The sequence below is a fragment of the Manacus candei genome, unplaced genomic scaffold (genome assembly GCF_025592945.1).
Source record: "Manacus candei isolate 608988 ecotype Guabito, Panama unplaced genomic scaffold, ASM2559294v1 h1tg000005l, whole genome shotgun sequence".
Lineage (NCBI taxonomy): Eukaryota > Metazoa > Chordata > Aves > Passeriformes > Pipridae > Manacus > Manacus candei.
The window spans coordinates 19,522,092-19,760,930 of record NW_026138053.1 but is presented as its reverse complement, the minus strand read 5'-3'; the positions used below and the strand labels follow the sequence as shown (position 1 = coordinate 19,760,930).

The 238,839-nt window shown below is 38.6% G+C and overlaps 2 protein-coding genes across 12 annotated transcripts; one reads left to right on the top strand and one right to left on the bottom strand.

Annotated features, from left to right (window-relative positions):
• Window positions 1–6,665: 6,665 nt before the first annotated feature.
• Window positions 6,666–163,521, bottom strand: DENND1B (DENN domain containing 1B). 3 transcript variants are annotated; one of them, XM_051804427.1, is made up of 23 exons: window positions 163,444–163,521; window positions 160,522–160,586; window positions 124,267–124,310; window positions 106,286–106,335; window positions 96,649–96,768; window positions 88,753–88,822; window positions 87,077–87,157; window positions 84,343–84,402; window positions 82,517–82,570; window positions 79,531–79,641; window positions 65,979–66,079; window positions 60,320–60,365; window positions 58,705–58,806; window positions 50,690–50,815; window positions 41,968–42,069; window positions 36,740–36,830; window positions 33,045–33,085; window positions 32,150–32,218; window positions 29,957–30,013; window positions 29,075–29,185; window positions 16,541–16,620; window positions 15,274–15,490; window positions 6,666–14,076 (listed from the first exon to the last, which is right to left on the bottom strand). In XM_051804427.1, the coding sequence occupies exons 1-23, from the start codon at window positions 163,458–163,460 to the stop codon at window positions 13,525–13,527; spliced, it is 2,367 nt and encodes a 788-aa protein (XP_051660387.1). In that variant the 5' UTR covers window positions 163,461–163,521; the 3' UTR covers window positions 6,666–13,524. The 3 variants fall into 3 exon arrangements, with proteins under 3 accessions (XP_051660387.1, XP_051660394.1, XP_051660403.1); XM_051804443.1 differs by having other exon boundaries at window positions 13,809–14,076; window positions 15,305–15,490; XM_051804434.1 differs by lacking the exon at window positions 84,343–84,402.
• A 46,139-nt stretch (window positions 163,522–209,660) lies between these two features.
• LHX9 (LIM homeobox 9) lies at window positions 209,661–230,329 on the top strand. 9 transcript variants are annotated; one of them, XM_051804497.1, is made up of 7 exons: window positions 209,661–210,085; window positions 210,332–210,464; window positions 215,732–216,014; window positions 217,718–217,920; window positions 218,687–219,042; window positions 224,227–224,429; window positions 225,624–226,003. In XM_051804497.1, the coding sequence occupies exons 3-7, from the start codon at window positions 215,841–215,843 to the stop codon at window positions 225,879–225,881; spliced, it is 1,194 nt and encodes a 397-aa protein (XP_051660457.1). In that variant the 5' UTR covers window positions 209,661–210,085; window positions 210,332–210,464; window positions 215,732–215,840; the 3' UTR covers window positions 225,882–226,003. The 9 variants fall into 9 exon arrangements, with proteins under 9 accessions (XP_051660457.1, XP_051660496.1, XP_051660478.1 ...); XM_051804536.1 differs by having other exon boundaries at window positions 215,896–216,014; window positions 225,624–225,881; XM_051804518.1 differs by lacking the exons at window positions 209,661–210,085; window positions 210,332–210,464 and adding an exon at window positions 213,469–213,530.
• The last annotated feature ends 8,510 nt before the right edge of the window (window positions 230,330–238,839 follow it).

The following is a 238,839-nucleotide window of genomic DNA, read 5'->3' as shown; positions in this document are numbered from 1 at the left end:
TTTGAAATTACTGCTGTCTTTCCAACACTGTGGAAACAGTGCAGGCAGAAAAATGGCGGAGCTGAAACAATTTTCTCCACTTAATATGCCCCATTTTTATGAGGGGTTTTCTGCTCACTTCAAAAGTCTCTCTGTCACTTTTCAATAAAGATCAACCACCTCAGACACCACGAGTCCTACTGCCCCAAAGGCATCACGTAGTTGCCACTGGAAGGGTCCCCTCAGACCAGTTCAGTTATTCTGGTGCTTGCAGTTGCATTGCAAGCTCCTCTGCAGCCTGGTTGCCATGACCACAGCCCAGGACACTTCCAAGGAAGACACTCCCCTTCCCAAGCCTCCAAAATTCATGCCTCCTGGCCCTGGAGGAAGTGAGAAAGCATCTAGCCCATCAAGCTTTCAGGTCAATGAGAAGCTAAGCCATTGTCTACATCTGTAAGTCTGGCTAGTGACTATTGTTCAAACAGGTGCTAATTAATAATAAACATCACCTAAATTACAGTATTAAATAAAAAACATAGTAAATACAACTTTTTTAAATGGCCATAATACATGCAGTCCTGCAGCAGAAAGCTTGTGTCCAGATAAGAGACAGCAAAGTCTTTTTCCCAGGCCAAAATTTCTCTACTATGTTTTATTTAACATAAGCCCCAAGTCTCACTGAAGGACAACCCTTACATGTGTAATGTCACATAACATCAGGAATCACAGATCAGAGGACTTTGGCCAAGTTCCTTTTCCTGTGCTATTCAATCACCTCTCAGCTAAAGAAAACTGACACTTCTGAAAATAATTCAAAAAAAGAGCATCAGATTAGGCATTGTAACTCAATAAAGTTGAACAGCGAATAGCTGACAACACTAGAATTTTGCCTATTGCAAAATGTCACAGTTGAATGAATGGATGGGGCTTTCATGCCCCACTGAAGCATGCACAGGCTTCAAACTACTGGCATGTGTCAAGATGCAGCAAAACCTAACATTTATAAAAGATACATCTGGTGTGCATTTACTGGGAGCAGAGTGAGGTCTTGTTTAAATTGCACACATGAATCTAATGTGGAGAGCGGGTGATACCCTGTGCCTCACAGTAAAAGCATGTTTTAACCTAAACTCCTCCATCTATAATGCATGTCATGAGGTGTGAAGACCTCTTGCACAGTGAAAAGCCAGAGCATAAATTATGAATCAAGGCACAGGTGGAGTCCTGAAGGCCAGGCGGAGTTCTCAGTTCAGTGGTGATTTTTCTGGGTTTATGTTCTTTCAAATGATACTTATTATACAAAAATGTATTGGAGATTTTATACTGCAGCCAATTAGAGTAACTTTATTGTATTCTGACTTTATTTCACAAAAGTTGTTTTTAATTGCTGTTTTTATCAGGCCATCATTTTTCTTTCCTCAAAATCATTTGACAAAGCAATTACATTCACCAGCAATTCACCTAACATTGTCAAACACCAGCAAGGCAGACATGTCCAAACCATGGCTTTAAATCATCTTTTTTGATCAGAGCAAAACTACGCTGGCCTTCATCTGGTTCCATGCGCTTCATGGCACTGTTTGAAGCACGCCATTTTCCTCAGCTCAATATTGTGTGTGACCTTTCGGATTTCACCTGTAGTTCCAGCAAAAGTGCAATTTCCACTGGCATGTATTGTAATAACCAGTGCTGACAAAAATGTGTGTTTCCAATTTAAACCCACTTAGTTTCACTTGGCACCTGCGCTAAACCTGCTTGGCAGCAGAAATTCAGGAGGAGCGACAGCAGCAGAGCAGGATCTGCCCAGCAACCCTAACTCGATGTGACCGCTTGGGCTGCCAGCCCTTGTCACCTGCAGGAGCAGCCCCTGCACTGCAGCGTGTTTGCAACGCCCAAGCAGTCACAGTCCGAGGCAGCCTCAGGTTACGTGGTTGCTTTCTGTCCCACAAAATAAACAACTAAATGTTTTCCATGCAGCTAGCACAAGGCTAACAGAATTTCAGGTGGTGTTACCCTGAAGTGATTTCACAATCTTTAGGCAGACTAGAAAAGTGTAAGTCTGAAGGGAAGATGAGCGGAATGTTTCCATGTATTTTTCCTACGAGGGCAAAACAGCTTAAAGAAGTAAATGCAGCTTTAGTTGCTTCCAGCCGCCTCCTCAGTCTCTTCAAGCAGGGAGAGGATACCCACATAACAAGCTGTGGGCATCCAGAGTGATGGGGCATCCTGCCTGCACTGCAGCCACTTCAGGACCAGCCAGAAGCCCAGGAGTTACTTCAGAGGAAAAAGCACAAGGCTTTCCTCTCCAGCTGCCTGCAGCACTACTGTGGGAACACTGCTTCATGCTTTGGCTGCAATGACCAAGAAACATCCACAAAAGGAGAAACCTCGATCTCAGTGACAAAGCCGGAAAAAAAAAGCAAACCAGAAGACCATGCAGGTGCTCTGCTCTTCTCCCTCCATCTCTGGCAATGCCTCCTCATGTGTCAGTGGCTGCAGCTCTTCCAGAGATTTAAATATTCCCTTGGGCATACCAATATGTCAAGTGTGGGTTGTTTAAAGCAAATCAGCAGGGTGACACTTCCCTTCTGAAGTGTATAAAACTGCAATGTCCAGTTGAACAAGCCCAGTGCCAAGCATTTTCTTTTAGAGGGATCTGTGGCAGGATCATAGACAACTGTGTTAAACCTGACTCCAGGGACAAGGAGGCTCCAGCAGGTTTTTGCATGAGAAATGACTTCAACTGAGAAGATGCAAATCTGCCTTTTGGGGTGGCCCAGTGCTGGCACAAGTGATTAAACCAGTCCCAGAGAAGATTATTCTAGTTCAAAACCATGGCTAACAGTGACCACTGGCCAGAAAAACATGTGCCTGCAACTCAAGACCTGCACAGACTGGATTAGCCTGTTTGTCACTCAGTCCTGGGATATACTTCTTTTGTGTAGCCTGCCTGAGACATAGAAATCACTTCTCAATTTTTCTGACACTGGGGAGAAAAGAAGGGGAAAAACCCAATTACACAAGTACTGGTCTGTTGACATTTAAAATGAGACAACGACGAGTATAAAAAAAAAGTTAAAAAAAAAATCTTAGGCCAGCAACCCAAAGGACCAAAGACAAATCACAAAATAGGATGCAATTAATTAGGCTGAAATGCCAACAATGTTCAGTATATCGTTCAAAGTATCCGCAGTGTCAGACTGCTACCATGACCCCCAGTACGAATATGCCAAGGGGAAATGTAGAATAAGACTGAATCACATAAGTTAAATACAAATATTTTAAAATGACATTTTAATTTCTACCTCACCATTTTAACATTTTCCAAATCGTTAAATAAGCATGTCACCTATTCTCAGAGCAGGCCAAATGTCAGATGTTTGTATGTATTATTCAGCTGAACATTTTAGTACATAATCTTCCTCATTGCTAAACAGGTGGTATTATATTAACAGGTTATTTTCTTAAAAGGAACAGTGAACGGAAAACAGCTGATACTATGAAGTGGGGTATTACTGAAAGTGGAGCCAACGCTAGTGTGAAACTGAGCAGAGGTCTGCAGGCAGGATGGGGGGAGCAGGGAGCCCCAACTTTCAGCTGTATCTACGACTTCTAAAGCACATTTCAAGGCAGAACCTCAGAATTCATCTACCACAATTTAAGTCACCAATGCTAAACCACTCTAAAAAAACCTGGGCTCCAGAAACTGACCTGCTCCAGATGAGCATCTCAAGGATAAAACCTGAAAGTCACAAGATGGTTCTTAATATTTGGCCTTTCAACAGTCCAGGCTGTGAAAAGCACCCTCTGCCCATCTTGAACACAACAGAAATGCTCCTCCTCACCATTTAGGAACTATCTTAAGATAAACCAAATGAACTAATTTTGTACTAGGATAAAAAATACCCACCTTGAAAGTATATTAGTTGAGTTATTCATAGAGTTATATATACTTGAAAAACAAACTTGTGTAGGCAAATAAGCATTGTGTAAACTCTACATGGCAGAGTACACCTTTACTGTGTCTCATTCACAAAACTGAGTATTTTGCAGGACTTAACAATTAATACCAGGTCACAGACCTAAAAGGAAAAGGCTTGAAACCAACTTTATTAGATTCGTTGTAGGTCACCTTTCTTTTTCAGTATTGTATGTTGGGTTTTGTTGCTGTTTTGTTCCCCAAGTTTCAGTGGACCCAAAAATAAAAAACAAGTGGAGCAGTACACCATCAGGAGCCCAGCCCTTTGACTTTCAGGAGGAGTGTGAAACAGGTAGCCAAAGGAAGGAAATGATATACAGCCCATAGCATACTCCAAATGTGCTTCCCAAACTTTGCTTTTAGAACTAGTACTTGTTTATGTTTCACACAGAATTTCTAACAGGATTGACAGCCTCTGGGCTTTTGAAGTGCAAGAAGCTGTTAGCATTTTTTTCTGACTGATGAAAATCTGCAGATCGACTCGACTCTGCTTTATCTGAATACCAGCAAACACACAACAACACTGCAGGCATTGCTCAGATTTTTTTTGTTGTTGTTATTGCTTGTCACATCAAATAAAAATCTAAAGCCATGAATTTGATAAAGTTACTTTTCATTTTGTGAACATGAGGTTAACACACAATGAGTTCTGGAAAGAAAATTAAATGTTTTGTCCATCATTCAGGTTCGGCTGCAGCTGCACTGCGTGAAAGTGTATTGCAAAAGCAATTCTCATCTCACTATTGAAGCACAACCAACCAAGAAGTTACTAATGAATAGGAGTGTTTCTGATTTCTCCCCCCAAACAAGTCCCCAGTAAGACACTGCTTTGAGCTGCCTTTTTCCCCCAGATGAGGGAAACAACGGAACTCTTAATACATGAGCCAGCTTTCATACACAGGGCGCTACCACATGGTTGGTACACCAAACTCCTCTGAAATAGTTTTTAACAAACACTTGGTATTGCTGTGTCAGCAGGAACAGAGTGCTGCTGCATCACCTGTGTAAAGTTTGCCAACTTAACTTAGCCTGTATTCTTTTATTACCTCCTCTTCTTCAATCCTTTGTCATTCCAGATTTGAAAGAACTTACTCAACTGAAACATCCACAGAAGGCAAGCTGCAACCACTCTCAGTGCCCTGAGATAAAAAACTAAGGAAAGTAGGTAAACTTTACCTGGAAGACTTCATCTTCATACTTTGTCGCTCCTTCTGAAAAATTGCTTTTATAATGTTCTCCACCGACTCATAATCTGGACCTATGACAAAAAAGTTCACTTCCACAGCTATCATTTCAATAGCTGAATAAATGTGGACATATCTACTGGAAAAACAAAGAAATGACTGCAAGATCATTTCAGCTGGTATCACTACTGGCTGCAGTAAGCTAGCACAAGTCTAATGGCAACTGTTAAAATCACACCCACACTGTTTTGTATCAAGATAATTTGTAATTTTTTCATCAGTTGTGGACTTACTACAAAAATATTGAAACCACAGTCTCTATGGTTTGTCTGCATAAGATATCAAAAAGCTTTTAATTTAGAAGAGTAAATAACAGATCAGATTATACTGCATCGACATTTAAGGGAAAATTCTAGCTGAATTACAGTCATGCACTCACTTAAAATAAATCAGTGAAGCAACTACATTAAAAAGTTAAGCCACATCTGATAACATATTCATGATGTGTTATTGTGTTGCGTTGTAGTGCATTTTCAGGGCAAGGTTTTGGTCCCAGAGGGGCCACAGGGGTGGCTCCTGTGAGAAGCTGTCAGAAGCTTCCTCCATATGTGACGGAGCCAATGCCATTCAGCTCCAAGACAGATCCACTGCTGGCCAAGGCCAAGCCCAGCAGTGACAGCCATAGCACCTCTGGGATAACCTAGTTTAGAGGGGAAAAATCCCTGTGCAATTGCAACCAAGACAGAGGAGTGAGACTATGTGAGGAACATCCCTGCAGACACCAAGGTCTACAAGGAAGGAGGGGCAGGAGGTGCTCCAGGCACCAGGGTACAGATTCCTCTGCAGCCCATGGTGCAGACCATAGTGAGGCAGCCATGCCCCTACAGCCCATGGGGGTCCATGGGGAAACAGAACCACCTGCAGCCCACAGAAGACCCCATGTTGGAGCAGGGGAAGAGTGTGAGGAGTCCTCCCACTGAGGTGGAAGGAGCAGCAGAGACCAGCCAGGGTCAACCCACCACTTACGTGTTATTTAGCCCACCTAAGTTACAAATAAAATCTATCCCCATTGTATTCCTGTTCTCCACGAAGCCAAGAGGTGTTTTCTCCATCAGCCTCTCTCCACCGGGAGGAAGGAGGGGGATAAAAGCAGGTCTGCATGTAATTTCTCCTTAAGATGTCAATTTATTAATCTATTAAACAAAATAATATACCTACATTTTTGGCAATAACTTAAAGATCTAGAGACCAAGAAAAGTTGTTAAACAAAAAGCTAAGGTTTAGCTAAGGATTTTAAAAGATGCAAAATACCATTGGAATTTCAGTGGACATCAACATTTAACTTTTGCACTAATTAATTAATCAATTGCAATCGAGAAAACACGTTCTGCTTTCTCTATATTTGAGAAACTGAAATAATCATTCAACAGAGAAAAACTTCCAACATAATACAGTATCATTTTAACCTTTATGCCTGATAAGCATGAAAACCCATCAAACAAGAACCTGCATCACCCAAGGAATTTTGATATTGTTAAATTTTATTTTATAGTACAGTGTTGGGCACTTTATGGTAATGTGGAGTTCACCAAAAACTTCTACCGACATCACAAACTTTGGAAGGAAAAAGAAAAAACAAACCACACCACACATCACAGCTCATTTACTACATCTAGACAGTGCACTACTAACAGTAGTCAAGGTCTGAAATAAAGTTCTCGAGATGACTTTGAACAGTAGTCCAGAAGGTGCAAAAGCATGGAGTAAATTCTGAGATTTGGCTGTAATTTTGTAAAAAAGATCAGTAACTAACTAAATTTTTAAAACTGTTAGGACAATGCTGGTTGTTTGGTGTGTGGGGTTTTTTTTAATCTCTAAATTAAAACTATCAATAAAATTTCAATGTGTCCTGTACTTCATGCCTCTCCTACAAGTATTAAAGACTCACAACAGGGGCATTGTCAGGAACGGTTTTCAAAGGTCACCAAATAAATGTTCTGAAAAAGAAAACCTTATCAGGATATATAATGTTGCTTTGTTCCATGTTGAGGCATTTCTCATCATATCTGACACAGATTTAGAAGTAACTAACACAAATTGTCAGTTTGCCAAACATGTAAGCATTTTAAATTGCTCTTCCTTCTCAAAAATCATGAAATAACAGACGTGATGTGCTTGTGTGCAAGCTGCACCAAGACTAAGCTCTTCCACAGTGCTTTATTGCCTCATTCAAGTATATTAATTTAAAGAAGTTCTTAAGGAAAAACCAAAGGTTAAAAGAAAATGTACATCAATATACAAAGAAATTAATTTACAAAAAATTAAAAGGATACTGGCAACATTAGTAAATATTTTAAGTAATGACTTATGATAATTAGGGATGTCACAAACCAAATTCTTGTGGTCATCAGCATGAAGTCTCACCTCATTGTTGGTCCTGGAAAGCAATGCTTAACTCCTCAACTTTTTATCTGTGATAAACAAGTAATCAAATGATAAACTAAACATCATAAATTCTGATATTTAACCCCATTTCAATTTAACCAGGTTATAGTTTTAAGAATTGCCTGGAACTAATGGTATGTGAACATTGGTTTAGGTCTTATTATTTCTACAGAATGTGACATCCATAATCACTCCCAGTCACTGGAAATATACATTTGCCTTATTAGAATATACTTCTTCATGTTCTTATCATACAACCATTTTTCAAAGCTACATGTAATTTTACACATTTCTGAAAAATACCATTTCAAGGATCTGCTTAAAAGCAGATGTGCACTATTAAATCACTTTGAAATAAGGAGAAATATTGCACAAAATTCACTGAAGATTTGAAAGTCAACACATTTCTCCCCTCCCCCCGCACAACCAAGTAGCTCCCTTATTTTTAACAGAAACAGAAAGTTAATTCACATAGAATCATAATAAATGTCAACATACTTGAACTCAACTTATTTTTCAAATGCTAATACTGTTATTGGATTGTAAATACAAGTGTTGTTAGTATTGACCTAAGTAATAGCACAATTTTATTTGAGTACCCTTTACTACAGTAAACCTTGGAGTAACTTCCAACTGTGTTACGTGCTTCATACTCCAACCCAGCAGAAAATGGCAATGGCCCTGCCAACCTCATGGATGGTGGATGGCCCTCTAGACTGAGGTGGCTTTGGATTCATCAGGCAACTCTACTTAGAAGCTTTCACAAAGACCTGTCAAGTACTTTCAACTGGCCACTCACTAAAACTGTGAAACAGGTATTACAAAGCAAATCAAGGAAGGTTTTGCACAAACAAACCAAATCATCCCTTTCCATTCCTTTATTTTCAACACCCTGAAGAACATGGATTCTAGGCCAGCTGTGGTCCACACTCTCAGGGTGAAGATGAGGACATGTTCTAGTCAGCTCAGGCTCTGCTAACAAGTAAACAGCAATTGGCTACAACATACACACCTAATAGCAGCAAAGAAGTTACTGAAGACAAGTCACATCACCATTCATACTGGTTTTGCTGGTGCATTTATTTCTACATTCATTCTCCAAAGATTTACTGCAATACCATGGGAACAGACAGCCCTCACCATCCTGAGCTTTGCAATAAGGAAGCTGCTTGCCTCAGGCATTATTTTTTTAGCCACGCTTGTTTAGCTCGAAATTTCAGGCTGTTGGGAACATATCGTCTGGAGCCTCACAGCACCTGGTGTGAGGGTGCTGACAAGGGAGAAATAAAGACCACCCTTGACTTCTCCCTGCAGAGTCAAGGAGGTCCATGGTTAGGGGCTCCTTTCTGCAGGACAGGGTACAGTCAGCATTACACAGGGGGGTATTTACAAAAGGGCCTCACGCTGGCACTTGGATTATTGCATGAAATATTTCTTTAATTACTTTACATGCATAGAGAAAACTTTAGATGCTCCTAGCAATTCCATTAGACAGCTGCACCAACAAAAGATTGTTCTGTAGGACTGAATATGATTGACTGTAGGTGGATAAACAGAAGCTGTTTTAAAAACCTGGCTTAACTGTTCTTCTGCCTAGACTTTACATTGGTTACAAGAACACAAGGTTGTAAACTAGCTCACCCTAAAACCTCAAAAGACATCTAAAACAGATTTTTGAGGTCTAAAACACTCTTCTAATAGATTGGGTGGGATTTTCAGAAGCACCCAGCATTTGTCTAAAACTCTGCCTGAAGTCTGTGTTACAATGCCTGAGAGGGGACTTCAGCCAGTGCTGAGAGTTCCTGATGATCCCACCCCAACAGCAGCAGCACCACTGAAATGCTAAATGACAGTGAAGGCTTCAGTCAACAAGTTCTATGACAACTCCTACAACTACATTTTTTCTTCAGAACAAGTCTATTTTTCAGAACTACGTGATGCTCAAATATGTGAGATGGAAGAGCAAACCACTGCCTATTCTACACAGACTGCCCTCTGCATGCATAGAGGGTGGGTAGGGATCACCTCTGCATCCACAGTGCTGTCCTTCCCTGAATATCTGCACTGTGTTCCAAGTCACATCTCTATTCACATGAATGGGAAGGCTTTGACTGTGACAACACATTATCCATCCTCCTGCAAATCCCACAGGGGATTAATTCCATAGGCAATATTACTTTTGCCTATATGTCTGGGCTGGAATCACACTAACTGAGCTAGAACTGAAATCTGGATTTCTTCAAAGTTACTATCCCTCCTGTGGACTCCCAAGGCTTTGCTTCACCACACTCCACTGGAACAACCCAGGAATCCCTTTCTCCTTCTACTGCCCTTACTTTTTCCTCCCAAACCAGATGAGTGATTCGGCTCATTTTAGGCAGACATCTATGCAAAACAAACTCAAAAATATTCATTTCAAGTCCTAGTTTGACTTTCTACATCAGAAATTTGTTCCTATGTGTAAGTAACAGCTTATCAAATGACCTGGTATCTCCCTGAAACAGGAGTAATGGGAAGATTTTTGAGATCCTGAAGAAAAGAGATGCCTCTGAAGAAGACCACAGGAGCTCTGACTGAGCAGAATTCAGTTCTCACCAGCAGCTGGTGCTGAATGTTGATGACTTTCAAAGACACTAGAAGGATTTCCACAAATAAAAAGCATACAAGTATAAAACTTGCCAAAAGTATTGGACCTGGACAATTTATCTTAATATAGAACCCAATGCGGTAATAAAAATACAGTATATGTAGCCAATAAACAGTCTTATATTATCACAAGGACAGAGAACAAGAATGTTGAACCAGAAATATCAGTTTGGACTCTAATGTATTTGGTAACTGGTAATTCTATTTAAATAAGGCACAAATATTAGCCTTTTTAAAAGATCACTGATAGTAAGTGGAAAAGATTCTGTATATTACAGAGTAAAAAATGTACCTACAGTTAAAATCAACATACATATAAAACTAAGTTATTTCTGAACCCATACCAAGGTTCAAAACCAAAAAAGACATACTATTTAACAATTGTAAACACACTATGGGTTTTGTAAATAGTAAGGAAACAATGTAGCATAAGCACAGAACCATTTTGACTGAAATAAAAATAATTCTAAGTTGAATTTTACCTTCCATCTTTTATTTCATCTGTTTACCTCTTTTCAGCCTGCATTTTCACTCAATGTAACAGTGAATTACTGCTACAATGCCCTAATTTTGAAAGATTCCACTATCAAACTTTCAATTTTATGATCTCTATAACAACTGTAAGAGTATTGGCAGCCTCACATGGCTTCCATATTTATTCCACAAATCTGAGAATAGGACAATCTATGTGATTATTTGTTCAGTGCCTAACCCTATGGAAAGTCAGTAAGATTTATGCCTCTACCAGAGTGTCATTTTTTACAACCACTTTCTGGCAGTATTCCTGGACTTAGGTGTTTGATGGTTTTGAAAGTAATGATGGCCATAATTTCTGATTTTTTTCTCTATTTTCATCCTAAAGAGATTAATACTGTTTATTATCTTTAATAAATGAAGAAAATAAAACAACTTAGATGGAACCAGGGACAGAAACATCGTATCAGATGCAAAGGAGAACAAAAGGTAAATCTTGAAATTCTCATCTACAAAACACCAAGGACATGAATGAGAACGAGTGAGAAGCATTAAAAGAACAAAAATATTTGTGTTGCCTGTCTCCTCTTAGACCCAACTGCAGCACTATGTTTGGGCAATATTTAGTACCAGTACAGGAGAAGAATGCCTTCTACCAAGTCATTAATAACAGCTCTAAACAAGGATGCTCTGCAGCCCTGTCATCTGAACAGCACTGGAGACACCTGGTCTGACCCACCTGGAAAGCTTGAAGATTTTAATTATTTTTTATGATACTTTCAATTTTTAATAGTGCAAAATATTTTGCCAAATAACATTTGTTGATATTAAAAAAATACACAACATACTATGTTGATACATAAGAGGAAATCAAAGTATAAACAAATACTTTGGAGTACAGACCTCTGGATGTACAACTTCTAACTCTGGAATCCTGAGATTCTCCAGCAGTGCAGACTGCAAATGCTCTCTGGAATGTTCATGTTCTAAACAGAAACAGGTATTTCTGTAAGATTTGCACTTTTACAACCTTTTAGCTTTGTTGCACTGATTAAAAAAATTAATTCTGGAGGCTCATCCTCAGTGTAAGTACTGGCCCAGACCTTCTCTTTCTGGAACAATCTGAAACTTATGCACTAACAATTCCCAGGTCTCACTCTACTGCATCTTTGGTGGAGTTTCAAACGCTGACTCTGTAACAATGCGCAGCAATTCCCTCAGGTCAGCTGCCTTGTAATAAAGCAGCCAAAAGACCCTTTCCATTTGTGCTAGCTTGAAGGAAAACTAATTAATAAATCTCAATGAGGCAACTGATATTAAACTTTGCTACAAAATACTATGAAGGTACTAAAGCACAATCTGATTCAAATACTGACCCCATGAACACGCTCACTCAGGCCTACGTTGAGATTAAGACAAGTCGCTCGTGCCAAAGATGGAACAAAAGAAAAAAGGTTTCTAACGTAACTTAGAAGAGCAGGAGAACATTCTTCTCAGGCAGAGTTCATTTTATACCTGTGTGCTACTTCTAACAACTGCACCACAAATATCCTTCAAGGCTGACAATTCCAATCTGCTGAAGCTGATCTAATGGCTTCTCTATCCTGAGCCAGTGTGGAGGCCAAGGTATGTATGGTGAGGTGGAAAAAGAAAAGAGAAATAAAACTAAAAAAGAAAAAAAATAAAAGAGCTGCTCCATACAAAATCAAAAATTTTCACTTTTAATATCCAAATATTCCCCAGGAACACTGCCAGAAGAAGCAAAAATTCTTGTTCTAAATACAATATACATCAAGTCCGTTTATTCTCCTTCACTTAATTTAGAAAGAGATTTTTGGTTGTTCAACTTGGCTAAAATGAGAGTTGGATATATGCAGAATCAAACTGAATCTGTAATTTTAGTTTTCTAGTGTTACAAATTAGGCACAAATCAGTTTTCCAACTATTAAACTGTAGAAAATAAAATATAATAGAAATCTATCAGTTCCACTTACACTTTCCTTTCTGAAGTTTTTAGGTGAAATAGTCTACCTAGGGAAACCAGATAATATGTCTTTAAAGTGTCTTAGTTGTAAACAGAAGTTGATAAATGTCACATTATAATTCAGCGCTTCATGTACTTTATAGAAGAGAGAAAACCATGCGCTACCTTTTTGAAGTCTGGAAGACAGAGCCACAGTTTTAGTTTGGAGTAAGTTCCAAGTTATATTCACCAGAAATTCCTTATTCTAAAAAAAGTCTCCTTCCCCCCCACCTTTGCTGAAGCAAATTCCTGCCATGGAAAATCATTATTGCTGTTTTGTAGATTTGCATTCATCTTCTAAGATAGTTAAACCTCTTCTCAAAAGATTAAGGCAATTATTATTCATTACAAATATTAACATTTGTACATTTCAGACAAATCAGATGGCTTGGTTCATTTCATGCTTACCGGGATTAACAGAGTACCTTCAAGACCTGGTTACCTGTTAGGCGACACTTTTACTGCTGCTTAGAGGAAGCAAATGCTAGGAAGCACCATACACTTGCTGTATTTTTAACACAGAAACTAACTAGTACCTGATTTAAGAGTGCATTCATATATTTAGTTTCATTTTTTTGGACCTAACTACAGCCAACAAATGAACTGAGTAAACATAGAAGCAGATGTCCCAATGGCAGAAAATGCATACTCAACTGAAGAGAATTATTTTCATAACTTAGATCTCTTATTCCTTTTTCATCTTTTGGTTATCATGTTATATGGAGTTATATGGAGTCCTGAGTAGTCTCCCTTTAACTTCTAATGGGAGTCAAGTTTCTCTTCTCATAGTTTTCTTACGTTTTATTTCCACTGCTACTGCTGGATAAGCTATCCTTCGAAATATTTAAACCATAGTGAAAAGCAGAACTCAGTTTACATAACGACACCACTTCTTGAAGAAGACCACCCTCTTCCGGACTTTCATCTCCTTCCTTCCCATCTTTCTCCCAAGGGACCAGAATGGATGGATGCTGAGCAAGACTTCCTGGGAGCTGATCTTCTGAGGTATTGCTTAGTGTTTCGTTCTGCTTTGCATGCTCACAGGAAGAATAGCCTGCTTTGAAACTTTCTAGGGAAGTAAACTGAGCGCTTGGTCGTACTGGAGATGGGGATGTCATACCAGCGGTGTCCATCCTGTCAGTAATAAGGGTTTTGTCACTCTTTTCTTCTTCCAGCCTTGTGAGAGATTCTCTCAGGCCACCAGAAGAAACTTGCTTCCTTGGTGATGGAGGGAGTTGCTTCCCATGGAGGACACTGTCATCCTGGCCAAGGTTCCACTCTGCTTGATCATTAGCACTGCTGCAGAGCAGGGTAAGGTTGCTCTCACTAGGTGCATTTGACTTGTTCTGAAAGGAAAAACATTTTTATAGTTAATGTAGAGACAAAAAAATATCTCTGTGCTGGTGTTTCTGAAACAAAAGTACTGTAAGGGATATTATGTGTTCGTAAACCATGGATCTCCTTTGGGGTTCAGTGTCACAAAACAACAATCCCGGACACAATGTGAGAACAAGTGTTTTTACACTTCCTCACCAGAACATTGTCTCTTATCCTAATGATCACCTTTGGTACAGAGGAAGGATTTCTGTCTCCCTGTCTATTTCATCTTGGCACAAGAAGTTTTGACAATGAACAAAGACACACTTTTCTGGTTTGTAGCCATAATATTAGAGGGTGGGGGACTAAAACTAAAACCAGATGGCATTTCCTCTTTGCTTCAGTAATTAATTATACCAACTTTCAATATTAAAGTTTTTTGGCCAAACAAAAATGGGCATTTTATTAATCTAACCCCTGTGTGACACTCATAACATCTTACAAGCTTTATAAGCATTTGCATCAGTATTTGCTGCTCCAGTAACAAATCCTCTACTAAAGGATCCCTTTCAGCAAAAGTAAATGTTGGACAGCTGATATGCACTGGAATTCAAAAACACTAATATTGTTTTGGCTAATATCACAGCAGTGACTTGGTGAGGGTTTTAAAATTGTAGGCAAGCAGTTTGTTTACACTAAAGGACCTATGCAACCCTACCCAAAAAAGCAACAAGGAGTCCTCTTAGAAAGCTCTGCAGTGCTATTCTAGCAGTGGTTTGGGTGCAATTGCCAGATAGATCCCATGACTTAAATCAAGATGGAAACATCACTATATCACTACACCTAGTTAAAGGTTGTGAAGTGAAAATGGAAATACCTTCTAAACTGCACAAAAAGAAGACTAAATCCTTCTCCAGGCATATCAGATTGAACAGGTAAATGTAATACTAAACTATTTAAGTAAATTATTATACAATTCACTGGTACATCTGTACATCATTCCAAGATGACCTAGTAAACTGGACAAAGGTGTAACCAATTTCTTGGCTGCTGAAAAACCATCATGCAGTGACCAGCAGGAGTGTACTGTTACGTAGCCCTAAGACACACTAGCAATTCTAAGGACTATGCTGCTGTGCCTGATCTCCATGTTGTTGATTCCACAAGTGCAGTATTCCACTATAAATGGACTTGGGTTATTTTTCAAATGAAAGCAGAAGACTAACCGCAGTCTTGTAATCAATGTCATCCATTGACCTAAAGAAATCCAGGCTCTTTGCTCCTGAGAGTTTTCCTTGATCTGAACTGTGTGTGCTCAGTGTGTCCAGGATCTCCCCAAGCAAGTCCATTTCTCCTTGATGCTGAGGAATTATTCCTGTTTCACCAGAACCATCACTATCATAAAAGTAAGCAGAAGCTTCTTCGCTGTCTTCTGATGATAACCTGAAAACAAAAACTTTTTCATCAGATAGGAACCTAAAAGTAATTTTATTATGGTCACATCTGAAAGGAGAATGCATTTCACGACTTTTGAAAGGGAACAATAACCTGGAATTTCTTCCAACTCAAGGATTTTGCTAAACATAGCTGTATGGTATCAATGGAGATGCACTCACCATTAGCTGTCTCCTGGCCTAACCACACACTTTGTTCTAGTGGAAAGACTCTCATACTGAAACCCTTCTTCCATCACATGACCAGATTTACTGGAGTCCTGCTTATCTGCACTGAGAATTGGTGCTTTTGTCTCTTAAATTCTCTCTTGCTCATTGCAAGACCCTTACCTCAGATCCCCATTCTACCACAGTCTTTTCCTATCTCTGTCTATCCAGAATACTGCTACAAGGGGTATTTCCCATGGCTCACTGTTTTGATTATATCCTTTTAATACTTCAGTAGTTCCCTCTTCCCTACTACATCACAGCTCAACCTGCTTGATTTTGCTTTCAGCATCCTTTCTTGTTTATATCAAAACCTATCTGGTTCATTATCCAAAAATCAACTCATGAACTCAGAAAATGCCTCAGTGCAGCCTAAGCTTCAATTTATGATTTTTTTCTAGTTCTCACATAGGAAGAGCTTGATATAAAACTCACAAGGTATTATTTTTCTTTCAGACCCTTCAAAAAAGTTCTCATTGTCATAACCACAACACAAGCCTTAAAGAACACATTAGCTGAGGTTACTGCCCACCATGTTTAGGAATATTATTTCACTAGTTTTTTGTGTATGTAGTCTTTTTATCTGGAGTCTATGAAGACTGCAGATTACAACAAGCTCTTCTAGACACTAGAAATAATGAAAATATATTAATAACCTGTCTCTGTTTTTAAAGCAGATTTAAATCCTAAACTACTTGACATCATCTTGAGATCAAGAATAAAACTAGCAGCCTGGATAGGAGCAAAATGTGTCACTTGAACTTGACTTTGCTGAATAATACTAGTTACGCTCTCTCCTATACATACATACACATTGAAACAGGCTTCTTACTTGCTTGTTCTCTCCATTTCATCATCATCATCTTCATCTAAGGCAAAATCCTGGTTACTGAGATGCTGGTTGAAACGAGTCTGGAGGACAAAAAATTAGCATTATAATTTTGTTTGTTTTTTTTCTATTTCAGCATGACTTATTTGGAGACTAGCTGCCACTTTACTTGTTAAGACTTCCTGAGCACTTGATGAGTAAAACCACATATTGATCAAGTCTTGTAAAGATTGTTAAAGGGGATGTGAAGTCCTCAAGCATCAGCAGTTAAAGAGAACTATTTTTCTTCGTGGCCTGTGGAGGGCCTCATTATTTATGCAAAGCCTGGCGTGCCTTATTATTTATGCAAAGCATTGATTAGCAGAAAACTGGCTACTGGAGGAAAATCATCACGCAGGTCTATTAGCTACCCTTTCTTGAAAGTATATCACAAAAAGCACTGTGGTTTAGCACTTTCTGATAGAAACATTTGCCAAGCTCTGGTTGATGTGGTCTACTGAGCATGAAGAAAAATGGACTTTTGAAGAAGCAAATACAAGAGAAATCAGGAGTCTCTTTACATAGGTAGGTTTATGTTAAGGTGTTATACAGGATTGCAGAGTAAGTAATATGCCAGCTCAAAAACTTTGCCCTAAACATGCCTTTGTGCAGGATAATTTACTGTAGATTACAGCTAACTCAGTGTACACTCAGAGCATCCCATGGAGACTTTGCATGGACTAGCTAGTGTGTTGCAAATTCACACACTACCTTATGGACTACTCACTAGCCTGTTATATCCCATTATTATTTAGCAAATAAAATCAGGCTAAAGAATTCTATGATAATTGGGAAAAATTCTCTCTCTTGACCAGAACATTTAAATCAGGAATTTTAGTCACTTGGGCTTCACAAATGACTGTCTTAAAGGCTATACATCTCTTCTACCTGTTTAGTATCAAAAACCCGCAAAGATTAACTATACAGGCAATCAATCCACTGAAGAGATTCTGAACCTTGGATAGCCACCCATAATTTAAAGACATATGGATAGAATTTGTGCAAAGGGAAAACAGTACTAGCTAACTTTGAGGAAAATCAAGAGAGTAACAAGAAGTGCTACTGCCCACATCTCATCATGCAGCTCACCAAATGCCTAAACCTGCAACAAGCCCCTGATGGGGAAGAAATATGGCCTTAATTTCAGACTACAAGGAGCTTGAAAACCTTGTACTGCGAGGATTCCAGGACGTTACCTATTACAGATGTTGTCAGTGTTCTACATAGACCAGGACGCTCTCTGGAACTCCCCCTCCCCCCCCCCCCGCATTATTTTCAGGAATGTCTCAGTGTTCACTCTTTATAGACTGAGACGTTTGTTCCTGTTCAACAAGAGAGGATTTAATTAAAGCAGCAAGTTTTGATAACACTTTCCATAGTTCTTCACTCTCAAAGAGGAAACATATGGTTCTTAATGTGTTAAACCAAGTAATAGTTGATAGAAAATGAGAGAATTATTAGCATATTAAAGCCCATGAAAGAACCCTAAGATTCATACTGAACAAAAGGTATAGGATGGAAGGCAGAGAAAAACTGTTTCTAACTCTTTCACAGTTTTGTGAATTCTTTGTGTCATTCCCATCACTGTTGCAATCTATCGTTTTCCAGCTTGTAACTAAAGAGAGGTTAACCATTCTGTCTTAACTGATACTCCTAATTAGCTATTTTACTGATCACTGTCACAACTACAGTCACTGTTTTCAGTTTATAAGTTGCTGCTTTAAGTATTTATCTTCACTGGGACAATTAAAATACTTTGTTTCTATAACACTGAAAATGAACCACTTCCCCAAGAAAATTCTGACATGACGTTCACTGTAATTAAAGCTCTAACCTGGAACTAGCTCTTGGAAGGCAAAACCCTTCAATTTGCAGCAAAATTAGATGATGCCATCACATTTACTTCTACTAACATAAATGAGAGATTTTGCAGGGAAGAAGGTTCTTTAAAAATGCTGAGAAGTTTCAGAAAACAAAATGAAAACCGACACTTCATCTGTACATGAATTAACTCTGTCAATGGAATAAAATCCTACAATATGACACTTGCTGATTTGTTGAAATAATAAATAATATTTCAAAGAGCATAGATATAAGCTTCAAGAAAAAAAGAAAAGAGTGGGAAAAAAGAAAAAAAAAGGAAAAAAGGAAAAAAGTTGTGTCTGAGAAACAGGAACTGAATAAAATTCATTAGATTCAGCAAACACCACAGGCATAGCAGTGGCCCCTCAGAGCACTTACAGACAGTATTATGCAAGAGTGTTAATGAAAGCAAGAATAATATCATATAAAGGAATGTAACAGAGCATGTTGATAAACCTAAAATCTCCCCAAAAACCAAGAACTTCTAGTTCCTGATGGTCAGAATCTGTATTTGAAAAAATATTTTTGTTACCAATTTAAATGTTCAGAGCTACATTATAAAATTATAGAGGGACACTTTCAAAAACTAAATCAAATAAAATGGGATTTACACACGAAGAAAAAAAAAATGGGGAGAAGGAAAGGAAAATATTTGGCTGTAAATAACAACCTTCTCCAGCATTTACAACTCTGTGAGCTAGCCACGGAGACAACAAGCAACATATGTTTTTGAATAGGTGACTTTCCTCTAGGAGCTGTAATAAAAACGACTGCAAGGGAGGGGTATGTCCAGACTACTTTGCAAAGAAAGAAAAAGAAAGAAAGAAACCCTTAATAAATTCCAAAAGGAAAGCCATAAAACTTTTTCAATGTTCCACTAGGCAAAGTGACAGAGTACGTGCACCTGCAAAAGCTGTCAGAGTCATTTAAGAAGTCCCTCCATTACTGACGTACCCTGCTGTTTGCAGTTATTTAAGCTTTTAATTTCTGTCTTTTCTACATTTTGAAGTGTGTAACCTTTTTTATACCTCTTTATGAAAAAAGGACAGACTTCTGCTTCCTTCCTGATTAGCATTCTAATAACAACCAGACCATTTAAATTTATTACCACAAGAAATGATATGGCAACACTCCTTTCTTGCTGCACCAGAACTTTATAAAGTCTTAATAGACTGCTGTCATGTTTTCTTCTATAAAATAAAGGAAAAAACTTCTTTCAACTACTCAATTGTTTTGCTTCTTCCAACTTGTTCTGTTTAGATAATAAATCTATTATTTAATGTATTTACTTTATACCAAAACATGGACAGGGATTCAACTTTTGCTAGTTTTAAGTTTTCTCATCTTCAGGTACACTGCACCACAAGATTCCACCTCTCATCTTGTTCACAATGTAAGACAGTTCAACACACTTAAAGACAACAAGCTCACACTCTCCACAAGCCACTGCTGAACCATCAAGCCTGTAAAGTGCAGCAAAGGAACAACTCCAGATGGTATGAGGTTATATATCCTTTCTGTATACACATTATACATCCTCTTTGGTTTCTGCTCCACTTTGAAATCTCCTTGTGCAAGTGGTCTGCAACCTACACAGAGCTCAGCAATTGCTGATCACTGAAATAAGGAAAGGAAGGAGTTGATGGTATAAATACAGGTAAGAACCAAATAAAGTGAGAATAAGTCCTTAAACTGTTCTCTTCTGCTTGCTGGTAGCCTCACAAAATGTACTGCTTTGGCATAAAAATGCCAAAATACATGAATGCAAAAGGATTTAAATGTAAGATGGTTACATTCTTGATTGGGCATGAAAGTCAATCTCCGAAATGTCAGCTTTTTATATAATGCTAGACCTTTCAGAAGTCCTGCTTTTGGGAATGAGTGCTTATTGATTGATACTAAGGCAGGAAGTTTAACAAGGCTGCTGCTATTAATTGTCCTCAAAGTGAAAAACAATCTTTTGATAAATGGCAGCACACATACAATTTCACATTTACTGGCTACTCAATACATCAACACATATAAAGTTTCAAGAAAATTAAAATACATACAATGTTTTAAATCTATGAAGTACTGTTTCCTTTTTCTTACAAATTTAGAGTATGAGAAAGCAAAACAAATACAAGTCTGCTGTTATTTATGATTCAGTATTTCATTTTACCCATCCTCCTCTACAACCAAATCACAGATATAATTAGGGTTCCATCCAGTAGGGAAGCAAAAGATCTCTCAATCAAACTTTCTAGTTAAGCACAACCTGTCGCCTTCCTTTCCGGTTAAACACTGTGACCTAAAGTGATGAATCACAGGAAGGTACTTCACATTACACTCCACAAGAGCTGAGACTAATGAAAGGAAGAGGAAAGGAGAGATAAAAAAGAAGTACAATTTCTAAACAATAATGCTCTGATATATATTATCTAAGATGCCATATTTTTTATATATGAACATTATTATTATAACACAGGACTCAGTAAAATTTAAAAACTATTAATGTTATATATAAAAAGAAGCTTCATCCTTTCTAGGAAAGAGACCACCTCTGCTTTAACAGATGCAGATATAGATGATGCATTTGAAAGAACATAAAGCGACTGGACACATGCACGGCTGTATGCCATGAAAATGTCATCAATTCTGAGATCCTGTTAAAATGATAGGGAAACAGAGATAAAATAAGTAGCTTCCCAATGACAGAGAAAAATCCTTTTCTGTGACAATAAAGAGTCTGCAAGAGCAGGAAATCCCCCAAAATCTGTTTGGAGATACAGACAACCAGAAATATGCATACAGGCACAGTACTTTGAAATGACAAGTACGCTGTAATACCACAGAAACCTCCACTGACTATGGCAAAGGTAAAGAAGCATTAATATCTGTGCTGAGGTGGGATTTATTATAAGTAAGGGTGATAAATCTGTTGAGATACTTAGTCATGGATAGCATACTAATTATTTATGTTCTGAATTGAAAAAATGAACAAATACCTGAACATAGGTATCATTGGAGGATTTTGTAACACTGCTTTTAATTTTTAATAATTACTATTTTTCAAAAATAGTCTGCTTTTCTCCAAAGCAACAAGTAAACTTCCACTTTCCCTGAAGAATCACAGGCCGTTTTTGACTCAGGAAGCCTGAGCCCCCTGAATCAGCCTGAGGCTCCCCACTGCCCACAGTCAGGCATCACCTCCGAGCAGCCACATCCCGCTCGTTCTTCTCAATGGCACAGAGGCTATTCTTAGCTAAAGTGCCTGTTTTCAGCTGATGATGCACTGTGGCACCATGCCACACATCATTCTAGCTGCAAAGAGTGTACCATCCGAAGGCAGCCTGGTTCCATTTTAATTGGCAACAAGCACAAGTGTTAGTCCTTTAAAATAGGATGTGGGGATTTGCAGTGCCATTTGCAACAACTAAAGCCAGCAGCTCATTTTTTTTTTGTGGATGATTCTAAGAATCAGATTAACCAGGTGGAATTTCCAGTTACAAAAACTGAGAAAAATATCACATATTTTCCCTTCTGATGGTTATTAATGTCCCCGGTACACTCAGTGATGGAAGGAAAATGACAGAATGGAGCACTGAGGGGGTCACAGTGGAGAGGAGCAAGGAGATAAGGAAGAACGTGTGTCAGAAAAGGAAAAACTAATCTGGTGTCCATATGCACAAAGCCACATAAATGTTTATATGCAAAAAGGCGGGGAAGGGAACACGGGTTTGAGGTAACAGGAAAGTCGAGAGACTTGGAATTAACTCAGGTACACCATGTGTGACTTTAATGAATCTAAGAGCTGTAAACCCAGTTTGCCTGGTTGGAACATAAATCGATCTTTTAGTTAAAATAGGCATCATATGCTGACATCAGCAGAACTATCGCATGGTAAAATCACTGCTGGGAGCACTGTTTGCTGATCGTGTGTGACTTTCTCAGAGGAAAACTTACAAAAAATACTGAAGCTGAAATGTACAATGTGGATGTGATCACAAAGACAAACGTTCTATACCTCTAGACTTCAGAAACACTGAACTCTGTCCATCAGACCTACGGACCTATTTGAGGGAAGCTCTGTATGAAGCCTGAAAACAGACAAACTAATCACGGTAGCAGGGAAAAAAAGACTCTGCCTTAGAAACAGAAATATTGACCCCAAGCACATCTCTAGACTGTTTAAGGCTCCCAACCAGAAGAATTAAAAAAAGAGAAGTCCCTCCTTCTGTTTGGCATCAGTAGGAGTCTTCTGCTCAACAAAGAAGGTCTTTCTCTGCAAGGTGCTGTGAATATGGCTGGCACTCGAATTTGGATGCTACTCACTAATTTTAGATATTTTAGGGCCAAAATTAGAAAATTAACAGCAGGATAGAGGTGTCATCAGGATGCAGTCTAGATTCTAGGTGGGCTGAGTTGCCCTTTGGTCATGCCCCTCTCTCTCCACTTACTACAGAAACAGCCTAGGGCAGCACTGCAGCTAATAACTTCAGCATTTCAGAAGTGTCTAAAATTAGATGGGTCGAATCTGAGCTCTCACATTCAGAGATGCTGAGATCCCTGTAGCAAAGGCTTTTCCTGTCTCTTTTAATTCTCCCTCCTTTTGCCCCCAGCCAAACTTTTTTCTTTAATTGAACTTTTTTATCCCCTTTTTTTTTTTTTAATTCTAAGGTACAGGATTATAGAAAGAAAGAAAAGGTTAGGGAACATACAGTACTAGAGCTGAAGTTTTAGATGTAAAGTGGTGTTTCAGGTCAGAAGGCAAAAGAAAAATGGAAGTTGGGATGCAGATCCCAAACATTGTCTGACAGCTCTTCTGGCTCCCTGCTTTGAGGGAGCCAAAATGTGACCCGTGGAAGACAGAAGATACACAGCAAACGAAAGCAGAAGACACCACTGTTACATAAAGATGTCAATAAATTCTCCTGACAAAAAATTTAATCCGGTTATTTCAATTAACTACTAAGGACAGAGAGGTTAATCCAGTTTTGAAGGTACTTTGTGAGACAGCATTTTTCTTTTATATACTTCAGAAAAAGCAAACACTGGAAACATACCAGTGTGGTGTCTTTGTTTGTAGAAGAAAAGACCCTCAGAAAGGCTGTCTTTCTATTTGTTAAAAAACTTAAGCAGGGGTCAATAATAGTCAGGAAAAGCACCTGTGAAGATTTTGCTTGAATAAATTTTTCTTTCAGTAAGATCAGACGTAGATATGGTGATGACTTCACCTTGAAAAACCAAGCATTCCAAAAAATGCTCACAGGGTAACAAAAAATTCCAGAGTGATTTCCTGGCCATTATCCTAACTTCCCATTTCTTTATTTTTTATTTTTTTTTAACTGGAAGCATGGTAATCTGTGCAGAGGTTTCTTAAATGATGCTTTACTGCAAAACTGGGAGACAAGTAGCCACAAGGTTTACACTTGTTTATGGGTGCAGAAGGAAGAGCAGAACTCTGCTGCAGAATGTCACTGTCTCTGTTTAGCAGAGAGGGCAGGTGGGAGCAGTGAGCAATGTTGTAATTCTGCCTCTCCTTGGTAGCTTATTATTCCCTATTCCAGAAAATAATATTATGCACCATACATGAAAGCATCTAAATGCTTACTTTGCACAAAACCCAGGTACTATTTCACTTAACAAAAATAAAGGAAGTACCAGTTGATTTCTGAGAGGTTTTCTATTGTAACAAGCAAGCCTTGCACGAGGTAGAGGATACATGTGCCTCCACCTCTTCGAAAAGGTACCGGCACCACGAGAGGGCACTCTCGTAATCTACAATTTGAATTTTGGCTGCCTAGCTTTCTCATTCTTAATTAAAAGGAAATCTGACTGTTTTGCAGAATGAAGAGATCTTACTTGACACACCAAGACAAAAGATTTTTCTCCAAATTAAAGGAAGCTAATGATATCTACAATATTTTCAAATTACACATTAGCTAAGAATCACAATTTATTGATCAACCAAAGCTTACTTCAACACTGTATTTTACTTTTTATTTACAAAATGTGATTTACATTTTAAAAAGCTCTTACTTTATGACATCTGTCAATTTATAATATTTTAGACAATGAGAGCAGAAGAGACCTCCAGTAACATAATCAGTGTTATCTGTGGATGGTAGGCATAGATGTGATCTCAAGCACATTATCTGAATACAAATACAGGTAAATGCCCTTAATCAGAGCTTTTATGTTTCTGAAACCATTGTGGGGCTGTTTGTGGATTTTTTTTCCAAAAGAAAGTCATCTTATACAGAATACTCAGTATATTCAGCCTGCATTATCACAAGCATGTCATCTCCTCTCTTACATTACTGGTAAAAAAAAAAGTATTCAGAATAGCCAAGTCTCACAGCCTTTTTCAGGTTAGGAGGGTAATCAGTTACTAGAAGTCCTTTGTAGCTAATGATTATGTCATTTATTTTACTGGCCATTGTAAGGATATTGATAAATGGGGCACTCCTGAAGGTAAGGTTATTCTGAACACATCTTCCTGCTTGACACTTGCTATCTTTGTTGAACAGATGCCAAGTATACCTACTGCAAGCTGAATTCTGTATTGTATAGTTACTAGGATATACTTCAATAAAAGTGAAAAGGCTCCATTTGCAATATGCTTTAAAAAAAAAAAAACAAAACACTAAAAACTGGTAGTTCTCTTCTATGGGAACATACCAAGAAAAAAGTTTAGTCTAAGTTGGATTTTATTACCTTACGCAAAAGTGTTTTTAAAACCTTCTTAGTCACTGTATTTGGATCCTGCAAAGTCACAGCGAATAGTTCACTTGGTATCTTCAATATAGGAACATTTTAAGTATTGCTGACACACAGGGATTCCTGGTAAATCCACACTTAGAATCCAAATGCTGATTTCCACTACAGATGCAAGATACCTGTAGTACCTTTAGGCACATACTATTACATACATTTCCTTAGAGACAAGGGGGCATTGCTAACTTACTAATTACAAAGTGAACTGGTAGTTCTTATTCGGTATTCTGCAAATCTTCAAGAGTGTTTTGTTAGCCACAAAATACATTAGGACTATTGATATCCTGAAATGCACCATTTTCAATAAGCTACCCTAACACCTAATATAACACCAAAATTACAAAGATCATATTCATGAAATCAAACCGATCTTCCTGGCATTCTAACCAGGATCATAATAAACACATTTTATTTTTAATTATAGATTAATTTGGAACAATTTTACAGAGCTCCTACTGCATTTAGGCCCCTGCGTACCCAGAAACCTGGGAGCATATAATGAAACAGAACTAAAACAGATTATGCAAAAACTGAATGCACCACAGTCTAAAACATGCCCTCCTGTGCCCTTCTCATCAATAGTTAAAGGAACTCAGCAACATCATTGGGAAGATACTGCAGTGTTGAAGCGATCTCATGCTTGCATTAATTTCTGTTTCAAAAATTTTAGCTGGTGATTTCTTATACCTTCTACATCCCTTATTAATGCAAGAGATAAAACATACCAGAGACATATTATTAGCTCTAGGCATGAAACAGTTAACAGCAGTGCACATGCCAAGGTTTTAATAAGGCTTAACAATAAAAAGCTTCAATCCTCCACTTTCACTAGATTTTGTTGTTGTGGTTTTCCCTTGCTTAGGGCAATCCATCTGTTAATGTTGACTTGCAATATAGTTAAGCTTCACACACATATAAAAAGCCTAGAACAGCGAACCTAAGCAAGGGGAAGCTCAAATGAATATTACAGAGATAGAAGGATTCATCTGAGGCACAGATTAATTGTGTGCACACACGCGCATGCACACGGGCACGTAGGAGTACACTCCCCTCAGTTCCTTTTTTTTTTTTTAGGGAAGACTCACAAAATGCAAATTATAGGAGGGCAAGCTGATCGCTACAGTTTGCAATAGCACATTTAATTATTTATCCTCTGATTAGGTTTTGACAGTTATTTTACACGCTATACTTTTTTTATTTACTGCTAGTTTTTTATTAAAAAAAAAAATAAAGCCACTATGACAGCAGTCATAAAGCTTAGTAAATATTCATTGTTAAAAATGGCTCTGCACTGTGACCAGTGCTGGTATTCTCCCTGGGCCAAACTGGCCTTGTTTTCAATAAAACCAGAGAACTATCCTTTCCCTTGAGCCCTGTTAGGCTGAGGCTGCAGTTGGAACTGTCATCTTCACACAAAAGCAAAGGGGTTGGGTTTTACAAACGCAAAGCCTAATTGGGAGATCTTCATGGCTGTACCCTTGACATTTATTAAAGTCTCATCAACAAAACAGGAAATAACCGTACTAATTAGCAGACCCATATACAAACTACTGTTTGTTGGGGTAAAAGAAGATTCACTTTTTATTGTAAAGGAAACATCCTCTCAGACCCCAAAAATCCTGTTACGACCCAATTTTTAAAATAATCTTTCTCAGTGAAGCAAACTTTCATATCATACACAACTTTTCAAAATAAATATGTTTTACAGCATCTCAGGTACTGTTAGTATTTAACTGTTTCCAAGAAGTGGAGAACAAAAAGCTCAACACAGGCATCTAATATGACATAAAATGTAACACCAAATTCTTTATATTTACAATTTTCTAAATGTTTCACTATGGAAGAAATAGTAATAAAGTGCAGAGATGCCTCTTGTTTGGAAGCAAGATGACTATTAAAAGCAATCTCTCTCTTTTGTTCATTGTTTATTTACGGTTTGGGGTGATATTCAATACACTGACATAACAACTTAATCAATATCTGGTCCTTACTTTTAAATATGTATCAAATTGCATGAATCCTATTTTAGCACTATCCTTTTACTGATATAGACACTCATGGACATCATTTTAGAAATCTGAGTGGAGAGGCTCATTTGCAGGATAAAGAGTTATTGCAGGATAAAGAGAAAAAGGATTAAATCTGACAACAATGGCACTGAAATTCACTTCTTTTAAACAGCAGATTCGGTACTAGATCAAACAGTCTCTCATACACATGCATTGTGAACACAAATATATATTTTTGTTTGGATGCAAAGTTTAAAATTACCACTTATTAATAAAGAACTTGTATTTATGTTATCTTATTCAAACACAAAGAATAAAAATAAAAATAAGAGTAGCAACTATTATTTTTAAAAAACCTTTTTGTTTGTTTGCTTTTGGAGGGGGAGGAAAAAGAGGGAATGGCATGAGTGAGGGGTGAAGGAGTTCTTGGAGAGCAATCCCCATGTGCTCCTTCCTGCCCACTGGGTTCACGTGACGTTTGGTGCTGGGGAGAAAACAAGGGACCTTCATTTGCAGCAGGGCAAAACCACGGGGCTGTTATTACAAGCTTTGCTAGTGAATAAACCCTATTTAAGTACATGGATATGTATGTGTGTCTGCACACATGTTCACATGCATGTGTATGTGTGCAAAAAGCTACGGGCAGATATTCACTCCTACCTTGTTTTCAAAGCTAAAAGACAACTTGTAGGAACAGCAACGATTACAGGATTTAGCACTATACAGCTGTATGACCACAAAAACATACAGAAGTTAAATTGTTCTGTGTGAACACATGCCTTCAAAAGAAATGTTTAATTGTACCAAGGTAAATTATATTCCTTTGTATCCCTAGACTCCTGTATATAACAGTGGGCAGCACTACCAGATCAATGAAGCAGAAAGTCTTTGCTTTATTTATAACCCCACTAAAAATTACTTAATGCTAATGTACAATTTCACCATCATTTAGCAATAATCTACATCAGTTCTATGTTAAATTTCACAAACTTTATATTTATTACTGATAAAAATTAATTTAAAATCAAATTCATTAAACAGACAATCCAGATTTTTATTGCTGCAATATCTAGAGCAAAAAAATAAATGTTGTTAGATCACCTGGACTGAATTTCTAGACTTAATTCTCATATGAGGAAGATACAGGCATTAAAAATCCACATATAAGATATTAAAAACATGCAATAACAATGTAATGTAAAAATAAACACCTGTATATTAAAAATATGTATATATGCCGGTAATAATTTGCAGAAAATGTGTTACAAAACCTATTTTGTTGTTATCTTTGAAATAAAACTGTCAAACTGAATCCAAAAACATTAAAACACTTGCCAAAGTTGAGACACTACACCTGTTACTTCAAATCTAGAATAGAAAGGATTAGAGAAAAAAAGCCAAGATGTTGGCACTGTATTAACTAGCTGACTTATTATTAAAATAATAAATCATAATGATCTGAGCAAGGTTAAAGGCCATATGGCTGCCAAAACAATTTATTAGAAACACAAAATTATTGCGTCTCACCATAAGAAACTAAAAAAGATAGCTTAATAGAGATCTCTGAATAGACCAGAATTAATTTTTTGTGAGAAGCCTCTATCAAAAACAGTATTTAAGAACTAAATCCCAAATCCATACTTATAAATCTCCCGTTCTTTCCCCTCTCAACGGGGATGAAATAGAAATAGTATTTTTTTCCATACAAGCAGTATAGCAGTATTTCTACAAACACAGCCTTTTAATCACACTATCTCATCCCAGACAGTAAAATAATCTTAAACAAATTCACCAAAACACTACTATAAGTAGCAAAACAAATTCCTCATATGCATGTGAATACGAACAGAAGTTTCAGGTGTCTTACCTGTGCCAGTCTTCGTTTTTCTGAGCTTGTTCTTTTCTCATAATGTGATGTGTAGATGGGAACAGTCTGTACTGCACCAGCACTGCAAGTTCCATACTCTTCCTCACTCTCCTATGCAGCAAAACAGATTTAAATTCCTTTATTTATAATCACTATCTGCAAACATACCCTCCATATTATGCATGCAGAATGCATTCAAAATGATCTTGCCACAATCTATTACTGTCATGAAAATACCATCTGTAGTAAGAAAATCAAATTTAGCTTTTCAAGACACTGGATTACACACACTGTCATTTAAAAGATGAATTGTTCAAATATTTTTGAAATTTTTCTTAAAATAGCACAAAAGTTGTCCAAAAAATGGTTCCTTCTCCATACAGAAAAATCTTACGTGGACACAAAATTTTGAATGGGAAAAGCAGCTGCAAAATGCCTAAAACATCTTTTCTAATGAAACTATTCATTCGTCTCTAAACATTGCTATTGTTCAAAAATCTTGCAAAACTAAAACTGGACAACTACACTTTCTGAAATACATTGTACTGAAAGACTCTCCCATCTCAAATTCTCAGCTTGAAGCAAAGGCTGGGATTGTGATATCAAAGCAATCAACTTTATGAAAACATACATCCTCTTAATGTATCTTTGAAGACCTCTGTTGTTCTATGATAAAATATGCAAACAATAAAGAGATTATTCAGTGGATGCATAGAATGACAGATAGTTGCCAGAGGGCTCGTTATGAAAAATGTATTGTTGAACAAAGGGCTAAGCATATTTCAAAAGTCATTAAAAACACAAATCTCATGTGATTTGTAACGTATAAGCTTCAAACTGATACAGGAAGCAATGTAAGAAAGTAAAAAGTGCACCACATACCTTGTGTTTTAACTTACTCTTCACTTCTTTTATTCCTTGCCTTGCCTGGTTTTTTGCCTAGAGAAAGAAAAGGACTTGAGTAGCTCTGCAAGACACTGGTTGTAGTCACAGAACATGCTTTATGATGCCATACCTATTTTACCTTTTCTTTTTTAAACAACTGGTGATATAAAGAGCAGCAATAACCTTTGTGACAAATTTCATACATGCACTGTCACTATATTTTTTTATATTCATGCTTTGTCTGTATATTTAAGGATTTTTTTCAGTACATGCATGCCAATGCTGTGAAAACATACATACTCAAAAATCTTCCATTATTACTAGGGACAGGCTAAGTATGGTCATATACATCACTCCTTTATTTGAAATGCTCCTTTAAATTTGAAAGGACATTTTAGCAGTAAAGCACACTGAAAAAAATGCTAAGATTTTTAAGATGACTGCTACAGTGTTCCAGTCTGGCAACTTGCAGGGCAACATCAATCTTAAGAGAAATGAAGTGATTTCATATGCAGATGGAGATTTTGCCCAGTGTTGCTGAACAGCATAGTGCTGCTATTTAGGGGAAAATTCTGTATGCATTAAAAGAGGCAGACAAGGATCACAGTTGCATAGAAAACAGCCAAGAATATTCTTCAATATTGAATACCATGTCCTTATGCTAAAAAACATTTGAGAGAGAGAAGAGAGGAGTAGGAAAAAAAATAAAAGATGGGGGGAACAACATCAAAAACTCTAACCCTAATAGTAGAAAAGGTAAAAACTACAGAAGTTTTCAAGGTTGTCTTGAAAACAGGACTTTAAAAAATATATTCAAGGCCATAAACTACCTATTTTTTCTATGGTTTTCTGTACATGGCAATTCAGAAAAAGAAAATAATTTTCTTGAATCAAGAGCTCAGAGAGTCTTTTTGATCCTTAAATCATACATCCATAAGCTCAGTAACAGCACAATGGGGTGCCATGTAGCAAATGCTAACCTGAAAGCCACTTTAAACTTTCCAGATCATGCTCACAGCATTTAGATGAATTTTGGAGTGCTTTCTTCTAACTCTGAGGGATGGTACCAAGCACATTACTCAAAACTACCAACCGGTTATCTAACAATTAAGAAATCCATATTTCATTTCTCTAGTAGCAGGCCCCATAAAGGGCAACAACAAAAGAAATAAAATGGGGTATAAATATGAATACCATACACACATGGATCCTCAAAAATTTACTAGTGTTTCCTGGCATGTACAGAAGTTCACTTTGAAGAACCTTTACTATCAAAGACATAATTATCAAAATTGAAGGCTGGGAGAAGATCATGTAACCGCCGCCTAAGATAGTGCAAATTAAGATGAATAATTTGCAGATAACCTGTTAATGAATCACTTTTTAAATTATAAATGAGTCCATGAATATGAAGTATATTTAATTTATTTACCTGTTTCTCTCCATGACTGCTGTGTTTTTCAAGTGATGTAAAATTAAAAATTCTGTTTGAAAACTTTACTGAAAATACACTAGCTTAGACTGATTTTCTGATTTATTTCAGGACTACTTATTATGCATCCAACTAGTGAAACAATTAGAAAGGCAAAAAGGAAGCCAAAACTCTCTTCCATATATTAAAAAAGCAACCCTAAAATACTTCCCACTTCATTTTATACTATTGCTGTTTTACCATACTGCACAATACCATATAGTGTTTTACTGCTTCGGCAGCCTTCGAAAACAAGATCTTTTAACATCAAAAGTATAAGCATTAAATCCAGTTAAACATGAGTATTCCAATACCATCTTTAAAAGAGCAGATGATTTGCTGCACACATTACTGATGCTTTACCACATCTTTTCAACAGTGCAGCACTTAGTGCCAAAGCAAAATTGCAGCTGTGTCTCAAATAGCTAAATGATATTCAAATAAGCTTCTAGTGTGTATTAAAACTGAAACAAAACCAGTGCACTAATGCTTTGAAAAAGTCTATTTTTATGTACAAGCTATCTGGAAGACTCTGAATCAACTCTAAATCCTAGTGCTAGATGAGAAAACAAGTGAAGCAAGACAATTTCTAAAGGCTGAAGTGCTTTTCTGCAATACATTTAAAAAATGCTTAGGTTTTTAAGCATTCAGGAAGAATGAGAGGTTGTAGGAAGTTGCAGTATTTTTATGTATTATTTATTTGAAATAGATGATCTTACAAATTTATAAGCTGTTTTCACAGCCGGAGTGGCTTTGGTCATTGCTGTGTTGATCAGCGCACCGCCTTTCTGAAATGAAGAAAAAATGTATTTTAGCAACATTTTAACACAAGTCAAACCTTAAGACAACAGCAAGGAAAAATAAACAGCGTACTGTGAAGAAATAACAATCTTCCTTTTAAATGGGTAAGAGCAACCACAGCTGTGTTTCTTCTCCAACCTGCTGTCTGCAGCCACACAAGGGTTACAGTACGTCATGACCACGGTTGACACTTTTATCAATGCATTCTAACAGAATGATGTATTCTCATTCTTCATTCACTGTTACCATTTCAAAATCAATTCAGAAGTTAAGGCTATTTTTCATGTGTTCCTATCATATTTATTATGCGACTGAAAAATACTTTGACCCCACGGAAAGAACTATCTCATTTAATCACACAAGAATTCTCTTAATCTAAAATAATATATTTTCCTAATCCTGCAGAATAACAAGGTTATACCAAGGTTCTTTTGCCAGCCAAACCGCACAAATCCATATTAACAGAATTGCTATTTACTAGAAGTGATAAACTTCATATCAAATTGTACTGTCACACCTAATTCACAGTTATGGAATGTAACATGATACAGAAAGCAGTGAAATCTTTAACTATACAGAGAGAAAAACCTTATGCATTTTGCTATTTGTTTTTTGTATGGGACTTTTGCATTTTTTTAAATCTCCAAGAAGAAAACCCACAAAATTATTGCATATACCATAGACATGTTATTTATTACAGAACACACATTTTCCTCACAAACGAACAAACTTTTACCATTATATAGATGTAAGAAAAAGGATAAAGACTTAAAGGACAAGGCAGCCATCATAATTACTTAACCAAGTTTATACCTTCACTGTATGCATCCACTGTTGGTAAGATCTTGAATTTCCTGAAATAGAAATGTAAAATATAATACAACAAAACATACATTCAACATTTGAAATGTTTCAACCTTCTTCACTATATGCATAAAAAAATGCCCTTAGAGGATGATTTATTAATTTAATTCTTTCCAGACAGACAAGGAATGTGAAGATAAGAATACACGTACACTAAGAAAGAAACCTAGGAATCTCTTATTTCATGTTTTCTATTTCCTTCATAAAAGCTTATCTTTTCAACACACAAGGTTTTTAATTCCAACTGAGGTAGAAAGAGAAATTAAAACTATGATAAGGTATCATACTGCTATAAAGTCTACAAAGAAAAACACTAACTCAAAGGAAAGAATACAATATCATTAATTGCATTCAACCATAAAGATCCCTCTGGGCAAATTTTCATGCCCCACAGTGACATGGATGCAGAAGGTACAATCCCAAGGAAAAAGAATGAGAGAAAAGTCCAAGGGTTATGGTACAACTACGTATTCCTGTGCAGGAAAAATGCTTTTAAGTTCTTAACTATATCTACTTTCTTTCACAAAGAAGACACTCTAAAGGCAAGTAAGAGCTACTGGCTTCTGTAGGACCACCAAAGACTACTGTGCCACTAAACTGGCCATGAAGGACAATGTTAAATTCTACTCAATGAAGAAATGAATACTATTTCCTAAAAGTGCTTCAGCTGAACGCCAAAGATTAGGTTCATGATCCCTGAGAAAGTTTTAGAGTATATCAGTCACTTGAATACTCCAGTACCATGAGTTGCTATGGACCCCTTACAAGACATTCACTTCAATAAGAATGCTGAAGTTTCAGAGTTTGACCATTTTGAAAGGATCATACCAATACATCTTTGAAGTTGCAGAGTTTTAAGAGGAGTTTTCAAAACTTCTTAACCTTTGCAATAATCAAGTAACCAAGATCTGGGTAGAATTATTGCAATGACTAGTGGAAGGCCAACACAGTCTCCTAGAACAGGTCTGAGAACTAACTGGATCAGTGTAAAAGGTATTCCAAAGTTTCTCAATGAGGTGAAAAAAACAAGCTGTTTATACTCATATCAGGCACTTTCACACATCCCACTAAACTTTTTACAAGCAATGTTGAGAAAGCCAGACTCTCAGACTCTCTCTAAGAATGTCAAAATAAGCAAAAATAACTCATTTTGCACTTATTTGATCTGGCTCCCTAAATCTGTCACAGAAGGAAGCATGCAAATAACATGTTACAGGGTGAAATTCAACAATTGCTAGTATGTTAAAGAAACTGCATGAACTGTAACTACTTTCTTTAACATGACATTTCATAACTTCAATTCTTATCAACAATATTCATATATCATCTGGATTCTGGTGTCCTTAACAGTGACTTTTTCCATGTCTGAGCTGTAGTTTCAAATGTTTTTCACTTTTTCAGTTTTCCTTATTCTACCACCATTGATACTAGACCAGTGGAAAAGAAAAAGACTGGAGTAAAATTGATGTGATTACAAATTACTTTAATTAATGTATTCTAGAAGAGATCCAAGTGCTAAGCCAATCCATCACTATATTCTTGTATTGAAAGTTACATAAAACTCTTGAGAACTAATACTTCCACTGAATAATATATGTAAGAGAAAACAAAATTTTAAGCACCAAGTGCAACTGTAATGAAGATGGTTGACAAATTTATTTTCAGATGTAGACATACAGAAATAAGTTTTGACCACTTTTATTGAAAAAAATAATTAAAAAAATGAAATTTAAGTTTTAATCTTCAATTTCTAGTTTAATTGTCTTTTCTGGTTTAGTTACACTTGCATATGGGGAAAAAATGCCAATTTAAAAAGAGATTACTTAAAGAATCACTTTCAATTGGATTCAGTAGTTTTTAAATTATACTCTCTACAGTTAAGACTGTGTTCACCTGTCCTTTAACAGCTTGTAGCTCACACTAACTTTCTGTGACTTTTCTGAAATCCGAGTTTCACCTGTTTTTTTAAAACCTTGGGCTTCCTGATCAAGTTGATGGGAGCTAACTCTGCAAAGAGATCATAGTTCTACCCCATTAGCGTCACAAAATGTCATCTTCCATTGCATACATATTGTTAGCCCTGCACTTCATAACAATAATGAGACAGCAGTTATGTAAATACTGAATATGTGCCCTAAGCAATTTGTCCACAGCCTGGCAATATTCAGCTTGCCTGATGTGAAAAGTACACACGCAGCGCAATCTACCCGAGAACTGAGAGCAGAGCTGAGCAGTCCCTCCTGAGCAGAGCCAGGTGAGACATGGTTCACAGGCTGCCAGAGCCCAGCCAAGAAACAAGCTTTATCTAACTTCTATTGCAGTTTTATTGCAGCCTCCTGACCTCTAACTGCAGCCAGCAAACGAGCTCTGAATACTGACATCACCTATCTGAATAATGGATGCTCGATGCCTCAAATCTGTTTACAGAGCAGCATAAGTTACCCTAAAAAGGCAGGAAAGAAGTAAATCTCTGTATAACTAACCACACTTTAATCATGAAAAAGTCCCACAAATTATGTGCTAGATCCTGGCACAAGACACAGAGGGCAGGAGAAGGCAGTGAAAATCTTGAACAAAAGCAATTATGTACTTTGAGTACAAAAAAGGTGTTTTGCAGGAGGTACAGATGGCTCTGCACCACTTGATAGTTTCTCTGTGGGTGCCCATTCAAAAGCAGTCTTGCAAAGGAAGCTGCCATATGCAACTCTCTGGATTTGCTCATATCACATAACCTCCATTTACTGAGGAAGCTTCTACACTACTTTCAAGATTGACCATAAAACAGTACTTGTGCTGGTCTTGAATATTTTGATCCAATGTTTTGATCCCATCTTTTATACCTGTGCTGGTTTTGGCTGGGGTAGAGTGAACAGCTGTGTGGTGCTTAGTCGCCAGTTGGGGTTAAAACATGACAATACCTCAAATAACAATAGACTTGTACTAAACGTTTAACAGGAAACCTTTCAATAATCCTGTAATAATCAGGACTGGATTCAGCATGTACTCTTCCATATGGGTTACCCAATGTGCAAAGCACTGTAACAACTGTCAGTGAACACAACTGAGGCAAACAACATGAGGAATAATATTGTTGTTTATGGAGAAGGCAAACTTTCATGTCCCTTCTTGGATCATATATAAAAGTTACAAAAACTTCCCCTTTTCTAGAGGAACACATTTGCTGGAGAAAGCAAATTTCTCTTAAGATTTAGGAAATCAGTCTGATTTCTGCACTGCAGAAGTAAGTAGATATGAAAAAAAGAGAAGTGCTCATGGAAAACATAACTATCTAAAAGTTAAGTATCACGAATATCAAATATGTTAAAAATAGTTTATAGAGAATATATCATATTACATAAACGTGAACACTAGAGTGATATCCCATCCTCTGCTGAAATACAAGAATTATTTTACTGGATTAAACAACCGTATCTTCATTTAATATACTGACATAACCAGACACATAATAGTATGTGTCCCAGTAGTGATTTGTTAATGCCTAAAACCTTTCCAAGAATGAATGGAAACAATGAAGCAGTAACAAGATTAATGACTTCTAAAATTTACAGGACATCATGAGGACATCATGTTGAACAGTTCCCAAAGAAGAAGTGTCAATGAGTACACACAAATTAATTCTGTACCTCCACAAAAGCCTCCTGCTGTGATTTCTTCTTCAAAAACATCAGAGAATCCTCTTCCTGCATTTAATTTTGATAGTCGACCATCAATAAACTGGGGGTGGGAAAAAAAAAAAGGGTCACACTTTGTTTTCTCTTCTACTGCTTTACAGTGTTATAGTTTTAAATGTGTTCATTATAATGGAATATGTATGTTAAAGAAAACATATGGCTTAAGGATAATAAGGCTGTTAGATGGACTTTGCAAGAGCTGTAATTATATGCAGTAGGTATATAAAGTACTTTATATAGATCAAGTAAATTATCTATATTTTCTATATTTTCCTAATGGCATGAAAAGAAATTAATTATTTCCCTACAAATGGTAACTTTGGATTTGTAATGATACCCACATAAAGGTCACTGAGACAATCCCTGACGTTCTGTTGTGAATTTGTAAGTTTACTTCATCAGAAAAATATAAACAAACCTCCCTGTGGCACCTCTTTCTGGGTAGACTACAGTAGATACGAAATAGAACTTGCTGTACACAAAAAGTCCCTTTAGAAAAACTGTAAATATTTCACCAAACCCAGTTCAAAGAAACAACAGATTATGATGTCCACTTGAAGTCTATGGCAAGCACATGTGTTCCACATGAAAAATGGCCCCATAGAGACAGTAAGTGAGGGGAAATTGTAGCAGGACCGTCCAGTGAACAGCAGAGGAAAGCAGTGGTTTGGCTCCAGAGATGGTGGCAGAAGCAGGATGGATTTGATGGGCAGAGTTTGAGCTGACTTGAAGTGAATTTCACTTAACTCTACAGGAATGCAACACAAAGCACCAAAACAAAGCAAGGCCTAATGCCAAGGCAGACCCCTAAGACCCTCTGCACCTGCCTGAGCACAGTGCAGTGCTGACACCCCTGTATTTTTAAGTTCTAATACACTTCTTTGTCCTTTTGGGTCTTTTTAACCACTAACCCTTATTTAGGTGCATCTACAGATGCATGTTGCGACACTTGTCCTTATGCAGAGGTTACAGCTGTGTGACCACATGGATTTGCATCTACACACAAGTTACATACAAAGACTGAAATGATCCAAATGTGTCAGAAAAAGTCAAAATTAGACAATTAATTATTAAACTTCTCAGAAGGGATGAATACATTCTTTTCAAGAATTATCAGGCTTCAAGGAAGTATAACAAGCACATTGTTATAGGTTTAAAATTCTTTCAAGAAGCAACCCCTCCCTTTTTGTTTTGAAAAGGCTAAATCAAGTCTGACAGATAAAGTGAGAAAGCATTTATAGAATCATACACAGTTCATCTCCTAGCAAGAATTATGAGTTATGTGCTGGTACTAAACAGTACATAGGAACCAACCAGAATTAATTATTTGGCTCTATCATTTTTTACCACAGATTATCCAAACAGTGTCAGTGTCAATCTGATGCTTGTCAGTGAATGGACCAGTGACATGAAAAAACTAATTTCTCAGAGCACAAAAATTCCAGCAGCAAGAATAAGGCAAACACAAAGATAATTTCTTTCTCTTCCTTGTCTAAATTCCTTCTTATTTTTTCATTTTACTCCAAGTTGTTTTTTTTCCAAATAGGTTGGTTCATGGTCAGACCACTGTGGGATCACTGGATTATTTCACAGTAAGAAAAAGAGATAAGAGCACCTTTAGCTACTGCTGTGGAAAAAAAAAAAACAAACCAAACAATGACACCCCCTCACCATCTCAGCCTTTGAACTGTACCACATTATCTCTTTGGGGAAAGTTATGAATTCATTCCATACTATAAACTTATGTAAGATTTATGGACATACTCATCATTTGGTAAAATCCTATCAACAGAAGACTGAAACACTGACTGAATTCGAGTATTTAATGTAAATACTGACAAAGAGAACTGTTAGCAAAAAGATATTGGAGACATTATTTAAAGGAAATGATAAGTATTAGTGGTGGTAGTAGTAGTTATTACTTTTGAGTAATTTACTGTTAATGGTTGCCCTTAAACTGCTACATGAAAAGAATAGCATGTGGAATTACACATAAAATTTATATCTTTCTCCTTCCATTTTTCAAATCCATACTCTCGAAAAATCTGGGCCTGGTATTTCAGGAAAAATTGTCACATGCAGCATATTTAATCAGGAAATAAGAATATTTAATACATAAATAACAGTTATTTTCTTTTTAAGAAAAATATACAATTAAATATCCTAATAATTTAAGAATAATGATTACCAGGGTTTTAACATTAAATCTATTCAGGGCAAAAGCCATCTTTACAAATCTGAAGCCAGTGAATTGTAGCAAATTGAACCTCACACACCCCTAATAGCTGTGATCCATTTCAGCATATTTATCATTAATTACTTCTACAAATTCCTGGAAAAATGTATGTTTTCCATAAACAGTTTGGTTTACTCTCTTTCAGAGATATATAAACAGCCCTTTCAACTTCCAAAACATGTGAAGTCATCAACATGATGTAAAAGTTAACTCTTTAATTTATAAGTCTGAGAGAATGGTTGGAGGCTAAAAGATAATACAGACATTGCCCCTGCCAAAAATATACTGTCTCCATTCTCAGTAAAGACTAAGATGCTGAATATGGGTAATGAAAATAAGACACAGAGATGAACATTATAACACCCGAGGAATAAAACTCAAGTCAAAAACCCCCTAGTTTCAAATCTGCTACACGATGCTAAGAAAACCAGCACATACATCTGGAAATTAATCTCATTTTATGAATCCATCAAGGTAAAGGAAGTACAGTTGCAGAATAACAGTAACATTACTTAAAAACCAAAAATTTTTATAAGTGCTGGTCTGTCAGTTTGCCTTTAGCAACTTAATGAGGCTTACAAATAGATTTTGGGGGAGAAAAATGCTAAATGAGTAAATGAAAAATATATGAGTTATCAAAACACTGATTCTCACAGGCTCTTTGACAATTAATTTCCTAGATAAAGGAAATGCAATTCATCTATACCACAGAAAAGACTCTTGCATTTCAAAATACTAGTTAGAGGAAATAAAAGCATAGTACCTGAACAGTACACCTGAACTTTAGGTTGGATGAGGACTGGCCCAAGAAGGAGATAAGAGCTTGTAATGACAGAAGTGTCAAGATGAGCTGTGGCCATGGTAAAGGTAAGCACTGGGACTGATCCCATTTACAGGTTAGGTAATGATTTTGGTACAAAAGATTGGCATGTGCCAATACATTTGGGGATATCACTAAACAGAAAGCACATCAAAATGCAAGACAAAGTAAAAACAGATGATGTTGAAGATGAAAATAATCTGAATGGGAGTAACACAATTAATTAATCCCATCATTTATTCTGCCAGAGGTTTCCTGGTACTTTGGTGAAAATACATTACAACTTTCAAACTTGAAAGAGTGATTAAATTAGAGGAATTAACATGTTTTAATGTAGGAGAGAGACGATTAAAAACCTACAAAGAAAAAAGGACAGAGGAAGGATTTTATAAAGTGGCACAAACAGAGCTCACTTGTCAGTTATGGCAAAAAGGGTATATTTAAACTACCAACTTTCTGCTTGGTCTAGGTTTAAGGCTGCCTCTAAGAACTATTTCCTGCTTAAAAGACCTTCCATAACAGAATAAAATATAGTCTGGTATCTCTGAACACAAACAACTTTGAAAACAGCTCATTTGTCAGTGGGAAAAACTGGAGAAGATGCAGCTGGGCTGAGGATTAGCTGAAAAAGTAGGAGTAACCTTTGCAACAAGAACTACAGGAATGAAAAACCTTTCTACTACTACTACTACCACTATTAAACCACACACATCATCAAAATTGTTACTATTTCCTAATCCTCTAAAGTATATTATTTCCTTTAGTGGAAATAAAATTAAAACAACCTATAAACAAACTGTAAACTTATTCTGTTTAATTGAACACTTTAAAATGTAATAGGTAAGTACAGAGCCACATTGACAAGCCTATTCATTTAAGTGGAATAAAACCTATTTCTTACAGCTAGAGATCTTGGTTTAGTACTAGTAATATGACAACAGTTTAGAAACATTGTTTGTAAGCACCTTTCTATTAAGAAAGTTTCATGCTACCTTATCTCACCAAGATACACAAAATGTAAACAACACTTCAGTCTGTGACTTCTTTCCATTTCAGCCCAATCAGTCATACTTCAAAAGGTTTCAGATTTCTTATTTCTTATTTTAAATTTACATTTTTTATTGTATAACATAAACCACATTAAAACTGAATGAGCCCCATTCTATGATCGTATTTTCACAGGACTTCTAAAAAGCATCATCACTACACAAATCTTTACTTTAGACATGAGCCTCTGATTAACACCAAATTTTTTTTTAAAATTAGAAGATTCTATATAGAATGAATTTCCCTTATCTATCATGGTAGTATATCTTCAAAAAAGTCCTCCAGATTATTTAAACATGAACTCCTATGTATCAATCATTTCAGGTATTTGCAGGCAAATATGTACTTTTATGAATCTTCTGATTTCATTCAGATTTTCCTTGATTTTCCTAAAAATCTAGTAGTAAGTTTAACACCCTTTTGATGCAATTGCAAGATCATGCAATCTCCTGATGAAAAGGGAGAAAAAAAGGACTTACAGCATAAAATCAAAGAACAAAAATAATTTTAAAGTCTGTAATCAAACTATAACTATGCTGCGCCAGACATTCAACAACTTGTTCCCTATTAATCCAAAATCTGCATTAACAGATCAGCTAGAATATGTTCAGGCCACCCCTATGGCTAAGGCTTGTAACATTCTCTGTGCCTAGCAAAGAAAACTGCAACTGCAGTATGAATTCAGTTTTTAAATAAAATGCCACTGAAGTCCAATTTAAGTAAGCACTATGTTGTTTAAGTTCTTTGGTTGTGAGCCAAGAGAGCTGAAAATGAAGTTCAACCATCAAGCTGGGAGATCCATGGTTTTTCCTGTTTAGATGGGTTTCTGACTGGCTTTGAAGAAATGCTGCACTGGCTTTGCACCCTGGAGTTATTTTTTTGTTCAGCTTCATCACTGCTCTTTTTAACTATAAGTGAAGATTTAAAAATACAACGAAAGTGTGATGACTGTACACAAAGTGCCTGTACTTATATCTCATCCCAGAGCTCCATAACCTGACAGAAAGGAAAATGAATTTAAATAGAGATATGTTTTAAGAGAAAATCATTAAACATGGGTCATTTAACCTCTCATACCTGTTTAAACAGTTGAAGATTAACAGCAGTTTCCAAGAACTGCTTAGTTGTACTGGAACGATGCTTCACAAAACTATTCTCACAGAAAGTTATAGGCTCTCCCTAAAAAATTGAAACAGAAAAAGTTAGATGGTAAGTAGAGTATACATATATATTGATTAATACAAAATTCTCCATCACAACTGTATCTATTTCTTAATAGATACATACAAATATTCCCTTTCAAGAAGTCTTGATAATGTGCATGCAACTAAACAGATCTAGAGGACAACAAAAAAAGCCCAAAACAGAAGATACAAACTTTTTGAAACATTGTTATAAAAAAAGTTTGAACATTAACACTTAATACAGTAAAATGTATTTTCCCACATGGGAAAAGTGCACAGCCTATAGTCACCAAAAATCCTGCACCAAACCACTTGGATGATGAAAGAAGATAAACAAGTATTCATTGAAAAGTCAGTGCTTGTTGGAAAAAAATGTTTACTGAAAACAACACTCATTTAAAAATAAAAAATGTTAATGAGAGTATTTATAAACAATCAAACTCACTCCAATGTTATTCCCTAATTTCATTTAACATTTGCTGTCTTCACTATGCACAGACCACTGGACATTCCTGAGGAGCATTCCCTTCATTTTGTTATGGATTTCACCAAAAAGCCAAAAAGCCTCTCACCCAGATTTACAAAAACAAAATTACCAGGTTAGAAAAAACTACCAAGGGTCTCAAAGACAAAACTTGGAATTAACAAAATGCAACACCTAAAACTACCACAGAAAATTTTACTGCCCAAAAGATACATCTACAGTGCAGTTCCACAGCAGAATAAGAGATACCTCAGCCACTCAAAAAAAAGAAAGATCAAAGACAGCCACTATCCTGATCTTTACAACAGCTCTGACTGGCAAGCCACTTTAAAGACAAATTTATTCATGCCCACGATCACCACAGCTTTGTGCTCCTAACCCTGTTTAACTCTGATGGCACATGTCACTCCACGCATTTCCCCACCATTCTGGTGCTTACAGAATGTCACAAAGTGTTTTCTCCATGTGACCTGGGTTTGGTGGAGCAGCTCTAAATCATTTTCAAGTGTTCTTTACACCTTACACTTGGATTCTAATTGGTTCAAGTGTGACCTAAAGAAATGCTGCAGTAGAAACATTGTGATGTCATTTTAAAAGCCTATTCTTATACTATCAAAATCTTTCCTCTTTTTGAGTCTCTCTTTTAAGAGATCCAGTCCTACTCAGCAAAGTACTTAAGTTCATGTTTAACTTGTTTTTAAGTTTTACATCCTTATTTCTTTATGGAACCTCTGACTTTATAAAAGATCTCTCCCTGGAAGAGCTAGAAGCCTTAAATTTACCCAGCACAACCCTTCCCCTGTCACGGGGTAGCTGGAGTGCTCTGATACAAACCCACCCCAGTACAATATGCAGCACTGTATCAGTCAAATCCCAGGAGAAGTACCCAAGTTACTCCCCTTACTTATCCTGAGATAACTGGTGAACACTGTACGCATGCAGGACATGTTGGATCTGCCAAATAGCTGGAAATGTTCGTGGTACTTTAAATAGCACTGCCTTCCTGACCCACTTTGCATTAGCTATTCTTGAGCTCCTAAAGACTCTTGTCTTAAGAAGATGACTCCAAGCTACTTAGCAAATCAAAGTGCATCAAAACAAATGGAATAGTCTCCAGTGAGACATGGTGGTATAAGACACAGTGCTCCTGAGGGCAGACTCTCTCCTCCGTTCCGTTGCTCTTCCAAAATATTTCAAGGCAGCAAATTAAAACAACTCCTTATATATACATATATTATATATATATATATTTATTTATTGTGTTGTTACACAAAGAAGTGATTTCTGGAAATATAGAGGTTTTGTGGGAGTGCAGCTCTGACCAGATGATGGCTCATGACATAGTAAGAAACATAAAATTTAGGACTAAAGAGCGAAAATATTTTCAAAATATATCATTTAGGAAAATAAAAACTAAGCTCCTGCTTCCCACTGCCACTTCCCCACTTGTCTGGGAAAGATGAAAGAGTAAAAAGGAGAGGTTGTCTCCCAGCAGGAGAGAAAACAGGCATGCTTGCTCTCCCTTTCACATCAGCCAGGGAAGAGGGAGAAGTCAGATAGTTTTCTGATGGTATTTTTCCTGCCCAAGTCATCTAACAGAACACCCGGATATGGTAGTTCAACACACATTTCTAGTGCATGGGTGTAATGTTTTCCCAAATACTTTCCTTTAATCACTGGATGCTTCAGATACCTGGTAAGCACTCATGCATTGGTGCATCTGTTCCCTTATCAGTACAGTTCAGAGACAGAATAACCAAAGCTATTTCTTTCCTGAAAATGTATTTAGTTCTCTAAAGAGTTCACATCCTAACCCCACCCTTGTTATTTGAACCCACTGACTGTGAGATTGCTTTAAAAATTGGAGTAGGTATAAAGCTCCTACCTATTCAGCATATGAAAATGAGAAAATCTATTGAAACCTGTAACAACTTCCACACAGAAGTTTTCTTGGGCTATCTGTGCTAACTTTAATGAAACTGAATTAAATAACACAACTCGATGAGTTATTTATTTGTTCAAGGTTCTGATCAACAAAAACGTTTTCTGAATAAAACTTTTACAAATCTTCAAGATTATTACTGTAAACATAAAGCCTCTTGAAGTACTATTTAACAAGTAAATTATTGAATCGATATAAACAAAAATAGCCCTAGATGTTTTCATATGTAAAGCTTGTAACATTCTTGTTTCTGTAAATACAGCTGACTACCTTTAGAAACTGAGGTTTGGATGAATGCTTCACTGTTATTTAACTACCAGACCATCAACTGGCCCCTGTCGTATTGATCTACAATGTACTTTCAAAACAAGTTCGATCAAAACTCAGTGGGGACTCTGTACTGAAAAGTAGACAGCTAATACTCAGACCAAACAATCTATGCCCAAACATGATATCTGTCCTTTTAACAACAGTTGCTATAGAATTTTCTTTCCCTTTCATAGCTTGCCACACACAGCAGGAATTTCTTGCTCTAAGCTACATTCACATTTTAAGTACGCTATTTATACAGACCTCAATGGAACATGAAAACTGAGCTAAACCAGTGTGATCATTTTAAAAGAAAAAATAACCTAGATTAGAAAGTATGTTTGTACTTTCTAAATCTAGTGATATTTAACTTGAACAAGAAGTACAAATATTTTAATTTTTTATTTCAGACAACGTTGCATCGCTCTAGCAAGAGATGACTCGTGCCAACTATTAGTTCTATTGCAACAATTAATATAATTTCATATGGCAGCTCTCACTTATTACATGAGGAATATAGGGCAGGTAGGTATGGCCATAGCTTCGTTGGGTTTTTTTATAATTTATTTTTTAAAAACACCATAATTTTAAACACCATTTTGGTTTAGATATTAAAATTTCTCTGTTTAAAATCAAGGAAGTACAAAGTTGAAATTTCATCTGTTGTCATGACATTCAGAGATAAAGGCCAAGGGATAAATGAGCATGCATTATGATTCTACTCAGGAAGTTACCATTTACAAACCAATTTCTCACAAATTTGTAAAGTTTTTGTAATCTGCTAAAAAAAAAAAAATTCAAATATGCTGATATTTCTTATAGTCACAATTATCCCCTACAACAACTCCTATTAATACAATATCTATACTCAAGAAAGGACCACTGCAGTCCTTAAGACAAATAAAACAATAAGTTTTTCAACATGTAAAATAGAAGTCTTATGGAAGTCACAACAAATAGTCATAACTCTGCTTTTCATTCCACTGGGGGGTTCTGGATTTATACACAAACTATGTTCTGGCATTTCATTACTCTTGCTTCTGTACTCTGCTGTACTTTCTATACTTCACTCTTGGGAGAAAGGTAAACAAGTCAATGGTCATTTCAAGAGGCACCTGTCCTCAAAAGGTTTCATTTTGAAACTCAATTACAATCAATCATTATTTATGCATTCTCAAATAATTCAGGTGCATTCTGAATCTCAAAATATTTTTATTTCCAATATAACATCTTATTGTATTATTTTGATTTATTGCATATTGAATGCAATACTTGGCATCTGTTGGACAGCTGATGTCACTACTTAAAACAGTGTCAATATTGGCCCAAAGCACTCCAGTTAGCATTCAATTAAAGTGAGGTCTGACAGGTTGTGCTATCTTCAACACGGAAGTTAGCTTGGCCCCCTGGTGTGATGATGAGACCATGAACTCCTACTGCTGAGCATTTCAGAGCAAGCCATTAGCCTTTGCTCTTCATTTCTTAATTTCTGATGAGTGATGTTACAACCATCATAACTTAAAACAAAGCTATTCTGGGTTTATTTCTTTTGTTTTAACATCTAGAGCTCTGAGGACTTTTTCCCCAAAAGAGGTGATCTTTTTCAGTGATTTCATCTTTTGTTAGATAAGTCTTGAAAAAAAGCCAACTTTTCAAAGGCAGAAAATAAGTTAATGTTCCTTACTTTTCATTTTCTTTTAATACAAGTGTCATAAAGTAATAGGCTTTGTTTATTTGAAGTGTATTCTTCTTGCCATTTTTTAATAAAAAATGAAATATCACATCTGAATTTCCTCCAGATGTTTGTTGCTTAGAATCATACAACTTTTCTGCTTATTTTTTCTGATGATGTTAAAATTAATTTCTATCATGGTGAACACTTTTAGGCTCACTATTTTTTAACTACTTCTTCATTCTATTGTCTGCCTCTCCCTCTCTAGACATAGATTGTGAATATTGCCTTTTTAAGAATTCTTTACATCATATATTGTTTTATTACCTGACAATACTGCATATGACTAATGGAAAAAAATTTACTAGTCTTTGCTTTCATCAGCAAGGTTTGCCCATGTACATGCAAGCAAGAACATGTAAAGTAAAATAGGTAGGAAAAACCCAATGTCACACATATTCTGACGATAACATTACACAAATTGCACAAATTGCCATATTTGTATCTATGTCCTACATATGCATGCAATTCTGAAACATGAAATATGCAATATTATCCATGATAAATCCCCAAATGCTGAACTACCTAAAGAAATTAGGAGCAACAAAAGGTTCAAGACCAAGCCGTAAGCATCCAAAGCAAACATAATTTGGATTTGTACATGAATTTACATGATGTAAAAAGCATTTATCCCACAACACTGCTCACTGCAATGCCTCAGCAGGGTTAGACTCTGGTGATCAAAACTGTTTGTGATCACTGATGTTGCACAGTGGCTCCCACTGCAGCTGCTGGCTGGGTGAGAATAACAACACACTGACCGCTTGCCTTTCTGTATTCCAGGGCTCCTTATGGCAAAACAATTCCAATGGCCTCATTGCCACTGCTGGAAATCTGCCCCCAAACAGGCCACGCACATTCCCCTGTCAGAGCATTTCACCCAAGGTCTCCAAATTGATCGCAGTTCTCTATGTGAATGAGACCACATAAAACAAAACCATTATAATTTACCATTCTGCTGACAATACTTTTTTTTCTGGATTATTTTTTGATCATAATGACACTGAAGCAATTTTTTCAGTCATCCCCACCTACCATGCATGAAGTGGATTCCTCCTGGATTAAACTAAAGCAGAGCTCCAGCTAGTCACAGGTATTCAGCATTCAACACCAGACGAAAATGAGAACCACAACAGAGCCAGAAATGCACACTGTGCACACTATAGCCCACTAACTGGGCTGCTTTGCCCTGCAGATCCACTCCTATTATGCAATATTTGCTAATGTAAAGTGTACATATTAAATAAACACTCTTGGCAGTTATATCAGTTTGACAGATTAATTTAGTATCATGATTAAATCAGAAAAAACAACAATTTCTACTTTTCTTGGAAACTTTTACTGGATTAAGTTTTTTATTATCATTTAATACACACAAAAAATATTATCACCTTTATCTATTACATGTCATATTTCCTGTCTGTATTAGAGTAGTCAGATTTTCCATATGGTCTTTTAGAGTCCCATGAACTCCTTCCAAGATCCCCGAAGATTCCCATTTTCCCTTTCACCAATCATTTTTTTCAATAATTGCTAGACGTTTGTTCAAGACATATTGCTACACCGAGGAGAATCTGTCCTGTGCTGAAAACAAACAGTTGCACAGAATGAGTGTTCAGCGTGATGAACAGCGTTGGGAGTGAAGAGAAGTGTTGGATGAGTACAGACACTATTAAAGCTGTTCTTTACTCAAAGTGAATATTAATGACAGTTGTTTCATATTTCGAGTTAAAAATCATACAGGACACAGTTGCAAGGAAAACAGTTCACTTGAACATATTTTTCACCTTTCCAGCGATCGACAACTATCCAAATACGCTATTTTATTCTTCATCAGGATGTTTGCAATCCTCAAAATGCTACCCCCCAAAACCTCTCAGTTCTTGATTTTGAAAATACAAGCTTATTTATAGCGAAAGGATTTCAAATCTATATAGAAAATATTTTCTATAGAAAATATTTTCATTTTAAGTATTGTCACTACAAATTTTCTCCAAGAATACTACTTGAGTTTTGAGACTCTTGAAATAGTCCTAATACAGTCAGATGTGATTTGATTTTTGAGCTTCCCAATCCACAATGCAAAAGGTAAATGTGGAATGAGTTGAACAATCATGAGAAAACTCCTTTTAGTTTCTACTAATCCAAATCTACTATTTCAAATTTTCTTTCAGAATAAAAATTCTGTGAAATCCTAAATTAGTTAAGATAATGTGAACACGGCACAAAATAAACATTACACTTTTCTTATTTGTTTTTAAATATGCTTTGTCTTTGGACAAGTTGATATCAATCCAGGATAAGCTAGTATTTGCCAGCAGACTTCTGCCTGCTAAGATACTCTGAAATAACTTGTCTTTAAAAAAAATAATCAGGCCACAATGGTTTCATAAATATCTTCTCTTACATGCAATCAGTGGAGCCAAAAAAAAGAAAAATCTGCAAAAGAAAACAATGCAGAAAGACTTCAAAGGTCACTTTGACAAATGTCTGCCAGTCAAATGAGGCATAGTGCAATACTTCCAATGCAGTACAAATGTAGATATCTCAGATATGCCAACTGCTAAACTGAAATAAAATGGAAATCAGTTAAAGGAGAGCTCATTTCAACAGAGATACAAACTGAGATGCTAAAGAACTTGCACATTCAGTTCAACAGTTACCAAAACAAAGGACTGACTGAAGCTTAGTCCTGGTCAGAACAGAGTTAAGGAGATCAACCAGGCTGACATCATTCTGTTCACATGTATCAAATGTAGATTAAGACATTTTTTTAACAGCTCTTACTGCAGGCTGCTGTGAACCAACATGGACTAGTGTCCTCACCTTTAGACTAGAGAACAAATCAGAAAACCCCTTCTGAAGCAAGGCCACATAATGCCACACTATCTGATTTGTTGAAATTATTTATTCTACTGAAACAAGTAGGGAAAGTGTTGAAATCCAGCAATTTTTTAGAACAGGTGCAGCCACTTCAATATGCTATGCAGACTGGCTTTCCATATCATATGAAAACTGCCAAACACAAACACCTGAACTAAACCCTTGAACACACTTCACTTCTGAACGGGTTACTTTCCATCTCAGTAACAAAGGCCATCCATCAGTGGCACAGACACCTCGTGTGCAAAATGCTCTTGGCAAAAAAGACCACTTGTAAGAGAAACACTTGGGTAGAAGGAGGACTGTGCCATACTGTATTTTAATGTTCCCTCCAGTAAAAGGCTCATCTGGAGACCTTTTCCATCAAGGAAAACCACATAGTTCCTTACCCAACAACAGAATGCATCGTGCTCCTTACCCCCAAACAAACATCCACCAGCTTTACAAACTTGACTTCTCAAGTGGAGATAATTTTCTTCTATCAAATCTCCATATTTACCTGAATTCATCAGATAAACAAACATTGTATCCATGGAATCCAATTTAGCCAATGTCATCTCAGTGCATTTTATCAAATGGAACTACTATCAGCAGTTTTCAAGTATCATAGGAAAACAATCTGGAGTGATAGACGAAATGAATCTCTAAATTTTTTTTCTGGTAAATTATTTTATCTCCAAAAGGTTCAATATGTGCCACCCTCATAAACCAGAAATTATGGAAGTCCATAACACATTAATTGACTGAGTAACAGCAAAACATCAGAAAAAAGTTCTGATGGGATGAAATGAGTTTTCATTTCTCCTAAATTCTAATAGTAATCAAGACAAATCTATAATATGAGAAATGCATGTTTGACTCATATCTGGTGTTTACTAGGAAATAAGATTCTGGCCTCAAACACAGCAAAGTCTCTGGACTGGTACAGTGAAAAATGATAGAGTTTGAAAGGCACAGTCTCTTCAGTTCTTCACCACATTAAATCAGGTGAGCTGTGTGTAAGCAGTTTCATGAATACAATCTCATTTTATACGAAATAAGTTATAAAACTAATACAAATTAGAAAATAGCTGACTTTGGATGACTATTTATTCTTCAGTACAACTCACTGTCAGGAAATGGTAGTGTCAATGTATCCTTAGCATAGAGTAAGATTTAAAACAGGCTGTTTCAGACTGGGATAAAACATTTCATATTTTCCTCGCAAAGAAAGAGACCACGCTCTTAGAAATTAAGGAGAAAAAGTAATAATGAAGCCATCTTACTGGTCTGTATCTTAGTGCATCTCTGTAGGATCCAAACAGTGCTGCCTGTGCCCGAAGAAAGGCCTTGGCTACTCCGTCGCCCGTAGCTGTGGACTGCTTTTTCAGTTTATTTTTCAAGGCCGAGACCTGCACGACAGAGTGGAACAGTTAAATTAACACCTCAGAAATTGGTACAGCGAGGTATGAACCTAATCAGCAGGCAAACCATGGTGTCTACAGGTCAGCCAAAAATTCATCCTCCTCCTTGATAGCTTATCTTTTTAACTGCAAAGAGCACCTGCTGGTCTGTTAATTGAAATGAAAGCAGGGGATGACGGTAGAGTGCTAATGCAAATTGGTTTATGTTCTCTTTTTCTTTTTTTCCAAGGCCTCTTGACATAAATAAGCTTAATTATTTTACAGTAAAATTCATGTGAGCCACTTTTCTGCAGATTTTTTTTGATCAAAACATGTACTTACTTGTTTGAATGAAGACAGTTGGATATGTTCTATTTATGCTATGAAGGTTTATTTTTAAGGACCCTTAATGTTCCCTTACTACTCAGTTTCAGGGCATACCTCTTAAGTCAAATTATTATCTTACATCATTTCTCATGCACCATGGGAGTACCTGCTACCCCTGTCAAACAGTTGAGAAAATTTTGTGTAAATTCAGTGCTATGATGCCTTTAGAATTGTCCTCAAATATAAAACACATGAAAAGGAAAAAAATAAGAACAATAATTAGAAGATGCATTTACTTTAAAAGGAAAAAAAACCCCAACATTCTTATTATAGTGGTTCACTTTTTTTTTAAGGTCTGTCTTTTTTTAATTGGCAAATGACAACCACTGATAATACAGAATTAGAGGAAAAAAAGGGACATTTTAATTTAGATCATCCTTACTTGGACACACTTTGGAGGAAAATCACATAATTCTGGAATTGTTGCAGTATTCCTGAAAGATATGTGGAATTACACCCACATGTAGTCTATACTCTCCTGATTTCCATCATGAGGGAGACCTGGTGATCTAAGTCAACTCCAATTATGTAGAATACATGTTTCTATATAAGTTTGTATTACAATATACCCAACAGAGCATTATACAAGTCCCTAAACAAAGTAACCTTCAGAGTTACTCTTTAAACAGAACATTATAAATACAAACTTATCACCAAAACAGCTTTCATTCTTTTGGAAATATACAAAAGAATGAGTATCATTTTGTTTCTTTATGCAAGCAGTCCTGACTGCTCTTGTAGACGATGATTATAATTGAAGTGTCAACCTAATTAACAACTAAACTTTGAATAATGCTAATGAGAACTGAACACGGCATCAGAGAAAAGACCAGCTCTACAGGTGATAAACCTTCACAGTAGTGACATTTTCCAGTGTAAAGTCACAGTTACTGTGATCTGATCAAAGGGAGAGTCCCCCATTGGGTCCAATTATAACTATAGTTTTGAAAAAAAAAATTATTGAGTTACGATGTTCATAATCTATGCAGAAAGGCCTTTACAGTATAGGTCTTTTCCCCATAGCTGTGATCTTTTCAATTTATATCCAAGCTCCACAGATCTAGATAAAAGTTTAGAGCCTGATTCGTTTAGCCCATGGAAAGCACACACCAAGGCTCATTTACGTTTTTTCCTTACAACTCAAAAGGAAAAAAAAAAAAAAGTACAAGTCTGAGTACAAAAACCAGTTAAGAAGTTCAAGGTTGAAGAAATAAATGCATGTCTTGGTTTTGTGAGTATTTTCTTTTTGGTTCTGTACTGTATGATTATTCTATAGTTATTAAAAATAAGGTTTATTTCGCTCTGGGGAAAATAAATGCATATATCCTGGGTAAAGGAAAATCTGCCCATTGATGTTAGCTTAGTTTGACTAAAATAAAAGCAGTAACAAGACGTCAAAAAAAGAACTGTCAATGTTAAAATTTTGTCTCTTATGACAAGCAACGCATCTTCTAAATATAAAGGAGGGAAAAGGTAGAAAATTCTCCACATTCTTTTAAATCTACATTCTTCTAAATCATACCCTGTGAGTTTAGGGAAATTATGGCAGATGATAAGAGAGGGTAAAAGAAGAAAGGAGGTAAAGATGATGAAGAGTAGAGGCATTACATGACAAAGTGGAGAATGTGAAGGAAAATGGTATTGTCTAATTTTCTCAGTTCTGGCAAGCCCTATGCATCCTACCTTCAGTTCGATTAATAGGATGCTTTAGGCAAAAACATGTTAAAAAGAACAATAGAAAGAACAAATCTCCCGCTTCTCTGCCGTACTGGTATGGTATTATTTAGCAATATTAAGAACATCCCAATAGGCTGGCAGCTTGGAGGTGGGTTCTCCAGGCAGATGCACACTTTTGTGCTGTTGTTCTGGAGGGAGTTCAAGCCCCAGAAAGGCTATGCTGGAGTTCAAAGAAAGCTCTTCCAATTCCTGCTTCTCTCAGGAGGCAATGCTTAAAGGTAAGAAGAGCTCCATGAGATCATTCTGCAGAAAAACCAGGAACACAGTGCTCTTAAGAAAAAGCCTGCAGAGATAATGTGAGCCACAACCCTGATTTCCCAGTTGCTCTGACCGGAACCCTGGCTGCAGCACGTTTGAAGTGCCCCTGGGACCTGCCTTGGTTTCCTTGAGGCTGAGGTCAGCAACACACAAGCAGAGAGAGAGTGCTTCCTCAGTGCTCATCCCACCCATCAGCCGAGCTGTGCATTTGGGCAGGTTAATGTCAAATTCTCCCAGTTCCATTTAATCAAAGATAGAATGACAAAGTAGTTATTACAGTAAATATAGCAGGTATAGATAAGAGACTGGGTGCTCTGAACTACTTGGAGGACTTAGTGCACAGCAGGACTGTGACTGCTTAGATCCACGCACCTCAAACCAAAGAATTGTGAGACCCCTTTTGGTGACATCATTAATAGCACTTAAAATTAAAAAAAAAAAAGAAATCACAGAATTCTGGCACGAAGCCAAAAAAACAGCAAGCAGCATCTGTATCAAAATCTTTTCCTCATATATATTTTAATCCATTTATCTCTCTATGATTAAGAATGCCAAACTCTTTTCTCCCCTTCTTTGCACGTCTTAAGCAGAAATAGCCTTTCACAAAGTTTAAAAATAAAGAACTGCAAACAAACAAACCACAGGGGTTAGAATGCTGTTAAAATTTATTTCTGGAAGACACTAGAGATCCGCTTCAGAAAAGGTATTATTAATTTACAATAGAAGCAAACTGTTTTTATCTTCTCCTAGCAACAGCTTCTCATCGGAAGGTGACTTCACTGGACTACTGAACACTGCCAATGAAGAGCAATCTGAGTTTCAGGAAGGTTTAAATCAACAGAATAGCTTTTCAGAGATATAGAAAGTAATGAGATTGATATGTAATTAAGTGTATCTAAAATGTAGAAACATCTTGTGTTGGTCATTAAAACAAAAAGCATCATTTATTTAAATGGTCACCATATGTCCTTTCTAAGATTCCTAAAATAGAACTATCTCAGAAAGAAAGAAACCATGACTAATACCTCTTCAATAACCACATGAGTAGAAGAATTACATAAAATTAAAAGGTTAATAATATCACATAACTATTAATCACAATCTTTGTTCCTGCAAAAACTTCAGCACACATATAAATTTAAGCACATACAGAAGTATTAAAAATGTTTGTTGCCTGAGAAATACAGAACCATGCACTAGGGTTCCCAAAGACCACCAGGTCTCTGAAAAAAAAAACACATCCAGGTACTTTTCTGGTGTCAGCAACAGTTGTTATGTTTTAAACTATTTTTTGATGTTTCCCATGAGATGACACCACTATAAAAGTCAGCCCACTCTCAACAGCAAGAAAGTGAGAGAAGATGGCAGAGAAGAAGAACAAAACAAATCTTAAAACAAACTAGAATCTGATATTATCTAAATCAGTATTGCTAATTGAAAGGGCTTCTACATATTTGATACTATCTACACACACAGGATTTAGGCATTTCAGAGAGTCCTCCAGCATTTAATCACACATTTATTTAGATGAAAACAACCACTTAAATGCAAATGTTTTCAATACTAGTTGTACTTTTCAATCTCACATTCTAGCTTCTAAGGTTATATCAAGGCTGAACAGAATTGCAGCTCTAACAATTTGTTCACAATAAACAGTTGCCTCATAACACTGCAAACACTGTTGACTCCTCTGAGATACGTTGGTAATATTTTTGGCTATTTTCTTGATGGAAGTAACACCATAAATTATGCTATTTCCATTTTTCCAAAAATCTTTTTAGTTGCACTATTATACAGTGACCCTAATTTCTTTATAATACCATTAATCATCATATTTTCAGAAATAATTTGCACTCCCAGTAATTGCTTTATAAAGTAACCAGTTTGCTACATGAAATACAGCCTATTTCTCAAATGCTACTTTTAGAACAGTAATGTTCATATGCCCAATTTATGGTGTTAAAATCCTCTAACTTTAGGAATCTCAAACTTAAAAGTCTAAACCCCAGTTTAGATTCTGTATTGCACACTGCATCATTGCAGTGTGTAGGCACCATGCACCACAAAGACTGTGCATCTTTCAACAGCTCTGTAGCTTTTACAGTTAACAACATTTAACAACCACAGAAGCAGCTAAAAACCTATGAAGTCTATTGTTTTCTGAAGATGATATTTAAAAAAGTTCTGCTCAGTCTATGATTCTAAGACAGTAAGACTTGGCTGCTAAAACTAATGCTGTCAGTCCTCCAAGCTGTTTTGGAAAGTGTTCAAATTTGAGCAAAGGAATAGTCTTTTTGTCAGAGTTAACTGCAAGCAGGTATTGCAGGATCAAGCCCAAAGTTTATAAATTTCAGTCTATGGCAACAAATGTTCTTTTGCCAACAAATTATTGAAGTGGTGATCTCAGCATTCTTGTATTAGGAAATTTACTCCCACAGAAGTAGCTACTTATTTTCATTTTTTTTTAAATTAAAAAATAATAGACAAATTCACAGCGAAATGATGAAACTTAAAAACAAGCGTTCTTGTCAGATGAGAGGAAAAAGAGGGGTTTCCCCCCTCTAAGAAAACAAAGGATTCCTGAAAGTCTTGCCCTGATTTATTCTTCCAATTTTAAATACCTTAGGAGTAGCGGAACTGCTACTGGCATGGTAGTATTTCTAACAGTCAATAAATCTAAAATATTATGTGTGAATATTGGAATGAAGCCATTAAGAAGATTACAGCATGCAACGCAGCAGAGGGTCCTCATGAAAAAAGGACTGGTAATTCAGGACAACTGTGACCACTGACCTTTGCACAGTCAAGACCACTGGTCAGTCTGACAGAATAATAGAGTTCACATGCATAGAAAGTCATCTAGCCTGTAACTATAATTTAAATGCTTAAGTGAATGATTTAAAAATGCCTTTAAATCTCAGTTAATTTATTATATAGTTTATTAGACAATGCCATATAATAATGTTTCTTTCAATCTTAAATTTATCATGAAAAAATTCACAATCAGAGCATTTTAGTAGACATATTACTTATAGGTGGCTAAACTATTAAATAGCTATGCTGTGAGGACATCATCAGGCTTATTGATCAGAAAATAATTACTCTGTTTCCTTTGAACACAAGAAACAGTTCTAGAAAACTCTGAAAATACTGCATTTCTTTTGTTAGGCTGTTAAGTAACCTGGAATCGATTTTTGAAAGGGATAGTAAGACTACAGCTTCCATCACATTTTCAGTTCTTCATTCCATTTAATGTTCTTCAGAGGTATTCATTATATCTTTTTCACCAAAAGTTTCACTACTTTTGTATGTACGCTTATGAGGTTTGTCTACATAACTTAAAATGCTTCACATATATATCTTTGACATTAGCTTTAATGTTTTAAGTCTAACTTACCAATTTGACTCTACACTCCTGTGTCTTACACTTTTTACCCAAGATATTAGCAGCTGCACTGCCCCTCATGAATGTAGAAGAAAGACAAGCATTTTGTAATCTTAAGAGCCAAACACAGACTTGTGTCTTTTGTCTATGCTTTTTGTTTCCAGGTTTTCCAACTACAATTCTGTATGGATTCCATTAAATTGTTTTAATTAAAGTGCTTTACAGATTGAAGTGGAGTAAGAGATGGGATTATTCAAATTAAAAGCTTCAATATAAAATCCTCAAATTCTGCAAGTATATTTTTCAAAGAACATAGCTGTTCTGTTTTGTTTTATATTAGATATGGAACAAAGTATTTTGAGTTTACTCTATAGTATGTTGAGTTTATAGTCTGTAGACTTGTATAATCTACATTAATATTTATAATAATAATATGCACATATTCTGGGAGAGAATATACTTCTAGAAGTATGAACATCTGTATCCCTATTTTCTTCATGCTGGCCTACTTATTTAGAGATCATTTTGATATGCACCTGTAAAATACATGAGCAGTGCCTCTCGTTGCACAAATATACATTTTGACTTTTTGAAGGACCTCCAGCTACAACTCCAGTATTTCATGGAATATGATGCCAAATTCTCAATTCCATATCTAGCTATTATTTGGGAAGAGGTATGGACCTTTATGGCCTTATAGCCTCAACCTTACTCACTGAATGCAAGGTCAGTTAAAGTTACTGACACACCAGAAAATGACTCATTTTTTTCTTAACTTGTAATACTCTTGAACAACAGAGTACAGTAAAAATTATTGTATATAGGGGTGTGCACTTATATACTTTTCCATACACTAATTTAAATCACAACACATCACAACAATTTTTATAGTCTCTTACTGAGTCCAAAGAAAGACTGTTGCAATGATCTATAAAAAGTCTAGATTTTAACATCCTTAAAATCAAAAGAAACTGTTATGAATATAATCATCAAGAGTTTCATTTCTGCTGTACCAAATATATACAAATTACCAACAATAACAAAAGACACGGTGTGTTACTGTAGCACCTTATTCTGATTAGAACATGGGGGTTTTTTTATGATTTAAAATTTCAGAAAATTTAACTCTCTGATTTCACATTTTGATATAAAATTCTTTATCTTGGCAACTATTTGTGATAGCTGGAGCATCTATGACTAAATAATGAAAACGGTGGTTTCACAATTATATTCTTTTAGAATTCTATTGGGAAAAGCAAGATAAGTGAATTTTGTGGCTATTTAAAGTGATATACAGAGTATGTTCCCCTATAGGCAATAAAAAAAAAAAAAAAAAAGCAGGGGGGGCACCCTCTGCAAGATCAAAGTCCAGAAAGAACTGGCACTTAATTTATCATCCTTTACAGACAAAAGACAGCTTTCGTCATTTCAAAAGGATCAGATGTCTTTTATGACAAACTGGGTTTGCAGTTTAATTTACAAATAGAATTCTAAGTAAGCAGTCTTTGCTCTGCCAAAGCAAATGACAAACAGTATAGGTTTTCATTCACGCAGCCCTCAGCAGGATAGAAGAGATTAAAATAAAACTGAAATAATTTAGAGAAAACAAATAAATGTTTCAGAAAGTTGAAGAAGATCAAAGCCTGAATTTTCTGACCCCAACTGTACAAGCATTTCTTATTATATTGACCAGTGCCATCAGATCATTAATTAAAAGGAAAGCGCTGGCAGGTGGCAGAGAAGCAGAAGCCGATAATTGGCCCCCTTCTTCTTTTTGCCTTCAAAAACTCTCTCGTTCTTTTGCAAGACATGCCACTAGGCAGACAGAAATGCCTACTTTGTAATATAATGATTAAGATGAGATGAAGAGGCTCTTGCGTTTAAAGCAGCCATGCCTAATGAATGCAGCCGGCTTTATAATTATGATCCTACTTCTACAATAAGGAATATGATGTTCCATTCAACATCTCTGCAACTGTCAAAAAGGTAAAAATCTCAAATGTAGGGGTCTACACTTGGTGCATTTCACCCCCTTATTCTTTTTATAGCAGTTAGCAAAATGAGGCAAAAATAACTACTAGTAATTCAAGTGCCTATATAAGAAAGAAAGAATGAAATATCTAAGACTCACCACTTCACCAGGTAGGTTGTTCAGGTCATTAAACGGGGTTTCTAGAGTGTTTGTGTCAACATTTAGCAAAACCACATCCTCCAGTGATCTACTTTTTACTCTCTGTTAAGAAGAAAAAAAATAGTGGAAATGCAATTTACTGTGGCATCCTCCTGAAATACATTTTATTACAATGTACTAGATTACAAATGATGATTTTACAAAGGGCAATAATGGCAAAAACAACAGTTGGAACTTCAGAAGTAGGATTTGTGAAATAGATGCAGCATTCAGAGTAGCTTTTAAAAACATTTCCTATTCTTCAAACATTAAGGTTATATTAATAATGTCTGAAATACAAACATATTCAAAAAATGAATTCTGGAAAACCAAGATTTACAGAACACAGTTAAATATATTGGAACTATACATATCTTATGACAACATTTCATTCTCTCATCTTTGTGAAAATCAGATAGGATGTTAATTGTATGATCAGATGAAAACTAGAAAAAAATGAAGTAATTATTTGCAGATTTATCTAAGTCCCAGGCATGTGATGTCTACTAGTATTAAAGACAAATGAATGAAACCCTCTTTCATCAGCGTACTTGGCTACCACCTAAGAACTAAACAATTTGTTCCTTTCAGGAAAAAGGTATAGAATTCTTTTCTATATGGTCCTACAATAATACATAATAATGCAGTCCAGGAAATAATTCCAGAAGGAATTGAGTGACTTCCTTTTCAGAGCTAGTCTTTCTGTTCCATTATTTTCTGATTGAATAAGAAAAAAACATCCTATTCAAGATATTACAATCAATGCATGCAGGTCATATGAATCTGATGTGAGAGTACGGAAGGCTGTGACTAGAGTTACAAGTGTAGATGATAGAAGGCCCTTTTTGGGAACACAAAAGTGCTGGTGGTTCAGATCTGGGAAGAACCCACCTCATCAGGTTAGCAAATGTGAATTGATGCTTAGAAACTGCTTTAGCAGAAGTGTAAATCAAATAATGTTCCCCAATCCATTACCTACTCTGCACGATATTCAGATGACACATGCAGGCTTGATGGTGTCATCAAATGGTTATGGCAAAAGCCAAAACTATTTATCATCCAGCTATTACTTACCAATCAGGTGAGCTCTACGTTCAAATCTGAAAAGGCTACCACTTGTTTTTTGGCAAAAAATACTCATTTCTAAATTAATAGTTATGAATGTCATGGGATGGAGGTTTGACTCAAATGTTCAGAGGGTCAGGAACATAAATTATCTGGGAAATCACACTAATGCTGAAATCTGACTGATGGTGACCCCAAAATAAATTGTAAGTTTTCTCATTATTGGGCAAATCTGTTGTTGAACCGCTAAAAAGGCAGGAAAATAGCTATTGCTGAGCTTTAACAGAGAGACAAATGATGATGTAGAGTTTACATGTCTCCATAAAACACTTCAGAAGTAAGATTTCAAAGAGAGACATATTTTACTTAGTAAAAAACATCTGAAGCTTGAATTTTGTAATTCTGTATGCTAAAATAGAGGGACTTTTTCTGAAGCTTTTCCATCAAAATTATCATTTATGATGCACACACCTCATGCTTACCAGTACACTGAAGCATACAGAGAGCTTACCTCTATTAAGCTTAAGTGGACGCCAATCAGATAAGGCATCGGAGCACTGAAGAAAAAGAGTGGAAAAGGTCAACTTTTAAGTACCAATATTTGTGGAGCAAAAAAGATATTTTAAATCTTGGCATTTAAGTCACTAGTAAACATCCACTCTTTAAGTCAGTATTAGATGAACACAGTTACTACGGAAACATTTACTAGACAAGGAAAATTTACTTTACTCCGCACAAAATAAAGGACGCTGCTCCAAACTATGATGCATGAGCAAGGAGACCCTACAGCTTGCCATCTGCCTTGCCAGACCTAGTTTCAATAACTGGCCATCCTGTATGGCAGAGGTAACCCAGCAGATGATCCCAAAGTGGCCTGTCTCCAGAACTACATGCGTTTTAAAACACCACTCTGGAGAATATGGTACCAGTTAACATTACCACACTGGAACACAAACATTGTTAACACCAGTTTTGGTTCTGAATGTGGTTCTGAAACCCTTCCTGGTAGGTGTTTCGAAGCTGTATTAATATCCTATTTAACTCAAGATGATGAACTTCTCCTTTCAAATTTGTGTAAGACAAAGAACTGTATTATCCAAACAAAAAAAATATCCACACAAAGTCTGTGAATTAAGACCTCCTGCAGTATGCAAGCAAGAAACTAAATTAGTCAGGCTCATTTATCATTGTCTCCTATAATCTTCTGTTTCTTCCTCTAGTGCATATGTTCTGTCAACATCTAACCAAGAATATATCCAGTGAAGGAAAAAATCATCCAACAATCATCATCACACTTCTGGGCACTGTGAGATTACTAACAATATTCACTCCAGACAAGTGAGCAATAGACAAGATGGCTTAAGAACTCAGTAGGAAATGAATCATTAACAGACCACAGAGAAAAAAACCTAAATAAAAAGAATCTCTGAAAAAGAAATGGAAGGTAAGTTAAGTTACACAGATAGCTCACATATAGTAATTTCTCTCATTGCACTAATTTGATCGCAGATCTGAGCAACTGGCAACTGACTTCCTGAGGATGGGGGAGAGGCTTCACTGCATCAGTTCACGTGGTCTCATCCATTTGGTTCCACTTCTGGGAACCAAGAAGCAATTCTCACCTGCCTACGACTGCAGCCCTTTTTAGAAAAATCTGTACACCCTATGGATTAGCCAATTGCTCTCATTAACAATGTCCCATCTGAGAGGATCAATGCAATCAAAAAAAAAAAAAAAAACCAAACCAAAAAAAACTCAAAAACCCAGAACAAAACCACCAAACCAAACAAAACCAAAAAAACAAAAACCCAGGCTGACTGAGACCCAAACAAGATTTCATCATGTTTATGCTATCAAAATATAGGTTTGCTGAAACTGCTAAAGGTTTCTTTGCAATGGGGCTTCCAAAAAGCAGAGACCTCTGTTCTCCTACACATCTTTTTCTTAGCCTAATACTGACAAATATCAGCACCTCCTGATGAATTCATCCAGGCTAATCCTTATGCCTTTGTGAACTAAATCCAAATTACATGGAGTTGTAAATGAGTGTCACTCCAGAGCAGACACATATTTATATTCAGAGAGGATTTAAACAGCTTTAAAACACTCTATAATTTTAAGAATGCTTTATACTATTTAACCAAGCCAATAAGAATTACTATGACTGACATGTAACTGAGGATTCTGCTGCTGAATATGAGCAAAATAGATCCTCACGTTGCTCATATCAGAATATCAGTGTTACAAATAATGTGAACTAGAGAAAATACAGTGCAAAAAAGTGCTATATCATGTATGGATTTTGTAAACACTTGTTTTCTTGTACACCAATACTGCTCTAGCAGCTTCACCAGGCCTGTACTGACTTAAAATTGCTGATGATTTGCTCCATTAATAAATCTGTCATTAAAAAGGGTAGCATGTAGCTCCTTTCTATAGAACAAAGCAACAGCTACCTCATTTCAATTTTGAAGTTAACAGAATAAAGGTACAAAGCACATCTTGAAAATGCATGAAATAAAAACTGCAGGTATGGAAAGTCAATTTGATCATTTTCAGCAAAAAATAAATTTTATTACTGCTGGATTCTGAAGTCTTAACAGCAGAGGACTTTAACATGTACATGAAAGTGCTTTCTATGATACTACTGGGAGCTGCTATATAGTTTTTCTCTTACTTACGCATGTTATTACCAAAAATGTCATTAATCTACCAGTAGTATTGCCTAAAATAATTACAATGTTATGCAAAACATGCAAGTTAATTGGAAAATAATTGTCCCATTCTCATGAAAACAGGCGTATGTATATCCCAATTCAGAAGAGACCAAATCTCATGAAGACATATTGCAATTGTAACTTGAGTTTTCTAATTGCATTATATTCTTAACAGAGCTTCAGTATAACAGATGCTTTATCATCCACAGACAAAACTGTCATACATTCTAATATCAGTGATTTAGTTTGCCAAGAAATTACACAGAAATTTGATGAAATTAGCTTTCCCCTTTACGAAAATTAATTTTATTCAAATATAATTACTATATCAATGTTCAAACTTAATTTAAGAGTTTTCTTGAAAGCTAGCCACCCACTCTGCTGAGTGCAACAGTCTCTTTTTACTTAAACTTAGAAATCAATTCTTTATAAAAAATAACAAAATTCAATTTTTTTATTAACTCTGCTGTGCTTTTTTTTCTCTACAGTTACAATGAATATTACTTTGACAGCCTAATATTTTGCTGTCTTTCAGAAAAAGAAATTTATTATCTCTCCTGTTTTGGATGGTTGTTCCAATTCTCACTTTGGAGTTCTCATAATGGAATTCAAGGCTGAGATAAGTTACATGGAGGTAAAAAACTATTCTGAAGTAAATAAATAGATAGTGTGTTCACACACTGGACCCCGCAGGCACTCCTAACCTGGCCAACCATGAGGGTGTTGCAGTCCATACTGATGTTCTGCTCTCTGGGTTTGGGCTACTTCAGGAACGTGTTACAATAGGTCTAAATCCAGCCTGTAAATCAGGCAGCACGATGGAACCTAACAGATTTTTTGATTAAAAAGGCAAGTGGAAGAATTTAAATAATTTTTAATATAGAGCTGTTTCACTCAAAGATACGTTTTTCTTTTTTCGTGCTCACAAAATGTACCAGCTAGGGAGTTCATGTAATTTATCAGATTCTAAACCCCACAGAATTATATCCCTTATCATTATGAAATTTCGAAAATACACAGTCCAACTCATATCAAAAAAAAGTGGATTTTTTCCAAATATGCTGGATGATTAACATGCAAAAAAAGTTACAGAATCAGGGCCTATATCTAAATTAGTAGATTTAAATGTATTTTTTTGGTGTTTAGAAAAAGCTTTACTACCTTGGAATGAGTAAAATTATCAAACTGATATTCACCTACTTCATATATTTGAGTACCATGTCAGAAAACACTAAGAAAATGAGTTCATGGGAGACACCCCAACAGTGTCCAAATGAAGCACTGACAATGTAGTTTCTAGGTATGAAAATGCATGTTGAGCTAAAAGGAAAGAAAGCACCTTTATAAAAAGAACTTTGTTTATCAAAATGACTTAAAAAGTGGCCAATAAAAAATAATTTCAAAAATCTTTTATTAATTTTAAATTGACATGATCCCGTTGGACTGCAAATTAGGTCTGGCCTATCATAAACTTTGACCTTAAGAATTCATCAAGGTTTTTTAACTTGATATATTATATACCTATGAGGAGAACATTTATTTACTGTTAATACACCAGAACATGAGGAAAGTTAAGTAACTGATGTGTTTTTATTACACTTTTCCAACCCATCTCACAAAAGAACCATTCAAACCAGACACAAACAGAAAGAGAAATGTAAATGCACAAAAATCTGAGTTAAAAGGTCTGAATTATAGTTACTGTGGTAAATTCATCAATTGTGCATTTCCTTTCATGAACTTTATGTTTCTATTTGAACAACTCTAAAAAAGGGAAACTTTTTTTCTCTGCTCTATTGTACTACTGTGAAAAATAAAAAGGGATATAAATGAATTTTACAAGTTTAAGAAACTCCATGCTTCTTTTTAATGAGTAAAAAAAATTCTCAGGTCATGCCACAATGACCTAGAATCTCAACTATTATCATCATCACAAGGAGCTGTGTACAGCATCTAACGTTATTATTTCTGGAAACATTATCTGTGCTTAGAAGGGGAAATAAAAAAATCTTTAGTATTCAGGATGCACTCTACAGGGTACAGCTTGAATAAAGGTGTTGATCTACCTTCTGAGAACAGCATTTATGGATGATACTGAAAAATTACAAAGCTCCTGTCAGTAAGCTGAAATAATACGAAAACTAAACAAATACATCCAAGCTCTATTCCATCTTGGTGCATTTTATCAAAGCCAGGAAGAAAAAACAATTAGGACAGAGTTTCTTCAAAAGAAAACTATCATTAAAGATGAAAGGCTTAGCTATAGTTGGAAGTAAAGGGAGGAGTGGAAGAAGAATAGATTTCTAAAACAATAAATAATATACACATGAAGTGTAATAACTACCACAGAAAAATATATACAGTGGGCAAATACTGTAAACTTGAGGGAAAACTATCAAAGAGACTTAAAGAAACATAGAGAGAATTTGTTTGAAAACAAAAGTTCAATAGAGAGGGTGGAGTTAGAACAGCAACATATTTATAGATCCAAGGGGGGACAAAAACAAACCAAAATCAACAACATAAAGCCCAACAAACGTATAATTTATTTCTGTGAAGAAAACAGACTATGTTGGTAAGCATCTGAGTTGGTCTCAGTTTTTATATCTAATAATAATTCCCAATCTCTAAAATAGCTTGAAATGGTTCATTTTTTCCATAACAGATTCGTACGGTTTAGTTAAAGTGAACATCTCCAGGGGTTCCTGTTGCAGATTCTTTAATGGAAACTCTCATTTGGTATCTCTGCCACTATTATGAATAAAAGAAAGTAGATCTTTTAGCCTGCAATTGTGAAACAGGCATGTGGAAACATCACCCTCTTGAAGGGCCAGAAGCGACTCAAAAAGCGATTTGTTCAGCTTAAAAACTTGCCAAAACCACAAAGTCTGTCATGTGAACAGAAATCAAGAGAACAGAATTCTTATACTGAAAATTTTGGAAGTACCAAAAGGAGTTTTAAGCTCTTTTGGGAAGGTGGCTAGAAGCCTGAGCCTGGCTGAGCCTAAAATACAAATACTAAATCACTGTATTGTATAGACCAAAAGGGAACACTGATGCCTACTAACATTTGATTCTAAAAAACCTGATCGGGTTTTTGACTGAATGCTTCTGTAAGTATCATTTATCTCAAAATAAATAAATAAAGAAAACTTTAACACATTTAAATTATTGAATGAATTCTCTAACAACAAAACAGGAACAGTTTTACAAATGTGATTTTAAATGTTGCATTAATAGTAATCAGCACTGTAATTCATGGTACCAATTCAAACACCACATCAAGGCATGCTGGAAAATCTCTGTTCAAGTCATCATTTAAGCATTGGCTTAAGTGCTTTCATAAACTGGGTCCTGTGTATTCAGTCAGATAACTAGTTAGTGTTTTCATCAGTTAGGTTTACAAGACAGGTCAGAATCTCAGAAATGGGGATAACAGGTTAGCTGTCTTACCAGCAGTAGTCCAGAAGATGTGGAGGAAGCACTGGGATGTAAATATGTTGCCAATACATTGGATATAACAATGCAGCTGACGCATGAACACAAGCAGTTAACTAAAAATAAAAATACACACACAGAATTGGCAACAAAAAACCATGAATAAAAAGAAAATACAAAATCTTAAATTAAGTTTTACACATGCAAGAATCTTAACTTCTCCAAACCACTTATTATTTAATTTTTAATATTATTTTTTATTGCTGAAACACATCTACGGAGAACTCTGATGTATGCATGCATACAAGTACAACACCTGCAAGAAGTCAGGCTAACAAGTCAAGTTAGCCCTCCCTGCTAAGCTATTTCCTTGAAAAAAGGGAAACAATCATGAATTACTTGATGCAGTCATGGTCAAATGTGAGTACTGCCATGGACACACAGGACTGGAGTGCCTCCTAGCTGCACTCACCTCCAACGAGTGGGAAAGACTCAAGAGAGTTTTTTGGTCTCCATTTCTGCTATTTTTAACAACTGGAATTGATCTGAACCTGCATGAAACTACAGAATAGCACTAAACTTAAAAGCTATTTGTGTCACTATCTTGATTTCCAAACTTAAAAAACTACCTTAAAAAAAAAATCTGGAATTAATATCCCCTGTGACAGAAAAGCAACTTTATTACAATTTCCCAAAACTCCCTTCCCAAAGCAGAAAATGCCAAGCCTGGTATAAGCATCACTGGAAAACGAAGGAGTCTTTGACCAAGTAAGGAGGTGCAACAATCTGCTTATCATTCAAAATGGACATCTCTTGGTTTTCTAAAACAAACAAAAAACCACCACAACCCCCACCCTCCCCTCAAAACAAACCAACAACCAACTATGGAATTCATTAGAAACATGGTCAAGTTCATTCCTCAAGTGAACAAAATAATCTGCAATACATAAAGAATTCAAATTTCATCTACCAAAACTCACCTTCCTATGAGGGAGGAGTCTTTCAAATTCAGTTATTTTATTATAACTGAATATTAATACTTTAATATTTTATTATATATATCTCAGGCACAGAGCTACAGCAGTGAGAAAACGTCAAGACTGTTGAAAAAAAAGGAAGCCTATATCCAGTACATAAAACACTCCAAACCTCATTAAGAAAAGGAAAAAAAAAATTTAAAAGAGAATGCCCCATATAGAGGACACCAAGCTTATGGAAAAAGACAAGGTTGTCCTGATGTTTTGTATCACGACAAAATCACTATCTGAGTTTAACTTGATAATAGCGCTGTTTATTAGACATGTACTTTCACAGTAACAAAACAAAGAGCTAAAAATAAAATGTAAATCTTGTCCATACAGCAAGTGTTAAAATATTATGGATTTTAGAGGGGGAAAAAAAACCCCACCTCTTTGTGGAACAGATCAGCAGTTAAAGCTTTCACACTCTGGCTGTCTTGGACATTTAGACTTGTAAATAAAAATGATACTGCAATTTTGTACATGTATTTTTACAGTAAAAATGAAAAAAAAGTAATTATAAGACCAGTGCAGCAGAAATCAGAGACAATTACAATTTGTGCAGCATAGTTTGCTCAGCGCTCAGATTAATATAACACGATTAAATATGGAAAAGAAGAGGGTCTGAAAGCTCCTGAGGGATATCATTAGGGCAAATTGCCAAAGAATGAAACATGAGCCAGTCAGGAGAGTCTGGAAGCTGCAGTAGTACCAAGGGACTTGAATGTTCGACAGTTGGAGCTTCAGTAATGTGTGAACTGCAGGTTAAGGTATCAGGAGACTCTGTTCACTGACACACAGAATGTCACTATTGACCAGCAAACTGCCCGAGCTTGACAGCTACACTACAGAAAGCCAAGTATATCATAATTCTGTATTTAAACTCTTCGTTTCAGATTAACATCTCCTTTCTTAGCCTTATATTAAACCTCCACAATTAGTCTCATTTTATATTTCTAATAATGGCTATTTTAATAATTACTGTGTACCTACTAAGATTGATTTGGGGGAAGAAACAAATTAGTATCTTATCCCTCTTCAACACAGTGGGATTTACAAGGTTTATTTCCATATTCTCTCTCTCTGTAGTTTATCTAACACTACTGATAGTGCAGTCAAGCTCAGCATCATGTTTTTTTCTCGTTTATTCCAAATGTATATGGAATTACTAATTTGTATGTTCACATACTATTGTACATACTATAGAAATTTAAAACCATAACTACCTATATAAAAATTAGAATTTCATGTATTTCAATCACAGACCGAAACACAGCTGAACATACAGTTATACAGGATATCCCCAGTGTATACAGTTGTCTCCTCCTCCTCTTAATAGGCATTCTTAAATTATGAATTAAGATGGATATATTATTTGCATGAGGAAAATTTCCTTATCTTACACATATGTCAGTGTTATATTTTAATTCTCACTTAACAGAGGAAGAGCTTAATTCCTTAAAAATATTTGAAGTTTTATCAACTTGTTTTATAATCTGTGTTTTAGTGTGGCTCTCACATTAGCATCTATTTACAATTTGCAATTTTTAAAATCTACTAAGTTTTTTATTTCTAGCAGGAAAGGTAAAGATTTGATTACTTGCACCTCAAGTTTTTGTTGTACTGTTCCTTGCTTTTCTATTTAATAACATCCTCATGTAACATCTTATTTCAACATTTCCATCTATGCTGCTGCAGTAGGTTTCCAAACATTTCAGTATACCATGAATATGTTTTATAGTTTCCTGTTGCATACACCCTGTAATACAAGCAGCTATGGGATTCTGTTGCTCTTCAAACTGTGTGACATTTTAATATTCTGCAAATTCTGCCTTTAAGCAAATACTGATAATTATGGATTTCATATTAAAATTTGCACACTTTCTGGAAAAATCCCTTTTTTACCTTTTTTTTTTACTGCTTCGAGTGTGACTGCATTTCTCAAATGCATTAGCCTATTCAAATAACCTATCTCTTTAATCGGCACATCCACTCCTCTGAATACAACGGTAGCTGCTGTAAATCTTGGAATAATACTGCATGTTTTAAGGAATATTCAGAGACCAGGTAGAGCCCGATCACTTCAATCAGAATTCAGAGGTCTATAAATGCAACACTGGATTTGGGGGTGTCCAGTGGCACCTGTGCTTGCTATCAGAGCCAGGTAGAGTCCAGCAGACCCCCTACCAAAGGTTGCAGGGGGAGGTGGTAAGGCAGGTTGTGCACAGCACAAACTCCCAGGTGAAGAAACGAGATGATGAGAGTCTTGACCAAGTGAGGATATTTTTGCAGAAAACAAATCCTTACACTATTTAGGGACAAAGGCATCTGTATGGAGTCTGTCAATTGTTATCTATTCCAAAAGGACTTAAGTTTCACCTTCTTTTTAAAAAGAAATTATAGGAAAATATATGTCACAAATCAGAAAAATCTCTTTTCATAGAGAGGTAGACATTATCCTAAAGTATCTTGAAGTTGCCTTCAGGAATGTGTACTACCCCACTTATCTTGCCAGTGACAACTGGAGATAACATCAACTGTGAACTGTGATACTTTTTACAGGTAAGTTTTATGTAAAGGCAAAAGCTTCTATCCAACAAAATTTGCTATATGTTTATGTATGCACACTACTATGTCATTGCTCAGCTCTGCAGTTTGCTAAAAAATCTTAAACTATAGCAGAAGAGTGCTGCAGAACCTTGTTTCTGCAAATCTGATAATTTATTATGAGTTTTAAGGAAACAAATGATGTTGATCCTCCTGTAGTTCACTGCACTGGAAAAGACCTACTGGAGTTGTGTTTCTATCCGTAATAAAATGGGCAGGCAGTTTTTAAGTAAAGTTTTTGTCGGCTGAAACCCATTTGCCAACATTGAACAGAACTTTTATATTTTTGCTTCCATCAACTTTGATATTTTAGACTGGTTTTCTCCATTTCAAATAATGTCTCTTAGTTTAAAAAACTTTTGTTTTCAAAAATAAATCTAACTATGGTTTTAAAATTGGTTTAAATAATGTGGTTTTAAACTACATAAACGGCATGAGTCAACTGACTTGAATTAGTTAAGAGCAACTTTTAACAAAAAATTTCAACATTCAACCCTCTAATTAATAAAGAAATCTATTTCGAAATCGCCAGTGTTTGCACTGGACATGAAAAGAAGCTTTCTGTCCCATTCTATCAGTACTGAATTTACTAACATTACTGAGTACAACTGAAAGTTTCAGTCTGTTTCTGATCTCTTCTGATAAGACATTGCAGCCAGAATCAACACTCATCCTGCAAGAAAAGTATCTGGTGTTTTCTCCAGAGTATTACAGTGATTCTGGTACCATAATTTTATCTTTGTCTCCGGAAAAAAAATCTGGAACTATGTGCCTGGTGATTATACAGTCTCTCCAAATAGTGTGAGACCTCATTACAAAGTTTGTTAGCAAAATTCATTATTGAGTGACAGTAAATACGCACAAATAATGCACAAATTCTAGACAATGAGGAGTTATGGCAATAAGCAGCCACTTGGGAAGACTGTTGTTCAAAATCTATGCAATGCTGAACAGGAACAGTAGGAGAAGTTTTAGTTCAAGACTTGATCAAAGCAGTTTTACCTGCTCCTGGGTACATAAAGACTGCAGCTCCTCCCCATCCTTCACATGGATGCAGTAATCCTAATGTGGGTATCTGTTACCCCAAAGCTCACTTCTACCAATGAATCTTTCTACTCTGTATTTCAAAGGGACTGGTCCCTTTTTCTGTTCTTTTTTTCTTTTTCTAATTTTAGTTTCTGTTAAAACACTGAGCCACACTACTTCAGCTGGAAGATTTTCTGCAGACTTATAGATGATGCTTATTTGATACCTATTATTCACATCATTTCAATAAGTAACATGAAAACATGCTGCACAAAACTTACCTGGAAGTTATTTTCTATCTATATAAATTATTTTCCTCAAAGCCTTTTCTATAACCAAAGGTAAAGAGAGAGGAAGAACATAGGTAGTAAGATTTGCACACATTGCAATGTACAAACTAGAAAGACAGAAACTGATTAGCAGAATCTTGTCAGCAAGCCAAAAACAGCAACAGAAGTTAAGCAAATGCTAAAGTAAAATTAACCTGTGATTCCATACAACCTTTCAAAATCTACTGTAAGCAACTAAAGAACTACTGTGATAAAACCATTTCCTGAAAAATCATCAAACACTGTCAATCTCTGTCAACACCATGTCCAGAAATGGGTACTGGTGTGCTCTCTCCCTCCCCCCTCACAGTCCCAATAGGCCAAAGAACTGCTTCCCTCCCACTGCCTTGACCACACATATGTTGAAAGATGTCCAAGATTCTGTTTAGTTATCTCATCTACTTATTAATACCTATAGCAATATATCGTAGGGGATGGGTCACCATTTTACCACAATTCCAGTATTTACCATCAGCCTGGACCAACTTATTCCTGTTACCCTAATACTCCCAGGTCATGGGAATTATTGAGAAAACACTTTCTGCTTCCTAAAAGGGAAACAGTTATACAGGTGAAAGGAAGCCTCTCCTCTACCTCATTATAACTTATAAGACAATCAACTTTTTTAGAGAGGCAACTGCATCTAAATCCTGTTTGATTGGGAATGAGATCAGGTCCCAAACCCATAACAGATATTTAACATTTGTGGAGACCTACCTTCCCATCCATTTCTCGAGAAGACTGCTAGGTAGTAAAAGTGGGAATGGAGCCCTTGCTTTTGCCTGTTTACAACAAAGCATAATCACTTCCCAGCTTGAAAGATTAAACAGTTGGACCAAATAATAAATTTAGTCCATTCTGCTGGCATTGGTGAGAAATCACTGAGGAAAAAAAATTTAGCAACGAAAGACAACAGCATATACTGTCCAAGCCATGATATGCAAAGCCACTTCTATGCATTTCTTTAATTTTGCTCCTAGCTAATCGTTTTCCATCTGCCATCCCCATAATCTTGAAGAACATAAAGAGGGAGAGCCTTAAATGAGCCATAATGCATTTTCCTCCTGTTGGCAAAATGAGACCCCCAGCTCTCCTCTCTCACAGAAGGGAGAGAGAGGAAGGGAAATGTATTTCCAGTTCACAGATGAAAACTTTAATTTTTTCCACTATGAAAATTAAAGATGTAAAAGAAAACACATCTAAAAACTTATTTTCTCCTGGAATTGCTGTTTTTTGGGTTTGTGGGGTTTTTTTGTATTATTCACTTCCTTTCATCGTTCTTTTGGGGGGAAGGAAAGGGAAGACATGAGTGTTACTCATGAATTTGACAGCACTTCATGTACAATCAACTTCATTCTTTTTTGCTATTCTTGATTCACAAAGCAGCATTATGGCATCATTCTTGTGCATTAGTTTGGAAGGGAAAAGAAAGGACTGCAGACACGGCTTGTTCCTTGCCTATGGCTCCAGGAGTGACATGTTTCCTGATAACAGAAGCTGAGCAGAAAATAAAACTGAAGTGGTAGTAGACAGGTGAGCATTCAACAAGGAATACCTCTGGCATACTGTGCCTACACCAGGGACCTACAGGCACTTTTACAGATAATCAGTTATGTATATAACAAAGTAGGTATGGGTGCACAGAAAAGCCATGTAATCCCATTCAATTACTCAACATTTTCATACCACAATGGTATGAAAACCAATTTTTCATAGGTTTAAAATAAAACTTCTGGAAGTTAATCATCAGTTTTTATCCCCAAAACATTATAGATTAGGTTCACTAATATGTCTCTTCTGGTATTCATGTATCCTATAATTAACTGTTTCTTTGTATCATCTGTTCAATAATTGGAGTTTCCTCATATTTCCTCATTTCATCTCTGTACATTCTTGGTAATTTGTTTATTCTCATTTTGACACTCATTTCTTCCCTAACTCCATTATCTCTTCCTCTCTCACAAAAACACAGAGCACCATAAACATGCATCTTTGTGTCCCTTTACTTGACCGTCTCCTCATGCCTCCTTTCCTTTGTCCTTTATTTTATGACCTACCTCCACTGAGGAAGAGCTACTGGAGTTCTGCAAACATTTCTCACCTCTGAAACGAGACTTCCCAGAAAAATAATTTTTATTAACATTTCCTCCCCCAGAGTAACTCCACTGCATGTCCTTCTGCCATACACTAATTAGGAAGCAGTATGGAACAACTTCCTTGCGAATAGGTGACAGACAACTTACTGTGAGAGCAGGAGTACAGATAACTACCGACTATATTACAGTTCATCTTGTCACGGGTGAATTTTGGAAAAAAAAGAGTGATAAAGCAGTAGCAACTGTAAAAAGGGCAAATTTTGCCATCCCAACAACACCAGAAGGAGAGCTGATATTACACTCATACACCCTTCAGCAACTCTTCACTTCTTTTGCTTCAGATGACCACCAAATTACTTCAGTGGTACTTCTTGTAGGGGGTGAGACAGTTCTGCTCAAGAAAATATGGACTCTTTCCCCTTCAGTTCTCATACAGCCCAACCACAAAGGACTCAGTACTTAAAGTCTTCTCTTAGATTGCACGTGCCCACAGCAGGCCCCGCCTGCCTCTACACAGCATTTTATTCAGCTTCTTCTGAATTGCCAAAGGTCCTATGAACTGGAAAAAGACACAACTCAATCTTGGAGTTTTCTTTTTCCTGAAAATGCTAATAAGTGAAAAGTTAAATTTTGAAATAAATTTGTATATCTGTCTTTCTGTCTATGTGCTTTTCTTCTACGGTGTGGATTTTTGGGGTTCTGTTTGGAGTCTGGGATTTTTATTTTTTTTTATAAAACCCCATGGTAAAGTTCTTCATGTTTTACATAGATGGCAGGTAATAGCAATCTGCAATTTTTTTATTGGGTTCTCCCCCCATTAAAGCAAAAAGAATTTTAAACCACACATTTCAACTTCTTTTCACAAATTCTTTCAACAGTTATTTATTCTGATATGCTGGGGCAATGGGAAAACTACTCTAAACTTTAAGACAGAGAGCTTTCCAGATCTGGATGTATATCCTAATGACATTTTGCTCCATACTGACATCCTGCAACTTCCTTGTTGGAAATATGCTCCCTATGGGTGTCCCAATGGGACCTTAACTGCATCTACGACACACACCTCTGCACAGTTCATCTTAGCATGCTTACACCTGAACTATACAAAATTATTAAATGCCACTCTTCATTTACTTCCAGACTAAATGGTCTAATTGAGGTTATATTACAAAATTAATTCTAATTATGCTTCTGGGAGCACAGTTTCATCAGAATATCCATTCCACCTTGCAAGTTAATGATAAATTCCCATCCATTTCTTGATTTCTAAGAACTAAATTTAGTTCTCAAACATTTCCAAGTCACATGAATTTGAGATATAAATTAAATTTTAAATCTATAGGTTTTTTATTTATTGGAATGGTATTATTTACAATGGAACAGTACTATTTACAGTGGATCTGCCATACACTTCACAAATGCTTTTCTAGAGGGTGACTGCACTACAATGCACAATTAAAATAAATGAGATGCTATAGTCCATTTAATCAGAACTGGGAGCATCACCCTAGCATAAGGTAATGTGAGGACATCACTAAGTTGTATGACAGCTCCCAATGCCACTATTTTCTCCAACATGGAAGTTCTGTATGAAGCCAGTTGTTCCACTGTCTTGGATCCTTAGTTTGCACCAGAGAACTAACTCCATAATAGCTAGCTTTGATTTCAGAAACACAAAAGAGGAGCTTTTCTGTCTTTCCAGGCTGTACACTAACACACACTGTTAGTGTACAGCTCCAACACCACACCCCAGTGATTTGAGATGCAGAAGGAGAGAGGGGATTCACAAAGTCAATATGTTTGGAGTAAGAGGTGTTTTCCATTCTCTAGTAGCTGGTATTACATTCTCCAGGGAGCCTCTGTGTCCACCCAGTGCCTGAGAAGCAATGGACAGTGTGACCTGAACAACACTAATGAGGCAAGGAAAACAAAACCACTGCTCAGTCCAACTCACTGTGGCAACTGAGGGCAACTGCAAAAAGCTCTCTTTGCATGTAAGCAACAGTAAAAGTGATTCCACAAATGTATGTTTGTGTGTCACTTTACATTCAATGCTCCTTCACCACAAAAAAACCAAAAAAACAAACCAAACCAAAACAAACCCTGTATCTTTTTTTGACATATCTGACTGTTTTTGTAGGGCTCACTAAAGAAACCTACAGCCAGTGCAGTGCAGAACTTGTAACCACCATGCTCTCAGACACATCAGGTTTGTATTACCTGAAACAAATACTGGTCAAAGTGGAGAAAACATTCAGACATTTGCTTTAAAGTGTAGCATCCTTTCCACCTGCCAGTGTAGGCCACAGAAGATACAAGCTAGTTAGCATATTACTGACAGAATGATGAGAAAGCTCCTGTCAGACACTGGCCAGCCGGGTGTTTGAGACGAAACACACAGCCCCAGCTGACTAGTTAGGGAGAGACTGGTGAGGTACAATTACAGAGGCATATGACAAGCTTTCATGCTTGAGTGACTTGAGAACCGATGACATGGCTTTAAACAGCAATCCTTCCTACCTCCGGTCACAAAACAGCAATAAGTCAACTGATGCACTGTTGTAAAATCATGATTTATTCCTTTGCTTTGAATACATGAGAGTGTGGTATGATGTTCTGGTAGACTACCACAGCAGGTGCACTGGGGGCCGAAACATCTAGAGCCTGCCTCCAGCATGCATAAAATCAATGCTGTAGTTCAGCCTTCCTGTAAAAAGCCAACCCCAGCACTTTAATAATTTATAGAAAGACTGAATTAAAAAATTATTTATACTGAAACTCATACAGCTCCATGCAACTAATAAGAATACATGCAGATGCAGTAACGTGAGAAAACAGTGCTGTGCAAGAACATACAGCATGACATTTCGGTAAGGTCTTCCTTTTTCACTGCTAAAGTGAAATAAAACAACCACTTCTGTGAACAGATCAATCCCTTTGTTTCATTCATCCTTTCACTTAATCCAAAACCATATAATTTGTTTCTCTTTCATAGTTTACCATTCAAAAGACAGAAATGGTAATTTTTGCTACAAACAGATCTTACAGAGCATAATCCTCAGGCTAGCTGAATCCATCTCACTCTAAACGCTAAGCCTGAAGCAAGCTGTGAGGTTGGTGATAATCACATTATTAAGGTGGTTGGAAAGTCAAGCTAATAAAAGAATCAACAGTTAGGGCAAATAATGACCCAGAAGCTATAACAGAAAGGAGTAGCGGGAAGTTTCCACTTATATCTTGGTAGTAACTGGAAAGGCTAGCAGATGAATATCTCCACCAAAGGAGTTTTCAAGGGGATAAAACCACAGAAAATCAATTTAAAGGAAGACGCAAAGAATACACAGCAACTGCAAAAATCTGATGATGCTCAAAAAACAAAGCCTGCTTGGTTGAAATAAAATATAAGCTGAAACACACTCTCAAGATAAGGCAGTACTTCTTTTTTTTAATTAAAAAACACTAGTCATCCGCTTAAAATAGGCAACAGTCTTTTCTCTTTCCTTTTTTTCCTCCAAAGTAAACATTTTTAAGTATACCATCATTTCCCCCCGCTTTCTTCCATAAGCAGACTGATCCTTCACTTGAGTATAATGGAAGTATATAGGGCAGAAATGCTAGACAAAGAATTCCTGTACATAAGTAAGTGCAGTTTTCCATTCCTGGTCCCCACAAGAAGGGCAAGAAGAAAGTGAGCAAGGCCTTGAATTATGCCTTTTGTTATCAGTCACTGCCCTGAGATAGTGAACCGAAACAGAGTTGATAACTCGAAGGTGACATCACAACCCAGTCTTCATGAACTGACATAAACACTTGATATTCACTTAACCCCAAAGATAAGGCACAACTCCCTTAACAGAAAGTTGTACTTGATAGCACTATTCTTGAACAAACAATCTTTTCAAGTATCAAGCTGTAGTTTCAGAATATTAAAACATGACCTTTGCAACACAAAGTACCAGTCTGCTGTGTTTTGTATGGAATAATAAAACAGCACAAAGCTCGTAAAGGCCAATGTCCAGATATATTCCATTTGCTTATTGTATTACATTAAGTAATCCATATTTTAAAGAAGAAATAACTTATGCCAAGCCACATTTAATCATTCTTGGCAATTTGATTAAATTCCTATAGGTGAAACTGAAAAGCATTTAACTAAGTTTTAAACTACACTGCTCTGTAAGGAGGCAAGCCACACATCAGCCCTGTTCTGCTTATGAAAGAGATGAGCAGGTAGCAGTTCTCTGAATCAAAGCCAGTTGGTTTTTTTTATTTTGTTTTATCATAACTCACTAGTGCAAGTGAAAATTAACCCTATCCTATATCAGAAGTGGATACAACATGATGTGGCAGTAATTTTGTTTAGCTATGACTTAAGTAATGTTAGTAGACTGAAAAAGTAACCAGAAGAAAGTGGGTTTTTGAATTTGATCTGCAATCTTTTTTGGTTTGATCTGCAATCTGTTTACACTTACAGCTTGGGGACACTCTCCAGGACATCCAAATGCCACTACCAATGTCTGGAAAGTGATATAAATTATTTTCAAGTGATGACACCAGCAAGATGACTATTAATTCACTAAAAGCTTTGGAATAAACAGCTGAATTGTTTACAAAGTGAAGGTTTCTCACAACCAGGATATTATATCTGTTGTTCTGTAGTGACTTCCAAAGAGCCTGGAATTTGAACACATAAATAAGGTGCAGAGATCAGTGCAGACTAACTCTGATACCTCATCTTCTCTTGTCATATCCCAGCAATAGAGACCAGCTGAGATGTTCAGTCTAAAAAAATACAAGTCTCAAATCGATCCAAGTGTAGGCTGAGAGCACGATTCTAAATCGTGTTAAGCAGACGGACACGTGCCCACCTGCAAAATGAATCTTCCACAGGCACAGAGCTGCCATCATGATTCCTATCTCCTCTCTACTGGAGCAGTAAAAGAGGCCTGACTGGGGCATCATTGGAGATAAGCTTTTTTAATGGCATATTTCTTTTCTTTTTCTACCTTTTTTTTCCCTTAAATATGGCAAGCTGTGTTCCAGACCGGCACACCGGGAAAAAAAAAATCTGACTCCACACTTTTGCTACATCATGTGAGCTTCTACTAAGACAGGTTCTTTAAAAGAGCTTTCTCTTCAAATTCTATCTGCCCATTCAGGCAGTCTTATTACTGTGTTGTAATGCTCAGCTCTTCCCCTAGCCATTTCAGGAAGGGGAGAAGAGAAAAACCCTGTAATACAATATGAATATTTCCTAAGATGAAGTAAAATCTTTGGTGGTTAAAAAGTATATCACAGACTACTAATTTGAAGATTGCCTAAATTCATTTACTATTTTTCTTGTTTTCAGTTGTTCATGTGGCCTCTACTTGTATGATCCAACGTTTGCATTTAGATAACTGCTACTACCTACAAGGATTGTAAAACCTGTCAGACTTTTATGAATCTTCTTTATCTTCAATTTACTTTAGACTCAAAAAAATTTAAAGGAGTTGTATCCTCTATTTAGAATCCAAAAATTCTCATTCCTTACATGCATATGTATATATTGGAAATTGGCACCTGTAAGTCTTTGAAAATAGTAACTTTTAGTGCTGTATCCAATCTTGTAACCTCATGTTCATTTATTTGGGAGTACAAATAGCAGTGTTCAGAAATATAAAGAGTATTTTCCACCACAGAAAGCATATTAAACAAGATGTTTTAGGCAGTAATGTTGAAAAAAAAAATTAAGGTAACTGAGCTTAATAGGCTTAAGATTCTGCATAAGGATTATGCTCTATGATTAACAGTGGTTATAAAGTGACAGTCCTGTACAAATGTAAAATAGGGTATTTTAAAAGCCTATAAGATTCTGTGAAGAGTAAAACAAAATTACATCTGATTATTTAGGAATACTTACAAAACAAAACACAACATTCTTTTATTAAGCATTTTAAGCAGGCATTAGAGAAAGAAAAATTTAATGTGGGTAGTAGACTAAAACCTTTAATTAAAAAACTGCTATTTTGAGTTGTATGTTATTGACAGTCCGAAGAGCTGCTTCAAATCAGAGATATTACAATGTGCACTCCCAAACCACTGTAACAAAGATGAATCTACCTATTACCAGGTTAGGATAGCAGCTATTATTATGGACCCTTGATTTCTTTCAAGTAGCTCCAATGGAATAAGCCACAAGTGAATAATAAAGATCTTATAATAGCCCTTAAGAATTCTTTTTAGGTTAGAAGGCACAGAAATGAACTCAGGAGAGTTAAAGAACTCTCATCTCCTAAAAAGAAAAATAATTAACCTGACTTAATGTACCTGAGTAGGTCTTACATAAATCAGACTTTTGTACTTCAAGAGCCAGACTAAAACCATATATTAGAAGAGTATGTAGATATTGTCTTATAAGTGGAACATATCTAAAACCACAAAGGTCTGCAGGTCATTTTTTGAAATGTTCAATATATCCTACTTGAAAGGAGATGTGTGAAGTACTTACAGTGCTTAGTTTGCTTGAGGTAATAATGATTCTTCTCTCATGCAACATACTGGCATAAAGTTGCAGCATGTTGTTCACATCCACAGCAACAAAATATTCAGTGAGGTTTCTCTGTTCAAATAAATAAAATGTTTACAATATAGCAACAGTAGTAGTAGCTAAGTGGAACATTTTATATATTACGTGTGAAAATTTCTGTTCAATTAGTAGGTGGGGGAAAAAAAAAACAAGCTAAAACAAATCCCCTTGCATTAAAATTTTTATGCTTTAAAAATAATTAATTGGGTTTTAAAGCCAATGAAAAACTAACTGTGGTGTAAGTTATTAACATTTTGCTCACTTCGTTACACTTGTGACTTAGATTTGCCCTTTTGTTTTTTTCAACTTTGGAAAAATATTAAATTGGGACTGTATCAATAGCACCATATGCTTTAAGGTGACCATTACTTCTGACCCAGGAACACACCTTCTACCACTGTGCTAACTGTTCTGTCATAGCTACATTAATAAAATTGCTACTTTTGCCAGCCTCTCCCAAAGCCAACACATTTTATTCCATTTCAAGCACCCCAAAACAGATTGTTGAAAAACACCAAGCTTTTGCTTGAGCTGTATGTGCCAGGACATCAAACATCCAGAATTGGTGGCAGGTACTGGAGTCACTCTTTTCACCCCTGATAAGAACCCCACTGTGGGGTTTAATAAAAGGCAAAGTCACCAGCACCTCCAATTTATAGTTCAGACAACAGAAAAGGGGGAGAAAAAGAGAAAAAGTTGGAGGGGGATCTCTCTGTTCCAGCTGAACTTAACAGGATTTCTGCAGGGCACAGTGCCAGAGACATACAAGCTCTGAGTAAGCTAAAGCTAAAACAGCTACCAGCAAAAATGCTTGGGAAAGCAGCATATTTTTGTAAACACTAGAGAACATGTATGAAAATACACTAATAGTGTATAATAAATATGCAAAATATTTAATTTCACATATTCATTATCATATCTGCTACCAGAACAATTATTCATCTCTTCTCAGGGGCAACAACATCACTGAACATTCACGTAGGAGGTCTATCAAGGATAGGCCCCAGCCCAAGGACAGACATCAACAGTGGAACTGCAGACTAACAGTCTATTCTGGATGTGGTCAGCACACAGCACCAAGGTCACGCAGACCTCAAAAAACAGCCAGGGCAAGACAAACAGTAAAACCTTCAGAGTGGGGTGACTTCCTTTTTGGACATATTGCAATCTCAAATTAAAAAAAGATACTGAAAAGGTAAAGAAAGATCCAACAGACAATCCAGTTTCATGCAAATTCAGAAATGCATTATTAATCTGAATACATGGAGTATTATAGTTATTATTGGTCCATGATGCATAGAACTTTGGAAGAGAGAAAAACCAGAGCTTTAAGGCTACAAACACTTCATTTAGAAAAAAACTCTGGTCTTTCAAATGCTACTTTTAAGTGATTGTCAGAGGCAGATGTACCATGAGAATTTGAGTCCAATGTACCTTGGACACCCTCTTACACTGCAGTTGATAACGGTGTGCTGATTCTCTGCTGCAAAAGCTGCAGTAAAAAAACAGTTTGCAATCTTGTACAGACCAATATATCTTTGGGATACAGTCACAGTTATCCTTCTGTTAACATCTGAAAAGTTACTGTTCCTGAAATACGTGGACCTTACAACAAGAAATAAAAAAATTAATTTTATTGCTAATTTACTCCAATTACCCAATCTCTTCACTCCCTGCGTGTTCTAACTCTCTAGTAGTTCCATATTATTTTGATTCATACTGAAAGAATGAGACTTTTACTAATGGAGTAAAAAATAATTACAGAAAAGCACCTTGAAATTATTTTACCTTTCCTTCACAGAATCAGAAAAATAAATTCACAGTGGCACCACCCCAAGATCCTCCATCAGTCAGAGGCCCACACAGATGCTTCTCAACCCTTTCTTCAAGTTGAACCCATAACACACCCTCTAACCTCCAAAATTATGTTTCATTAGAACCCCAAATAATAAGCTAAAACAAGAGATCTCTTTGAGGAATTCAACACAAAAGGTGAAACAGACGAAAACATACATTTAAAAACTAAGCCCTGTCCTTCCCAGTGAGCCCACACAATAAGGGTTCTCTCTTTCATCCCTCTATACAGCAACTTTCCCAAGTTTTCTGGGCTGCAACATGGGCCATGCCATCTCCTCAGACACCTTCCCACCACTGTACTCTCAGATCTCTCTGCTGCCAGCACCCTCCCGTTCCTCTCCAGCCAAGGTCATTATTTCAAAGTGTATAAATGCACATCTATACATCCATATTTCAATTTCAGATTTAAAGGCAAGAGTGGAAACCAGAAAGCTTCGAAGCTCTTTTATTGGATGCTATCCAGCTGAACAGGTTATAGAGAATGTGCATGAGATGTCACATTTGCAATCTACCCACAGCACCACCAAGAATTTAGCATCTACAGAATACAAATCTTCGTAAAGAAAAGAAAATAAAAACAAAATAAATAAAAAAAAACTCCCAAAACCCTCTGCTCCTGGCTCTTGGTTAGGATCCAAGTGTAAGCAGGTACAGCATGTTTTCAGAAAGCCTGAAACAATGCCTTCCTGCACAAAAAAATGACCGCATGTCTTGATAGCTGAATTTGCAGCTTAGCAATAGAGTGTTTAAAGGGCGAGTATTCAAATAACACAAGGTGCAGAAGTAGAATATATTTTATATAAATAATCCCAATAAATGCAAAGAAGCCAAGTAATTATGAACAAAGGGTGGATATAGCAGTGGTCAAAAATGCCCCGTTAATGCTTTAAAATGAGTTAATGAATGCAACAGTAACTACTAGCTAAAGGCTGTAATAATAGACATCAATCATCTTCTAAAAACAGTTGGGGGAAAAAAAAAAATCTCTTCTTGATAAAAGCAAAAGTTCAGCCCAACCCAGAATGAGGTTAAATAAAAACAGAATACTTACGCTTTCAGGGATTGTTGGCAATCCAGTTAAATCAGGAGTAATGAAATACGAGTGCTAATCAATGGAAAAAAAATAATTGATAATTTATGCACACAGGAAAAAAAAATTCTCTTCTTAAAAACCCAGCATTTAGGATTTCCAACCCCATCTTTGTTTAAGCAAATAGCCATTTTTCCAATAATATTCTTACCACTACTAGACAAAGACTTAAGCAGACCACAACATGAAATGACAAGCTCTGGTTCAACACAGCACACAAACTAAGGGAACAAAATGTTGGGCTGCAGTTTTGAAATAACACTAAAATTAAGCCAGCTTTAAGTGTTGTCACGAGCCTGAGAGTAGCATTGATTAACTTAAGCATTGAATTAAAAATTGGAAAAAAAAAAAAAGTTAAAGGACAGAATGTAAATTTAGAATGGAAAAGAAAAATCATTCACATGAGAAAATTAATCAGAATAGAACAGAAATATTATTACTAGATATACACATTCTCTTCTCTTTCCAAACATCTTTGAATCAAAAATGTGCTAATAGAAATGCTTGAGATTCTGCAACCATTTATGAAATATATTAGCAATTTTATGCATCTTAGTTTGAGGCCATCTAGGATGCAAATATAAAATGGATTAAACTAAAAACAGATGTAATGTAAATTACTCTTATTAATCGAATGCTCTTAATAGTTATCAGACATGGATTTAGCTCAGTAATTTTAAGGCATTTTGAATGTTATTCTAAATCTTGAAGGAGAAAAAAAACTTAGTGCATACTAAGTAAAGATGATAATTATTAACTATTTGGCTTTTATTTGTTTTTAATAAAATTTTGACATTTTTAATAGACTTTATTTTCACAGTACATTTTTTAAATTACAATCAACAACACAAAGACATAGCTTGTTTTCAAGTCAAACTTGAAAAAGATAGACCAAAACAAAGATATTAAGATACTAAATGTATCTTGCATTCAAGAAATAAAAAAAAATAATAATACTATTAAGTCTATGTAGGAGACTTATTAAACCAGTTTGATACATTTAATAGAAAATTTTTCCCACAAATTAGGTCATTTGGCAGTAGTTAAAATTTAATGAAAAAAACTGGCTTTAAAACAGCATCCCATAAACATCATACCACTTGCACAATAAATATCACTGCTTATTGTTTTGCATCAACAGAGAAAAAAAGCTGAGATTTTTTTTTCTCCAGTCAAGAACAGGGAAATATTCAGACAGAATGCCTATATTCTTCAGAAGTATAGTGAAAATAGAAAATTATTTCCTATATGTAATAAGGTCACAGAATATTTATCAAAAGATTTCTGAGTAATGAAGTTAATAACTTAGAGAAGTAATTATTTATAATTAACAAAGTAATAATATTTCATTCATTAAACAGAAAAGGAAGCCAGAACCATGAGAAGCAAAGGCCATTACTGCAGTCATTAAGAGTCATAAAGCAGCAAAAATAATGTGTATGGAGTCCTTGCACATCTTTGTGAACTCCCTTAGGAAGACATATGACCTTGGAAGAGATACTAAATTAATAGTTGCTGTCCTGCATAAAGTTTTCTCTAAAAAGGACACTAGAAAATGCAAGTTTTGTTCATCAATTCAAGGATTACGATGCATGCACACATAGCTCTGAAGTTTGATTTAAAGAGAAAAGGCACATTAATATCAGACTGCTCTTTTAGGCTAAAGCAGGAGCAGAATCTCCCAAAGGACAGGTACAAATAAGCCTGAAATCAAGAGATATTCGATAGCAAGTAATTATTTCTTTAATTACAATAGGCTTTAGACAGTCAGTGCCTTTTAAACTCACCGATACAAGACAAGGCTGTTTTTTCAAAACTTGCTCACTTGTAAAAATCATCTCTTGGTTCTTATGCAAGACGAGAGAAAGATTGAACAATTGACTTTTTAGTTTTTCAGCAAAAAAGGCCAAAGCTGGCTCTAATGCTTGTAAAATTCCATGTTTAAAATACTGGCTGAAAATAAGTTTTCTTCTTTTTATTTCTCCCATATTTGAATTCAGACTTAGTTAGCTTTTCTGACAAAACAAAACAAAAAAAAACCCAAACCAAACTAACAAAAAAATCACTTTTGCTAGCCCTCTATGGGTAAAAGAAAAGTGACCTATTTAAATTTAAGCTCAGATTTCATTAGAATAAATGCAGACTCTTTGTTATTCAGCTGCAGACTATTTGTTACTACAACCAACAGGTGAGAGGAGAACTTGATCCCTAACTGGACCAAGGCATTTTGGTGTCCTCTTAACCAAGGATTACTAGAAAACACCATGTATCCAGATAATGGATGTTATTTATGCATAGTAATACACACAGAGTCCTACGTACCACTGGGGGCTGCCATCCAAACCCTGCTGCAATGTACCCTGCTGCACACCTGAGTGAATGAGGGAGGCATCTTCCTAATTCTGTACCATGAAATTTGAACTACACTGATCCTGGCACAAAGAAAAGCCTCTTCATTATGTCATTTCTACAGTTATTTTTCAGACTATGATTTCTTTTTAAGTCTATTATTACTGAAGGTTCCAGTCCAGCTTATTTACAATGTATGAGGACCAAGAAAGAAACATCAATACAAAAGACCAGGCACACAGAGTTAGAATTGAAAGTGGCCATAACCATTTCCCTGCTCCCTGCAGCACTAAGCATTACAAAAACAAAGATGCCTGTAGATCCAACAAGCACCAGGAGTCCAGATAATCTATTCCTTCCTGCTCTGCCCCATCTGAACCCACAATATTTGCTCAACTGTCCCTGGCAAGAGCCTTGAATTTAGACAATAGTTGTTCAGCTAGAAAGATTACAATACTCTTTGATGTAACAAGCTACTAGGAACAAGGCGTAATTGAGAAAAAAAACAATTCCAAAGCCATACAACATTGAAATAAAAACTAACAAGTATCAACTTCACTGCAAGCAATTTGTTGTTCCAGTATAGCCAGCTGTATTCACCACCACATTCATTTTGAGGTGGGCAAGTTCTATCCAAGATGAACTGCAACACTGAGAGCAACACTTTGCAAGAAATGCAAGGAAGAAATCTTAAAACTTCTACATGTCCTTCTGAACCACAGGACTTTAGAAGGATATCTTATAAAGCATTTTGGAGTTGCCAAATTATAAGTGGTTTTAATACTGCAATTAATGGCAGAAAAATATTATTTGATATATAGAAGTATTTTTGGCAAAGGTACTAGGAACTGAAACATTACACTGACAACAGAAGAAAAAAAACCTTATCAACGGAAAAAATCCAACTGCAGCCTCAAAACCCAGTATTGTTCTGGTGAAAAACAATAAACAAGACTGGAAGGACTTCCAATTACAGTCGATTAGCACTGTTCGAGGTGGGAAAATATTAGGTCCCTGTAGCCTAGTAAAAAACAAGGGATTTGAAACATGAGAAATTAAAATAAAGGTAGCATTATGTTAAGCAGCAAGGGTCAGAAACTGCTGGAACAAAAGTGGTAGACTCTTCATTTGTCTATGCCTTCATAAGAGGGTTTTTCTAGAGTCTGCGCTTACTTTAACGGAAGTATTGGCTTCAGTTCTAAAATAAAAGATTTGAAATTAACAAGAAATGACACAAATAAGGTCAAGATAAATAATCTGATCATCTTACAGTGTGTGTGTAAGGGAAGCCTTTACAAAAATCCCTTCTTTCTTCATCCTGAAAACTGTGCTGGTTCAATCAAGAAACAGCTATTTACACACTGCCAAGTGCAGTAACTATACTGCTCTGAACATGCACAATGCCTTGGAGACAGCAGAGGCTCTGTATGGGCTTTATATTTCACACAAGCTCTCCAACTGTATTTAAACATATGCTATTTCTGCTTAAAACTTTAGGAACTGTAACAATGACAGGTTCACTTTTTGATGTTTCTGCAATAACATCATCTTCCCATAGATTCAGTGCCCTGTCTGACATCCCAGAAAGTCAGAGCACAAAAGCAAGGTAGGCTGGGCACATTCTTTCACCTAGATGTGTTGCAAGCTTCCTGTAACAGAGTGCACTTCTACTGTTCTTCCTACAGCATTTTTGCATGATTAAGCAAAACTAGAAGAAGGGGAAGGAGGATGGGAAAGCAGCCAGCTTACACAGACTTTTGTCCAATCCTACAAATCTACCTATTCAGACCTAAGAGGCAATAAAACTGAGTTAGTGTCTCCTGATGCACAGCAGGAGAAACCAAAATTGTCTACATGAAACAGCTGGAAGCACAAAGAAGTAGTTCTAGCACTGTCAGATCCCACTTCAGTTTACTTTCTCATCCATAGAACAAAATTCAAATTTCTGCTTCTTTATGACTCTGACTTTCAGAAAACAATATGAGACAAACTCTACCCTGTACAGAGAAAAAAAAAAGGAAAAAAAAAAAGAAAAGGTTGTCCAATCCAGTTAATAATGGGAAGCAACATAAATTTACTCTTTCAAAGGGTTGAGGTTTCTTTTTGTTTCAACTTTACCTACTATTTCATAATCAGTAATCAGAGTAGGAATAAAAAAGAAAAAATACTTACCACACTTAAACTGACTAAAGCATTTGCCTTTGGCACAGGATGGCTATACAATGATTTCAACAAATCATTTGAGTCATTTTCCTGTAGGGAATATTTTTAAAAGGTAGTTAATTATCATATAAAAAATAATTACTATTTACTACACATCAAACTATATGTTACCAAAGAGTATAAATATTTAAGGACAAAAACAATTGTAATTCACAGTGAAGTATCTAAATATTAAGTATAAAACTCAGGCCAGCTTTGTATCTCAAAAAATGATGGTATCTGCAAGTTAAGGCAATCTCTTATGTTTCCCCATATACTCCTTAAATGAATCACATCATTTGCAACTGAAAACTGTGAAAAAATATCTAGTTGGTCCATGCATCCTGGACATCATCTTCCTAAAACTGTTAGCCAGGATATATGTCTATTCAAAGTTTTACTAAATATGCAGCTACATATCTATATTGTACACTCTGAAAATGTTTCATCAGAACACATAAAACAAGATAATTGACAAGACTTTGGGTCTAGCTCTTGGTCAGATGAACAGTGCCTGGGGCCAGGAGGGAGCAACATCCTCCAACAGCCTCCTCAGCAACAGGTGTGGCACCAGGCACTGTAACAAAATACTTCAGTACTGCTAAAACTTTCTGACCCATCAAAGCAGTTTTCTTAGCATATAAAACAACAAACATAAAACTCTACTACTTAAATTGCTTCAAGTAATAGCTGCAATGCCAGCACTGGTGATCAAGACAACACCCATCCCCTTCTGCAAATAGAACCTTAATAAGAATTTTTTCTATAGCAGTGAAATTGGGGTCCAAACCAAGTTCTCATTACAGTGTTTGTAAGACATATATATTTAACACTTTATTGAAACACACAGCTAACACCAAACTTTCCTACTACATTTCCTTTTTACATAAAATATCATCATTCTCTATAGTCCACTTACTATAATGCAGAATTATTGCTTATTCTATACTTCATGTATTTTTGAAATGTCAGCTTCTCCAGTCAAGAGCATATGGCTAAATACTGATGCCTTTTTTTTTAATTGTAATCTAGTACACAAATACAGTTAAAGCAGAAAGGTATAGCTTTAATGTTCCCAGTAAAGGCAGATGCCAGTGGTTCCTTTGCTGTGTAATGCTGGAATACATCTAATTGCTCATGAATATGCAAAGTAAACTATCATGATTCTTCACCAAATGCTGCAAGTAATTTTGTCCTGCTAGCTGAGATGACAGAATTATGAGAGGTAGTTTTTAGTTAATATGAAGGGTGAAACAGTACATCATATTTTATACAGTTCTGAACAAAAAGCGTTTGCAGCTGATAATCAGATAGTTCCAGAGATCTACGGTTTACAGTTGATACGTCACAAGTCTCCAGTGATGTGACACTTTGCTCACACTTCACCCAGGACTTGTCTATGCTGAGACTGACACTTTACAAAGGTATATTTTCAGCAGCTTTTTAAGACTAATGGGGGATTCAAGTGACTGTGGCAGCTGTATGTTCAGATTCTTTGAATTTCGGTAAGATGAATACACTTGCTACTAAATCCTACTAAAATTTTACACTTTTAAAAAGTATAGAATCCCTTTTCAGCATTTCAAATGGTGACTACTATTTCAAGGAAAATATTTTCCACAAAGAAATAGAATATCTAAAATTACCTGTTCTTTAGCCAAATAATCTGCCAGGGTATTTAGGAGCTTGTAGTATACCTCAAACCATGGTAAGTAACTAAAAGAGGAGGGAAAAAGTGGTTGAATAAAATATCAATGTATTTTTTCAGAGCTTATAAAATACTATGATGATTGATCTGACTTGTTCATTTTTATAATATTTTTACATATAAATGAAAAGCATATAAAACTTTCCCCACACATTTAATGGTATGTCACTGATAGACAGATATGCTGGGCACCTCTATGAAGTTCCATTAGGCATAGATTAGCTCATAATACTTAGACTTATTATTTTAAAGGCACCAAAAAACCCATTTCAAACACTGTCCAATCTCCTTCCCACTATCTTTAATTGTTACAGCTTTCAGTAGTTATTTGTAATTTTGAAATTCTACATCCTCCTATACCCAGTGTCCTGCCAGAACTGCTGCTTCCCAAAAGAATCAAAAACGACTTTACCTGGGCAGACCAGGTACCCCATATTTGACAAGTGGTGCAACGCTACACAGTAGAATAGACGTTGTATTATAGGTAAGAATTTTGGTCTCCCTATAAAGCCATTTTTATAGATAGAATTAACTTTCAAAAATAAAAACATTCACCAATATTGTAAACATGAAGTACATTAATACACGAATACTTAAGAGAATTTTAACACTAATCTGCAGCCCGTATGAGTGCAATACTCTGAGTTAAACAGAATGCAAGATAAATAAGACAAAACTGAAGAGCACAAGGAAAGAAATTCAAACATAATGGAATAAATTCCATTTTTTGTCACCTATTTACAGAAGAGTTACCTTTAACAGTGACATCATCAGTGACCACATGCTACAGAACTTTCCATCGCCCTTATTTAAGCTAATAAATCTGATAAACTAAATAGTACCAGTATAAATTACACCCCATTTACAAATTACACATCTTCTCACGTCTGTTAGACATCTCTGTTTGAGATTAGAAGGGGGAGCTGGAAATGAAATAAAGCCTGAAATGCTTTATTTATTTATATGCAATACTACAGACTTTGTTACTCAGAGCAGTGTAAATCTACAGACGTGAATTTCTTAAAGGCTTTAGGGCACGTTGTGGACAGACCTTAAAATTTCAAATTTATATATTTCAGGAAACGTGCTAACTGCCACTGAAAAAGCCCACCATGCAGAACCTAAATGTTTTCCCTGATAGGAAAAGGAAAGCTGCTAGGGGAAAGCCCAGCTGGTAGAGAAGCGAGGGTTTTGTGCAGTGACTCCAGTGAAGGGTTATGTTTTCTTTTTAACACCTCTGTTCTCAGTACTTAGCTGGCAAAGCTGTAGAAATAGATCCCAGTTCTCAGGGAAAAAAAAAAAAAAAACAAAAAAAACCAGCAGAAATCTGAACACAGCTATGCATTGTCTAGCAATCTTACTTTTTGCTATCCTTATAAATGCTTAACTGCTGGTTCTCAAAAAAAAAAACAAAACACACCAAAAAAACACCAACCAACCAACCAAACAACCCCAAACCAAAAAAAAAAAAAACAACGAACCACCAAACCACAAAAACCCATCATGAATTTACTCTTGCCAAACCAAAGAGACACAGTGGCAATGATTTAATGATTTCCTCTAAAGCCACTCTATTAATGTCTTTATCACGCTTTACCATACCCTGTGCTGGCTATTAATCAAAACTACATCAACCTCTTAATGCTCACAGACACCTTTAATGCTTGGTATTGTTGACAGTGGTTAAGGTGTGACCTTATTGCATTTGCTATTCAATATATTCTTATATAATCATAAAAATTTACTTCAGTGCACCTGTGTAAGGTCACTCACTGCTTACAGGCATGAATGCTGCACGCCCTTGTAAAACACCCATCATAATAGCACCTAAAACATCTGATCTTTGAGCTTTCTTTCACCTAAGACTCCTGTTCTATTATCTCCTGAAATCATGTTAACCTGGTTTTACACATCATTGAAACACAGCCTAGATGGGCAAACAGAATTGTTCACCACAGCGTTCAGAGTACCTGCAAATGTCAGAGCTACTGAACAGCTTTACAGCCTCAAATTGCAGCAGGGACTGTAACATTGTCCTAGTGTTTTGTCCAAGTCAAGGCACAAGGTAGGTATAAATTGCAAAGTATTTTTATAACACTGGACACACAAACAGGTGAGACTACCTAAAGGCTTTCCAGTCTGTTGCTATCACCTCTGTGTTAGCAGTATACATGACCCCAGTATATTTTGCTGTCGAATACTCCAAAATATCATCTGATCATCTATTTTTCATAATGAACATTTATGAACAGCATTCTACAAAAATAAATGCTCCTACTTCAATAAAATATTACCATACTTCTTTCCTGTATGTATGAGCTCAACTCCTCTCTTACTGAGAAAAGAAAAATTAAATACAATTTTTAAGTCTGTGCAAAAAAGGTCAAATTCATTATTTGAAATTAATGAACCCTAGCAAAAAGCCATGGGAGAATTTTTCTTTCGTACAGTGAGGTATGCTGACCAGAGCACTTGAACAAGAATTTATTCCCTTAGCAAAATCAGGCTCATGATACACTTCCATGTCTTTGTGTAACGAAAGTACAAAGAAAAACACTGTAAAAACACACTACTTCAACATAGTTTATAAAATAAAGTCAGTTTCCTTTGAGCTGAAAGGCTGGAAAAAGAATTGCTTTAAGCCTTATAATCACAGACATGAGGTTAATATAAATTCTACATGCCTCTTAAACCTGAAAAGTTAAGGAAATCAAAACAAGTACTCCATTACATTATATGGCATGAAACCAAAGGCCACCAGAACCTGTCCCATGCTTGTTTTCCACATAATCTTCAGTTCTTCAATAGAACAGTTTCATTGCAAAACTTTTTGTCAATATTTTTAATTATAATGTTCTTACTGCAACAAAATATTACAAAGACCTATTGGAAGCAAAAAAAGTTCACTTTATATGTTTCTTTTATATATTTGCTAAATGTAATTAATTCAATATAATAAAGAATTGTTATATTTGTCCTTTTCATAAACAATAAAGAATGCATTTGTGTGTGTGCATATAGAATGCATCTCTGCATTCAAAAGTAAACACAGCTGTGTTCATAATAAAGACAACTCTCAGGTGGTATTTTAGATTCTCAGTTCAAAGACCAAGTATAAGCTCTTCACATTTTGTAGCATCCTCAAGGCTGTCAGCCAACACTTTTGTCCACATATCATAGGCCCATTTTGGAAGGCACATTTGTTAATAATCCTAATTGTCCATTTGGACTACTCTAGTAAACAGATTTATTCATAGATAAACATTGCCATGATTATTAAAGCCCATGTTTTACATCTTTATCCCGTACATCATATTGGATAAAGCACTGTACATCAAATCAGAGAATCCGGTAAGTTTGAAAAGACCTTCAAGATCATTAAGTCCAACCCTTAACTCAGCGCTGCCAAATCTACCACTAAACCATGTCCCTAAGCACCACATCTACACATCTTTCAAATACCTCCAGGGACAGTGATTCCACCACCTCCTTGGACAGCCTGTTCCAGTACTTGGCAATCCTTTCCTTGAAGAAATTTTTCCCTGATATCCAATTTAAACCTCTGCTGGTGCAACCTGAGGCCATTTCCTCTTGTCACTGGTTGCCCGGGAGAAGAGACTGAACCCCACCTGGCTACAACCTCCTTTCAGGGAGTAATAGAGAGTGACAAGGTCTCCCCTGAGCCTCCTTTTCTCCAGGCTAAACACCCCCAGCTCCCTCAGCCACTATTTATATGACTTGTGTGGTCCAGACCCTTCACCAGCTCCGTTGCCCTTCTCTGGACTCGCTCCAGCACCTCAATGTGTTTCCTGAATTGAGAACTGGACACAGGATTTGAGACACCCCTCACCAGTGCCCAGTACAGAGGGACAATCACTGCCCTGGTGCTGCTGCTCACACTATTTCTGATCCAGGCCAGGATGCCATTGGTCTCTGTGACCACCTGGGCACACACTGGCTCATGTTCAGCTGCACCAGCACCTCCAGGTCCTTTTCTGCAGCTTTCCAGACACTCTTCCCCCAACCTGCAGCACTGCTTGGGCTGTTGGGACCCATGTGCAGAAAGCTGGCACTTGGCCTTGTTGCCTTTTATGGCACTTTTGTGTGTGATAGCTAAAAACAAGAAGTATTACAGGTAAAAGAATCTTCTTAGTTTGTCCTGTTAGCAAATCTTGCAAGATTATTTAATCTTTGTTTTGCACAGAAGAACTAGTCTATGTACAGAAAAGTCATCCAGTACTCAAGTGTCCATCACCATTTATTATGTTGGGTAACAACTTTTTCTCAAGTCAGTACAGAAATGCATTGTGTGAAAGACATAGTTTTGAAGTGGCTGAATTTAACAGAGACCTGCAATATATTATTCCTAACTCAAAACTGTCACACTAATATGTACCTTAACAACAGATAAAAATCAAAATTAAAGTCCATTACTAGAAAGACCTTACCACCACATTTGTATTCATAAAATTATGTATGAGGAGTGCATTTTATAATTAATTAGCTGTTTTATGAAAATGTCAAAAGGTTATCAATGAAGCCCCTTCACAATAGATAAAGCAGAGAAAAAACAGGGCTTTAATGTTTAATTTTAATGTATGTAGAAACCTAAACTTCAAATAAAAATAATTTTATTTCTTAAGCTATGAAATCATTATTAGTTTCCTATTTATTTTTCTTTAATTGTACACATTGTCTTTGCATTCCTCATGTTATAATCAACAGCTGTTTGAGAAACAAACATACAAGACAAACATAGGGTAACCTCCAACAACATACAAAAATTTTTCTAAATATTTCTTCCATAATAAAGAGAAACATCAAAACATACACAGTATTGTTTTAATAGATATATATTCCCTGACTGAGAATTCAGGGGTCTTTATTTAAAAGTACAGCCACTGTCTGCCACAAAAGCAAGAGACCAAGATATTTCATGGTTAATTAAAAACGTACTTAACATTTTCTTTCAATCCAAATGAGCCACAAGGCAGGAGTTCAGACTTTTATTCAAAGTCACACATAACCCTTGTTGCCATAAGTAGACTTCCACCTCACTGGTGCTTCTGCTATAGCTCTGATAAAACTTTTACATTCATGAGTCAAAGGTTAAACAAAGGAGAGGAAATGTTTTCTGTCAAATAGTCAGGTAACCACTAACAGTCCTGAACTATCAGCAGGAATCTAACTTCTAGTAATCAAATAAAACTAAGGAAACTGCCTTTCCGTAGCTAAATGTCTAATGTCTAGGGGCTGCTTTTCTGTCTGGAAAATTGACACAAAATGTGTAAAATTGAAACATTCTGCTTCTAAGGGATTTGCCTAAAGGAAGAGTGAAAAAGTTTCAAGCGTGGTCTGAACTGAAGAACTACAAAGCCTGATCACATAAACCTGTCTTCCTTATTAGAGTATTTCATTTAGAAACGTAGGTGACAATTTTATAGTCATAAAATTAATGAAATCTAGGACTAAGCATTTTAATGATGCATTTTGTGTTCCTCGGCATACATAAGGTCAACCTCAGAGTCCATCAACAGTTTCAGGATTTTTTACAAATTATTTGTACTTTGCACTAAAACCGTTCAAGTAATACAAAAACAATTTCATGTAAACCCTGAAAGTATTATTCCTACTGCAAGCAGCAGTGGTACTTAGAAACAACAGCCAGAAGAACTGAGGCTCCCATTATTCAAAAGTGAACACTGAAGTTTCTATTGTGCCACTTCAAACCTCAACTAACAAAACCATTTCCTAAAAATAGAAAAAATAAAACTAGGAGAAAAGATCCAGTACAGGATATGAGCACAACAAGGTATTTTACAATATGCCTATTGTGACATATGCCTATTGCTGTCTTACAGGGCTGCATTAGTTCAACAGTTTGTGGAGAGGGAGGAGGCGATACAGCAGAATCCACACTGAGAGCTTCACAAAGCAGCCATGCAGTTTAAAAAAAAAAAAATTAAAATAAAACTTGCAAAGGAATCGCACAACTTTTCTGGATAATAATCCAAGATTTATTTTCTCACCTTACTATGGTTTAGCACTTACAGGCACTTTGAATTTGGCAACTGCAGGAAAGCTCTGCATGTTCATTTTTGACAATGCCTGAGAAAGCTACCTGGGAGGATTTTTTCTTCACTTGATAAACATACAGAGAACTTGAACAATACATTCTGATTGGGAGAAGATTCTGTTTACACAATTCATATACATGTGTATACAGAACACAAAAAAAGTCCCGTAAAACTTATACAAGAATTTTCTATGTACAAGTATATTTTCTGTTTCAAACTATCCAGTTTAAAGCAGGATCATGTGGCTGCAAATTCAGGGATAATTTCCTTTAGCTAGTGTTTCAGATAAAGAATGAATTACAGAGAGAAGTCTCATAAACCACATGACTTTAATCTTAGACACCGCTTTAAACTGCTGATGGACAAGCAGCCTTTTCTTCAGCTTTCAGTTAAGAATGCCACTCAGTAGTTCAAATCCTCCATCTTTAGTAGCTTAATACATGGTTTGGTACCATCGACAAAAGACACGCACAACAGAAAAGTTGTGTCCTGTTACCCACTCACCAGCCTATCTAAATCTCTACGGTATCTCCTTCTCATCACTTTGACTGGCTTGTTTCTGCTCTTCTTTTCAGAGATTCTTGCTTATATTTCAGTTATTTATGATGACTTCATTTAGTTAACTTTTTTGTATTGGACTATCTCTAGATGTCTTTGTAAAAGCCTCGGTCGGCAATCTTAATATATTCCTCTTGTTTGAGGCAATATACATGGATGTGCATATGGAGATGGTAATTCAACATGGCATTTATGTACACCTGCCCTTGTGTGTTTAAAAGTCTATGACTATTGCGCAAATACCTGCAATGAAAAAGTAGTTTGAATTGCTCATACATCAGTCATCGTGTGTATATAAACACAGCAAATATCATTTTATGTTATTTTGATATATAGACAAAAGCCACAGTGAACATGCACACACACTCTTTATATATAAAGACAGCATTCATTTGTTAATTTATTTTTTTTCCTTTGGTTAATTTAAGATCAATAATCATGTGCAAGGCGGAAACAGATAAAATGCCAAAAGAAATCTGCTTAGTGAGTCCTCTTTCATTTCATCACTTCTAATGGATCTTGGATTCAGAGCGAAAACCAGACTGGATACCAGAACATATCAGATGGAAACTGATGCATTCTTTCTGTCTGAGCTAAACACAGCACACACTCTCACACACACACACAGAGAAGACAAACAGACTCCCCAGCTAGAAGTACAATGGTCTGAAGCTAGTGCTGTTATGCATTCAGCTGTGCATTGTAAATTTGAAATTGTCACAATATAAGCAATAAAGGCAATGCTTTGGTTATGGTTCAGTGAAAAATTACAGCTTGCCACTTTTCATTTTCCTAGCTATTTCTACCAAGTAACAGACCATTGACTAATCTTTAGCTAATGTATGTCTACAGGGAAATGTTAAAAGAAATACCCAGGTTTACACCAGCTGAGAATTTACATCCTTTGCTCTGCAGCAGTCCATACTGTATTTAAATGTGCACACTTGAGTGCATGTAACTGATTAAACATTGTTACTACAGCATTAGAAGCCAGACCGACAATGTTAGGAGTACAGCAAAAAAATTTGTTTCTAGCTTGATGAAGGAAGAAAAGATTAACTCAGAGTATCACTGTTGTAGAAAAATGATACCCTGATAGAGAAGTAAAACACATTAGCAGAGAATTTGCAAAAGCTAATTTTGTTCTTGTATTTTTTTTATATTGACTCCTTGACTTAATTTTTCTTATACCAACTTACCTTAAAATACAGAGGCAGACCTTGCCTCCTGACGTCAAACGGCAAAATCCAAACCTTTGCTTACTTTCAATGTCGGTGAGCACAAAGGTGAAATGTTGTCCTACTTGGTTTTGGGACACCCTGGAAAACCAGATACAGAGCATAAAACCACTAAATCACACAAAACACAAGCATTTAAGTCACTGGTCTCAAGTATTTCCATGCTCAAACCTTGCTACTCTTCTCTCCCTTCCCACCATCCAGGCTGTCTCTTGCACCCCACTCCTTCCCTTCGGCACAGAAGAGCCCAGTCCTTCCTTCACTCGTGCCCCCAGCTGTTGCCCTAGCTCCGTGCTCCTGCTGATGTGCTCCACTGCATCTGGCCCCTACTCTGAAAGTACAGGGCATTTCATAAGGTTTGTTCTTAAGCACAGAATAAACTTAAGCCAGAGCCAGTACAAGCTTGCCACAGTTTACTGGCTTTGAGCACACCTCAGCTGTGGAGAACAGCAACCCAAACAAAGTTTTAAAATTCTACAAATAATTTATTACATGTCATAACATGGGTCTGGCTTACAGCAGCTATTATAAAACTAGTTTGTTTTTTTTCAGTCCCTTTTGACTAATCTTCACTGGTTAAGCCTGTAGCCTCCCTATGCATCTTCCACAGATTTTCCTCCTTTTTTTTGCTCTACACATTGCCCAGAAAAGAATTTGTGCTGAGTTTATCTTCCGGTGCAAATTTTTTTGGTTCTGGAAATGTAAAAGCTAGAACATAATCAAGAACTAACAGCACAAGAGTTAAAAAAAATAAGTAACAATATCTTCAAGACTGTATCAAAATACATACCCACTTGAGACAGAGTAAATTTACACCAAATTTACCTCCTCTTATCCCCAAGCTCTGTGCAGCCAGCACTCCCTCAGCAGTGCAGGCTAAAATGCACTTGTACTGAGTTTCTACCACCCCTCCCATGCCACCTCTGACTGCACATACTCATCTCCAGATCTTAGTTCCAACCTCCAGTCCTGATCCCCCACTTTCTGCTTGACAGTATGAGCCTTTTCTCAATTTCCTTTTAACAAATGGCATCTTCACTGTCATGATGTTTCTAATTCTCCTTTAGGCTCTCAAGCAGGACGTTTTTCTCTTGTGCAGTTTGTCAGCTTCAGACAGAATATAACTGAGACTGTGGGATGGACCCGCTCTCAGCGTGACCAAACTTCAGTGATCTTCACAGAAATTGCAAAATGCATTTGATGTAAGCATTTTAGAAGACAAACAAACTGTATCTGAAATTTACTCACAGAAATACATATTTCACTTTTCCAAAATCTCCCAAACAAAATCAGTTCTAGGTAGACTTGGCATTCTCAGCCAAAAGAGGTGATGTGTGGCATAGAATGGTTTTGTCCAGAAGAGACTACTAAAGATTTCATTAAAACCAAATGAAAACAAAGTTAAGATGGGGAGTGCGTGGAGATTTGAAAGCATAAAATGCAACAGTTCAGCCTGTAATTCTATTGTCTGCTGTTCTTTTCCTATTCTTACATGATTTTCTACAGCAAAATAGCTAAGCACCTGCTAGTTAAGTGTTATGATCAACATGTGTCATTTGTGGGTCAATCATAGATGACCGAGCTGAAAACGAATTCCCAGAGAAGCTGAAAACCATCACAAACCTCAGTCTATCAGTCCAAGACCACAAAATATTTTTTTAATTTATCCCTTGTAATACGGGTTGGGGTTTTTTTGTTGTGGTTTTGGTTGGTTTTTTCCTGGTTTGCTTGTTTTGTGTTTTTTTAAAACTCCACCGAAATAAAATATAGAAAATTTTCCCCTGGGGAAAAAAAAAGTGGATGATCAAAGGGCAAGAGAAGTTACATAGGACACAGGTACATTATATTGCTTAACATACGTATGACAAAAGCTTAAAGATTAGTTAAGTGGTACCACTACCCAGATTGCAGTCTCCCATTCTTTTCAGTTTAGTTTAGTCCCTCATGAACATACAGCAACAGGGTTGAAACAAAAGCCTGTGCATACAACACTACAAGATACATTAAGTACAATATAACCACTGGAAACCCATGACAATGAATGGACTTTTTTTAGTTAGGTAATTAAACTCAAATAATTAGAACAAACACTTTCCTCAGCTCTCTTCAACGGACTGGAACAACCCTAGTGCGCTCCTTAAATGGTAAATGCGCAGTGGCTTTTGCTCAGCCCTTCCTCGCTCAGGTTCTGTGTCATGCTGCCTGTACACTGCGCCTGGTACCACGGAGAGCCATCAATAATAGGGCATTATTACTCCCCTGCCAACCAAGCAATTTTCTATTTCACATCTCTGCATTTTCCTCTTTATTCCTGAGAGCAGACTGCCATGAAACCTGCAGCGTGGTTTCAGTGCCCCTGCGCGCACTGTGGCCAGGGGCTCACACAGTAACTCAGCAGTAGCTGCTCAGTCAGTAGCACTGGCAATGCAGTGCAGTGACCTCGGCTGCCTCCTGCTCCCACTCTTTTGTTCTGCTGTATCCCACTGTTAGGCCTGGAGCTCCCAGCAGCCCTGACTGGCTTCTCCTTACACCATAGAACACCTGGCATGGTTAGGATGGGGTCTCTGCGCACCATCATCTTAACCTAAAGAGATCACTCATAACTCATAACCAGCATGCCATCTATGCAGGCATTGCTTTTGATGTACTGTGTACATGTATGTTAGACAAATGACTACACCATTACTTCTTGAACTCAATTCCTTAGCCCCAAAAACTGACATCAATTAGGATCTCCTGCTTCCAGCTATTTGCAGCCTCCCTTCCCAAAACCTAAAGATGATATGGGAAAATAACCAGTATTGCAATTAAAGCATAACAAAACATCACTACACACAGCCACCTTAAAAATGAGATTTAAATTCTGGTATTTTCTATTAAAAATAGCCCAGTCAAGTTATGAGTTCAGTGAGAATCAATTCTAATGCCATCTCACCATCTCCAAATCAATATCTTTGCTTTTTTAAGAGAGTCAGCTCCATATTTTGACAGTCAGTGTAAAAGTTGCCCGGCTTGAAAACTGCTTCCCACACAGTTTAGAAAGAGATGTAAGCAGCAAGTTTCAGATTTTTAATATGAGAAAAACTCCAAGACTAAAACTGAATATCCACAAGAACCCAAAAGTTTGCATTTGGTCCCATTTGCTTCAAAAGAACAGCTAACAGAAGCCAGTGACCATCCATCTGGACGACATTCTCTGATCAGAGTTTAAAATACTGAATTAATTCTAGGTTTCTAATTTGAGAGCTCCACTTAAGATGTGGGGGCAGCAAGGAGGCCTGTTTTTCCACTCCTCTTCAGCAGAATTAAAACTAACTATATGCAAGCCTTACAGAGAAAAACAAATGTCAATTGGGGATTTCTGTCTATCAATAGACAACCACAATGCATAAACCAGACACACAAAACATTCCAGAAGCACTAGCACTACAGTTTTAACGTATATATAGCATGTTCCATCACGCAGACAAATGTTGGGCCAAGTGACTTGGTGCCTCTCTGTTGCACCATGGCACATTCAGTTGTTCAGAAATCAAATCTCACCTCCAGAGGCAGGCAGCAGCTCCTGGTACTGCTACTGTACCACAACACTGATGCCTCTCAAGTTTTTCTTCACATGAAAATCAGCACAGCTAAAATGCAATTATTACATACCAGAATTCCCTGAACAAAATGTTATCTAGACTTTTTACTGGATCACAGGATCAACTAGCCAAGCTTCAAAACCTTCCTGCAGAACATTGGTCTAGTTGGAGATTTGAAGAGAGCATGAATTGCTCACTTGCAAGGGGAGAGCAGGCACAAACTGTTCCCAAGCATCACCGACCTTCTCCTCACTCATTCCTCTGTCTTGCTTTTGACTCACTTTCAACTCTTGCCCTGCATGCTTACTTTTAATCTTAGTTCAGCAATAATAAATCACTAGAAGAATGTGTGTAAATACTTATTAAGCCTGCAGACTACAATGAGCTCTTTCAAGGTTATTACAGTTCACTATAGAAATAAAAATAGGTTTTAAAATTTTTTAAGTATGTACCTACACAATGCAGAAAAGGCTCCTTGGTACCCATGGAATAGGTAAAGAGTCATTTTAAAGTTTTTTGTTTACATTACAGCCATCACTCAGGTCTCATTTTTAAGAGAGCCTTAAGAGAGCTGATTAAGGCAGGAATTGAAACTCTCCTTCAAACAAAAAACAGCATATCTAATCATTAAATGTATTCCTTATTCTCAACAAAAATTGCTCCTCTTCCAAATTAATTAGTTTAGGATAGAGTAGATGTTTGAAATTATTTTTTCTTTGAATTTTAGGAATTTTTAAAGAGTTCCAAAAAATTAAAGACCTTATGCATGGGAATACAGATTTTTGGTTTCAAAAATAAGTCATAAAGTTACTCGTATCATTAATTATAAAATGGCACGTACATGTATTTGACAAGTGTAACTGAAGTACATAGTTCAGATTGGAGTTTTAGCAGCTGCTACCTAAACCTGAGAATTTCACAGGTATTTCAACTCCCAAGCTAAATGGTGAAAAGCAAATTCACCCTAATTTTCCCCAAATCAAAGAACATATTAGAAACTGTTTCAAGCAGGAATTTGAAAAACAGATGTTAAGGTAGTGGTACAAGCTGATGGAGAGACTAGAGAGATAGACAGTAACTCAGGGTTGGGCAGTCTTCTTCAACTAATCGCTATATTCAAATCTAAGCTTCAGGGATTATTTTCTCCATTTCCAGACCCCCTCCAACAACTCCAAAGGTTCCCTGTGTGGAGGGCTGCTCTGTTCCAACTGAGTTATCCCATTTGAGCTCTGCTTCCCAGAAGCCCCAACCCCTTACAATTCAGAAAAAAAAAGGAACAGGAAGAAAACTGCAGAAGATACAGAAATGGACAAAGCCACCATCAACTAAGACATTTCCCATGAATAGAAAGCATATTTATCTTCTAAATAGGGTTATGTTTTCAGAACAACAAATGCTGGAAGCATTAAAAGAAACCACAGTTACTTAGCAAAGTCTCTCACTGGGAGTATTTAAGTTGCAACAGAAGTCTTCTCTGTTTAGGGGCCCTGATCATCATACCTGGCCAAGGGTCTATGGGAGCACACTGTGGCTCCCTTGGCACTCCCAGGTTTCCTCTCAGACAGGTCCACTTCTGCACACACATGGAAACTCCACAGTGCACACAGTGCACACTGCAGCCTGTCCCTACCAACACTTCTCTCTCACACATATGTTCAATATTATGCACACACTGACCATAATACAGTGAGACAAAAAGATACAAAGAAATCAGTTGTATAGAACTGCTGCCGCATGTTTGAGTTTGTAACCCATCTTGCAAACTGACTGCAATGACTGAAGTGTAAAAGAAATGCTAGTTTATTTATCTTCACCTGTCCAGCTTGAAATACTTTCTTGATTATTTACTTTTCATTCTCAACTATTTACTCTGAAGGCAAAGTTTTCGTGTAAGATATAACTGCCTTTCACGAGATCTGCAAATCCAATGATCTCTACAGCCATTGTTTTGCACTTGTCTCGTTTCTGCACAGACTTTCACCAGAAATAACAGAAACAGCATTAGTCAAGAACAGGAGAGTGACCAGTGATGTCACTCCTGCTATTATTACTCATCGACCCTAACAGATTAGGAGTTAAATAATATTCACATTAATTCCCATACTTGAGTGATATTCTGCTGCTAAAGAGAAATCCTCTACTGCAGCAGCAACATCACTGCTTATGCTCCAAAATCTAATGCTTCCCTGTGATTGGGTGAGTATCGTAGGAAGAGTTAATGAGATATGTATCACTGTCTCCATGCTGATCCTACAGGCAGTTCCCAGAGTGTCTTATCTAAAGATATATATGGGCTACACATTCAGCAGGAGAAATTCATCCTGAAAAGGAAAAGACTGAGGAATGAAAGAAGTGAGGGGAGGTACCTATGGCAGAGAGAAATGGGGGAGATTCGAAGCACAGATAAAAACGAGGGGTCAAGCAGTGACGTAGCACAACTTCGGACTGAATCTGAAATGGTTCCAAAAGGAACAAGAGGAGAAGTCACTTGTTCATTAGTCATCATCCAGCTAAATAACTGAGAGATGGATGCAGAGATCAAAGTGTATGACTCTGCAAAGTTACACCTGAATTTTGGGTTGAGAGTGAAAATAAAGAAGACTATTGGAGAAAGAAAAGGGAAGAAAAACATGCAGAATTTACATAAAGGACTCAAAGAACAAGAGAGAGGACAGAGTGTTTTTCTCTGATGCATTAATATTACTTTAGCAAACACTAAAAGGAAATTAAAATCTCTATGTCCTCAAATGTTAAATCTTCATAGTCCATATAAAAAAACCAAAGGAATTGTGTACCAAAGGGAACTTATTCGTAAATATATATAAGGAAACTGTCAGAATGTTATACAAGTGCATCATTTACTAAACATAAAATAATTTATTCTCAGAAAAAGAAATAGGTTCTTGGAGCAAATGCTCAAGAACTTTATGATGCAATTCATTTCCTAACCTCTTCAGAATAAAATGTAAGCCATAACCAGCAGTAATGACAATATGTGCTTGCTTTCAATAAAAAATTATACATAAAACTCAAAGTTTAAGTCATCGTCAAAGAATTTTTTAACACCATTGTGCCTCTCTTTGTTTGACTTTAAGCTTAAATTTAATGGGAGTTACCTCTAGATTTTTAATCACCATTCACAGTATGTATTTTTAATAATTAGAACAAGTAGTGTACATTTATTTATAACATATGCATAAAAGATAAAGTACATCCAGTGAGAGGATGCAAGCAGCATCAAACAGTGAGAACTAAATCTGGATCTCTGTCTATGATCACTGTAGTACAGTGAATAAAAGAAAATCAAACATACATTCTCATTTTATTCATTTTTCAGTTCATCCGGTAACTAATATAGGTGAGCTGAAAGAAAACAGGTGATGATGATTTTACCACTGTGCTTTAATAGTGCTTTAACGTTCCTATTTCCATAATTTGAAGAATGTTGGTTGCCTACTTTAATGAGTTTTATTTAGCTAGATAACAGAAATAATACTCCATTCCCTACAACTCTACTGTATAGTAGAAATCCAGAGGCAATCTGTGGAACAGAGTCACATTTTTTTGATTTAAGTATCTTGATTGGCAGAATCAGTGGAATCTATCACTTTAGCACTGGTAATTTCTACCTCTTAATAGGCTCAGATATTGCTTGACGTAGTTTATACATGTATAATACACATAATACAGGCTGACAAACTGTGCTCTCTAGAGTTCAATATGCTCAATCAATGAAACACATATTTTCTATTTTGGTTTAATCAAAGCTTTCTGTAGAGAAATTGTCATTGAAATCTGTCTGTAAAATACTTCGGGGTATTAGGTGTATCATCTACCATGATCCTCTGCACGAGACAAAAAAATATATATATATATATTTTCATCAGGCAAGTGAAAAGCACATATATGACTAGAAAAAAAACTAGTCACATCTTAAATGTCCATTGAAAAAAGCCATATGAAAAGGAACTACAGCAGTTTTTCCCAATCCTTTTCTTTATCATTCAAATTTCAAAATAAAAAAAAAATTAAACTGAGAAAGCAGAATGCAACTGGTTTTCTTAAAAAAAAAAAAAATAATGTCCACATTATAGAAAATGCTTGAACTGAGAAGCAAATGGCAAATACACCAAGCAGCCAGTAAGCTGTTCACACAAACGGCTTGCCAGTAAACAGTTCCTGCTTTCCTGAATGAGCTTCCAGCATTTCTGTCCTTTTCTCCACAGTAGCTCTGCCCCTCCCTCCTCCTTGTCTGTGCTCTTTTATACTCTCGTGATCCCGCATTGCCTTTGGTTCTCCCACAAATCCCTACAACTCAGCTCCCAGCTACACAGGAAGCAGCGAGTGCGGCACCTTGTTTTAAAGACACCGCGGAGCCCCTGAGCCGTCAGCGGGCCAGACTGAACACGTCGGCTTTATTCTCCTCATCGGTTTATCTCAGCTCCCAAGAACCTCTCCTCCTTCTGCCCAACCACCAGTTTTTACAAAATTTGTAGAAATTTGGCACCTTTGAGAGCACTGCCTTACTGTCAAGCACGGGGCCAACAGTCAAAAAGCATGTCTGGGGAGGGGGGCACAGAGGGTATTAAAGGACAGGCAACAAACGTCCCATAACTTTTTATTTTCTTTTTTTTCTATTTTCTTTGGTTTTTACTCCTTCAGACACTCAGCTAAAATACATGCTTAGCTATACTATAAATTCATGTATTCCCACAGTTTATTGATTAAGTTCATCCATCTCATACAAGTAGCCAAGTGCCTTCTGAATGGTTCAACAGGAATAGTTAAGGCCAGTTATTTGAAAATAATTATTTGCTGCCACTGATTATCTTCTTGCCACTGGATGGCAGCAACAGAACCTCACCTTTTTCTGTTATCCTCAAATTTTATTTCCATTATTCATCTTCATTACCAATTTTAAACAATTCTGTACATATCTTAAGCACATTAAAGACTTTAATGCTTTAAAGCCAACACTGACAACCATATTAGTTAAGTCATTAAAACAGCTTAAAGGACAGTGAGCTTAACCAGTTCAAACCCCAAACAACTTAATTAAATTCATCTATAAAAGACTGAACCTAGTTTACTTCAAGGAAGTTGTGTTTATAAAGATCTTTATTTTGCCAGTGTGCCTTCCTGCAAAGATTGCTCTCTGTGGAGTAAAAGATGGTGTGTGTAGAGAGGAAAGAACAATCTTCTTGCATCTGAAAAATGCTTCTGGTCTCTGAATCTCCATCTACAACTGATGCCCATGTCCTGAAACTGGTTCAGCCTGCACACTACCTGGATATATCTTTCATTAATCATGCAAATCAAGTTTCTAATTTAATCTTTGCCAATTTGGACAGTACTAGTTTTCCAAACTAAGTGAGTTCAACCTACTAAATTAATTACCATTAATCATTTTCACAAGCCCGAATAAATATTTTCATTAATAAAAACATTTAATATGAACAATTTAAATGACTGGCAGCATTACATGGAATTACAGACTATAACTGATACCAGAAAGGTAAGGACTAATTAATTATAAATAACGGTCTTGATTCTTCTCTGAGAAAAATCAATTGCATATTCAGCTACTTCCATGCAATTAAAGTCTCAATTTCTTTGAACTCAAAGCAACATGTTTGCAGTACTGCTCAGTGAGTTTTCATATCCTGGTGCACTGTAACATTTTTATGAAGCCTGCCGCTTGAAGGAAACTATGTTATATCCTTAGACTAACACAGATGGTGTTTACAATTAAAATGGACAAAACTGGGAGTCAGAATGTAGCTCTAACTTTACAGAGATATCCCCAAAATTCTGTAAAGGTTGCATTTTGCTGTGATAGCTTCCTACTGGTGACTTCATACTTACTTGAACAACAAAGGGCATGTTTTCTCATCTGCAGGTGCAAGCTTTGGGAGTACATTACATTTTCCTTTTCTTTATATCCTTGCTTGTAATTACGTTAAATGTAATTTTCTATTGAAAATTTTTAAATAAATGATAACTGTAGCACATACCTTTCAATGTCAAAAGGAAAGCAGAACTTTGGAACGCTGTTCAGCACTTCCTGAAAATGTAAGTAAAAGAAATAAAGTTACGGGTTTTTGAAAAGGCTTTTCAAAGGTTTGCTTTTTAAAAATGACCAAAAATATTCATAACAAATAATAAATTCAAGGAATATACGATTGCAAAAATACAGCACACGTTCCTGGACTGAAATAATTGATTATTAAAAAGGAATTAAGTTTGTGCTTTGGCAGATTGCAAAGACAATGCCACAGAAGCCCCAGGAGGGAAAGGCCTGGCCTGAAGGGTATTAACACCCTTCACATCCCCGCTGGGATTCCCTTCAACAAGGCCATATGGATTTTACAAGAAGCACCACACCATATGGGTAAGCCACGTCTGCTGCTACTTGTACCACAGACTAGCCACAGGGACTTCTGACAGATCCTGGCTCAAAAATACAAATGTTGTTTCAATTAAAATGCAGGCAGAGAAAAGGGAATGAAGTTGGCAGCAGAATGAATTACAGAGAGGTATAACAACTCTATACATGTTCCATAGTCAAACGCTGAAAATGATGGAAATCGTCTGCTGGTCCAAAGTAGAAATTTATATGATTAACCCTTTGGGTTTCACAAGCAAGCCTTCCTATTAATAAAGGGGGGGGCGGAGGGGGAGCAAAATCCACCAGATTTACATTCGTACCATAGCCTAAAAGGATGATGTCACTCTTTCTTGCACAATTTTATTTCAGAAGCTGTTTAGTGGCACATAAAATGTGTTAATTAAAATATAAAAATGCTCTCAAACTAGTCAACATTTTTCTTCCCTTTTTATTTTTTTTTAAAGTGAATTACCAGATCAGTTAGCAGCAAATACCCCCAAAATTCTTTTATAAGATCCTAGAAAAACAGGTTTTATTTCCTTGCTCCCAACTGGGAAAACAAACCCCCTGTGAAGCGCTTCAGCTAAGAAGAGGCAGAACAGCAGACATCAATGCAGTCGGTCAAAGCTACAGAATTCCCTTTTTGTAGCAGACCAACAGACATGTATTTCTGGATACAGAAAAATGCATATTGATTACAAATTTCCAGAGCTGCATGTAAGTGTTTAAGAAGCTGATCTAAGATGTTAGCACTCTCTAGCCTGAACACTGTTTACTGCATGTTGAACTCCTATTAGGGGAAATTATGTATTTAAATTCCTACACACTACAACTACTATTTACTTTAAACATTTGCCTGGCTCAGTGGATAGCGTAAAACATAAAGACCCCGTCCAAGTTTATCAGCAAGGGATGAATAGTTCAGGAAAAAGATGACTGCCTACAATATGCATGTGCTAGTTACAATATTTCAAAGGTGTATGATGTGCCCACTCTTTAAAATTTCAAAGGTATATCATGTGGCACAAAATGAAAAAGTCAACATTTTTATAATTTCCCAGTCATACAAGAGACTTCAAGAAATCTTTAGAACTTTTACTTTGTCAGCAAAGATAAAGGATATGAAAGCCACAGTTGTGTTTGGGAAAGGTTATTAACTCCTGAACAACAACAGTACATATAATACTCTCCAAAAAGAACTGCTCAAGCACCATCCTGCCTGCTGTGAGTGCCCACTGCAGAAGGGTAAGGAGCAAAACACAAACAGGGCAGGTAAACATTTGAATTTCTGCAGTCAGGAACAAGCACACAGGATTCTAGTCATAGCAATAATAAACTCTAAAGACAGAAAACAAACAGAACAGGCTAATCAAAACTTTTAACTCAGGAATTTCCTAAACATTTCCAAATAGTCTCTCTCTTCAGGCTTATAAGGTTTGTTTTTTCCTGTTCCAGAGAAATGGAGTATGTAATTTTTTTTCTAAATCTGCACCTATTCTCACACTATAGGAAATTACGTTCTCCTCACTACCAAGGATTTTAATTGCTGCCTGGTAAGCTTAGCACTGACTCAGAATTGGGTATGGAAATGTATTCATTTATGTTCCCCATTGTACTCTCTCAGAATAAATTATCACACAAGAAGAAGAAAACAAAAACAAAAAAACCAAAGGTATTAGCTCAATATTTTGACTAAACAACCTGAAAATTATGGGTATGTTTTGCAGCGTTCCCCAGGCCGGCGCTCCCCCAGCGCAGCCCGTCCCTCCCCTGCCAGCACACGTGCACTCAACTTCTGCAGAGCAGCCTCAGCTCGCTTCCCAACTGGCAGGAGCATCCCTCGGGGGACAAGTCTTTAAACCTCCGCACTCTTTAAAATTCAACCAGCCAGCAGGTCTATAGACTGGTGTATAAACAGTATAGACAAAAAAAAAAAAAATCCTCTCTCGGCTTATGTCAGTGACAAAGCAGCTCAGCAGTTGACTGCTTCTCCCCTGACAGCGTAAGCTGGGTTTACACAGATCAATAGATGGAAGTCCTACCTAGCTTCCAGGGCTCAGTTTTCTTCCTTAATTACAGGTGCTATTCAGATTTTTAAAATGGAAGAAAACAAGATGCCCTCAAGATGCTGCTAGACAAATTTAAAATGCAAATGATAAATATTCACATACACAGTCACTATTTGTGTACAATTACAGTTGATACTTGCAGTAACCTCTCTATTGAATAAAATTTGAGCTCTGTCTCCTAATGGGTCATCATTTTCAGGGTTCCATAACTCAGTCAGGACTTCCTCCTGAGTCAACATACACACTCTCAGAAAAAGAACAATATCTTTATTGTCTTTTATATTCATAACTTCATAAAAATATTTGCTTATTTCTGAAGACAGAAGGTTGAACGAGTCTTCAGAAAGCAAAATATCTGGATTCACATGTCCCATGATTATTTCCTCCTTTGGTTCACACAGTATTAGTGTTTTTAGAAATGTTCACTGTGTCACAAAGAAATTGTGTACAAGGGGAAAATTATAATGATGTAAAAAAACAAAACCACAAGGAAAGGATTGTCTATTTGCTTTCAAACACCAAAGAAGCATCTACAATGGTATACACAATTGAGTTTAATTGCTAAGTTAAAGGATAACTATTTCATTCCTTATACAAATAAAATCATAAAATTAATATCACGTGAACTACAGCATGCTGTTTTCCCCACAAAAAGCTTAAACAAAAATGGAAATTATATTTACAAAAATCTTTCCTTTATGCCTATATCACAGCAGAAGAAACTTGCATTCCCACAGGCTCATGGTGCACTGGTTTTATTAATTCACTTTCATCAGCTGCACTGTACAACTTCAGCCTGACCTGGTCATGCTCACTGGCTCTACATTGAGATGAAATTACAGATGGCTAAAAGGTAAGAACTATTTAGCTTTCCTTGCTTATTTTGATACCCATGCAGCTAATTCTGTGTATCATTGTTTTATAAAGCAATGCAAACAGTGGTAGAAGATGCTTCTGAATTCATACATGCCAGCTTTCTGGAAAAAAAGGTCCTGGTAACTCACAATCTTGCCCTTAAATGAAACTACTGGTTAGTCATTTTGGTTAGATTCCAGATATACACCATATTCCTTATTAACTAGAAAAGATAGATTTTTTTTTTTCTTAGAATATCACAGTCAATTGATACAAGCATAAGAAACCTTCATGGTTCTTCAGTCTCCATTGTAGAGCACAGTCATTTAGGAGGATACTTTCTTCCTTCTCCACTTGAACAAGACATAACATGATCTCACTCCAGCTGGAAGAAGGTACAGCTTCTATGGGAGAGCTTCTATGTGAAAATTGCACCAGATTTGCTATATATTACAGAATGAGCATACTAATGTATCTCTACGCAGGTATGAGTGGGTTTTTTTCATTTTAACTTATGCATTTCAACCAGTTTCCTTTTTCTGTGTAGATTAGGGCTGATAACTTGATGAGTTGACAGAAATAAGGTTCATCACTTAGTATTATACTACTGAAATATTTAAGTATTGAAGCTTAATCTGATTAGTTTCTGAGGTTAAAAGGATGAGGCAACTGTTCACCCCCAGCATTTTTTTCTTACTATAACATATTCTGTAGTTCACAAGGGGGAGGGAAAAGAACCTGATTTTTTGCAAGGGCATCCATGTGAAAGGATGGAAAAATCTTCCCTTACAGGAATATTTTAAGACATCCAGAATGCTGAATCACTTTTTAAAACACTAGATAAACTGCTGTTTATTAAGAGAGTCCTGATATATTCCAACTATTTCTGTGTTTATTTGCAGCATAAGACTGCTTCTCAAGCAAGAAGGTGGGTTCTCCCCCAGGTTCATTCTACTTATGGAAAGAGCATAGAATATAGAATGACAGAATATCCTGAGTTGGCAGAGACCCACAAGGATCATAGAAGTCCAACTCCTGGCCCTGCAAGGATGGCATCTCCGGAGAAGGAAGGGGACAGCCTTACACTGAGACCCACTCAGACTGTGTCCATTCCACAGACATGTCAGGATACCCTGGGAAGAAACAGCCTAAGTAAAACAGTAACCAAGATAATCTGAATTCTCCAATTACAGATCCCAGACCAGGTTACCAAAATCATTCATATAAACTAGTGCTCAAATATCTATCTATTCTTATCTTTTCATTTGGTTTTGAGGCAGAAATCAGTCAAAGAAATATCAATTATAGGAGCACAAATAATCACCCACTTGGTCTATCCTCACTTCTTCAAAAATTTTCTTTCTCAGTAACAATATTTTTCCCCTTTCCACTGAAAGGGGAAAATCTTTTTTTTTTGTCAGTCTTTCACCTTTGTCATATCTTCTTTATTAACCAGTGTCCTTTTTTTAAAACCTTGTTGGCAAACGTTACTTTCTATTCTATTTTAGCATTTCATATAATTTCTTCAAAACTCTTATTTTCTTCCTTCTAGAACTTCCTCTTCCTGCTAACCTCTCATTTAAATGCCTTCTCTTGAAGCACTTGATTGCAGGCCTCTCTTTTGGTTCTTCTTACCAGTTCTCCCTACTCAAATCTCCATCTCCAACTCCAGTGTCCTCTCTTCTTCACTCTTAACTCGCCTTGCTCTCTGATCTTCCTCAAAGGGGACTCTCTTTGCCCATCATTTTCTTACCATCATTTTCAGTCACCCAGTGCCAGTCCAAACATACAAACAAGAAATCTACTTGAGATTTAAGACTGTCACGACTGTCATGGTATTTCTGATTCAAGCCAGTGACTTCAGTGGGAATATTTAAACGCGTAGAATTAAGAACAGATTTAGGTTCATTCTTAAATCAAAGCCAGGCTGCTTAGCATCTTGCAGAGTTAAGCCCTTCATCATTGTGGCTCAATAAAGGTAAAGTTCTAATGCTGTCACATAAAACAGCTGATGAAAAGGTAAGCTCTGTCCTTGCCACTGACTTTTCCTTTTCCCTCCTCTGAAGCCATGCACGACCACAGCAGTATGAAGCCTGCAAGAGTAGTTATATTTCAAAGACTTAACTCTTACCTCTGCTAAAAAACTCATCAGAAGATTGTTGCTACAATAAAGAAAGGTCCAAATGGTTTGAATAATAAGAAATTTTAATCTTAGATTACATTCAAGTAAATGCAAAGGGTCTAAAGCATGGAAGTCATTATCAGGCCTCCAAAACTATTTTTAACTTCTACAGGTCTCTTTCTATAGTGGATTGTTCACTGATATCTAGTAGTTCTGAAGGAGAAGAAAAAAATATCTATCCTATCAGCTGCCTTCTGACCACCTAAAGCAATGAAAAATATGGAAATTTAATGTAAATGGTTTAGGGTGGAGATGCAAAGCTCTTTTAAGAAGCAAATAAATAAATTTAAAAGGTACCTTAAGGTTACAGAACTTCATCACTGCAAGAATGAACCACTGAATTTCATAGCTTTTCTTACTTCTTTTTTTAGATTTTTTTTTCAAAAGTTAGAAATCTCCAGTTTTAAATATTTTAGCTAATATTTGCTAAATAAAGTGTAAGGACAATATAGAATTTCCATGTGTTCAAAGCTACTCGTGAAGAAGAGGCTGAAAAGCAGAGGTGTACAACTATATGATCTTAACAAGGTCTCTGCAACACAAGCAACACCTTTCTCCAACCTTTATAAACCATTCGAAACAAAAAACTTTTCCACACTAATCAGTGACTTCCACTTTGTCCTCTGGAAAGAAACACAAGCAGTAAATTAACTTTCTGTGTTTTTGCCTTTGGATATTTCAGATTTTCCTCTAGATCTAAAAGACGAATTATGAACAATTCTCTGAAACCGTTTCAGAGAAAATTAATATTTAATAGCAATTACTAATTGGCTTTCTAGCCATATTGATAGAGTAGTCCCACGAAAATCCTGTGCACATCACACCATTTCATTTGCAGCATGATGCCACAGGATGGGTGTAACACTACTGTGTGACACAGGAGTTTCAGTGCTGTGTGGGTGGCAAAACACAGACCCACAGATGTGCCCTCTAAGCTCTACCTGTTGCAATACTTCTACTCCTAGAAGATAAAAAAGAATATTTGTGCAATTACAGCTCCCTAAAAATAGATCTGCTCTATTCAGCTAATGATTCTCAGAGTCAGTTGCGGATAGCGCTGTGTTTTCTGACACATATTTCTATTCTAATACAGCTGACACATAACAGTTCATAACACCACTGACAAACATGCAAAGGGGAAGGAGATTCTGGACCATGTAGCAGAAGTTGTCACTAATGGATTCAAGTAAGATTAAAATTCCACTAAACTGAGCTAGGTGTACATTTCTACAATCGTAGATTGTTTTGACCCACAGAACACAAAATTCTACTCCACCACTGAGAACAATTTTTGAACTTCATTTAGTTGGCTCACATGTAAATTACAACTGGCAAGGCCCTACAGCCCAATGACTGACATTCAGAAGAATCAGGTTGCTCGTAATGCTTAAGCACCAAACCTTTTTGACGACTTGCTCTCTAAAAGGTGCTTTCATCTTTCTGAAGCTTATTCAGAAAAATATCTGTTGTCTAAAATGAATGAGGAGCTGAATACCTGCAAATGAGGATGAGATCGCTTACAGAATTTCAATTAGATTTAATTTCTCTTGTTTCTGCTCCCTATCTCCTCCACTCAGTTACATGCCTCGGGGAAGGATGCCAGACAGGCAGTTGAAGATTCTGGTAGCTTAGTCTCGCTGCTTTGTGCTCTACACAGCAACAAGAGCACAGTTAAGGGCACAGACAGATGAGGTAGCAGGACAGAAAGATTCTAGACAACATGGTAACAGGATGATCTTGAGATCTTAGAGAAGCAAAATCCCATAAACAAGTAGCTACTGTAGAGGGGCAGTGGAGATCTGACAATCAGCTGTCCCTGTTACTGACCTTAGAAACAACTGTTGCGACATCACTTAGAACCAACAGTATGCTACAGACAGACAAAAATAAACGGAAAAATAAATAAATAAATAAAATCACTAAAGACCAGAACTGTGACATGACCAGGGTGTGGTACACTTTGACTGGAGACATGCTACAGAATGCTCTTGCCCTGTACAGCAGGCTAAGGCTGGTGTCCCACGCAGTACACATGAGATTTTACTGCTTTTAGAGCATCTTTCAAAGGTACTTTGCAAGAAGAAAACATAACCCTGAGTACTTTAAAAGGCATGGTTAATCTCAGTATCCTGCAAGACTGAGAAATAAGACTTCCTATACAATCACAGAGCAAGTTTTAAAATTCAGAGATTTTACTAAGTTATAAAATGTTGGGATCTCTGTCTAATTGTTCCTGAATCTCATCATACAACCAGATAAAAATAAAGCCTATTTCAGACACAGTTGTATCCAGCATAGCATACATGGAAACAAAGTTCACCATAAAATAACAAGCTCAGTTACAAAGAACAGAATAGTTAAAACAGTATGAAGTTCAACATAGGTAAATTTCCCTGCTTAAGGAAAAAATCCTTCAACTTTCCCGGAACTCATAATAAAAACACAAAAATTGACAATGGTCTTCTTCCCAGAGAAAGTTCTCATTGGAATAAGGGTAGATTGAAATGTTACCATCTACTCATTTACTGGCAAGACAAACAAAACCAAGATAAATAACACTTCACCACACAGCTCTGGCACATATGAAATCTTTGTATTCCATGCAGGAATAAATAGTTTTCTCTTTACTTCCCTGACTCATGTCAAGGAGACCATTACTCCCTAGGCAATATCAGAAAGTTGGGAAAAACAGGAAATATACTCTTCCACTCCACATTTTGTACCAAAAAAAAAAAAAAAAAGGCACCAGTGTATGACACTCCATTTTCTATCACCATACAGTAGGGGAAAAATGGTTTTCTATTAATAAATACTTTCAATGACAGCATTTCTAACATTATCTGGAAATTCAACAGTGAAGTTGCCTTAACTAGAGTTAAGGTAGACATGACTTTTAAAGTCCAAATATGTAAGTCTCTGAAGGTCAGGTTAAAATCCATATGTCATCCTGCATACCTAAGGGAGCAGCAATATTTGTTTCACTCAAGACTTTTCAGATTTCCCACTGTTTACAACAGCAGTTAAGATGTATCTTTTGTACCAACGCTGAGAACCTCCTGCACATCCTGTTCAGATGTTCTCCAGTGGTGAAAAAACAACCACCATAAAATAATGCTCAAATTAAAACTGGTTCATATTTATATCTGTGAGATTTTTCATTCCACTTTGGAATATTCTGATAGCAAGGGACAGAAATGAGCCTATTTGTAACATACCCAACTCTACCCATTGAATATATTGCTTTAAAGTGAAGTTTTTAGTCTCAGAAATGTCTACAAAACAGTAACAAAGAATATCATGAGCAGAGTGTAGTTGACACTTAGGTCAAAAGGCTCCTATTTGCAAGATTTTCTTTTCAGTCACCAAGAAATTATTTTCATAAAAGGAAAATCAACTGTAAAAGAACACTACAAATAATGAATACCCGCATTTCCATGAAAATGAAATATACTGAAAAATATCATAACATTTCAAGCATGACAAACTCTACTCCTGATGCCACTTGATACATCTCAGATTCATTTCAACTCCAAGCATATTTTGTTCCAAATATATTCAAAGTATTTTTTTCCTCCGTAAGTTCTGCATTAGTTACTTAAAAGACAAGTCTTGAAATGAAGTGTCTGTAACTAAGCAGGATGTCACTTCTTGCCTACAAAGCTTCTACTGAACAACTGGCCTGCCCAGTATACACCCAGTACTGGTGCACTCAGAGAGGTCAGCACCAGCTCTGCAGATGGCTTGTATGCAAGAATTGCCCTGCTCAGACTGGAGAATGAAACTGTCTTGTAACACCAGGGGATGCTCTTCCAGAATCAGAACTGACTCTTCCACAAAGTGATGGTACAGCAGATGCCATGACAAAATGCTGATTTCACTGGCAATTCAGAAACTCAGTAGTAGTTAAAAAATGAAGTAACACATAAGTTAAAGAACAGAAAGTGTCTGTAGTAGAGAGTGATTTATGTAGATAAATAAGGAGAGACAGTCCAAAAGCTAAACCCTCACCTCGGCTCATCCACCCCCAGATGTGCAGCCCTATGAGACAGCTGTCAGCTCCCATGGCTGTGCCAGCAGCAGGGGACATTCGGGAACCCCATGATGTTGTAAACAGTAGCGAAACCAACTGGGGGCGGGGCTGAGTTTCTTGGATTAGAAGAATCTACAGATGAAAGTAAAGGAATCGAGAAAGGAAATTAGCTCCTAAGGGACCTCCTAGGATTATAATTTCTTAAATAAAATCTTATTTGTGATATTTTTATAAAGGAAATAGTTATTTCTTGTTTTAAGTTCAGCACAGGTCAAATTCTAAGCTTCAATGTAGCTCAACAAGAATAACTTGCAGTAATAGTTTCTCGGTGCTAAATTCAGATATTATCAACCATGTTGAAAAACGGAAGGAAGATGAAACAACTCCAAGGCCAAAGAGGGAAAGGGAACAAGCAAAGAAGCCTAAATTTAAAGTGCTAACATACCTCTTGTGTATGTTATCCAATACATGCATACATATAGCATACATATAAATTGGGTTACCCAATGCAGACAGATGACTATCACAAAAATAAAATGCAGTGGACATACAGTTGGGTTTATTTTTCCCAAAAAGATACACAATGTACATTCACTTCACCTACGGCTGAGCCTGTCCAGACCTCCCAGCTCCCTGCTTGAAGCTTCTGATGGCTTCATTGCTAGAGATTACTCTGCAACAATTTCTGGCTGCTGTTTCTGCATGTGAGCATCAGTCAGCCACTTCAGCACTAAGTCAATCAGCTTAGATTCAACCTCAGATAGACCATATGCCAACTCTGAACAGCTAAGAGGAGAGGGGGGCAGGTTCCACCAGCAAGCCAGGCAATACAAGTCACAAGCAGCTACAAGCCAAGGTTTTCAGCTGCTTCGCTATGATCCAAAAAAAATTAAACTACCCATGCTCAGGGAAGACACTCATAAACCCAACCCAGGTATTCACAACAAAATGAAAAATTAATAAAAATCCCTCTTCCCAGCTTTAGTCTAAAATTCAAGAATCAGTGCTCTGAGTCTTCACTGGTCCAGTGTGTTTTCTCTAATAGTGGTCATTAGTGCCTACTGAAGGATAAAGGACAGAGATAAGCATGCACTGTAACCCCAGAGACAGGTTATTTCTCTTATCTGGATTTTTTATTACTGATTGTACATTTATTAATGATTGCAGACAGAAACCGACACACAAAACCCAGGAACTCAACACCTTTGCTTAGGGAAGAAGCAAATACAGTCTACCAACCAAGTAATCCACAATGCTTTGAAAACTTATACAGAAGTAATTAGTACCAGAAATAGCTATATTCTGATGGATTAATGTATTTCCCTTTCTGATCACCTGCCTGGAAGTTCTCCACCTTCACTTATTCCTGGTCCAAGATCCCCAACCAAGCAGTCTGGATCCCTCCAGTTGCAGCCCACCTTTGCCTTGCTCTTGCTGCTCCCAAAGTCCTCTGCTGCTTCTGTTCCTGATCTCAGTCCCATCAAGTCTTACTCTTTGCCTGGTTCCTTGATTTCATCTTACTTGGTTTATACCATTTGATCCTAGACCATTTCCTAACACAAGCAATATGCAGACAAAATATAAGCAAATTATTTGAAGTGACATTTCAAATACCTGTAGCAGTAACAGTGAACCAATGTACCTCAAATGCTCTCCCAGTTCTACAGAAAACTATCACCAAGAAAGGCAGAAGAAGATCCAAGAACCAAACCCAGAGTTCAGGGATACTACAACCAGTACTTAACATAAAAAGAAGCTGCACTAATTAGGATATTCATCAAAATGCAGCAGTAAGCTTGAGACACAAAAGCAACACTGAAAGTAAAACAGAGGCAACAAATCGAAGACTCAAGTGGATGGAGGGTGCTTAGCAAGCAGATGAGGAAGTCTAAGGTATCACAGAATAAGAAATTAGGTGACATTAGACTGGAATATTCTGAGGGCAGTTGAGGTCAGTCAACAACGACATCACACATGACAATTTGGCAGTCTTTCTGGAAGACGTTCCAAATGATTGTCATCACTATTTCAGCCATCAGTTAATTTTTTCTTCTTTGGTTTGGCACATTACTGAAGTCTGGAATCTGATTTGGCTTTGAAATGAGCCAAATCAGTAACAGTTATTTTCGACAGGCTGATACAGAATATCTGAAGGACAGTCAAATATTAATACTGTACTTATTTGAGCAAACAGAGAAGAGACTATTTCTACAAAATGCAGTCCCCCAATATCACAGCTGTATGATTTAAAAAAATGGCTAACATATGCATACAGTCTATTAAAATGCACATAATTTATCTGACTCAAAATGAAAACATATCTAACACGTAATTCCATTCATCTGGCCCTTTTTCACCCAGCCTTAAGATATACAAATGCGTGCCTTTTCACCAGAACACAGCAGCTGGGAATGAAAAGAAAAGCATTCAAATGATCATTTTCACATCATATTCCATCGCCTTTTCACCAGCTTCTCCCCAGTCTTTCTTTGAGTCCCATTCTGCTACAAGAGAGCTGCTTTTTAGATCAATTCATATTTCCATAATCCACACTGCTGTTTCTCCCTCTCCTCCCCAGGGTGGACTAACCCCTGCATCCAGAACTATGGCTTACAACTGTCATTAAGACCTGTAACAATAACAAGATAACAAAAGAGCTGGTAGAGATGAGGCTAGCCAGTACCATATGCTGATCAAGTTCAACATTTTTAACTTAAAAGCTCTATAAAACAAAACTCCCACAATTCTGAGAACAAGCATACTTCATGTTGCCACCTGTCCTCAAAATTTCAAGAAAGTTCCAAGTTTTCAGTATTGGGCTTTTATAATTTTAAAAATAAACATCTCAAAGATTTATTCTGTCTCTGTTAGGATGAATTAAAAGAAAAATATTGAGAATATTATTTACATCGTGAGTGATGTAAGGGTCTCAGTGATTCTGGGTGTTCCCAGCATGCCTACATGGGCAGTTGTTTCACAGAATATTTATCAGGACAGGACAGATCTTTTCTGTTCCCACAGTGCAGTTAGTAACTATAAATACACCTCTGACTGTTTTTCTGTTGATCATCTATCAGCTGTGATTTGCATAGACAAAAAGCATTGCTGCCTTACACACACACACAGTATTTTTCAATAAAAACACAGTCTTTCAAACACAAAGCGTCAGAAAATTACAGTGTCAGAAAACTAACTTAACCAGATAAAGCTCATATGGAGTGCACCAAGCTGCCATCATTCTCTGCTGGGTTAATTGCTTTCCTTAAAGTTACACAGAAATTCAAGTTTCAAAATATCCCTAAACAAAATAATAATGTGTAACATTTAGACAAAAATACTATTGAAATCAGTCATCTCATTAGACTGACTCCTCCTTTCTCATACCAATGTACCCAAATATTAATAGTACTTCTAAATACACAAGCAACAAAATCCCACTCCCCTTTTTAAGATATACTGATTAAAAAAAAAAAAAAAAAAAACCAAAACACCAAAGCAAGCACCTATCTAGTTAGCATAAACATATGAAACATGCATTTAATGCCTCATCAGAATACAAGAACAAAGCCAACACATGTAGAAAGCCGGTGAGATGCATCCCCTAACAGCATGCCTGCAGCCTTGAAGGGAGTGTAAACAGTCTCCTACCTCCTGGGCTCCTGCTGTTCCCTTAGGAGAGGACAGAGGAACACAAAGTCTCACTATTGTCTTCCACACATCGTTTTGACCCAGACAACAGATTTTATCTTGCTTCTTGAGAATATTTAATAAACAAACAAAACAACCTGGTGCTATTATTCAAATATTTTAAAAAAGAATATTATCTCTTCCACTGTGACCTCATTCATGTAATTGCTGCCACGATCTATGCAATTAAATATTCCATCTTGAAGGAAACTGAATGCTTTGTCTCCAATCAGATGCTTATTTAAGCCAGGCTAAACTTTCAGTAGATAATACATACATTGAAAGTAAAGTGTGCAATTAGTGCTTTGCTGGGGGAAGACTGACATATGAGCACTTCAGAGGATTTTTCCTTTAAAATGATTTCACACACATCCATGTATATCTATATTTTTTATATACAAATTTTTATATACAAATATTTATATACAAATATTTTCACAAAAATCAAGTAGATTTCCACATATAGTATCAGACTTCAGTAGCTGGGTCACTACAGCTCAATGGTGACTTCTGCATAATGTGATACATTAAAAATAGAAAGCAGATGTTACATAAAATACGAAATAATAACATAAAGGGTGTTACAGCAACATCATAGAAGACAGCAGAGATTCCTCACATGAGATGCCATCTGCAGGGTTTGGGAAAAGCCTGACATGAAAAAGCAGATTCAGATTGCTTCTCTTAGAAAGGAGAAAGTGAGAGAAGCTAGGATGAAATCTGCAACACAACTAACAATCTAATGTAGCCTCAATTCTTTCTTAACCCACATCTTCAGTGAACAACCCCTTGTCACACGTCGTATTACGCTAAAGTGGCTTCTGGTAAAACCGTTTCCTGCCGTTTTAACTACTTGTATCATCTTCCTGGTGAGATGTTTTTCACCAGCAGAGAAGTGGAAGGCTAAAGAAAGAAATTTTTAAGCAATTAGAAGGGTAAAGAATGAGAGTTAGTCAATGGATACCATATACTCTGGGACTACCAGAAAAGAAGTCACTTTGGACCCGTGAGTGGTGAGATTGAAAAGCTACTGAATTCTTACACAGCTAAAAATAACATCCAATATAGCTGTAATTACTAAATTCATAAAAAATGTTAGACTTCACATGCTTCAAAGGTTAAGACAACACAGAAAGCAGCACTGCCTCTTGCACAGCCACTAACTCCTGCTGTTTCTATCGGCACCGTGCCCTCCTTCTTCCTTGTGCCAACACTACTCTTATCCCAGGAATGTTTCAACCCAATGAGGTTACTGGGAGTGCCAGTGTTTTTATTTGCAGAACAGCTACTAATAGAGCCACACTGGAGGCACCTGGACACATCTGACATCAATAAGGCTTTGCTACTGACTCCACTGCCATGAGGAGACAAGCCAGCATCAGCAGATCACAGTTCTGCCAGGCAACATTAATTTCTGCAGAAATACATATTTTCTTTGTCAACGGTAATGAAGTATTTCAGTTTGGAAGCCAAGGTGTTGTTTTCATCTGGGCTGCTTTTCTAAAACCCTTAAAAAATACTTTCTTCTTAAAAACAACTAGATTTTTTTTCCAGGTATCATAGCATTAATATTTTCTCTGTACAGACTTCTGTTTGAAAATGAGCTTGCAAGGCTGAAATTAAACTCTAGTTCTACCAGTCTGAATAAACAAAATAGGAATTTCAAGATTAAAAACCACACATCTTTTATCATGAGAATTTTGTTAAGCACAAGGGATTTCTGAACATACTGCAAGACAGGGCCTCTGGGCATATAAATTCAAAATACATTTTAAACAAAAAAAATAGTCCATTGAATGGCTACAACTCATTCTTCATCCAAATCTAAAGCTTGTGAGGATAATCACAGAAGACCTATATATGCTCAAATCAGAAATCTTCACTCATTTTCTACAGTGCTGAGTTTATTCAGAACTTTTTCCAACACTGTCAAACTCATGTTTATACCACTAATGCCAGTATAACACTAAATTGTAACTGCGATGTCTCAAATAGATTAGTTCTTTTGGGTTTTGGGGTACTTTTTAATAAAGATCTTCTTTAAAACAGTAGTCTGATTTTTTGTCCTTTGAATTCTACCCAGCACAAGCTCATTTTTTCATTCATAGTTTTGAGAGTTACTGAAATTGGAACTATTCCTACCATCAAAAAATAAAGAAAAAAATTAAAAGAAAAAAAAGGTAAACCCACTTTCTGAAATACTCCTGGCAAAGAAAAATATTTTTCATTTCCTGCCTTGAAGCCTTACCTTTTTTCTTTCCCCACCCTGTGTTTTTCTCTTTTCCTTCCTATTCTGGCATCTAAGAATTACCAGATATAAAATAAGTGGTTTCTCTGCAGCCTTGGTAGATAAGAAAACCAACAATGAATCTTACAAATTCTTTTGTGGTACCAAAATCACGCCTTAATGTTTCCTTTACTTGAGGGACTGTGTGTGAGCAAAAGATTATGACAAATCCCCAATCTTGTCTTCCTCCTGATCAACTGTAATTTTTACAACTCATCCACAACAGATGGATGTTTTGCAAAACATGATTTTGGAAAGTCAACATTTAAGAAAAAAAAAAAAAGACCAAAAGAAGAATATTGGCCAATACAAAAGAAAATGGAGAGGACAAGAATTACAGAGAGGATTAGGGATGAGTAAGCACTAGAAAGTTCATCATACTTAGAGGACAAATCTGAGAAAGAGGAGGAATATATCAAAATGGCTTAGACAAGTTTTCTTTGCATTATGAAAGCAACAAAAAGGTGACATGATAAACTGTAGAAAAATTCAGGAAGAGAGGAAAATATTTTGCCCACTGTTATCACATCACTGTGCAAACAGACAGCCCTTCAATTTTAGGAAAGATGATTCCTTGGGATACATCCAAAAACTAACTCACACATTTTACATTTAAAATAGAAATGACTGAAAAATAGGATGGAGAATATTCTTTTTCTTTTATTTTTTTTTTTTTTTAATATTCTCCCCACAAACTTTAATGGAAATTAGCCTTGATGTTTTTAGTGAGTTCTTGGTTTTTAACAATGTAAAAATTAGATGTGGCAGATACTCAGGTCTCCAATCCAAACCTACCAAGTTCAGCACACGCACACACACATGCGCACAGGAGGCTTCTGCTGGTTTCACTCAGTGACTTGGCTCAGGGGTTTGCTATAGAAGCTGCTAGATATTCTGTTCAAATCCACTGACTCTGGTAGGAAGATTTCCCTTGCAAGGAGAAGGATTAAAACATACTGTTTGCACAAGCAATTTACCTGAAACACTAGATTCCCTACACAGTCAAGGCACAATGAGCAGGCACAGGTTTTTCAGAGCCCAAAGGCAGAGAGCCGCCTGAGGCCTCTGGTTTTTATAGATTAGGTATGTCTATTGCATCTTTGTATGATTCCCCTCCAGTCTTTAGTGGGCTTCATCTTCTAATCATTTTTCTACACCAGCTGTTCTCTGAATAACCTTCGACTTGCTGAATAAGCTCCCATTTTTCTTCATACATAATTTCTCTTTTCTTTTTTTTTTTTCTTAAGATCAAGTCGTTCTTGGGGAAAAAGAAAGAGAACAAAACAAACTAAAAAAAAAGAATTTAAATGACAATAAAGGCGATCATTCTGCAGCCAGGATAATTATGAAAACTTGCTGAATGCCTAGCTAAGAACATACAAGAGCACACTTTGCTCATTTGTCACTGTTTTACAGGCTGCACCTGTTTCTGACTGATGCTATTCCCTAACCAGACATCCTACCTTCTATCTTTGTATATTTATCCCTTTCATCATGAATCACCTTATAGCTGTCTTTAAAGAATCTTATATTATTGATTTCAAAAAAACAACAACAACAAAAAAATCAACAATTTATCAACATCTACTGTACAAAAACACTGCCAGATCATTCGTTGTGGTGATATTACCAATGAAGAATATGTTTGAGTCCATATCAGTCTAAAAACAAGAGGAAAAAGAGACATTGGGACTAAGATATTTACTCTATTTAGTGGGGGGGTTGTATTTTCTTTTATGAAAACAAAGATATTTCAATGTAAGAAACTCCTGTCAAAGTTGTTGAAATAACAAAATTGAATTTCGTTAACTTTTAATATTAATAATTTTAATAAAATAGTCATGGGGCAAAAAACCTAACAAAATAATTAATAGCTGGCTGTCACTAAAAACAGTGAGAAAAATCCATCAGTCCTGTATATATAAACTTTCCTTTGAGGATTAATTATAGATAGAACACTGGATTTTCACGCTTTCAAAATCAGGAACTTTAGATCAGTCTCTGATAAGGGTCTGAGGATTTATTTTTTTCCCAAGAAAATAACAAGGGTATCTCTAAAATATCATTAAATAAATATCTAAAATCTTGCATTGGAAAGGATTACAGGATTACATTAAAAGGGCATACATGGGCAGCTCTAACTTTTTTGTTCTGGTGGTTTTTGTGACAACAATTTATAACATCAACATTTGGTAAAGTTTTATTGATAGATTTTCCACATTTTTAATACCACAACAGATAAAAACACATCCAACAGTATGACCTGATAAAATACTACTTATCAAAAAATAAGGTGATACAGAGAATTAGCATGACATTCCACGCTCCAGAACTGCTATTGCATATTCCTGTCACAAAGGCAACCTAATCACCAAGCCACCAGTTGGGTGAAGACTTCCTCCCTCTTATCATTAGCATCTGCCTCTTCACAGCTGAATAGGAGAGCATTTTTATTATTATTCTATCATAAAAAAAAGTTCAATCTCATGTTTCCAACCTGGTCTCCAAAGTCCTCCGGGAACTTCCACAGTACCACTGGATCTGTAAATAATTGACAGACAGCATTAATCAGAGGCAAAGGAACAGAGTATTACAGTCAGAGTACATTAATATTAAAGAGAGGGTCAGCTTAGCGTCAAGCTTTGAGGCAAGTGCAAAAATGTATCTAAAAACCAAGGAAGATACTGGATTATTAAAAAGACTTATTTCATATTTATGAAACTGTATGTTTATTGTTTTACATATGGTAGTAGGTTATGATGTACCAAATTATTTTCATATTCAACTCTTTCATCTTTGAATACTTCATTTTTTAAGCACATGTTCAATTTTTACATTTTAATTTAATTAAGAAATAAAGTGATATAAAACCTCTTTCCTCCCCAGGAAAAAAAGAGGATAAAATTATAAGAAGGGAAAACAAAGATCTTTGTAGAGTGCAGGAAAACATCCTTTGTGATTTTAAAGATACTACCAATGTAACCAGCATTCTCAAGGAAGAGTTTAGAAGAGCTACCACATTTCAATATTTTCTGTTCAGAGTCATTTAAAACCAACATTTCAATAACAGCTTGAAGTTTTCATTAACCTCTTATAAACTGCTAATTATCAAAATAATCATTGTTATTTCGGCTATATATCACTCTAAAATTAATGTTATTTTAAAGGCATATAATACAACAATCTGAACCATAACTTTTCAACAGAAACAAGAATTATGTTCCTCAGCCTGTAATACAAAACCTTCCTAAGGTGCTACTCTTACACCATATCACAAATATCCAGGAAGCTTCACAGCACTTCTGTACAACAGCTCAGCACCAGCAATTGTCCTTGTGCTAAAAGGGAAATTACCTGTCCTCCTGCAAGGAAGACCCAGGTCAGTGACAAAGCCTGGACCAGAAGATGAGCCCTCCAAATTCTGCTCATGCCCCAGCCACCATCAGGCAGATCCTCCTGCCAGTGCCTGGCATGGCTGACAACAGCTTGGGGTGCCAAAGGGCAGGAAATCTAATGGAGAAACCCGCCAGTAAGCACCGGGGGACATCACCTGATGAGAACTGCCACCTCTTGTCCACCTCAAGAGCTGCTGCAATTCCTGCCATCCAAGGAGCCAGGAACCATTCAGAGTTCCAGCTTCAGGCTTTAACACCAGCACTGTGTGATAACTCAGAAACTTCCCTCTCATCACTAGGTTTTATGTCAGAACCAGAGGGTTCTCCACTTTTGGCAAAGTATGGAGGTTTCTACTCTTCTTCATTGTCCCATGTATGTTTTCTGCTGCAAACTGGAGATTCAATGGGAGGGAAATGCCACTGATGGATTTTTTATTCCCAGCTGCTGATTTCAAATGCTACTATTCAATACAGAGCTGCTGCACCCATGTGTTTGCTGCTGGCCCAAACACCAGGAGCTGGAAACTGAAGTCAGCATTCCTCCTTCACCCCAGGCCAGATGTTAAACTAACAGTGGAATACACCTTTCAAATGCGCTGCAAAATTCAACTTGTCAATCAACTCAATGCAATTTAGACCTGATTTGCATCTAATTCAAATCTAAGTGATATTTGAGGTAAAAATGGAGGCATTTGACTCCTCTTGTTGGACAAGTGTATTTTTTCTCCTAACAACATCCAGGAAGGGTTCTGCAGTTACTATTTATTAAAATATATGTAGTTTGCACAAGGAATCTTTCTCCATTTACTATGGAGAGCAAGAACTTTTGGAGGCAGATACAAAACAAGAGATAAGATGTCACATTTATAAAAATATGAGATCAAATAAATACAGTTACTTACGACAGAGACTCTTCATCCCCATCTGTTTTGTGTGTATTTAAATAGACAACACATCTCTGTAAAGACCAGGTACAAGAGGAGTTTGAATATCTCAGTGCCTGCCTATCCTATAATGGAGCTCAGTTTTATTCCAAATTAGTATCATGAAAAACAAAGCAATTACATATCAATAGTGATCCCTGATAAGTCCAAGGAGTAGTACGTATGGTAGGAGATATTAAATATTCAATGGTACCTAATTCATAAATTACTTTCTACAAACCACTAAAAACTGTGCAGAATCCAAAAGCTACTTGAACAGAGCTTGTAACCTAATGCCATACGTCCACAAACATTTCAAGCATAAATTCCTCTGCAAATGAGCAATCCCACTGCACTCCACTACCAGGTACTTGTTGGTGATCCTGTAGCACTGTCTGCCTTGTCTTGGTACAGACTCTTCCACTGCTACATTGAACCAGATGAGGGAACCGACCAAGATCAAACCAAGTGTCTGAAACTTCTCAGGTCAGCGTCAACTAGATCAGTTCCCCAAAACCATTTGTTTTGTGTCAGAAAAAAAAAAAAAGGAAGAAAAACTGGGGAACGGAGAGTTGCGGTGAAAAGAAAGCGGGACTGCTTCACCCGGCAGCGCTCCAGCCGTAAGCGTTAAGATCTCATGCAATACAAGCCAGTTACCAGCTGCCCTTAGTTCCGTTTCTTATCACCCAGTTCTTGTTCACAACTTCCCAAGGCTTGCTCTGCCATTTATAGTTGCTTCTATTGCAAAACCCGAGTGCTGTTGCCTGCGAGGAGGAGCAGGGACCGCCGGGCAGCGAGGCTGCCGGAGCACCGGCACGCAGGGGCTTGGCAGGCTCGCCCCTTCCCAGCAATGAAGCCAGCAGATGACTTTGGCAGATGTGAAGTACAGTTACATGAGAAACATTTAGTATAGTGAATGCTTTAGCAACACAGTAACAAAATCACTGGGGTTTCTGAAATCGGACAGAAATGTAATTGCTTTCTTTCATTGTCCTTAGTGCAGATGTAACTGTCAGGCTTCAAAAAAGGAAGCAAATCGCAATAGCAAGACCCCCAGGTGTTATTTTAAAAGGTCACAATCAGGAGCAAAGTCCGATCTTAGAATTAAACAAAACTTGGCTCTAGGTATCTTGGGATTAGGGTCAAAACATGAGTAAAATTCACACCTCAGTGATGTCAATAGAGCTGAAAGCATTTCACAGGACCACACCCTTTACCTACAAGCAACAAGATCAACAGCCTCAGTAAATTCTTTTGGTGCCCTGATATGCTAACAGATAAAAACCCTACAACCTTAATTCAGTGTCCTGCTCAGCTTGCCATCTTCTCTTTGTATTAGGGGTCTCTTGGACTACTCCAGTCTCACTTGAAATGGTAAAAACATATTTAAGTAAATTCTAGTTCACTCAACTATAGGTATAACAACATTTACGTTCATATCACGAAAGGATATTTATATCATGACAGGATAATTAAAATCAAGTGATCTAAACAGGCAAAATAATGCTTTTACTACTCTTTCGTGAAAACAAGCACCAACATTTGAAAAAATATTCCTAACTAAATCCAAGAAAAACATTCAGTGCTACACTCAGTAAAAATTACATGCCTCCAAGATTTGTCCAACTGTTTTGAGCCGGCTTTTGCAGCTGTTATTACTGGCTTTTAACTGGTTATTTTAGTAGGTACTTGCCACACATTTATTAAGTAAGAAAATCTGATGTGACTCGTGCTTCAAAAAGAAAAGTTACTATACTCTTTTTATGTCTTTAGTCTCTGAAACCAAACCCTAACACTTATAAAAAGCCTCAGGATTTTATGATAATTATCCGAGTCAGGGATTGGGTTTTTTTTATTCAAAAGATTATGTTGGTTTCTGCTTTTGGAGCTAGGCTCAGGCAGCATTTGACATATCTTTGTGGCAACTTCTCACAAGTGCTGCAAAGGAAGAAACAAAAGGGTACTGATTCAGAAATAAAAAGAGAAAGTATAATCCTATTCTGCAACTTTATGCACTTTATCCTCATATTTACAAAGACTGAATTTTCTTTTTCCCTGAGGATTACTTTCCAGATACACCATCTGATCTGGCTATCTTAGGTTGATTTAATTCTGATTTTATGGGTGAGAGGATGAGAACCACTCAGAAATAGCCGTTGCTATAGCCAGCTGAGGAACTACAGAATTTCTCCTCATTTTCCACCAGACTTTTTGGGACAAAAGTTTTATACCAATTTTAAGTAAATGTCGTAGCAGGAGGAAATTGTAAAGTGCATACATAAAACAGTTTGTGTGTTACATGTATAAATAAACATATATATATATGCACGTACCAACATCACTTCTTCCTACGCCTACCACATCCAGGACGTACATCTTAGCATGTGCCAGTAACACTTGAAAACTTCTTTGCTAAACATTCTATAGCACTGGAAAGTTCATATTCCTTGCTACAAGTCAGTAGAGACAAGCATGGAGTGGTTTGCTGAGGGACCAAAACTTAGAGTATGGTACAATTGATACAAAGAGAAGAGTGATTCGTGTGCAATTCTTAAAAAGAAGTATGCAAGATGTTCCAACCTAGAACTTCTCCAGAAGACAAATGCAGGCAAGCATGACACACACTAAGAGCAGAGGAAAACATATGCATATCCTCAAGGTAATTTTTCTCCAAAAATCTATTCCCAAAGAAGCAACATCATAAAGCATGTCATCTGTATTTTTAAGAAAACAACTTCTAACACATTTTAACTTCTGTAACAGATCTAAGAAAGTACTATTTCTCATGACAGAATAGATTATAGAAGTAATGCATTCTAACCTATGAGAAAAAAAAAGATAAAGCTTTCTGAGTTGTAACTTCCCCAAAAATTAAAAAGTTAAACATACTCTAAAAATACTCTTCATAATCAAACTTGCAGATTATAAATGTCACCCAAAAATACAACAGGATCAGCTAATTAGCACACATTCAATTTAGTAATGGAACAGAAATTACAAACACATACTGAGAAACTTCATCTCACGTAATTCTCTTGATAGCAACAGAGAATAATTTCAGACAGGAAAACACAGCTAAGGTAAAATGAAACAGATTAATTAAGCAGTCCAGTGTTCTGCCTGGAGAAGAGGAATCTTCATCCCTCTGGGTTTTACTGAGCAGGACAGACAAGAAGGCTGCCAAGCAGAGTTGGTCATCTCTTGGGACAGAGGAATGGACTAGATGACTGCTCAGTATCCCTCCAGCTATATTTTCTCTGATGCTTTACAGATATTCATTGGAAAAAAGCTGTCAGTGCAGAAGGGAAAGAAGGGACTGGGGCCAGGAGTTAAAGGGTGGGAAAGAAATACGGTGAGGAAAAAGAAGGCAGCAAAGCAAAGCTTATTGCAGACAGTTCTTCTTTCTTGTCTTGAAAAAACAAAAAGTTCCACATTGTTTTTCTTACACAAACCTGAGAATTTAATTAATAAAGCTGAAATTATATCTAATCTCAAGGAATAGCTTTATAAACACATATTTAAACAATAAGCAGAATTGATTTTGTTAAATCAGTTTTCAGAAATAAAAAATTACTTTTCCAGACCAAGTTTATAATATTAATATTGTTCAAAAACGAAAATCTGTTACTTACTTAGACTAATTTTCCAGAAACCCCCAACAGTAATTGTAATGATGCTTTTGTATCAACATAGTATTTAATATTCATCCAAATCACTACAACAGTGATTCAGAAACAAAATAAGAGATGAACCGTAACATGTAACCCAAGAGTTTTTACAGATGAAATCATCTGATGAAAAAAACCAGCATTCCCATAAAAGCTACTTATTGCAAAAAAAGACTTCTGTATATCATATTTAAATCCGTTTGTTAACAGTTTCATACATGCAGTGCCAGAGATGCAGTAGAACAGGAGGCCCTGCTGACAGAAGATCTGGGTGCACCAGTGGTCTTCAGCTCCTGGATTTGGAGGATCAAAGTGGAGCACCCACCAGCAGCAGGAAGAAGAGAAAGATGCCATGGAAAAGGGAAGAAGGGATTTACAGTATTTTCCAAGAATCAGTAATCAAAAGAAAGAACATGGACAAAATACATTGATGCAATTTGATTAAAAAAAGGCAAAAGTAAGGAACAGTCGCTAACTTCTCTGGCACTTAAAACCTGTCAGATTAGAAACAATATGCAAATGAGGGTGCCACACTCTAGAAAATAATTGAAAGTACACTTTTATGCAAATCATGTAGTTCACCTATTTTTTTTGCTCATTAAAGGAATACTGAAATTTCTCCAAGACTATGAAGTCTGTTCTCATTCTACTCATTCCATAGAAAGCTTATTGCAGAACGCAACCATACACATGTAGTCTTTTCAGAAAAGCAAAAGAAAACATATTTACAAAACTACATCAGATCTTAACAATCCAGCACCTTCAACTTTTTTTACTCACACTCTATTCACTAATGCACCCTCCTAAATTGCCCCCATAATTTCAAACAGTTGCTACTTCACCAAATAGCAAAGAAATACAAGGCAAAAAGGGCTGCACCAAAACAGGTATGTTCCCCTAGAACAGCCAAAAACCAGTCAGTGAGTGCTTTACCAGTGACAATTTTCAGAATCAAATACGAACACTTGACAACCACATCAGTTATAGAAAAATGTCAATGAGTTTTAGGAATTATATTTGCCACCATTTCCTGCCATATATTAGTATACTGAGATTTTTCTGGGTCTGTAGGTGCCTACACAGTAGCCCCAGCAGCACATTTGAGCTAGGTGCTGAACATGGACTCCCCTTTCAAAATAAGCCATAATGTGGCCACAGCACAGGAGCCCAGAATCTCCTGTCCCCTTTCTCTCCCCCACACCAGTGCCCTCTGCCTTGTCTTCAACTGATTGCAAAGCTTATGCCTCATTTTGAAAATTTTTTTAGGCAGTGAAGGTACCCAACTCACACTGGCATCAAAAGAGAGAGTTGGAATGTGTGACTTCTGACATTTTTCCTTCTAACTTTTCTCATGGAAAGTAAAGTGTGAACTACATGATGACAGCATCACCAAACACACATTAAATACCGCCCTTTGAGAAATGGAAAATGGAAAATAACAGTTCAGTAGCCCCAGAGTCACAGTAGCAGTTGTTTGTAAGTCTTCTTGACTGCCCATTTGCCAATCAGAAATGTGATTTTTGTATCAGTGACTTTTCAGTCAGGTTCAGAAACATAATTACAACGACTGCACAGGCAAGATGAAAACTTCATCCTTCCATGAGGCAGCCTATTCTACAGAAACTGTTTTTAACTTTAATAATAACAGTTAAAGTAGTAACAATTATAACAATAATAACAGTAATAACACCTAAAGTAATTCCTGTCGGACATATGCTTAAAAGGTGCTGCAAATCACAAGTAACCCAAATTTCTCACAGACTTATCAAGTAACTCAGAATTACAGACATGTAACTTAGTAAATGGTTTCAGGATACCAGTGTTCACACCATGTTTGTGGAAATCCAGAATTTTGTTTGGGAAATTTTGTTGGGAAAACAAAGGTACAATCCACAACTGTAAGAGTCACTCAGTCTGTACACAAAAACCACACACACCACATTCTTCTCTACCCCATGCAAAAACAACTCACATTTGAAGTCAGTGAGTCCAGTTCAGTCAGCCCCTCCAGTTCAGAAGCATCACAACTTCATGGCAACCCTGCAGCTTTTCCATGCCAGTCATTACTGCCCCATCAAGGCATTAAGAGCTCACAATCTGTACTGAAGTATGAGAATATGATGTGTGTGACATCACACTGTAAAGCCACACAATAGATTTACTGACTGTACAGTTTACCACAATTATTTTCAAGTACTTCTACTTTTAAATTTATGTGACAACACGTCCTCAGAGTACCCAGAAACATTAGAACGGCGTGCAAACATTGAACTCCAGTTAATCACATGCAAAGTTCAGCTTAGCATGTTATAGAGAAGTGGAACTTTGTCAGGTTTTAGACCTGACAGTTCCTCTGATCCTTCCGATTCCCTGTTGGAAAGGCAGTCAAACCAGGAAATATGTACTTCTTCCCCTTTTTATGGGCAGGTAGATGGTTAAAACTTCTAGCCACAACTTGACATCTCCTTAAGAGCTGCAGGTCAATCCCTTTTTGCACAAGAATTTGTCCCACTGAAGGACAGAGCAGTAAGTCATTTCAGCTAACTAGGGGCAGAAAGAAAAGGGTCCTTTTGGCTGCAATGCTATTAGCCATGCTTCAGGCTAAAACCTTAATCAGGGTGAGAGTTCATTGCACAGACAGTGCACAGATAAAATGAGTATGTTCAGCCTTTATTTGGTCTCTTCACAAGATAAGCAGCTTCTTTTACCTGATAAATCTTGAGAACGACCTCATAAAATGCAGCAACAACTGCAGAATGCCTTCAGAAGCTACACTGGAAAAATTTTTAATTCTTCTATTTTTAACTTTTAATCGTGAGTGAATACAGATCATGAAAACAAGGATCTAAGAACTAAGGTAGCAAAAGAACAAGCAAGTGAGCACCACATATGTCTGAAGTCATTGCTAATGTTTAAGGAAGGTTTACAAAACAAAATACTTCTGCTTTCACTGGGTCTCTTCTTCAAAGAAATTTCAATGAGACAGGCTGTGTTGTGATCTAATGAAATGAACAATAACTGAAAACAATAAGACGTAGGTCATTCCCCTGTGCAACCAAACACAAGTGTTACATCCTACCCTGTATGGATGAAAAAGTAACACACCAGACTCTCTTGCAGTGTTTTGTTTGTTTTAAATGAAAATATGGGACTTAAAGTTGCCAAAAAATACTGTGGGCTATATGAAATTTTCCTACATTAGTGCTGCAAGATTGATTTTGAGAAAGATCTAGAAAAGTTCAAGTACATTATTACCAAGAAATATGTACTAAGTACATTAGGAAGAAGCAAAGCTCCTGCCCAGCCAAGTACACAGGAGATGGATCATCACTTGGGTTTCCCATGTCAGTGACTTCTGATCAGAGATAGAGAAAAACATTTTATGTCACAGAATATACCATTATATTTGCCTCGTGGAACACACAGAGACTGCATATAGAAAAATCAAAAAGCTTTTGGCACATGACAAAGGCTCAGTATATTATGGATACCCAAGTTACTGTTTCCTAAGTACTTCAAGAAATACAAATTTGTTACCAGCTTGGGCATGAAACCAGGGATATATGTGACCATGTAAAGCAAACTGATTGGTTGCAGAATACACAGAATAATATTGAAGCCATTTTGACAGACATTTTTCAAAAATAATACAAAAATAAATCTTACATTAGAGTTAGCATATCTTAAAAAAAAATAAAATAAAGCAATTAAAAATTTAAACCACAAACTTAATGCTTCTGCAAGTTTTTTCTCTGAGCAGAAGTCATTCCACTCTTTTTGCTACTTCAGGAAAAAAAACTGATGTTGCAGGGGAACTCCCTCTTGGCCAAAGAAGATATAATGACTACCTATTTACTCTTCTGGCCTGAACAGTGCAGGAACATTCCTTCCACTTTCCGCTGGTGAGAACCACATCCTGGGCACAGCCCAACTATTAATACCTGAGGGCAGGATTTCCCTGTAAATTATGCCCCTTGCCTAAAATAATGACTAGTGCAAGCAGTAAAATGTGATTACTTAATAAGTAACAGGTAGGTAACTACCTATTACTCAGTAACTTACAGGTACAAACTAAAGGCCAGAGCAGTAGTGAAATACATAATACATTGGAAAAGCCAATCCCACTGACACCCTCACTATAACCTACAAGAGAAGAGGTTAGATTGTCTGTTCACTGTTTTATTCTAGATTATTTATGACATTTAAATTAATTAATACTATATATGTAATTATATATATACACTACTGTATCATATATTCATCCCACCTCTATGATTTTGCTGTGAAATGAGACTGGGGATTGTGTAGTGATACTCTACTTAGCGTGAAAGAGAATGAATGTAATTGTACATTATAAAAGCATAGTTTCAAATGCTCTATTCTCTGCCCTGTTTTCATTCTCCAATCACAAATAGCATTTTGCTTACTGGCTGTTATAGGAAGGTATGGAAGTAGAACAGTACTGGCAACAAGGACCTGGTCCAGCTGATTCCTACTGCTCTGAGCATCTACAGCACCACAACTGAGACACATCTAACTTCAAAAGCTATAATTATATAAAGCAACATTTCATAATTTTATACACATAAATTTAAACAATCACAAACATTCTTAGTTACATAAAGTTCTAAAATCATAACTAGCAAGGGCTATTGATTAGCCTTAACCTACGTATAGTTTGCTATATGTGTAAGCAGTTCAGATTTAAAATAATTAAAATAGTTGTTAAAAATATATATTTTCTAACATATTCTGATTCAGTGTTCATTTTTATCTTTATTGTTCATGACACATTAAGCCAGAACAAAGATAAAGGAGTACTGATCAATAAGCAGAAATCTTTTTTTGCCTTTGCTTTCCATCTTACCCCAAATACATTTTAATATCATCCGGGGGAAAAATAAACTCATCAGTCACCTGATGGAGTAATTCAAAACTTAACCAAACAGGGCTAATGGGTGAGAATTGAAATGAAAACACCTTGACAAAGAAAGCAATTTCTTTTCTTCGCACTCTTCAGAAGCTGTGGGTGATCGCTGTAATCGAACCATCAACAGCGAGGGGCCATCTGTCCCAGGGGCCCTCCATGTGAGCAAGACTCAGGCACAAAAAATTTTAGAGGCTAGCCCACATATATTCAGCCCTGATTTGTCTACGGTAGGCAGCATGCAGCTGAAAATCAATGTTTTGACATTTTTCACATACCAATCCTTAAAAGTCAACACTAAACTTTTGATAAGAACAAACACAAAACACAGGTTATAAGAGGTTGCTTACAGAAAATCAGTGTTACTCCAACAGCTGAGATTCTCTCTCTGTCATGAAGCAGTCATGCTTTAGTATCCAAGAGCCAAGTTCAGTAAAAAAAGAGTACAGAAAACAACCTTCACACTACCATTTATATCACAAGTCCCCTTTAGGATTAGTCTGTGCAGCTAATGAAGATATTCCAGTCACTCACCAAACAACCCTCACAGAACCTCCCAACACAGGGGTTCTTCCACAGAAGACAAACAAAACATTAAGAAAGGGTCTCCCAGACATTTCAAAGCCAGCAACCACACACAATGTACACACAGAGATCCCACGGCTGGGGCTCACCCAGCGGAGGCACCATGGCTTTGGCACCTGATGCCCCAGGGAAGAGAGACCACTCTGATCCCCACCAAGGATCTCCCAGGACAGGAGAAGCGGCTCCATGTCACACCCCTCCCAGAGATGTTTTCAAACTGGGCACTTTTCCCTCACTAAGCCTTTTAAAGGGGAACACCACACATGGCAGAAGGCTAATGCAATTTATTTCTTTGGCCATTTTCTAACTGAAAAATATACTGATCTTTTAGTAAAACACAGCTGACATAGCTGCATCTGCCTGTGCCTTTCTCTCCAACTTCTTCAAAACTCTGAAGGATCACAAACTAGTTAGAAAGGGCAGGAAGAAAAAAGTATGTTCTTTTTTGTTGAGCTGCATTAAAATTGTTGGTCCCTCTCTGCTTCAACAGAGGTAGAACACAGAGCCAGTCAACAGCACAGAACATCAGCAATCAGAAGACACACACTGTTTTTTCAGTCCTGCAGGTTACCAACCTGCAATCAGTTATTTCAGGTTAACAAACATCATGAGATCTTGGAAAAATGAATTTTTTTTGATTCAGAAGAAAAGGCATAAAAAAGGGACATTTCCACATAGGCCAAGATTTAGTTATTTTAAAGCACAGGCCACACAAATATGTGAGACAAGTTAAAGTAAGTCAAAGGGTATTCTCACAGGTGTTTACAGTTACTCAGGTCAAAATTCCCTATTATGTGTTGGAGAAGGGTCAGCAAAATCGGGAATGTAAACAGCAACCCAAAATACAGAAAGAGGTTGTACCAGAATGGTATTGTGTCTTGCAGCCCTGGAGGCAGGAGATCTGGGTTCCAGTCTCTTGAGTTACAAATCCCAAGGCACATTCAGTAACTAGGAAACTCTCCAAGACATTTCTTGGTATCACATACTTCAGTGATAAAACAGAAGAGTTACAGTGCTCTGCTGATTTCAAAAATATTATTTATTCAGAACAGCAGAGTAAAAGGGTGACATACACGCATGATTTCAATTCACATCCCATTACAGAGTAACTCTGATGTGGTTAGAGTTCAAAACTATTTTATCTTATGAAACCTCAATACCTCATGCCTGCTTCATCCAGTGGAATCTCAAATAAATCATGTACAAAATAGTGAAAATTAATTTAACAGTGTGATAATAGCAGACAATATATTTCACTCTAATAGAAAAAGCTAAAGTTCAAAACAACACACTGCACTCGCATGGCCCATGAGGGGTCAGAACTCAACACATCCTTTGTAAATTGAGCCTTTCCAGAAGGCAAGGTCAGAAGCTGCCTTCTCCCATTTCAGCAGCCTGCACTCAAACTAACTGTTCTAAAAGTACAAGAACTTTTTTTGTCAGAAGGAGTTACTTCACAAAGGCACCCTGCAAGGTACATAGCTATGCTGCTGGGTTGGAGCCCAACCCAGGCCAGCTGCCTTGCCAACTGGAAAACCAGGCAACACCAGCCAGGCAGTGGATCCAGCTGGTTATTCTCCAGTCACGGAGGCAAAGCAGCAGCCCAGAGAGTGGTACCACCACTCAGAGCAGGAAGGAGAGAGAAAACAGACCTGTGCGCACTTGGAAGAGCAGTGGGGTGCTAGGGGATGGGGAGATAAGGAGTACAGGAAGGGAGTATTGCAGAAAGATGGGCCATCTATATGTTTGAACTGAGCATTTCTGCCTCTTAACTAATGAAGGTCACAATTTTACTTTCCAAAGAGCACTACAGCAGAGAGAAGTGAGATGAGGGCAGGGAAACCATGACTAATGCCTGTGTATGCATCACACAGCAGTCAAAAATATTAGCAACGTGAAAAATGGTATTATTGGTGTGAAAGAACAAGGAATGACTTACTAATAAATCAACAACAGCATAAATTAAGGTTATGTCTCATCTGAAAACATTAATTTACCAAATAAATCTGATGCTAATATTTCAGCATGCACCTTTAAACCTGCACAACAGTAACAGCCATCTACACACAGGATGTACAAGGAGCTAAAAATATATGGCACTGCATGAAATATTATGCACTCTATTACATTAATCTGTATGAAAGTTTTCATAAAAAATTCTCCTCTCAACCACTGCCCTTCTCTCACTTAATAATTTCTCCTTGTTCAGTGTTTGCATGAAAGGGTTGGATGCTAGCTATTGGAAGGGCTATATTATTCTGGCTTCCATTTTCTATCTACTTCAGTTTCTTCCTTGATGCAGATCATTAAACAAACCTCAGATTTCCTGCAAGCCCCACATCACTAACCTCTTTTAGTCATTTCACACCTATGGCTCTGTCCTTCTGCACGTTCCCCATCTCAACCAGTAAGACAGGGCTGCTGCCATGGTTGCATGTTCACCACAGGAAGGCTTAAAAGGATGATGTGAATGATCAGTACAGTTTGATAACAACTTGGTAACTACATGGAGCTTTTCTCTTTATTCTTTGTTTTGTTTCTGAAAACAAAAGAAATTCACCTCCTGGAGAAACAGTTGAGCTCTGGATGTATGTAGAACCTAAGCAAGCACAGTGTACAGCTGGAATCAATGCTACAGGTTAATAATTTCTGATCTAAATAAATTAAAGTCATGAGTGGATGGGCCCAAGAAAACAGTACAGTTATCTTGTTGGTCATTTACCAGGAAAACCAAAAAGCTAAGAACACTAAGAATTAATTGTAGGTGCCAATCAATCTTCCTAAGACATACAAAAGAATTTCTGGAGGAAATATTAAAACATTTTCAGACAAGCAAATTCCTGCATTAAAATAACAGTATGCTGCAGAAGAAACCAATCACTAACCATGCACATGCACTTCTCATCAAGAACAGTTCAATATGCACCTAGATTAAGCAGAAGTTGCTTTGCTTTAAGAAAACTACTTTTATTTTTTTATTAATGAAGACTAATCATAATCACCCATGCTGACAATTTCATAATCAATGGGATAGAATGCATTTGTAAATCATATCTACATAAAATAAGGTATCTCCTTATAGCACCTTTTTAATTAATTGTTTTTATGAATAGTAAAAAAAACAAACACAGGGTATGAAAACACTGCTGCACCTTTCAAGTAAAAACACATACACTCTCTCTCAAGCAAGCCTCAGAAAATTCCTCTTTTATCTTGAGTCTTCTATCACTCTGATAAACAAAATCCTTGAATTTTCCAGAGCAGGGAAAATCCACTAATTTCTGAAAACACTAAAAATAGATTTGAAAAATGATGGATGTGCAAATACCACATCTTAACAAGTTATCCCAAGTGACTTTTTATTGCTTAAATTCTTCATTCCTATCAAGCCCACAGAAGATTTCTTTTCAGGATAGTAAATTCCACAGAATAACATTCTGCTTAAAAACTTCAGGGCAAATTCTGTTTAATATATTTATCATGATCTGGATGAGGGGACTACATGTACCCTCAGTAAGTCTGTGGAGGAAACCCAGTTGTGCAGGAGTCTTGGGCAGGAGTATCCATCTGCTGGTGGGTAAGAAGGCTCTGCAGAGGGGTCTGGACAGGCATTTTGGACACACAGACTAATTTTTACCACAAAGTTTTCTCCAATTGTAGCAACCGAGGAGGTAAAAAACAAAACATAAACAACCAACCAACCAACCAAGAAAAACCCACAAAAAAAGATTTAAAAAAAACCACAAAACAAACAAAAAAACAATAACAACAAAAAAAAAAAACCCACAAACTTATCAAGGAGATACAAAGTACATACTGTCATACAGCAGTACTTTTAGGTCATTTTTTTTTTCCTGAAATTTGGATGTATTGTGTGAAATGCTATTCCAGACCACAATGCCATCATCATTGACCTTTCACAAAGTATGGAAGGGGTTTAGATTGCTTTTAAAGATTACAGAAGAAATAATTATGGGGAAAAAACTGTATCTCTTATTTTCCAGATTCAGATACAAGATACTGAAAGGTGCCTACTCTAAAATACCTAAGCATTTTAACTTCTGTGCTTCCCCCCAAGGACAAAAACATCAGTCATTTTGCTTGAGAACACCATTTTACTCCATCAAATTTAAAAAGCCTAAAAGATGATAATTCATACTGTAAGCTGCCCACTGAAAAAATGGCAAAACTAACCCATTAACAGCAAGGCAAAGAGACTATAATGGGTTCTTCATCTTACTTTCACTTAATAGCTATAGAAATCACCTGCTCAGGTAATTCCAGCAACAGCCACAGTTATAAGCCTTTAATTTAAAATTTATTTAATAAACAACTCTGCATGTTTAACAAGCTCTCCATTAAAAAACACCATATTTTGAAATCAGTGAACCAATAGAGTTTCTAAGGAATGCAAGAAGAATTAAGCCTTTTTTCTCTCACCAGAAGATGTGTCAGATCATGGAAGTACACTCAGTACCACCCTTCTGAGGAATTTACCCCTAAAATACTTAAAAATAAGAAAGGTGGATGTCTACGAAACGGAGAAACAAAGGATTAAGCTCAGTCAAGGGTTAGAGGAAGCTATGCTATTTCCAAGAAGAAATAAAAATCAAGCATGTACCAGAATATATGTCCTCAAGCCTGAGAGGCCTTGCCACTGGTTGGCTGAGGAATACTGCTGATTCATGATCACTTCTCTTAATGCAAGAGGCCTAAAGATGTCCGAGTCATAAGCAAATGTTTGAAGATGTGTCACATGCGAAGAGAGTCAACAACAAAGCCTAGCTTTAATCCCTTCGTGTGATGCAGGAAGAGGAATTTACCTCATATCTAAAACACATCTATGTCCAGTGAAGTATAAAACTTCCAAAGGTGCACAAGCAAGGCATTATGTCTTCTTTGCTTTTCTGCATGCTGGGAAAGACCAGGAGGGAGCTGAGTAGTGCTTCTCATGGGCTGGATGTAGTGAAGTAACAAGGAATGGTTGTATGCCAAGCAGGGAGCTGAGCTGTAACACACCAAGTGTATTAATCACTCCAAATGGGTGGACCTGGGAATATGGGAGGCTTAACTATTAGTTAACATAACTTCCATCATTTCTAATTGGATTGTGACTAAATTCCCAGCACTGATAATACCGAAATGAGATCAGAGGGGAAAGCCTCCATATTCCCTTTGCACAAAGATTGGAAACAGCTCTCCCCTGCTGTTGTACAATAACACTGACCACCCAAAGATTTGTGGCTTTAGCTAAGAGACGCATCTCACTGCCTGTTGAACCATTGTGAGGACATTATTACTGTGATGCTTCCTTACAAACTTAAAAAAACCAGCCCAGAAACAGTGGAAACAGCTAAAAGCCAAATGCTAAATGATGTTAATCAATGCAAAGGAAGGTTGGAATAAAACACTGTAATAGCAAAAGGACCTGATATGGGCTGGGGAGAAAGAGAGGAGACCACCTGTGTTTTTAAGGGTTGCTGAAAGATTAAATTTTCATTTGGTGATCTCTTTATCAAGCACTTAACCAAGAACTATGCAAGCTGTAGCAATGCACAGCCAAGCCAGAGCACATCTTCAGACTCCCTTGCAGCCCATCAGAACTCCAGTAACCATTCCTGACACTCATTTGCTTGACCCATTTCTGATAAACAAAGAATGGAGTACTTGAAGTATTTTTCCCCCTTGTTCGTCCCATTCTTCGCTAGTCTCTTGTTTTGTGGTCAGAGGTTAAACTGCTGACCTCTCACCTTCAAGGCAAGTTTTTCCCCCCTTCCATAAAAGGTTTTTCACAGTGTGCAGCATTCGGATTAGCCCCTATCCTCCTGAACAAAAGCTATGCCTTTGTACCACTGGTTTGGGCATGGAGTCCGTACATCAGAGGAAGCTGCTCCTACTTACCATTCACAATAACTATATTGTGAGGCCCCTCTAACGCCTCGTCTCTCAGTGTCTAGACTTTCACCCAACCAGCCAGCAAAAAGAAAATCCTGTAAAGCACTCAACTGAAAATTAACTATGGTATCCTGTTGTGAACCTGATGAAGACGTTATTTGAACATACGGTAAAACTTTCCATTGTTTAACATAAAGATAAGAGAAAAAACTTTTAAAGCCCTGAGGTTTAAATAGTCATAGGGATCAATTCATTCATGGGTCAGTAAATGCATTTTATCAGCAAGCAGCAATTGCTTATGTGTGTCTTTAAAATAATACACAGATTATTAAATTATACTCAAGCACCTAGCATTCTGGATATTTGCACAGCCTAATTTTATACTCACTGCAGATACACTAAGGCAGAGCCCAAGACACAGAAAAAGAAGTGTATCTTTCAGAATTAACTGAAAGCATAACTGGAACAGCGAGCAGTAGTGATGCTATCTTCAGCAACTAAAATAACAAAGTATGGCAACAGAAATGTTTTAAGGCTTCCCATATAAAACAAGTGTAAGTGCTCAACATCACTTGTCATCAAAAAAGAAAAACTGGGCAAGAAAGGGTATCTAAAAAGTTAGAGAGCAAATAAATCATCAGATTTTCCAGGGGAAAAAAAAAAACCTAACAAAACAAAACAAAACCATAAAAACATTGCAGTGACTTGTATTTTGTTTCTTTGAAACACTTGAATTGCTGTAGCATAAATAATACATGCAAATAGCAAGAAAGTTTACTGAAGTGGACTAACATTAATAAAAATCTATTCTTTCATCTTGAGGAAAAAAAAAAAACCACAAGTAGGCTGGGGGGGGAAAACTCCACAGAACCAAAAAAAAAAAAAAAATCTAGATCTGAGCAATATTTTAATGTTTGAATGAGCATATGATACTTTATTGAAAAGAATTATTGCAGAAAAATAGATGTTTGCATTCTTTGCAGAATTCTTATGGTCCCTTTTGAGTGTGTATTTGGAAAGAATTCCCAGGGCTTTGTTAGGAGAATAAGCCACAGCTGAGGAAATGCATCTCTCTCATCAATTTCACCAATCTGTTTTGAGAAGAGAGCCAGAATGTCTCAAAATAAGAGGCAAACGAATTGCTCTCTGGCATAGGTTGATTGATTGGGGGAACATGAGTGGGTGTGCTTGATTTTTTTGGGGGGTTGTTTGGTTTTTTTAAAGTGTGTTTTGTGCTGAAACAAGAAAGTGTGAAATCATCCTTGTCATAACAGGAAAAACAAAACAACAACGTTTATTCCTTACCAGCCGCCCTACAGAGCCTGCTCATGGCAGCAGCACGCAGAAAGCAACAGGATTTCAGAACCTGGACAAAAACACAACTGTAACTGCAACAACCCAAGATGGGCCCAACATCAACCCAATTTTCTCAACAGGTTGCATTTGCAAAGGAGACAGAAATCAGGAGATAACCTCTGTCTTCATGGAATTTCAGACATCAGGCACATGCCACCGTCTCCCTCTGCCACACAGAACAGAACAGTCATGGTTAGGAAGTATTTTAACGTTCATTGTAATGCCCTTTGGAAAAAAAAAAAAAGCCCACACAGGATAGCTGCCAAACCTAGAGACTGCTGGGTATTAATCTCTTTAGCTATGAAAGTACTTAAGTCAACCTCTGATGTTTTAGGCTCTGTGATCTTTCCCAAGACTGCCTGGACTGCTTCCCAAGGAGCGATAGATGTACTGCACACTGGAGTCACTGGCTGCAACACCTGCTGCACTGCCACAGGAGCACAAACACCCTCAGGCTTTTACTGAACTACTTTTTATTTGGAGTTATCATATCTAAATCTCATCAAGTTATCTACTCTACAGAAGTGATACAAAAAAAATAGTAATAATGGCATTTACCATACTTAAATTGGAAAGGAAAATGATTGCTTTTTACACCACTGATCAGATATGCTTCTGCTCCATGTCCACTGCAATCCACCCTCTCCACAGAAAAGGCCTTGTTGGTGTGAGACAGCACATTCTGCAGTTGAGCAGCGCTACACAGCAACCTAAGCAAGCACCCCAAAACAATGCAGCTGCCACAGAAGGAAAACAACAGAGGATCTAATACTATAATCCTGTTTATGGTACCAAAGAACTTGCTTACTTATTGACTGAGAACAATTCAACAAGATGCACGTTTTCACACATATGTAGACCTGTCTGAGAGGATATATAAAAACTGATTTCAGATAGACAAAATGTCTGAGAAGGAACAAATTCAGAGCATTAACTCAAGAGCATGATAATAGAAATTGATTTATTTTCTTATGATTCATTACAATTTTTAGTTCTACCAAAGGTTACTGAGAAGAAACAAAAATAACACAGGAGACTTAAAAATCAGAGCACTTTGAAATTCTCCCTGTAGCTTCTACAGAAATCCATAACACAACAATACCTTGGACCACTCTCTCCTGGAAAACCAAAAAGGACTGAGAGAAGAATATAAAATAATATATCATAGGTATGGAAAAGCACCTAGTCATGGGCAGGTTCAACAAATTACACATTCAGGTGAGAGATGCAGCTGGGCAGCAGGGAGAATAAAAGATCACCTGTGGCACAAGTGAAGGTGAAAAGGAAATAAATAATCCCTATTTCTTGTAATAAAAAACCTATAATCCACATGAATCAACAGTAGCATGTTTAGAACAAAGAAAAGGAAACTCTGCTCACAAACTCTGTACCACAGCCACAGACAGGATCTCTCCAGGCCACTGCAGAGGCCAAGGATATAAAGGTTGCTCAAAACCAAGCATGCTTGAACACCATGGGCCTGTGTTTCATTATGAGAAAAAAAATGTCAGTTTTCACCAGCTTCCAAATCCAAGCAAACCGTGGGTACCCATGCTGGAGAAAGGATGTTGACATCCAGCAAGGCAGTTTTTGGGCAGCAGTGACACACAGCACACTGTACCAGCGCCCACCACCACCAGCTACTGCAAACAGGTAGAGGAATGAATTCCTGTAAAACCTCCTCACGGTTTTTCTTCTCTGTCTGGAAGGCTAGAATCTGAATTTTGACACATTCTCCATTTTTCTTTCAGTTATAAACACAAGAATAGAGTCTCATTAGGACACAACTGCAGGGAGCAGGTGCCAGGGCAGCCCTCCAAACCTTCCCCTAGCCAGGCCAATCCCCTTTCACACACAATGAGGAAGGACAGAGCAGTTTTCACACACACAAAAGGGAGGCCTGTTGCTTTTGGAGACCACTAGAAATGGGTAATAGTTTAATTTTGGATCTAAGCAGGAAAGAAGCTGCACATAGTGCAGGAAAAGATTTGTATTTTAGACTGGGGGGTTCAGGTGTTTTATTCCACACAGGCAGCCTTATTTTCACAGACTGCACACTGAGCTCCCTGCAGCAACATCAGACCTATTTTAAGCTGTCAGATCTGGAAAGAAGAGTTTAGCAGATCTCAGAAGACATTTTCTGGATACTTCAGTCAGCTTCTGCCATGCTGGCCAGCATCACCAAAGCACTGAATTGCAACACCTGCCGTGGCTGGTTTTATTAGCCAACGTTTTAACAGTTATGTGAAAGAGGACATGTGCCTTCATAGGGAGATCATTTATGCATAAAACATCAAGAAATGCACAGGTAACTCATCTGCAGTAAGTAAAATCCCAGAATTTTTACCTGTCCTCATGATGAGAAGCAACATCTTGCTTTCGTACAGAACTTCTGTAAGATGAATTTTTAAACACAGAAGTCTAATTTAAGAATACATTTCTGTTGTTCTTCAAATTACAGAGCATCTCCTTAACAAAAGGCCTCAGTCACAACTTCCTCCCACATACACTTGCACGCAAAATAAAACCCAAAAAACAAGACGACAGCAAAACAAGGAACCAAATGCACTTTGATAAGGGGATACTCCATAAAGGTGCTCAGCAAGATACTGAAATCTCATCTCTGATGTGCCAAGAAAAATTGCTTTTATAGACAGTTACAAACCAAACACACCAAACACACATTTAAGAATCACCCTGCACAGATGACTTCATTGACCTTTGTCCTCATCTTCATCTATATGCTATTGTTTACCATCTTGTTCTTTCTTACACTTGGAGACAAAATTATTTAAATTGTTTCTCATTCTTGGCTTTCAAGGATGTAACCAAATGAACATCTAACAATTACGCAATATGAACCATTCTAGAAGCAGCACATGAAAAAAATAAACTACACACAAGTGTACATCTAACTCCCCTCTTAGCACCAACAGATACACCAACAATTACTTGTCTACCATCTTCAGTCATATTAATCTCACTTATTCAGCTATTAAAACTCCTTCAAAAGAGGGGAGTTATAGTTCTATACATACAAAAGTTTTTAAGCCATGGTACAGTGTATGAGTCATTTCAAGTACCACAAAGCCCTGCAGCTAAGTTTAAGAAAAAGGTTACTGATTATAATCCTCCAGCAACACTTGAAAACTACTTAAGAGAATTCTGACTACAAACTGTTCATTTTTCCCCAAAAAAGGTTCTAATAAATGCTAAGTGAATACACCACCTATTTGTTTTGCTTTTGGAATGAAACTCTACAGCAGTTTTTAAAAAACAAAACAAACAAAAAAACAAACATGAACTTTACTGTTTCTTATTTCTTTGCTAAGTATATAGAAAGGCCTTGGCAACATAAAGGAAGCATAACAGATACATCAATATTTTGAAGAACTGTAAAAATGGATGTATTTTCAAATCTGTTTTCCATAGAAAGCAATACTGATCTGCTATTAACAGAAGCAAAAATCAGATGCCCTGGAACGCTAAAAACTCCTTAAGAATGTGGCAAAATTTCCAGCCTGAACTGAAACAGACTCATAGTCTACTTCACTACTCTCTGCATATTGCTTTTATTGAGCAAAAAGAAAGAAACCAAATGAACTCTCTTATCTTAAATGTAACACATCTGTGCGGTACCTTGAACTCTGAGAACGGAGTTCAGCAAGATTCTCCCCTCTAAAAACAAAGACATGAAGAGTGATGCAACACAGAAGCACAATCCTAATCTGCTCCCTCCCTTCCATGTTTCCTAGCTGCTCTCCACATGACACAGGGAACCCAGTAACAGGCACAGACACACACTACCTTTGCTTGGCCTGCTTTCTCACCCAGGACGAGTTTAGAGAAGCAAAGCAACACTGGCACTGTCTTAGGAGGTGTCAGGAGTCCTTTCAGGATCTCCTGCTGTGAAGGACATCAAAACAAAGAGGTGATAAATCACACTTCTCCCTCCCAAGGCATCCAAGCCCCTGCCAGTAAATACAGGAAGCAGAGTGGGTACCATTCTCACAAGAGCTATTCCCTGAACGGTGACAAGGCAATAACCAAGGATATGTTTGATGAGCCCTGGGCAAAACGGCATGTAGTTCTTAAACTATTATTTTATTGATTTTCATGGATTAGGAGTGTCTTGAAACAACATCTTGCAAATGTGCTGTTGAATCAAGAAACACTTGCAATGTTTTAGTGAAATTTTTGATAAACTTCCTTTTTGAATAAAGCCTAGAACAATTTTCTTTTTGAAGTTACAGGTCAGCAGGAAGTTTTAACTTTCACATAGATTTGCAGCTGAAGTGCTGCTGAGGTGCAAAGGTAAGAACAACACAAACTCTTGTTTAATCTTTTCGAGAGCAGATATTACAGCACTTCCATGAGGACACAATCACAGTCCCCTCATATTTCATAATAAAATAGCTTATAAAGAGACTTTTTTTTTTAAGGTTTTCTATAGTTTAAATATATTTACCATGTTATATAACAGCAAATCTCCTTCACTGTTTTACCCACCAAACTCAGATTATTCGAGGTGAAAGTGCTGCTTAACAATAGACTTCATCCCCACTGGTTCCTACTTGGAGTTCATCAAGATGCCTTAACTACAGCCAAATACATTACTGATTAAGGTTTAGTCACCAGTAAACAATCAAACATAGGTCATTTTCTGATATTATAAAAATTATTTTTCAAAAGAATATTTATTTCAAGCACAAGAAAAGCTACCACTTACGAAAGTGATGTAATTTCTCTATAATGCAATTATATCCTGATTTCCAGCACTGAGAACCAGCACTTTAGGTACCATCTTCTTTGTGGCAGTTTCAGGGTAGCTCATCCCCTCACTTCTACTTCAGTTACACCAACACAGTTTCTAGGCAGCCACGCAGTAACCGAGAGAGCTTTTGCTTTCTCCTAGTTGCCTGTGGAAAGACAGGTTGCAGAACAGAGGACAGCAACACTTACCATTACCACCAAAACGGCTACTACCAAGAAATGCACCATGCTCAGCATGAGTCATTCATTTCGAGCTTGAAGCATCTATTTCCTGGAAAACGCTATTCAAAGACCTGCTTTTTTTGCAGAACTTGCCTAATGGACACCTATTAGCAGTAAAGCTCATTGATGTGGCCCACAGCAATGCAGCACTCAGGCTTTCAGCCACACAATCCAGGCTTTTGTCACTTCCCTTCAAGGGTGACTGGTGCTTGCACTTCCTACTAATGCAGAATAAGTGTTATACCTTCCTGGAACCATTTTTTCCCCCAGTCTGGCTGAAGCTCAACATTAGCAAAATCCAACAGGGTTTAAGGATTATGTCTGGCCCTTACAATGTGGGAGTGGGAGTTTCTTCATCCTTGTCCCTTGGTGCTGCTAACTCAAATGAAAACATAAACCTCACACATGTAAAGGAGGAAGCACAGACAATTACAGGACACTCAAAAGAAAAAAGAAAAAATGCCAGAGTTAGCTCTGTAAACATATTCCAAAGCTGAAAGATTTTTGTATCCTGTTAATAACTACTGAGCTACCCAGCCACAAGTTAGGAAGATATTTCATCTATTGTTTAAAAAACGCTTTTCTTTGTTGACTTATCACTATTCAAAACCAGACTTGGTTGGTATCCTGTATGACACTGTGTTTTGTACCACCTTATCTTTCGTGTATGTGATCAGTTTTCTGGGCATAGATATTTCTGGAGGGGAGGATTTGCAGTTCATTGTACATAAAGCAGATTTTATCCACACATTTGTGCATTCTATCAATGCCCGTAACTTCTAACACGGCTACACATGAAAGAGAATTCTTGTTTCACTTGCTCACATATTTTATTTGAAGACAATTAAAAATCATATTAGAATGTCTAAGAATTTCAGATTAGAGCAGTCAATTAGCATATCTCAACAAAACACCATTTTCCAATGCCACTCTATAGTAAACATTTTCTTAAAAATAACCTAATGAAGTCGAAAACACTGATTTCAAATTCATCTCTCAGCCATTGGTGTTCAAAGTAGATCTCCCAGATCTGCCTCTGCCTCACCCTGCATATTTGCAATACTCACATTATTCCAGTACATCTAGTTGATACCCTGTAAACAAAAACCTACAGAAACGTTGATGAACCACATATGAACATGGTGCAGTATTTAAACTTTAGAACTACTGATTTATATTTCAAATGTGGTTTCTTTAGTTATTAAAACATACTATTTTCTTGTAATTGATCAGTATTGCCATACGCTACCATTACTTTTTGGTTTACATATCTAATATTCCTATTAAATAGAATAATTGAATATATACTGTGAGACTTAAAAAGAAAAAATTGGGGTTCTGGAACATCAAATAATAGAAAAGCATTTTCTGTAACAATTAACTGTTTCAACATTTGTCTCAGATTAGGCAATTTGTATCTGTTTCATGCTTTGCATTGTGTTTGACCCACAAGCACACAGCTACTATATTAGCTATTATGGTAAATAATATACACTGTTCTACATATCCAAAGCAACATTAACTAAAACCAAAACAAAACAAAGAAAGAAAACACCAAACCCACTTTGATCTCTTTGCATACAGAACACTTTGAAACATCACTTTGTTTGCAACTATTGTTTACGCTGTTCTGGCACTTTCTGTCCTAGCAAGACTTTTTGTCTTGCTCACTGAAAGATGAATATTTCAAGATGTGCTGACAATTAAAACATACTGGTCACGCTTAGATGAATAATTTCTAGTGTTAAAATACACAGAGGCAGAACTCCAGTAGCAGAAGTACTCCAGTAGCGTATGTCAGAATCAAGTTTCCCTGTTATATTAGGATAAAAGAAGGAGCATACATGATGAGACGCAAAATGAACAATGTTCTTTTATCAGATTACAAACTCTCATTTTGTTTGTAAGACACAATGTGAGTAATTCTGATTTAGCTCCACACACAGCCCAGTTATGTTCTCAGCACAAATCCAGAACTGCATATACTAAGGGTATACATTTACTTTACATAGATTGGTTTTAAATCCATATTACAATACAACTATAATGAGGCCTCTGCAACTGTTGTAAGTTTAATTGATTTCATTAATTCATGATTTTTATTAAAGTCATTCATGATGATGTTAACTGGTGAATGTATAGATCACTCGGCAATCTCAGACCACTACTTACTGAAGTGACTGCATACACAGTCAAATTTTTATCCTCAATACTTCTGACTCCTTTTAGGTTACTGAATATTTTTAAAGTTGGACAGTGTATGAAGTATAGCCACTGTTCACCAGAAAGCTAAAATTTCTACTGGGTGCAGAGAACATCTTATAACAAGTATTGTCATTTTCACACAGATTACCACACGGAATATTTTCCAGTTCACAAGAGTCAAGCAACCATAGAAAGTCTCACCAACCAAAATACCAGTTAGGAGAAGCCACACAGATGGGTTCTGTGAGAGCAAAAAACAAGTTTTCTGGGAAATGCAGAGAAAAGCAGTGTTTCAGAGTTGAGAGACATTTAGTCCTACTTTAGGAGAGTCAGGCAAACCTACAGATTGAAGTAATTTAGGGTTAAAAGCAAAGTAATTTTTCCTCTTTTTAGAGCTTAAAGCACATTGCAGTTTCAGATCTTTCTCATTTCTCTAAAATGCACAAAGCAGATCATATATGAGCAGATCAAGTTCACGTTGCCCAGTACTTAGAGAGCAAGTGCTCAGGAATTTCCCCATCCTCATGGATTTACTGGCTTCAAGAGCTCTGCTGACCACAGTCAACACAATTCACTACCTTTTTATTTCCAACCTTCATCCTATTTCACTTTTAGTTTAATTTATTTTTATTTTTGTTTGATCTGGTTTACTCTGTCCTTCATGATTTTCCCCAATAGCAGGAGCTCAAAGGATTCTGCTTTGTTCACTGTTGAAAACACAATGCAAATTCCCTCCAAGGATTGCAAGACCTGACAAGTATTCTCAATGACAGTTTGCTGTATCTGTCAGTGTCCAGTAACGTCACATAAAGTTGTTTATTTAAAAAGAAGAGAGCTACCATCACTAGCTACCAGAGAATTTAAGGCAGGCTTTAATATATTATGGTTTTTATGGACAGTGAAAAATGTTTTCAGCCAGGCACTTGAAAGGCAGTCATCTCAAGCTTTTTTTTTTTGTCACAACCAGAATGCAAAAGAATATATTTCAAATCGTAAAATACATCCTTTTATATCAAGACTAAGAAAGAAAATTCCCTATAAATTGCTTACTTACTAATTACATATGGTAGTTTTGACTTTTTTTCCCCTGGTTGACACTTTTATAAGCATTTTTAGACTAGAACTTGCAAGATGCTAGAAGGCTCCAACCCCAAGTTGATGCAGATGCCAACACATACCTACATTGCATAGGACATGCCCATTCCCAGAAACTAAAATGGGTTTACTCAGATTCACCAATTAAAAGTGCCTGATTGAAACTGCAACCGAATTCTCAGAACCTCACCTAACTCAGTTTTGGTGCCAGAAAGCTTTACTTGTCCTGGTACAGAATCACTGACATCACAGCCACCTCTGAGGCAACAGCAAAAGTTCATTAGCTTCAGCTAAAGAGGCAAGAAATTCATCTGCCACTAAAAAACTAAAGTTCTTTTTAATCTGGGATTATTCTTAGCAGGGAAGAGTTACCTAGAGTATGAACACCAGCAAAAGTGTTTGCTGGACACAAAGTCTATCAGAACTTCCTATGTCATGTCACAATATCATTAACTATTTTCAGTTCTATGAATTACTGCAGGATACCAATCTGGCATAATTGTGGTCTTTAGACAGAATTTTATTTATACAAAATGAAAACTTTATCTCCAAATCTGCAATACCTGAAAGTGACCATGGGTGACAGGGATTTAACTTCAAGTATTTGGTTTTTTTATTAAGAGCTAAATTCTGTCATGTGAACAGAAAATTGAAAGGCACCAGCAAAGTTGTTGAACCATTTCCTCAAAAATAAGATAAGAGTTTAACATAACCCAAAAACAATTCCAACACAAAGCCATCAAGCAGACAGCAGGACAGAGTAAGGCCATACCTACTTGTCTCCAGTTTCCTCAGCTGGCAATACATTTATTTTAACAAATCCAAAATACTTGAAATTAACACTCAGAAATGACAACAGCCCATGCTACATTGCATAGCATGAAAATCCTATTGGTTTCTCCCTATCTGCCCTTCATAACAAACTTTTCCTGTCAGCTCCAGAGGCAGCCCCACCAGCTGAATGGTGAGTGTGCCCATGGAGCAAGCCTGGGAAGGACACTTACCTCACATGCTTTTAGCAGTGCCAGCTATTTGAAGCTAAACACAAACAGCAAACATACACAACTTAGGAGCTAAAAGACCTCCAAAAGTTAGGAAGAGGATGTATAAACGATCAGCTCTTGCTAGCAAGACTAAGTTACAATAACTGTTTCCCTCTTGTCGCTCTAAAGGCACAGTGATTTCACTCCACTATTTCAAGCTAGTGACAGACCTCCAGGTAAGTTTACAGCCGTCACACAGTCCTCGTCTTTTATGTCTATGTTGCTACATTTTCTCATTTTGCATTTAAACAGAACACAAACACATTCACTGTAGCACAAAACAGTCTTTTACATTTTTTTTTGAATACTGCATCTTAACCTGAGGATATAAAAATTATCGTCATTCTGTAATAACTCCATTCCTGGAAACACCTGCCTTAAAATGTTAAGGTTTTCTTTGTAACTTCTGAGGGAAACGATGCCGTGCCTTATAATCACTATCAGTATGGCCTCTCAGTGTCAAGTGCAACTATCTCAACACAATTCAATTCAACATTTAGCAGCCAGTATTTAAATACTAAGACACCAGATTTTTGCATTCAGCTTTTCCTGTAACAGAGCAAAAGAACTGCCTCCTCCCAAAAGCAAACACTTGACTCCATCTACACAATGACACCACAGCTTTACAACATTTGTATGCGTTCTAATACAGGTTCAAGTGGCACAACAAATAAAACTCCCTCTAAAGTCAGATGAATAGGAAGTATTTGTGTTGCTCTTTATCATTCTGAGCTTAAGGAAAAATGCAATGGTAAGCCATTTATAGCAAAATACCTTGGTTATGGCAATTATGCCTCTATGATAATCAAACTTGCCATTAACTAAAAACTTTGTAAAATATGTTCCAGAGAAAACACAGAAACACTAACCAATATGCTCTTTTCAGACACAAGTTTTTAATTTTAGGTAGGTTTTAATCTACATCTGAATACCCATTCAAATGTGTAAAGAAACCAGACCCAGGAAACATAATCTAAGGGCGTTGTTCAAGCCTTGTTTCTAATTAAGGATTTAATACTTGGACAGCACCTTCCAAACAAGGATTGAGAATTCTGCAAAGGAAAACAGTATGACTGTAAACTGCTGCCTTGGCTTTCCCATCTCAGGAAGTGCAGATACCACACCCAAAATCTTGTTGAGGCCTTTTTTCTTCGCTTCTGCTTTTTCTCTTTTTTTTTCCATATAAAGTTCAGTGTTAAGTTTTAATCCTTTCTTCTAAACCAGATTCACAAAATATAAGAAGTCTTCCTCCACACAAATTGCTCAGTTCTAAATATAAAACCTACAGTTCTCCAAGATACATGGAAAAATCCTAAAGATGAATAGAAGTTAATGTTTTCAGCATTTTAATATTTCATCTGTCAGTCACGTAGAATTTTCCATCCTAAGTATGTGTCTGTAAATATCATGGAGTTATCACATGTCAGCCTGCCATGAGAAATACAGATTCTTAACATACTAGTTGCAAAACAGTGCTACAATCAAATTGCTCTTACTACACAAAATTATTTTAAGTAATAAAAGTAACACTTCACTTGGCTTCAGGGGTTTTTAAGCCCTTTGTGAACACTTACGTAACGCTTCCCTCTGTAGCCGAGATCATGTTTTATTTTATTTCAAAACAGAAGTATCTATTTCAACAGTTAGATGATGAGCATGCGCATCTACATGTCTCTGCCATTCCCCAGATAACATCATCAGTGGCAAAGGAGAAAGAATTAAAGACTATTTCTGTGAACCAGACAGGAAACCCTACACTTCAGCCTCTTCAAGTTAGTGGTAGATAGAGAAGTGTCTTATGGCTTTGCAAACAAGCATTTTAAGGCTTAGAAGTTTAACCAGTTTTCAAAGTTTTTTCAGCAGATTTTAAATCCTCCATATATAAAAAAAAAAAAGCCATTAAACTATATATGAAGACAGTGAGCAGTAGAACATGTCCCATTAAAAAATGATAAACCTCTGTGTACGATAGGCTGTTCAGTGTGTGGGAGGGCCAAAGCATGCTGACATTAGCTTAGGAAAATATGCAAACTCTTAACACTTCTGAATGCAAGCAATTTAAAACCCACAAACTAATCCCCCAGGCAGCCATCTCAAATAGTTAAGTACTAAAACGAAACTAAAATTAAATTTGAAAAAAGCACAGGAACATCAGCTTTCATACTGATTAACTACACTACACAATACAGGTTGCTGGTTTCAGCTTTTATTTAGTTATTAATACTAGTATGTTAATTCTACTCAATTTTACACGAAATTCTCTTTATAGCAAGTTAATATTTGTACTGCTTAATTCCCTTTTCATTTCACTGCCCAAAACCCGATCACGCTGCTGAAAGTGGCGTATGGCATTACATGAAAAAATGACACAGACAGGCAAGTGCCTGCAGGGGAATAACTCATCTCTACCAGCACTGATACCACAGCACCTGCCCCCACATTACTACAGCTGGAATCTCTGGAGTACAGCAGAGCCTGCCACTCCTCCCAGGACTGTCCTCTGCCTGCTGGGGAGTAGGGTCGTCCCTCCCCACCAAGGTCTCTTCTCCCTGGTAAAGAATGCAGGGGAGATAGGAGAAAGGGCTTCCTTGACCTATTTCTTCAGCAGCTCTCACCCCTTCCCCTCCTACACACACATATCTGCACCCACCTCCAAATTACACATACATCCAAGAATCTCTGTAGGTTGGTGGAAAAAAAAAAGATCTGTAGGAAATAAGGCACTGAAAAGCAGCAATGTTTTCCTCCAGAATTTTGCATCTGTGGAGAAGCTGAAAGCTGGAGAGACTATACTCCATTTCTCAGTCTCTAGTGAACGAAAGGAAAAGGTAAAAAGCATCGAAACGCCAATCTTTATCTTAGGTGCAAAATCATTATTGTCTTAATTGGTTTTGAAGTTTGTAACTCTTCAACACCCACTCTTTGCTAGCAACAGTGCAAACACACAGAAGACATTTTTTCATACCCTAAGGGACTTTCCAATTAAATGCAAGAGATTTGAATATAATGAAAAGACTCATTTAGATAAAACCAGAGGGTTTAAAGATTGTAATTTATGAAGGACTTACAGGTATGAAGGACTTACAGGTATGCTTGGTGCTCGTACACGAGAGAGCTTCAGCCAAACTCTGGCTTACATTCCTCATTTTTGTCAAAAGTGGTGCACTACCTGCTTTTCATACACTTCCTACTTTTGCCTTCAAAACTTTTACACAATCCTCAACAAAAGACTGTGAAATATTATTCTCCTAATCAATCAACCCTACAGAGAAACCAGGCTAGATTAAATATCCTTTTCCAAGCTTTTTAAGTACCATCATTTGGAAACTTCAACAGGAAAAGCAAGAAACCATTACAGGGAAGTAACAGTAACCTAAATAACAACATATAAGTTCATGAGTTGGGGCACAGGGGGATGTTAAGTTTAATGAAACTTTAGAAGAATAGAAGGTTTTAATTTTTTATACACAGTCACCTTAAAAACACAGAGTCATTAAAAAATTAAAGAAACCTAATTTTCTGGGGGCCAGTACTTATTTAGTATCTTTCCAGGTAAAACCAACAGTGATAAAGGTTGGCAGCATATAAAGACTACATCAAAAGTTAAAAAAAAAAAAATCGTGCCGACTTCTTCATGTATTACACTGATAGAATTATCTTTTTCATCAGGTTCAAGTGATGCTCTAAAAAAAATATGTACAGCAGAGGAAAGAAGTTGTCTTGATCAGCACGTTACACCCACCAGCTCAGAGTGTGTGGTTAACAAACAACTCTCTATAGTGAAGAAAAAACAAAATAAGAAAAACCAGTGTTTGCTCTGTCCACAATCCTGAGAGCAGCTTTGGAAGATTCTTAATCAAAATCTTACCAAAGCTAAACATGTTCCCCGTGGACAAAACTACCAACTGTGCTAAACTTTTTTTTTTTTTCCAGAATTTAGACCTTCCAGGAACTACAGATGTTATTACTATCTTATAGACCACAGTCAAACCTTATACAAAAAATTTTGTATTTCTATACTAATTCTTGGACTTAACTGATATAGTTTTAAACTCCACCAATACACAATTAAACTGGTTTTCATGGCTCTTCCTTGAAAATTTAATGAAAATAAGACCCTTTAGAAAAATAATTAAGAGATCACACATCACTAAGATTTATTATCATTCTGGCAGAGGCAAGATAAACTACAGGAGTTATGCAATTCAATACAATCTACTTAACACCTTCTCTGAAAATCACATTATCTAGCCCTAGAGCTACAGAAAGCTTCTTAGCATTTAAAGAGGAAATAGAGACAAAGCAATCAAATTTCAAGGGTTGTTCCAACAATTATTCTTAGATTGAACAGAAAATGAACTGCTACTTTTAAAGGGGTTTTCAAGTAAAACTTCAACAGTCAGGACTACAGCAGTCCTGGACCCAAACCACACCATTCAGTGGCTGACTTTTCTGGATCTACCTGCATACTCCATGGAGCCTTTTTGTTGTTTTTTGTATGTGCTACAATCAAAGAAAACGAGGGTGTAGCAAACAGCACTCGCTTCACCACACACATTGAAACCAATCTGAGTCATCATCTTCTTGGGAAACTGTGGACAGAAATGCTGAAGACTTCATGCTCACAGAAGCTGTTGCACACTGCAACTACTGTTTGCTGCTATATTTGCATTGCCTTTTGCATCTGGCCTCTGCAACCCAGTTTTAACATAATCAATATATAGGATACAAAGTTTATAGACTTGGTTAAATTACCAACTTCACCTTTGCACATTTAACCAAAATCCAAAGTTCTCACTTATATGTGTGTGTGCACAAACTGTATATGCTTGCATAAGCATAGATACATAGATAAACACACACTCCTCACAAAGACAAATTAACAAATTAACAAATACTGGGCTGTTAGAATAGCTTAGCACTTATCTCCCACTCACTTAGCAAACTCGAGTGAACAGCAATTATTTCATCTCAAAGTTTTGCAAGAATCAGGTCATGAATTTTCATAAGTAAAAGTTGTCACATCAACTAGCTACTATGTTTCAACATATATAAATTGATGCTTACAATCTTCACCTCTGCAAAGGACTGGAAGTTATGACATGGCAACAATCTTATTTTGGTCTTAAGGTTTTTCTCTCCTCTTTGGAGATTTACTCTGAAAATACAGTAAGCAATATGTTCTAAACTGTTGAGGGAGTTATAAGAACATTTAAGTAGAGAATACCCCTTTTTCTCTCCTGCCCCAAAAATGAGGAAAGGGTTGGAAGATCACTATTCTAGCAATGCTACTGTGCACTCCTGTAGTTTAGAACAGAGAGAAAGGAGACAGTAGTCCAAAGGATGACCTACTCAGTATTAATAAATTAATATTTAAGCATGCTAGCTACTCTTAAATAATGCACACACACACAAAAAAAAAGGTATCCAATGGGAAACAAAATTTTGATTTAGCTATAAATAAACACATGTTAGCACAACTGAGCCTGTAACCAATTCAGGAGCTACCTACTATATATGACGTGATAAATTCATATTAACCTACCTCTTTGTTTTCTACTCAATGTAAATACCTATGTTAAAAATTAGTGAAATGATTTAAGAACAAATGTCGTAATACATATAAACTCTGCTGCATTTCATGTATGTATGTATGTAGGTGGAAGAATCCTAGGACACTGTCATATCCGAAAAACCAACATTCCTTGGGAGTTATGTCGTAATTAAGAAGTCATCTAAAAATACTTTTCTAAAGTCATGTCACATTGTTGCAGGCACACAGCATCCTCATAAAAACATCCTATTAAGAGTTACACGTGCAGTAGGGCTACCTCAAATGTTATTTGTTGGAGCAGTTATACACTGGCACAGGGAAATTAAAATGCAGGAGAATGCATGCTAAGGCAAAGCTTGAGAAGAAAAAGCTTAAAGATACACAGGTCACATTAAGGTCTTCCTCTCTTCTAAGTCAGCTTCTCCTGCTGCTCACTCATGCAGGGAGATCATAATTTTGTGGCTGTGATATTTCCACGGCAACACTGGTGACAGTGATGTCACAAACTCAGCCCTGACATAGCTTCAGGATCAAGTACAAGGAGCAGATGGGATGCGAGGGAAAAAGCCCCTATTTAAACACAAATCTCTTTTATAAGAAAGAAAGGCATGAGCAAAGAAACAGGTGAATGGATCATGTTTTCAAGTATGATATATTCAAAAGATTATCCTAGCATGAAAATCTATTTAAAGGCAAGACCTACAATACAGGGTAACTGTCAAATTTGTTAGGCCTTATAATAAACCAACCTTGAAAGCTCCCTGTTTAGCATGACAAGCCTTGTGCTCCATTTCTAAAGTAGCAGTGAAACAATACACTTTTGTCCCTTGTGAATTTCCTTTAAATAACTTTAACATTCAGATATATTAATTTGATACATCACTGTGCTCATAATACCATATGTAAATATGATGTCAAGCCCTCACTGGAGTGAGTTTGTTATCTGAATTAGATATGATATGAAAGACATTAAAACAAATCCCAGATAGGTCACCAAGTACAACAGGATGGTAACAGCCAGCACTGTTTGATTGGTAAAAGGGCACTATGCTTTTGTGCTGATCTGTGGACACATGCAAGAATCAACACAAGCTCCAGGCCAGCTGAAGGACACCTAAACCCCTTGCCTGTCACACACTCTAGACTCCAACACTACAGGTATCAGACCTCCTTCCTGCCTTCAGCCACCCCGTGGACCAACAGCAACTGAGCCCACCCGACACAGAAGGGATGGTGACAAGAAGTGGAATAGCACAGGATGCAACCACAATATAGTCTCAGATACAGTTTCCACACTGACTCAGGTCACAGTGCAAGGAAATACATAGACTTCTTAAAGATGCTACTCTCCACAGACAATTGATAAACAGCAAAAATACCTACAGAGGGAGGCAGGGGAAGTGCCTACGACCAAAATTCAGGCGTAGATCATTCACAGAGCTGCAAGCAACAAAAAGTGGTTTCTTATAGCAGTAAAAGTGCAAAAATCAGAAGTCAAATAGGAGATAAAAGGAATTAAAAGGATTTAGAACCGTGTTCTGATTACAGAAGAGAAAAATCCACATTTTTTGAATTTGATGATGAAGAACCTGAAAGGATTAACACTCTAGATCTCAGGAGGGAAAGGAAGAAAGGGAATAAAATTTGCAGGTTGAAGCTGGGCCTAAGCCAAGATGTGAACAGGCCCTCAGGAAGGAGACCAAAAGCACAATGCAAGGAGGAACAGATCAGAAGTCAAGTAGCTAAGCAGGGTTCCCAGCCATCACGTATGAAATCACTAAGGTAAAAAGTGCAAAAGGGTGAGAACAGAAGCAAAAATGTGCCATGATACAAACCACAACAATGATCAGAGTTCAGAAAACCCATCTGATTTGCCAGACTGTGACTGTATCAACAGCAAATCACAAAAGCAGGCTGAGGGATTCTGGCTGGTAACAAAAAAAGTGAAGGTATCCAAGGACTGCACCAGGTCCAAGATGTCATTTCACAACTAAATGAACAATCTTACAAAGAGAAGAGGAAAAATAAAGGGAGAAACTTGAGCTATCAGTACAGAATAACATATAATACAACAGGTACAGAAAGTCTGTTAGGATTGTCAGGAAAAGACCTAAAGAACTAGGTTTAGTTTCCACATTGTTGAAGCTTCAACAAAAATGGTTTTTGTAAACATATTAGCCATGCTCCCATGACACCACTAACAAATGCTGCCTGAAATTAAAAAAAAAAAAAAAAAAAAAAGAATAGTTTGAGGCTATAAACTTCTACAGCCTTCTTATTAGAGTAGTAAACTCCGGAAATAGCATCCATTAGCACAGTAGGATAAGAAATACACTCTATTTTAAGATGCAGTTTTTACAATTGTGATTAAGACACAGCTGTCACAGACTAACATGACTACAACACAACCCCAACAAGACTCCTCCTCTCCCTGGGCTTTTGTAAGGCCAACAACCTCAGATGAGAACATGAACCGAGTTCCCCCAGTGGACTTTGAAGAGGTCACTTTAATTTCAGTACTGCAAATCCCATCTTCTTTTTACCCAAGAGGAAAAAAGCCTCTCTCAGACAACTCTTGCACTACTACATCTCTTTTACCACGTGTTTATAGAGACATGAAACTGACGGCTAATATAAGCTCAAGTCAGCACTCGTTGCTGTTTGTATGGTGTATCAAGCCAAAGCAGCTGCCAAACACGAGCTACAAAGAAAGTCTCTTCCTATTGTTCAGAAAATAAGTTATTTTCTCCCTATCACACTGATCAAAATTAACATTCCACTGATAGAAGTCAACTGTTCTGCTAAAATGAAATTTTAGACAAAACCAACATTGTAAGACTTCCAAAGTGCAGCAGATACAATTCAAGCTTTAAAAATATTTCTCTCAGAACAAAAATATTTTTACAATAGTCAAAACAAAAATATAACAGTAGAAAACCACAACAAGCACAAATTAATAGACTTTAAAAAGCAATAAAATAACCAGTCACTTTCTAATACAATCTCAATACAACAGCAACTCAAAATATAAGATAACACCATATCAAGATGCAAAATATTTTTTTCTAGTACTCATTTCTGTAAATAAAAATCATAGGCATAGTATATTACCTTCATTTTCAGAAGCTTGGCATTTTACTTTCAGTACCAAATCAAAGGTACGTTCTGGATTTTCCCTAGAAGAAGCAAACACAACCAATTAATTATACTCATGTTTCAGATCATGTTTCTACTGTGTTATATCCTTTCCACTCTCTTTGTATGGAATAAAATTAAAGAATCATTAAAACAAAATTAGAACCCAGATTAGTTCAAAGGAAGAACCAAAAAGTCACATTTAACTGTACAGCCTTTAGAAAGGAATAAGGAAGATAAACAAGCTAAACTGTGTGATTTATTTATGTGATACTGTGACTGCCTTATGAATCAAATAGCTTTCAAGTCTTCCACCATGCCCCACTAAACAGTTGAGAAAAAAAGAGCTACTACAATCCTTATCAATCAGTCAATCTGAAACGTATTAATGGAGTCACACACAGCCTTTTCTAAATGTACATTTTATTTCTACCTAATAGGAACAGCCCATCATTTGACTTCCACTTTAATTCCACAACTTTAGCCACTATCCTTTAAATGCTTATGATTACCACCACAAAGCTGAGAATCACTGAGCTTACCTCTTTCACAAGACATTGATCATCAACTGGGACTTTAAAGGTATAATTCACTGAGTGAAAAAAATATTAGTGGAGTTACCAGGGACGGTCACAACCCTGAGCAGGCCAGGAAGACAGAGCCTCCCTATCTGCAGCAGCCATCACAGACAGCTTTGCGTGATGGCCAACGCCCCTTTTACCTCCCCAGTAAACACACACCTGATAATAATAAACTGCATATGCTAATAGCAATTAACACTCAACCTAATCCCACACTGAATATTTATTAAAATACTTTTAAATGCCACTACTACTAGACCCCCTCTGCCTACCAAGCACACTGCTATTTATATTAAAAACAAGCGGTATAACCGCACCCATATCAATTATCTATTTAACCACATAAAAGGCTCACACATGAACTCCCTTCTTGCATAATGCTCCCACTAAAGTCTGCTGGAGATTCAAGCAAGTAGAAAAATTCAAGACTTGGTTCCAGGTCTCTAGAATGCTTCAAATAAAGCATACAGCAATTAACACAGTTGTTTCTTTAAAGAAAGATTTGAATGAAATCCAAAGGCTGAGCTGGGGAAAATTTCAGCTGTCACAAATTAATTGATTCAGTACATGCTTTCATTGACCTCAGCACCATCATCAACTGAGATATGCAATTATAGTCTAATTCAGGTTATGGAGACATAACCTGCCCATATCACAATCTTTTCTTGCCTTTTAAAGCATTTCTTTGGGAAAATCCTATATCTACTGATCCTGTGTGTAGGAGATCAAATTCTGCTCTGAGTTACAACAGCCTAAATCCAGTATATTGGAGATTTACTCTGGTATTAAACTCTGTCCATTGTTCCTCTGACTGGTGAGCAGGTTCAGAATGAAACTGATAAGGCTGTGCTTTGTTGAGCCATCTAGAAAAGTGAACCACAAAAATCCTGCATTTAAAAGAAATGACATCTCCTCATGACATTACTCTAGTTCAGGCATTGGGTTTATACCCTCAGGTTGGAGTTTTAATCTGAATCAGTTCAAGTGTTGCAAACACCAAATGAGTGCTTCTAATTCAACTCTTAGCTGAATTATGCTCATGAAAAAAAAGCTCTTTGAAGTAACACTGCCTTCCGTCTTTCACTTTACTACTCTGAAACCGCTTTTGCAGAAAAATGCTTCTAAGTTTACTCTTCACATCCCACTACACTTAGAAGTGTCAAAAATGTGTCAAACTAATCTGAAAATTGTCAGACCGTCTCTCATTTCCTTCACAGCTCCGCACTGGCAGCCGGCTTATTCATCGCGTATTGACACGGAGATGTTCGTCAATTTCCGAAACCCGAGTTAAATACCCTGTCACTTTCCAACCTGGGGACGGGCAAGTGGCCGCTCCCGGTGGGCAGGCTGGACACCTAAAACCTGCCCTGCACCTGCCATACCACAGTGGCAAAAACGTGCCCTGTAACCACCATGGCCATAAACCAAAACACAAGAAGTTCCACCTCAACACGAGGAGGAATTTGCTTACGTTGAGGGTGGCAGAGCACTGGAACAGCTGCCCAGGTAGGTCGTGGAGTCTCCCTGTCTGGAGACATTCCAAACCCACCTGGACGCGTTCCTGTGTCACCTGCTCCAGGTGACCCTGCCTTGGCACGGAGTTGGCCTGTATGATTTCCAGCGCTCCCTTCCAACCCGAGCTATTCTGTGATTCTGTGACCTCCTAAAGAGACGCCTGTCACAGCTCCGGGCAGGGTCACTGCGGGCAGCGCTGCCGCCCGGCCCGGGGAAGCTGCGCTGGGCCCGGCGGCCTCGGCACCGAGCTCCCAGCGCCGCCCGGGCCCCGCTCCCCGGGCACGGCCCGACCGGCGCCGCTGCCGCTGCCCCAGCTCCTGCCCTGCCCTGCCCGGCCAGGCCGGCGGCTGCCAAGCGCGGCCCCCGCGCCGCTGCGGGCGGGCGATGCCGGGGCCGCCGCGGGGCCGGGGGCGGCGCGGGGCGGAGGAGCGGCCGGCAGGGCTGCGGCCGCCTCCTCCTCCTCCTCCTCCTCCTCCTCCCCCCTGCCCGGGCCGGGTCGGGGGCGCCGCCGCTCCCCCCGCGCCGCGGGTCCCGCCTCGCCCCGGCTCCGGCCCCGCCGCCTCCCGCCCGCCCTTCCCGCTGTCACTCAGCGGCCGCGGCGGGCGCGCCCGGCCCCTCGCACGTTCCCGCCGGGTGGGCTTCCCCTCCCCTGCTCCCCTCCCCGCCCGCCGCACGCCGGGCCCGCCGGGCCGGGGCGGCCGCGGGGCCTTCTCGCCGCCCGCCCGCCGCGGGGCTCGGCTCGGCTCGGCTCGGGCCGCCGCGTCCGACAGCCCCGGCGCGGCCGCGCACGCACCGCACTCACTTGAACCTGCTGTCCATGGTCACATCGCGGGGCCCCGGCGGCGGCCCCGGCGCCCCCAGGGACAAGCGCCCCGCCCGGCGGGGGCGAGGGGGCAGCGCCGGCCGCGGAGCGCTGGGCGGCGGGGGCGGCTCAGCGCGGCGGGCGGCGGCCCATGGCTGCTCCGCTCCGCTCCCCCGGCTCGGGCCGCGACTGCGGCGGAGCGGCGGCACCGCCTCCTCCCCCGTCTCTCAGTTCCTGTTGCAGCCGCTCCGGCACCTTCTGGGAACCAGGAAGCTCCTCGGCGGCCCGTGAAGCCGCCGGGGCCGGTGTCACCTGAGCCCGGCGGGGGAGGGCGGGCGGCCCGTGCCTTCCGCGGCAGGTGCGCCGGGCCCGGGGCGCTGCAGCCCCTGCCCGGGGCCCGGCAGGTGGGGCAGGGCAGCACCATGGTACCGTCATGTGTCACCTCACGGGCACCTTCACCCGCTGCAACATCACCTCCTTGGATGGTGCGTCCACTGACACATCCTAACAGCCCTTTACGCCCAGCAGGAAAGTGGAGCCTTTCCTAGTAAAAGTCATAAATATTAATTTAACCTGCGGTTAAATCTGTTTAGCCTTTATTTTTGTCGGGTGCTAAACAAACAGTGTTCTAAGCTGCTCAAGAAGGTGTTGCAGCGGGGGCCGGCTGGAGCAAACGCAACGTCCTGTAAACACACATGAAAAACTTTATACCTTCGAGTGCTTCCCGCGAGTTTGGAAAGGAAATAAAAATAACACCGCCCTTGAGAGGCTTCCAAGTCTCATTCATCTGAGAGGCACTGAGCAGCCAAATTCCCACCTACACCAAGTTTCCCTCACCAGCATAGTAACACTGCAATGAAAAAGTGCATAAAATAGATTTTGTGGTACTGGGCCAAAGAAAAAACGTCATTCTTTTCACTCTTCCTCCAGAAACTAATCATCGTATCAACAGCTGAAAAGATGAAAAAAATCCAAGCCAATTATATTTTAAACACATAAAACAGCATTAGTGCATTACTGGGACTGAAAAATCAAATATTCAAAGTCAGGAAATTACAAATATTAACTTTTCCAAAGCAATATCGTTTTGGCTTCCTTGCACATCCTACACACCTCACAGGATATAGATTAACTAATAATAAAATGTGTAGATGTACAACAGAAAGAACTGAATATTGAAGCAGAAACCTTAGCTTGGGGATTTTCTTGGATTTCAAGTACCTTCTTTCCCGGTCCTTGTTCTGCAGTAATTCTCATCTGTGTTTTAACAGGCAGTATTTGCAGCTCCCACCGAAGTAAATTAAATTGTTTGGGGCTTTGTATCCTTAACACATAACCACGCACTTCATATAGCTCAGGGGGTTTAAATGGAATAAAACCATCCAAGGTGTATTTTTGTATACCATGAGAGGCCCTCGCAGCAGGCAGCGTTAACTGACCCGCTGTTAAACCGAACTTCTCTGGTGGGATCAGTCTGGACTAAAGGGCTGGGAGAGAGGGCATTGATGCCCATCCCTGCTCTAGCAGGGCAATGGAAGAGCAAGGCAGAGACCCTCCTGCAGCCACCCAGAGCTGCCCAGCTGCAGCCTCTGAGGCAGGCTGACTGCGTCTGGCACCCAGGGATGATACAGAACCCAAAGGGCTCCAGCAGCTGATAAATCTGATAAATCTGATAAAGCATAAGTGGGGAGGGACGTGGGACGCGATCACAGTCATGTCTGTACGTCTGTCTGTCTACCCTCCATCTCACCACCATACCTACTGTAAAGCACACAGAATTTGAAAGTCTTTTCTGCATGAAATGGCCAATACTTTAACAAGATTGAATTTGGATTGGATGATTATCAAAATATTGAGACATTTTATTTGTGGAAAATTTCCATTTTAAATGTACCAGAAAGTGAAGGAAAAAAAAAAATACCCTGTGTTTCAGGATTTCATTAAATCTGTATTCTTAATTACACTAAATATTTTATAAGCCTACTGTGAATTTGTTTCTCTCTTCTCTTAGGCTGCTGATGCTTGCCACTTTTACAGACAGAAGAGTAGTCTGGCAGCCTGTCAAGCTGATCCACTGTGCGACTCCAGCCACTCTTGGACTGGGGTCTGTCTTGGCAGATACAACCATTGGGTCCCTTGGAATTTATTTTATCGTAATTGGAGAAAAAATAGGTAGGGTTTCTTTCCCAAAGTAAATATATGCTTTGTCACTAGAGTAAATTGACTGCATGCAGTGACCAAACCTTGCCTGCCTGGAAGAGCAGGAAGAGTAGAGAAAGTTCACATTTAAAATAGAAGGCATACGGCAGAACACCCTGTTGAGGTGAAGCTCACATCTCTCAGAGCTATTATTTCAGACTCTGTGAAAGCTTAAGCAGACATCTGTGCCCAGGTTACACTTAGTTCATGTTTTCAAGACTGTTTTGCAACCACGACAGCTTTTAATGAACAATGGTGTTTTAGGAAAGGTGTTGGTGTTAAAAACCACCTCTTGCTGCTGCCTTGTTTCAGCCTTTCCCTGGAAAAGGGTTAAGGAAGAAGGAAAAGCTGAAAGAAAAGCCTAGTAGACATGCAGAGAATCGATTAGTTTAGTATATTCTGAAGCTGGGAGTCTAGGTTACTTTTCTTTACTCTTTGGTTTTCCTTTCCAAATTAGAACCATGAAGCAAAGGATATTTGGACTTTTCAGAGTCAACTGTTCTACCAGGTAATCCAGAAGACAACAGCCTTCTTCTTTATGTTTTGTATAACGTGAAAATGGCTGAACTCTACATAAATTATCTCTAAAAGATTAGCATAAGGACTGATATAAGAGGATTTGCTGGAGGTAGGGGTGATGAACATTTATTTCATAGATATGAGCAACTGAAAGACAGATAACTTAGAGATAAAAATTCCTACTCAATCTTCAGTTGTAATTAGCCCATGGTGAATACTCATTAGTCATCTTTGTTGCACTCCAATAATATAAAGGATCTCTAGAACTGATATAGATAATTACAGACACTATTCAGCTCTTACATGCTGCCAGTAAAAGAGGTCTCAATGTAAACTGACTTGGACCTACAAGCCTTAATTTTCTCCCAAACTTATTAATGCTTTGCAGTAAGAGGTTGGATGAAAAAATACCTGAAAGTCTACTTCATCTGAATCAGATAAGAAGAGGATGGAAGTGCCATCAGGGCAGCTTTATCTCAAGGATCATAGAATCATAGAATGGTTTGGGTTGAAATGGGCCTTAAAGATCATCTACTTCCAACCCCCCTGCCACAGGCAGGGACACCTTTCAGTAGACCAGGTTGCTCAGAGCTCCATCCAGCCTGGCCTTGAACACTTCCAGAGATCCACAGCTTCTCTGGCAGTTTGTTCCAGTGCCTCATGACCCTCACAGTAAAGAATTTTTTCCTAATATCTAGTCTAAACCTTTTCTCTTTCAGTTTGAAGCCATTCCCCCTTGTCCTGATACCAGGGGTTGCCCCAACCCAGTTGCAGCACCTTGCACTTGGTCTTATTAAACTTCATGAGATTCCCAAACATCGTGAGATTTGTTAAAAGCATAACAAAACACATAACATACTTTTTAGTTAACAACAAAGTTCAATATGGAAACAACAGGAGATGTAGATGAAAAACACCAAACAAAATCCCAAAATATAGCATCCATAGGCTTTCTGCCATTCTCTGCCAAATCAAAACCACGTGGGTTTGGGTCTATAAAAGTGGTGCAGTGCAGGGATCTCAAAAAGGGAGATGAGAAACAGACAGGAAATGGCCATGTATCCTGTCGCTTGGAAACAGTGGAGCAAAGAAGGGGAATTCTGTGAGAATCCAATTACTTTTTTTAAGTTGAAATCATTACATTCACACATTTAGTGATTTTCTTTTGGCAGGGAAAACATAAAAGGGACAGAGGGAATGGAAAAGCACAAAACCTCTGAAGACAAGAATTATTCTGTTTAGTTTTTAGCATGGGGGAATTTGAATCTTCCCAATGCAAACTGCAAGCACCCCTGCTTTGTGCAGGGACATTCATGGGGAGCACAGGAAACAGAATTTAGCCTACAAGCAAAGGCCACCCAATGAAATAACAGAGGGTTTAGCGATCACTGACTGAATCCAACTCGGTACAGGTCTAAATCTCCCACCCCGACTAACTCCAGCAAGGCTTTCTTTTATTTGCTACACAGTTCTGAGGTAGAAGTCTCATCATCACCATAAGCTGGAGCACACATATTGTCAGTTAAGGAATCTTGAGTATCTCAGAAGTTCTCACTAGCTAGGTGCATTTTATTTAATAGTAAAGCATACTACTAATAAAAGTGGTCTTCCTCTTAAATGCTGCTGAAACCCATAAAGGGATTTCCTTCAGTATAGTGTTAACAGAGCTTACTGAAAGAGATGTTCTCCCCTGGGAATGCCTATGAGTTTGTCAAAAATGGCAAAATCAAAAAGGATAAAGTTTCCTATTGTATGGTTATAGCAAAATATTTCTTAGAACTCTTTGGTGTGAACAGCAATTTATACCTTATACCAAGAATTACTTCTTCACTTACCACTGAGTCTGTCTGTACTGGGATCACTTTTAATCCTCCTTCCATCAAATAAGTCACAGTAGGTTTGTGTTATCTCAGTGGCTATCAGTACATCTCCTATCAATATAATCACCTTCTCAGAACTCATAGACTTGGAAAGCATCTCTTAGAATCTGAGTTTGCTCTTCATTTTAATGGGGTTGGAGGTTTGTTTTTTGGGGGCTTTTTTGTCAGCTTGTTTGAATCTTACCCGTCCTCATCCCAAATTGTAAATGAGTGACTATGTAATCTCCCCTATGCAAAGTTCTCCAAATCTCCAAATTCACAAATATCAATTTCCCCATTAAACTCCTTAGCCATAATACTGCCATGAGACAATACGTAACAGAGAAAATACTGTAGGTTTAAGAAACACCACATACCTACATTAGGTCATTTCATCATTCGGCTTCTTTAGAGATAGCAATTGATTTGAAATAGATCTGTTTCAATAAGCTTGTCAAGTTTATTTACTAAATACATTTATATAGTAAATACATGTCTATAAATATTCTACATTTTTATTGACTCCTTACATGATCCATACAAACATTTTTTTTTCATCTTTCAGTGTTATTTATTCAAAAAAGCACTATAAAAATCTTAAGTTTTCCTGCTTAAGAACAGGGGATGATTTAAGGTAGACATGACCAAAGGTGACACCTTGACATGGCTGGGTAAGGACTTTAATGTGAAGCTTGTGCTGTGTTATCATTAAGTGTCAGGGATGCAGCATTCCACTAGCTGTCATTGTGCTTGCAGCCAGGCTATGTGCAAAGGCTAATCTGCCCAAACACACACACTCAGGTAAACATGCTCATTAATTAATCAGTGAACTCCTGGGCAGAGATCACTGCTTGTATAAAAATGAGGATTCCCTGGCTTTCTAATTAATGTGTCCTACCAACAAGACTAAGAAAGCAGGTCTTCTTAACCAGGTCAGCTTTAATTACAAGTTTAACAAAGGAGATGGGGGAATTTTATGAACATAACTTCAAACTATGGAGCTTTAAGAGCCAAGACACTCAAAAGTTTTCAAGTTTACGATATGGCTGTATTAGTTCAGGATTTAGTTTAGTGGTGGTATTTGCAAATCCTTGCAGACTGACCAATAATACCTTTTGTTAGTTAGATTTGCACCATAATCTACAGAAGATGTGAAGTATGAATCCAGTAAATACTTATGAGCCTTTGTAAAGTTTAACCAGACAGTTGCTTTACCTATGCTGTCTTGATGTCTTATCAGTGGTTCATATGTAAATTAATTTAGAAATTAAAGATTAGTAATATTTCTATGCATATTAACCTCAATTCATAGTCAATTTAGAAAATTTGGGTGGATTTCTAATTTATTCAGACATGACAGCTGGCAGAATCTAACAGTAGAATAAACCACCTTTCAGCTCTGCTGCCCAAATCCAGCCTTCAGCCGGCGAATACCAAGTGCTTTCCAGTGGATGCTGATTATTCATAGGACTGTTTGAAAACAAGCAGTGGTCTTTGCCCAGTTCCAGTTTAGATGCGAGTCAGACACCTTGCAACTGGCCTCCCTGTTAGGAACTTCAAAGACATTAAATACTTAAGAAAGAAAGAAGCTGTTCCCTTCTTTGCATTGTAAAAAAAAAAAAAAAACAAAACCAAACCAAAACTAGAAAAAAAAACCAAACAACCCCCCCCCCAAAAAAAACCTCCAAGAATGTTTCAAGAAACATTGATGGCAATGTTAAGGGAACATACTCAATTCTTTCCCACAGTTAATGATTATTGTGGAGATTTTTTTTTAGCCCAGCAGACAGTTTTCTTAAGGAAGAATTTTTTAGTGAAGCAGCAGGGTCAGGTGGCATCTTTCAATATGCATGGATTGAGCAGAAGGAAATCACTCATTCAAGTCATTTGCAAGTAAAAGTTTTGTACCAGATTGAACGCTTTCTTGCTGAATAAATTCAGTTCTTCTCTTTAGGCAAGAATATATTCCTCATATTTCTCAAATGTATATTTTAAATTCTTCAGGTTGCACGTTGCCTGATGTATATGGTACTCATTAAAACTACGATGGAGCAAGACTTTTTTACCATATTTGAAAGTTATTTTTTAGAAAGTTCTATTCAAAGCAGTACAAAACTGATTTCTGCTATCAAACATAAAAATGTCATACTGTTGCAATCATCTGGATGTGGACTTCTTGTGGTGACACCAAATGTCCGTAAAATTAGGAACTGAACTTTATTAAAAAAAGGATGTGTTAAAAGTCTATATGCTGTTTTGGAAACTGTCTGCTGCGTCTAGCAAAAAAAAAAAAAAAAAAAAATCCAAGCAGTAAATCAAGCAATACTAAATATTAAAAGAACAGTTTCCAGCTGTTTGTTTGCCATGGATTAAGGCCCTCTGTGTGCACTGGCATGATTATGAAAGAGTATATAAATGACAGATGTTTTATATGGAAATTAGTTATAAAAATCCAGTTTTTCAGGTTTACAAACAGTATATAATATACAAATAGCCAATAGAGACTGTATTTTTATATTTACTTACATTAAAAGATGAAAAAGCACTGTACAGTTTCTCCTATCAGAATATCCTGCACAATATCCCTAACTCTGTTCTAATAGTGCAGCTGATATGACAGGGAACCCACAGTACCAACTTCTTTGGCCAGTGATTTGTCTTCATGCTTTATTGTGGTGCTTTGCTCGTAATTAATTGTGTAAGATAATTCATTAATGATAACCTTTCTTCTTTGGAAAAGGCAAATTCTTTCTAACATAAACTAGTTTTTTCTCTATAAAGGAAAAACTGTATCCCTTGCAGTGTATGAATCCTAATGTAGGATTCATACAGGAATAGAGGAAGCTTTTTGAGGAAGACTTGCTAAGCTGCTTTTTGTTATAACACTTTGTTATGCAATTGGATCACAGGTAAATCATTGAAATGTCAAATACATCTTCTGCAGGTTTCTTCATTCAGAGATATTAGGACAATTGACCCAGTTATCATTGTGCTAAATAGCTACAAATAGTTCAGACAGATGGTTTTAGATCCCTATATGTATTGTTGGCTCACCACTGCATCCAATACCGAAGACACAAAACCAGTGGAGAGGTTCTAAGCACAACAGATGTGAGTGTAATCCCAGTAATTAACTAATACAGGGAACTGCCATATTTATTAGTTATGCTTACTGAAGAAATTATTGACTTTAATATCTGGCAAGAATGAGATTGGAAGAAGGAAGTGACAGCTCAAGAAAAGCAAGGCCAACAGGCTACCCTTGGGACAGTGTTAATGCAGCTGATGGCCTTATTTACTGGAACTAGTCCTGCTGCCTACCCTAACCACTGGAGCTGTACGCGCAGTTTGAGGGCAGAAGAATGGTAGGACACCGTACTCCTTGGTATTTGAGAGGATGTGCCTGAGAGAGTTCAGAAAGATGACAACAGTTAGGCTGTGGAGTCACCTCACAGTTTTATTTCAGGGCTTCACTTTACACTGGTGGTGAAAGGAACGGGGCTCTCAGCAGTTCTCAAATGTTGCTGTAAGTCTGCCTCAGGATCAGGCTGTTTTGTTCTCAGAGTCCCAGGCAAACACAAAAATTAAATCATAGTGATATGACTTATTTTGCACAGAATTCTCCATCTGTTGCTTTTCTCAATAGTTCCATTAGAAAGTCATGTTGCTTCATACTCTATTATTAACAGATGTTGGAGCAGAATAATGCGTATGCGTTGCTGAGAATTAGAAGAGTGGCTAAGTACAAACCTCTGTCCTAGTACTTGTATCATGACACTGACCAAAGCACCTTGCTGTCACAGGAAATCCCACCTGTGGGAAGGGACCTCCAGAGGTCCCCTCACCCAGCTTCCCACTCAGAGCAGGCTGCTCAGGGTTGGTTCTGAGTAGCTCCAAGAGTGGGGGATACTGCAGCCTCCCTGGGAATCCTGCTTGCTCTGGTGCTGGACCACTCTCACAGCAAAAAATTAATTACTGTGTCAACTCAGAATTTCTCCTATTTCAACACATCTTTACTGCCTCTTGCTCTCCCACTGTCCACCTCTGGGAAGAATCAGGCTACATCTCCTCCGCATCCTCCCCGCAGTAGCTGCGTACACAGGAGGGGGGTTCACCCTGAAGCCACCTCTCCTTAGAGCTGAACAAGCACAGCTCTTTGAGCCTCCCCTCCTTCATCACAAACTCCAGCCACTAGACATGCTTCAGTGTGTGAGTTTCTTGTGATAGGGAGCCCAAAAGCAGGCAGAGTAAAGAAGCAGAGGGGCTGATGACTCCCCTTCAGCAGCTGGCTGTTCTTTTGCTCACAGGGCTTGGAGTGCTGGCAGCCTCCTTTTTGCTGCAGGAACATGTTGCTGACTCACTTTCAGCTCCTTGCCCACCAGGTCCCCCAGGTTTTGTTCTGCAATACTGATTTCTGGACAGCAAATCCACAGCATGTATTGTATCAGGGCCTTGAATCAACTCCCCTGCCAGGATTTTAGTTGGTGCAGGAGTTTAGCTGACTGAGTTCAAAGTTAGCCTTCTTGCAGATATGAGCTGTTTGTTGGGAAGAAAGCTAGAGACAACCTCAGCAAGGGCCTGCCTGCCTCTCCATCCCTTGGGAGCCGCTTCCAAGCTGAGGCGCTTGAGCTTGGCCTCTGCCTGAGCGACACTGCAGCTGTGCTGCAGCTGTGTCTGTGCCCAGTCTCGTATGTCCCTGATCCTGACCTCCTGGCCCGATTTCCTGGCTTGACCTTGAACCATCATCATCAAAACAGACTTGCTGTGTGGTCACTGGACTCAGGCTGACACTGATCACTCTTTCCAGACATATAGGCACAAGAAACCCCATTTTACCCTTTACATCATTTGCTCATTTCAACTCAGCTAAGCTTTGGATTTTGTAATTCCTTCTCTGCACACTCAAGCAGTGTCTCTGTATACCTCCTGGGCAGCCATCACTGCTTCCTCCTTCTGTGTGCTCCCTTTTTGCATCTGACCTCAGTCAGGAGCGCCCTCTTCACCCATGCTCACACTCTGCTACTCTTGATTTACCTTGTGCATAGTACAATGTATTGCTCTTATGCTCTAAGGAGGTTGTCCTTGAGGATTAACTTGTTCTCCTATGTTCCTTATTCCTCCAGGTCTGTCTTCCATAGGAATTTGCCAGTATCATGGTCATTGCAGCCAAGACTGCCCTTGACCTTCATGTTTTCAACCACTTTTTCCTTCTTTCTGTGTAAAGGGTCTAGTAATCAGTTCATTCATCACCTTCTTCAACAAAATGTCTTCAATACACTCCAGAAGCCTCCTGGATCGGTTGTGTATAGTTCTGTTACCATTCTAGCAGACAGGGTGTTTGAAATTCTCTATGAATGCCAGGGCCTGTGCTAAAGAAACACTTAAAACAGAACTAAACAAACATTCAGCTTTGTGCACACAACATGATTAGATTTCAAATATTCGTGCAAACACATTACATGATACCAGAGAGAAACCTCATCATGCATACTATAGTGAGTAGGAAATGCAGATAGAGCTGTGGTGCAACTGCAGTCAACAGGACAATGTAGATCAAGAGGTCATCATCCTAAGTCCTGAATTTATTGTTAACCCTGAAGAAGTAGAGGTCACTATATCCTTACCACCACCACTTCTTGAAGTTAGTTAATCTCTGCATGTTTCTATACAAATACCATCAGTAGCAACACATGAGATCTGATGGACTATATTGAAATACAACAGTCTCGAAATCCTCATCTCCAAGAATCAACTTTCTTATTTCTCTTGCAATCTTCTAAGCAAACAAAGAAGAAAAAAAAAAATAAAAAATCCTCATTCAAGTACCTCTTACACATTCTGTAAAATAGTTCAAGGACATGCTCTTTCTACTCTATTATCTCCTAAGTTTCTTTGATGTCAGCTGTTAAACATGGTATTTTGTATCCAGACTTCACTGATGTGCATTTCAAAAAGCATTGTGAAAGCTGCTGTCATTCGTGGTTTGCTCATCTCACCTGGTGTTGATTATTAACATTCAATTTGTATATATATAATCAAAATTGGGCCTGTTACACAGAGTACAAACCAGTCAATCTGAAATATGCCAAGTGAAAGCATTTCAGATAGCTTAAAAAGAATTCCTGGTACCAGCATTTACACTGAACACAAGTATATCCATTACCAATGCAGTCAATTGCAATTGTTTTTTCCACTTCTCATAAAATCCTTTGGACAAAATTTTTTTCCTCACATAATGTATAGTAAGTTTGGCAAGTGGGAAGACACAGGAAATAGTTTTATAGAACAATACGTCATTTTTCTTTTTCACAGAACATATGTCAGCCACCAGCAGACTCGCAGGATGTAATCCATATGAGAGTTCCTCAAATGTGTTACAGAATCTTGCAAAAGAAATTTCTCTCTTCAGTTTATAAGCTTGGGATGACAATTAGGCCTAACCAATTCTTCAGTACAGTTAATTAAAAAAAAAAAAAAAAAAAAAAAAAGAGAGAGAAGGAATAATTCCTTTCCACCATAAAACTATAGGGTATTTCCAAGTATTAGTTAAGTGAATAAAACTTGTTTTGGACTATAGGACCTTTTAATAGTCTTCTAGTTTAGCCTGGAGACATGGTATATTGCGATGCTGATGTGATGCAACTTATCAGTTTTGTAACCTGCAGAGTGAATTAAATTTATGTACAGTATAAAGTGTGTTATCAGTGTTCTCACATCATAGAAGTTGTTTTAAATAATGGACACAGTAAGAGGTTCTTGAAATAGTCTAATAGCCCATGCACTTATCCAAATGCTTGCAATTCCTTCTGCTGTCTTCCTGAAACTGTCTCTGTTAAATGTTATCACCGAAAATTTTTCATCCTGCAGTCATCAACTTGTAACAGCAGCAACCCAGAGAGGTAATAATGTGTTTTTATGCTCAAATTGTAAGATGCTTTCTGACCTGCTGAGGAAGTCAACTAGTATTTTCAACAGATCCGGGCATTATCCATGAAGTAAATCTTCTTTCATCACGCAGTTATGTGGCAGAGAACCAGAGTCATCCACTGCCAGTAAATGTAGAGTCATTTGTCTAACCTGTGCTGTTTTGGACCCATTCAAAACAAAGAGAGCAACCTCACTGCACTTCTCAAACCAAATACTTGCAGGCTTTCACTCCGTGCAACAGAAGAATCAGTGCAAGCCACCTGTAATGGAAGCAACAAATCAGCATCCCTCTAGTCCATCTGCTGTATCCAGCTACAGGTGAGATATGTGTAACTCAGAATAACTACTACAGGGCTTTGCTACTGTAGCTACTGTTTTGCTAAAATCATCCTACAGTTAACGTAACCACCCTCACCAAAACCAAGTGAATTAACCAGGGACAGACAAGGGACCCCCGTGTCCTAGTGACTGTTGACAGCTATGCATCTAAGAGAAAGCGCTTACAGAATGAGGCCATGAAAATGTCTGCCAAATGAGAATACCTTTCTTGATATCATAAGCTCAAAATCTACAATTTTCTCACAGCTTAAGAAGAAGCTATATTGAAAATATCTGTCCTGCAGCTGGATTGCAAGGCAAATAGGATCCTAAACAACTGGGACAAGCACTGTTTGACCTGTGACCTGCAAGGTCACTGTGCACCTTGTTTCCTTTGCTGTCTTCATCCAACACAGGGGATTTACCTCAGCAGAACCATTAAGGAGCTAACAGGTGCCTGGGAAAGAGGCAAAGAGACTCAGAGGATAAGTACTAGTGGTGGAAAATCTCTTAAAGCTCTCTAACATAAAAAGTTGCACTTTCTTGTTTCCATATGAAACAGTGCACTTTTCTGTGACAAGCACCAGCAATACTGTTTCTGTTTCAACAGAAGTAGAAAAATATCTTCAATGCATTATGATTAATTTACCTTAAAAATGGTTTTCTCTGTCCTTAGCTTTTCTTTAGATTTTACTGCCTATTCATCTGTCTATGAAATGATTACAATTTTTAAATGCTTTTTCTGTCTGTATTGTTAATAATTTACCTTGACAATGTTAATTGGCATTTGCAAAGAATATTTTCTTGATGTTCTCTGCAATCATTTTTGGGGTTGTTTATATTACTAAACATTTTTGCAATCTTGATGTCCAAACAAGGAATCTTGAGCTGAATACGTTCAATTCAACCATGTCTGTTATGATATTTTTCAAAATATTGTCAAAATAATTTTCTTTGACATGTTTTTTTCTTCCACGTTACTGTGTTGTCAAATTCCTTCTTTTTGCAGATAATTCCTTTTCTTCAAATTCCAACATTCTGAGCAGCTCTACTGCCCCTTATTTACAAGCTCCGTCATCTGTGCTCCTGCCATCAACTCTCTCCATGTTGGACTGAGGTACACGTGTCAGAGAAAGTCTTGAGCACTTAGATAAAGTTGTTTCCCCATTTTAAAAAAAAAAAATTATTCAGTTTTTCAAAATCTTTCATTCACTAGCTTGTATTTAAACTCAAATTTGAGAATAATTGATGTTGAAATGTCTGGCTGAATTTACAGCCTGCCTGAAACAAGAGCAGGAGAGCTCCCTCTGTCCACTCCCATAGTTTGTGTGAATCCATGTGGATCCAGCAGGAGACTGATTTAGTGTGTCAGGGGTAGAGGATGGAGGGAACTGCACATCCACCCAAACAGAAACACAGGGTCCTCTGCTGTGGCTGAGAGCATTTTCCGGGAAGGGAGAGGAGTGTGACGATGTTAAACCAAACAAGAGAGGAGAACACAAAGGTCTCTTTGTCAAGTTTCCAAGACACAGTTGCCTTCATCCTTTCTTGGTGTGCAGAATGCTTCCCCTGACCTCCTAATGAAGCTGCCAAACACCCGCCCTCTTAATATTTCATGCATCATTTCACTGCATAGACCTTTCTGTCCTCAGCATTTGTCCCATATCAGTTTTTATCCACTGTATCCTTACAGTCCTGGGGAGCGAGTAACTTCACTTGTGAGGCTGCTGTTACAGAAAGCAGTGCTGCCTGCCCCAGTGAATCCAGGAAGGTTTTGCACTGGGACTTCAGACTGTAAGAATGAATCCATGATCTTTTTCAGGGGTGAAGCTGTCTGGTCAGATTCTGTCAGCAGAGAATTGCAGCCCAAGTTCACATTGGGGATCATTACTGGTTCTTTTTCCAAGTGTTAGCATGGAGGGGAAAAAAAAAAAAAAAAAGAAAGAAAGAAAGAAGCAGAACCTAAGTCAACTGATAAGTTTGGCACCTCCCAAATCAGCTGTTTGTAACAGAGTTATTTGGAGTAACCCAAACCAAAAAGTTATACACAGTCTTACCGTTTCCGCCTCTTGCACCTTCCGGCACAGCAAAGTACTCCTTTGTGCAGCAACAGGAAGCGTGTTTTGTGCTCAGTCAGATGCACTTTGTAACCAAATGAGTCACTGTGGTCTTCATCTGTCTCCCAATGCAAGTTCATATTTTGGGGGGGTTTTCATAGTTTTCACTTTACATATATGAACATTTTTTATATCTGTTCGTAAAATTCAGTGTTCTCATTTTTCAGAACAGCCTCATGTTTTTTAAAATCTACTTAAATCCACAAGAACAGACTATAATTAAAGGCAGAGAATAGGCATTTTGAAGGAGACAGATTATGCCCCATATTGTTAATATCAGTCCATCTTCACAAAAGTCAGGTAATTTATGCCAGCTGATGTTTTGGTCTTGCATTTTAAGCTTCCAATAAGAAATTAGGAAAACAATACTGAGAGTGATCTAGAGAGTTATAAAAAAAGATTTGGAATTATTATTTTAAGATTTCATTTCTACATTTTTGTATAAAACCCAAATGTTTACTAATCAGGTCAAGGCATGTGTCTATTCGGGAGCCATCACAGTATTGTTGAAGAATTTGGCAAAATTCTCAGATTTACTCTCATTTGTAGCATTTATTGCCAGAATGCTTTGTCCTTTTCCAAGAAATGTGTATTTCTTGGACTCGTTGTCCCAGCTGGTTTATTGATTCCATAGTTATCCTTTCCAGATCACTGTTCCAGCTCATTGATGATTCTATCCAGTGCTGGTTACACAAAATGTTGTTGAAAGTCCTCTTTACTTTGAAAAGCCATGTGTTGACCAGTATTTTTAGTTAACAGATATACTCAGCCAAGACGACAATATCCAAATTTTCTACTTCTGTTTTTTTTTTCCACAGAAGGCAATGAGCTGTTTGCTGCAATAAACTCTTCTGTTTTGCCCATACTTATGGCCACAATCCATGCTCTAAATCACTGTCTACATTATTTTAACATAAATCCCCTTTCAAATACCCTTCTAATTCAATGGTATGCAGTAAATCAAATACACACTATTATAACCGCCTTGAGACTCTACTGGAGCTCTTCAAATATACTCTTTAAAAGCACTGACTTTATGGCAAGCTTCAGGGTAAATTTACAGCAAGATACACAAAGACTTAGTCACAGGATAAAATTCTGCATGCAGAGAAGCTTAATAGCTTGGTCTTCTCAAACACACAGGTGGTTCACTTTAGAAATATATATAGTCCCACTGAAGTTAATAGAATTATGTGTATGCTTAAGGTTAAGTATATACATAAGTATTTTCAGGAATATTTCCAGTATTCCTGTTTGTCTAGATAGTTAGATATTTAAAATCTTACCTTTATAATCTGGCTGAAATTTTTTCTTCCAAAACACTTCATATGCTTTTGGAGTGGCTGGCAGATTTTGTGGTTAGCAAAACTTGCTAAAAAGAATCTGCTAGCTAAGATCATCAAGAAATTGGTTCCAATTAGTCGCACTTATTAAAACTCTTTCTAAGAAATGGACCTGGCTGATAACAGTCAGACACAAACAGTTCACAGGGTCAAATTTAGGGCCATCTCAGTTTGCTGTTACAGTTTAGGACGCAGAGGTACATTAAAGGTTTGCAGAGTTTTATTAAGTGAAATGGAACAAGGCTATGCCACTGCCTTCCTCCCTCTCTCCCCCCCCCCCAAAAAAAAAAAAAAACCAAAACAAAAAACCAACAAAATAAAAAGAACTCAACATGATCTCCATCCTCTCTTTTGCTCTCACTGACAGAGAAGGCTACTTTTGTCAGTCAGCCTTGGAGCGCTGCTTCTTTCTCCGCTTCATATATATGCCCGAGGCTTTAAACCCTGTCTACCCAGCTGATTAGAAAGGATATCAAGCTGACAGCCATGATGATGAAGACCAGGAACAGCAGGAATAATAGTCCTCATGGTTTGATATAAACTAATATATCAGATTATCTATTTTCCAAGAGATTTCTACCACTGCGCAGCAGCTCCACTTCAAAACTGCAGCTGGTCTCTGGGTACACAATCATGTGAACAAACAGAACGAGCCCTGAACAACTGTGATGAGGAACAAACAGTCCATACTTCAAACCCCAACTTTCTGATCGTCTTGTCATGAATAATAGGCTCTGTAAGAGACCGGACATACTGAAAATGCTAAAAAAAATTCAACTAGCTAATATTTCTATAGTGGTTTTGCTGTACAATAAACCAAGAGAAAATGTCTCAATGTACTTGCTTTCCAAAGGAGTCCCAAAGGAGGAGTCCAGATTGCAATTCTTATCTAGATTGTCTGATTTATGAAGATCCTCATCTGCTGAATTCAGCAGCCTACAGAAACTAATCCCACAAACTACCATTATGAGAAAGCTAAATGTTATTCTCTATTTCCTGGGCAAAGAACTGAAAACTATGAGATTAAAAAATCCGTTGTCTAGCATTGAGCAACCTCAGACCATGGCAATGCCATTTCTGCCCCAGTATTTCAGATTTCTTAATTTTCAGCTCTCTTAGTTTTTACTGGCCTTTTCCACAAGGTCAGTATCATAGGTTAGTTAATTACCACATAAATATTTATTCATTCAAAGGGCACCTCAGATCATAGTACAGAATTAATAGTGCTAGCTGAAGGCCTGATCTAGCCACTTCACTTACACATGCATAAGCCCTTTGCACTTGCTGAAACCATGCAAATGAACACAAGCAGATAAAAGTCCTGCATCCATGGCAGTCAGGTTTAACTGCTCAATAGATATTAAATGTCCCAGTTTTTATATAAAGCTTCAGTGTAGCTGAAAATGGATTCCCGCCCTTGCTATCCTCTGCAATACAAGAAACTTGAACAGGAAAAAGAAGAGAAACTTGCTAATGTGTGACTGAAGACATTATATAGATACTCGAACCAAAGGAACACCTCACCCTAACCTCAGTAAAGGTACCTACAGCTAATGTTAAGAAAGAAAAGGTGTTTAAGAAACACATTACAGGGAGGTAGAATTATTTATCAATTATGTAATTGTGTATTTATCAATTATGTAATAAACTATCATGAAATAAGCAAGGGCAGCATAGTTGAAGATATAAAGTTTTTCAAAATATGGAACAAACATGAGAAGGGGTTTGAGAGATCACTTCAATAACAATTTTGAATCACTTCAAAATCCACTTTCATATTAGAAAGCTGAACACTAACATGAATTCTATAATGAACGACTTTAATTTTGCTCAAGTGAACCAGTGTTTTCTACTAATGATTTGACAAAGTTATTCCTGAACATGGCAGCTGACAGATTTCTTTATGAAGTAATTATCAAACCAAGAAACAAGGCTATTTTAGACTTTTAGAAATTTTGTTATAGAAGAGCTGCACATGCAAAATAAATTTGAACTAAGTTATCATAACTTGCTTACAGTTTAGTTGAAAGGAAAAAGAAACAAATGTTGGTCTGTAACTGATTTTTATTTCTAAAGAGCAAATTTTAAGGAAGAGAAACTAACTGAAGAAAACTTCCCTGAAGTCATCAAGAATATTAACACAAGAGTCCTGGAACTTTCTTTAAAATTTGCTAAAACTATTTGGAACTGGTAAGTGAGGAAAACTGTAGGGAAAGGACTTCAGAAGCAGCCAGATGCTAACCAGTTCCAAAAGCAGTTTTGGATTATGCACAGAAGCTGATACAAACTGGTAAAGCCAACACAGAATAGGGTAAACAAAAGTGTCTCACACTAGGTGAGATATTTCTGGTAGAAAGAAGCAAGTGGTTCATCCAGCTTAGGAAAGGCAAGGCTGGGAGGGCGGCTGATCACAGTTTCCCAAACTACCAAAAGTTTTTAGCCAAAGTTATAATACCAACAGCTCAAGGAACTGGGCTAAAAATGTACTCTCCCTGCAGATTTAAGGAGGAAATAAGGTTTGTTTTCAGGAAAGTAAATTGTGACAGGATAATGACAGTGTAGCTTCTTGGATCAGGGCAGAAAACAGCGACTGAAAAGGTCACTTTACAAACCTAGAGCCTGTGCTCCTATCTTTAGCCTAGTGCTTTGCCCTATTCTAAATACCCTAATAAGTAAATGTGATTTATTGTGCTTTATCAAGTTGTACAAGACATCTTCAGGGAAAACAATAACCAAGCTCTTCTGCATGTTTTTCCCAGAGTCAGGGACTGGAGCCATGGCATTTGGATGAAAAAATCTTTTTTCTTGCCCAGTTTTCTTCAGTGGAGCCAAAGTGTCTGATTCTGCTGGCATCCAATTTCAGTTCTGATTTCAGTCCAGTGAACCTGGTAACTCTGCACTGTGATCTTTTACACCACAAAATTTCTCACTGTCTTTGTAGCCAAGTTTATCATCATCATTTCTTACAATAAAGCAATGCTGCTGACTGTTTCAGATTGTTTCTCACTGTAGTTTCTGGCCTTTCTATTCTGAAGCTCACAGAAGTGACATGTAAGCTGGTTTTCTCCTTTACTCCTCTCTTTCCCCAATTGTAAAAAATTACTCTAAAGATCACGTCATCTGTTTCAGTCATCTTTGCTTTTGGCAAGTAATGTTTCAATATCCATTTCCTGATCCTATTCCTAAACAATCATAAATAGAAAAATGTGGATATAAATATGCCAATATGAAGTCAATGCCAAATGACTCTTATGTCCCTAATGTCCTATATAATACCAATATAATCTACATTTCAAATCCTGCAAAAGGTTTTTGCATTTGCATTGTCACCATAGGCTCCATGAAGCTGAGACAAGAGTGCCTTTGGTTCTGTAGCATGCCATCCCATGCAGATGAAAGAGCACAACTTTAGAATTTTAAGCTAAAAAAAAAAAAATAAAAGACCACATTTTCTAGATGGCATCAAGCTTCAATATTGGCAAATATAAACTTTACAGGGATAAGCATGTCTTATCCCATAGTCTAAAAGGAAAATGAGGGGAAAAGAAGTGTTGGCTTGCAAGAGCACTGGGGTTTATAAATATTAGGACAGAGATGCTGACTTCTGCATCACTTGATAACTACATCCTCTTAGTATTTCTAAGTCTTGATCTACTTTCTCCTATAAAGCATGCCTGGCTGAGAGAGCACTTCCTTTTGTTACGGGCCAAGGAAAGCAGAGTGCAACATTTGCTTTGTCATCAGTTCAAAGAAAAAAAAATGCACCTACCTACAATACAGAATTTGATATTTCTCTAGGCTACCAGATAAAAAAGTAAAAACTTGCACTAGCAAATTGCTGTTAATTCATATGGACTCAAGGTATGAGCGGCCTGATGGGTTAATGGACACCTCTAGTTTTTTATGCTGAAACACCTTAACAGCATTTAGCAGATATTTCCACTGATTTTAAAGATAGCCAGATTTCATCTTTCATTCTCAAGGATTATTATTACATCAACACATAGATCACTGTCTACCATCCTTATATACTTGCTTCAATAAGGAGTCCCATCTTGTTTTGGAAAAAGTATGATTTTGGTGAGTCCTGGCATATTCACTGCTGCCTTTGTGCTGGCACCCACACACTGGTCAGGCAATACCTGCCCAAGGAACAGGGAAATTACACCTTTCCTAGCAGTAAATGAACATGCTTATTTGGAAGAGGCTTAAAAGAGTACCCTGGGGTAGTTTTCTGCCAGTTCAGTCGTTTGAACAAGCCCCACAGATGGTAAGGCAATTCCCAGAGCTGGCAGAGGAGCAGGATCACCTCTGGCCAAACACTACTGCAGCTCCACCTCTGAGGAGCTAGAAGGGACCATAACTCAGCTACTGAGAAGTGCAGGCTCAAGAGTAATGGCACAGTAGATAGAGAGGTTTTTTATAAAACATTTAAATTATAATTTCTCTGATGCAGCAGTAGAACTTCTGTTTGAGGGGCACTTCATTTTGTATTCCACTAAAACAGTCATTTTAGAGATTAGGAGTCCATTTGGTGTGCTTAGTCTGAGGAAGTGCTACAGCCACTCTCATTTCAATGCTCTCAGACCTTTGCTTTCACCACACAGACACTGAATTAGTTTCTCAAGCAGGAAATGCGAGCACAGGGAGAGCATCTGCTTGCAAGCAAGCAGGCACACACTGAGGAGAGGGATCAGACACTGGCACAAACATTCCCTTTCAGACCTCTACTGGGTCACTGCAGTCTCCCCCAGGCCACACATGGCTTTCTGGAAGCATCAGCCTCTCGGTCAATGAAAAGGGCCATTTGTTCCCAGTACCACAGTGCTGCAGCAGCACAGCACTGGTGCTCAGGGGAGGCACAGAGCAGATGCTCTGGGTCGCTGCTTGGTGGTCTGGGCTCTGGCACTGCTCGTTGCAGCTGCTGCTGCTCTGTTCTGTACATATTCAATACACTTAAAATCTGTGCTCACCTCTCTCCCAGCTGCCCAGCACACTAATGCTGAAAGAGGATGTGAATTGAAGCGAACAGTGCAGAAGGTAAGTCTGAAAGGAAGGTGGCCCCATTTCCCGCATCACACAAAACAGCTCCAGATGAGAGTTTTCTCCAATCACCTGAGCCACTTCTCTTCAGAGGAAGCCAGAAGTAACCCTCATGACCAGGGCCACCACCAGTGAGGTTTCAAGCTTTTATTTCAGAAGCAATGTGGCTCCAGCAGTTGCCTCCCAAACATCTAACTTGAGGGGGGGGGGGGGGGGGGGAAACCCTGTTCTTCCCCTCACTAACATCGGTGTTACTTGAGGCCATCTTACAGCCTAGTGCCAAGATCTTATTTCTGGCCCTGGAGGTATGTTCACTTGATTCAGCATCACTTTACATGTACTAAACCCAAACATGTGCTAATGCAACAAGCCGCCCACAGCTTTGCTGTTCTGCATTTGAGCGATTACTCATGCCGAGGCTCCATATTAGTCTCCTGAGTCTAGACTAATTCACAAGGAATAGTGCTTGTCACAGCTACCAGGATGAACACAGTGCTCTTCCACTGTGGACCCATGCCAGGTTCAGTTCAATCCCCAGCTGCAGAGCAATCCATGCTTTCCAAATGAAGAAGGACAAGTTTAGCGGATAACATAGCAAAGCAGAAAATAACTATTTCATGAGAGGTTTTGAGGTTTCTCCATTTATTTTTTTTCCCACTGCAGAAATGTCGCAGTCGGTTTCCTATGTCCCAGATGACTGACCAAACAGCTCAGGATCACAGAGCTACCCTGAGGGCAGTTTCTGGATTGTCACCAGGTAACAGAAAACTGTCATGTCAGGCTGTGTGTGACTTCATGTCTTTGGGTCTTGAATGCAAGTGTTAGACTAACCTCCACTTCTGTTTTACTGAGGCCATTGGTAAAAGGTGTTCAACACCACTAAACTTTGCATTATAAACATAACTGGTCCTAAAAAGTGGTTGGCTTCTTTTTTTTTTTTTTCAATTTGACAGTAAGATGAGATTTTTCCCAAATACTCTGCCACTGAATTGCTGACTTTATTTAGAACTTTCCATATAAATTCTTAATTCAGACTAGTTTTGGGTTCTCATTCAATTTTCTAATCAAGGCCTGAGAACACCAACAGGCTGTGCAGCCATTTCCCCCCACCTCTACTGCTCAAAGCTGCCTGTGGTATAATGGAGCTGTTCCATCTGGGATTGAGCTCTTGTGAGAAAGCATTAAGAAATCCCACTCCTTCACTTGGGAAGTGTCATTTTATGGATTTTTTTAGAGTCAAAGTTTTCTGCTAAAAGTCTTTGTCATATGAGTAGCTATAAAAATAAAGTTCAGTTTCCAACATTCTAGTAGTCTGTCAGGTATTAAAGTTGTGTTTGAAGCAATAGTTTGAACTATTGCTTTTTAATGATAAAACGTTTAATAAAAATGCTTCAAGGTTGTTACTATGGAGTACCTAGATCACCTGGAACTATAGGAATAAGCACCTCATAATGTTTAATGAATTCTGAGGCTCTACTTAGTTTTGTCCAGGGCTTGTTTTGCCTTAAAATGCTGGGGTTTGTTTTGGGGTTGCTTGTTTCAGTAACATTTGTTGTAGTTTTAAGGGGTTTAACAATAGTCCAGAGAGAATTCTAGAGCTGGTGTTTTACATTTTTCTATAGTGACTACCAAACTTTTTTGCATAGTTGACCTTGAACTCGTGCAAGAGCAGTTTTAGCAGAAAATTTACCATTTATAACTTTATTGGTAGGACCACTAGTAGGCAGGATAATGGGGAAATAGACTGATCTGCCCTTCCCCTGAGACACAGGAGAAATTAAAATGCTCCCTGTCCACTCCTAGCTTAGATGAGATGCTAACAAGAAGCAGGGAACCCTATACACTGTCAAGTCCTTATTTCAAAGGGAACAGAACACTTACATTTTTATGAATAGTGCTGAGTGCCAAAGGTATTGGATAAACATACATCATTTCCGTGCAGTTTTATGAATCATTCTGTAGCATGTATTAATCCCAGATGCTATGGGAACATCACCTTTTAAATGAATACTGGTGTCTGAACCTTATTGACTTCTGCTGCCCAGAGCCACCACAGCCCTATAACATCCACACAGAAGGCATAGCTCCCTGTTCCCTCTCCTCTCCTGAGGGACAGCCTTCCTCCATCTGATAGTTCAAAGTTAGTTTGGATGCTTCAAAAAGCTTAAGAACTCATTGGTTCCAGGCCTGCTGAGCAGATTTTGTAAGCTTTTAGATATTTGACAATACTAGGTTGTTTTTTCATGGCGCAGATGGAGAATATAAGCACAGACAGGCATGTTAGCATTTGGTTTATCAAGGTGCTTGGTTGCCCACACATACAGCTCAGCCCTTCTAGAAAGCACAGAAACAGGTGTGAGTGCTTATTTCCTTCATCTTTGAGAGGAGATCACCTAGGCCAAGTTGTTATTTTGTTGTTGTTGCTGGGGGTTTTTTTACAGCAGCAAAAGTTACCTTACCTTTGATGATTCCTGGGATGAGACTACAGTTCAACTCCAGCTACAGCTCCAGAATTCCACTAGTCAAAATATTCTAAGTCATGAAACATTCAATAATTTCAAATAGTTACTACAGTCCTTTAAAGTTCAATGTTTACTGAAGAAAGTAAAGAGAGACCTGCAAAAAGTGGAGCTTAGCTCCTTGATTCACATTTTCCAACAGTGGCAATGCTTCTGTATGTACTTTACTGGGGATTCAAGAAACCTGATACATCCAACCACAGCACCATTACCTCAGTTTGAGGAGACTGGAGCCAGTTCATTCTGGATGACTCACTGCTCTTTGAAATCCCAAAGATTAGTGACAGAATGGCTTGGGATGAGGACTAAGATGAGCTGTAAATAAGCATTAACTCCCAAAATAAAGCATCCTATTCACTGGTACTTTATCTAGACATACAGGATCTACCAGACATCTTTTCCAGCAGTTTTAAATTCAGTAGATAAAAAGAGGTTCATCCCATGAATGATCCCACTGGCATTTTCTCCACATCTTGTGTAACTACAAAATTCAAGTTAGCATTTTCAGAGCCCCACTTCCAAATTCTCACACCCTGGATTTTGTGAGCTGTTTACTGAATACTAGGCATCTTTACACTGTGTTATACAGAGGAACTTGAAAGATCTTTACAAAAACTGATCAGCCTTCACAAAGCTCCAATTCCAGGCATATGGATAGTTTTCAGAGACAAAATTTATCTTATTTTAAAATTTTGTGGCCACAGGCCATGCTATTCATCAGTAGTCTAGGCTAGATTTATGACATAGTTTCGTTACCTGCTCAAGCCACAAGACCCTTTTGCTGAAATAAAGGGCAGAAAGAGCACAGGAAATTTTTCTTGTCCATGTCCAATATACTAATTTTTTTATAACAGAATAACATTTTTACTGAGATAATTTAAAAAATTGTTTTTTCTATTAGTTAGCAATGCACTATAGTAAATACATTTTTCATTTCTGCACAAATCAGTCAAATTATTCCATTATGGAATAAGAAAATATATATTTTGACATGTCTTTTGCCATTTTAAATTACTTTATTCTTATGGGATTCAAGCCACTGTCCCTTAAAGCATGCCAGGAGCATGTGAATGATAATGCAAACAGAAGCAAGGTCTGAAATTCTCTTGAATTTTTAAAAAACTTTTGAAAGTGTGAACCTATAACTGCAAATATGCATATAACTATTTGATATTAAACTGTCTGACATGAAGACAAAGCATGAAAACTGTCTTTCCAGTTTATTCTTCACTTTTTAGAAAAGTTATTTAAAGTACATAATAATTAACCATAATATCACATTTTTTATCATACTGAATGAGATCCACATATGTATTCAGGGCTCATATACAGTATCTGCAGTCCCCAAAGACCCTTTTCCAGGTCCCATCTTGCCTTCTATAGAGAGCTCTTCCAGACTTGTGAAACAAATCACATTCTATCATGATTTTTCAAGACTTTGAGTCACTCACAAGTGACGGGGGGGGGGGGGGGTCGGGAAGGAAATCGAGTCAGACAAAGAGCAAGAGCAGCCCATGGCATAGCATAGTAAAAGTGGCAACACAGCAGCAAGCAAGTTAAGAAGAGAGATTTACAGACAGGCTGCACTTAATCAATAGAAAATATTTAATATATACGAATGCTTTCCAGCTGCAAAAACCCCAGTAATTCCTGCTAACTCCTTTCATGCATCCTCCTCACAAGGAGTATTTATAAGCTATTTCTTTGGCACAGAATTATTTTAATGTTCTTACAGTTTATACCTGACTTACTACCTAGTTTCTGGTCACTATGTACCACAAAAGATTTTTCGTTTCCTCTGAGTTGCAGGAAAGAGACTGGAGCTGCTGTGCATGAGCTCTGGATACATTTCAGTTTGGGATATTTCTTTGACAGTAAGAGACAAGATGAGAGCACAGACAATCTACAGTACTCCAGTGAATTAACATCAGATGACTTTGCACAGTGGCTGTGACAAGCAATAATTTGAATCCAAACCATGTAGAAGGCCTAATTCTGTTCAGGCATAAATTGGAGCAACTCCACTGAAGCAAATCCAATTTACTGTGGAGGTATCACAGGATGCACACACTGCAGCTCTGGGCATTACAGGGCCTCACGAAGGCATGGCACTGCACAGAGACACCCAGGTTCTGTTTTCTGTACAAACCCTGGAGCCATGTGAAAAGATTCACCAACACCTTTATTGCTGGAATGGTACCACCCACAGTGACAAATACCAATCCCAACTCACTCCTCCACAGCAGCAACTTCTCTCTGCAAGGACTGCAAGTTACAATAGTAACCAAAAATTGCCCTGACACCTCTCAGAGCTGCTGCTTTAGGATCACTCCTCCAGCACCACAAAGAAAGCTGCAAGCCTTCTCCTTGAGATGGTCTGTGCTGCTGCCTCAGATGGACATCCCCCTGCAGTGTGTGACACCTGTGCCAGCCCTGCACCACAACAGCTCCCACTGCTCCATTTCCTACCTCTTCCCCAGCCTTCCTCTTCCTAAGTCAGTGCAAAGGCAGGGCTGATAGCAAGGTTTTTCTCCATTTGTTTTTGTTCAATGTTTTCACCTCCCGAGACTCCAGTGGAGTCAGGGCATACCAGCACCTCCACATGCCCAGGAGGGAGAGGGGCCCTGTGCTCCCAGTCTGACCAGCCAAGGCACAGGCAGATTGCATGTGGGGACCAGTCCTCCACAACACTGTCTCTGTCCTGAATGCCTTTGCCATCCTTGTTCATTCCCTCTGGACACGAGGAGCTGGAAACGTGTCAATTAACTCACCAAATGCAATAGGAAACCTTTACATTTTGGCAAAAAAACTCAAAGGCAGTTGCACTGTCACCTACATCTGGTGTGACCACAAAAAGTAACTGCATGTATAATTTGCATATGCAAATTATCCCCCAGATTTCATTAATCTGTTCCTAAAAACGCTGCCAAGGAAGTGGGAGGTCTGTTTAAGGATAGATTCAAGAGGATAATTTATTTGTTATTTAATAGAGCAATTCTTCCATGTTTATTTAACAGTTTCCCTCTAGTCACTGGTGCACCATTACCAAATTAAATAACATCTAATCAGGCTATCAGATTATTGTATTTTTGCATGAACCAACAAATGCTTAATGGGTTTCATTTTAGAAGCAAAAATATTCATATTACAGGAGATTAATGCAATAAAAAAATCTATATTAATATCTGAGCAATAAGGGATATGAATTAATGGATAGATGACCTAGTTACAAAAATGTAATGGTTTTAAAAAATTCAATATGATGTATTTTTAAACCTCACACTGTTAAATCTTTGAATATACTTCAATAAAGAAGCCTTCTGTTATGCAAAATGTTGTACATTCTGACAGAGAAACATGAGCTTGATTTCAATTGAAAGAAATCTTGACACCCTCTTACCTAGGAAGCAGGGCTATACCTCATAATGAAGCATTCCAAGTGTTGATGGGCAATATCCATTGCTGCCTACCCAAGTTTCAGGCCAGCAGTGAGCAATGGCACTCTGGTTACAGCCAAAAAGGTAAACTGGTTTTCACCAACACAGTCAACATTCCTTCAGTCTCCAGGCCACAGTGCTGAGCAGTTGATGCTGTCACCCAAAGGAGGAGCTTAACAGGAGTAAAGGAGGCCAGCCTTCAACACCATCTTAGCAGAGCGCTCTGATCACTTCAGTGACAGCATCTACAAAGAAAACTCTTGGGGAAAAGATCATCTGCCTCCAAGCCTTCACCCAATCTACAACTCTATATGTTTCATCTCTAGCTTCCATATTGCATATCTAATCAGTTCTACACTCTTTAAGAGCTAAATATAGTCTTCAGCTCTTTCTGAGAACAAGAAAATGTCCAAATTACATGTCCTCTAATGAATAGTATTTTCGTCTTATACCACAAGTTCTTCTGTTTTCTCACCCAGTTATTCCTCCCTTCTCTATCCAGCTCCTATCACTCAGCTTCAAATCAGTCAGTTATCATTTGTTTTCTTCATTCCATCACCAACAACTCCAACACCATGCAATAAAGCTGTATTGGACAGCTTCAGAGCAAGATGTTTCAGACTAGAAGCACTTAAGATTAGACTTTGCAACATTATTGCAATAATGCCTCCAGAAATTAAGTTAAGGCCATGTCAACTTCATAATTTTTTAATGCTAAGTCTTATTCCAGGATAAAGAATTTTTGAGGAAGCTTGAGAGACTGAGAAAAGAAAAATTGAAGGTTTTTTTAGTAGTTTCCTGTTGTTTGTCTTATAAAGCCATCACAACGAATCAGTAGCTCAGACTTGTAAATACTGTCCTACCTCATCTCTCAGGTTATTACTCAGCCAAGCCTTTCTAAAATATTTAAGTAATCATTCTCTATCTCTATTAAAACAACAGATGGAATTCCCAACCTTCAATTTTATGTCAGGATTCTGCAGCAATTTATTAACAGCTTGAACTCTGTTCTCTTGAGGGTTTAACCTGATGGTTGAACCCAATTACATTACAGTCCTTTGTTCATCAAGGGACATATGTAATATGATATTAAATATGAAACAACTCGTGCCTGAATAATGTAGTCTTTGTGATACAAATTGATGGAGTATGGAAGCCCAAATTCCAATCACACAAACTCTTCTTAGTTCTGATCTTATATCACAAAAATTCAGGACTAATTCCACTGCTGTCAATTGACTTACTAGTGTGTAACTAACATAAATTAAAGCTGAATCATGGCTCATCTTTCTCTTTCATTATTATCAAGGCATTCTGAAGTCTAGTCATGCAGCTCACAAGCTGGGTTTCAACTCCCAGAAATGAGTACACATTTAAATCAGTACATACATCCTCTATATCATATCAATCTCGTCAACACAACCTGGGGAAACCCTTCCACACACAGAGTATCCAGATTATAATTCCATGCAGCTCAAATAGTGTTTCAACATGGCATGGAAACCTCCCACACAGTGAGAAATCTCCTGCTTTTCTGTAGCAGTTGTATTTGCCAATGTATTTTAAAATCACTCTTTATGAGCTAACTTTGACAGGTTAGCATATTGCTTTTTCTATTATGAGTCTTCCCTTCCTATCCTATTTTTTCCTTCTTGCAACAGGATGCAAGCCTTGAATGTTCATTACTGTGTTTCTCCCACAAATTGCTCCTAGTCCCACGCTTTGTGAATGGCACTCCTGAGCTCATCCATCCAGCTCATGCACTCCTGCTTTGTACCTATGTTCCAGAAACTTCCATTGCTACAGATACATAAAAAAACTAATTATCAAGTTAGACCAATAAACACCTAATAACCAAGGAACCTTATATGCAGGAAATATCATTGGCTAAAGAGGTGTTGCTTATTTTGAGATAATATACATGTTCCTTTCAAGGCTCAATGTCCAGCTGAAGTATTGCTGTCAAAACAGTTCCCTAGGAACACAAGGGACCAAGGGCATTTGTTTTCAGGGTAAGCTGTAATTACAGTAGCAGAAGAGTGTATTTTGAAACATCCAGCACACCAAAATTAGTAGGCTGTCAGCATACTTGGCATACAATAGGAAGGACAAGATGGGTGGAATCACATCTTCCTGAACTGCAGATCTCAGAAAACCCGCACCCAAAGTGGGAGGAAGTCCATGGGGGAGAAATAAGCACTTTAAAAGCATAAATAACTTCACTGAAGGACAGATGTTTGAGAGATTAATTGTACTTCAGATGAGTACATTAACTTGACTACAGAGTAACTGGCAGCCGAGGTATGGGTACCTACAGCAGAGGTGTCTAAATAGGGAATGTCTAGATAGGGAATCCCCACACAGCATAGTCAAGGGGAACAATATGTATATTAAACATAACCAGTTGCCTGACCAAAGTCTTACTTAAAATCATCTTAGTTAACACAGTCCCTAAATATTAGGGATGGCCATCTCAAGATGGCCATGAAGACCAGATCTGTTTCTTTTCCAGATGTCAGTCTTCTAGAAAAACTCTATTTTTACTTGTAACTCAGATAAAATGCAGCAATTCTGTTTCTATCCCATGAAGCAGTTTTGCTGCCAGCTCTGAAAGCTTTAAAACAAAGACTGGATTTTTAGATTATTTCATCAGAGAGCAATAACACTTTCTTTATGGTTCAGTCTATCATGTGTAATTGCCAGTGTTAATCTACACAGAAGTATTCTAAATCCCAGTCCTAAAGAAACTCCAACCTTGTCCAAGTTTGTTTCCTGGAGCTGAGTGAATGTAAAGCACACATCTGAGTTTTTGAATAAAGTCTAGGAAGTTTTAATCATTACTTTTCATTTAGGAAGGTCCCCACTTCTTTTAACCTTTTTTAAGCTCGTTTAATGGTTCGGATCCTTTAGATTACTAAAGCTTGTCATATTTTTAATATACCTTTCTGGTACAAATTTAAAATCCAGTCAGAAAGCTTGATGACTGACTCCATCTTAAACTTTGGTGACAGAAGACTTTGACTGCATTGTTCCAAGTACCTCCATCTACCTGACAGTTCCCTTTTCATGGAAAGATAGGTGATTGCTTAAGATGGTTACCCCTTTCCAGCTGAATCACTGCCATTCTTGGGTTTGGTTTGCTGTGTATCTCCTGTCCTTGTTCACTTCACGTTTTAAGACAATTAAACTTTTTTGCATTCTAAAGAGCATGAGCTGAGCACGTCTGAAAAGCAGTCAGTTGGTTTTTTCCTTGCAACTCCTCATGCAGTCCAAGTTGAACTGAGACCAAATTCTACTTTAATTATTCTGGTGTGGTTTTGGTGCTTAAACAATCATGTTTCACTACAGAGACAGCCGCAGGTCGAAAGCACGTGCAAAGATCTTTTTGTGTATATATCAATCTGCCACGTGTAAAAGCAATAATTTAAGATGATTAAGAGAGGTATTGGAAGGCCTACCCCAAGGTTGAGGTGTGTAGTCCTCAGTCAATCCCTCTGTGAACGCATTGCTGTGGCAAATTATGATACATAAGCAGTTGCACCAAGTCCTCAACCAAACCAGTATGAAATTTAGATCTGAAATGAAAGGTTTGCTTCTGTGACAGACTAAGCATTATACTGATGACTTCTTTAAACTGTGTTCCCATCTTGTTGCACCAAAGCCTGTCAAGCCCCTGCTCTCTCTAGTTCCCAGCAGGCTGGCTGGCTCTGCTGTAGATTTGCTTTTGTGTCTCTGAAGTCTGATGCTCTTTGCTCACCCACACAGGTCCCATCCCACCAGATAACAAGGCTAAATTCCGCACTGGAGATGACCCATGGTTTCAACAAGAGCAATTTAACTAGTTAAGAGCTTCCAGCTCTCAAAATGCTCATGTATTTCAAGACTTCAAGGAGCTGATTTTAGAAGTGTTCCATTAAGCTTTTGCTTCATTCACTGCCAAAGTCTCCTAAGATGTGAAGTCTGTCTAATTTCTGACACACCTGGCTGTGGAGAGTGCTAGAGCCCCCACAGGACAGGGGGTCAGCAAGCTCAGATCCTCACTCTCCTGCACTGCATACACATCAGGTGTTTTTTTTCTACTCTGAATTATTTTTCCCATCATTCTCAACAGTGTAGTACAGTAACACATTCCACAGCATAAATGAGAACTAGTTTTTTCTTTTAATCAAATATCTTTAGTTAGCAAAACACAAAACAGACACCACAAAATAATCCATCATTCCACAAACAGGGATCAGTCACAATATCAAGAAAGACAATGATACAGTTCATGGACTAATCTGTTTTAGTCACAGATGAGACCGTAACTACAGCACAAGTCAAACTTCCCACTTAGGAGTTAGTTATTTAGCCCTTACGCAAAGGACACAAACACTTGTATAATCCAAGATTTCTATGAGTTCACACTCTTACACATTTTAAGCCACTTGCAGTCAGAGTCACTACAAACTCATCTTTGGTGTGCTGTGTATCAGACTACAATCAGACATGAATTAATTTTCTATAGAGAAATAAGAGACATACCTTGTGCTATGAGCAATGTAACTTCACAACAGTACTTAGCAACTAAACAGTAAACTGAAGATGAAAAGTTAAAGGACTGCCAAACTTGATTCTTTAGCAACTCTGTATCATGCAAAAAGTGGCACTGTCATACAGCTGAAGGGGCAGAGTCCAGAAGACAGAAAAGGTATCTGAAGTTTTCGTATGAAATCTCTGAAACCCTCAGTGCCTTAGCAAGCTGCTGTGCCTGGCATTGTCCTTCCTCGCATAAGGCTACACTCAACCCACTAAAGGCAATGAGAGTGATGTCTTTGAAGGGTTGAAACAGGGAATTTTACAGACCTCACAATGGTTAGGAGTGCTTTATTTTTAATTGACTAGGAAAACAAAGAGCTTTTATCTTCCTAACCCTAATGTATGGGGTGGGGAGGGAGGTGGTGTTTTGTTGTTCGGAGTTTTTTGCTGCAGCATAGAAGATACAGTAGCTTACTCCTATTTCGTTGATTTTGTTGCTTTTCTCTAATAATATAAGAAAAAACATGAAGGCTGCAGATTAGTTATAAATGTGATAGTGCTTCTTAATAACTAATCAAACCTTACCCTACAATCTGAGATCTGTTAAACAGCTACCAACAGGCACAGGCAATGGGGAAGATAAAACTTGTGCTTCTCAGGTTTTTTTCCATATACACAGTAAGAGAGCTCATGATGCATACTACCCTGGAGCATTACCTCAAGGAAAAACAGGCTTCTGTATCAAACTGGCAGCATGCACATGAAATCCATACTCTACTGGCAAATATTGATTCCTCTGAGCAAGAACTAAGTGAATTTCACTGATCCAATCAGGCAGGTGGCTTATCATCCTGTAGGCAACAAGGAAAGGGAGAAAAGCTCTCTAGAGACAAGGATCCAGAACACAGGCTAAATAGGTTAGAAAGAAGGGACACGTGACTATCCAAGCTAAGAGCTTTATTTACTTATTTAGTAGTTCTCTAAAGCTCTTGCCACATATGGGTAGAATTCAGGGAAGAGGCAAATGTCAGATCCTAGACCTCACAAGCTACATACAGGAACAAATGGAAAAACTTTAATAGAAACACCACAGAAATTGTAAAAGGACTCTGTAGAACATAAACAAAGCTCTTCACCCCAACAGTGGCTCTGGCTCTCTGAAGATCAGAGTAACACAGACCTTCCAATTTCTCCTTTCAGTTTAAGTAAATTTAAAAAAAAAATAAGAGCAGTACTTCACTTTATGAGATAATTCCCGGGTACAAGCCATAAAAGTCTTAGTGTTAATACTAATCACTTTAGATCATATGAAGATGATTGTTTAAAGTGTTCTTCTAAGTCATAACAAAGAAGCACTCAAAAGAAACTGCATTCAACAGCCTGAAGTACACATACAGATTTTAACTGGTGTTTGGCACAGAGCTGAGTGAAGAGAACTACAAGAAAGGCTCTGTGCTTATTTTCCTGGTTTCTAAGGCTTCAAAATTGATGTCCCCCCTAAAATGAGATATGTAAAAAAAAACCCAGACAAAAAAGTCAGCATCACCGTGTTGTGAAGAAATATCTGATAATTACCTCAAGGCAACCATTCTTAGTTACTAATATTATAAAACACAGAAATATTAGAGGAACGATTACTCAAGAGCAAATACAGCCCTAAATGGGGACCAGCAGCTGCATCCCAATGTTGCGATGGGAACAACATGCCATAGCTCATCTGTGCGAGGCACAACCTCCTCAGACCCCAGGTTCAGAGTTGCGCCAGCCACAGTCAGCAGCAGCTCACACTTAGCAATCAACCTGTTTCAAACATCATCCAAACTACTTTTTTTTCTTTTCTAGTGTCAGGAGGGATTAAGAGCTTGAATAAAGGCTTTGGAGTTGCAGTAAGGGGAAAGCAGGCTTGTGAGGAAGTTAAACTCCATTAAAAGAGAGCTAGTATCTTGCCATTGGTCAGGTACCCACATGTTCAATGCAAGAAGTTGCTTACAGTGTTGAAGAAATAAATTACACCATCAAAACCTACCTCTGGAGGCAGCAGCTGAGAAAAAGTTTTAGGTTTTTGCTGAGATTAAATACCAATCATAAAGACTTTTGTCTGGATTTACCAGCTTCTTTTGCCTAAGTCCCCCAGCAGCTATGAGGCTGTTGCAGGAGAAGTCACCTCTCTGTTTAACTAGTTATTTATGAAAATAAAATACTGCTTTACAATACTTCATTCCCAAATGCTTCTCTCCTGAAAGAAAGCCACCAATACACACACTCCACTCCTCCAAACAAAGTTTTAAAAAAAAATTAATTCGGTAATAAGGAAGTCCAATAGTCATCAACACCCTTAGTAGCAGAAACCTTGATGCGGTTCCTTTCAGATAGTATCAATTCCATTGCTTTCCTACTGACAAGAATTCTCCATCAGGTGTATTCAACAGATGATTCACCTTTGAGGAGCAAAAACAGACTCACCTTCTGTCAACAACTGGTAGGGCACTGCAAGGCACCAGCAGCCCCCTGGGGAGTGAGGAAACTTCTCCTGGGTGCAGGGTCACACATCCATAGCCCATTCCAGCACCACAGCACAGCAGCAGGGTGGGCTGGAGCCAGTGGCCAGGCAGGGCCTTGGTGATGGACCAGGTCCAAGGTCAAGCCAGGACACCGCTCAGTGTTTGGATTGGCAGGATCCACATCCAAGCAAGAGAACAGCAGTTGTATTGCAAAGACCACCACACCCACACACAGCTAAGACAGAGAATGACAGCCTGGGCTGGGCTTAAATAGAGCTCTGGGCCCCATGGGCGGGGGGTGGTGCCCAGGTGAGGCTGTTCAGAGCATGAGGGCTTGTTGGTACCCTCAGGGACCAGGCAATTACTTCTTCTAGCTGCCACATATATTTCGTATTACTTTATTTAGGTGCAGGAGAAAGATGCATGTAAGTCCCATATATGCACACACAGAATAATCCCCCTTAGCATTTTCTCCAGCTCATTTCTACCATTGAAATTATTTAATCCACTCATATTCTCTCCGGTAGTCTTCACCATCTTTCTGAGTAAGTGCCTTCATCCAAATAACTGGGAGTTTCTGCCATATAGTAGTGTGAGGAGGTTTGTGTTATTGATTTGGGACAGAAACAACATGGTAGAAATCCTTTTTTTTTTTTTTACTGGAGCTTCCACCCCTTGAACTGTGCTACTGATAAAAATATATTTTTCAATGTCCACAGGGCACAGTAGAAGACATGTAATAAAACATTCAGTCCAAAAGAGTGATAGGATACTCCCACCTCCTGCCTACAGGGATGAAAAGAAACTGTGCACAAATATGTATACAGTCTCTGTAGGCAGCAACAGGGTGGCTTCAACCAACAGATTCTAGATCCCATGGATTATGTGTCTACTGTATGCACCACTAAATGGTCTTTCCAGAGCGACAGAAAGCAGTCCTGACAGAATCCTCTTATATCACAAAAACAAGTGTGTTTTATTTGCCCATTTTATGATGGCTGCTACTTCAGGTCACAGATGAAGAATACAAAAAATTTAATGCTAGTTTGAAATAGACTGAATTAGGTTATTTTAGCTTAACTTTTTTATTAGTTTGCATTATTAGTTTAATTCCTTTTGCTCTAGGAAGGACCTAGAAAAACATAGGAAGGGTTGTATCTTTTCCTTACTGGAGCTAAAGTCACATGATAACTCTAAGTCTTCTACAAGCACTCACAAATATTTAATTTGTGTTTTCACTTATTATCATTAAAAATAGTTTTAGAAAACTATGATTTTTTTTTTCTGTGAGAGAGCATAATCTTCATCCAGCTTACAGCGTCTCTCTTCCCAAGTGGAGCCCTTTACATTCCTACATGCCTTATACAAACAGAATTGCCAAGTCCTTGAAATGTTAATGTTAGTTCTTGCAATGGACTTTCTCCATATGTGCTAGAGAAGAAGCAATGAATCATAGGGGAAAACACAGGCTAAAGCAAAGCAGACCCTTCACGTTAAATGCTACCATATACAGCATTTCAATTAGCTAATATTGATACTCTAATTTTGTATGTTGGTGATCGCACGTGCAATACATAATAGCAAATTACTGCAATCACCAACTGTTGAACAAGTGCTTCTGATTCACTAGCTACTCTTTGATCTAAAAATTGTGGTTTCCTATTAACAGTTAAGTACCATAAATATACATTAATTTAAATGAGAAAGGAGGTAAGTTTACACAACACAAGAAAAAATAAGGCAAAGGAAAAGCCACAGTGAGTAATCATGTATGTAATGGCAGGCTCCCTATTATGCTCTTTTCTTCCTTGCTCACTGTAAAAATCACGGGGGTTGTAACTGCTAAAGAGAATTTGACACTACAACAATCCCTCAGATCCCTGAGCTTTTCAGATTGCTCCCCTTTCCCAGTTTTCTTGATCTCAAAATGCTTTGTGGGCACAGGACAGTCTATCTTTCATGAAGAGCTGTGCAGAGGATTTACATTGATATAGTCAGAGGGCCTGAGATGATACTCAAGATTTAATTCTCATTTTTGCTAAGATTGTCTTACATCATCATAAACTAAGGCAGCATTAGCAGGTATCAGGTTCTCATAACTGCCTGTTTTTTCTCTGGCTAAGAGTGATGAGAGGAACACCAAGAAAGAAACCAGAGTCAGATAGTATCAGAGATAATCAATCTTAAACAAAGCTAAAGTATACATCAACTGTATCCTGACTAATTACTTTTTTGTTACTGTGCTCAGATGTCACAATGGCACCACACCATGTAGTAGTATACATACTAACGCAGCTTCTTTACCAAAAATAGATATGTTCCATTTAGTATTATAATGTGTTTTTTAATATATCAGTACGTGGAAATTGAAAGACTATTTTCCTTTCTGGATTTAGAAATACCCATCGTTGCTAAGCTCATAGCTGACTTTATTATCTCGTGTAGACAGCTGAGAATGTGAGAAGGTTCACTAAAAAGCATTTTACAAAAAAATTCGAATTCTTTTCAAAGGAAGGTTACTCCATACCAAGAAGCAGAGTCTATTAAAAGATGCTCAATAAGATACATTGTATGTTCTCCAAATGTCTGTTACAGATGGCTTTCTGTCTGTAACTGTGATTTGAAAAAATACTGATTTATATTCCATGGAACACAGGGAAAAATACAGAAGGAAATTACTGCCAGCCACTAGAAAGGAACAGACTCTACTAAGTAAATTGCAAAGCTGTAGGAAGAGTTCCTATTACTCGGGGTTGAAACTCTCCTAACATCCAGAGAAGAGGGCTGAATGATGTGCAACATGTCAACATGTCCTTATTTAGGGAGTGGGGCATTGGATGGGCTGCCAAACAAGGGGGAAACAACTGAACCATGAGAAAAGTAGGTAAAAATGTTTAATGCTTTGGCTCAGAAGTCACATGTATGGAAAGCCCATAAACAAGCACTAGCCACAACAAAACACTGCACACTGAGTGCCCCAGTAGCCCAGACCATCGGCACTGAGAAATAACGGCATCCCGGGCTGCCTGCTCAAAGAATTTACTAAACCTTTCCCAGGACTTCTTACTGCTCTTACAAATGCCGGTTTTCTGGGTTGTATATGGAGGTATCAAATGCCAAAGCAAGATATATTTCCATGAATGTGCCCTTCTTGACAGGCAACACTCATTCCCACTGCTCCCAAAATGTGCTGTAAAGGTAGCACGTTCTGCAACAGATCTAATGAAGCTCAACATTTTTGAAGATTTAATTCCATACAATCTTCTGAAAAATTCCCATCATCTCAGGGGACTCAGTAGACTGGAACAGAAAATTTACCATCCTGTAGTCTTCAGACATACAGCAGCTATATGACCTTTTGTATGGGCCTCTTTTCAGTACCCTAAACAATATCTCATCATGTGCAGCCATGCTAATTTAATGGAATATATGGCCACATGAGAATAAATTTCAGCAGCATCTTTCCACTGAAATAAAGGGTTCAAGTTTTTATGGTGACACTTCTTTCTGAATTTCACCACTGAAACTGATTTCAAATCCTTGTTATCGAAGCACTGATTTTTATAGAGGACCAAATAAAGGCTGTGCTAGAACATTCTGCCTTCACGTCTTTGGGACCTCCTGTCTGCAATGAGAAAAACCAGCACCACTCAGTCAAAGCCTGCTCTATATATCAAGAACACAGTTACCAGTTATTCTCTGAAAATAAACAATTTGCTCACACCTCCAGACACTTATAGCCAAATGGACCAGTACAGGCCTTATCAGCTAATGCTTTTCAACTCTCAAAAAGTAGAGGTTTGGTGTCTTGGAATAAATGAATTAAACTAAGTCCTCATTTTTATAATTTTTTTTAAAATTGAAAAAATGAGAATTTGTCAAACTGCTACTGAAGTTGAATCCTGCAAAGATTATGGAAGTGGGACTGACATCTGCAAAAGCAAGCCTAGTTTTATTGCATTCAGTTAACTGAAATATATAACTCACACACCTATAAAATAGGCTACTTAGGTGGGAAACTAATGTATCTTCAGTGCTTGATATCTTAGTATATATAGATTCTCTTAAATCATTATTTGTTATTATGGTCAGAACTGCTAAACAACATAATCCACCAACTCAGTCTGTAAGGACAAAATAAGTAGTTGTCATTCAACACTCCATCAACACCCCTTCTACCAGATGCCTTCTCAATCTTCTCTTCATCATCCAAACTCAGCTGCAATACCTATCCCGAATACCACTTTTTTTCAAATAAATTCCATAATATGGTATATAGGGTATAGATTTTCAGTTAGTTGAGAGCTCTGTGGCTGTTGAGAACTAGATGTATACACTGAAGTTAGGTGCAGGAGTTCCAGAGGATCCTGAGCCTGCAGCATCAGAGAGTTGGGTCACTTCTTCCAGTGCAGGATTTACACCAGTGAGGTCACTGGGTACTTAAAAGGAACCTGCACAGTCAGTTATAAATCAAGATGTTAATGTAAGGTGAATTAAGATTATATAATTGGGTTAACTGCTGATTTCCTTGATTATTTTTCTAAAGGTCATTGTTAAGGAAATAAATTTATGGAATGTGACCTCAGGTAGAAGGTTCATAATTTATATGAATTATTAAGTAGACTGATGATGCATACATCAAACAAGTAAAGACAGTCCTAGGAAAGAAAATAAGCTTCCAGATTAGGCACAATGTTTGTACACATTTCTGGATCCTGCAAGGCACCACACAGAACACTACATGAATTTATAAATAAACTTAAATGCTTGAAAGCAATTTGATGCAGCCACTCAATCATAAAGAGAATTATTTAGAGTTATTCACTGCTGCTGAACAATATACTTTTCATAAATTTTTAAGTGCAGTCAGTATCTCACTATCTATAAAGCTGACTTGTTTTCAGCTCCTTAGAACTTTATCATTTTTAATAAATTAAGCTCCTATTTTCCAGACTCTTATTTGCTTTAGGGTAAATATTTTACAAAATTTTGCCAAAAAAAAGATTTAGCCTTTATATATATATAAGTTTATATAACACTATGAAAAAAAAGTATGTTGTTGTGTTCATCTTAGTAGTTCCAAAGACTTTTAGCAATGCTTGCGTCCCCTGCTCTGGAGCAGCAAAGAACTTGGCAGGGAGATGGTGTACTAGGAGCTCTGTCTGTTGGGAATGTGACTTTTGCCAAATAAGTGAAAATGTATCCTAATTTGGCCAAGTCATAAACTGTAACAAACCATGCCTTGCATGTACCCATATATCCTGCTATACCTGCTGAATGCATGCAATTAAATTCTCTGATGACTCCATTTCAGTAGAAATGCCCAGATTCGGGGTAAAGCGCAACTTTATCTGCAATTTTTCTTCTGGACTTTTCTCAGGTTTTCCCAGACTGTCTCGGTCTGGAATCAGTGAAAGAAGCCTTTTCTCTGGTGCTGTCTGCACTTCCTGCTGGCCTTAGAACTTGTGGGAGAGAAAAGCCTCTGATTTACACACAGAACCAGCAAGGGTTGAACTTTAGTAGGAGAGAACAGAGAGTCGGCTTCAACTGAGGCAACAAACTGACACTCAGCATGGAGGAGGAATAAAGGGACATCTGATGAGCAGCTGTGTTCCCTGAGAACCATCATGTTTGCGAAGGCAAAATAATAAAGGAGTGAGGAGGTGATCACTACATTGGAAGAGGCAACAGGAGAGGAATCAGAAAGGAAGGTGAGTCACCTTGAGCCCACAACTTCTGGAAAAAGGCAAAATCCATGTAGATGACTAGAAAAGTCTGAGCAAAAAGTTTGGGGACAAACAGTCCAGCAGCAAGGCTTCAATTCCAGAGAGGAGCCTGAGCCTCTCGGTTCATGCTCTGGGCTTTTGGAGATAATTGGCTGTGGTGAAACTCAAGACCGAGAAGTCTGGGACAAGGAAAATAGAAATGCTTCATCAAAGGCATTATGGTTGGGAATGGGACTGAGGCTGAAGGCTCAAGAAGGAGGTTTGAAAGGTAAGACTATGTCTCCTGAGAAACACCATGTGCAACCTGGGATTGCACTGAAAAGCAACACTGGACTCACAGAAGAAATGGGTTAAGGAGGTACATATAGGGAAAGAGAAACTGTGCAACTGTGCCATTTAAAGTGGTATCAAAATATACCAAAACACAAATTAAGGTTTCACTGACACTGATTTCAGGCATATCCCGACTAGGGAGTCCTTGCTAGTAGTGGCTCCACATGTGTGGCATTTGGCATTCCAGGGGAGCCCAGCTGCATTAGGCACCCCCATCCCTAAAAAGTACCCAGATGCCTAAACACGGCCACCGGCCCCTCACAGAGAAGTCACTGACGGATCTAGGCTGGGGCTCCGTTCCTTTCGTTCAGGGCGCCGCTTCCCTCCGGAGCAGCAGCCGGGCCGGCGGCGGCGGGCGGGAGGTGCCGTGGGATGACGCCGTGGGGTTGTCGCCGGCGGGACAGACAGGGGCTGCCACCGCCCCGGCACGTGCCCGGGCGGCGATATTCCCTTCGAGAGTTCCCGGCCGCTACCCGAGGCCGCCGGCGCGGCTCGGGGAAGGGGCTGCACAGCAAACTTTGCCCGGAGCACTCCCCTGAGCCCCAGCTCGCTGCAGCCGCTGACCTCCGTTACCGCAACGTATCACTCGCAATTAGCGGTTTGATGTAATACGTGAGCGCATGGTTTGCATTACGGAAGAAATGACCTGATAATCGCCCGGCAGCGGCGCGCAGATGTGCTAAGTGACTCCGGTCCCGCTCCTGGTCCCGCTACCCGGTGGCATCTCCCGCTCCCCGGCGCCTTCGCTGCTCCCCCGCGGGCAGCAGTGGCTCGGTGGCCCCGGGCTGCCAACTGCGGGACACGTTGGAGCTCGGAGGCTTGGAAGGATAAATGTTGCTTTTGATCAAGGAGCTCTGAAATGCAATAAAATATGAGGAATTCTTTCTAATAACTGCCTGAAATGTTTTACAAGTCGAGGAGATGAAATTTGGAAAGGGAAGAGGAAATAGTGTCAAAGAGGGGGCAACGTCTAAAGTGAAAGGAGTGTGAATGTTCCGTGATCTCCGGCAGAAGCCGGCGCTGCTGTGCCCAGCCCCGCACCCCGCAGCCCCGCACCCCACACCCCGCAGCCCCAGCCCGCCCGGCCGCGCTCCCCCCGGGAGGTGCGGGGGTGGCCCCCGGGCTCACGGTCCGTCACGGTCCCGCTGCACCGACGGCCCGAGCTGACTGGGGCACTGCCAACGGTGCCCCGAGGGAACGGGCGGGGAACGGTGAGGCTGTGGTTGCACTAAAATGTTAGCTGTAGAGCCGCCACAATCGCTTCTATAACCTGTCCCCATCCATTGATTTGCCAAGTCCCTGTGAATAATGGACTATAATTTCTTTATAAACGCATTTAATCATGAATCGCCAAGCAAGCGTGTTTCATTTTAAGCAGTTACAAGAGGACAATATCAAACTCGCTTGCAATATGAAACCTGAAAGAGCTGAAGGGTCCAGAGAACCGAGGTTGGTTGCTTTTGCTTTCAGGCTGGCCAGCAGACCGCAGTGGATCCCGTTGCTGGGGCTGTAGTGCTCTCCGAAGTTGCCCGCTTGCAGAGAGGTAACTGCTGTGGCTCTCTCTGCGCGCAGACACGTGAGTAAGAAACCTGGCCTTTCGGCATCAGCTTGTGTGTTGTCTCCGTGACTTAGTAAAGCCATTTATGCTGGAGTAGTAGGAGTTGGCAACCCATCTTATGTGTTTTACCCTGATTTTAAATGAGTCAAGGACGTTTTAAGTCCAGGGAAGGTCGCTGACGGATTTTCTTAGTCAAAAGATTGCAGCATTTCCCGTTAGCGTTATCTCTTGGAAATAGCATGAAGAGCACTACACAGCAGCTATTTAATTGACTGTCGTTTTATAGAAGTTCTATTTCCTTTGGCAAGTCCGTCACGTTTAGGAAGAGAACCTATGCCAGAAAGTCTGTTTCCAGCCAGCTTTAATTAAAAACAAGGGAAAAAACCCAAAACACCAAAAAAAACCAAAAAACAAAACCCACCACAAAAAAACACCACACCAAAGCACAGCAAGATTATAGGACCAAGGACCAAGATCGGTTTTGTGTCCAAGGTAGTTCAGCACTGTGTTTAAAACTTTAGGAATTATGCTTTGTAGTGGTATAGAAGTGACAGAATATGCGGGACTCAGTGGAAGAGTGGACGATTTTCATGAAGCAACAGGATTTGGTACTCCAGCTAATGAGAAATAGCAGTTTGTATTATGTACGTCCGAGAAAGAGGCCTCCCGTGGGAGCAAACGGCGGGAGTTGAGTTGTTTGCAGTGGAGATAAGATCAAGGCCACAATAACCCACTGGCCAAGCTCTGTTACTCCTCCAGTGTGTGCCCGAATCTGGGTACACATCACCTGGGTACCACATCAAGTGTGGTATATGTGGGTGTACCCGCGATGCATTTAACTTACAGATCACCCTTGAAAATGGTGGGAAGAGTGGGTGAAAGCATGTGACAGACAGCTCGAATTTGCACAGCTTGGTTCTGGGTCCGGTTTTAGCTTTTTCTTTTCGAAGTTTGTGTTGCAGTCCGAGTGGCGGCAGAGACTCGATTTTTTGATTAAATCCCCTTTGGTACTTCTCTAAGGAGGCTTGTCAGAAGGCAAGGCTTTAGGGAAATATAGTTTCAAATAATCGGGACCTATTTACAGGCAACAGCCAGAGTGTGAGATCATCTCGTTCTCTCTCCTGCTCCCGGTGCTGGGCCGTACCCTGAGATGAGCTATTTTCAAAGCGAAGGTATGCAGAGCATTTTTGCACACAAAATACAGGGGTTTAAGAACAAAAGATTGTTCTGGACAGTTAAACTGGAATGAGTTGGAAGGATACTTTAGGAAGTGGTTTCTTGGACACTAATTAGGACCATTTGCTTGGGGTTGCCATTATTTTCCTTTAAGACTGGAGGGCACAATAGATCAAATGATTTATATATCATTAACAATTCTTGTTAACCATAAGCATGGTTGGGCTTTTCCATACTGATTACTGAGTAATGCAATAAGGACTTGTTTTATTTCTTCTGCAGTGTCCATATGAGCAAGTTAACATGAAAGACCAGTCCAAAAAGAAGTGCTTCAACTCTTTTTTTTTTAAAATGTGTGAGTATTAACATTGCATTCTGCGAGAGCGGCTGCGAAACCGAAGCCCATCATCTCTTTATGGCTGCCACTGCTGGAATACTGGCATTTGCTGTACCTTATCCTGGCTCACAGTGAATGTATTTTAATTGTCATAAAACACAAACTGAACCATATGTGAACGTGTGTTTTAGACGGCGCATCATTGATCCTCCTTTCCCTTTCTTTTGCGCTACGAGTAATGGGTTACAATCCCGCAACACAATTATTTTCAATTTAAAAGAAACTAAGAAAGGGAGCATATACGATCAGTAAATCCCACGGGTGTATCTAACGTTACTTTTGTAAAGCAATGGGATGACCAAGAGTCGTCGATACCCCTGAGTTTCGGCTGTTGGGAGGGCGGTAGGGGCAGGGTGGGACGGCGTTGTGTGCTGTTCTGTGTGTCGCTGTGGTGTGTGCTGTGTGCTGTGTTGTGTGTGTGAGCACCACCGAGCCCGGCTGTCGCTCCTCACCGGCAGAGGCGGATGCCCGGGGCGGCGGAGCGCTCCCGCCGCGTACCGGGAAAATCCGCCCTTTGGGATAGGCCCATCCCCTTCGCCTGCTCCGGGGGATGCTCCGACGTCTCTGCACAGTGAGCTTGGCCATGCCTGAGCACCAGCGCGGCGCCCGGCCCCGGAGCCCTCCCGAGGGGAGACCGGGGAAGCCAGCGCCGGGTCTCCGGCCCCCCAGCCCCAGGAGATGATCCTGCCGCCTTGGGGCAGGGCCGAGGCGGCTCCCTGACACACTTGCTACCGGATTAAATCCCCGGCACTGAGATGGGGGATGGTAGGAAGAAAGGCTCCACGGAATGGCTTGGGTTCCTGAATAATTTAAATTCTTTGTATTTGACTGAACATCGGTCTGTTTGGTGTCCAAGTTTGTAAAAGCCTTTGAAAGACAAAAGAATTCTGTTTGCAAACATAATATGAAGTGTAACGCACACCACAGATATTCATGAGCACCCAGGAGGTATTGAGCACTCCTGGACGTTCGAGGCCCTTGCCAAGAGCTACCGCATCTTTGTTTCATTAACACGGAGCCCTCCTTTATTTCCTGCTAAAGTCACCGACATCCGGACAGCTGTATTTATTGTCTCTCTCGACTTCTCCCACAGATCTTCATTAAGGCTGAATGGCACTCACATAACATGTCTTATCATAGTGTCGATAATTGCTGCGCCCAGAAAATCCTAAACGAATTCCGAGCCCAACCAGTGTCCCTCAGATGAAGCCAGTCTGCTCTCGCCGTGGAGCGCTCTGCCAGTGGGAGGACTCGCAGGCGGTAGTGACCTTCGGGACATCCCGATGCCTCGCAGCACCTCCGTCATGGACTTTGGCTGGGAGGGTTTGGGGTTTTCAGAGGGGCTGTAGTAAATAGAAAGGCTTTTTTTTGGTTACTGGGTTGGTTTTTTTTTCTTTCTTCATTTTAGTGGTTTCAAATGAAAAGCCAGTTTCATTTAGACGGGAAACTATTGTCAGTTTCCTGGTGTCCCATTTTGATTCTTCCTCAGCTTGGGTTGAACGAAATGTCTTGAAACCTATTCCAAAAAGATGCTGGTACAGGCTTCCAGATGCTAAGATTTAGATCATTTGAACGTCAGCGCAGCCTTCTGGTAACAAAAAACATCCAAATGGATTTTATTTGTGTGTTAACATCCGTCAGATGGGAGAGTAGCACAGTTTAGAGCTAAAGTCTGTTTTCACCGTTTTAGCAAGTGGGTCCACATGAACATCTCGTCTGGCAAGTCAATAGGTTGGAGCTACACTGAACAGACTGATTCCAAATATCTGAAATGACTCGGAATAACTCTGCTAACAAATACTGATTTAATGTATGAGGCTATTACTGCTGTTTATATAGCTTCGCGTGTCCATGCAAACAGAGGGGGAGAGGGGTCATTGCAGGAAAAGACAGCTCTAAACGGACCCAGGGAATTGTGCGCCCCAAAGCAGAGGCCGGGACCCAGTCCCGCGCCGAGGTACCGCCCGTGGGTCCTGGTTCCGTGCTCAGGAACCGAGCATCGGTCACTGTCGCTGACCGGCCTCCGGCCCCCGCCGGGATCCTCTCCCGGCTGTCATGCTGGGTGGGGGATTTGTAACGCACGAGCCGGTGCTGCTGCCGCGGCAGCAGTAATGAAATAAAGCATAACATTAGTTAGACGTGACGCAGCAGGTGGCTTATTATAAGCCTTGCATATTCCTCTGCCTCCTGCTCCCATTAGAGCGCCGGTAATTGGGGAAAAAATATTTTAGGCGATTTAGAGAGTAAGCGGAGGAACGAGGAAGAGCCCGCGGCTGCGGCGTCCAGCGGAGCCAGAGCCGGAGCGGGGCCGTGGGGCTGGGCTTCTTCCTCAAAGTCGCATCAACAGCACCGTGGTGATTATGATACTAATAATTCTTATTGTTGTACCTTGGCGCAGATGGCGGCTGCTCTCTCAGGGAGGTTAAGGAGACAGCACGTCCCATGAAGGCCCCTCTCTCCCTGCGTGCTCAGCCGCTTCCCGGCACGCACAAACCGACGGGTTCAGCTACCCCTGCACCGGGGCTGCTCCCACTTTTGCCCGGGATGGCTTTAAACTTCCTGGTCACCAGCGGATTTAACGAAAAAAGCTTTGGGAGCTCTGGGAGCAAAACGGGTTTGCATGGCCCCGGCGCCGGCGCAGCAAACCCTGCGTAATGAGAGCTCATGGTCCCTGCCCTAAGTCCACTACTCCTGCAGAGACATACCCGGCTTTTACTTTCTCCTCCAGAAGTACCCACACTAACATACGCACAACACACACACACAGACCCGCCCGACACCTCCCTGGCCGGTTTCTCCAGGTGAGCTGCTGCTGTCGGGTGGGATGTGTCCTTTGCTGCCCGCCTGCGTCCATGGGGACAGCAGGCACGATGCCGCCGCTCCCGCCGAGCGCCCCGGGCTCCCCGCGCTCCCCACCCACCCCTGCCCAAGGGAGGGCGGGCAAAGGGCCTCCCCCCGGCGGCCGGGAGGGAGCCCTGGGCGGGGAGAGAGGCTGCCGGTGCCACCGCGCTGTTACCCGGCCGCTGCCGAGCTGCCACCCCTTCGGCAGAGCCGAGACTCTCGGGGACCCGCCGCCCTGCCCCGGGCGCACGGCCGGACACCCCCCCGCCGGTGCGCACCCCGGCGGGAAGCCGAGACCGCCCTGCCTCCTCCGCACGCCGCCGGGGCTCCGCTGACAAACTCCAAGGAAGATCATTAGCATCCCTTGCTTCCCTTTTTTTTTTTTTTTTTTTGTGATAGATTACTAAACTGGCCACGTAGCCCTGAGGGTCACATGGCTCAGGGGAGAAGGACTGAAACTGTCGCAGGAGTTAAGAGAAACGGGCAAACAAACAAAGCCGAAGCGAGAAGTCATCTCGTGTGGCTGCTGCAGAAACAGCTCCCCGGCCACAGGGTCCTCTCAGTGAGCCCCTTCCCGCGAGAGCCGCTCCGCCAGGGCCGGCGGGAGGTGCGGCCGCAGCCCTCCGCAGTCCGGCCGGGAGCCGACTCCTGCCTCCCCGCCGGCTCCCCGCTTCCCCCGAGCAGGGAGAGTACGCGAAATGACTCTCGACCCTATATTTTTCTATTGTTTTGAGCCGGTGGATCAATTGTCATCAGTACTGTCACCTAAGAAGCAATGATTCCGATTCATCTTGGCATCTGATTTTATTCTAATGGGTTAAATTGGGTTCACTTTTACAATTATCCCAGGTTTGACTGCGTAGTATTGCATGACAACTCACAGTTTCATCGGGTTTGGCAAAGCGAGGTTGCTCCATGAATCCGTATATCATATCACATCAGATCAGGCTGAAGTTTGCTGTTTAGCGACTCCATTTGAGAGGCTTTTTATGAAAGTGGGAAGGGTTGATGCAGTCCATGGCTGGTTCAGTGCGATTTGAAAAAAAAAAATGTGGAGAGATGGCAACAACCCGGGGTTTGCTGCTCAGCTGTGAATAAGCACAGAACGAAAAAAGCGACGTGATGGGGAAACGCTCAGCTCGCTACAATATTTTTAACAGCCTCTCAGTCCTCGCCTTTTTTTAATTTCCTAATATGTTCTTTGCTTTATTAGTTTTATTTACAACCAGCTCCCCATTAACACCTCACCTGATTACTGAGGAGCTGAGACAGCTAATCAAGAAAATCCAGCAAACCAGCCAAAATCGAGAGGTGGGATTTATTTTTTGCTTCATTCATTCTTCCTATTTATTTATTTATTTAGTTAGTTTTAGAAAATATCTCGAAACAAACAGAAAATAAAAGGCAGGTATCTGTGTGTTGGCAGGAGGTCAGGGGTTAGAAATTCACGTCAATTCTATATCAGAGGCTATGGGGGGGGGGGAGGAAGAGAGAGGGAGAGAAGGGAGGAAAAAAAAATCTTTCCACCAAGCAGCTTGTTTATTTTAATTAACATAGGGATCCTCTGCTAGGAACAAGGAACAACCTCCATCTACTGGCTAGATCATTGCGTCTCTTCTCCATCCAAAACCCATCCCTCATCACTCATTAAGGAGGGTACAATTTTGGAAGAAGCTTCTAAGGTCTCAAGGTAAGCTCCTGCATGAGTCTTTGCTAGTACTGCAGCTATTTGGACCTCACGGATGTAATTTGCGTGGTGTTTCTTTGGCGTGTTGTTGTTTGTTTGTTTGGGGTTTTTTAACAACACAGAATGGTAATGTTCCCAGGTGTATTCACAAATAACATTTCATGTATCTATATTTTAATCTAGAAAAATAGCAGCCTGGGAAGGCTGAGCCATTCAGCTCAATTAAAAAGAAAAAAAATAAAAAGCCCGTGTTCTTTGCCTTTCTTTTATTTTTTTTTCCAATGGAATGGCTCCTTTCACCTGTCTGTGAATCTAGTCTGTGAGGGAGTCCTTTTCAAAAGCAGCAAAACATGATGATTTCCAGCGGTTTAATTGCAACCGGAGTACAAATCCGATTACGGTTAATATCAGACAACTAAGAAGCTGACAGTGCTGAGGTCCTGGGCGGTGAACAGTTTCATGTTAGACAATAATCTGCCTCTCCTGCTTTCTTCTGGCTGTGTGATCACTTGTTTGTGGTCAGTCACAGCGCTTGACCACGGAGATATGTGTTTGGGATTACCATGCAAAGCACCTAATTGTTTATTATTTAAATATCATCTCCTTAAGCAAATGAATACGTGTCTTAATTGACATGTTTTCAGATTACCGGGAGGTACAAGCACATTGGAGCTTTGGGGGTTTTTAATCCGATGCCGTTTATGGTTAAAGATACCCTGCGCTTGTGTCCCTCGCACCGCCAGCCCCCTCACAGCCTGGCTGGGGAGGAGAGGGGTTGGTGCCCGAATCTGCCTGCGATGCACTGGCTTTTAACATGTCTCTAACACAGTGATCCGAAAGTTGGTCCACGGTACACTCGAGAGGACTCGAGAGAGGAGAATGATGGTGGTGGTAAAATATGTTGTATCTGACTCCGAAGCGGATTTTTAAATAATGTCGGGCTTAAAAAAAAAAAAAAAAAAAAAAAAAAAAATATCAAAAAACCCAACAAGACCAAACCTCCCAAAAGCAACCTATTTGAATGCTGAAAACGACATTAGCTACATTTGATACCACCGCCGAGAGATGTAACTCTATTCAGATTTTCCTTCTTTGTGTCTAGATTGCATGTAGTACCCGCGGACTTCACAAAGAGATGAGGTTGTTCATTAATAGCACTGTACTCCAGCATAAGCTCGTAGAGCAGAAAATAGTGTTAGGATTTAAAAATAGATCTGGCTTTAACCACCCGACTCGCAGGCAACAGGATCGTAATCCTGTTGCTGTTTTTACTACGCGCTTTAAATTTCTGGAAATGATTAAACTGGAAGTGTCTTGAAAAGTTCAGGTGCTGACGGAGAGGGTGTGAAGCCCTGGTGCCCTACGGGGCGGGAGGCGGCTGGCCCGGGCAGTGCCCTACGCCTGCAGCCGGGACACGCCACGGCCTCAAATAGGGCAGGCGAAATCCAAACCATTTCTGCTTAAAGAACACCCCCTCCTCCCCACCCCCAACCCCCGCCTGAACACCCTCCCCTTTCTCCTAATTATTGTTGGTCAATTATTAATTTGCATGTAGACCTTGCCCTAAATCCTCCGAACTAAACACAAGATCGTTCACGGTGTGATAGGCTTTAGACGGTAGCCCGTGGCCAGGGAGAACGCGGGCTCCGTGGCAGAGCGGATCCCAGTGACCGCACGCTGAAATGTGCCCAGGGCACACGCTAATTGCGAAGGTGGAAGCGGCTCCAGGCAGCGCCCGGGGACCTGCGGGCAGGGGCTGCGGGCAGGGGCTGCAGCGGGGCGCGGCGGGATGTTCGTGGGAGCTCTCCAGCCCTGCGTGGGCAGACAAACGCTGGACTTGTGAAAATCCCCACAGCGATGTGTTCCACACACACCCCCCTCCTACCCCCCCCCATTAGCTTGGGGAGCCCGGGTAGAGCCTTACAAAAAGGAAAAAACTGAGAGCGCCTGTCATGTTACTAAAATATTCTGAATATTGCACATCAGATATCCTTCCCCAAATGCTGCAGAGAAAGGAGATGAAAGCGCCCTACAATGAGGAACAGCTAATGCCGATGGATTCATGAGGGACAGGCGCATAGATTTGGATTTTAGATTCCCTGTCGTGTTCTTTTTGAGCTTTTCTCTCCCCTCCCCAAGCAAACCAGCAAAACTATACGGAGCCCCTCGTGCTATAATGGCAACCTCTCGCTACCAGCCTGCCTCAGAGCAGTGGAGCATCAGTTCGCAGCGAGGAATGAGATCTCAGGAACATTGAAATAGATTTACCTTGATCTCCTACAGGCCTTTTGGAAACGGATAAGTCACGTTTGATGCTAGCAACAAACTTTTGGTGTCCCTTTAGGTAAGAAGTGGTCTGCCAGCATTAGGATGTTAATCAGAAAACGCCTTGGAAACCGCTGGCCTCCTTTACTGTAGCAGCAGTAGCTAGTAGCGTATCCTTAACCGTACCTGATGGAGCAGAAAGAAAGGACCCTCTAATTAATTAAGTGTGCCCAACCGGAGGAGGCTCAGTCATTTCTGAGTTTTGTTATGAGTCTGCCCAATTACTCCTAACGGCGCCATCGAGGTAAGGTAGAGACGAGAATTTAACAAACAATATTTTCGGTGTCTCTGCCTTGGACCAATACTTTGACACCGCACCTGCAGAGCATTTCGGTGAACCCGAGAGAGCAAATGCGAGATAAGCAGGGGGAGAGGGGAGAGAGGAGCGGTGCCCGCACCCGGAGCGCCAGAGGCGGGGGCGCAGCACGCTCGGGGGGCTCAGTGTCCCCACTTTAGCCCTCGGAGGGAACTGGGCTCCGCGGTCGCCCAGGGGCTTCCCCAGCCCCCTTCTTTCCCCGCTGCCGGCGGACGCGATGAGTTTGGCGGTGCTCAGCCCGGCAGGGACACGGTCACAGCGGGACGGCGGCGGCGGAGCCTCCGGGAGGGTCTGCGGGGGTGGCCCGGGCTGGCGGGAGGCGGCGGAGGTCTGAGCCCGGCACACGCCGGGGTGTCTTTGGCAACCCGGGCGCCACGGGAAATGCAGACCATTCCAGGAGAACAGACGCAACACGAAACGGAGGCAGGGTGAGTTACCCCGACAGCATAGCTGGACAGGAATACAGGAAAATCCAGTTCGAAAGGGGAAAAAGCCGAAACAAACCCTGAACGTGCCTGTAGAGAGGAAAGACTATATTGGAACGATTAGAAATAAACTCATCTCTAAGTGAGATTTTTTGACCTCTGTCGACAGAAATCGCTGCAATCCCCCAAGCCAGGCGGTACCTGCCGAGCGCACAGGGGTTCGTCCCCCGCCCGTGGCGCGGCCGCCCCTCTCTCCCCCCTCTCCAGGCCGCTCCACAAAGGCCGCGGGCCCCGCAACCGCTCCCCGGCGGGACTGGGGTCGAGAGGGAAGCACCTTCGCCCGTCTCCTGGAGCAGCCGGGGCGTCGCGGAGGGGCGGCGGAAAGGAGGGGGTGGGGATGGATTTGGGGATCCCGAGCGAACAGCTCCCGTATCCCGGATCGAATCACCTTGTTTATTTTTTCCTGATGTCTTATTGTGCTAATTGACTTGTTTTCTCCAAGGAAAGCCTATCTTTCCCTCCTTATTACCAACACACAGATTTTTTTTTTTTCCAGACCGGGAGTGCTCTGCAGGAGACTACGGCTTATGGAGGGATCTGCCCTTTTTGAGGGAGATTCCCTTAGCCCTTTGAGTCTCGTTGGTTTTATAGCTATTACTCTCTTATTAAAACACACACATATATACAACACATTGATTTCCATCCAAAAGGGCTAATTACATTACTTACAGTAAATAGCAGCCCTGCTGTCCAGGGTCTAGTGTGCCAACAGAGAAAAAAAATCCAGACTTATTTCACTTGATTGACTTCATCTTTGTGTGAAATTGTGTTTTATGAGCTGTATTCTGGCACTCGGAGGAATGTAGCAACATTCAATCTGCAAATAACATTAATTTTAGCTACTTAAGGGGGAAAGAGAAGGGAGGAAACTGGCTGCCTGAATCTTGGGTTACATGGAAGAGGTGACTCGAGGAGCCCCTGAGGATGTCTCTGGGATGCTTTGGAAAGGAAGTGGGGGCTGGGGTACTTCTTTCACTAGTCGCACTCGGGTTTGGTGTGGAGTGTCCCCCAGGGAGCAGGGAGCGCAGGACTGCCGCCAGGAAGATCCTTCAGTAGGGATCGAGGTGTCAGGAAACAGCCGGCAGCTGTTTCAGGGAAAGGCAAGGAAGAGTGGTGTGAAAAGTAAGTAGGAAAACGGGAAAAGAAGGGGAAGGGGAACAGACAGAGAGATTAGACAGGAAGGAATGCATCGCCCAGTCCCCTACACACAGTGATCACTCGCACTGCGCGGCCGGGGAGCGGGAGAGGGGAGGCAGGGAGGCAGTCCCGTCGGCCGGGGCTGTCCCCGCAGGCTGCCCGCGGAGGGGCCGCATCCTGCTGAGGGTGCGGGTGGGGGCTCCGCGGGGCAGCGCCCCGGTAAGCGCTCCATCTGCCCGGAACTCTCTTGCTTCCGAAGTTCCCTCCCCCCCAGCACTCCTCCGCGGCCCCCCGGGCCCGGGGAGTGGTCTGGCCGCTCCATCCCGCCTCGGCTGCCCCGCCACGGCGCTTCTCTTCCTCTCGCCTTCCCGCGGCGGCGGCAGGAGCGGCGGTGCCGGCCCGGGCGACCGCGGAGAGGAGGTTCCCGCGGAGCGGCCTTGAGGGGAGCGGGGCCCCCGGGAGGGGAGCGGGGCCCCCGGGCCACCCTGCCCCTCGCCAGGCGCCGTCGCCGCCAACTCCCGGGACTCCGTGTTTGGGGGAGGTAATAAACCCCACCCCACCCACAGCTCCGACCGTAATGTTTGTCACTGCTTGCCCATCACTAGGGGTTGAGAGGAGTATGACAGGTCTTTGTTGTCTGAATAAAAATCAGCGGCAGCTCAAGGGAGAGAACTCCTCCTACTAAATTATCAAAAATGGGCTGGCTTTAGTCTCTTAACAAATTGGACAGAGCTCCGGAAAGCAGCAGTCCCAAATCCAACCTACAGGCACTGGGAACTTTAAAGCAACCAGGGACTGCTGAAAATAGCACTTCTTTTTGCTTTCTTTGTATTCAAAACTATATCCTTTCCCGACCGATTCTACTGCCCCAGGTCCAAGTTTCTCCAGTCAGGAGCCCCAGCTCTCCAGAACAGTAACAGATCCTTTAGCTCGCTTTTACTATTTTATTTTTAGAACTAATTATTATTACATTTTCTCCCCCTTGTTTGTTTTCTGCACATCTTCAGGAAGCCCTCGGTGCTTGTGCAAAGAGAAGCTCCTATTGCAACCTCCCTCCCTGCGCTGTGCGCCTCGGTGTAAACATTTTGGATGATCTAAAGACTCTGGGGTCTGTATATGGAAATAGTGGGGTGCAGAGCAGAAGAAAATACTTGTCCTTTCCGTCCCCCAGCCATGCTTTTCCACGGGATCTCCGGAGGCCACATCCAAGGAATCATGGAGGAGATGGAGAGGCGATCCAAAACCGAGTCCCGCCTGGCCAAAGGGGGACAGATGAACGGCCGAGAAACGGTAAGAAATGAGCTGGCACTTTTTGCAAGGGAATCCCCGCAAGCATGGACCGGCACCGGGATAGACCTTGACTCTGGGAAGAGAAAGGCGCCGCTTCCCCCTTCCCCTTCCCTGCCACCCCTTGCTTGTCTAAACCCTTCCGAGGCTCCCTGTAAATCCACCCGTAACGTTGGGTACTATGCTGGCCAGGCTCGGTTATACCTTTGACTAGTCAATGTTGTTGCGTGTGCTCTCTGGAGCAACGGGGAAACTATTTTAAATCATACCAGGGACGGGTTTTCAGCCCTTACGGTGGAGCAGCCTTTTGCCCCTGTTCGGCCGGCTGCGGCCGCTCTGCCCCTTCGAGTAAGGCTGCGGCTGGAGCTCCCGAGGTGTGCTTTGCTTTTTTTCTACACTCCTGGAGCCTCCTAAATTAAACCTCAGACCGCTAATGCTTACTTTTTGTAACTGTTTTTGGTCTAAAATGTGTGATTGATACAAAGAGGCACCGCTCTCTCTGAATGTTATGCCGGCCGACTACTTTGCTTAGAAGTAACATCTCTTAGTCAAAAGGACCAAAGTCTTCAGATACGTACTAAAGGATGGCGGAGAAATCGAGTGTCACGCTGGGCTTTGTGCAAAGCGAGATCTCCCTTTCTCCAACTTGTAGGGCTTCCGCCGATCGCGCACAAGGCTCTGCACACAAAGTAACGGCCTGAAAAACTGCTTTAAGGCTTTGGACCACAGGGTCCTTTCCACCTCCTCTTAAATAAACTCACGCTTTGTTATATGAGGATTTGCAATGTAAATTTAAATCGCCTTTTCAATTGCTGCAAAAAAAAAAAGGGGGGGCGAGGAACACAACTTCGGATTGGAAAATGAATGCGGAGTTGCCACTTTAAAACAGTTGCAACTTTAGAACAAGATGTTTGGGGTTTTTTTCTCCTGTTACTTTATCAGCAAATGCTGCCCCAAGTTTCACGGCAGAGCTTTTGTCTCCGCCGTCCCTCCATCTCCCTTTGTCCCGAGCGACACTCCTCGTGGGGAGCAGATCAATGGGAACTTGCAGAAGTTTACTGACAAAAAGATGCTAGTTTGAGCTGAAACCAGCCTGTGCCACCTTTCTACCCGTGTCCCTAGCAGTGCTGGTGAGCGTTCACGTTCCCTGCTCTTTACACCATCCACCTGTCTTCTTTTTCTTATTCCTGTTCTAAATGGCCTGACTTTCTTTAGAGATGCGGTTTCGGCTCGTTTAAATACAGGTAAAGATTTACCGTAGAATGAGTGCAAGCCTGAACTCTCTGCCATAAACTTTCGGAATAGGAAAACGATATTTTCCTGCTTTAAAATGCTGTTCCTGTGAAGTGCTCTAAGATTAAAACTCTAAAGTAATGGGGAAGCCTCAGAGTTTAACTTCAGTACCTTAGGAAAGAATGAGCTCTGCTTTTCTTACTACGGCCTAATCAGTTGCCTTCAGGTATTGACATGACCTTATATCAGTAGGAGAGGTTTACTGGTACAAACACGAAAGCTGAATCGCGGTAACACTTTACTAGCGGGGATGGTCCCGGATCCCCCTTAAACTTCCCGCCGGGAACAGTTTGGTCCCAGAGAGCAGCGTCTTTGTACGAGCCCCGGGCCCTGCGCAGGACCCGTTCCCAGCCCAGCCTGCCTGCCTGTCTTCCTCTCCCTGTCTCATCCCTTGTGGTGTGGTTGTTTTGCAGAATATGCCCCCCATGAGCCCCGAGAAGCCTGCTTTGTGTGCTGGTTGTGGAGGGAAGATCTCAGACAGATATTACCTGCTGGCTGTTGACAAACAATGGCACCTCAGGTGTCTTAAGTGCTGTGAATGTAAACTGGCTTTGGAGTCAGAACTCACCTGCTTTGCCAAGGACGGCAGTATTTACTGCAAGGAGGATTACTACAGGTACAGCAATAAGTCCCTATGGGTTCAAAAGTACATCCCCTCAAAAGACATTATGAACCGAAACGTTCTTTTCTCCACATGGGCTTTCAAAGGTAGCTTTTCGCAGTCAGCGATTACTTAATCCTGAAAACGCGTCCCCTCCGAAAAGTCTCGCACGTTTAAAAACCGGACGGACCGTCAGGGGACGCGCTGACTGAGCATGTGTGGCGGTACACAAACAGGCGAAGGCTCTCCCGCTGCCCGGCGGTTTCCCTCCGTAAATACCAGCTTAAGACCCAACACAAATTTCCCTCTGCCCGCAGCTTGCCGGTTTTCCCGCGGTCCGGAGACCCACCGCCCCGACTCAGCCCCATGGAGGGTGCCCGGGCCCCGGGAGCGGGCACTGCTGATCCTGATCCGTGCCTTACAGCTCCCCGCAGCACTTCTGGTCTTGACAGGAATGCCAGGAGAGCAGGGACCGATCTCCCCCACCCCGTCCTGCCCGCGTCCGTTCGCATGGGCAGCGGGAGGGCTTTCGCCCAAGTCCTGAGAGAGTAGGTCAGCTCGGCGGCAAGAGCGAGTTGCTTACCCCGGGACCCCAGCACCGGCTCCCGGAGGGTGTCCCGACACCAGGAGGGCCAGGGGCCACAGCCGGTGACATGGGTTCGTCCTGGGGCCGGGGTCGGGGCCAGGCTCCCTCCCGTGGCAGGGAGAGAAGGCGAGCGGCACGGGGGGCAAACTCTGTCTTTGCCGTTCTAGTTGATGCCCACTTTTCCGTTTCCTTCAGAAGGTTCTCCGTGCAGAGATGTGCCCGCTGCCACCTTGGGATCTCAGCCTCCGAAATGGTCATGAGAGCCAGGGAGTCGGTTTATCACCTGAGCTGCTTCACCTGCACGACCTGCAACAAGACTCTGACCACGGGCGATCACTTTGGCATGAAGGACAACCTGGTTTACTGCAGGGCCCACTTCGAGTCCCTTTTGCAAGGAGAATATCCCCCTCAGCTGAGCTACACCGAGCTGGCTGCCAAGAGCGGAGGGCTGGCCCTGCCTTACTTTAACGGCACTGGCACGGTCCAGAAGGGGAGGCCCAGGAAAAGAAAGAGCCCTGCCTTGGGAGTGGACATCGTCAGCTACAACTCAGGTGGGAAACACACGCCGAGCCTGCCTCCCGTTCCCCCGAACAGAGCGTTCTTGGGCTTCCTCTCAGCTAGGCAGTGCGTGAGTAACTCAGCCAGGCCAAATCTTGCTTAACCATTGGAAAATCAAACAAACAGCCCTCTGAGGGTTGGAGCGTTTGCAGGAAAGCTAACAGCAGCCCTCCTCAAAGGCTGTCTTTGCCTATTAATGTCAAACACCCAAACTTAGCCACTTCCCAGGGTAAAGAAAAAAAAAAAAAAAGGAAAATGGAAAAACCCCAACCCAACCCCACATAGCTCTTTCTCTATAGGAATCTTAGAGATAGTTTATCATTATTTATATTTGCTTAGCTAAAAGCATTTCACCGTTTAAACCTCAAATTAGAAGTAACCAAATGAATCAGAAGAAATAGAATAAAAGGTATAGTATATGGCTCCTATGCCAATGTACTATGCACATAACTCGATTTAGATATTCAATTTATAGTGATTAATTCTTCAGGCTGAATAATTCTGTTTTACTGGCACATAAAAGATCAAACTGTACAAGAGGTCAATGAATGCATGTTGTTCCGTGTAACTAAACACTAACAAATGTAATTAAGGAGAACGGTTTCTATTCTCTCAGCAGTAGGAAAGAAAAAAAAGTGTTATCCTGTATTAAATATCTTTCCTGACTCCAGTCGCTGAAGTACCCAAACCGTGTATAAACAGACAGTGCAAGTGGCCAGAGGCAAAGGAGTTTCAGGTCAAGCAGTTGAGGCAGAGTTTCATTAGATGGAAGACGAAAGCAGTGAGGGTAAATACGAACTAGCAAACTCCTAACTTCAAAATTATTTTAGCAAAACTCAAGCTCCCGATGGTCAGTAACGAGGAGAGAAAGCTGTGGGAAGCAGGAGAGGTGCAAGGTGCTTCACCACGAAGCGGGCAGCCGTCCCGGCCGGGATAGGGAGCCGGGGGCTCCTTCCTCAGGGCTGCGAACCGCTGGCCCAACCGGGACAGGGGTCAAGGGCTCCCCTTCTGACAATCGCGGTCGGTAGCAGTGCACTGCTATCGGCCCGGAGCTCTCTCCCCTCCACCAAGTTCATTGAGATCCATAAGGAATCCTCCACCGCCCCCTGCCCTCCCCATCCCTCCCCCGGCACCTCCTCTGGGGCCACTCGTGAAACGGGCTTTAGCTCGGAACCAGGGAGCTGTGCAAGGCGATTTCATCTCCTCTGATGCGTAGACCTTGGAGCCAGGGTAATCACTGCGCTAATTGTTCCTTGTTAATTGAAGATGACATTGGAATCCCTGGCTACGGAGCAGCTTCCAATCAATCCTGAAAGCTGCTAAAGAAAAGGGAACCTGTAGCGCAGCCAGGATTCATTCAACCCAGGCTTCGAATGGTGGATTTTCCGTGCGCCCGCGCTCCTCTCTGTGCTGTCCCTGGTCCACACACTATCACCCGAATCCCCAGATTCATAAAGGGAAATATTACTAGAGATAATTTAGCGTTAGAACTAGGACCAGAAATTAGAGAAGAATGAAGAGTTGTGGGTAGGATAAACCCCTTAAACTTCAGTTCAGGACTCAAGAGAGACATTATTTGCAAAAGCTGACATAGCTTTTGTGTGTTAGTCTTAAAACTCCCCTTCTTTACAACAACGGGTCATATAAGATGTACCACTGACTCCAAATGAGATTAAAAAGCACTACCCGTTATGAAAATCCATCTCACTGCATTGAGATCTCACAGAATCCTCCGGGCAACGGACAGAGAGAATAAAAAACCCCAACAACAAATCAACAAACGCTCGAATCTGATGCTTTGGACTCAGGCTAGATGGCTGAGAAATCTGTTCTGTTAGGGCCGTGATTTTATTTTTTTTTTATAAGTATTATCTAATAATGTCCAGGGTTGACACATGGTCTCGAGAAAGTACAGTTTACAGCCAAACCGTGTACCCGGTGCAAAGGACCCCAGACCACTGAGCCACTGCGCTCCATATCCAGGGGGAGGAAAACAAATCTGTAACAGTTACGAAATGAGTTGCAGTCGATGAAATCTCTTCTTGAGAGAAAAAAAAAAAAATCTCTAACTAATTGGCAGCCACTTCCCTATACACACTTTTCGTCCCTGCCTTGTGACTCGGTAACTGGTCTTGCACGTAATTATTTACAAAGGGCAAGCGGTGCACAGAAAATTAAATGTCGGACACACCATTAGCGCTTCCAAGGCAGGAGCGGGACCCCGCAGCCCACCCGGCAGGCCAGGCGGGCCGGGTCCCGGGCCATGGCTGCGGTGGTGCTGCCCCTGTTCCCCCGGGACGGGAGGGCCGAGGGGCCCCGGGCTCAGCCCTGCCCCGGACTCGGCTCTGCGCTAAAGCGCTCCCGGGCCGAGACACAGCGCTCCGTGCTGGCAGCTCCTCACCGACAGCCAAAGCTTCCTCTTGGCACTCCGTGTTCAGTGGGTACCACGGCTTTAACTTCCCCGGCAAGCCAAGGCGGTGTCCTACCGAAACAGCCACCCCCGCGGGTGTCCGTACCCATGTGCCAAGACACTATGGGACACGAACCCGACCTTTAAAAATAAAACTCCGACGAAGCTGTAACAACTTCCCCCAGCTGAGCATAAGAGTGTGTGTATTCACAGGCCATCCTGCAGGCCCTGGCTCAGATTTGCCTCCACATTATGTTTCAGGGGAGCTGAGTGCAGGGCCAGAATGGAAAATCCGACCCTGCTGCCGGATCTACAACAATTTTTCTCTTCTGTATTTTGTTTGGTAGCTTAGTTTCTGTTTCCCAACTCCTCGGTTGTAAAGTGGAGACACAACAATAAATAACTCAAAATGTTATGAGGTAAAAGTCATTCATACCTGTGAGCTGTCTGGAATTAATGTGAAAAATGGAAGAAACTATTCAAAAGTACTTAAAACATTCAAGGCTTTCTCTATATTACCTCTTATATCATGGAATTAATATGTATTTTGTGGGAAACTGTGTTGACTTACAGCTCACAGGATATAGAAATGAGATGGTGAAGAAGATTTGCCTAGGAAAATATTTTACACAGCTGTTACTCAGAGCTGTTTACTTTGTTTCATTATATGTATGTATGTGTGAAAAACTATGAAGAATTCCCTTGAAGAATTCTTGGTAATAAGGGGCAAACTATTCTAGCTCTTTTGAAAGCAAAATTAAACAACCCTCCAATCCCACTGCAAAGGAATGAGCAATAATGTCTTACTTGATTTTTTTCTTCCCCTTAATTTTCCAGGAGACAGTGCAAAACTCTGCTCTGTGATGTGGCCAAACCACATAACACTCTTTCACCCATGTAAAACAGAGAGTGAGTTGTAATCATTGTGCAGGATTGTCTAAGGATGCTTGGAGCTCTCTTCCCATTTTCTCTTGAAAATAAAAGCTGAAATAAAGTAAACCACAGAAAAAAAAAAAGAGGAGTACAGAAGCAAAAGCAGTAAGCGGGACAGAGGAGCCTGAGGAAGTTTGTGTTGCTACTGTAAACCTAGGAAAAACAACACAAACAAGCAGCTTGCAACTCTGAAGTAAAATCTGAAGGCTGAATTCTGGTACTCTGATTTATGTCAGCTCATAAGTTACAGCCCACGCAGTTCGACTGAAGGCAGTGTGATTGCTTGTGAAAACAAGTAGTAAATACAATCCAAATCTGGCCTGATATTGTTTTTAAGGCAACTTTCAACTCCTGATATTTTCAGAAGTGTCAGCTTACTTTGTTTGAAAGCGAAGATATACTTCTTACCAAGACTAGAAGCAAAGCTAGCTATAATTAAATATTCACCTGATTTTCTGTCAAAGTGTTGTCTTACCAGCATCTGTTCATGTTGACTTGTCTTATAATTCAAAAGAGAAAACATCTTCAAGAAACTTTTTATTTTCTCCTGGTTTCAAGTTGCTTTGTCTCTGTTTTCAGCACTGCTGACATCAGTCTGTCTGTACTGTGCGCTTTGTCTCTTTCTCTCTCTTTCTCCCTCTCTCTTTTTAAATTAGGAGTGGGGATCAGCTAGGCCTTGTAAATAATCCAGTAACTATTGGAAGGTAGTTCAAAAGTCCAAATGAACAACTAATGAAACTTGGTTTAATTTACAGACATTGTGAAACATTTTTAATTAGATCTTCTTTAATTAATATTCCCTGCTATGATGACACATTAATTTTCTTCTGTGAGACTAAGCTATCTTTATAAAATGAGATCCTAGAAATTGCTAACCCTTCTGTTTAAGCTGAAAAGAAAAATATAGATATATTTCTTACTTTTTTTTTTGCCTATACTGTTATTTCTTTCCCCGATATGAAGTAATGATGCCACTTTTCCCAAAGAGCTGCAACTCCTGTACATAATTCACACCCATAAAAGTGTAATCTGAAACAAACTTATCTTTCATAGACACTTTGAAAATCCTGAATCAGGGGAATCAGGGAAATCAGGGAAGCTCTCTTCAAGTTTTCAGCCCCTAGCTGGTTGCTTGTAGAAATGTCCTAAATCAGTATCAAGTAAGAGCTACTGCTGATTGGGATTGGGATTGAGGGACTGAATCAAGCCTTGATGCAACTGCTTTCTAGACATGTTTTACAGATTAAGGTGTTTGAGCAATTCATATAAACTCTCATGCAGAGTCCAAAAGCATTTATTTTATCAGCAAAAACACTCCAGATTTTACACTTTCTTGATGAACTGTCATAAGAAACTTTCCTGCTGCACATCTCCTTTTATAGTTGCTTGTGATTTGGGGAAAAGCTCAGGAATGTTCAAAATGCTGGTTTGACCTTTATTCTTCTCTCAAGCTAAGAGTGTTTCAATGAGTGAGATTTCAAAATCTGAATGAGATTCCAAATGACTCTTTGAATGCCCAAAGCAAAACCATCACCACAGGGAAAAGACTAAATGCTAAAGGAGAGAAAACTTTCTAAATCTGCCCTTAGTAGGTACAGGCCTGGGGGACACAGCATGTTTTAAGAATAGGAAATTATAATATTCTGGATCTTTTTGGGTCTGATTCAATTATCACATCTGTACTTATCCATGTACCATCTTAGCCCTTTCTTCCTTCCTTTCTCTCTTGTTTGCTTCCTTCTAAACTGCATGTGACTTAAGATTTTGCCTTGGTTCCTTTATCCTACGTGATGCATGGCCACTAACTCCTTGTTCCACTTTGTTTATTGGACAGGTTGTAATGAGAATGAGGCAGATCACCTGGACAGAGACCAGCAGCCTTATCCCCCGTCCCAGAAGACAAAGCGCATGCGCACCTCCTTCAAACACCACCAGCTTCGTACCATGAAGTCCTACTTTGCTATCAACCACAACCCAGATGCCAAGGACCTCAAGCAGCTTGCCCAGAAAACAGGCCTGACCAAGAGAGTTCTGCAGGTAAGAAGCCACATCACAGGCTTGACAGCATTTCCCCCTACCCCTGCTAGTCAATAGCGTTTCCCTTATGTGTAATAAGAGCAATATACATAGAAATACTTTTGCTAGGTGTGTCCCTAGTGGGTGTGCAGAGGGGTATGGTGTTACGTGGCAGGAGTGTCGGATGTATGCCTTACTGCCCCAAGGCAGCCGAATATGAAAGTGTGGTTTATAATTAGTGGCAACCTCAACATGAGGAAACTGTCTTCAGAGTCTACCAACCCAGCAGATATCCTGGGATTGGTAGTCTCTCCATGGTGATCTCACTAAGGGTAGAAGTAGCAAATATACTAATTTTATGCACACCGGGTGAAGCCTTTGGGCTCCCCAGAAGTAGATAATATGGCCCCTCACTAAGAGATCCCCCACTATGACCAACAAGCTTTGACCAACATGATCCTCCAGGACCAGCTGGCTCCCTCTCTCAATGCTTGTTAGGCATCTGTTATCATTAAGGGCCTACATAGTCAAAAGTCACTTCCCTATGAAGGACAGCCTGGCAAATTATGTTAAACCCCCCCTATGTGGTGTGTGTTAGCTCAGTGAAGTTAAAGTGAGGTGTGTATTATATGCAGAGTGCCAAAGAAGGGCAGAGATTGAGGTAGGAGAATTTATTAGCAGCAATTCCTTGTCCGTGTTACATGTCACCTAAAAGATTTTCAGTGAACCTTACAGAACAGAAAGACTAGGTGACCCATATCAACAGTCTGTATGATAGAGATGGTGTAATTACCCCTCCTTCCTCTTCATCCTTTTCAAATAATCAAGACAAACTTTCAGCCTTGGCAAAAATCTGCTCATTCACCCTTTGCCTCAATCTTTATCATGTGTCTTGACCCCAAAGCTACCCAGCCCAAGGAACACTACATGGTCATCAAGAAAGTTGCTTTCATTTGGGGATTGAATGAGTAGATTTTTCTTAGGGCTGCTCTGAAAGGGCTGCACGTGGGGCTGTGATATTCCAGTGAGCATCTGTAGCACTGGGCCTGTGAGAAAGGCGGTACCACCAGTAGCAAGAATGGCTGTAGAATGACTTAGGTGATGGGCCACACACAAAAACAAACATCAAAAATGACTTAGGAGCAAGAACAAAGACAAAAATGAGCAAAACAAAAACAAGCATCGGTAAAGAAATCAATTGGGATTGGTTTGCAGGTTTGGTTTCAAAACGCAAGAGCCAAATTCAGAAGGAACCTTTTGCGGCAGGAGAATGGGGGTGTCGATAAAGCTGATGGCACCTCACTACCGGCACCGCCCTCAGCAGACAGCGGCGCACTCACTCCACCCGGCACTGCGACCACTTTAACAGACCTGACCAATCCCACTATCACTGTAGTGACATCAGTGACCTCTAACTTGGACAGCCACGAATCCGGGAGCCCCTCACAAACTACCTTAACAAACCTTTTCTAACATTTCAGGTTTTTTGTTTTTTTTTTTTTTGTTTTTTTTTTTAATTCTTACTCTTCATTATTATTATTATTATAATTATTATAATTATTATTATTATTTTCAAGCCTTTTTTTTAAAAAAAAACAACAAACCAACAAACCAACAAACAAACCCACAGAATATTTGGGAAAATAAACAGCTTGATGTGTAGCATCTGCAGCCACTTGGCGAATGAGTTTGAAGTCATATGTTGCTATAATAAATGAACATTTACTGTTGTTAAATTGTACTCAAATTTTTTAAATTCATCAAATGACCTAAGAGAAGGTTTTGAATCATTCTCATAAGTGCCTCTTAAAATTGTATGTTACTTATTTCCAGAACCTTGAAAAGAATTGATTGTTACCACAAAAACAAACAAAAAAAGTTTCTTTCCCTTCTGCATAACCAGATAAAAGCCAGCATCAAAAGAATGCTGCTTCAGGATTGTATGTTCGCTTTCAGCATTTAAGAACCCTAAATTTAATTTCATTTTTATAATGCATCCAAAAGTTTTGTATGATTTATTTTTTTAAATGTTGAATATCAAATACAAAATTAACGAAACTAATCATTGCAACAGTCAGACTGGAAGTGCCAGTGCTCTTTTCTAATGCATAAGTCACAAGCCTGATCCTCCCTGAGCACTGGGGATCTCACTGGGATAGCTAAACGCTCCTCTGCCAGTTCTTCACCCAGCTGGGACGTCCTTGGCCACCACTGAAAGCCATGCCTGGATGGAGGACTTGGAGAGACCCAGTGATGAGAGTGCATGTGGGTGAGGATGGCAGGATCAGGCCGCTGGTCTCCAAATTTGTGTCCTGTACATTAAGAAGACAAGATCTGGGAAAAACCCTCCAGAATGAGCTCCCTCCTATAAGAATATTAGTAAATTAATAATAACAGAATAACAATACAGGTGAGGAGTCCTACTGATCTGAAATATTGCATAGGGAGCGGTTTTAATTTTTGTCTGTCAAGCAGCTCTGATTTGGAATTAAAAAGAATAAAAATTGCAGTTTGCTACATGGCTTTGATGCCGTACCATCAAAGCACACAAGAGGTTGCCCAGCTACTTTAGTAAGCATAGAAATAATTTCCAGGAAGGTGCATGCACATGTACTATTAAAATGAATTTTTGGTAAATCCTACTTTTTTTTTTTCCAGGGAAAATGGAAATAAGCAAAATATAATTTATTAAGATGTTTAAGGAAAATTATTTCAGTACAATTTATTCATTACTATTTTGAATTTACTTTAGATGTTTCCTGAGATTGTATCAGACACTTGGTTTAACACAGGAACTTAAAAATCTTTAGTTCATTAATATCTCTAACATATACTTTAACTTTTTAAACTTTGTAGAAAAGAAAAAACTGTTAGCAAAAATCGTACAAAACCAGGAATTGGCAGTGAATAACTTTAAAGCCGATAAACTCAGAAGCCTTGTGGATGCTGATCTGAATACATTTCTTAGTTTACAGTAGTGATCTTTCTTTTTTAGTTTTATTTAAGCTAAAAGTCTGAATGGTCTGGGCAGTGGTGAATGTTCATTTGTATCCTTTTATTGTAGTTGAACACCAATTAGATTGTGGAGAGTCTCAGAAACAAAAACGAACAAAAACCAGTCAAGATCTATGTCTTGCTTTTAGTGGATTGTTAAGAATAACTTTGCACATATACCCCACTTTTTAAACACCATCAAATCTCTTTTTGGTGGTCAAAGTGGCTATTTAATATATTTTAAAGGTGTCCTTTTTGGCTGTATAAATGTGTGGTTACATATTGACAGTTCACTGCCCACATTAAAGTGCATTATTGTAATTTTTGCTCAGGGTTTTTAGAAAATTAGCACAGAAAAGTAGCTTATTTTTAAAAAAAGATGACGGAAGAGATGTTAACACTGTAATAGAAGAAAGGTGTGTTTGCCATTATATATTTAGCAAGTATGGTTATCATCTTCTACGGATATTGAATCTTGACTTTTCCTATTTCTATTACCTTATGGGCATTTACCACTAACCAGACCAAACGACCTTGGTAAGGCTGAGATCTTTATTAATACACTTTTACAGGTAAAAATATTGATACTTATAAATTTTGTTCTTTGACAGAACAATATATGGTACTAGAGATCTACTTTATTAAGTAGACTAATTAAAACTCAGTTCTACTATGTGCCTTATGATATACCTTGGGAGTAAGTTTGTGAAAAATCAGGATATATGTGTTGTTTGTTAAATTAACTGTTTTAAGCCCTTTTGACACCTCACTAGTTTTGTACTGTTTTACCTCTTATTTCTGAAACTCTTTTTATGGTGTATCCTGTTAGAGGGGACAAACATGTCATAGAAAGCAGTTGTGCACTCTTTCAGATATAGTTGATAAATCCAATAATCTTATATATTGAGCTTCGTGTTTATAGTACAGTAAGTGGTCTAGCAAAATTGTCCATGTTTCTTTGTTTATTGATAAATGCATTGTATAGAAACTATTTCCCCTAAATATTTATGGACCAAACAATTGTGATATATCCTATTAAATTTGTGTGAATAAACCATTTTGATTCTAAGGAGTTTTATTTCCCATCAATTTTTTGTTGTTTTTTTTTTTTCCTTTTTTTTTTTTTTAAATTTAAAGTCTACGTGTACCAATGCGTCTCTTTACTTTTATGGTACCTATGAACAATTGGTATTAAACACAGAAACACAGCCTTTTAAATTTTTTAAAATATGGTTCCTTCTTAGGTTTTCAATTTCTTCCTATTCGATGTATATGCTACTGCTGGTGCAATTTAGATTTTAGCCATTTAAGCTCCTTTTTTGAACATGCAAAGTAATGCCCCACTGATTTGATATTGAAACCCTGTCTTAGACTTCTAAAAGAGCCAGAAAACTAGCAGCTAAAGTAATTGCATGACAAATATAACCTAAATAGTATGATGAAATGAATCAAGATTTAATGCTAGGTATATTGAACACAAAATAGAATTGCAGACCCCGAAAAGCCAGGTTGCTCTGTAGTTTAATAAATTGTCACTATGATTTCTTTCAGGGAGAACAAATCATGGGGCATTACAGCCAAACATCCCGACGTTTGAAAATTCCCTAAAGTATTAAAAGAAGGGGAAAAGTTTGATCGGAAATCCACTGCAGTGAAGACAAAGACAATATTAGGTTACGATAATCATACATTTAAAAATCTATTGAGCCAAAAAATAAAAATAAAAGACTTGATGTCATTTCCTGAATGTTAACAAAACATATGTTATTTCATGGTGTCTAATTAACAGAACTGAAGGCTTCAACAAATTGTGTGGTATCAAAAACAAATTTAGAGAAACTATGTATAAAACCAGAGCAACCTGGCAGCAATCTACCCAGCCCATATTCGACGAAACCTTTTCTTTAAAAAAAAAAAAAAATCACATTTGTCAAGCACAAGTACTTGTAAAATAAAATCCGAGTGCATTCATTCCACTTGCTTGCTAATGTGTACTAGTCATATCTGTTAAATGGATTTTTGTAAATTCAAAGAGAACTTTTCACTCATCCAAGATCATAGGAATCAAAACCCAGTAACTTTAGTACTATTGTTTCCGAATTAATTTTCTTTAAATGAGACAAATCTGCATGCACTTTTCCATCTGTCACATATAGTGTACATTTCTGTATAATGAATTTCTCTTTGATGTTTCTTGTATGATAGCTTTCATTAATAAACATTTTATTTGATGCAAACATAGTTAACTTTATGTAAACACATAGTCAATTGTTCCAACTAATTTAAACTTTTCTTTTGAGAAGAAGCAGTACAGTGCAGTTCTAATATGCTATATATATCTAAAATCAAAAAGAATGAGGTAGCAATACTGTTGCACAGTGTAAAATTATTTCCTTTGGTGTTAACTTTTTAATTTTTTAACTTCCTGTATAAAATTGACGTTTTAAAAATAAATTCCCATCAGCATCAACAATAAAACAACCCCCAAATTCTTCATCAATATAAGAAAACACGAGCAGTACAATATGTAAAATCCTCAATGACGTCTAGAGTACAAGGATATAATTTGTGGATCCCTGAGCTGTTTACATGGTCACTATGCAATGAGCAAGTATGCTACAGAAAGTTGGTCCTAAGATTCCCAGTCCAAATCACAGATGATTTTTACAAGCCAACAGGCAAGTGTAACAATAACCACGTCTTAGTAATGAGGTTTTGTAACTGTTAAGCAACTATTTGCAGAAAGATTTTTTAAAATATATTCCTATTTAGCTGTATAGCCAAAGCATATGTTAAACAAATTAACATATAAAAGATTTGCTAGAAAATCTTTCATTAAGATGACATTTTTATTATATACTAATGAACCCTATGTAAACAATGTAACTTTTATGAATGATGGACATTAAATATTTCACTTACGTGTATCCTCAGCATTTTGCATGTTTTCTTAAGCTTTTCCAGTTTCAGAATTCTAAAAAGAAAACCATACAATTCTTAACGACATAAGACAAAGTTATGTACAGATTACTGCAGCGGTCTCTGGAAGCTGGTAACTAAGAGTGTTCTAATGGCAATAAAAAGGTATCATTTATTGGTGGTAATTATGAGAAGAATTGTTTAAACAACAGTTTTATAGTATGTTGTAAAGTTCTATTGAAAAGGTTAGCATAGTGAACTTAATTCAAATCAGCTTGATCAGAAATTTAAGTATATTGTGAAATTCTTAAACTGAGCCTTATGAATATTTATTGCTGTAGAAAGTAAGTAAATGTAAGAAAGCAATTATTCATGTCAGCCACAATGTGGTTTCCCCCTGTTGTCCACAGGAAAATATTACAGATTTCAATTATTTCAATCAGTAAAGAACTTGGTGGTGATTAGGACCAAGAAAAAAACCTATGTGCCATAATTTTTCTTTTATAAGTCACTCTATTCTTCAGTAAGTTGAATTTCTTCTCCTCTTGGTTTAATATTTAACAGAGATATTTCTAGTCTAGATACTTGTCTTTATGTTGCATTTTTCACCTCATTTAAATTAGAAAAATAAATTAATTAAATAATCCTGGTGAAATACTGACAAAATCATCACTTATTAAAATAAAACCAGGATAAATTTATTTCTCTGTGTCTGATTAGAGGCATAAAGGATTGATTTTTCTTAACAACACCGTGCTGTTTGGAGACAGTCTTTCACACAGTGCTCTGGTTAACCTGACCAGTATCATTAGACAATCCAAATTTTTTCAAGGACGCAGAACTGTCTCCTGCAATAAGAAAGTGAACATGTTGAAAGGATAGCATTATCTGAGAAAGAAAGAAAGGAGTAATTTCAAGCAAAACTTGAGAGAATGCAACACAAATGTAGGTTTTCAGTGTTGTCGTGAGTGAGAAATGTGTTGTGGGTCTTTCTAGTAGTTACACATCCATGTCTAGACACAGCATTTCTTTGCTCCCCTAGACTTGAAAGAGAAGTCAAATTGTGCAGTCCTAGAACATCTCACTCTGATTCACCAGAGAAATGGCTTGCAGGACCAGGTCGAATGACAGGAGGCTGACACTGCAGCCCACTGAAATTGGTGAAATATTCTCTCTCTGGTTCTGTGGGCTTTGAGCCAGGAGCTGAATGAACATGGAGATGAAATTACACTCTTGTCTCTAAAGAAAGCATAACCTTCAGAATGAGACAGAATGTATAGGACAGAAATGCTGCTCTGTGCTTTGGACTTCATTCTTCAGAGCTGCTAATCCAAGCACCTGGCACATGCATTAAATTGACTTCAAAATATTTCTTCCTCCTTCAGCCAAATACAGGACACAAATTATACTACTGGAATTTCCAGAAGCTACTGCAGTGTCAGAGACTTTATTCAGTTATTCTGCAATGTTGAACAATTCTTTTGCGCTTCTCACTTGACACAGACTTATCTCGACACATACCTATATACATATCCTTGTCTTGCCTTCAGATAACCAGTACTTTCATATTTATTTAAGTCATTCAAACCTACAGGAAGCAACTCTCCGTGCTTACACGTTCTAGCAAAGGCAGTTGTCATAATTTTTGTTCTGATACTCCTTTACATTTTTCTGGAGTAGGTTTTATAAGTTTGTACTTTTGTATGTTGGTTTTTTGTTGTTTTTTTTTCCATAGCTCTGGACCAAAAAAAATGTAGTGCTTAATATACTTAAGTGTACAGATTATTTTGCCAGTTTTTCCTGTAATATCTAGAAAAACAAGTTTACTGCAGTCATTTAATTCCTGGCTTGCATGTTACTATAAGGTGTTCCCCTCTGTGACTGATTTTGCCATAACAAATGATATCAAATACAGAAAATTTTATTTTTATCTAATATGATTGATATTAGAAATTATAGGGGTTTTTTTTCTGGCTCAAGCATGCTTCTGTTTTTGGAAAAGGGGTTGCAAACAACTATCCTTTGAAATTTCTGGTAGTTGCTAGTGCTAGGAACAGAGAGCTAGACTTAAGGCCAGATCTAGCTTCACAAATATTAGTGTTATTTCCCAGTTTGCTCTCTTTTCAAATTGGGTTTTAACAGAGGATAAAAATACTGTCAATAATTATTTTTCTGCAAGATAATAAAAGTTATATATGCTTCCCTTTTGCACTTCAGTTTCACACTTCTCTTTTTGAGACTGAACAGATATGCAGTATTTTGAATCTCTGAGACTGCTGCTTATAGCAAATAATTAATAATGGAAAGAACAAGCTAAGAAATGGTTAGCAGATTGCAAATATAAGCAGTCACTGGGAGAGATGTGGTAGTTTTTTATTTAACATCCTATGAATTCTTATTTCACCATTTCCTTTGAGGAATTTGGACTTACTGGAGAGTAAATGATCAGTAGATTGCTTTGCTACACACACTTTGATCCCAGAACTGAGGTGTAATAGAGTCTAATTTGTAACAAGAATTTTTCAGGAATAATTATCTAGCAAAATAAAATATTGTTGCCCAATATCCTAAAATCAGTAAAATAAAATGCAACATCAGGAAAGCTGAAAGCACCAATTGCTATTATATCTTAGACATAAAGATATGCAGGCTCATGATTTCTGTTTAATTCATAGAGGATAATTAACTTTCCCAAACAAATACATATCCCATCACAATAGGAAGCCATGCATGTAGTGCCAGTAGGGACAGTTAAGATCAGTTTAGAAAGTAAAAAACTTGGCAGCTTGGAGGTGAGTATTTTTACCTGCAAACATAATTGCATTATTACTGCTCAGGCTGCAGCCACAAGTGTCAGACAAAACCTCTCATTTTCTTTTCTTGCTGTACAGAAGAATATTTTTTACTTTATAAGAAAGAGTGTGTTATGGAAAAGAAAATTAAATGGGCATTGAAAAGTACATTAAGATTATGTGCCTTTTATGTACCCACTAGCACATTTGATATAAAATGCTGCTGCATTGAGGCTCTGAATATCAGTCTTGCAGACTGATATTACAGCTTTCTTTCTGCTTTATTATTTGAAGATGCCTTGCTTCTTATATATGAGGTTATATAGACAAGCTGTAACTACATCAGCTGAAGTAATTTCCTAACCCATTTTGTCAAACCATTTCTTAAAAATCTAACCCTTGGACAGATATGTTTTTTGTGAATCTGGCTGAGGTAAATTAAGAAGTTAGAGCTTTTGCTGTTCATTGTGACCTATTAGAAATAGTTCACCTGTCCAGAACTTTTCTACACATACAGTAGTGTTAGAATTGACTGGAATGAATCAATTTCTTCTCTATTTAGCCTGTAACAGAGCACTAACATGACAGCGACTACATAGTAATCTGTGGTTCAAACCACTAATTTTAACCACTTTTGGTGTTGTAGAAGAATCAAAATCGAGAAGCTCTCTAAATCACAATTTATCACTAAAACAGTATCATGAAAGACTATATGACTTGTAGTGCTCAGACCTTTTATAAATAACATCCAGGTTCTGAGATTTTTTTTAACCCCTTGTATTATAACACAAACAAAACTGGAGAGCTCAAAAGGATGTTTGTGTTCCGCATCTATTCAAACTGTCTAAATTAATTGCATTTCTAGAATGGACTGCTGAGTTCTGGTGAAATCTGGAGCTTTTTGATTAAATATTCTTGATTCCTTACTTGGACCTACTGAAACAGAAACTTAATCTTATAATGGCCTACTAGACTTCCTGGTCTTAAGAAAAACTAAAAAATGAAGTAATGTGTAACACCAGTGAAAAAAACCAATTTTATATAACTAAGACTCAGTTCAGAAGTGTTTTAATATGTGTGGGCTTTTTTTCTTTTTTCTTTAAAAAAGTAACAGGGAAACCTATTTTTTGGAATCAGGCTCTCCAATAACTCGTTTTCAAAGGCCTCTCTCTTGAGCTCTGAAGAATTTTACCATTAAATTAAGTAACACTTCATTATGAAAACTTCTTTCTTTGAGCGAGCTAAATCCTCCAAATTCTTTTACTTCCCCCCTGCCCCCCACCCCTCTGTTTTTGAACACCTGTGTTTCCTCTGTCCCATTTTTGCCCATGTGAAGCCAGTCCAAGCAGCATCACTCCAGCAGCCTTATCAGCACTGCCTGAACTGTATATGAGATTCTGCAGTGGATAGCAATCCTAGGGCTGAGCACTCCTGACTGCTCTTTTCAAGTAACTTTTATTCCTTTTATTAATCCTGGGCCTACATGGTCTTCGTGGCAGGAGCCCTGCTGAGCCGAGGGCACTCTCATCACCTGACCAGCTCCACCTGAGCCCTCCCACCCATTTCAGCTGTTCTGTGCCTCGTGCCTCATGTGCCTCTGGTCCTGCTTCGAGTGGGAATGCTGCATGGCCTGACTCTATCCCAGACTGCCCATGGATCTTCAGGAATGGCTGGCTTTTTGTAAGAAAGGAATACTTTATGATTTGGTAATTTTTGTTTTTCTTCAGGGCTCCATTTTGCAGCTGGGGCTCTTCCACTCCCAGGACAGAGATAAGGGCACCTGTTAAAGCTGCTTAGAAAATAAAAGCTGGCACCAGCTCCTGGCCCCCCGTGCAAGGGGTGGCGGCTCCCCCCAGTCTGCAGGCTCATTCCTTCATGGATGCACCCAGATCTCCCACACTGGAGACTGGTTTTTGCATCATGGAATGGTTTGGGTTGGAAGGGGATGAATTTTAATGTTCCTTCCAACAGCCCTGCTGTGGGCAGGGACACCTTCCACTTTGAGGTTGCTCAAAGCCCTTTCCAGCCTGACCTTCATGAAATCATCCTGTGTAATTCACTATAAGGGTAACGGGCAGCAGAATCCTGACAGGAAAAACTAATTTAAACTCCTCTTTCTACTTCCAACTTGCATCCATGTGCTATGATCCTGGTGAAAACATGTATGAATGTTTTTAACTTCCTTATCCTGTGTGATACCACTGAGGTATATTTAAATGAGGTTACTTGCAGTGCTGGACTTAACTGGAGGGATAAATTAATAAAATCAGAGTTTAGTGTATAATTTATACCATCTCTGTTTCGTTCTAACAGATTTTAAAGATTTTCAGGTATGTTAGAAAATTAGTGAAACATCCCGATAGCTTCTGAATTTTACCTTGTTTGCTGTCAGTTTTTTACATTTACTTATGAATTAGCATTACTATGGATGGAAGAAATTGGAAAAATGGTCAAGAGTACAAATGGACAAAGGATGAAACTATAACTTGAATATTTTGCAAATATGTCACTGCCATATATAAATGCATTCTGCACATATGTTATTAGTTTCCTCACTGGCATAGAATGAAAAGGCCTACTTTTGGTATTTCAGGTTACAACAGATGTTATTTCTTTTATGCTTCCAAATTATAATACTTAATATTCAGCACAACTTTAAAGTAGCTATATGAGAGACAGAGATAGCAATAAAGCATGCCCAGATTTTGGTTTTTACTGCCAATGTACAAATATGAAGCAACTAGGATTTTCAGTTCGTGCCTGAACCATAAAGAGGATAAGCAAGAACCAGCCTGGGCAGCTTTTAGAAAGCTGTAGAAAAAAAGGTGTTTCAAACTCAAGCCAGTATTTCTAGGGATTTTTTGATCCTGATTTCCTTGCTCACAGGTGAAAGTGGTTTCTTGCTCTCTCATTTTAGGTAAAAACGTTCAGGCAACCCAAAGCCTGAAGAGGAAAGGGGGGCAGAGTCTAACAATGCCTTCACAACCATGTTAATTGTTTAAAACCCAGTGCCATCCTCTGCACGCAGTTCCACATGGTCACCTCAGTAGGATAATAGTTTGCTCAGAGCATAAATGCCATTGTGTGGTGACTGTCAATTGACTCGGGCTGTAAAACGCGGTGCGAGCGACCGCGGCGGTGGGAACACACGCCAGTATCCGCATCGCTGCTCCCCTGCTCCGTGCTGATGCTGACATGTGTCAGAACAGAGCCTGCCAGTGCCTCTCCTGCTAATAGGGGAGTGTGTCCTAGGGTGGTTCTTCACCTGTAGTGCTAATGGCAGTCCTGTTCAGAGAGGTGTCTCTTCACATCCTCCGGAAAGCTGTTATTCTGCCTCCTGAGCAACACTGTTTGGAGAACTGACTAGTTACTAATGTCAGAAAGAATATGGGCACGGGTGTATACAGTATCCTTTTGTAACGTTCTGATTGCTCTGTGGTGTGTACAGATGAAATTCAGAATGCCTGATTCGAATCCTCTGCAGACTTACTCTGTCCCTAATCCAAGCTGAACTTTGATCCCCTATTATTTAAGGTCATCATGGAGAACAGCAGAAGTAGTCTGAACAGGTAAGTATATCTATGCCTTCTCCAGGAGGAAGTGCTACTCCAAACTGCAGTCCGTGTGATCCTCATTCTTGTATCCTGATTTTGCACTGCACCTTGTTTGAAAGGGAAATAGGATCATAGGTGAATATTTGCCGTTACAGACATCGAGCACGTGATTAGAATTAATCAACATAATTTGCAGCAGCCTGTCCAAGGGAGTGCAGGAGGCATTAACCAGGTGTTTTTGTATTGTCTTAAGAGCAAGGAGTGGTGGCTGGGGGATGTGAGTATTTCTGTGCCACTGCTGCAGCACACGTATTATCATTAATGTAGTATTAGTGAAATCCAGTGTACTGGATTTTATGCATACTGACGCATGCATAAAATTATAATTATACTATTTTATGGTTTGTTCCCTGTGTACTGATATTGCACTATTGTTTTCTAATGGATTTATTTGCATGACCAGAATACTCACTGTGTGGACTTTGCATTAAATAAGGGTGGTAGGCTGGTACACAGGTTTGACCTACGTACTCTGACCACCTGTCTAATAGCATCTTCTTTGCTCAGAGATGTTCTGCTGCAGCTCTGGGTCTTGAAACACTTTTTGTCTCTAATTGTATCATTTGAGTGAAGTTTTGCCTGAATTCACACTGGAATTGTGAACAGGATCAAAGTCTGTGGTGTAATTAAACCAATCCCACTCAAAAGAATTCAATCTCTTTTCTGAAAGCTACTTCTTATATATATATATATAAAATGATCTTGCTTGTGTGTGCTCATGTCATCTGTTTCCCATTATCTATGCTTTGAGATCTATATATAAGGAATCATTAAGACACTTTTAAAGTACATAAGAAAATGAAGAAAGTATGAAACATGTAGGACAGTAGGTTAAGTGAGCTGGCTGTACCCAAGGAAGCATTTGCACCCTATGTCCTATGGTGTGACAGTGAGGATGTACAATTTCAGATTTATCTGGCAATGACTGCAACCAGCTGTGTGGTAATAGCTTGAACTTTGACTTTTAAACCAAAGAAGACAGATTCACTCTGGAGCCTAAACCTTCCACCCAGTTACTGTCAGCTATTCTCTCTGAATATTTGCTTTCTCCAGAAGTCTTTCTGAGGGCACTGTTGATCACTAAATCTACAAAATGACTTCAAATGTGTGCCATATCTTTGCAAAAATGCAACTGCATGCTTGGTACTAAAATAGTAGTGATGGCATGGTATGCTGCTTGGACTGCTAAACCCATTTTTTTATGCTAATTCTACAATTTGGGCATTCTGGGTATAGTAAATCTTAGTGTTGCTCGTGTTCCTACGTAGCTGTTTGGTGACATTGGTGTTTAGAGCAATGCTAAAAGCACTTTGTGCTTCTTATGTATCCTTCACAGTCTTACAAATATGGTAAAATGCAAATTTTCTGTGCTGTATTAGGGGGAGTTCTAATTCTCATTTACAATGCCGGTAGGATTTTTGGAAGTAGCAAAAACACTGCAGCTTTCTGTACCCTAATTTTGAGAAATATTTATCTTGTACTGGCATGTGAAAAAAAAGTCCCACTGCCCGAAGTCTGGCCAGAAGGTAAAAAATATTTCACAGTGCGCAATTGGAGAATGTAGGCAATTAGAATGATGCACCATAATCTATTCTTAATTGAAAAATCACAGCTCCATGTGACATGTTAGAACTGTACCTGATTATCGGCAACAACATATTTACAAGGAAGAATTACGCTTTTAAAAACTTTTTAAGAATGGTAAAATTGTTTTAACACGTGTGATGGTGCACTGGCAAATAAGCTATTGCTCCCTGTGGTTTTGTACTTTATACATCCTCCTCTGAAATATGGCCAAAGGCCTTTCTTAATAGCTGATTAATATCTCCAGAGTTCTCCATTCACTTAATTGCTACCTATGAGTAAGTAATGGCAATGCCACTGTACATACCAAATAACAATAACAAAACTTAAATGATCCAAGTTCTGTTGCCAGAGGTCTAATCCTGTAAAATACCAGATAGCCAAAGCTCCTCAATACTGTTTTCCTCCTCCCCTGCCCCAAAAGCAGGAGAGGAAATGTTTTAATTATTGTCCAATATCTGGTCACTACTCTATTTTATGAAAACTTTGCACAGTGATTTTAAGTCTTTCTTGGGGACAAAAATAATC

Bases quoted from the DNA above. Each gene is read 5' to 3' on its own strand.
- DENND1B (XM_051804427.1), bottom strand. The intron at 106,336-124,266 runs GTTGGAAACATG...TTACATTTTCAG, and splicing joins CGGAGGACTTTGGAGACCAG to GAAGTGCTGAACAGCGTTCC. The intron at 50,816-58,704 runs GTGAGTCTTAGA...TCTGTCGTGCAG, and splicing joins ACAACCTACCTGGTGAAGTG to GTCTCGGCCTTGAAAAATAA.
- LHX9 (XM_051804497.1), top strand. From the start codon at position 215,841: ATGGAAATAGTGGGGTGCAGAGCAGAAGAAAATACTTGTCCTTTCCGT. The intron at 217,921-218,686 runs GTACAGCAATAA...CGTTTCCTTCAG, and splicing joins TGCAAGGAGGATTACTACAG to AAGGTTCTCCGTGCAGAGAT. The intron at 224,430-225,623 runs GTAAGAAGCCAC...ATTGGTTTGCAG, and splicing joins TGACCAAGAGAGTTCTGCAG to GTTTGGTTTCAAAACGCAAG.